We start from the raw sequence: 283,973 nt of genomic DNA, 5'->3' as shown, positions 1-283,973 counted from the left end.
CTGCATTAACCCAGCTGGTAATAGGAGCGGAACAGATGGCAGTGCCCACCCCCCCGCCTTAGCCCAGCTGGTATTAGGAGCGAAGCAGGGGGCAATGCCCACACCCTGCCTTCACCCAGTTGGTATTAGGAGCAGAGTAGGTGGCAATGCCCTCTCTCAGCCTTAACCTAGCTGATATTAGGATCGAAGCAGGTGGCAATGCCTAATCCCCTCCTTAACCCAGCTGGTAGCAGCAGCGGAGCACATGGCAATACCCACCACCTCTTTGAACCAGTTGGGATCAGGAGTGGTGCAGTTGACAATGCCCCCCCCCGCCTTAACCCAGTTGGTATTAGAAGCGGAGCAGGTGGCAATGCCCAGCTCCCACCTTAACCCAGCTGGTAATAGGAGCGGAGAAGATGGCAATGCCCACCTCGTCTTAATCCAGCTCTTATTAGGACCGGAGAAGGTGGCAATGTCCACCCACTGCCTTAACCCAGCTGGGATCAGGAGAGGAGCAGGTGTCAATGCCCACTTCACGCATTCACTTGGCTGGGATCAGGCACAGAGCAGGAGGCAATGCCCTTCTTCCCTGGAGTGGAGCAGGTGACAATGCCCCCCTCCACCTTAACCCAGCTGGTATTAGGAGTGGAGCAGGTGGCAATGCCCTCCCCAGCCTTAACTCAGGTGGTGTTAGTGGCAGAGCAGGTGGCAATGTCCACCTCATGCCATCACCTGGCTGGGATCAGGTGCAGAGCAGGTGGCAATGCCCACTCCCTGCCTTAACCCAGTTGGTATTAAAAGCAGAGCAGGTGGCAATGCCCAGCCCCTGCCTTAACCCAACTGGTATTAGGAGCGGAGTAGGTGGCAATGCCCTCCCCCTGCCTTGATCCAGCTGGTATTAGGAGCGGAACAGATGGCAGTGCCCACCCCCCGCCTTAGCCCAGCTGGTATTAGGACCAGAACAGCTAGCAATGCCCACCACCCGCCTTAACCCAACTGGTATTAGAATTGGACCAGATGGAATCTCCCCTCCCACCTTAACACAGCTGTTATTAGGAGCAGAGCAGGTGGCAATGCCCACCCCTACCTTAACCCAGTTGGTATTAGAAGCAGAGCAGGTGGCAATGCCCAGCCCCTGCCTTAACCCAACTGGTATTAGGAGCGGAGTAGGTGGCAATGCCCTCCCCCTGCCTTGATCCAGCTGGTATTAGGAGCGGAACAGATAGCAATGCCCACCACCTGCCTTAACCCAACTGGTATTAGAAGTGGACCAGATGGAATCTCCCCTCCCACCTTAACACAGCTGTTATTAGGAGCAGAGCAGGTGGCAATGCCACCCTGACCTTAACCCTGCTGGTATTAGCAGTGGAGCACTTGACTATGCCCACCCCCCCGTCACCCAGCTGGGATCAAAAGCAGAGCAGGTGGCTTTGCCCACCCACTGCCTTAACCCAGCAGGTATTAGGAGCAGAGCAGGTGGCAATGCCTGCCCCCCCACCTTAACCCAGCTGGTACTAGGAGCAGATCAGATGGCAATGCCCACCCTCCTTCACTCAACTCAGATCAGGAGCTGAGCAGGTGACAATGCCCCCGGCCGCCTTAACCCAGCTGGTATTAGGAGTGGAGCATGTGGCAATGCTTTCCCTTGCATTAACCCAGCTGGTATTAGTGGCAGAGCAGGTGGCAATGCCCACCTTGCACCTTCACCTGGCTGGTATCAGCTGCAGAGCAGGAGGCAATGCCCTTCTTCCCTTCACCCAGCTGGGATAAGGAGCAGAACAGGAGGCAATGCCCACCCTCTTCAACCTACCCGATTAAGCCACCGAGCAGGCAGCAATGCCCACCCTGTCTTCACTCTGCTGGAGTCAGGTGCCAAGCATGCAGCAATGTCTGCCCCCTCTTCAACTTGCCAGAATCAGGAGCAAAGCAGGTGGCAATTCCCGCACCCCCTTCACCCAGCTGTTATCAAGAGCAGAACAGGTAGTAAAGCCCGTCACCCACCTTTACTTGTCAGGATCAGGCGTGGAGCAGGAGGCAATGCCTGTTCCTCCCTTCACCCAGCGGGAAGCAGGTGGCAATGCCCACCCTCCTTCACCCAACTGGGATCAGGCTCAGAGCAGGCGGCAATGCCTGCCCTCCTTCATCCAGCCGTAGTCAGGCGCAGAACAGAAGGCAATGTCCCCCCTTTACCCAGCATGTATCATGCACGGAGGAGGTAGCAAAGCCCACCCCCCCTTGACATGGCCGAGATCAGGCAGATCAGGCGGGGAGCAGCTGACAATGCCCACCCCTCCTTCACCGGCCGGGATCAGAGACAGAGGAGGAGTGAATGCCTGCCTGCCCGCCATCCCCTTTCTAGAGCCCGTTGTACTTTTCCCCCACAACGGGCTTTGTTGCTAGTAATGACATACTTTGTAAACCACTCTGAGTGGGTGTTAATTCATCCTGAAGGGCGGTATATAAATCAAATGTTATTAATGCTATTATTATTATGGCCAGCTGATAGCAATGCTGATTCTGTGAACCTAGACAGATCATGAGAGAGAGGGCAGGAAGGGTTACATCAGCGCTTAGTTCTCGTGGCCACTTCTTACATTCCCAGGGTAACGCCGATTGCCGCTTTGGGGTCAGGACGCAATTTCCCCCAGGCCAGTTTGGCTAGGGATCCTGATGGTGTTTTGCTATCTTCTGGGCATGGATCAGGGGTCACTGGGGGTGTGTGGGGGAGGAGGGAGGGAGTTGTGAATTTCCTTCATTGTGCAGCGGGTGGGACTAGATGACCCTGGAGACCCCTTCCTACCTTATGATGCTATGATCTGGAGATCAGTCGTAATTCCCGGAGATATCCAGGCCACACCAGGATGCTGGCAACCCTACCAGGTAGGTGTGGCTAAGAATGTACAATGAAGCTCAAGGTCACCCAGAGCGCTTCGGGGCAAATGGGCATTTAAAGGGAGGTGTCCCAAACCTAGTCTTATTCCCTAATCACTACACGGGTGCAGGATGGGAGAGACTTCTTGAAAGGCCTGCCTAGACCATCGTGCGTTCCAAGAAAGGCAAGATGCAGCTCCCCCCACATAAAATAAAAACACAGTGAGAACGGCTCCGTGAGCCATGCTATTACACCCCTCCGTTCTTACACACAGAGATTTGGCAAAGGAAAAGGTGCGATGAAGGATTTCATTGCATTTTACCTCCAAGTGATCACTCATCATGAGCCAGAGCGGGCCCCAAAAATGCATTTCAAGGGCGAAAGAATCATCATTTTAGAATACACAACTCACTTCCATTGGGTTCCCCCCCCCCAAATTTGTGGATGATATAGCTCTAAATGCAAGCCAAGACATGGAACAAAAAAGGCTCCGTTCTGGTGTCGAGCGGGGGGGGGAAATCAGAAGTTGGGCGGGAGAGAAGCGAAGAAAATCAACAGATTTTTTTGGTTCAGATAGCAAACAGACTCATTACCGCAGCCATCTGGATTTCAATTCACACCTTGGCGCTTTTTGTCACAACCTGGAGATAATCTGATGAAAAGCTGCAAATCTCTCATGCGGGTGGCTACAAGCGGTGGGAGTTTTGAGAAACAGACAGTATCACGAGATTGACAGAAATATCATTAGCGCTGCCAAGTCCTAATGCTGGAAAAGGGCGGGGTGGAGGTGGGGGAGGAGCACAAAACCAGCCCTTAATAGAATAGAAACCATTGTAGAATTGTAAACCCTAATTGGCACTGGGTGTCACTAAGGAAATCAATTAAATAATTAAAGCACATATCCATAGGAACAGTAGGAACGGGCTGGAATGCTGTCTGTATGTGTGATTCAGTGCTCTGGCCTTAGATCTTCCTATAAAACCTGGGGAGGGGGCATTCCCACCATACAGGTGTGCACTTTGAATGGATCTTTCAAGAAGAAACACAGAAAGCTTGCCTGCTCTCAGGGGAAGGTACCTGCCGCATCTCTGGATGAGTTGCTGCTCTGGGCTAATCTCCTTCCAACTCAGAAGGCATTGGCCGGAACAGTGACCCATTGGCCGGAACAGTGGCCCATGCCAAAACGCAAGGCACAGAATTATGCAAGGGTGAGTTATTGTTCCGCTCTCCCATGCTACAAGCAAATCTTTTGGGGGAAGGAAGAACAAAAACATTTCCCTAATTTTAATTCAGGTAGACGTTAGGGGGAAATTATCATCAATATGACAGCATTTATAAATGCGGCGTTTGGTCTGTGATTTTAAAAAAATACTGCTTTCCCGTTAAAAATGCTCAAGGTGGCTTGCAAAAAGAAACCACTAAAAATGAAATATTACTTTAAAAATAACAAAGTGATAAGAGGGGGGGGGGAAACAGCCAAAAAATCCCAGGCACAGACATTCATGGAGCTAACCTCAATTCTTAGATGAAGGAGTTACACAGGAGTAGACCAAGATGATAGAACAGCTACGGAGCACGGGGAGCTAAGCCACCCCAGCTAAGATTGCCAACCTCAAGGTGGTGGCTGGAGATCTCCTGGAATTACAACTGATCTCTAGATCACAGAGATCAGTTCCCCTGGAGAAAACAGCTGCTTCAGAAGGTGGACTTTATGGCATTATACCCCACAGAGGTCCCTCTCCAAACTATGCCGTCTCCAGGCTCAACCTGCAAAAATCCCCAGGAATTTCCCAACTTGGAGTTGGCAACCCTAACTCCTGTGGTGCTACATGGTGGTGGAGAGTGCCGTCAAGTCATAGCTGACTTATAGCGACCCCTGGTAGGGTTTTCATAGTAAGAGACTAACAGAGGTGGTCTGCCATCGCCTGCCTCTGGAACCCTAGTCTTCCTTGGAGGTCTCCCATCCAATTATCAACCAAGGCCGATCCCGCTTAGCTTCTGAGATCTGATGAGATAAGCCTCACCTTGGCTATCCAGGTCAGGGAATGGGGCTATGGGCCGAAGCTCAATTTTCTCCTTGCTAGCAGTGGCCCTACAGTACAGTGGCTCATCAGGGATTTTCTTGATAAATGACAAGGCAAATCTGCAAGAACACCTTTAGGAGAATCTTAGAGATGAACTTTGAAAGCTTTGACTCTTGAAAGTTCATATCCTGGAAATCTAGTTGGTCTCTAAGTTGCTACTGGACCCAAATCTGCCTCTTCTAATATTGCAGACCCATGTGGCTATCCACCCCAAACTAGGGGCAACGGCCAAGGAGGATCTCCCCACGTTTCTCCGCATTGCTCTTCTAAAATGCCAGGAGCCCACAGCCAGGCCCTCTTGAGAGGATCTCGGATAAGGTTGTGCTGTGTTTTAATAGCTGCTTTGCAAGTTAATTCATTGCTGAGGTTTAGAAGTGTGTCCCAGCAGGAAGGCTGCAGTCTGTTGCTAGGCGGACTAGGCCCTCCGGACTGGAGGGGAGGAGTAAAAGAAAGAAAGAGAGAGAGAGAGAGAGAGAGAGAGAAGAAAAAGGAGGAGAAAGTAGAGCAGGGTCTACACTAACAGAAGAATGAAAGCTGTTACTAAGAATCGTGCCCGCTACATTAAGCCACTATCACATATGAAGCTCTTCACGGCCTTGGCCCAGCATATCTATGGGACCACCTCCCTTCCTATGTTCCTCCAGAGCAGCTTTGCTCATCTGAGCAAGGTCTCCTGCACGTGCCAGCCTGCACATGGGCAAAATCAACAGCAGCCCATACATGGGTTTTCTCTGTGGTGGCCCCTATCCTGTGGAACGGCCTGCCTGAGGTCAGGAGAGCCCCCATTCTCCTAGCTTTCCGCAAATGATGCAAAACTGAATTATTCAAAAAGGCTTTTGTATTACAGGGAGGGACTCTCAGTTGCTTTGCTAATGAGTTAGGGACCTTAGAGTTCACCACTATGTTGCCTTGTGTACAATCTGTTGCCTTAAATATATGCTCCTATGAGCTACTTGTGCTTCGTGAGGTCTAATGTCAGTCCTAGAATTGCTTATGTTCTGTTTCAGCATTTCTCCAACTTGGGCTGAATCTACATTACCTCGGCATGTCCCGGTGTTGCACTAAATGTTCGCTAAACACCTGGAAGTATAGCATCTTTCAAGCGTGATTTCTGAATGCGAACATTTAGTGCAACACCAGGACGCGCCGAGGTAATGTGGATTCAGCCTCTGTATTGGCCATAGACCCCACTCTCGGAAGCAGCCATTTTCTCCAGGGTAACTGATCTCTGTCCACTGGAGGTCAGTTATAATTCCAGATCTCCAGGCACCGCCTGGAAGTTGGCAGCCCTAAAAGCAACACAGTGAAGAAGGCAGTCCTTGGGGGTGTAAGCCATTCAGGGATTTACGGGTACTCCAGCACTTTGGACTGGGCCTGGAAACAAGTTGGACGGACTCATCGTGTTCATTGCGGCGAGCCCAGTAGCCTTGCAGCTTTCCACCCAGACAACCATGCACAGATGTGACTGAATGATCCTGGTGCGATGCAGACACACACAGAAAACTTGCCTGCTCCCAGAGGAGGCTGCCTGCTGCATCCCTGGATGAGTCCCTGCTGCATTCTGCACCCACCGAAGTTGTTGAACTGTCTTCAAAGGCTGCCCTCCCCCAACCTAGAGCACCTGACCGCAGTCCAACCTGGATGTTGCCAAGGACGCACAACTGCAATCAGGTCTGTTCTCTCAAGGACGGCTCACACATGGCACACCATCCAAAGCGGGTAACGAGTACTGCTCGCCTGAGCCCAGGAGCGCCTCTGGCAGGGACAAATTGAAACATTTCCTGGGAGCAAACCAGGGGCTGCTTGGGTTAGACCCATCCAGGGGCCACAAGAGCAGGTGCAGGCTTGCCAATTACCTCTTTCAGTGTCACTGCCAGGTCCAAGCTATGCCTCCCCTGGACCAAGCTGGCGGTCGCTGATAGGCTCCTACATGGAGCCACCACCACTGGGGCTCTGCTCATCTCACTCTGGGCCAGCCGTAGCTTTTGAGGGCAGCGGTCTGCTGAGAATTTCTTGGCCAGTTGACAGGCAGTTTGCCTCTGACCCTCATCTTGTATAGCTGCATGTTCCGGGGAGCACAACCCTGACAACTTTATACAGCACTTATATCAATCTAATTTTTACATCAATTTATATTCTAGTAGACCATACACTGAACACGAGTGTGTGACGTGGTAGCTACAAAAGGCAAATGCAATTTTAGGCTGTATCAATAGAAGCAGGGGTCATTTCGTAGAAAAAGAGTGGGAGAAACTCATTAGCATAACTCATTAGCATATGCCACACCCCCTGACATTACCTATCCTGGCTGTTTTGGACCCAATCCTGGCCATTCAGGGCTGAAATTGAGCCCAAAATGGCAAAAAGAGGTTGAAAATGGCTGAAAAGGGGCCCAAAATGGTCAGGATCGGGCCGCTGCTGAGCGGGAGAATGATCCACCACCCGTCAGAGGCCTGATCCGGGCTGTTTTGGTCCCAATCCAGGACAAAACGGGCCTAAAACAGCCAAGAGTCAGGTGGGCGGGGCCACCTGACGTGTGACCTCTTTGGGGAACTGCTGGAACTGCGTTCCTGTGCGTTCCCCCTCGAAATGAGCCCTGAATAGAAGTATAGCGTCCAGATCATGCGAAGTGATGGTATCGCTCTATTCTGCTCTGGTTAGACCTCACATAGAGTAGTGTGTTCAGTTTTGGGCACCACAACTTAAGAAGAATGTAGATAAGCTGGAACGAGTCCAGAGGACGGCAACGAAGATGGTGAGGGGTCTGGAGACCAAGTCCTATGAGGAAAGATTGAAAGGGTTGGGTATGTTTAGCCTGGAGAGGAGACGATTGAGAGGTGATATGATAACCATCTTCAAGTACTTGAAGGGCTGCCATATAGAGAATGGCACGGAGTTGTTTTTCATTGCCCCAGAAGGTCAGACCAAAACCAACGTGTTGAAATTAAATCAAAAGAGGTTTCAGCTAAATATTAGGAAGAACTTCCTGACAGTGAGAGCAGTCTCTCAGTGGAACAGGCTTCCTCGGGAGGTGGTGGGCTCTCCTTCTTTGGAGGTCTTTAAGCAGAGGCTAGATGGCCACTGGACAGCAATGCTGATTTTGTGAACCCAGGCAGATCAAGAGAGGGAGGGCAGGAAGGGTTACATCAGTGCTTAGTTCTCATGGCCCCTTCTTACATGCCCAGGGTAAGGCCGACCGCCACCTTGGGGTCAGGTAGCACTTTTCCCCAGGCCAGTTTGGCTACAGATCGTGACAGTGTTTTGCCATCTTCTGGGCATGGAGCAGGGGTCACTGGGTGTGTGCGGGGGAAGGGGAGGTAGTTGTGAATTTCCTGCATTGTGCAGAGGGTGGGACTAGATGACCCTGGGGACCCTTTCAAACCCTACGATTCTACATACAATTTATAAAAGATTTTTCAAGTGCCCAAATTGCTTCCCATCTATTAGCACTCGAGGTTAAGTGTCAGATTAAAACCAGGTAGACCTTGGTTCGATTTGCTGCTCGCCACAAAACTTAGTAGCTGACCAGTCTCCCCCCACCCCTTAGCTTAACCTACCCCATAGGGTTGTTGTGAGGATAAAAGGGACAGGGGGACCACAACATAGGTCATTCTGAACTCCTTGGGGGAAATGCAAAAAAAGAAACAATCTTTTTAACTATGCTTCCCCCACACTACCTGAAAAGTAGATTATTCTTGTGGGGTTGCGAACTGGATCCCACCGATCCATTCTCATATTCATTTTCTCAAGGAAGATGTACTCCCAACCATGCTTTACAGAAGGGAGGCCTTAGTACAAGAGAGCACCCCCCTCCCCCGTTCTCATTTTGGCATGCAGGAATCCTCATGCCCGATCTTTGGCATCTCCAGTTAAGCAGATCCCAGAAATCTGGGCCGAGCAGGCTTTTTGTCGCAGAGAGCTGGGCAGGTACCGCTGGAGTGGACGCATCACTCAAGAGCGGCCCTTCCTTTACTTCTCAAGTAGGATACAGTTTGTCCAGGCTAGTGCACGGATCCAAACCTAAGTGCAGTCCCACCCAAAGCCAATAATTAAATCCACTGGCTCAGTGAGGGCTCCTGGGGCTATCCATTCCAGACAACGGGCCTTCCTTAAAAGCTAAAAGCAAAGCATCTTGGAAAGGGGCGGGGGGACTGCTCAGCAATTCCCGAAACCCATTCCTGCCCTGGCCAGAGATTGCCTGCCAGTTTACAAAAGGAAGTTTGGCACTCTGCCAGTTTGGACTCCAGCCTAGATCTCCGGTTCATCTGCACTTCTGCAGCCCGTATTGGCTGCCGGCGGGTGACTGACAAGCCTCTGAGCCTGACACGCTCGGCTCCGATAGGCCAGTTCCCCTCTCAAGACTGCGAAATTACCAAGAGTCCCAGCCAATAAGCATGCAGAACCAAAAACAAATGCTAAAGGATGTATTGATTTCCTCCGCAGGCTATTTCTGGTGAGTTTCACTGCAAAATGGCTGGCAAGGTCATCCCAGGAGAGCGGTGATAGACTGTTGGGGGGAAGCAGGGAACAAAACCCTAGCTGTATAATACGTGATTTTCCTGGCCTATCACCTTCACCCTAGAGAAGCAGGCTAAGTCTCCTCTCAGGAGGAGCGAAGGAGGCTGGCTGGCTCTGTTTATCCAGAATAGTTTTATCTTCTACTTGCTCTAAAGGAGATAGAGCAAGATGGGTAGCTGTGTTGGTCTGTAGCAAAAGAAAAAAGCAAGAGTCCAGCAGCACCTATAAGACTAACAAAATTTGTGGTAGGGTATGAGCTGTCGTCACAGCTCACTTCTTCAGATATCTGAAGATATGAGCTCTGAGTCACGACAGCTCATACCACAAAATTGTTAGTCTCATAGGTGCTACTAGACTCTTGTTCTTTTCTACTCGCTCCAAAGGTGCTTAGAGCAGTCAGCAAGCTGCTCATTTTGTTTAATCCTCAGAATAACCCTGTGACCGAGTCGGGATTTGAACCTGCCTCCTGGATTCTAGCCTGACACAGTAACCACTCCAAGGAAGGGTATGCAGGAAAGCCAGCAGAGGAGAGTTTCACAATCTAGAAAGAAAACTTTGCTTGCACAGTTGAATTAATAACAGTAACAACAACAACGTTTGCCTTATATACTGCCCTTCAGGACCACTTAACGCCCACTCAGAGCGGTTTACATAGTGTTATTATTATCCCCACAACAACAATCACCCTGTGAGGTGGGTGGGGCTGAGAGAGCTCTGAGAGAGCTGTGACTGACCCAAGGTCACCCAGCTGGCTTCAAGTGGAGAGGAATCAAACCTGGCTCTCCAGATTAGAGTCCTGCCGCTCTTAACCACTACACCAAACTGGCCCTCTGATAGCAGGAGATAGTCATGAGTTCAAAAGACAGGGGTGGGGTGTTGTAGGTTTGAATGCTTTTCCAGTGAGGTGAAAAGGGGGAAAAAAAGGGAACAGAGTCCCTTATTTGACATTTCTCCAGACAACTGTTCAAGGCCTGCTGTAGGCTTTGATTCCATTAACTGTAATTGTGTTGGTGTGAGGCTATAGCTCAACCGTAGAGTTCCTGCCTTGCATGCAAAGAGCGCTCAGGTTCAATCCTGAGCATGTTCATTTTTTAAAAAAAATAAGGAAGCAGACAGGGCTGACCTTGATGGAGTAGGGCAGCAGCTGTGGGCCAGCTGTCACTTGGCAATCATTTCTTCCCCCATAAAGCCGCAACCTGTCCCGGGCAGAACGAAGTCATGTGGGGGTTCCAGATTCTCAGCTATCTACAACATTTGTAGCTCTCACCCTTGTTCCAGTGAACTCAGGACGGCACATACGGTCCCTCTACTTTAGTCTCACCACAACCCTGCGAGGTCGGCCGGGCTGAATGAGACTGTCTTAAAGCCACCCAGGAAATTTCGTGACACAGTAAGGCTTTGGACATACCAGGTTTCCCAGATCTGGCACTCGTGTGCAGAAAGTGTGACGGACTTCCCAGCTGACTCCCCCCCCCCCTTTTCAATTTTATGGACTGCATAAAAAGATGTTGCTCAAGGCCAAGGAGGTCAAGTGAGAGGCCTCAGAACTTTATAAAACTATCCACATCTCCTCTCCATCTTAACGTGGGGGGCATACACCAATAGGACGTTCTTTGCCACAAGTTTCCGTGAAACGCAGAGGAGCTGATCTCAAGTACTTAAGCAGGGCAGAGGGACTTGCTGGTGGATCGGGCCCATGGGCCAGAGCGGTTGTTCTATGAACACACCTCAAATCTACCACACGAGTCCTGCCCCTCTATCACTCTGTGCTCACTAACACTGTGCCCCATGAGCCTACAGCATGAACATCACTCCCATCCTGTAGTCACTCCATTGGCTACCCATTAGTTACCGTGCTCAGTTCAAGGTATTGGTTACCACTTACAAAGCTCTTCACAGCCTTGGTCCAGCATCCCTAAAGAACCACCTCCCTTCCTATGCTCCTCCACGGCAGCTTTCATCAGAACAGGGTCTCCTGCAGGTGCTTGCCTGCACATGGGTATAACTGACAGCAGCCTGTACACGGGCTTTCTCTGTGGTGGCCCCTAACCTGTGGAACGGCCTGCCTGAGGAGGTCAGCAGAGCCCCTACTCTCCTAGCTTTCTGCAAACGATGCAAAAACAAATTATTCAAAAAGGCTTTTTACTCAGATAGGAGGGCTGTATTGTAGGGAGGGGGTCTCAGACGATCTGCTAATGAGCTAGGAACCATAGACCTCACCCCTATGTTGTACTGGATTCCTGCTAATCTCTTTGTGAACTCGTGTCTATTTACCCTATGGCATTGTTTACGAAAATGTTCCTGAGATGGACTGTACTAATCTCACCCTGTGTACTCCGCCTTGAGCCACGGTGAGAAAGGTGGACTACAAATGACATAAATAACACAAATACATCAATAAATAGAGCTAGCCAGGATTAGCTCAGCGTTACAGAAAAAGCACTTTGCACATGTTCAGGGGCACTGACCTCCTTTCACAAGCAGAGCTACCAAACGCCATTGGAAGCAGAGGATGAGAAGGCAACAAACCCCCTTCCCCTGTGCCTGGATCCAGGTCCGGCCAAGAACCCCGCCCCTCCCGACTTGCATCACTGATGCCGTCAAAAGGAGAGCCATCAGAGGCGTCACTACCTGGCATAGTATGGAGAAACAGAACCCTTCCTCCCCAAAGGATAGTTTCGGGTGGGTAGCCGTGTCGGTCTGCAGCAGAAGAGCAAGACTGGGGTCCAAGCTTTGCTTTCTGAAAGCTTCCACCCTGGAAGTCTAGTTGGTCTTTTAAGATGATATACTGGACGGGAATCTTGTTTTCCTCCCAAAACACCAGGACTCCAGGTCACCTGATGAAATGGATGGGAGGAGGGAGAGTCTGCCTCTGTTTTTTTTACTTTGGTGTAGTGGTTAAGAGCGGCAGGACTCTCATCTGGAGAGCCGGGTTGGATTCCCCACTCCTCCGCTGGAAGCCAGCTGGGTGACCTTGACTCAATCACAGCTCTCTCAGAGCTCTCTCAGCCCCACCCACCTCACAGGGTGTTTTGTTGTGAGGATAATAATAGCATACTTTGTAAACTGTGCCGAGTGGGTGTTAAGTCATCCTGAAGGGTGGTATATAAATCAATTATTAATATTATTATTATTATTACCCCACCTTTCTCCCCAGTGAGGACCCGAAGTGGCGTAACTCATTCTCCTCTTCTCCAATTTATCCTCACAACAACCCTGCGAGGTAGGTCAGGCTGAGAGCATGTGACTGGCCCAAAGTCACCCAGCCAGCTTGCATGGCAGAGTGGGAATTCACTCTCCCAGATCCCAGCATGATAACCACTATACCACACTGGCTCTCCAAGGCGCTAAGGGGCATCTGCGGCGTACGGAAGCAACAGGGGGCTGTCCTGTGCTGTCCAGTTCACATCCTGCTTGAAGGCTTCCAAGAGGGCCTTTGTATGGACCTTTCCACAGCTGCTTTTTATATCATACCTTAACAGATGTTTGCATCGGCATCCGATTGTTACGAGCCGTGCTAAGAGTCCGTTCCGTGGACTTTTTTTAATCCTTCCCTCCAAGGAGCTCTGAGTGACAAATACATCTCTTCCCAATTTTACCCTGTGAGAGCCGGTTTGATGTAGTGGTTAAGAGTGGCAAGACTCCCATCTGGAGAACCAGGTTTGATTCTCCACTCCTCTGCTTGAAGCCAGCTGGGTGACCTTGAGTCAGTCACAGCTCTCTCAGAGCTCTCTCAGCCCCACCCACCTCACAGGGTGATTGTCATGAGGATAATAATGACGCAGTTTATAAACTGCTCTGAGCATGGCATTAAGCTGTCCTGAAGAGTTATTATTATGTTATTATTAAGACCAGGAGGGCATAATTAGTTCAGGCCACCCAGTAAGCTTCAAGGCCAGGTGGGGATTTGAACTCAGATCTCTCACTTCCTAGCTTGACACTCTGCCCGCAACCACTACACCAGCTCTCAAAAAGTAGGGTTAGAACCAACACTGGGGATCTGAATACCAAACCCCCAACAATGCTGTACGCCTTGACACCCAGGTTCCTCCTCAACACTCACCCCTGTAAATGGGAATGCCGGGGGCATCAGGCAGACAAAATACATAAGCATCTTTATTTACAGAACCAAGAACATCGAAACAAAACGAACAAAAGGACGCAACCATGGGGGTTGGGGTGGGGTGGGGGAGGTGGATAGAGATCCGACTTCATATTGCACAATCTGAGCCCTGGCAAAAAATTGAGGGGAGGGGCAACCAACATGGCACCCCCCTCCCCACTTTGACTCCCTTCTCTACTCTGATCCCTCCTACAAAGCAGCCCAGAGCACCAGAAGAAAAATGTCTCTAACAACGGGCTGTTCCTCTCTATGGGTGGGTCCAAGTATGGAGGGAGGGGAGGAAAGAGCGAGGTGGAGAGAGTGGTGGCTTCCCCGCCACCCCACCCCACCCCACTCATGATCAGCTATACAGCTGGCCATCTTTAGGGTTTCAGCACAAGCAACAGGGTTGGGAACGGACACACAAAAAAGAGTTTCGATAATAAATAAATTATAAAATAGCTTTTCTTTTCTTTTTAAACACTGGTAAAAAAATAAACCAACTTCGCCAGGGTGCGGGGAAGGCGGCCTTCTCCCAAATTAACTCGGGAGTGATTGGGGGGGGGGCCTGCAATCAACAGATGGCTGGCCAATCAACCTTCCAGAAATAACACTGCACGAAAATAGACAAACTCTAGGGAGTGACCCGGGTCGGGTGCGTGCAAGAAGGGGCGGGGTCTGGGCGTGACATGCACGTGCAGAGTGCAGTGTTGGGCCGAGGAAGGCAGTGCCAGAAGCTGCCCTCCCCATACACGTGGTCCCCCAAACCCAACCATCCTACCACGGCGGCGGCAGCTGCTGATGGAGGCCAGCCATGCTGCACCCGAAGGACCTTTCGACTTCCATGTACATCCCCATTAATGCAAGACGGTCAGAGCAAAACGGGGAGGGACTGCGGAGAGCCTGTGGCCCCACTCCTCTAGCACGACGGTGGCAAAGCCTCCCGACATCCCCACCTGTAGGCGATGGCCTCCATGGGCCGCCCATCACAGGAGGGGGATGCTCTTGCCGGTGTCCCGTACCGCCCCTCCACCCCAGTGCAATTTAGTATCAGTTCCAGTTCTGTCCTGCGGTTATTCCTATGCGGCAGGAACTGTGCCGGGCAGGGGTGGGAGGGAAGAGCACAGAGACGGGCGGCTCCTGCTAGCACTCCAGGTTGGCGCCAAAGCTCTTGCGACAGTCGATGGCTTTGGAAGTGAGTGGCTGAGCCCGATGCTGCTTCAGAGACTCCTTGCCGAGGCTGCTGGCGAGCTTGTTGTAGGCTGACTTGTACTTTTTATCGAAGTCCACTAGGGAGAGGGAAAGAGAGAGAACAGGCGCTGTTGAGAGATCCTCTCTTCCGGCACTGGGGGCTGGGCGCATTTTGCAATGCCACAGGAAAGATGGGAAAGGCCCAGAATTTGAAAGGGAGCATTGCAAGAATTTCAGTTCTTGCTTTTCACCAAAACAAACAAACAAACAAAAGTTTCTAGAGCTCACTGAGTAGAACACTGGTGGAACTCTCTGTCTGAGGACACTCGGGCCCGCCAGGATCTTGTATCATTTAGGCAGGCCTGTAAGACAGAGATGTTACACCAGGCATATGGTGGAGGCTAATTTTAGTCCCTCAGTGCCAAGCCTTCCACCAGTCTCCCTCTATGAGGGGTTATGGAGAGTCCACTGCTGGCTGCCCCGAAAAGGGGTACAGTATTCTATCTATTGTCGAGGGCTTTCACGGCCGGAGAACGATGGTTGTTGTGGATTTTCCGGGCTGGACAGGCGTGGTCTTGACCAAGACCACAGCTATACAGCCCGGAAAATCCACAACCACCACAGTATTCTATCTGTCCGCTACTACCTCCCCTTTTTGTATGCTGACGGGCAGGAGTGCAGGACTGCCCCGTCTTGGAATGGTTTTATTGACTTGCTGTTTTTATGCTGTGATTATTTGTTTTTATGTTGTATTTTAATCAATGTTGTACGTCGCCCTGAGCCCGCTTGTGGGGAGGGCGGGTTAAAAATATAATAAATAAATAAATAAATAATAAATAGAGTGGTGAAGATGACGTCCAGTGCCGAGGTCTACAAATTGTGGGTCATGACTCTCTGGCAGGTCAGACATAAAGCTCAAACTCTTGACCTGGCCAAGACGGCTCTGGGCTCTCCATCTCTTTTTCCTACCACTGTGAGAAGAGAGGTAGGAGCTGACATATCCCTTCTCCGTCCTGTTTGCGCGTTCATTCTCAGGAATTTAGCTTACTTCCAGCAATTCAGAAAGTGGAGGACCAAAAAGACAAAATTTAGAAGTGAAAGCCAACTTTAAAAGTTTGAGTGCCTCCGGCACAGTGAAAGTTCTGCAGCCTGAACACAGTTTCTTTCCCTCTTGGAGGAGGAATAGTCCCCCCCACCCCACCTGCAACCCCCCCCCTCCCCAGGCTAGAAAACATCCAGGCCATCTGGTCCGGCCCATCAGCTCCGTTCACAAACAGCCGCTATGATCGGGCACCTCCAGGAATGACTGTCCTGGGAGAGGAGATCCCGGCGTCCCTTCCTACACTTACCAATGTCAACGTGGTCTCTGCCTAGGGCTGCCAGCTTGAGGAAGAGGATCTCCCGGTAAACGCTTCTGGGCGGACACAGAGGAGGAAGAAGGACTCGTATTAGGAAGCAGGACATAGCAAGTCAGAGACTTACCTACCCCATCCGCTGCTATCTGCTCTAGATTTTCCCTAACATCTCCTATCAGAGATCCTTTAAATGGAAATGCCTGCACATAGCATAAACTTGCCAATACAATGAGCTTCCTTAAGCCACGCACAGCGACTAGCTGTCTGCTCTGGTACCGTCACCTCGAGGAGGATCAAGCTCTCCAGAGTTTCAGCCAAGGTCTTTTTCTTGCACTTGGATCCTGGGACCTGCACACAAAGCATGGGCTCTCTGATGGAGCTATGGGTCCTTCTCCAGTATACAACGGGTGACCGAACCTAACATCTAGTTAAGTGTTGACTTATCCCTGACTGATCTCCCCAGGATGTTTCCTGGCCTTTATTCCGGAGACTGGACCCGTGACCATCGGCATGCAAAGCAGATAATCTTCGCGCCAAAACAGACGAGACGCCCGATGTGTGGAGGACACAAGTCAGTTTCCCGCAAGGTGAGAAAGAACCTCTGCCAGGGAGAAGAGGGACAGAATCTGAGCCAAAGGGAGCCGAGTGTGCTGGCAGCGGCGAGAGGGACAAGGAACGGATCGCTGCTGCCAGCTCCCTCTGACCGCTGGCGGCACAATCGACTCCCTCTCGCCACTGCCAGTACGCTCGGCTCCCTCTGGCTGCGGAGTGCTTTTAGGGGAGCTGGCAGCGGCGAGAGGGAGCCGAGCGGACTAGACAAGATGCCTAAAGAACCTCTGCCAAGGAGAAGAGGGATTCTCTCCCTCTTCTCCCTGGCACAGGTTCTTTCTCACTACACTTCCTGTGGAACCTTGTGGGAAACCAACGCGTGTCCGCCACGTGTCAGGCGTCTCGTCTGTTTTGGCTCTCAGGGGCAGCCATGTTCATAAGGATATGAAATTCTGCATGCCCCCAAAGCACCATTCACAATCTTTTTGCATGGGAGGGGATTGCATCGGGGCAGTGTCTTCCCCACAAGCTGGAGAGCAGGGAAAGAAGCCGTACCTCTGCAAGTATATGGGGTTGGGCTGGCCTGCCACCGTCTCCAAGAAGAGGGCGATCGCTTTGTGCATCTCACCCACCCCAACGGAGGTCAGCACGGCCTCCAGGAAGGACAATGAGAAGGGGTGGTTGTGACGCCGCCAGGACTGCAAGCGAGTCGGGATGTTACCTGGAAAAGGAGGTTCGCACAGTCACACATGGATGACCCGTTAGCCAGACAGACCCCTGGGGTGCCCCCCACTCCAGTACACCTTGGCTTCCCCCTCAGGAATACAGGCAGAGGTTCAAGCGTGACAGGTTAAGACCACCCAGCACAGACCACCATAATCCTGAAGCAGCAACACAGATTAAATCACAATATCCTCGAGTTATATATGTGTATTCGAGTGAACTTTGTATATATTTCAATGTAGTTTGTTAACAGGTTGCGCACAACTCTTCATTTTATCTTCTAACAGCCAGTTAATAGGAGTCAGACAAAAGTAAATTCATGATTCTAACTGCTAAAATAGACCAATAATAATCTGCTCGCTTGAATTTTTGTTAACTTTTAAAGATTTGTAAAATTTATTATGCACCTGCACCATAATATCACACCTAGCTTTGGTAGAATGTCACATGATTGAAAATCTGAAAAATCAGCTAAATTTAAGACCAATCCTTTTTTATATTATTGTCACATATAAAGAATCTTAGAGATGTCTTTATGGATAGCACATGTCAATTAGTATAAAAGATGTCAGTCACCCAGATAAAAAATTAAAATTTTAATAAAGGAAATCTCATAAAGAAAATTTAAGTAAAAAATATTTGTCTCTGTGTATTTACTAAGAACCCAACACATTTCATAATAGACTTAAGCATAATCTGATTTTACTTTTAATTGCATGCATATGTTCATCAATTATTAGTTTCCCTCTAATAAGCCTTTATATTTTAATATCTTACTTAATTAAAAAAATTAAAGTTTATATTAATAAAATTAAACTCTAAATAAAAGACGTCTCTGTGTGCTTTGATAAAAAAGTTAACAAGAAAAACTCACAAATACATTGTACGGAGAAGCAGGTTTTCTATCAAAGAGTTTTCTGCTTGTTCGAGCCTCACTTAAAGCTTCTAAACTCACCAAAATTTGAGATATAAATCTCAGAAACTGGATAGTTTAGAACTTTAATGACGTGCAGATGAAACAGTCCGCTACAATGTCCCAACTCCAAACAAAAGATATGTTTTTTCACATATCGGAGTGAAACGGTAACCCTTTTCCTGGACTTGATCACTTTGTGTAGATAAAAATCCCTTCCTGTTGTGGAAAGGGCTGCGACGAAACCCTCTTCTTCAACATCTAGTTTTCTATGCGAGCAGGCTGAATGCATTCTCATTTTTCAAAAAAAAAAATGTGTGCCCCTGCTCAACTGCAACCAGAAGTGGTATATTCCAAAGGGAAACAGCTTTATTCCCTGGATTGTAGAAACTGGTCCTTTGGCAGGGGAGAAAGTGATGTGGAAGGCAAGAAACTGAACTTGGAAAAGCTAGGGAGCTTCCTGTAGTTAGTACGGGCTCAAAATATGGGCCAAATCCCAGGTTTGCTGGGCGACCCAAAGTAGTCCCTTTTCAGACTCAGTTCCCACAGTCTGTAAAAACACGGTCATTACAGATCTAACCCAAGCACATCATCGCAAAGATGAATCAAGACAAAGATCCACAACAAGTGTCATAGGCCTTTTTTCCAATGCTAAACGCATTCATTGATCCACCGGGAACACAGAATTAAGCACCCTGAGATCACTTACCTTGCTTTCTTCATAAAAGGAGCAGGGTTCAGTCGACCCAACACAAAACAGATAAGACTCTGTTTTCAACATCTGAAAGCTATATACTCTATGTATTCCTCAACTATGCCCCGTGGCTTTTCATGTCCCCTCCCCACTTATAGTGGGGGGTGGTTTAAGCGGTGATGTGGCGTGTTTGTTCGCCCATGTATTTTGGATATTCATATTTCAATCAATATTGGTTACCATATTATTTTTATACTATTACAGTTCCATGTTATCGGAGATCTTTTTTTTCTTGCAAGAATGAATTCACTTCCATTGCTATCTTACATGGACAATTTACAGGCCAACAAAGGGGATGCAGAGTTTATATTTGTGGTAAGCCTTTGGTAGAAACTATTGAGCATTTTTTCCCCCTGTGTAATCTATTTGGACTTGAGAAGAAAACTTCTGAATCCCTATCTGAATACGAAGCCTGGTTGTTCTTTTAACTATCATTTAATGGCTCGGTTAGCAGACCTGGATTTTAATATTGTATTAGATGCGTGCAAATATATAGCTGCTGCAATTAAACGTTGCTTGTTTTTAATGAATATTGAACAGCAATAACTTTTTTGTTACACTGTTGTCTTTTTCTGGTCAAACAGCCTATTGGCTTTTAGACCTAGATGAGATAGGTTTTTTTAAAAACTGCAGTACACTGAACCCAAAAATGCCATGTCCCCCGTCCCCAGAACCTCTTTGTAAACTCTGTAAAATGACAAACAGGCGTTTCTTCAATGCAGGTACAAGACTCTGCAGAGGGTAGCCAGGGGATGGACGAGACTGCTAAGAGGGGTAACTGCAAGGAGGACTTGAGTTCGAATCCATCATGGTCACCAGAACATGAGCTTTGATCTACAGAGGGATTGTAAAGGATGCCTCACATTCTATCCCACCCATCGCAAACAAACACAGCAATTTATACAGCAAACCCCTTCCCCCCACACTTACTATGGAACCTCCAGAGGATATAGAGCGGAGGAAAGCTATCCGGATCTGGTTCTAGGATATCCCAGAGCAAACGCACGTTTACCAAAGCTGCATCCTGGCTCGAGGCCTGCAAAGGGAAAGTAATAACGGAGAAGGTGGGATTGCAAGTTTAGGACTGGGGCGTCAACGAAGTGATCCTGAAAATTTAGAGGCCCTGGAAGACAAGGAAGAGACTCCCCCCACACACACACATATACACCGATACACTCAAGGCTGCCAAAAAGGCTGGTAGGGAAAGGAGCAGACATTCACTTGGATCTTTTAAATGATCCATAAAAAAATCCCCAAAGAATCTGACATTAAGACATTAAAGGAAATCAAAATGACAGTAAAGTGAGCCTCAGAAATTGAGAGCCAGATAGGAAACTTTGGGATATTTTTATCATGGATAAAATAGCTGACCGTCTCCAATTTATTGATAACCCGCAATATCAATCGACATTCTTTGAGCAATGGCTACCCTTCTTAAGCCACACAAGCAATACAAAATAATTGCGCATCTTTGACCCATTTGCTTACAGTTTTATCGGCCTAACTTGAATAATTATACTGTGTGTAGTAAAGACAGCGCTAGCCTCCAAGTTATGTAACCTGCTATCTCTTCTATGACAAGTTTAATCTTTTTGCAATGTAAATAGTTTATTGTTATATAAAGTTTGGAGAAAATTTACAGAAATAAAGGATTTCAAGAAAAAAAGAAAAAGAAAAAAATTGAGAGCCGGCTTGCTTGAGTCTGACGAAACTCTTGATGCAACAAATACATGTTGTCTTTGCACAGCTGCCCAACTCTGGTTCGGCGAAGAAAGACTCGCACAGTAAGTCTTTGGAATGGAAAGATCCAACATGAACGGCGGACTTGTGAGGCAAGCATGGAAACTGGAGAGGTGACGGGGGGAGGGAACAAGGAAGGACTTTGGAAGGTGCCCAAAAGGAAATTTTGGGGTCTATAGGGGGCTGCTGGAGGGAATAGTCTTCCCTCCAGCAGCCCCCTATAGACCCCAAAATTTGCTTTTAGGCACCTTCCAAAGGCTGAGAACCACAGACCTCATTTGCATTCAAGATTGGTTCTGGATTGAACCATTTTAGACCATGAGTCGTCACAACCCTAACTCACTCCTTGCATGCAGAAAGCTGGTGTATCATGGAGGTCTTGGCTAGAAGAAAGCTTTTACCCAACAAGCTAGTTTTCATCATGGAGGGAAAACATTTTCGCATGGAAATTCCCCACATGTAGAAAGCTAGCAAATCAGGGAGGAGGTGAGGTTAGAACATTTCTCCTTGCTATTTTTCGACATGGATCCCCCGCCCCCAAAACAGAGCAGTATTCAAGTAACTAGCCTAGGTTTTCTTAATGCAGGGAGAGCTAGGCTGTAGCAGGAAAGCCACAAGGACACAGGACTGCTCTTTTGAGTTAACGATCACTCTGGGGCACCAAAAGCAGGACCTGCCTGGGATAAATCTCTTCCTCCCTGCCCCCCCCCAATGTTGCAGACCCACATGGGGTATTACGCAGCAGGATCCCTAATATCTCTAATATCTCCTATTAGTATTTAATTCCTGTGCATTCTGGGCTCTCAGCCACTCCTGGCCTCCAAGTCAACTCACAATGAAAAGTATTTAAAAAAGAAACAGAATGATGTAGAAAGCCAACATTTTAAAAAAACACCCCAAATAAACGAACAAGTCCCTCCCTCCAAGAACACTGAACAAAGTCAGCAGTATCAGATTAACCGTAACTAGCAGAACACATGCACATGCAGCAGAACAAGAGACACGCTTATCGAACAGTGTTGGGAGACACAAAGCAGATGACTCACAAACCCAACACAGCACAACGTCCAGAAGCTGCACCAGCCCCTCAAGCACTGCCCTTAAGACATACCACTACTTTGGAAACATAGCCTGGGAGATAAGCCAAAAACGTGGTTGAAAATGTCAGCCCCTCTCCAATAATCTCTTTGCCTTCCCCTACAATAAAACCTAAGCCCGTCCCATTTCCACCCCCCTCTCACCCTTCCTACAAGAAGTTTAGGGCAGCCCAGTTCTCCTCTCCTGAACTTTTATCTTCACAACAACTCTGCAAGGTAGGTTAGGCTCAGAGGGCGAGAGTGGGCTGAAGTCACCCAGCGAGCTTTGTGGCTGAGTGAGGACTGGAATCCAGGCCTCAGCAGTCTGAAGCTGGAATGCCTATGCCGCACTATGGGGTGAAGGCAGGGCGAAGCAGGGGAATCAAGGTCTCTTTTGTACCCTAGTTGGGAGGGGGAGAGACAATACAGTACCTGGGGAGCAGCCTGGACATGCTTGGAAGTCAGGAGCAGTTGTGGCAGGCAGCTGGGCAAACCCAGGCGCTGGAAATACCACACCAAGTTCCAGTAGATAATGGGATGGTTGTCCACCAGCTCTGGTTGTGACAAGATGTCCCCCCCTTCATTCTCCAGCAGGGTCTCCAGTTCTTTGCGCAGCACCAAGGGGCTCAGGTAGGCAAAAGTAAAGCGCTCCACGTGGACGGCAGGACCTTGAGGGGCCTGCAAGAAGTAAGCAGTCACTTTCACCCATGATGCATGCTCTGTCTCAGTACAGAGGGGAGCTGGTAGCTATGGGGATGAAAGTTTATCAGAAATGGCCGAAGTCAGGCAAGGTTGCTCGCTGCCTGCCCAGCCTCTGTGGGATCCCTAGAGTTGACGGTGCAAGGCCCTCTTCCTTCCCCACCTTCTCTCTAACACTATGCAATTTCTGCTAGGCACAAATCTGCCCGCTTGCCCTTGTTATTGCAGTACGAGAGAATAGACCGGGCTTGCATACGGTTGGAAGAAAATGATGTGGTCTCCCTGTCCTAACAAACGCCACCTGACTATGCAGTACTCCACCAACCTTGCACAGCCAGAAAGGGAAGTGGTGCTGCTATTGTACTCCGTGTGACTTTCAACTTCCGCAGACTCCCGGTACAAACTATAGTGGGCATTCTCCTCGTCTACTGGCTATCTAGTTCCCCAGTAAGCACCCTTCTGAGCTGGCAGAGGTGCTCTCGGACTTGATGCGGGCGACACCGAGACTGATCGTTCTGGGTGATTTCAACATCCATGCTGAATGCTCCATGTTCAAGCCAGCCCAGGACTTCAGAGCTGGAGATTGGGCCTGAACGATGGACTGACCAGTTGGTGAAGTCAAGGGTGAATATGGCCCAGATATCCCACAAAACGGGATCCCCCAGCTAAAATGGTCTGCCCACAAAGGCTCATGGATCCCTCTGGATTCCAAAATGCATTGGGGGATTTTAGAATTCCAAAATCAGGATCTACTGAGGCTGCAGTGGAATCATGGAATCTGCTTGAAGCGACTGACAAGATTGCCAACCCCTTCCTTCCTTGCAGTGGAAACCAGCCCCATGGTTCACCGCAAAGCAGGGTGATCTAAAGAGGACCGGAAGACATCCAGAAAGACACTGGGCAGAAAACCCCTGCTGACTCTGCCAGAGCATGCTATTTATTTATTTAATTTATTTATCTGGTTCAGATTTCTATTCTGCCCTCCCTGCGAGCGGGCTCAGGGTGGATGACAACATATTAAAAATACAATTTAAAAATTCACGTACATTAAAAACAACACATTTAAAACAGGATGGTGGACAGCCTTCACAGGAAGGGTTAAGATTTATACACCCCCTTTTTTTTCAGGCTGGCAGAGGCCCAGCCTCAGCCATATTCCTGGCGGAACAACTCTGTCTTGCAGGCCTGGTGAAAAGATAGTAGGTCCTGTCAGGCCCTGATCTCAGCAGACAGAGCGTTCCACCAGGTGGGAGCCAGGATCAAAAAGGCCCTGGCTCTAGTCGAGGCCTCCTTGGAGCCAGGGACCACCAACACCTGTTTGTTCCCTGATCAGAGTGTCCTCCGGGGAATATATGGGAAGAGACAGTCCGGTAGATACAGAGCCCATTAGCTCTGTCCTCAAACACTTTCATACCAGGGAATCGGCAAAACCGTTGCATAATGAGCCGGCCCGGGATTCCCTCTCCGGTTCTGGCTCAGCTTCATCCAGGGACAGGCAGTGGTAGCGGTCGCTGAGCACAGGGCCCTGGCCCCCTGGGGCTGGTGCTTCACTGTCTCGCGGCCAGTCAGAGGAGCCAGAACTGGTGTCAGAGCTGTCAGTGATGCTAGAAGAAGGGAAAACTTGTTACCATCTGTCCCCGGACCAAGCTTGCCAAATGTATCTAAAACATTTGTGCTAGAACATGAGTGCTAGAAACTTGCTTTAAATACACAAGACACAGAGGACGCTGCCTTATACTGAATCGGAACCGGTCCATCAAGGTCAGTATTGTCTACTCTGACCAGCAGGTGCTCCTCCAGGCTCTCAGGCAGAGGGTTTTCCTATCACCAACTGCCTGCTCCGTTTAACTGGAGATGACAGGGATTGAACTTAGGATATTCTCCATGCAAAGCAGAGGCTCTTCCACTGAACCACTGCCACACACATCAAGAACAGCCCCCCAGGCTCTGCATTAACTTTCAGATCTTTTGCAGCTCCATATAAAAGACTAGCTTGATACCTGTGCTTTGCTACATTATTGAACTACTTGAAATCCAGTTACAATACTTATGGGTATGTAACATTTTTGGGTTTATGTGTTTTTTTAGTTGGTTTTGTAGTATAATAGCATAGTAACCCAAGCTTCACAAAGGTGTCTGAATAAAGCGAAGTGTGTTGAGGGGATGAGGTGTGGAATGTTGTGAGGCCCAATCAGCCCGCATATGCAAATGACCTTGAAAGGCTGGCCCAATCAGGGAAGAGTGGCCGAACTGGCAGTGGGAGGAGGCGCAAGCAGGCAGCAGCCTGCCAGCCACACAGGGAAGCTGTATCCCACACATTTTACCCCTTTTTACTCCCTTAGGAGGCGAATTTCTTAAAATCCCTTCTTAATGGGTGTTTACATCATGAAAGGAATGTTCTCCCCAAATTTCATGGTTCTAGGTCCTGGGGTGTGGCTGGGCGTTGATGAGTCAGTCAGGACACTTGTCTTTATATATATAGATTGCAGTGCAACACGCCAAGTCCTGATCCATGCTGGGGTCAAATATAATGTGACTGCAAAGAATAATAGTACCTAGGCGCTCGACCAGGAAATTTAATAGACAATGAGCTCGACCTAGAAAGGGAGAACTTCATGGGTCCTCACCTGGGCAGGGCTTGGAAGTCCTGGATCTCGATACTCAGAAAGGGCACAAAGAGGCGGGCACAGAAGGGACAGGTGGTGTTGAGGTTGGAGTCGTCCGAGCTCCATCCAGCCATCACCTCTTCATCGTACACCAACGAACTGCAGGCTTGGCACCGCGAACAGCTGGAAAGCAGCACCTGAATGAGAGAGAGGAGGAGGAATATCAGAAAAGCCGTGTCGGATAGGGGAGGCTGGAAGGGCCGCCGGCAACTTTGGCTCGTTTTGTCTTTATACTGAAGAGTATGAAGAGAGGCAGCATGTGTAGTGGTTAGAGGAAAGTTTGCAGGGGAACTTCGGGCCTCTCCCACACTCTCAGCCTGAACTCCCTCACAGGGTTGTTGTGAGGATAAAACAGAACTGCGAATAATGTAAGCAGCTTTGGATCCCCACTGCGGAGAAAGGCAGGGGTTATAAATGATAAAGATCTATTGTTTGGGGGTATTGTTTTCACTTGTAAGCTGCCTCTGGAGAGAGACGGCATATACATTTCCTAAACAAACAAACACACAAACAAACACACAAACAGATGATGATGATGATAACTGTGCTTATATACCGCTCTTCTAGACAGATTAGTGCCTCGCCCAGAGCGGTGAACAAGTTAGTGTTATTATTATCCCCACAATACAGCTGGGGAGCTGGGGCTGAGAGGAGGGGCTTACCCAAGGCCACCTGCAGAGCTCATGGCAGTAGTGGGATTCGAACCAATAGAGTGCTGATTCGCAGCCGAACCACTTAACCACTGTGCTACAGCAGCTCCCACTGGAATAAACTGGAATCCGCATCGCCAGGCAGTGTCTTATAAGTCTTGGCCCCTCCAAGCACCAGGAGTTCGGTGGCCCAAGAAGACTCCAACGAGATGAAGATCATCTGTCTCCTCCCTCACCTGCAGCTGGGATCATGGGTCACCTCACCTTCTTCAGCGCTGAGGGATGCTGGACATTCTCCTAACTATCAAGGCCCGTTGAAGGAAGGAATCGTTCAGTAAAATTACCATTCTTCTGTCTCTGGCTCCCCTTAGGCATGCCACATTCTTGCTAATGCTAGGTCTTTATCAACTTGTATTTATTTACCCTATGGCATTGTTTATGGAAATGTCCTTGATATGGACGTACTAATCTCACACTGTGTAATCCGCCTTGAGTCTCAGTAAGAAAGGCGGACTATAAACGTATGACGTAAATAACAACAACAGGCTAAGACAGCTCATCATGACCCAAAAGGGAATACAAACCAAAGAGAGGCAACTCCAGGGAAAGACTGGAAACGAAACAAAACCAGGCATCTGCCCAACCAACCGGAGGAATAGTGAATGAGTAAGAAACAGTAATTTCACTTAAAGAAAAAAAAATCATAGGATATTTATACAGCATAAAGCGCATCAGATAAATAAACCCATCTTGTAATCACCTAAAAAAGTTTCATGCAAATATTTCCTATAAACACAATACATAAAATCAGGGCTCATTTGGAGGGGGAACGCGCAGGAACGCAGTTCCGGCAGTTCCCCAAAGAGGTCACATGACAGGCAGCCCCGCCCACCTGACTCTCAGCCATTTTGGGCCTGTTTTGGCCTGGATTGGGGCCGAAACGGCCCGGATTGGGCCTCTGATGGGTGGTGGATCACTCTCCCGCTCAGCAGAGGGCCGATCCTGATCATTTTGGTCCTCTTTTTGGCCATTTTCAGCCCCTTTTTGCCATTTTGGGCCCAATTTCGGCCCTGAACGGCCAGGATTGAGTCCAAAACAGCCAGGATAGGTGATATCAGGGGGTGTGGCATATGCAAATCAGTTATGCTAATGACACACTTCCGGTGATGTCAAGGGGCGTGGCATATGCTAATGAGGTATGCTAATGAGTTCCACCCGCTCTTTTTCTACGAAATGCCCCCTGCATAAAAGCCTATGAAGCCGCCAATGTACCTATACATATCATTCCATCAATAAAAACAATAAATATAATCCAATAAATACAATAAATATACATGAATACACAGAGTATATGTAGCCACTATTCAAAGTCTCTGAACATCAGTACAAAGAAACCCCTTCTTTCTTTTGGGATGAAGCACTTAAAGGGACAGATGCTACCCGTGGAAAACAGACAGGTAAGCCCCATGCAGACAGAGTTCTGTTGTGAAACTAGTGTTGCCGCATTCTTATTCCAGGTTGGTTCATCATATACAAAGGGGGCACACAGCCCACCCACCCCCCCCCCCCGGTCTGATGAGAAGCCAGCAAACTTAGCTTATTTCGTACATGGAACTTTATCAAGGGCGTAGTAGTAGTAGTAGTAGTAGTAGTAGTAGTAGTCGTAGTAATCCAAACCAAAACCCCAACCAAGGGAAGTTCAACATATCCAACCAGAGTAATGCTGAACATCAAACCTCAATTGAGGGCCATATTCCCAGCTGTATAAGCTCCCTAGCGCTGACGGGGAAGGGCATACGAGTGGTGCACAAAGCATCAGCATTCCTGGTGGCCGCAGCAGCCGCACTCTTAGCTGCACCCATCACCCGGCACCGTCAGGGAAAGGCCGTGCAGGCAGCTGGGACTGCAGGCGGTGGGAGAGCTTGTAAGTGGGCAAAGGAAAGATGCACAGGCAGCTGAGGGCACATGGGTGCGAGGGCACAAGGGGGAACTTAACAGTGGGCATGGGGGCCCTGAGCATTCAGTCCCCCCACGCCACACACCTGCAACAGGCCCTGGGCATGAGATCAGGAGGGGGAGGCACAATGGCAAATTCAGGCTTGCACAAGGCGGCTCACATACCAAATACTTAGAAATACTAACCACAAAAAATAAAATACAAACTCTTTCAAGTGTTAACTGAGATGAGACTCCTGTTTTTTTTTGTTGGGGAGGGTTGAAGTAGCTGGGGTTTCTCTGCAAGTGGGTAAAAAAAAAAGGATAACAGGTTTAGAAGTAGTGAAGAGTCCAGTAGCACCTTTAAGACTAACCAACTTTATTGTAGCATAAGCTTTTGAGAACCACAGCTCTCTGTGTCGGATGCATCTGACCCAGAGAGCTGTGGTTCTCGAACGCTTATGCTACAATAAAGTTGGTTAGTCTTAAAGGTGCTACTGGACTCTACTATTTTGCAACTACAGACTAACACGGCTAACTCCTCTAGGTTGAGAAGTGGGTCTCACTTCAAAAAGTTTGAGAGCCAAGCCCACATGGGATAGTTCCATCTACAGTTCATCTGTGCCAAGCTTGCATCACTATCTCCCTCCCCGCCCCGGGTCTCCTGACTATTACAACAGGTTGCCTCTTTCCTAAGAACAAGAACAAAGGATAAACTCAAGAGTGATTCATCACTAGCTATTACCAAAACATTTTTCCTTCGTCATGCACACATTTCCGTCGGAACTAGTCCTGTTTGCAATTCCCATCCAACCCATCACCAATCCATAAAATGCAATAGGGAAAGGAGGGGCGTTTTATCCCTCAGTCTCAGCTCAGGTTTTGCTTACTCGATACAGGGTTCATTGCTTTTTAAGGGAAAAGAAGGCATGTTTTTAAATGGATAAACATCTTTTTGCCTTCAGAATCACAGGTAGCCCAGCTTTAAATAGCAAAACCAAGTAGAGGCTGAAGGGTTAAACCTCTGAGTCCCTTCCCTGCATGGCCTCCAGGCAAACTGAGGCAACAGGAACCTGCAATTTGCATTGAAGGTCCTGATATTTATCTTATTTGATCTCTGCCACTATTGAATTGTATTGTATTACACTGTGTCATCTGCCTTGGGTCTCAGTGAGAAAGCAGGGCTCCAAGTAAAGGAAAATAAGCATGCACTGACAGGATGAGGAGGGTAGTGGTAAGTAGAGAAAAGGTGCAAGATTCAGCAAGATAACTTATTGGGAACTGCCCAGGAGCTTGGAATAGAATAGTGAAGGGCTCCATATGAGTCACTGTGGCATAGTGGATAATGTCAAACTAGGATCCTAGAAGATCTGGGTTCGAATCCACACTTCTACCATGGAAGCTCACTCACCACTCATTCTCTCAGCTGAACCTACCTCACACGCTTGTTGTTGCAAGAAAATGGAGGGGGGTGGGGGAATCATGTCCTAAGCTGCTTCTGAGTCACCCACTGGGGAGAAAAAGCAGTCTCTCTCTCTCTCTCTCTATATATATATATATATACAGGGCTTTTATTCTGGGGGGAAAGGTGGTGGAACTCAGTGGGTTGCCCTCGGAGAAAATGGTCACATGGCTGGTGGCCCCGCCCCCTGATCTCCAGACAGAGGGGAGTTTAGATTGCCCTCCGCACCAAGTGGCGCAGAGGGCAATCTAAACTCCCCTCTGTCTGGAGATCAGGGGGCGGGGCCACCAGGCATGTGACCATTTTCAAGAGGTTCCGGAACTCCGTTCCACCGTGTTCCAGCTGAAAAAAAGCTCTGTGTGTGTGTGTGTGTTACTTTGTGTGTGTGTTACTTTGTTATAACCTTACAATGCCCCTGTAATGTAGGCTGCCAATATTAATCCCCCAAAAAACGGAGAGTGGCTTGCCTCAGGACATCTAGTGTGTCTGTAGCGGAGGAGAGGTTTGACGAGGGGCCCTCTCGGATCTCAGCTCTTCTCTAAGCCCCTACTAAGCCAGCTCGCAGCAGTATCATCATGTGAACAAACTTTTTAAAAAATGACAGAAAATGCAGCAAAATTCTCAAGAAGCAACTTAACATTCAGTTGCTAATCTCCCCCCCCAAAAAAATCAGGAACACTGAGAAAATGCCCGGAAACAGCAAAAGCGTACGGCCACTAAGCAATTTGGAAGGTACAGCTCTGTGTTGGCGTCTACTTCAGAGTTGTTTTACAGGATTGGGGGCGTGGCTGTTGTGTGAAATCCAAGTGATTCACACTTTTGAGAAGGGATTGCAACACTAGATAAGTTCAAGCAAAAGTGGTCTGTGTTGACATCCCTTTGGAAGGATGAACTGGGAAGATAACGTTGGGCCCTCTGCCCTCCCTCCCTTCCCCAATTTAGTTTTTCTCAGCATGGGTAGCAGTTAGAGGGTCGGATTAGGATTTGGGAGACCCGTCTTCAAATCCCTAACTCCGCCATCGAAGCTCGCTTGGTGACGTGGGGCCAATCACACACACACACAGCCTAATTTACCCCACAGGGTAGCTGTGAGGATAAAACAGAGGACAGAGTGACGTAAGCTGCGTTCTAACCCCATTAGGGAGAAAAGCGGAGTATAAATGAAGTTAAATAATTTGTCTGTTTATCTGGGGGGGGGGGAGAGTTGCATCCCACAGATCTGTTGTGCTAAAGGCGGAGCTTTGCCCTGGCACCATGAGCAGAATGGATCCAACATGTTAAACTTTGCAAGCCAAGTCCCGAGTAAAACATTTTGTGCGCACTGAGTATTTAGCTGGTTATTCTTCATCTAGGCTAGTTTGATTCATTTGAGCTGTGTTTACTTTTGGTATATTCTGTTTTAAAAATTACATTTAAAATTCTGGTGCTCAGGGAACAGAAAACCTACACCAAAGTAAGCCACCTTTCGGGATTTGTCCCTAATACGCCATTTAAGCAAATCGGCATTTGGTTTTTTAAACAATTATTTGTATGTCATTTATAGTCCCCCTTTCTCTCACTCACTGAAACTCAAAACTATTTTGCTTAACTTATTACAGTGTTACAAGTCACAGGGAGGGACAATGAGCTAAGTAGAGCACTTAACCACACTGCACACCTCCACTCCAATATGTCTGATGAAGGGAGCTTTGACTCTCAAAAGCTCGCAGCCTGGAAATCTCATCGGTCTCTAAGGTGCTACTGGACCGAATCTTGCTTTTCTACTACAGGCCAACACGGCAATCCACCTGAAACTATCCCCACTCCAATGTTACTCAGCCACCCTCTTCTGGCTTCTGGGATCTCAGCAGGCCTGGGCTACATAATTTCATATTTCTAAGGCCAAAAGGACTAGAAACTTTTTTCAAAAAAAGATGAAGAGATTCCAAGATTCCGAAGAAGCTGAATTCTACAGCCAGTGATACATTCTGCAAGTTTTTTTGCATGGTTCAGAAACTGGAGTGTGTGGATTATTATGACCTCTTCAGCACGGGCCTTCGGGGCCCCCGGAAGGTAGGTCTTCAATGCCCTGCCTGGCTCAAAGCCCCTCTTGGGGATTAGCAAAACCAAAACAAATGGAAAAAGCTAACCCTCATCCCTGGTTTATTCTCTCCCTTCCACTCCCCTCTTTGTGTTACCTTCCTTGCCTCAAAGGTTTAGACCGTAAACTCTTCAGGGCAATAAACCACTTTAAAGGGGTGAAACGGGAAGGCTGAGGCAGCTGGGTTGTACCTCAACAGCGGGGGACTCCGAAAGCCGGTCACTGGATTTGTGGAGGTTGAAACTGCACACAGACGTGTCTGAGAGGTCATATTCGCTGCCCAAGGATACGGAGCTCTGTCAGAGGAGAAACACCACGGGAGGTGAGCTGCCCTCATCAGGAAGTGGATGAACGAGCCTCATACCACCCCCCCCCCATTTACCACAGGCCTACCTCAGAGGCAGTAGAGCCCGGACGTTCACGAGGAAGCAGGAAATGACTCTCCAAGGGGCTGCGGCGAGGCGGGAGCTCACGCTGCTCTGACCCACGGCGGGCATGAGAGCGCTCTACATTAGCAGCGTGTCTGAGGGAAGGGCGCTTTATGGGGGACAGCAACTGTTGCAGTTTGGCAGCCAGATTCCTACGAGGTGTGCCACCCGTGCCACCCCCATGGTTCTTGGGCGCCTGGCTCAACTCCGTCGTCTTGAGCAGTTCAGCCAGGGCATACGTGCCGCTCGTGGCCAACCCTTCACTCTCGTCCGTAAGGAAGCTGCTAACGTCCGACAGGCTCCCGTCCTCAGAGCTGCCAGGCCCATCCCGCAAGTCCTGCAGCCAGGGGGGAAGGGCAGGGAGCCTGTCGCTGCTTGAGTCCAGGGTGCCCGTTGTCTTGGTCACTGCAAAGCAGAGAGGAACCAACAGATTTTTTTAAAAGGTCACTCTTAAAGCCCCATTGGCTGCTCAGTGGAAATACTTCCCCCAATATCTCTTCCCCAAAACAGAATTCTGTGCCCCCAGGTACCGCTCCCCCTCCAACAGCAGCTTTTCACCCACCTCCCGAAACTCACCACGGGCCATACCAGCTTCGGATATTGAGGCTTCCTCGTGTTGAGGGAAACTGAGGCTGCCGCTCTTCACCAGAGACGTCGCCGGCAAACTCTCGTGCAAGCTGCACCCAGACCATGTTGTCTGCCGCTGCAGGCCGGATCTGGCCCGGGAGGCTGGCGCCATCGCACCTCTACCCTCTGCCAACATAAAGGCAGACACGCCGTTTTCCTCCACCTTCAGCTTTGAGGGGCCGCCTTATCACAGCCCATCAGTCAATGCAGTAACCTGTAACTATCCCTCGTTCTGCCCTTTTGTCAACAGCCTCCAGAGACCTCTCACTGATATCTTTCCAGCAGTGGCTAAAGGGATTATCCGTAATCTAGGTCACACTTCTTGAAAGTTTTTTTTTTTAAAAAAACCCTTACCCATCACTGACCCATTTTAATCACAACTTGGACTCATGAAATAATTTCTGGATGGCTCCAGTTAAAGGAGTTAGAAAGAGACCCTGTCTAAGCCTTTCACACGTACCTGACTGGCTGCTGATGCTCTGCGCTTCTGCATCTCGCTGACGTAAGCGCAACGGCTGCCGGAACTGGGCGGCCCCCAGCACAACATTGCGTAATTTGGCCCAACGGAGACGGCCCCCTTGAGTACTCGACGGCCATTTGCTCTCTAAAATGGCCTGAAGGGGGACAGAGAGAAAGAAGCTTGTGAGAGTATGTGCCTTCTAGTGCGTTTCCACGCTGCTAAACATGCCACAGAAATTAGTTTATCTTTTGTTTCAGACAGATTTTGTATCTCTGCTCGGCTTTTATGCTTTTTAAAAAAAAATTCTGCTGCCATTCTATTGTGTGTTTCCCTGAATGACCTAATTATTATACCTTTGCTCAGTAGATATCTTAGCTGTCAATTATATTGAATTTTCATTTGCACTGTTGTAATCTGCCTTGGATCTCAGTGAGAAAGGCGGACTACAAACAAACACACACACAAATAGTAAAACATACCTGTTACAAAAAGGAAAGGCTATTTCAACAAAGAGGCAATTCAACAAAGACAAGTGCACAGTATTACATCTGGGCCACAAAAATGGGAAGCACAAATACTGGATGGGGGATACACTTCTGGGCAGTAGTATATGTGAAAGGGATCTTGGGGTAAAAGTGGACTGTAAACTAAATATGAGCAGTCAGTGTGATGCGGTGGCAAAAAAGGCCAATTCAATCCTGCATTGTATCAAAGGGGCCATAGCGTCGAAATCGCAGGTCATAGCCCCTCTCTATACTGCCTTGGTCAGGCCACACCTGGAGTATTGTGTGCAGTTCTGGAGGCCTCACTTCAAAAAGGATGTGACCAAAATCGAGAGGGTGCAGAGGAGAGTGACGAGGATGATCAGGGGTCTGGAGACTGAGCCCTACGAGGAAAGGCTGAGGGCCTTGGGAATGTTTAGTTTGGAGAAGAGGAGATTGAGGGGGGACATGATCTCTCTCTTTAAATATTTGAAAGGCTGTCATTTGGAGGAGGGCAAGGAGCTGTTCCAGTTGGCAGCAGAGTGTAGGACCCGAAGCAATGGGCTTAAATTACATGCACAAAGGTACCGGCTGGATATTAGGAAAAACTTTTTCACGGTCAGAGTAGTTCAAAAGTGGAATCAGCTGCCTAGGGAGGTGATGAGCTCCCCCTCACTGGCAGTTTTCAAGAAGAGGCTGGATGAATATTTGTCAGGGATGCTTTAAGCTGGTCCTGCACTGGGCAGGGGGTTGGACTAGATGGTCTGTATGGACTCTTCCAACTCTATGATTCTATGATTTAAATACTGTAAATACTGTAATCTTTCAGCCTCAGTTTATACAATTTGGATGCCTCTTGAGTGTGGAAGAAGTAAAAAGCTGACTGTTGTTCCATGGGGCAGAGGAAACATAAGAAGTACTAAGCGGATTGGGGGGGTTCAAAGGGACAGGTGCCTTTTTATGGTACAAATGGCTGCTGCCAGAGCTCTGGCTTTTTGCTTTAGACTGCATGGATAATGTGCAAGCTGTGAGAGCATGCCCACTCAAAGCTACGCTGATACGCTCAGAGGAGAGGGAGGTAAAATAGTGTCCTGTTGGAAGAGGAGGGTTGTGAAGATCTTGCTGCTCCATTCCACTCTTGTCAGTGCTTTGCCCTGGCGGATGGAGCCTTCCTCTGAGGCAAGAGTCCCTTGTGTCAATAAAGGCTCTTTGCACCACGGGAGAAACAGCAGCCAGTTTGGTGTAGTGGTTAAGAGCAACAGGACTCTAATCTGGAGAACTGGGTTCGATTCCCTGCTCCTCCGCTTGAAGCCAGCTGGGTGACCTTGGGTCAGTCACAGCTCTCTCGGAGTTCTCTCAGCTCCACCCACCTCACAGGGTGATTATTGTTGTGGGGATAATAACAACATATTTTGTAAACTGCTCTGAGTGGGCGTTAAGTTGTCCTGAAGGGTGGTATATAAATCGAATGTTGTTGTTATAACTCCCTTCTTTGCAACACCCCTCCCACCTTCTGGCTGGGATAAAAGGGTGCAGAGATCCCCTTTCCTACTTGTGTCAGACTAAAGGAGCTTTAACTCTCAAAAGCGTATACCCTGGAAATCTTGTTTGCCTTTCTCTTTAAGCTGCTACTGGACTCAGATCCTGTACTTGAAACAAGTTTCTGGTCCTTGAGGATATGAGAATAGGCTTTGTCTGTGCAACCATGTCCTCAGCCCCATTTGTTAGGAACAGAAAACCTTCGTTCCTGAATGACTGATGTCCCTGAAATCCCACCCAGCTATTATTATAGTGTCGTTCCATGCGAAAGCCAAGAGGCAATTTACCTTGTTGTAGTAGCCATAGGTGATGGTGTTGGGCACAATGCCGGCTCGTTTCATCTCCACCAGTACCCGCACTGACAGGACAGGCTCGCCATACTGACCGCACAGTTGCATCAGGATTCGGTAGCAAACCTGGAGGTGGGGGAGGTGTTGGTGAAGGTCCAGCCAATCAGACCCGGGTAACTGATTTAACCAGGAATTCTGGGTATTGTAGTTTTGTGAGGGTCACAGAACCTGAAGGAACCCGCAAGGCCATCTAACTTGGGGATCATTTCTAAAGTTTACTCTGTCTCCTCCTCAATATAGAATGCAAGGACTTCAGCAGAGGTAAAACCGATTATGTTTCATTTTTGGTGTTTAGCCTGTTGTAGCATAGTGGTTAAGTGGTCGCATTGCGAATCAGCACTCAGCTGGTTCAACTCCCACTCCTGCCATGAGCTCTGCAGGTGGCCTTGGGGAAGCCACTCCTCTCAGCCCCTGCTCCCCAGATGTATTGTGGGGTTAATAATGACACTGACTTTATTCACTGCTCTGAGTGTGGCAATAATCTATCCAGAAGGGCCGTATATAAGCACACTGTTATTTATTATTATTATATTTATTAACATACGGTATTACTGAGCAACTAGCTATATGGCGTGGCCATTTCCTGTGTTACACAAAGGCAAACCCCGATTTGCAGAGGGCCCCCCCCCATTCTCCCTATCTCTTCTCCTCCCCACTCCTGGTCCTGCGACCCGTTGGCAAGAGAGCCGCACTGCTGTCTTGCTTTTATAACCCACTTCACAGTCTGAGAGCCACTGCTTTAGGAAGAAGAGCAGCGCTCCCTGTTACAGAGGGGAGGGGGAAGATTACAGAGCAGGGCTGGGCATGGAAAAACAAGGTTACACGAGTGCCGATACCTCATCCGGCAGCACCACCTTCTTGGTCTCCATTTGCTTGAGCACCTCGTACGCCGTCTGCAGGGCCCGCACCTTCGAGGGAGCAGCACGCACGTAGGTGGGCAGAGCAATGAACCACAGGCCGTAGCAGTGCCCCAGCAAGCATTTGGCCCACATGTCTGGCACTGAGGAGTACTTCTGGGCCACCCGCTGGGCTACCTTCATTTCCTGGAGAGGACAAGATCCCAGGTATGTGATTTGAACAGTTTGGTATAGGACAGCCAGTTTGGTGTGGTGGTTAAAAGCAGCAGGACTCTAATCTGGAGAGCCAGGTTTGATTCCCCACTCCTCCGCTTGAAGCCAGCTGGGTGACCTTGGGTCAGTCACAGCTCTCTCAGAGCTCTCTCAGCCCCACCCACCTCACAAGGTGATTGTTGTGTGGATAATAACAACACACTTTGTAAACCGCTCTGAGTGAGCATTAAGTTGTCCTGAAGCGCGGTATATAAATCGAAGACTGTTGTTGTTGTTCCCAGAAGATCATGGCAAGATAGCTCTCACCTCTTCCTGTTACCTTCTACGGGGAGGAAGGATTCGCACTCCACTCCCAATCCCACTGGGTTGGATGTCGCTCACAGGCTGCACCAGGGAAGGCCCCTACTGCCAGAGCAGAGTGCCTCCGCTAGTGAAAGGTGCCTGCAGGATCCAACTCATAAGCGCAAGACTGGGAAGGTATCAATCAAACAGCCGCACAGGTACCCCCAGTAATGATGCTCCTTTCCCGGGCTCAGGGGCCAGTACCCTTACCTGTTTGGTCCTGCGTGGTGCCGGGCTGCTGGGGGCACTGCTCCGAGCTTGGCAGAGCGAAGGCATAAGCTGGTCCTGTGGGCGCTCAAACAGCTTGGCCTGAAGCACGGGGAAAACATCGTAGCTGGGAGAGAGGAGACAGAAAGGACTCCCGTAAGACTGGAAACTGGGGGCATCCAATGAAGCTGAAGGGACATCGTGTCAGTCCCTGGTAGTTAGGTCCCCAAGTTCTCCACAGTTAACACACAGGTGTTTCAGTTGAAGTAACTTTATTAGAGATCCATTCAGTACACGGTGCATAGACAGTGGAATTAGCAGAAGTGACGTGGGTAGGGCTAGCACTGTTAGTTATAGGAAATATTCCCACCTTTGGGATAAGGACTGTTAACAGGGAGGAGGTTTGGGGTGAGACAATATTTTAGACCAGGCAGTGAGAAAGATGAATTTATCTTTGGTTCTCAAGAAAAGCACACCACGAGCCAGCTTCAGCTGGCAGTCAAGGACACTGGCTCAGCGGAGCGAGAAAGAGAAAGTAAACATTTGCGAGATAACCTACTGGCATTGAGCAATAAAGAACTTCCCATACTCTCAGAAGCCAGAGGCAGAACCCCTATACATTCATGGCAGATATGCAGGAGGCATATATGACACACAGGTTCGGGACAGACAAAAGAAACTTCTTCTTTACTCAATGAGTTTGTGTCTGCCACAGCGACGGCCACAAGCCTAGGCCACTTTAAAAGGGAGCTGGAGAGATTCATGGAGAAAACCGGCACAGGGGCTGAATTCCAAATCAAGCAGCTGCTTCCGCTCTCAACTGAGCCGGTGACCTTTGGCAAGCTATGGATTCTCAGCCTTGTCTCCCCATTCTGTAAGTGTGGAAAGCAGTAATACTGGCCTACCTCACAGTGGTGTTGTAAAGAATTACCAGATGAAATGCTTTGAGCGTGTTAAAACACTACATGGATTGGAACACAGTTACCACCTGCCTCTTTATAAAACTGCAACCTGGGTGGTCTACAGCATTAGAGTTGCAATAACCAGTTAAAATCCTTATGAACGCCGACTTATAAAATCAACACCTGACTAAAAGAGACAAAAGAAGGGGAGCCACCCAAGACAGACACACATCAGAATAAGTAGGCAAAGTAGTAAAAACACACATGAACACATATCAGAATAAATTAAAATAAAGCCAACATGAAACACTAAAAACATAACAAGGAAACAAATAAAAGAGGCAAAGTAGTAAAAACACACATGAACACACATCAGAATAAATTAAAATAAAGCCAACATGAAACACTAAAAACAACAAGGAAACAAATAAAAGAGGCAAAGTAGTAAAAACACACATGAACACACATCAGAATAAATTAAAATAAAGCCAACATGAAACACTAAAAACGCAACAAGGAAACAAATAAAAGAGGCAAAGTAGTAAAAACACACATGAACACACATCAGAATAAATTAAAATAAAGCCAACATGAAACACTAAAAACGCAACAAGGAAACAAATAAAAGAGGCAAAGTAGTAAAAACACACATGAACACACATCAGAATAAACTAAAATAAAGCCAACATGAAACACTAAAAACATAACAAGGAAACAAATAAAAGAGGCAAAGTAGTAAAAACACACATGAACACACATCAGAATAAATTAAAATAAAGCCAACATGAAACACTAAAAACACAACAAGGAAACAAATAAAAGAGGCAAAGTAGTAAAAACACACATGAACACACATCAGAATAAATTAAAATAAAGCCAACATGAAACACTAAAAACGCAACAAGGAAACAAAACAGGCAAAGTAGTACAAAAACAACTGTAGGTGACCTAAAATGCTTGGGAGAAAACAAATGTCTTTGCCTGCCATCTAAAAGAACAGATTATTACTGATAAAGGATTCTCCTCAAGACAGTAAAAATCGGATGGAGTTTGCAGAGGTGGCCAAGCTTACTTCTTCGATTAGGTAAAAGACATTAAAGAAATGTATTGCTACCTAGAAATCCCTTACAGACTTTTTGTGGGAAACAAAAAGAAATGTACTGATGGTTTGTGCTTTTGAAGATTAAGAGACAAAGAAAATGACCAGAGGGAAAGGAGAAGTATTAATATACATTAATTTTGGAGTTAGTGTATAATATATATTACCTATATATCCTTCACAGAGAAAACTGGAGCTTCTTCCTATCTTTCTTGTTTCTTTTGGTTTTTGTTGTTTTTGTTTGCTTTGTCTTTTAACTTTTTCTTTTTTATATCTTTTTATACTTTGCTTAAAAATTCTTAATAAAAAAACAGACCAATGAGTTTAGAAGACAGAAGGAAGAAGACAGGAGAGAGAAAAAATCCTACAATCCCTTGTGGCTACGCACTGCCAGCCGGGGAAAACATTACAGGAGATATTGGCCACACCATCTTTCAAGAAAGTCTGCCCACTTTTAGGGATTCTCTGATACAGAATAATAATCCTTTAATAATAATCCTCTACTGATATAGTGCACGTTTTAAAGGAATAGGAAAGCCACAGTTTGAGAGCCACTGGCCTGCAGAGAAGAGAGCTGCAGAGGGGTGACAGACGGATTGCGACAGCAATGGAACTCACTGATAGCGCGGGGGCAACTCTGTCCCATCAGGCCCCGTTGGCTCCTCGGGGGGCATGATGAACACCGTGTGCTCGCTGCCGTGCGTGTCATCCAGTTCCATCAGGGGAGATTCCTCCGGCTTCTCCAGATCCACCTGCACCTGAGGCCAGAATACGGAGATCCGACACAAAGATTAAAGAGCAAGGACCCAGGAACTGCACCATTCATGGGTCATTTAGCCCGGCCAGAAGCAGCAGCCCTGATTTCCCTGTCCAAGGCTGGGCCAAGAGAAGCAACAACCCAGAATTCTGGGTATACTGTAGTTGCAACCAGGGCTTTTTTTCTAGGAAAAGAGGCGGTGGATCTCTCTATTATTACATGTGCGTGCGCGAAGTGCACGCCCACCGCTGGAAACACACAATGACATCACTTCCGGGAAGTGACATCACTTCCGGAAGTGACCTTGCTTCCCGGAAGCAAGGTCATCATGAAGGGCGCAGCCAACCCCTGGAGTACTCCCTCGATTCAGGCCTGCTCACCTCCCTGCCCGCAATGTTCCCTCTAAGCGGTGCAGTGTTATGAGCCAGAAATCTCAAAGAAAAAGGGAGGGAGGGAGGAAGACGCCAGGAAAGAGGCTGGGGAAGCAGGCAGCCCGGGAGAAGTTCCACCCGGGGAGATGGCCTACGGGTCTTTGAGCGCTGGGGGTGGAGCCACCAGTCACGTGATCTTTTTTCAGATGTGCCGATTCTCAGATCTGGGGAGATCCCGCTGAAAAAAAGCCCTGGTTGCAACGAAAGCTTTTTATGTTACTCAAATATGCCAAATACTACACCAAGTTATGACGCCTTTTATGTTGAGTAGTAAAATAAATGTTGATTTGATAAGTATTTGATTATTTCCCCCAAAACAGAAAATAAACAACAACCTTGTTTCTTTCCAGAAATGTAGTAGCTTTGCAACCCCCCTCCCCTTCCCAGCTCCATCTCCGACCTCGCGCAGCCCCCTCTTCCCAGGGCCCATTCCCAGGTACCTTCTCAACGCACGAGTCGAAGAACTCCAAGGAGGTATGCCGGTCACTGACGAACGAGCATTCCTCGATGAACTGCGTAAAGAGCTGGGTGCGCAAGAGCTGTCCGTAGAACTTGTGGTAGGCACGGTCTCTTGATTTCAGGAAGCCTGCATAGGGCATGGAGGGAGCCATTAGAGGGGTCTTTAGCGATCTCCAGATCGGGGTACGCTGGAGAAGGGAATCCTCTCATTTATGTATAAACCAGAAGAATTCTTCTTGGTCATTTAGCAACCCTGCTCTTGGCACAAGAACCAATGAATCTGCCTTATATTGTTTCAGACCACTGGTCTATCAAGATCTGCACTGCCTGCTCAGGCATATTGGTCTCAGGGAGAGACCTTTCACATCACCTACTCCCCAATCTGAGGAAATAGAAATGTTGGGGATTGAACCTGGGACCTTCTGCATGCCAAGCAGATGCTCTACCACTGAGCCACGGTCCCTCCCTGCTCTATCAGCCTTTCCATCCTTAACCTATCCCACACTAAGTGGCTACCTGGGCTGTCCAGCCCCAGGTAGAAGACACATCCCTGATGATGCAGAGGTGCACCCGTCCCTAGCATCACCATCCAATGAAGGATCAAGCAGGAGATGACGTGAAAGACCTTCGCCTAGAGAGCTGATGCGAGTCAGAATAGACAAAGCTGACCCTCACAGGCCACTGTTCTAATGCTTCGTGATTTCTCTGTTGGTCTGGCTCTTATAGAGGGCCATTTCTGATGGTGTAACAAATTGGATTCATTGGCTACCTCTGCTGCATAAGCCAGAACAGAACCGCTCTTGGAGCTGTGCAGGACAGCAGATGAATGAAATTTTTATAGGATTCAAGCTGGGACCGAACTGGAACTGTGGGCAGAGCTGGGCCTGAACCAAATCGAATCAACACGGCGATTCTTGGTTTTTACTGGATTGTTGGGATTGCACAGTGTGTTGGAAGATCCCAACAGGTCCCTATGGATGGCCACTTGCTCCCAAGATTACAAGCTGCACCTGGGCAGGGTGAGAGGCCACGTCCAGCAACTTGCAGGTCATGGCACCCACCACCAAGCTGGTCCCTTGCCCTATGCCACTCAGACAGGGACCCCTCTGCAACAGCCACCAGGGTCAGGGTTAGGTATACAAGGGGAGGTCACCCGGGCAGGTTAAACAGTCTCAGTATACAACCCGAGGAACAAAGATTTCAAACACTCATGAAACGGTTTTTAAGAAATTTTAAATAGTGCCAAGACAATTAATATAATAAATACAATTTCATGAAATTCAACTGGTAGAGATAAAGTTCATATGGTAAAGAGTCCAACTGGTGAAAATCACACCATTAATAACTTTTTCTTTCTCTTTCATAGATAGGTTAAATGGCAAAGACCATCCTATTGTCTAGAAGAAATAGAGCTGAACGTTCCTTCAAACATACATAACCACCACGCCAAACTGGCTCTCCTATACCCAACTGTTCAAATCTGCTTTGCCCAGTTGGCATGCGTGCTCCGGCGGGCTTTAGAAGAGGTGGCTCCGAAGAGCCTGGGGCTGGATTAGGAGAAGGAGGAGGGCAGAAGGGGCCAGCAGCACAATTCATTCCCACGCTCTGCAGAAAGAGTAAAGCACTGAACAGAAAGGAACAATTCTATCACCCACTAGTGGGCCTACACTCCGTCAAGAATTCAGTGGGGAGGCTTCCCGCGCACACCCTGTAAAACAAAGCTCCCTTCGATGCACATCTTGTGCATTCAAACAACACATGAAGCTGCCATATACTGAGTCCATCCCTTAGTCTATCAAGGTCAGGGTCATCTACTCTAGTTGACAGCAGCTCCCTGGAGCCCCAGGTCAAGATATTTTCCTTAGCATCGCTCCCTACCTGATCCTTTTAACTAAAGACGCCAGGGGGCTGGACCCTGGCATCTTCCGCTGGCCAAGGTGACCCTCTGCCTCTAAGTCACGGCCACAGCCCACAGGCATTTTGCTGACATTATAGTTCCAAAACAGGGAAATTCAAGACAAGCCCTATGCAGGTGGATAACACCAGCGCACGGAGAAGAACTGGTGCCCCACAGACCCCTCTCTGCAGCTAGCCATACCCTGGAGGTGGAAGAGGTTGCTGGAGTCACGGGTCTTCTCAGAGGGCGCCTGGATGATGGGCCGGAGGTAGGTGCGATAGCCCTTCAGGAGGCAGGCCATGAACCGCAGGAAAGCTGCCTGGATGTCCAGTTCGAGCTGCTTGCGCCGCCCATAGATGACATCGTAATCGGTCAGCAGAAATTCCAGAGACGCTTCCTCTACCGGTCGATTGTACACTGGAGAGAGAAAAGGGGGCGATTTAGGAGCGTGATCCCCAAAGAAACACAGAGCTAGAAGGTACCCCCAAGGGCCATCTAGTCCAACCCTTTGCACAACGCAGGAGAAACAGCCGGTTCTCGTATCGCACATGACCCACATATAACGTCCGAGATCAGTGGAGCTGTACAAGCACCCTAAAGCCAGTAACAGGTTTGGGGAGGGTCTTTTTGGGCAAATGTGCCAGAAGCTGACCTCCATATTCAGACCCCATCTTTTCCAAGCACATGCATATGGGTATGTATAGAAGCTCTTCTTAAGGCGATTCCAAAAGTGTCCATCAAGCTGACACCACCGGCATTTCCGGGCTGTTTTGGATGGGGTTCTGCAACTTTGGTCCACGAGTTCCATGGCTCTGATCCACCCAGTATTGTGCTGTAACACCTCGCCAAAAACAGAAACGGGCGCCAGCTGCAGCGCTGAGCCCCCGAAGAATCTCAGGGTGGCTGCTTCCACACACGTTGGATAATCCACTTTCAATACTCTTTAGTGAACATTTGGAACTGCGTTTCCATGGCTGCTTCCACACACGCTGGATAATGCACTTTCAATGCGCTGTAGCGATCATTTGGAACTGGGTTTTTAGCTGCTTCCACACATGTTAGATAATCCACTTTCAATACTCTTTAGGGAACATTTGAAACTGATTTTCCATGTGTGGAACAAAAAATCCACTTCTAAAGGATTGTGAAAGTGCATTGAAAGTGCCTTATTCAACGTGTGTGGAAACGGCCTTTGTGTGTGAAACAAAAAATCCACTTCCAAAGGGCTGCTAAAGTGCATTGGAAGCGCATTATCCAGCGTGTGTGGAAACGGCCCATGTGTGGAACAAAAAATCCACTTCCAAAGGACTGCTAAAGTGCATTGAAAGCGCATTATCCAGCGTGTGTGGAAACGGCCCATGTGTGGAACAAAAAATCCACTTCCAAAGGATTGCTAAAGTGCATTGAAAGCGCATTATCCAACGTGTGTGGAAGCAGCCGATGGCTGCATTTATTGAGTTTTTCTTTTCAGCTCCCTTATCTGACAAAGTGAGCTTTGACTTGCAGAAGTTGAGACCCGGGATATTTTTGTTGCTCATTAAGGTGCTACTGGACTCACGTTTTGTTCGGCCTACTACAAACAAACACAGCAACCCAATCTGAAACTACCACACAATCGTTGTGAGATTTTAGCACAAAGGCTGCCTTTGCAAAAAGCAGAGCTTTCTTTAATTAAAAAAAGTTTTTAAAGAACAATTGATAAAAAGGGAATAAAGAGTAAAGAAAAAATACAAGAACAATCTGTCTTGGTGGGGAAAAAACAGGTTTTAAAGTAAAAAAGAAGGTAACATATTTGGGTATTATGCTGTCAAATATGAACTGTATGTTATTTCATAATAATTATGATAAGATACGGAAAGAAATCAAAAAAGACTTCTTAAGATGGGAAAAACTACAATTGTCTTTGATGGGGAGAATCAAGATGAATGTTCTACTTCGAATGTTATTTTTGTTTCAGACGATACCAGTATTGACATCTGATATACCATTTAAACAACAGCAGAAGGATATATCTATATCTAAACATATAGATATATATCTGCTATTATTTAGCTATTATTATCATTAATATAGTATCCATTAGTTATCTTGTATCCCTGTAAAGCCATATCCTCTGATATGGAAACAAAAAACACACAATAAAAGAAAACAGATCTTATTCAAGTAGCTCAAGGTAGCCTACAAAAGAATCAATGCAAGAAAACAATATGTTTACATCCCTTCAGCTGCTGGGAAGATGACAATGAACGCACCCCCCCGACAAACCGTACAGCACAGCTCCCTGGTATGTTTGGAGGGGGTCCTTCTATTGCTGCCTTCCTGAGATTTCTGACAGCTGAAAGGACGTAAGCATATGAATTCTCTTGCATTCATTCTTCTGTACATGCGGTTTTCTTCTGCAGGCTACTTACCGCTTCTTAAATAAAATCTCAATTCAAGTCCAGTGGCACCTTAATAAAATCCGTTTTAAATAAAATAAAAAGTTTTCCTTCCCCAAGCATTGCTTCTGGATCTCTCAGAAGAAAAGAACCATTGCCCCTTTGCGATGCCAGGGCTCATTTCGAGGGGGAACGCGCCGGAACACAGTTCCGGCAGTTCCCCAAAGAAGTCACATGTCAGGTGGCCCCGCCCACCTGACTCTCGGCCATTTTGGGCCTGTTTTGGCCTGGATTGGGACTGAAACGGCCTGGATCGGGCCTCTGACAGGTGGTGCATCACTCTCCCACTCAGCAGCGGCCCGATCCTGACCATTTTGGGCCCCTTTTCGGCCATTTTTCAGCCCCTTTTTGCCATTTTGGGCCCAATTTCGGCCCTGAATGGCCAGGATTGGGTCCAAAATAGCTGGAATAGGTGATGTCAGGGGGTGTGGCATATGCAAACCAGTTATGCCAATGACACACTTCAGGTGCTGGCAAGGGGCGTGGAATATGCTAATGAGTTATGCTAATGAGTCCCTCCAGCTCTTTTTCTACGAAATGACCCCTGTGCAATACAACCTCCCCAAACACTTTTGGGCAACAGCATTCGGTGTACCAGACTGAATTCTGCAGTCCTGAAGTTCCATCCCATCTCTCTCACCCCTGCGCCAAGTTCTCCTCCACCCCTTTTACTCACTTTCATCCAGCTGCTGGTACTGGGAGTGCAGCGAAGCCAACAACACTTTGCACGGTTTCCGAGGCAGGGACCGCGGCGAGAGCAGCTTCCGTTCCTCACTCCTGTGCGCAGAGCAAAACTGCCCGTACGGTTAGTGTCTCCTGCTTACACCCCACCTGGCCAAGACACCCCACCTGCCCCCTACTCGCAAAGGCTCTCCCTTAAAATCCTCCAAATTAGGTATGGACGGCAACCACTGCCCGAGGATCAGACGGAGGTGGTGATGGAAACCAAGAGGAGAGAACTTGCAACCCGATCCAATGAGCGTTTACTTCTGTTTCGAGCAAAACGTCAATAAGAGGTTTTCATGTGATTAAGTATTTAGGTAAAGGTAAAGGTGCAAGCACCGAGTCATTACTGACCCATGGGGGGACGTCGCATCCCGACGTTTTCTTGGTAGATTTTTGTTACGGGGTGGTTTGCCATGGCCTTCCCCAGTCATCTACACTTTAACCCCAGGAAAACTGGGTACTCATTTTACCGACCTCGGAAGGATGGAAGGCTGAGTCATCCTTGAGCCGGCTACCTGAACCCAGCTTCCGCCAGGTTCACACTCAGGTCGTGAGCAGAGCTTGGGCTGCAGTACTGCCGCTTACCACACCGCGCCACAAGGCTCCTATGATTAAGTATTTAATCAAAGTCTTTTCTCTAATCAAAGATGTTAGCGTATAATTAATACTTACTGGATTCATTCACAGATATAAATATATAATCTGATATTACAACTGTTCTATTCATTACTCTTGATTCCATCTTAGTGCAGCGTTACTTTTGTTTCTGTTACTTCTTACACCGCCTTCCCCCCCCCTTTTTTTGCAGTTCCATGTGGAACAGCACCCGGAGCGCCAGCTACTGACTCTTGTGTGTGCAATGCATGGGACGCTTTGGAACGACAGACCCTCCCTGCCCCACCAAGGATGGCAAGGAGAAAGCGAGGAATTCGGACCCTGAGCAGGAGGAGGGGCACGGGTGGCTAACATCAGCTCCCGCCTGCAGGCAAGACTCACTGGAAGATGGTGTTGGTGTCCAGGTCGACACAGATGACATCATGAGGTGGGTCGTAGAGGTCAAAGTAGCTGGAGTGGAGGCCCACGATGAAGGGCACCGGGGCATTCAGCACGTCGGCCAGAGTGAGCGGGCACAGTGGGATATACGGGCACTGCCAGTGCAAGGGGAAAATTATCTGCAAGAACACACACAAAAGGGGATTCAGGTCTGGCATTCAGCCAGGAAAGGAAGATAATATGCCAGAATACTGCAGCGGAGCCCTGTACTCTGTCCTCTCTTTGCTAGCTGTGAACGGTGCCTAAAATAAATTCTCCCTTCATGGAGAAAACTAGCTCATCAGGCATTCAAGCCTAGACTTTTTCCTGACATGCTGGGTTTTCCCCCCTAAGCACAGGAATTTTTCTTTCTGAAAGAACATGTTGTAAGAGGTACAAGTCCAGGAAAAAAACTTTACTGTTATTTATTCCTATTCCCCCCCTCCCTGAGCAGTTCAGGCAGCATCGGTGGCTCCCTCTCCTCCTTTATCCCAACAACAACCCTGCGAAGTAGGTTAGATTGAAAGTGAACGAAAGACCCAAGACCACCTTGTCACGGAAATATGGCTTAGAGCACAATATACTTAGTGATACACATGCATTCTAGTGACCTCTGTATGAACTTTACTGTAGTTTTTTTTCCTAGCATGTTATATAACTACACAGGTGTTTTCATTTTTGGCAGCCGATTAAAAATAGTGGACAGTATCAGATAAATGTTCTTGTTTTATTAAAAAGACCAGAGTTTATTTTAATAAAAAAAAATTATTAAACTCTTAAGAGGAATCTCTGTGTCTTGGTGAGGAGAATACTGCAAGAAGAAATTATTTTGCACTGACAGTTTCACTAAAAGGAGGGAAATCCATTTTCAAGTCTCACGTCAAGGTCTGAACATTGCTCAGAATATAAGATAAAATCTTTAATCTGAACGGTTGGAAGTCTTAATGAGACGTGGATAATCATTCTGTTACAACCCAAAGCATTTTGTGGCTGAATCAAGGGACCCAATATTCTATCCCCTACTGGTCCTAGCAAGTCCACTGATGGTGAAAGTGAAAAACATCACCCCCCACCCCCACCCCTCCAGCTTACCCCAAATCCTCTAAACAGAATTATTCTGGAAAGGGTCTCCTTGTACCATTCTAAGAGACACCCACCCTTCTTTCTCTGCACGCAATACAGCAGTCAGAGCCGGCACATCCATGAAGGCGAGTCTGGCAGCCGCCTCGAGCGCTGAGGCGCCGGAGGGGGCACCGGGGGCGGGGGCACATGTTGTGGAGCTGGCAACTGAGCAGGAGGGCTGAGAAGCCGCCTGAGTGCTGCCCCGGCCACCTGCCGCACCTGGCCCGCAGCTGCTGCGCCCGGCCGGGAGCGTGTGCTGGTGGCGGCAGCATGGGGCAATCTGAGCAGGCAGCCTCCCAGCCCTTCCACTCAGTTGCCCCATGCTGCCGCCGCCGTCGCCTACACGCAGCTGCGGGCCAGGCGCAGCAGACAGCCGGGGCGGCGCGGGGCAACTGAGCGGGAGGGCTGGGAGACCACCCGTGCGCTTTCCCAGCTGCCTGCCACGCCAATGGGGCTGACTCACAGCGGCATGCTGTGTGATGACATCACACACAGTGACGTCATCACGCAGCCCAGGTGCGAGCGCGGGCGCTTTGCATGTGCGCGTGGGGGCAGCAACAGCCCTGAAGCTGCCCCCGGCCTCAGGCGCCAGAAACTCTGGCACCCGCCCGGACAGCACTGAAATTCAGGAGGCCTGGGTTTGACCTCGTCCTTGGAATTCCAGGGATGAAAGGCAAGATATGAATGTAACAGAAAATCAGACAGATGCAAACGACAACATTCACAGCTAGCCAGATCTTGTTTTAATGGCTTTAATGGGAAGCTGGAAAATAAGAGTGAGCAGGGGCAGATCCCCCAGGAAAGAAATGCAACTCACAGAGACCAGGGCTTCGCCTACGCTGGTCAAGACGTCCGGCTGCAGAGAGTGGATCAGTAACTTCTGCTCCGTAAGAACCGCCACAAGGAGAGCGATGGCATTTTCAGGGCCCAGCGTTTGCAGCAGGGTGAGGAAACTGGCTCCACTGCAGGGGAAGGGCAGACGAGGAATGGTTTTATGCTATCCCCCTCTTCTAGCAGGATGCTGCCCAAGGAATGTGTCTCAGGACCCCTTCGGATGATGCCCACGTGTGCCAGCACTGACCCTCCCAACTCACGCACCGTTTTCCACTGTTCTTCATACCTCAGTGGCAGTGGCGAAGAAACAGGCTGGCATAGGAGCAAGTTGTCATATGGAGACATCTGATCGGATAAAGAGAGAGCCACAATGAGCTTTGACTTTGTGGCTCAGAGACCGAGACCTGGCAAAGGGCTCCAGAATACACAATAGGTCAATTTATTAAATTTAGACTAATAGTTAAGCTAAAGAGTTAAACTGATAAGTTAATATATTAAATATTATGAGTCTGAATATAATGTTGAATACAAAATATTTAAATCCAGAGGAGTTCGCTGTGTTAGTCTATAGTGGCAAAATCAAAAAGGGTCCAATAGCACCTTTAAGACTAATCAACTTTACTGTAGCATAAGCTTTTGAGAACCACAGCTCTCTTCGTCAGATGCATCTGACCAAGAGAGCTGTGGTTCTCGAAAGCTTATGCTGCGATAAAGTTGGTTAGTCTTAAAGGTGCTACTGAACTCTTTTCTAAAATGTTTAAAGTTTTACCTTGTGTTGAACCCCCCCCCAACCCTAAAAATATGTTATATTCTATCTAGAAGGATTATAGCGGGTCAGGGTTCTGTATAACAGACCAATCGAGGGAGAGGAGTAACATTATGAAATTTAGTTGTGTTATATATCTTGCTTATATTTTCTATGTATCTATCACTATATATTCTAAATATTTTTCTCTTGTAGCTGAAATTTAGTATTCTGTATTTTGTATAAGGCTCTATGCATGTTCTATATTTATTTCTATTTTTTCAAATAAAATTCTAAAAATTAAATAAAGGAGCAAGCTGTCATAAGGAGACATCTGATCGGATAGAGAACACAATGAGCCTTGACTTTGTGGCTCAGAGACTGAGACCTGGCAAAGGGCTCCAGAACAGCAGCAGACCTGGCAAAGGGCTCTATAAGTGGGGCAGCATGCAACTATATCTTCTTGTTTCCATATTCAGGGAAAAGGTAAGGGATCTCCCAAAGGCCCCACTGCCATTCCCAACGGGAAAGAAGAGGTTAAAGAACCCTTCATCTCAGCTTTATTTGGGACTCAGTGGAGTCAATGTCACTGGCTATCCAGCCCACGTTTAGGTCAAAAGGCAGCCCTATTAAAAAGGCGTCTTTGAATAGAGGCATATATTGGCCAGTGCCCATTCCAATACACACCCGATAGGTATATCCTGTGCTCTAATTCATCGACAAGCTATTTAAGTCATTTCTGGCCAAGAGTTTATGTGTTGGGAAGAGAATATTCACTGTTGATCGCCCAGGTGGATCCAGTACAAGCCAAGAGCTAGGGTCACCCCCTTGTTCTTACCTGAACCAGAATCCGGGGCCTCTGTGGAGATGGGAAAGGGACGTTGTGCATGAAATGGGAAATGTGTCTAAAAAGCAAACAATGTAAAAGTCACAGGGAAGAAACACATCCAGGCAAAGCAGCAACAACAAAAATCCTAAATATCAACCCTTTACAATCAGGCCTTAATAGCTACTTTGAACGGCTACAATTAGTGGGAAGGCATGTTAATTCCCCTGCCAGGTAGATGAGGAGCCTGAAGGCATCGTATGAAAAGTCAGCGACACGTAATAACGACCATTTATGCTAGTTTTTTTAAAAATATAATTTTTCAAGATAAAAAAATTTAATCACAGTGTATCCTGTACTATTAAAAAAAACCCTAAAGAGAGAACCAGAGAGGTGGGTCATTCTGACCCCTTTCTGTAACAGTGGAACTTCTTCCCAATGATCTTGCACCAAATGATAGCAGAAACATGCACTGGTAATAATAACAACAACATTCGATTTATATACCACCCTTCAGGACGACTTAACACCCACTCAGAGTGTTTTACAAAGTGTATTATTATTATCCCCACAACAATCACCCTGTGAGGTGGGTGGGGCTGAGAGAGCTCTGAGAGAGCTGTGATTGACCCAAGGTCACCCAGCTGGCTTCAAGCGGAGGAGTGGGGGATCAAACCTGGCTCTCCAGATTAGAGTCCTGCTGCTCTTCACCACGACACCAAACTAGCTGTCAATAATAGTAACATTGGATTTATATATTGCCATTCAGGACAACTTAACGCCCACTCAGAGTGGTTTACAAAGTGTGTTATTATTACCCCCACAACAAGCCTGGCTCTCCAGATTAGAGTCCTGCTGCTTTTAACCACTACATCAAACTGGCCCAAGGCACAACAGATAAGGAAGGCCCTCAACTTTCATCAGATGAACGGAAGAAAATTTGCTGTGCGGGCATCCCAAAAGTAGGCGATAGAGCATTATGGGGCTACAACTGAAGAGGCCCTGCACCGCACACAAACCAACTTTACCTGTACTTCTTAAGATGGTATTTTCATCAAGGCCTCCTTAGCAGGACTTCAGCCTCAGAGGGGTTTATACGGGGAAATGGGGAGGAAATGTTCCCCCAAGATCATCAGAACACACAGATTTTTGAGTTCTGTAGGTTAAGATCAGCATTTTGTACACAGCCCAGAACCAAAGCCACTGCAAACATTTCCAAACTGCAGCCCTTGATAGCTTATTCCTTCCTTTATAGATTTGACTAATCCTACAGTAGAGGAAGAGCCCTCGGCTTTTCCAGCCTGTGAGTTGGCATGCACGTAGAGCAGGAGGGTGCATAATTTTAAGGTGTCAACGATAGACTGCAGGTTGGAGGGTACATTTTGCAAATGCTCCTTTGTAGTTAAAAAAAAAACCCTGCAAACTGAAAAGTAGCACATCGGGGAGAAAGGATTTAGTTTGAACACTTGTTTTTCTAGTTTTCTGCTGCAAGGTTTGTTTTTTCAAGGAAAAGGGGCATTTAAAAACGTGATCCTCCATCTACACAGTCTGAATCGGTTCAAGCCATTCTACCATCACCTTCCCACCTCATTCTGCTATAGCCGCAGACCAGATGCAGGCTGATGCAGAGGTCCCCTTCTCACCCCACTGCAACTTACGCCTCAAGTGGAAGCACATGGGGCCCCGAGATGCTGTAGCGGTAGAGGAAAGTGAGGAACTTGCAGAAAACGTCGAAGAAAGGCCAGTGCGACAAGACGCAAATGCTCTTGCGGGTCTGCACGGACTTGCTGGTGATGGGGCGCCGGTCGACCACAGTGAGTAGGTTCAGCCACATACACTGCCGTTCTGAGAGGCGCTCCCGAGGGAATGGCTCGTAGAACTGGATAGCGGCACCGTAAACCTAGGGACAAGAGGGTAGGGTCAGCAGCTCATACACCCAGGGGCGAGAGGGTAGGGTCAGAAGCCCGCACACCCAGGGGCGAGAGGGTAGGGTCAGCAGCCCACACAACCAGGGGCAAGAGGGTAGGGTCAGAAGCCCGCACACCTAGGGGCAAGAGGGTAGGGTCAGAAGCCCGCACATCCAGGGGCGAGAAGGTAGGATCAGCAGCCTGCACACCTAGGGGCAAGAGGGTAGGATCAGAAGCCTGCACATCCCGGGGCAAGAGAGTAGGGTCAGAAGCCCGCACACTCAGGGGCGAGAAGGTAGGATCAGCAGCCCACACACCTAGGGGCAAGAGGGTGGGGTCAGAAGCCCGCACACCCAGGGGCAAGAGGGTAGGGTCAGCAGCCCACACAACCAGGGGCAAGAGGGTAGGGTCAGAAGCCCGCACACCTAGGGGCAAGAGGGTAGGGTCAGAAGCCCGCACATCCAGGGGCGAGAAGGTAGGATCAGCAGCCTGCACACCTAGGGGCAAGAGGGTAGGATCAGAAGCCTGCACATCCCGGGGCAAGAGAGTAGGGTCAGAAGCCCGCACACTCAGGGGCGAGAAGGTAGGATCAGCAGCCCACACACCTAGGGGCAAGAGGGTGGGGTCAGAAGCCCGCACACCCAGGGGCAAGAGGGTAGGGTCAGCAGCCCACACAACCAGGGGCAAGAGGGTAGGGTCAGAAGCCCGCACACCTAGGGGCAAGAGGGTAGGGTCAGAAGCCCGCACATCCAGGGGCGAGAAGGTAGGATCAGCAGCCTGCACACCTAGGGGCAAGAGGGTAGGATCAGAAGCCTGCACATCCCGGGGCAAGAGAGTAGGGTCAGAAGCCCGCACACTCAGGGGCGAGAAGGTAGGATCAGCAGCCCACACACCTAGGGGCAAGAGGGTGGGGTCAGAAGCCCACACACCCAGGGGCAAGAGGGTAGGGTCAGAAGCCCGCACACTCAGGGGCGAGAAGGTAGGATCAGCAGCCCACACACCTAGGGGCAAGAGGGTGGGGTCAGAAGCCCGCACACCCAGGGGCAAGAGGGTAGGGTCAGCAGCCTGCACATCTAGGGACAAAGGGGTAGGGTCTGCACATAACACCAGGCTTGGCAAATAGTTGCCTATGGTGCCCATGAAGTGAACACATGAAGCTGCCGTATACTAAATCACACCCTTGGTCCATCACGGTCATTATTTTCTACACAGCCTGGCAGCCACTCTCTAGAGTCTTAGGCATCATCTACTGCCTAGTTCTTTCACTGGAGAAACCAGGGACTGAACCTGAGACCTTCTTCATGGCAGGAAGATACTCCACCACTGAGCCACAGCCCCCAAGGAGCACAAAATAATAACGAAGCGCTCAGCAGGTGTCTATAAATGCCAGTTATTACCACACCAGTCTGTGTGGTTGCCTGTCTGTGCCAACTCCACCCAGATAAACATCCTGTCGAGATGGGGACACACCCCTTCCCTTTAATTCAGGTCTGAGATGCAACTCTGGCAGCTGGGCAACTTTATAGTTCGTCATTCTTGCTGGCACAGCTGTTTTCCTGTTTCTTCAGGGCAGCCCACCTTTTCCAGATCCACCTCCCGCCCGTTTCACACTACCTTGTCCCCCGAGGCCCCGGTCAGCACAAAGGTGGAGAATACGGGCAGCTGGTACTTGGTCTCCGCTGGCCAGCTCTCGATGGTGGCTCCCATCGGCAAGCAGAAAACAGGCACGGATTCAGGCAGCGGAAAACTCTCGGTATCCTCCTCGGGGTAGCGGCTAAGCAAACCTGGGGAAGGGAAGAGAGAAACGCCCTCAAGATACTTCGTCTGTCTTCATCCAAAACATTCATCCCTCCTTTTTTCGACAGGCAGCCATGCTGAGAACACTGTGCGTGATCTCATGTACCTCTTTCTGCTAACATCATCATCATCATCATCATCATCATCCAGGACAACTTAATGCCCACTCAGAGCAGTTTACAAAGTATGTCATTATTATCCCCACAACAAAACACCCTGTGAGGTGGGAGGGGCTGAGAGAGCTCTGAGAGAGCTGTGGCTGACCCATGGTCACCCAGCTGGCTTCAAGGGGAGGAGTGGGGAATCAAACCCAGCTCTCCAGATTAGAGTCCCGCTAATCTGGGGGGAAACAAGCTTGTATAGGATGTATGGATTGTTAAATTTATTCTATATGTAAATGTACATGAAGTATAGACTGTATGTGGAGGTAATATTAATGCATACATCAGTACAACAATTTTTTTTTAAAAGATTAGAGTCCCGCGCTCTTAACCACTACACCAAACCAAAGAGAAAGTCCTAGAATGGATCCATCAGATCCAACCCAGTCTGAGGTAAATTAAGCCGAGAGATTGACTGGCCAAAGGTAACCCAGTGAGCTCCGTGGCTGAGGGAAGATTGGAACCCAGGCCTTCCCAATCATAACCCAACACTCTGAAACACTGCTATATAACCACCACCACCACCACCTTGTGCTTATATACGGCTATTCAGGACAGATTAGTGCCACACTCAGAGCGGTTAACAAGTCAGCGTCATTATTATCCCCAATCAGTTTAATTGCAACAATCCTTCTTTTTCTTCTGTGGATTAAAAAAAAAAGATGTACTGGTTTTTAAGAGCTGCAAGACCTTTTTTTAAAAAAAAAGCTACTTGATGCGAGGAAGGGCTTTAAAAAATAAATAGCAACGAGGCTGTCACCTTATTAAAAGAAATCTCAGCTCATGATGAATCATATGAGGTTCAGTCCATTGTTTTCCGCCGTCTTATGTCAGTGGGTGAAGATCTCTCCATTTTGTCTGGCTTACCTTCAATGACCCTGCCTTACGTTTTAGTTGCCGCCTCTGTGGTTTATGTATGTCTTTTAGCTTTGGTTTTCATAGGCCCAAGGTAACTCAGCAAGCAGAGCGGGGGTTCAAACCCGAACCTCCCAAATTTTAGCCCGGCTCTTTGACCACACCACTGTGCTTGCTCTCGGCAAGCATTCCCAACTCTCAACATTTCTTCCACAATGGCACTTGTCACACATCCATTTCACACACACACATGTATTTAAAATAGTTTTTTAAAAGCTAAAAAGATACTGATGGATGAACCGGGGACATCTCTCAGTTTATCTAAACAAGTTTCAATCTCAACCACTGATCGGCAGATTACTGCAGCTCTGGGAAACAACGTGCATCGTGGTGGTCAAGAGCTCTGTTCGTCGTCCACGTGAAGCTACCTACCTGCTTCATACACCAGCATATTCCCTTTGGCCAGCGCCCTCTTGTAGCAGAGAAAGAGAGCTGGGCCCCACTGCAGGGATAGAAAGAGGGGGGGGTAAGGTGAGAAGGAAATGGGCAGACCCAAGCCACTCCAGCCAGTCTCCCCGAGCTACCTCCCTACTCTTCCAGTACCCACCATGCCAGCGTTGAGATTCCGGTCCACACGGCAAAATGTATGCGGAGTGCCCTCCCCTTTGCTTGGCATGATAAGGCAAATATCGGTGACGCCCAGCGCACTGTACGCCTGACCCTCGCTGGCCCGCCGGTAGGTCAGGAAGGTACGCTGGTGCCCCGGGCCGCCGGATGTCAGGTTGGCTGAGTGGCTGTAGGGAGTCGTGTCGATGATTTTGTAGCCTGGCTTGGGGCGGTCTTTCCCGTCATAGTGAACCCTAGAGAACGGGAAGCAGAGCAAAAACATCAGAAACGGGGCAGCAGGGAGGTGGGTGGGATTCAGGAACTAAAGTTTTTTGTTCCCAACAAAGAGGGCTGAGGACATGGTCGCACAGAGCAAAGCCTATTCTCATATCCTCAAGGACTAGAAACTTGTTTCAAGTACAGGATTTGAGTCCAGTAGCAGCTTAAAGAGAAAGGCAAACAAGATTTCCATTGTATACGCTTTTGAGAGTTAAAGCTCCTTTAGTCTGACACAAGTAGGAAAGGGGATCTCTGCACCCTTTTATCCCAGCCAGAAGGTGGGAGGGGTGTTGCAAAGAAGGGAGTTATAACAACAACAACATTCAATTTATACACCACCCTTCAGGACAACTTAACGCCCACTCAGAGCGGTTTACAAAGTATGTTATTATTATTATCCCCTCAAGGATCACCCTGTGAGGTGGGTGGGGCTGAGAGAGCTCTGAGAGAGCTGTGACTAACCCAAGGTCACCCAGGTGGTTTCAAGTGGAGGAGTGGAGAATCAAACCTGGCTCTCCACATTAGAGTCCTGCCGCTCTTAACCACTACACCAAACTGGGATGCAAAGGTACAGTGCAGCTTGATTAGAGCAGGCGAGAAACGCTTAGGTGTAGGAAATGCAGAATTTGAAGGGTTTTATTTTTGAAATGAGATAGTTTATTTACTTCATTTATTCTCTCCAGTGAGGACAACATTCTCCCCTTCTCCATTTTATCCTCACAACAACCCTGTGAGGTAGGTTAGGCTGAGAGTGCATGCCCGGGCCAAGATCACCTGCAAGCTTCCACGGCAGAGTGGTGGATTTGAACCTGGACTCCCAGACCCTAGCCTTGCACTAACCACTACACCGTGCTGTCTCACAAAGCACCCACCAGCAAAATTCTTGGCTTTGCCAAATACACTCAGCTTTACCTATTCCTTGTTTCTTTTATTCACCAGCCTACTCATTTATATAGTGGGTAGAGGTCTCCGCACCAAGGGGATCAACAAGAGGAAAGGAGGCCAATGGGTGTTTGCAGCAGAAGCTGGAGAGCTGCTAAAGCAGAAGTACTGGTACCAAGCAAGTAGCTGGGGGGCAGGTTTACAACAGAGAGCAGGGGCTTCGCTAGCCCTCTGGCCATTGGACGCAAAATCATCATACCATTGAGAAATCAAAGAAAACAGAAAAAAAGAAAAAGAAAACCTCGTAACTGAGGATTAAAAGGCAACAAAAGAGAGCTAACCAGAAAAGAGCCGTGTCTAATAGCACCGTAAAGACCAACTAGATTCCCAAGAGCAAGAGTCCAGTAGCACCTGTAAGACTAACAAAATTAGTGGTAGGGTATGAGCTTTCGTGAGCTACAGCTCACTTCTTCAGATACTGAAGAAGTGAGCTATAGCTCATGAAAGCTCATTATATTATAATATAATATAAATCTATGGAATATAATATAGAATATAAATCTATGGAATGCACACGGCAGGAGCCAAAGATCGCATCTGGGATCTCCATTGAAAAGTATTGTGGGTAGCAAGTGCAGGGAAAGACCTGCCCAACAGCCACCACCACTTGGCAGAAACAACAGGTGACCAGACTTGATATACAACAGTTGCACACGCTCGCCTGCCCGTATACCAGGAAATGACCCATAACTTGGGGCAGAGTATCGGCTCGACTTGCTGGAAGTCCTCAGGTCAATCCCCGCTATTTCATCTTTAAAATTTTTAGGGAGCACTAAAAAATCATCATCAAGACCTTTGAGAACCGCCACCTATTCAGAGTGTGTAAGAGCAGGCTGGGGCATAAGTGTATATGGCAGCTTCCTGCATTAAGAGCTCTGGGGCAGAGCACACAATTTGCACACAGACCAAGAAGTTCAAGTTCTGGCATCTGCTGGTAAAAAGGCTAAGAGTCTCTCTACATGAGATGCCTTAGCACGTGTTTGTCAAGTGCAGGGAGACGCAATGATAGCCAGGAAGCGTAGTTTAAAAAGACAGAGCTGGCAGAGATCGCTCCTCAGAGGGTTTGTCAATTTCATCTTCGCTTCCCTGAAGGCCCTGTCAATTTCACCTCTAGTCTAAAACTGTGTGGGATTGCAACCAGAGGGCAGCGAGGAACGGAAATGGGCTGGAGCTGCTTTCCAGAGCTGGGCTTGGGCCTGGTTATAATGGGCTGAAGTTTCCCTTCTGGCATTTCACAGCCCCTTCACACCACTCCAGTGTAGAGCAAAGCCTTTGCCCTGCTGCCAGCTCAGTCTTTTTAAACTACTCTTCCCGGCTAACATTGCATTTCCCGACACGTGCTCTTCACGTGTCAGATGTCTCGTACAGAGAGACTTATCCTTACCTAGAAGAACGAACAGGATACGCTTATGTACACAGCGAAGGTGTTATGTTTAAGGGACAACTGCTCAGTAATAGAGCACATACTTTTCACCCAGAAGGTCCCAGGTTCAATCTTGGGCACCTCCCGTTCAAAAATGTAAGGGAGAAGAGGACCACCCTCACCGGAGACCTTAGAGAGCTGCTGCCGGTCAGAGTAGACAATGCTGTGGGATATCAACAGCCTGGCCCAGCATAAGGCAGCCACATATGTTAAGTAAAATTCTTTTTTAAAAATAATTTTATATTTTTACACAACAAGTAGATAAAACAAGATACAAGAAAAAGACAAGAAAAGAGGAAGAGCTTCCGTCCAATTTAACATACATTCATTTAAATCCATTTCTGAATGATAATATCCTGTATTGAATAGTGATATTCAATACCTTAGTCAAATTTCAGATATGGGTCTCCATTCGATTAAAGAACATTTTTAAAAGAGCTATATTATGAATATCCCATTAAATAAATTATGATACCACTCCAGATTATCTTAAAATCATCTTTTTTCTCCCCTAAATTGTGTGTGTCTGTTATGTGCCGTCAAGTCACCTCCGACCTCTGGCGACCCTATGAAGGAAAGACCTCCAAAATGTCCTATCATTAACAGACTTGCTCAGATCCTGCAAACTGGAGGACGTGGCTTCTTTGATTGAGTCCAGCCATCTCGTTTTAGGTCTTCCTCTTTTCCTACTGCCTTCCACTTTTCCTAGCATTATTGACTTTTCCAGAGAATCTTGTCTTCTCGTGATGTGACCAAAGTACGATAGCCTCAGTTTCGTCATTTTAGTTTCTAGGGAGAATTCAGGCTTCATTTGATCTAGCAATCTAATCTTGTTAATTTTTCAAGTGCCGCTGCACTTAAGTAACATTCTAACGTATCATGTTGTGTGACGGGGCATGCACCCACCATGACAAATGCCAGCACGGCCCACCCCTTCACCCGGGCACTTACCCCAATTCGACAATGGGCGGCTTGTCACGCCCTCGCTTATAGCAGATGTACATCTGGGGGTTGTTGAGCAGGCCTGCGTTGAGCTCCACAGGGTTTCCCGACGTAGTGCGCTCGATGCACGTGAAGCCATGGGGTACCTCCTCGCCTTGAGAGCGGATGATGACCGCCACGTCAGTGATAGGCTCACTGGGCCGGGACAGCCGAGGCGGCTGGTTTTCGTCCTCGAGCGGCTTGGAGGTGTCCGCCAAGCCGGCCACCACAAAATAGTCCACCAGCTGTGGTGCCCGCTCCTCTGTCATGGCGGCAGCTCACGGCATCTGGGGAACAGGAGGGTCGAGGAAATAACTAAGGTCACAAGATACGTAGATGCACCGGGCAGGTACTGCAGAGACAGTGTACCTGCTTCCTATTGCAACCTCAAGGTCCCAAACCAATGAGACGCGTGGGAACTCCAGGCAGAACATTTGCCGTGGAAAGGACAGCATGTTGTCATAGAGATGGAACTTTCTACAGCCAATAGCACCTGCTCATACCAACAGGTATCCCTTCAAACCACGTGATCACAGATGGGAATCACAGACCTCACGATACGCTCAGCTTGGGAAGTCCCCAGGCAGAATGCATCCAAAGTATTAAAAACAAAAAGCCAATGGTTTTATTTTTATTGTTTTACTAGCTTCGCTTTACAGCCAACTACTCACCTAAGGTAAATAATATTCTCACTTGACCCAGCACACCACATGCCCCGAGACATGTAGGCACACTAGAACATTTTTCTAGAACATTTTTCCAGTAAGTGAACTTCCACATGCCTCCGCAAGGTAGCGTTAACTCCAGCCAAATTGCTGGAGCTTCGGAAGTAAAAACGCAACGGCAGGCACAGCGACGCAATGCTGGTTGGGACACTGACCCTTCTCAATCCCTTCAGAGCCAAGGTAGCTCAGTTCGCAGAGAGGAAAGATCTAACCACAACATAGTGTTAGAGCTCTGGATCCGAAAGAGGAAGGAAGTGTCAGTAGGAGCCAGAATCGCGTTCCTGCTGATATCGGCAGAACCTGCAGAAAGGAACCTTAGCAGAGGCTGGGAAAGGAAGTGGCAAAATGAACGGTTTTGAATTTTTTAGGAGAAAAACAGCAACAGCTCAAGCTTGCCTCGAAATCCCTTCCTCGAGACACCCTTTGAATAAACTGACCCCCTGCACAAGCTCAGAGGCACAGTCGTCACAACCACTGAATGCCTGAACCTTAGAATACGAACGAGAGTTTCGAAGCTGAGATGTGGCTCAAAATAAGTCCGAGAGAAGAAGGGAGGAACCTCAGAACTTCCTCTGGCAGCCACCTCCCCGAGCCGCTGCTACGAGGCTGACTTCTGAAATTTTTATGTTGCTGCTTTTCCAAGGGTGTCTTGGCTGAGCCAGCACCTTGGAGGGCAACTTGAAAATAATAAAGTGCACACACCACACCCGCCGTTTTGGCAGTCTAGGGTGGCACTCTGCCTTGCAGTAGCTTCCCTGGCCTGCAGCGTGCTACAGGCCAACAGGGCCAGCAGGCACCACCTGCACGGGGAAGGGAGGGGCCTGCAGGGGCAGGCAGCCTAATTTCGCAAACAAAAGATCCCAAATTCAATTCACAGCATCACCGGGGAGGTTCTTCCAAGGGGCTCCAGGTAGCACACATGGTCCCTTTCCCTCGTTTTATTTTCACAACAAGCCTGTGAGGTAGGTTAGGTTGAGAGAAAGAGAGAACGGCCCCAGGCCATCCAGTGAATTTCATGGCAAAGTAGTTCCAGGTGGGTCTGTAATAGAAGAGTAAGGTTCAGGTGCAATAGCACCTTAAAGACCAACTAGATTTCTCGGTTTCAAGACAAAGGGAGCTCTGACTCTCAAAAGCTCATGGCCTGGAAATCTAGTTGGTCTTTTAAGGTGCTACTGAACCCAAATCTTGCTCTTCTGTGACAAAGCAGGGCTTTGAATCTTGGTTTTTCAGATTGTAGTCCAACACATTAACCACCTCACAAAAACAGTGTAAGTTCTTTTTTTGGCCTGCAGCCTGAAGTGGTACAGCCCAGACAAAGTTTTACTGCCTCAATGAGAACTAGCCTCGCTCCCAAACAAACACACACAGCTCACCCCATTTCCTTGCAGATAACTTTTGTATTTATTTACTTCATTTTATACCCTGGCCCTTCTCCCCAATAGGGACTCAAAGCAGCTTAAATCAGTCTCCTGTCCTCCATTTTATGCTTATAACAACCCTGTGAGCTGAGCGAGTTAAGTTAAGAGAGGATGTGACTGGGCAAAGGCCTCCCAGCAAATTTCTGTGGCAGAGTGGGGATTCGAACCTGGGCCTTCCAGATCCTCGTCTGACACTAATCGCACTGGAAGGCATTCCCCAGAACTGTGCAACGAATGTGCGTGCGCTGTATTTTGACAAAACGTGAGAGGGAGAGGTTGTCGAAGATGCGCATACCAAAGACAGCAAGAACCTAAGGAAATATGACTGTAAGGTTGCTATGGTTACCTACAGAATGAGACTGGGATGGGCCAATGGAGAGAATGACAGTAAGGCGGGGGGGGCACACACCATGACGCAGGACCCCACCCCAAAACTCAGGGGCAGGGACCAACATTTCGTATCTACAGAGATACAACAAAATACTTAGCACTTTATAAGCATCTCTGAGCATTTATGCATGAATGAACACAGAGAATCATAGAGTGGGAAGGTACCTCCAGGGTCATCTAGTCCAACCCCCTGCACAATGCAGGAAAGCGGTCTTATACGGAGTCGGTCCAGCAAGCTCATGTAGTACAGGTCACTGATGGAGAGAACAACAACACAGGTGTGATTCGAACCAGGGACTTGCATGCTGGCTGGATAAGGATTACTCATGGCAGCCTCACAACTCCTTCGAAGCCTGCAAAAATCTTTACTAGCCAACTGACCACATACACAAACACACGAATGTTGCTGCTCATAACCTCAACAGATTCAAAGAACCAACAAGGTCTCATTCACCAAACCTTCCTGGATGGTTATCTAAAGGCGATTCTTAACTCGCCCCAGGCGACTACCTTGCTGGCGATATGCTGCAGTGACTTGAAAGTGCACAAAAGAAGAATTGTTTCAATTCTTGGGGACTTTCACAAAGTTCGTGGATACAGAATGGGATGATGCTGGTAGAAATGACTGCAGTTTAACATCGGGTTCACACACGCTTAAGCACGAACTGAGTGCAGAATCCATCGTTTCATAACCTAAGAGCTGCCCATTTCATCCAGCATCCTGTTTCACACAGTGGCCAGGCGACCCTGGAAGCAAGACACCCAAAGCCAAGGCCGCCTCCTGTTACGGCCCATCGTAACTAATATTCAATGGTATACTGCCCCTGAACACGGAGGTTCCATTTATCTCTAATGGCTGCAGCCATTGATGGACTAGCCCTCCATGAGTGTGTTTAATCCCCTTGGAAAGTCAACTGAACCAGCGTTGGCCACTGCATTCCACAGAAGCAACTTCCACAAACCAGAAAATACTTCCTTCTCTCCATCCCTGAAACTCCAGGTGGTGGGTCCCGGCACTGAATGTTTCTTCACACTTAAAAAAAAAAACTCCCCACAAACAGAAAGCTAGCACAGCAGGGAGAAAGGCCTTCCCCCCCCCCTCTCTGTCTTGTCCAGTGGCAAGGAAATTTGAAGGGAACTTTTTAACATAAGGCAGCTTTCCAGAAAAGCAATCCTCCCAAAACTGAGGCAGTCCACGCTACCATCTCATTGTCCCCCATTCAGGAAGCTGGTCGAAGGGGTCAAACTTGTCAATGCGCTCAACAAAGCCCATCTTTTTCGCTAGTTGATGCAGGCCTAGGGAGGGTGGCAGGGTGGCAGGACAGTTCCCGTTTCCCCAACCTGAAATAACATCTTGCATACATGCCACTAAACTTCGCACTCTCTGTCTACCCCCTCTGCCACTCTGTTGTGTGTCCTCATGCTTTGCCAAAACACAACAGCCACAGAGCCCTAAGGACATTGGAAGGGGGTGGGGAAACAGGAATTTATACCGTTCCTTTTGACGACTGTGACCTTTGAATCCCAAAGAGCTCAGGACAGCATACACCGTTCTCCCCTGCTCCCAATTCCACACTCACAACAGCCCGGCAAAGTAGGTTTCTGCTGGGAGATCACAACAGATTACCCAGCAAGCTTTGGGGCACTGTGGGGGATTTGAACGCAGGTCTCCAGGGCGGGAAAGTTTTAAAGAAAAGATAACGAGACAGCTACCCCACACCTTGGGAGTGGAATCCTGTTGCACCCTCCATTCCCAGAAACAGAATCCACCATGCAGGGCAGGCAGATATCTTTCGCCTGCAAGGTCCTGCGGATGGCCAGTTGCTACAGTCTTTTTTGTCCTTCTGCGTGCCCTCAAACGCGGGCACTAATAGCTTGTCCTCTTCCCACCCTGCTGTCAGCCACTGTTCTATTTTAAGCCCTTTGCCCACATGACTCCCACCTCTTGCTGGCACCTCTCTGCTGCAGGAATAGCAAGTTGTTCGATTTAAATTCTCGGCCCAGAAATTGCCAGGTAATGCCCTCGGCAGGTGCTTTACGCCTCTCCACCCCCACGATCCACAAAGAGGGAAATGTGTATGCGTGGGTAGGAAGTTGATTGGGCAAGAAGGGGCCCTAAGCGAGGTTATCAAGATCTTGACATCACGCAGGGTAGCGGCAGTCCAGATCTGGCACTCGGGATCCTCTGCCAGGGCTCCTCCAAGCTCCTCCAAGTGGTACCACTTCCAAAAGGCAGACAGGGGACCACATATACAAAGGTTTGCTTTGCATAGTGCAAAGCGCACACCGGAACGCCCGCACAACACAACTCTTAATTTCCTATGCTAAACTGAAACTAAACTTCAAGACCCAAACTGGGAATTCCCTTAGCAGTGGCCAAAGCTTGAGAAAGTACAGAAAAGGCTGTTCGGCTCGTGCACCGAAAATAAGTACATTGAATTTATAGAAAAGAGCAAGAGTCCAGTAGCACCTATAAGACTAACAAAATTTGTGGTAGGGTATGAGCTTTCGTGAGTTACTTCTCACTTCTTCAGATACTGAATTTATAGTAAAGAGTCCAGAAGCACCTTTAAGACTAACCTACTTTACTGTAGCATAAGCTTTCGAGAATCACAGTTCTCTTTGTCAGATGCATCTGACGAAGAGAGCTGTGATTCTCGAAAGCTTATGCTACAGTAAAGTGGGTTAGTCTTAAAGGTGCTACTGGACTCTTTTCTATTTTGCTACTACAGACTAACACGGCTAACTCCTCTGGATCTATGAATTTATAGTGCATTTTATACAAGAGAGAAACGAGTTCCAGGAAAATATCTAGGGTTGGAAGGAGAAGCTCTCTGTCTTTCTTTTCCAGCCCCCAAACTTTGATTCCTATTTTCTTACATGGAAAAATGGATTTAAACAGTCCAAGCAGGGTGATCAACACACAAGAGCAAAGTTGCACAGTTAAAGTCCTCCTCGGACTGTGCCACTATGGCGGTCAAGTCACACCTCGGAATGTCCCTGTATGTAAGACACAAGTCCTCGCGAGCAGAAGGCTAGAATATCAGGGAGACAGATGGGTGGATCATAAAGTGTGCTTAAGGCCACCCTCTCTGCTACAAAAGGGGATGTGTGAGGAAGCTGCCCTCTAAAGCAAGAGCTCCCACCCTGTTTTTTTCAAACTGCACCTGGTAGAGGCAGGAAATGAAAGAACCGCTATCTGCCGACACACGAGATAGTTCTCTTTCTTCTCACCGCAGCTCAGAGCCCACCTGATCCCTGAAAACCCTGGGTTTAACTGCACGGCGCTTGCCCCTGCCTCGAGCTGATGCTAAGCAGCTGTCTATCATGATGAAAAATGAAACCTCTATTTTCAGAAGCAATGTATCTTTGGAAATTAATTGCTGCTGGCGAGGGAGAGAATGGCAAGAGAGGGCCGCTTGCCTTCTTGACGCAGGGTTGGATTCTGCAAATCTGTTTCCCCTGACAGTGATGTTTCCTCCCTCCCCCAGTGCAAGGGGCATTCCTCTGGGTGCAAGAGACCTCTTGTGCAAGTAGAAAGCTCTCTGCAGGAGGGTGGGGGAGGGGAAGCACTTTGGCCTGCAGAACAGATGAGCCGGATCCAACCTCTTGTTTATACAGTTTCTGGAGACACTCAGCTACCCACTGTGGGAGACAGAATACCGGACTAAAGGGAACTTTAGTCTAAACCTGCTGGGCTTTTCTTATGTTCAGAAATTCAGCCGCAAAAAAAGCAGTAGTTTTTCCACATATCCTCTCCCTCGCACCCCCCCCCCGTCTTTCTCCCTTTCCTCTGTCTAAACTGTAAGATCCTCGGGGCAGAGACTTTGCTTCTTGTTTAAGGCACAGTGTGGAATGCCACAGATGCTGACTGATACCGCTATGTAAAGGACAACGAACGAGGAGGATAAAAGTGACTTCTACACAGGAAGCATGCGCTGTGTAAGAAACGGCAGGCAACTCACATGTAAATCACCCCATCGCACAAATACACACAGCTACGTGCGCACAGGAGCGGCAGTTCTACAGATGACGACACAGGGAATACAACGTTCACACACCATGACCCACACTCTATTGCCTGCTATTTCCTACGCAAATCTCAAGATCACCCTAGAAGACACTGGTGAGCACGAAGACAAAGAGACCTTCACTCCATGTAGAAATGTTCTCAAGTCACAACATTTTTTCTCCGTCCTTCAAAAAAACTCTACAACCCGGTAAAGTTGATGGATAGCAGAATTCAAGATAGAAGGACTTTGGCACACAGTTAACATGTGGAACTCACTGCCACAGGGTGGTTGCTAGCTTGCGTGTTATGTTCTGTCAAGTTGCCTCCGATCTATGGCGACCCTACGAATGAAAGACCTCCAAAATGTCCTACCATTAACAGACTTGCTCATATCCTGCAAACTGGAGAACATGGCTTCTTTTATTGAATCTAGCCATCTCGTCTTAGGTTTTTGTCTTTTCCTATTGCCTTCCACTTTCCCTAGCATTAGTGACTTTTCCAGAGAATCTTGTCTTCTCATGATGTGATCAAAGTATGATAGCCTGGGTTATCGTAGGGTGCTAGCTTAGAGGACTTTAAACAGAGACCCAAGACAAATTTATGGATAGGATTCATTGTGCATGAGAACTAAATGGAACCTCCATGTTCAGAGGCACTATATCTCAGAACACCAGTAGCTAATGGACAGACAGAACTGAAACATCTGTCTAGATGAACTTTGATCTGGCTGGGCTGTTATGCTCTCATGGAAGCAGTCACATAGCCCAGCTTAGCAGGAATGGACGCAGTGGGATATGCATTTATTTCTCTCCCAGATATCAGCAGCAACTAAATATGAAATTGCTCAAAATATTCATGTCCATGAAGGAGGCAGACATCTCTGTGCTGCCAATACTCAAATTGGACTCCGTTGCAAACAAGAGGTTTCCTCCCAGGCCGAGAGAGGAACGTGCACATTTCCAGTTCCTCTCTGGTGCCAAGAACGGGGCAAGAGAAAAGCAAAAATGAGCAGAGCGAAAATTCCCTCAAGCCCTGAGAGGGAAGTAGCTTTCCCTGCCCTCCACTTTCGGGGGGGGGGGGAGAGAACAGATGTTTCATCAGCTATTTGAAAATGAAAATTATACGGCAATTGAGAGCTGGGTGGTGTCAGCCCCTCTGTTAGGGGAAAGAAATAGGAAGTGGGCCAGAGAAGAATGTACCCGTCCCAAAGTGAGAAAAAGTCACTTGAGGTCAAGTGTTCCCCATTCTGAAGTTTGAAGGGCATAAGGAAGCGAAGGGGTGTAGCTACAAACGTCTTTAGAGGCTGAAACTAAGCTGCAGAGCAAGGGAGAAACAGGAAAGGAGTTGTCACAGTTAATGTAGGACACTAACCCACACCTCCAAACCATGCAGAAGGTGGTTACACCCTTATACCCATATCCCCATTTTCCCCGCTTCCCCAAAACAGCCACAGGTGATCTGGGCCCAGAATTCAGAGCAGGGTTCTGGCCTGCGCATAAGTGTAAATAAACATACTTGCTGAGCATTGCACAAGAGCCTCAAACACATTGGTCCAAAGGTCCATCGATCTAGTCTGGCATCTAGTTGGCAGCAGCTGCCAGACAAACGCCTCCGGGGGGAGGGAAGCCCGCAATGGAGGCATCAAAGCAAAAAGACCGCTTCTTCTATGTGCTTCCTAACGTCTAGCAACTCAAAGGTAGACAGCCTTGGAATACGGAGGTTCTATCTAGCAGCCTGACTAACACAAGATCTAAAAAGCTGCACCGGAACAGACCAAGAGTCTATCTAGCGCAGCATTCTTTTTCCAACAGTGGCCGGTCATATTTATTTATTTACTTTTCTTACACCTGACCTTTCTCCCCATTGCGGCCCCAAGGCAGCTTATATCATTCTCGTCTCTTCCATTTTATCTTCACGATTCTGTGAGGTAGATTAGGCCAAGAGATTGTGACTGGCCCAAGGTCACCCGGCGAGCTGCAGGGAATGGGACCGCTCGGCCTTGGACCTCGAGGTCCCATTCAGCGGTCACCACTAGATCAACCTCTTCTCCATAACCCCCCTTTTAACTCCATCTAAGCCAGGGGCCGCCACCCCACATCTTGTGGTAGTGAGTTCCGCAAGTCAAATATCCCAAACGTGCCTTTTGCCAGTGTTTTAAATGATCTCAAATAACCACCCACTTCCTCACACCTCAGTACTCAAAAAGCCACTGGTATGTTGCAATCATCCGTTTTGTATGCACTGAAGGAATCTCTGTTCTAGAGAAAATGAGCTGTGGTGGAACGGGGTGGGGGGAGAGATTGTTCAAAAAGGCAAAACTTTTTAAGGAGCCAGATAAGAAGCCATGGGGGGGCATACTAGTCAGAGACACAACAGGGGGTAGCCCTACAAAAGATGGGGGTGTTGGTAAAGGAACTATGGAGGAACTGGCTATGGAGTTGCGGTTGAGGAGTTTGCAAAAATTAAGTGGGGGACAGATGACAGGGATCGAGGCCTTGTCAGACATTGGGGGGGAGAGGGGGGGGATGTCCCTCAAAATGTGCAAGCAAACAGTATCTGGCTGTATGCGTGCGCGTGCTGTGTCCAAACCAAAAAAGAGAGAGAAAAATGAGGGGAAGTAGAGTCAGGAGAAAACAGGGCTGGGGGGGGGTGGATTAAGAGTATATGGTGTTCTGTGGGGTGGGGGTCCAGTCATAGAGGGGAGAGGTGGCCGAAGATGAAGGAGCCGCCCTATATCTGCTCGATAACTGGGGAGTCTCCAGAAACAACAGGTCTGAGGTAGGCATGTTGGGGGTGGGGGTGGGGGGGTTGAGTAAATATTCCTTTCAAAATGACATTGGAAGGGGTCAGTGAAGTAATTCTGTGGGGAGAAAAAGGGGGGAAATATCAGTGTGTCTGGCGCAGAGGAATGGGGGGAAGAATATGCAGTCTTCTGGAAAAGTAACATGGGAGGGGGACTGAGGGGAAATGATGTATTTTTGTAAGAAAGCGTCCTGGGAAGGGCCCATGAAGCAATCCAGATCCTTATTTGGGAGGTGGGGTGGGTGGGAAAGTGCGTCTAGCCCCCCCCCCAAAAAAAACTGCGGAAGGGGAGACATAAAACCAAAAGGGGGAGAAGGAAAGGCCATAAAGGCCACCAGTGGGGGCCATAAAATTTCCTTCCATTGCTAGAGGCTCAAGCCAGGCAACTAAAAATTGGGGGTGGGGGTGGGGGTTGAGGGTCCCTGTCCAAAGCACGGGAGAGGATTAAGCCCCCTAAACACTGAAATGGGGAGGGGGAGAAATGTCACTCAGGGAAATCGCCTGGGAAAGGAGGGAGGGGGTGTGAGACCCTGAAGTCAACTCAGCTGGGGGGGGGGGATAGGATCACGGGGGGGCAAGCAAAAAGGAGGCGGCAGCATCACTGGGAGGGAGAGAAATAAGCAAGGGGGGTGGGTATCCCTATGCAAGGGGAGCAATGCAGGAAGGGGAGAGGAGAGGAGGTCGAGCCTGGATTTGGGAGGGTTGTTTAGGGAAGCTGGGAGGGGGAAGGAGCTCAAGGGGGAGGGAATGCAAGCAAAGCAAGGCTAGGCAAGGCAAGGCGAGCCCCCCCATCTGCCCCCCCCCAGCCGCCGCCCCGCCCTTACCTGTGCTGCCTGCAGGGCTGGCTGCTCCCGTGGCTCCCCCGCCCGCGCTCCTGCTAGCCACCAGCCCACGCCATAGCCCGGCCGGCCTGGCTCAGCTGCTCCGCTCCCTGCTTGGCTCCACTCCGCCCCCCCTGCTCGCCCGCCCCCCGAGGCTCCTCCAGCGCCCGCTGCTGGATCGGAGGCCCTGCGAGCTCGCCGCCTTCCTGGAGCTGGCTCAGCCCGGCTGCGTGCAACAGCTGCGAAGCGCGAGCAAGCTTTCGAGCGCCACAGGACGCTTCTTTGTTCGGAAAAGAAGTAGTAGCGTTGGGAACGTCTCGCAGGCGCACCAGAAGGAATGGTGTTAGTGGCACCTTAGAGACTAACAAGATTTTCAGGCTGTCGATGGTTTTGCTATGCCAAACCAACCATGTCAATGGTTTTGACATGCCAACGGTTTCAGTGCCAAACCTTTGCCATTAAAGTCTCGGTATAAGCAACTAAGAAGAGAGGAAGAGAGCTATTTTATAGTTTAGTTGTGCTGTTATACATTCTGAAAATACTTTTCTATTAGCTTGAATTTCATGTAGTGCTTGTATAAGTTTCTATGCACTTTCTATTCGTCTTGCACTTTCTGTTCGTCTTCGACTTGCATCTGACGAAGAGAACGGTGATTCTCGAAAGCTTATGCTACAGTAAAGTTGGTTAGTCTTAAAGGTGCTACTGGACTCTTTTCTCTTATGCACTTTCTATTGTTATATCTTTTTAAATAAAATCTTTACTTAAAAAAAAAGATTTTCAGGGTGTAAGCTTTCGAGAGTCAGAGCTCTCTTCAGATATCTTGAAAGCTTGTACCCTGGAAATCTTGCTGGTCTTTAAGATGCTACTGGACTCAAATCTTGCTCTTCTGTTAACATAGGATTGGCGTCCAGTGGCTCTTGCAAGACCAACAAGATTGCCAAGGTATAAGCTTTCGAGATTCTAAGTTCATTTCTTTAGATGGCTTTGATTCTCAAAAGTTTATATTCTGAAAATCTTGTTGGTCTCTAAGGTGCCACTGGACTCAAACTCTACTGTTCTACTGCAGACCAACATGGCTACCCACCTAAAACTACCCTGAAAAACTAGTTAGTCTCTAAGGTGCCAGTGGACACAAATCCTGCTGTTTTACTGCAGATCGACATGGCTGCCCACCTTGGGGAGGGGCGGGGGCGTTCAAGTTGCAGCCAACTTACAGTGACCCCCATAGGTTTTTTTCCCCAAGGAACAGTGGTGGTAGGGTTGCCAATTTCAAGGTGGTGGCTTGAGATTCCCTGGAATTAAAACTGATTTCCAGGCCACAAAGATCAGTTCCCCCTGGAGAAATTAGCTGCTTCGGAGGGTGGACTCTATGGAATTATACTCCACTGAAGTCCTTCCTCCTCCCAAATCCCACCATCTCCTGGCTACACCCCCTAAATCTCCAGGAAACATGGCCTACCTTTGCATAGCAGGATCCAGATCCAAGAGGCCTTTAAAGAACAACTAGGGCCGATTCCACACCACCTTACCTCCCGTGTTTTTTTCGGAATGATTGCGTCACGTGTGAGGGCGCAATATCCAGCTGCCTGTCCACATCACCTTCTGACTCCCATTTCTCTTGCGCGATGCTACGATCACATCCCCTCAATAAAACCCGCAATGAACGGGAGGGGGGGCATGTGTTATGCCAATATAGATTAAGATCATATGCCAATAATCAATACTGAACAATACTAGGCCTAGCTTCTATACTCTAGATGAACTTTTAAACTTTGCATGAACTTTCAGTGTATTTTTTCTATGTATAAGGTAATTCAACAGGTGTGCTTTCATCCTTTGACAATTAATTAAAATAGTGGACTCTACTGAGATTGATGTTCCTCTATCAGAGATTCAACCAATGGTGATCGTCCAACTTAACTTTTCCTGACACTTGTTAGAGATTTGTAGTTTTGTTGTGAAGTTTAGATTATGACATAATTTTTTAACTAATTGGAAGGCTGTACTATGAAATTATGAATATTCAGTGAAGTGTCAAACCAATCAATATTTGTTTGTGCTATCATGTGAATAGACCCTAAATATTTGCATATGATTAGGTATATCATTGCAAACACAGAAAGAATAAGCAGGGTACTGATGGAAGAAATCTCTTGGGAGAATCTAGGTGAGAAACTATTTCTACCTATGTATTTCATAGAAACTTTGAGCAATGTAAACTTAGGATTTATTGAGAAATGTTAGTGAACTTATTTCTTATTGCCTTTCTATGTTCTGTTGTTATAGGATTCATATTAATAGCCATTTATATTTTGATTGCTTGCTTCATTAAAAAACTAGGGTGTATTTTCAATAAAGTGAAATAAACTCTAGATTGGTGTCTGTGTGTTTGATAAGGAGTTGCAAAGCAATATTGAACCCTATATAAATAAATGTACTGATAAACAGCTGGTTCAAAGAACTTATCTGTTTGACAGGTCTAAAGACTAACTGCTTTCTGCTTCCCCGGAGAGAGATCCATCTTTCTCTTGGCAAGTTGAAACTTGGTTTTAGACACGGGAACTGACTCGTTACACATGGTTGGGCTGTGAAAAGTCTTGTGACCTTTTTTTTTTAAAAAAAAATCTTCAATTGGTCGGTATATCGACAAGATACTATCCTGTCCTGTCGAAACGACACCCCGTTAATTGGCTGCGATTGGCTCGTTATCCTCCCACCATCGACAGTTTGCAGTGATTGGTCCCCTGTTTAGGCGGGCAAATTTGAACTGATTTTTAATAGTAGATCAGCGGAATTTTTCTCTCTGTTGGTAGTAGGAGGATTGTTGGATTTCTCATCATGGCTCCTCGTGAAACCATCCTGTTCCTTTTTTTTTTCTTTAAGTGCGGGGGGAACCTCGGAGACGAGGGGTGGGGCTTGGTGATGCTTTAGGGGCTGGACGATGTAATGAGCTCATAGCGCGATGAAATCGTGGTGGTCTGCAGCGACGCCGTAGAGATACCATTACGATTTTTTTTAAAAAACGTGTGAACAGAGGAAGGTTTAGCGCTGTGGCAGCGAAAAACTGGCGCGAAAACTAGGTGGTGTGGAATCGGCCTAGATTTCTAAGGTATGAGCTTTCAAGTCAAAGCTCCCTCTAGAAAGCTCATACCTTGGAAATTTAGTTAGTCTTTAAGATGCTGTTGGACCCAGATCTTGCTCTTCAACTGCAGCCCAACACGGTTGCCCACCTGAAACCAACCAAAAACACTGGTGAGGGCATCCTGTCCTTCCCACACACACAAATGTGTGTGTGTGTGTGTGTGTGTGTGTGTGTTATGTGCCGTCAAGTCGCCGACGACCTATGGCGACCCTATGATGAACGAAAGACCTCCCAAACATCCTATCATTAACAGACTTGCTCAGATCTTGCAAACTGGAGGACGTGGCTTCTTTTATTAAGTCAAGCCATCTCGTTTTATTTATTATTTATTATTATTTATTAATGTTATTTATATTCCGCCTTTCTCACTGAGACTCAAGGCGGATTACATAGTGTGAGATTAGTACAATCAGTGGCAAGGACAAGGGCAGGCATTTCCATACAGTGTTAAGACCATTTCCATAAACAATGTCATGGGGTAAAAGAGTATAAGTTTACAAAGAAATAGTATTAGAAAGGATCCAGTATGGGGTTGAGGAATTGCTGAAACAGAACATAATCAATTCTAGGACTTACATTGAACAACAATAAAGCACAGGTAGGATATAGGAGTACATATTTAAAGCAACAGATAATATGTAAGGCAACATAATGGTGAAATCTATGGTTTCTAACTCATTCGCAAACATCTGGGATCCTTTTCCTACAATACCACCCTCGTAGCTGAGAAAAAAGACCTTTTTGAGTAATTCAGTTTTGCATTGTTTGCGGAAAGCCAGGAGAGTGGGGGCTCTCCTGACCTCCTCAGGCATGACGTTCCATAGGACAGGGGCCACCACAGAGAAAGCCCGTGTGCGGGCTGCTGTTGATTTCACCCATGTACAGGCCAGTACCTGCAAGAGACCCTGTTCAGATGAGCGAAGCTGCCGTGGAGGGACATAGGGAGAGAGGCAGTCCCATAGGTATGCTGGACAAAGGCCATGAAGGGCTTTTTTAGGTCTTCCTCTTTTCCTACTGCCTTCCACTTTTCCTAGCATTATTGACTTTTCCAGAGAATTTTGTCTTCTCATGATGTGACCAAAGTACGATAGCCTCAGTTTTGTCATTTTAGCTTCTAGGGAGAATTCAGGCTTGATTTGATCTAGTACCCACTTATTTGTCTTTTTGGCTGTCCATGATATCTGCAAAACTCTCCTCCAGCACCACATTTCAAATGAATCAATTTTCTTCCTGTCAGCTTTCTTCACGCTCCAACTTTCACCTCCATACATAGCAATGGGGAATACCACAGTTTGGATTATCTTGATCTTGGTTCCCAGAGAGACATCTTTATCTTTCAGGATCTTCTCTAGCTCCTTCACGGCTGCTCTTCCAAGTCTCAATCTCCTTCTGATTTCCTCATTGCAGTCTCCCTGTTGGTTGATGACTGAGCCAAGGAATAGAAAATCTTGGACAATTTCAATTTCCTCGTCGTCAACTTTAAAATTCTGTAACTCCTCAGTGGTCGTTACTTTGAGATACCAAACTGAGATGCCACAGTAAAAAAACATAGGTGGGACATTCTCAAATCATAATAAGCAACTTATCCACCCCTTCCCAGCACTACCAAAATCTGAGATATCTACAAAAACAAAACAGCAGTAGGGAGCTTTGAACAGTAATAGCTCCTTCCCAGTCTATTTTTCTAAAGCAAACGAAAACCTCTCTGGTTCGCTCTGCTCTCTGCAGCTGACGTTATTTCTGTCCTGCGGTTTTCAGCCTGCAGTAATTTTAACTTTCTTTTTGCATCGCTTACTCATTTGCATAGAATTGTCTTTTAATAATCACACTTTGTTCATCGTTCCGGAAATTCCTTAGTGGTCTCCCAACCAGGTAGTAACTACAGCCTATGCCAACTGGCTTCCAAGGTCTGAGGAGAGCAAGTTAGTTTGAGTTGTTGTGGAATTGTAGTCAGCTCTAGCGATTGAGTGGACTGTGGTTTGTTTTTAGATTTTGGAGCAGCGCAACTGCCAACAATGTTCTTCATCTTTGCTAAAAACATCGAAGTAGGAGTAAGATTTTCAAGGACCACAAGGCTCTTCTTCGATTGAACACCACAGGGTGGGAAGCAAGCTTTCAGGGCATTTTACTAAGCACTGGGTTTTATGCAAAAACGAAAAAGGCAGATAAGAAACCACAAGGAAAGCTCAAGAAGGCAACACACTGGTTTCCATCATAAGCCAATACGTTTTCTCCCCGCCCAGCAACAGTGAGAAGAGTTCTGTGAAACTTAAAAGCATGCTCACTACTCCTGATACTAAACAGGTTAATTTTGTTTTGTTTTTCCCTAACAGATCAGCATGGCATTCTGACATTGTTCGTTTCAATTAAAACCAGGGCTTTTTTTCAGCTGGAATGGAGTGGAACGGAGTTCCAGCACCTCTTGAAAATGGTCACATGGCCGGTGGCCCCGCCCCCTATTCTCCAGACAGAGGGGAGTTGAGATTGCCCACGGAGGGCAATCTAAACTCCTCACTATCTGGAGATCAAGGGGTGGGGCCACCAGCCATGTGACCATTTTCACGGAGGGCAATTAAACCTTTTAAAAACTCCCCCCTTGTTCCAGCTGACCCAAAGTGACATCATTGGCCCTGGGAGCATGCGTGCACTTTGCACATGCACATGTGGTACCAGGGGCACCACCTCCCACCAAGAGTTGCCTCCTGTGCTGGCAACCCACTGAGTTCCACCACCTCTTTTCCCAGAAAAAAACCCCTGATTAAAACTATTGTTTTGGATGCACACCCTCCCCACAAATGAGTTTATCAGCAAGAGATGCGTAGGTTCGTAATTCCAAACTCTGTTCCTAGAGCAGACTAAAAAACTGAACTAAATGAACGCACACTTCCTGTGAGCCTAAAACACCCTTCCGCAGAGGAGGCTGCCCTACTGTCTCTCTGCATGAATCTGTGCTCAGGTTTTGACTCCTCCTGTTCTGCCACTGGGGCAAAGAAGCAGCTTTCCATCACAACACCCATTTTAGAAAGTGACTAGCTGCTGTGGATCTATTCGAGCTCATATTCCAGCCTTCTGATCAGCCTCTGCAAAATGATTGGGAGGGGGAATTCTACTTCCTCTCTGCATTGATTGACAAGGGCTCTTTCAATCATATCCAGGGCTTTTTTTCAGCTGGAAGGCGGTGGAACAGAGTTCCAGCACCTCTTGAAAATGGTCACATGGCTGGTGGCCCCGCCCCCTGATCTCCAGACAGAGGGGAGTTGAGATTGCCCTCCGTGCTGCTGGTGCGGAAGGCAATCTAAACTCCCCTCTGTCTGGAGATCAGGGGGCAGGGCCTCCGGCCATGTGACCATTTTCGCCAAGGGCAATTTAAACTTTAAAAAACTCCCCCCTTATTCCAGCTGACCCAAAGTGATGTCATTGTATGGTCCTTTGTTCCACCACCTCTTTTCCCAGAAAAAAAGCCCTGCTTATATCCACTGCAGAGAAACCGCACTCAGAGGAGATCATCTGTTGCTGCTCTAGGTGAATCTCTGCTCCATGTTTGCCTCTTCCGAACGGGAACGCATACCTAGAACCATGACTCATGCTGAAACACTGAAGGCAAACTCCTCTAATGGACAGTCACTCTTAATCTAACTCAGATCCACCCTGCGCCTGCTGATGCAGGGAGGGCGGAATATAAATCGAATAAAATAAAATAAAAATAAATAAATAAGATCCTTCGGTGTTGAAGAGCAAAATCTCCTTCCCGTTTCAGTCTGGAACAGAAGTGTGCCTTGGCAAACAAAGGTACAGCAACATAGTTCTCTATACTGGCTTTTGTTAATCAAAGTTAATATTTCCATTTGCGTACAAGTTTCCCAATTGCTGAAATATTGCTCCGAACAAACCAAGTACAAAGGAAAAGCCATTTTGATGTGGGAGAGGCTCAAGGACTGCGTTTTGCGAGCTGAAAAGCAAGTCATCCATGGCGTATACCATTCTGCGTACATACAAACGCATACATTGTGCAATTAACCACACATAGGGTGCACTGACCCCAATATTGGCAATTTTGCGCACGATGCATTCACCCTCCTCTTCAACTCTCCTCTCAGAAGTTGTCAACCGGCAAAGCTAATTGCTGACCATGCCACAGTGGCAATTTAATTCAATTTTTGCTGTTGTTAAACGGTATCTCTTACCCACGGATCAGTAACCTCGAAACCAGATTACTTGAAAACGCTTCATAAACTACAGATAGAGCAGGGCTTTGGCCAGTAAGTCGCTAACCAGCAAGAACTAATAAACCCGAAAAGGCTTCCTATCTTATTCCAGACACAGTTGGAAGTACTAATAATTATCTTTCAGTCAAAATAACCCGGGCCCTACAAGCTAGACCAATCAAAGGAGCTCCCCGGAACAGTACCACCAAAATAAAGATATAAATCTTCTGTGGGAAACTAACACCAACAGTTTAGTATATTAAAATATTATTTTTTTAAATGTTTAACTCTTAATTTTTGGTAAAGTGCGCAGTGCTCACAGTGGATAGTTAATCCTATCTCCATAAATACTATAAATATCTATACAAAATACAGTTCTGTAGGTCTCAATACCAGGGGTCATTTTGTAGAAAAAGAGCTGGAGGAACTTATTAGCATAACTCATTAGCGGATGCCACACCGCTTGCCATCACCGGAAGTGTGTCATTAGTATAACTGATTTGCATATGCCACACCCCCTGACATCATCGATTCTGGCTGTTTTGGAGCCAATCCTGGTCATTCAGGGCCAAAATTGGCCCCAAAATGGCAAAAGGGGGCTGAAAATGGCTGAAAAGGGGCGCAAAATGGTCAGGATCAGGCCGCTGCTGAGCAGGAGAGTGATCCACCACCTGTCAGAGGCCTGATCCAGGCTGTTTCAGCCCAATCCAGGCCAAAACTGACCCAAAATGGCTGAGTCAGGTGACATGTGACCTCTTTGGGTAACTGCCAGAACTGCGTTCCTGTGCTTTCCCCCTCGAAATGAGCCCTGCTCAATACTCAATCAATGTTCTATGACGTCATTAATACGTGCATATTTTCATAAAACCCAGCTGGACATCCAGATACCAAAGTCTTAAATGTTTACTTCAAGAGATAAGGTAAGTATCCTTATTTCCAATCAAACTTTCCTTCAAGTTCTCCTTTGTGTATACTTCAGGATCGTTGTGTGAGAAGATCTTTCAGAACAAATGCAGAAACTGCCCGCCAGACTTCACCAGTTGTCTCTCAACGGACTGCGCTCGCGCTGTAATAATCATTCCAAATCAATTTTCCATTATGTTCTACAGGATGCTAGCTCTCAGCCTGTTTCGAACAATCTTTCTCAAGATCATGGAACTTCAAAACTGTAGCCCGTAAGATTCTTGCCACAGCTTCCCATAAGTAGTAAGAGTTTAATGGGGTCTACCCCATTAACCCTACAAGCCGGCAGTGTCCGAGTGCTGCCGCCACCGCTCTCCCCCCACACCCTTTAAAAGCAGGTGAGGAGGCATTTCTCTGTGCAGTCTCCTCTGCTGAAATGAGGAGTGGCAGGACCTTCTTGCTGGTGGCCCCTTCTAAGCATGCAACATCAGCCTCGGAAAAGCAGCCAAGAGAACTAATTGATTTCGCTCTGTTCATGGAAGGTACGAAGCCTTGCTTCTGGCATAACGGCTCTTGCTTCTAATGGTTTGGTGTCCCTCCGTTGTAAACATTGTAATTTTGTAAAAATAGTTATTGGAAGTCACTTTGGTGAAATGTCTGGGATAGCCAATTTTTGAACTGGCCCCTGCAGGTATGCTTTGATGTAAACACTTTAGCAGGTGATAATGCTTACCTATGACCTTGCAAAGTTTCCCATTGATTGATTCCTGCACAACAGTAACCTAAGTCAGTTTTCTGATCAGTTGGCAACCATCTCTCATGCAGCAGTTATCTCGGAGACCTCCATTCTCACCTTCAGACACTACAAGCAACCCCTGCTTTGTCCCATGTGAAAGGTTAAAGGTCCATTAAAGACAATTCCCCAGTTGGAAATATCATTTATCTTGATATGACTGTTCCCTTATTGAACAGCTCTACAGAAAGCACATCAACACGCAAACTTCTGAAATTATAAAGTGTTCTGCAAAACTTGGAAGTTTGCAGATTCCTACCCCAGCTGCCGATTTCTTCATACTGCAGCAGATGAAGCTTTTCCAAGACTGCCAGTTCAGACTGAAGGAGTAAATGATATGGAGAAAACGAAAAAACCTCACTCCCCGCAAGTAGGGAACTAGTGTGTCAGGATGAAATGTTCAGCCTTGCAACATGAAGTCTCTAAAGGGAATCCCTAGACACGAAGAAAATGCTTGCACAGTAGAAATGTTTTTTAAAAACCCCTTTACAACGTAACATTTTAGGATACCTAAAACGGGAGTTGCCCTGACCGGGATAGCTCGGGTGAGCCTGATCTCGTCAGATCTCAGAAGCTAAGCAGGGTTGGTCTTGGTTAGTAATTGGATAGGAGACCTCCAATGAAGACCAGGGTTGCAGAGGCAGGCAACGGCAAACCTGTTAGTCTCTTTCCATGAAAACCCCACCAAGGTCATCATAAGTCGTGATTTGAAGGCACTCTCCACCATCAAAACAGGAGTCACTGCACACAAATGAAACTGTTTATACAATGTACAAAATGCAGAGATCTAGCACTGAAGGGTTGGGGCGGGGGAATGTCATAACCCTGGATGCTCCCCCCCCCCCCGTAAAAAGCCAAACAAAATATCTTGCAGACGGTATTGTTTAACTTATCATGTCTCATATTTTTTACTTTGTTTCAGATTTCATAAGAACGTAAGAAAAGCCATGTTGGATCAGGCCAATGGCCCATCCAGTCCAACACTCTGTCACACAGTGGCCAAAAAACCAGGTGTCGTGAGGAGGTCTGCCAGTGGGGAAGGGACGCTAGAAGCCCTCCCACTGATTGCCCTCCCCCCCAAAAAACACCAAGAATACAGAGCATCACTGCCCTAGACAGAGAGATCCATCTACACCTTGTGGCTGATAGCCACTGATGGACCTCTGCTCCATATGTTTATCCAATCCCCTCTTGAAGTTGTGTATGCTTGAAGCTGCCACCACTTCCTGTGGCAGTGAATTCCATGTGTTAATCACCCATTGGGTGAAGAAGTACTTCCTTTTATCCGTTCTAACCCGACTGCTCAGCAATTTCAATGAGTGCCCACGAGTTCTTGTATTGTGAGAAAGGGAGAAAAATACTTCATTCTCTACCTTCTCTATCCCGTTTCCGTAATCCTAGTCCTTTTACACCATTTTAGATATTTCATCCTAATGATTGCATTGACTTGCTCACACTGACTTACCCTGTGTAATTCCTCCTTGAGTCTTAGTGAGAAAGGCAGACCAAATAAATGAAGCAACTCAGCAAGAAAAGTTTTCCATAGGCACCTCCCTGGCTGGCAAATTTACTACAATAAAAGGGAAGCATCTTTTTAAAAAAATGACACACACAAGCCAGGCTACACATGCAGTGTAAATGGGGTGTGTGCTTGTGTTAAAATCCTGCAGTGGTCAAGTGGACAGTACCAATCTTACGTGGGGCCAAGGGGGGGGGGATTCCATTTTTTAATTCTAGAGCATCTTTAAAAACTGCAAATAAAAACTTTGCACCCCAGACAAAGAGGACTGAAGACCATCTGGAAACAGAAGAACAGACGTCCAACTCTGAACCCCCCCAAGAAAACAGGAGGGAGCCTGCTGTAGACCCCTCTGTTTGCCCACCTTTCCAGCCAACCCTCTCAGATTTCTGCTTATTAGTAGTTCTCTTTTTTCATGGAAAGGAGCATCCAGAAATGGTACTTGGTGCTTGCAGCCAGAAGCGGGGCGGTCCCTTGTGCTACCTCCGGCCTGTTGCCACCTTTCCTGCTGCTGAATGCGCATAGCAGGCACTCAATCTCTTTCAGGAGGTACATGATCCTCTGGCGCTGATTCTGTACCCTTGGAGCTGAAGCGGAAATGGGTCAGACGCCAAGCCTGTTTGCAAACCCAAGCGCGTTACTCGATAGCTGCCCGGTGACTCATGTTATATCACACAATTCCCTATTAACTCTTATCAGTATAAAACCCACACATTTGGGGACAGTTCTCACATTTTTATAATAACAACATTCGATTTATATACCGCCCTCCAGGACAACTTAACGCCCACTCAGAGCGGTTTACAAAGTATGTCATTATTATCCCCACAACAAAACACCCTGTGAGGTGGGTGGGGCTGAGAGAGCTGTGACTAGCCCAAGGTCACCCAGCTGGCTTCAAGTGGAGGAGTGGGGAAGCAAACCTGGCTCTCCAGATTAGAGTCCTGCCGCTCTTAACCACTGCACCAAACTGGATTGATTTTCATGAATCATTCCAAGTACAGTGAGAAGAAGCATGTATGAACCATTCCCTTACGTACACAGGGCCTAGAATGGAGGGTCTATGCATGAACAGCTGCACCTTTTCCTGATGCAAGTCTTTGACTTAGACCCACCACACACTTCTTCTTAGGGAAGCTCAATGGGAGAACTCCTGCTTGGCACACCGAAGGGCCGCTTCACCCTTGTTCAGATCACCTCTAAGTAACAGACCCCAAAATCTGGCGAAAACCTTCCTCTGTTTGAGACTCTAGACAACTGCAGGCAAAGGGAATGGATGAGATTTAGCTACACAGACCAGCAGTGTTGGCTCCAATTACTATGCTCTCTCAACTGGTAGTCAAAAGATGCATCTGCAAAGCCATGCATAGAGCTGAATCAGTCCATCAAAGACTGATAGCAGCTCTCCAAATTCTCATGCAAAGGTCTTTCACGTCACGTATTGCCTGGTACTTGAACTGGAGATGCCGGGAATTGAACCAGGGACCTTCTGCATGCCAAGATGGAGCCATAGCCCCTTCCCTGAAGCCTGTTCACGCCCACAGTGATTTCGAAAACTAGCACACCAGACTATTTGGCTGGGAACACTGTCCTGAACTCCCATCACTAAAATTAGTTCCACAGATCCAAGGCAGCTTTGCCTGCTTTCAGGTGGATGGTGTATCACAAGCAAAACTTGCTGTTTACAACAGAAAACACTGCCTTGACCTGGATAGCCCAAGTGAGCCAGATCTCATCAGATCTCAGAAGCTAAGCAGGGTTGGCCTTGGTTAGTAATTGGATGGGAGACCTCCAGAGAACACAGGGTTGCAGAGGCAGGCAATGGCAAACCGCCTCGGTTCGTCTCTTGCCATGAAAACCCTGCCAGGGTTGCCGTTAAGTCAGCTATGACTTGAGGGCACTCTCCGCCACCCCAGAAAGCACCATCGGTACTAAATCAAAGGAGTCCAAAATCCCACGGGCTTCAAACAAAGGTCTTTGGGGAATCTCAGCATTCTTTGCATCTCAACCCTGGCTCTTTGTGTCCCACCAGTTGGCTGAGATATTTTCCCTTCTTTGTTTATCAGCGGTGACAAACCGTGACCCGATTTAAACGTGATGCTGACAGGCAAGAACTTCACTGGTGCGATCTTTAATGTCTCCAGTGCCTCCTTTAAACTGGGCACCAGTTTAAACTCAAGAGCACTAGGTCTCCGTACTCCAAGCAGACAGTTCAAGTAGCGCGGGAGATGCTGCAAGCTGAACAATGCCGCTTAAGTGAGATGCTGGCGCATGCGCGATCACAATTCTGGCTTGCCAGCATCGCCTTTAAATCTTTAGCGTCTCCAGTGTCTCATTTAAACTGGGCACCAGTTTAAACTCAAGAGCACCAGCTCTGCATAGCCCAAGTGAACAGCTCAAGTAGCGCGGGAGATGCTGCAAGCTGAACAACGCCGCTTAAATGAGACGCTGGCGCAGGCACGATTACACAGTCCCAGCTTGCCCGCATCGCCTTTAAATCAGGGCTTGAGACTCTTTACGTGTGAGAGCTGTTGAGAAACAAACACATATCAGGTTTACCTGCAGATCTTTTCCACTGACAGCTGCACTATCTCTGACACAAGGAAGCTTTGGACGCCGTTTGCAGAAAATCTGCGTTACAACAGCTGAACCCTAAACATACCTGGTCGTTGGAGTAAGGCCTGCATTATCTATCGCACTGTGCTTAAACGTCAGTTCCAAGCGCTCCCCCACCTCTGCCATGAGAATAACTCTGACCCAGATACAGAAAGACAATAATAATAGTAACTGTGCTTATATACCGCTCTTCTAGACAGATTAGTGCCTCACCCAGAGCGGTGAACAACTTAGTGTTATTATTATCCCCACAATACAGCTGGGGAGCTGGGGCTGAGAGGAGGGGCTTACCCAAGGCCACCTGCAGAGCTCATGGCAGTAGTGGGATTTGAACCAGTAGAGTGCTGATTCACAGCCCAACCACTTAACCACTGTGCTACAACAGCTCTCATGAAACTTAGGGAACACACTGCCGCAAGGTGTCCCGATAGCCATCATCTTAGAAGACTTTAAAAACTGATATGGAAAAAATGGTTTTTAGGGCTGTTAGACAGGCCAGAGTAAAGTAACCTCCATTTTCAGACGCCATCCCTGTCTCTGAGTACTGGACGCTGGGAACAACCAGCCAAGAAGAGAGCAGGGGCTTTCTTGCCCTCTTTATCAGCTTTGGAGAGACGTCTGGCCAGCCGCTGGAAACCGAATAGCGGACTAGCCTGCCTTTCAATCTGCCCCTGAACCGTTTTCTTCTCCGACCTTTTCAGACAGAATCCCACCCGTCCGTCCCAATGAAGCACACACAGAGGCAGGACATTATAATTAACATATAATATATTTTAAAAAATAATAATAAAATCACTCTGGTATTTCTCATTCGTAGCGGAGGAAGAGGAGGAGGGGGCAGAAGGCAAGTGCCCCGCCCTACAGCCCTCCTCCCCCCCTGGCCCCCCCTCTCAACTCAAGTACAGACGCCAGACAATAAGAATGCAAAGTTACAAGTGCTTTACAGGAGATGTCCCCCCACCCCACTTCTCTCCCTCCCCCCTGTACATGGCAGCTGAAAGGAAGGGGTGAGACTGATGGAAGAGTTATGTACAGAATTTAAAAAACATGATTTGCAAAAGAATTCCCCAAGACTCCCCACGGCCTCCCCTCCGCTCAACACGTGACGAAAGGTCGCTAGCTAACTGTGCAGGTGTACATACACACACACACACACAGGGGCAAAGAAATGGCTGGAACTGGTGGGGATTGGGGGAAGACACTGGCCTCAGAGGCACACTCACACGCACAATACATCCCTTGGTGCAAGGGGACCAGAACGCTGCTCTTCAACCCAGTCCATCCCCCCTCCGCCTCCAAAAATGCACAATTTGGAGGGTTTTAACTGCCCCAATTTCTCTCTTGTTCAGGACTAAGAGACCACGGTTTGCAACGTTCACCTTCGTCAGCAGCCCAGAAGCCTTTTCACTACCCCTGGGCTCCGGGACCGATCCCCCGTACCCCACCCTGCCCGGGTCCTCTGCAATCCGGGCTCGCGACAGCTCTCTGCGAAACGTGATTCCGGAGCACGCTGTGAGCAAGAAGCCACAGAGATCTCTAGGGAAGGGCGCCATGATCGGAGGAGGCCTGCACAATCTCTGCCCCCCACCAAACGTCCCGCTTGACTGACGCCGAGGGTTTCGGGAGTGGGAACCGGCCTTTTGTTTCTCTGCGGCTCACGAGGGTCCGCCCTCGCTGGGTGTTCTCAGGGCCGCCCCCCCTCCCCTCACTGAAGCCGGTGGTCCGAACGGAAGGAGTCCTCGACCGCCGGGTCAGTCAGAAGGGCGTAGGGATCGCTCAGCATGTTGAGTCCGTCCAACGTGAGCGGCTCGATCTTCAGGTCCTCATCCAAGCCCAGGGAGGGGTCCACTTCAAAGCCAGGCATGCTGGCCAAGACGTTGGCAATCTCCTTGGAGATGCCTGGCGGGGAATCCTCTGGAGCAAACAGAGAGAAAGAAGGGTGGGTGGTGGTTAAAAGCCAATCTTGCTTGAATTCTTTGGGCACACTCTCCTCCCCTGTCAAGTAGCAGAGAGTTCCACAGAAAGTAATACAGAACATACTGTCAGTTGACGTAGTGATGGCCACGAGCATAGATGGGTTTAAAGGGGGCTAGCCAGATTTGCGGACGAAGGATCCATCAATGGTTACTAGCAGTGGAAACTGAAGCGAGCCTCCATGTACAGAAGCAGTTACCCTCTGAATACCAGAGCTAAGATGCAGCATCAGGGGAAGACCTCAGCCTTTATATCCTGTTTGTTTGTCCCTCCAGGGCAACTGGCTGGCTTTTGTGGGCAACAGGATTCTGGACTAGAGGGACAGCTGCTCCGATCCAGCAGGGCTGCTCTTATGCTCTTAAGATGCTGTGGTTCTTTTAACACCCAATTTTTAAAATTCAGACAGTGTCTGGAACATGGCACACCTTATGAACGAACCGCGGATTGTTCATATGACAAGCTTGGGCACACACGCTCCTTTCACCTCCCACACAGAGCCAAGGCTGAAGAGGCCCCGAACCTGAAGTCTTCGATCTTTCCATTTTACATTGCAACAGCTCTCTCTCTAAACGAGACATCTCACACGAGGACGCTCAAGTGTAGGGAGACTCAACGTTAGCCGGGAAGTGTCGTTTCTGTCCATTTCATCTCTCTACATAGAGCATCCGGAAATCGCTCTTCAGAGGGTCTGTTAATTTCATCTTTGCTTCCCTAAGGGGAGGTGAAATTGACAGAGCCTTCAGGGAGGAGGAGATGAAATTAACAAACCCTCTGAGGAGCAATCTCCGTCTGCGGCTATACCTTCCAGCTGACATTGCATCTCCCTACATTTGAGCATCCTCACAGTGTATGTCTCATGTAGAGAGACTCTCAACCTGAGAGCTTTAACAGACCAGGGTTCTAAACCAAGATTAAACCAGGTTTCGAGGGGCTTACAGAGAGAGGAGGAAGCTGGCCTGATTCTCAGCGGGTGGAAAGGAGAAGTTGCTGTGCCAAATAGGCAGAAAGTTGTTATCCCTTGCCCGCCCGCCCGCCCGCCCCTCATGCACACCCAATCCTTCTAGTTAAAAGGATGGCTGCAATTCAGCCTTATGGAGAAAAGAAAAACAGAGCAGGGGGCTCGATGGTTGAAAATGAAAGGGTTAAAAAGGGGTTTTGATAGGAAAAGTGAAGTAGAGGAGACTAAGAGGTAGGCTTGAGTCCTATTGTGCCATGGAAGCTTGCTGGGTGAACTCAGGCCAGACACGCAATCTTGGCCTAACCTACCCCACAGGGATGTTGTGGGAGGAGTAGGGAGTAGGAAAGAACAATGTAGGCTGCATTGGGTCCCCATTGGAGATAGGGGTGGGGTATAAATGAAGTAAATAAATAAAATAAGAGGGGCAAAGCCAGTTTGGTGTAGTGGCTAAGAGTGGCAGGACTCTAATATGGAGAACCGGGTTTGATTCCCCACTGCTTGAAGCCAGCTGGGTGACCTTGGGTCAGTCACAGCTTCTAGGAGCTCTCTTAGCCCCACCCACCTCACAGGGTGTTTGTTGTGGGGATAAAAATGACACACTTTGTAAACTGCATTGAGTGGATTGTCCTGAAGGACGGTATATAAATCAAAAGAGTCAAGAAGGGTTTCTTGTGTGTGACAAAAAAGCGCAAAGAGCACTATAGGAGGGGGGAAGAAGAAAGAGTCACACAGAGAGGTTATGAGTGGGGGGGAAGAGTCAAGAGGATAGTTCCAGGAAAATATTTATCCTCGCAACCACTACCACCCTGTGTGGAAAACTAGGCTGAGAGGGCATGGCTGGCTCAAGGACACCCAGTGATCTGCTCAGCAAGAATTGAGATTCGAACTCAGACCTTCCTGATCCTAAAGGTCATAGATTCAGAGGCGTTAACCGTGTTAGTCTGTAGTAGCAAAATAGTAGAGTTCAGTAGCACCTTTAAGACTAACCAACTTTATTGTAGCGTAAGCTTCCAAGAACCACAGCTCTCTTCGTCAGATGCATCTGACGAAGAGAGCTGTGGCTCTTGAAAGCTTACGCTACAATAAAGTTGGTTAGTCTTAAAGGTGCTACTGGACTCTTTACTATTTTGATCCTAAAAGGTGACACTAATCTCTCCACCGCCAGCCAAGAGGACCCGTCCCTGTTGCCTGTGGCATTTCAGAGGCCTGATGGTGGCACAAAAGCGACTTGGGAAAAAAACCCAGCCGCTCGTTGCTTGACCCCTCCCTCCCAAATCACACACACACACACACACACACCCCAGTGCCAAGTACCTGTGAAAATAATGTTGGGGATCGGACCATGGCGGCCGTAGTGGCTCAGGTTCTGGCGGTTGAGCAGGTGGGGGTCGTGGGTGTTGCCGCTGCCCCCCGACAGGCCTGTGTTGTCTCCGGCAGGGTAGTTTAAGGCACCCAGGTCTTCCGGAAAGGTGCTGTTGTTGAAGCCGAAGCTCCCTGGCGTGTTCTCGACCATGCTGTATTGATCGAACTGAAAGAGCGGGCAGGAGCTTTGTTAGGCAGTTTTGGAGTCCCTGACTTCTTTCTTAATGTCACCCACTTTTACTCAGCTCTGGATTAACTAAAGTGTCTTTAGCAGTAGAAAAGAGCAAGAGTCCAGTTGCACCTATAAGACTAACAAAATTTGTGGCAAGGTATGAGCTTTCGTGAGTCACAGCTCACTTCTTCAGGTACAGCTAGAATGTCCGGCACGCACTCACAAACATTTTTATGTTTATTATTTCATTAAACTCTTTTTTTCCTGTGCTTAGTCAGTACAAGATAAAGGCCAACTAGAAATTAGCAAGAATATCAATCCTTGAGTGAATAAGGGCTTGGATGTTTTCCTTTATTGCCCTTCTTTCTCAGCCGTGGGTATATCCTCTCTCAGACATGTCTAGATATCGCTGGAGTCTTAGAATTTTGTTTATAGTATTTGACCCAAAGCAGGTATGAGCTCAACCTGTCAATCCACCATGTTTGAACATCATGTAACTCTTATTTGATTGTCTATATATTCACTCGACGGTTCACACATTCATGTAATAATTTCTCGTTCTGTAAACAAAATTGTATCTCTTTCTTCTGAAAGGGTTAAAAGTGGGTGCTACCAAATTCTGGTATGCATTTTTGCTGTCTGCCATGTGCACCAAGTTTATTGGAAAATAAACTTTATTTCTGAGATCACTAGCTTTGAAGTCTTGGTCAACTGCTCAGACTAAGAAGAAAGGAACCTCACATTGGTACACTGAGGAATTTAAGAATTTCCCCAACAAGTTTCTAACACTGAATGCTTCTTTTTCCTTCTCTCTGGTTTACCACCCGCCCAGTGTCTTCTCTCTGATATGAAATGAGGTCTCTCGATTGAGGCAGGAATTCCCCCAAGGTGTTTTTGAGAGGCAGTTATCAAACTGCCTGAACGAGCCAGAAGAACAGGGATATTTGAAGAAGGGTCTTTGACTCTCGAAATGGTATACCCTGAAAATCTCATTAGTCTAAGGTGCCGCTGGACTCAAATCCAATAAGGCTCCGTGGTCATAGATCCTGAGGAGTTAGCCGTGTTAGTCTGTAGTAGCAAAATCAAAAAGAGTCCAGTAGCACCTTTAAGACTAACCAATTTTATTATAGCATAAGTCTTAAAGGTGCTACTGGACTCTTTTTGATTTTGCCAATAAGGCTCCGTTACCTGACTGCCTGGAGCTCCTCACACCCATGGCCAGAAGCAACGACCCAAGTTTGCAGAACTGTAACCAAAGATCTCACAATCTCCCTCACAGTGTAAACTTTCTTAGCGATTGAGAAAGGGCCACCAAGCCACCCATAACAGGTCCTAGCCCGCCTGCCATTCAGGGAACTCAATTATCCCACCTATGGTGTTCTGCTGCCATCTTGTTGCTTTATCTGGGAACATATCCTCTTCCACATCTTCCTTAGAACCATATTTGGACTTCTGTTTACGCTCGGTTGCACCTCATCCTCTGCTCACCTAACCCACCAACCGGAAGTAGGATAATAGACTTTTGGTCCAATGCCTGCATGAACCCTAGCTCTGTGTAAAACCTGGAAAATAGCAGGGCTACCCCCACTGCAGCCTTGGTACATCTCGATGCGTGAGACAGGCACCTTGTGCCCTCCACTTTTGTACTTGTTTCCAGGGCTTTTTTTCTGGGAAAAGAGGTGGTGGAACTCAGTGGGTTGCCCTTAGACAAAATGGTCACATGGCCGGTGGCCCCACCCCGATCTCCAGACAGAGGGGAGTTTAGATTGCCCTCTGCGCCACGGCACGGAGGGCAATCTCAACTCCCCTCTGTCTGGAGATCAGGGGGCGGGGCCACCAGCCGTGTGGCCATTTTTCAAGAGGTTCCGGAACTCCATGCCACCGCGTTCCCGCTGAAAAAAAGCCCTGCTTGTTTCCCATCCAAAATCTTTTTCTCGCATCATGACAACAAAATTACTAGACTCCACTTCTTCAAGACAGGCAAAGTACATTCTTCTTGCTCCTTGTTCTGTGCTCAATCCAAAACTTAAACCTTCTATGTCCTTCTGCCAGCTTCCCTTTCCTCAACTCCTCTGTCTCCTATTCATGGCCAGTCTGCCCTACTGCCAGCTGGTCAACTCCCGCGCTATCCCTCGCTAGCTATTTCTCTTTAGAATCATAGTGTTGGAAGGGACCTCCAGGGTCATCTAGTCCAACCCCCGGCGCAATGCAGGAAATCACACAAACACACACATGAGTGACCTTGACTCCATGCCCAGAAGATGGCAAAATACCGTCAGGATCCCTAGCCAAAACTGGCCTGGGGAAAATTGCTTCTTGACTCCAAAACGGCAATTGGCATTACCCTGGGCATGTAAGAAGGGGCCACAAGAACTAAGCCCTGATGTAACCCTTTCTGCCCTCCCTCTCATGATGAGATAACTCCAAAATTTCCTCTCCGTCTATCCCACTGTAGCTTGTGGTCCCAATCTGGGCCACCCTTGCCTATATTCTTCTATTGAGTCCGTTTGCTCTGGACTCGCCATATGGAAAGAACAGAATTTGGAACTTTGAGTATTTCGCTCAGAGTAACAACCAAACACTAGAGGTTTTGCAAACATGAATGGTTTCGCTGGACTGCCGTATATAAGTTGCTGAGCTATTACTGAGACCACCTTGTCCTGTAATTTTGTCTTGATGTCCCTTGTTTTTGTGTCTGTACCCTGGACAGGGCCATGAAGTTACGTGCCAGTTAAGTGCTCGCCTCCCATCCATCCTTCTCCTCTTAAGAATTTATTATGCCAGACTGGAACTCAAGGATACAACAAACTAAAAGATCCCTTACTGTTCCAGAACTCCGATACTAGGTTTACACTTATATAGAGGATCTCCTTCGAGTGACCAGCCTGACACGGCGACTAATTTGGCTCCCGCCCCCAACCACAGAAATTCAGGCAACTGTCCTAAGAACGTGTGTCAGTGCGTGGCATAGCCAGGACGCCATATCCAAGACAACTTTTCAGTACAGTGTCCTGCTACTTCTCTCATATCCACACTTTAAAAGTCTGTAAGTGCCAGAACTCTAACCCGGTTTAGGATCAAAAGCAGGACAACACACACAGCACAAAGAGATCAAAAGAACTGATTTGCTTCGGAACACACAAGAGCTTTTTTGAATGTGGACACATATATACATGCGCTCCCTTATGTATCTCCAAGCATTTATTCCCTTCATTTGCACCTCACCTTTCTCCCCAACAGAGACCCAGAGTGGCTTACATCATTCTCCCTTTGAACAGGTTAAGCTGCGAGTTAGGTTAGGCTGACCAGCCCAGGGCCACCCAGCAGAGCAGGGAGTTTCCACAGTAGAGCAGGGATTCGAACCCGGGTCTCCCAGATTCAGGCCTGCACTCTAACCACCACACCACAGTGGCTTTGACTTATAAAGCCAAAAAATAATAATAATAATATGGTTCCAGGGTAAGTTAGGGGCACCTCTTCTTACGTAAACTTTTCCAAAATTTGCCATTTCCGTTTTCCTGCAACATCAGGAATATGCCTGTTCTATTACTGCAGTAAATGTATCAGAATTTGTCATGGGGGGGGGGGGGCGCAAAGGAAGCCTCCATTTTCAGAGGCAGTCTCTCTCTCTGAATCCCAGTCGAGGAGCAACAGCAGCAAGAGAGCTCTTGCCTTTATGGTCTGCTTTGAGAAGATTCCCGGAAGCATCTGTGGGGATAACGGGATGGGGGGCCAGATGGACTCTTTGGTCTGGCCCAGCCAGGTTCTTCTTAAGTTCTCATCTTCTGTGGCTGCTGCCCCGGCTTTGTTTGTTTGATGCTTTTAATAGAGAGCCTTGCCATTAAGGTAACTGACATTTGAATTTTTTGTTTAAATTTCTGTTCACAAACTGCTTGGAAAGCATACGCGGAACGAGGCCACAAACTCTGTACAACCCTGTAGCTTGTGCTCTGGGCCCCGAGACAGGGCAGGTACGCCACACCCGGCCTACAGGGGAACCCGCTGCAAGTGCTTCGCCCTACACAAACCTGGATAGCACCATGCATGCACACAAACGGAGGGTGAGCACGGGGCGGAGCAAGCTTCAAGGCGCAAGACTTACGTTGCCCAAGCCAAAGTCACCCAGCGGCTGGTTGAGCTGATGCTGGAGCGCAGAATTGGGCTGGTAATGCGAGGACGGGTACGGGCACTGCGGCGGCATGGGCGGAGGAGGGGGCAGCTGCCGCCCAGCTTGCGAGGCCGCCACGCCATGCACGTGCTGCTGGTGGATGGGCTTCTGGTTCTGCTGGAGGAGCAAACCGGGCTGGCTGTAAGGGTACGGAGGCAGTCTCTGGTCGGCAGGAAGCTTGCTGGTGTCCAGTGGCACCCCCTGGGAGAAAAAGCACGGCGGGGAGTGCTGGTTAGAAAGATTGCCACAAGGAGACCTTCTCATACCCTCCCACCAAACTAGAGTTGGCACTAAGAGTCTCTCAACACAAGACCTCTTACAAGAGAAAGCTCAAGTATAAGGAGACGCAATATTTGCCAGGAAGTGTAGTTTAAAAAGACAGCTGCAGAGATCACTTCTCAGAGAGTTTGTTAATTTCATCTTGGCCTCCCCAAAAAGGAGGTGAAATTGACAGTGCCTTTGGGGAGGTGAAGATGAAATTAACAAACCTTCTGAGGAGAGATCTCTACCTGCTCTGTCTTTTTAAACTACCCTCCTATAGAGAGGTGAAATTTAAACTACGCTTCCCGGCTAACACTGCATCTCCCTACACTTGAGTGTCCTCACGTAAGAGTCTCTCTACACGAGATGAATTACATGAGGACACTCAAGTGAAGGGAGATGCAATGATGAGAGGCGAAGAGGAAACAAACAAACCCTCCGAGGAGCGATCTTTGCCGGTTCTAGCGGTGAAACTGACAGAGCCTTCCAATCTGTCTTTTAAAGCTTGGCTTCCCTGCTAACATTGCTTCTCCCTTCACTTGAGCATCCTCGTGTAATTTGTCTCGTGTAGAGAGATTCTAAGTAGCAGGCTTGTGCCAAAGAGACGACCAAAGCCCCATCTAGTGGACACTGCTGGGAGAGAAAAGTATTTCACGGTGGGCTGGTTTACCATCCCCAAGAATGAAGGCCTGGCAGGGGGAAGAGGAGAGGGTGTTGGGCATGGGATACCCCTCCACCCCCAACAATAATCAAGTAGACCAGCATCAAAAACAAAGGGGTGGGTCATTTCACAGAGAAGGGGAGAATCGGTACTCCGATTCCAAATAATCTAAAGGAAGAAGTGGAGAGGGCTTCTGGTCCCTCCCTATTCCAACCTTAGCCACTGAAATCTTTAGGTTTACACACCGAATCCTATCTCAAGAAGGGCTTTGATATTGCCTGCATCTACCGTGAACAGAAATCATTTTACAATTCCCGTTTGACAGGCTAAGTGACCAGCGTCTGTACTTGGCTCCAATTCAGACATGGCCATACCAATCCTCCAAAGAATAGCGTCAAAGTTTGGGAACGTGCCACAGCCTTCCCCCTCTTTGGCCCCTCTGGTTTCACTGTACAGACAAACCCAGATGTGAAACTACGGCTTGAACTGGTTTCAGAAACCATGATTTTGGGAAGTTGACCACAGACTGGCAAATTCAGACCTACAAAACTGTAGGCCGAAAACCAGGAAGTGGGAGAGGAAACTTGCCAAATAAGATGCGGGAGAGCATGGCCAGCCCCAAATTATGTTCCGAAACCAGCATTTGAAGGATCAGGAGAACTGAAACAAGCCTCAAACTGGAGTCCGTGAGGTCTTCCCAGCTTTATTAAAAAGAGAGCCAAAACTGTCCAAGGCTGTGGACAGCTGTGGGACGGTGGCTCCTCCCGCTCCAACCCAATATAACAGGTTCGATTCTATGAATCCATTCAGCTAACAATGGTAGAAAAGACCCTTCTTCCGATTTTGAGCCTCTTACATCAAGTGAAGGCGCCACAAAATCCAACCCCAAATGCCCGCTGGTTCCTGAAAACTTTCTCGTTCCAATCCCGCATAGCTGCTCCCCCACCATCTGCCCCTTGGCACACTGTTTACGAACAGCTCAGAGACTGTTAAATTGGCATTAGAGTCTACTGAACAGCTCTAAGGTGCGCTGAAATGCATGAGTCGTCCCTTCAACAATCCAGCAGGTGGCGTTATTGCTGTGTTGTGTCATTAAAAGGGAGCGATCATAAGAGGCTTCGGCTGTAGCCTACAAGAAAGGAGGACTCGGAAAGACTGTTGACTGGCTCCACCTCGACTCTAAAGACACATGAGACAGCGGGGGGAGAGAGGGCACTTTCCCCCTCAACAGTGGAGATGAGATGGTAGCAAGACACAAAAACAAAAGGAAAGAAAGAAAACACGAAGAGACGGCGGCAGACGGGAGCGTGAGGGGGCGCCCGGGCGCCCACCCGTGGCTCATGCATACCTGTGTGATGGAGGACAATGTGGGTGGCATAGTTGGCGAAAACTGTTTTGGGTGCTGCCTTCTCGAGTCTCCACCCATTGGGAGGGTCAGGGGGCTGAGCGGGACCCTGCGCCGGGGCGAGGTGTTTAAGGGGGCATAGGAGGCGGCAGAGACAGCGGGAGAGGAAGCGGAGGGAGACGAGGAGCCGCTGAAGCCGGGCTGCTGGAGGGTGGGGTTGCCGGGGGCGGGTGGCCCTGCCTGGCCGCTCAGAGAGGTGGGGAGAGAGGGGTTGCTGAGGGAAGAGGAGAGCGAGGGGGTGCTGAGGGAGGAGGGAAGGGACTGGTTGCTCATGGAGGAGGGGATGGAGGAGCTGCTGGGCGAGGAACGCAGCGAGGGGTTACTGAGGGAGCCCTGCAGAGAGGGGTTGCTAAGCGCGGACTGGATGCAGGGGTTACTGAGGGAGCTCTGCATAGGTGAGCACAACCCTGTTGGGACAAAAAGAAAACAAAAGGTGAAAAAAGACATGCGCGCATGCGCACCCACACACACACACACACCCCACAATTACCAATGGAAACAGAACACTCCTTCCCCTCTCTTTGCCTTCCCCCGCCCGGGGAAACGGCTGAGGGGCTCGAGTGCACATCGATGGAGGTGGGAACGTAAAACATGGAATGGAACATCCACCTGACTGCCGGATTGTGGCAGGGGGTCGGGGGAGAGGCCTCTCCAAGCGGGCCCAATGGAGTACAGGCCCAGAAGCGGCTGGGGAAGAAGGATCCCCAAATAATCAAGAAACCACGAGAAAAGAGGCGAGGAAGCCCAATGACTTAAGTTAACTCTGCTTTCCTGGGTTGGGAGGGGTCTCCACGGTCGGATGCCCTCAGAGATTATGCAGGTGGCAACCTGGACACATTACTGGATCCTAGGACTCATTCTACCAACGATGGTTCTTTGACAGAATAGGTCCACGAGAACCAATCCAGGGCCTTCTCGGTGGTGGCACCCCAACTACAGAACAGTCTCTCCCGAAATATTCGTTTGACGTTCGTCCTTATTCCAGGGCCAGGTGGAGAACTGTTTTACTTTCTTCAGACTTTGGCTAGCAACCCTACAGTTTTGCTCTGTGACTCATTAACCGTTACAAATTTCATCTTTTTACCTTGTTTCAGACCAACGGTATGCCACCTCAAATGCACTGTGGGATAAAAATGATTTCAGTCAAGACTATTTCAGCACAAAACCCCGGTTCATATAAAAACCTTCTCAATTTCTTCGTCTAAAAAGAAAGAGGTTTTCTTGAAACAAGTAAGGCTTAAGCTTTTATCTCTTTTCGTAGAATTGAGATTCCCATCAGATCCCCTACAAAAAAAAAACTTTGAATCAATCAACAATTCTGAAGGACCCTGGGCCTTCCCTATCTGAGAAAAAGAAGAGACAGGTTGGGGAGGGAAACGGTTCATCTGGGATGCCCGTAGAACAGGGACAGGCCACCTTATTGGCACAAGAATGCAACGAAACCCAAAACATCTACCTGTAAAGCTGTTGTTGTACTGTCAAACAAAAAGGCAAGGGCCAGTGGGGATTGAGGGTTGCCCTCAGTTAGACATGCTAGTAACAAACCCAAGCCCCAATGGATAACTGCCGGTACACTGAGGACAACAGTCCAGCATGCCCCATACAGCATGTGCAGCTGAAGCTGCCGCAACACCCACCTTTAGAAGAGGCTTTCCCCTTCGATGTCACAGAAACAGGAAAAAAAAACCCTCTTCCAAAGTGGCCCCTTTTCTGCCTGCGATACGCAAAATTATTTCTTAAAATCAAACACCATTTCCAAATCAGAAGCAGATTTTTTAATTAATTCTTTTTTTAAAAAAAAAAATTTCTAAACAGCTCAACTAAATGGTGAAATCCTAGCTAGAAGAGATCTAGCCAGAGGCGCGCAGTTCAGTTTGTTAAAACAATCTTTAGCTGATTTGGGGGAAAAAACGGTATTCTGGATCAAAAACCTGAATAACGAATCAGGTTCAGAATACCGAACTCAGTTTTACCGAATTAATTTCGTAAAATTCGGTCATACGGGCTGGGCTGTTCCTTTCTCGTTTCTCTGCAAAGGAACAGCAGTTTCTGCCTTTTTTGCAGAGAGGGTAACGGGGGGATTTTTCAACCAAACGCCACTAAATTTGCAGAGAACCCACTTCTGACTGTCCTCCAAAGACCTCCCCCCAAGTTTCATAAAGACTGGACCCCAGGGGGCCATCTACTGACCCCCAAAGAAGGTGCCCTCAGCCACTCTCCATTATTCCTTATGGGGAAAACTATCTGGGGACTATCCAGGGGTCTGGGTGTGGCATTTTTCAAGCAAACTTCACCACATTTGCAGGGCGCCTACTCCTGACTGTCCTCTAAAGACCTCCCCCCAAGTTTCAGGAAGATTGGACCCCTGGGGCCAATTCTATGGGCCCCCAAAGAAGGTGTTTCCTATGGGGGAAAAGTCAAGCCGACTCTCACTGCAGAAATGCACTGGGGCAGGGCTGCCACAGCCAAGGCACACTCCCAAATGCAAAGCAAGCTCATCCCAGAGAAAGCTGAACAGAAGTAAACTGAAGCACGGGAATGGAATTCCCCCTGAACCAAAGTGAAGCAAGGGGACCAACATCACACCAGAGAATCAGGTCCATTCCACCTAAACCAAACTGAAACAGGGGACTGTTACCCGGCACCCACTTCCCAGATGTGTGCTGTCTGCTCCGACTCCATCTTGGCTAGATTCATTGTGGCAGCCATTTCAGGAGCTAGCAACGGAATACTTTGGAGAAGAAAAGACCAAGGCTCTCCTCAGACCATGCTAATGAGCGGCCATAACGTCGGCATGCCCACCCGTTGCCACAGGGGCTTGCACCCACCTACACTTATCAATATAATAAAGAGTCCAGGAGCACCTTTAAGACTAACCAACTTTACTGAAGCATAAGCTTTTGAGAACCACAGCTCTCTTCATCATCTGATGAAGACAGCTGTGGCTCTCGAAAGCTTATGCTGCAATAAAATTGGTTAGTCTTAAAGGTGCTCCTGGACTCTTTACTGTTTTGCTATTGCCGACTAACACGGCTAATTCCTCTGGATCTACACTTATCAATGTAATCTCATCTGCAAGGACAAGTCTTCCTGAGCCCCGGATGGGCTTGATTATGTGTACTGATCCTGTCTGAATGTCTCCTAGCAACCTGTTACAGGCATGGGCGAAGCCTCCACCCTGCCAGCCCTTTTGTCCGGTCCGCCTAGAGGCAATCACCTTTTTGTTACCTTTCTGGGAAGCCTCCTTCCTAGCTCATTCAAATTCAGGAAATGTACAAATTCGCACCCAGGCCTCACCCTGAATTCCTGGACTTTACACTGATTTCTTGGATATCCTTTTGTGCGAGCTCCTATAACTACTGCTGTTCGGCTAGCCAAAAGGAAGCAGCCTAATTCTCCCTGCTGGCTCAGAGGCTGCCCAGTCCACTCTTCTCCATCTTTTTCCTTGGGACCTTCAGAAGCCTTATTTGAAGTCCTCCTCTCTCAATCTCTGGACCATCAAAACAGACAATGCACTGTACAAAGCTCAGCAGACTAAGGACAGGTAACGCCTTCTTTGTTCACTCCTTTCCTCTGAAAAAACCTCTTTTCTCCCTTCTTTAACTCTCTCTCGGACTCGATTTTCCTCTTCCTTTAACTCTCCATATGTTTGTCCCTCTGAACGCAACAAATGCACTGTTCTTTCGCTTGAGGACTTAACTGAATTCCTGTACCCCTATATTTCCCTCAATAAATCCTAAACCTTGCTTTGGAAAAGGTCTGGTAGCCTATTAGAGCACCTTGCGGTTCCTAGTAGCCTATTAAGAGCACCCTGAGCTTGCTTGCCCACTATCCAGGTAAAAGATCCCTAAATCACACACACGTTCTGCTCCCCCTAACTGGCAAGTGTGTCAGTTTTCCAAGCTAGCCAGGCTGGGGAAGCGGGAAGGGCAGGAAGGGGTTTTCCCCGACACTAAGCTTAATTCTCCCAAATTAGGTGCTGTTCTGGGTGAGTCCCAGACCCAAGTTAAGAGAGTCTACACATGAGTAAGAAGCAAACTGAAGAATGGGAATGCCTTGTGCTTGTGGCTGGTTACTGCTTGGTTCTGTTCTGTGATGTTCCTTCACTGGCTGCCGCAAATGACAATGGATCTGTTGTACAGTCTGGAGTACGTTCCCTGCAAATGTGGTGAAGATTGGTTGAAAAATGCCCACCCAGCCCACCAAACAGCCCCCAGTTTGAGTTTCCCATAGGAAACAATGGCTGAATTTTACCAAATTTCTGCTGTTACCAAACCGAATTGGAGAATCAATTCGGTATTCAGAGAATGCCGAATTTTTTCTCTGGTTTGGCATTTCCCATTCGGATTTACCGATGATTATTTTTTTGTGCGCACACTGCTAAATCAAGCTGCAGCAGAAGATTCAAGAGAAGCACACCATTTCCCAGCTTGGACTTCACATCTCACCAGGTTTACACCAAAATATAACACTAGCTGGCCACTATACGGAACTAGACTGTTTGTTCTCTTGTTTGGGACGGTTTGGGGAATCTATCTTCTGGCATGGCCTTTGGCCTCTATCACGACCTACGTTCCACCCTCTGCCAAATCCAGTCCTGCCCAAATGGCATATATTTATCTGATAGATTAACAAGATTTTCATGACATGTCATTTTTTGTCACTCTCAGGCTGCTCTTTTCTCGTGGTTTCTGCAGGGCACTCATGAAAAGAACTCCAGGTATGTAGGAAGAGAGAGTCTGGACCAAAAAGGGACTTTTTAAAGGTTCTCCTTTTTCTGTAACTATTAACGATATGGGAATCCAAGACTACCGTAAGCGTCACCACTCGGATGAAGCGTTGAATGTCCAACTCACAACCCACAGGGCTCAGTGACAACTGGACAATACCTAGCGGCCCTTGGATCCTGGCATCAATCCAACACAGAGACTAGTTAGAGCGGGGGCCGTGTTTTTCAGCTGCTCTAAGCCACGGTTCCCTCCAGCCCCAAGCGAAGTCCTGCGCCTTCATCAGAGCAAGCCGAAACCGGCCCGCGAGATGAGAGCTCACCTGGAGAGTCGTAGCTGGGGCCGAGCCCCATGCTGCCACTGATGCCCAGGTGCGTCATGGTGCTGGCCAGGTTGCCGGTGCTGCTTCCTCCACTCAGGCTGGGGTACGCCGACTCATCCGGGTCCAGAGGCGTGGGCAATGGGGACGGAAAGTGCAGGTTGGTGAGGTCCGGGAGGGAGCCCCCCGTATTAAGGGCAGTGGGGATCAGAGGCAGATTGGCAGGCTGGTCCGGGGATGGGAAGATACTGAAAGACAGAGACGCATCTCAAGAAAAAATACAGAGCATCCATCCCGCCTCGAGGCAGCCGCAGAGTTCAGCGTGTCCTGTGCATGTGCAGAAATGAGACGGTCCAGATCTAGTGTTGTAGAACGAGCTATGCTACTCCAGACTGCAAAGCTATTGTGGAAGGTTACAATGTGCGATTGCTGGAATTGAGTTCATTCACAAATTCAGAAGAACTATTCCCCCGACACAGGGCTGAATAGGGACACAGGACGTTCCTCTCACCACAGATGCTAATTTTCTGCATATCCTCCCCTGCTCTCATCAAGCAAATTGCATTTTGCATTGTAGCTCTATTTCCTATCTTCTTTGCAGTACCCCTCCCACCTTACGACTGGGATAGAGGGACTCAGATCTCCATTCCTACTCGTAACTGACAAAGGTAGCTTGCCACTCAAAAGCCTATGCCCTGGAAATCCTATTAGTCTTTAAGGTGCTCCTGGACTCAAACCTTGCGCATATAAATACAGCAATCAAAATGAAGGCGAGAAAGAACCACATGCAATGTCCTGAGCTCCCCGGAGGAAAGAATGGAATAAAAACAGGGAGCGCATTCTTCGACAGTCAACACAAAAAACCCGAGAGGGAGAAAATCTGCACGGGGAAATGGCTGAGCTATAACTTCTTGCCCCGATGGGCTTGTTTCTTATCGACAGGATATTTTTTCAAGAGGGGGCATTTTACATATAAGGGGGAGCTAAGCTCCAGCTAAATGAACACAGACACAAGCACACACATGAAGCTGCCTTGTACAGAGTCAGACCCCTGTCCTAGCTAGATTGGTCTAATCTACTTTGACTGGCTGCGGCTCTCCATGGCCTCAAGCAGAAGGCTTCCACATCAACATGAACACCATCACCACCACCATCACCAATATCCACATTCACACCAACACCATCATCAACATCACCATCAGCATTCACACCAACACCATCAACATCACCAACATCACCATTCACACCAACATCATCACCATCATCACCATCACCATCCACACCAACACCATCATCAACATCATCACCATCATCACCATCACCATTCACACCAACACCATCATCACCATCATCACCATCACCAACACCATCATCACCATCATCACCACCATCACCATCCACACCAACACCATCATCAACACCAACACCATCATCAACACCAACACCACTCACATCATCATCAACACCAACATCCACATCCACAACAGTGTATTTATATACTGCCCTACTAGGCAAGTTAGTGTCCATCTCGTATCTACTGTATTTTCCTCCCAGCTTCCTCCTCCAAACAATTCAGGGTGGCATGCATGCTTCCTTCCCCTTGATTATTTCATTCCCCACAACAACCCTGTGAGGTAGGTCAGGCCAAGAGTGGAGCTGAGAGGAGTGGCTTATCCAAGGCCACCTGCTGAGCTTATGGTAGTTGTGGGAGTCAAACCAGCAAAGTGCTGATTCACAGCTCAGCCACTTAACCACTATGCGACAGCAGCTCTTTACATCATCCTCATCACCTCCTCCGACCCAATCCTTTTAACCAGAGATGCCAGGGAGTGAACCTCACACCATGCCAAGCAAGCGCTCTGCCACTGAGCAATACCCCGTCCCATACGCAAAGAGACTGCCATTTGGCCATCCATCTTGTATCTGCTGTATTTTCCTCCCAGCTTCCTCCTCCAAACAACTCAGGGTGGCATGCATGCTTCCTTCCCCTTGATTATTTCATTCCCCACAATAACCCTGTGAGGTAGGTCAGGCCAAGAAAAAAAGGCTGGCCCAAAGTCACCTGGCAAGCTTCACAGATCTGAACCCATGTTCCCTCCTCCCCCAGCCCTAACCAATACACAGCACTGCCTACATCAGAAGTGAAAGGTACATTTAGCGTATATAAACAGAGCCCCCGGAGAGGGAGGGCGGTTGGTACGCCTGCCCTGGGAAATGGAACCTCAGCTCCAAACTTACTGGATCCCAGGAACCTCGCAGGATCTTGGACGGGCGGATGAGGAGGAGAGCTGAGGAAGAAACAAAGATGGCTCCGTTACAAACAAGTGCCAAATTTACCACGCCCTGCTCCCAATGCCTGCAGTAGCTGGCGAGGATAGAAAGCAGAGCTGGCGCTGCAGCGGCCAAAGGGCTCACCAAAGAATAAGCATGGTTCACTGCATTTCCCTGGCAACTGCTAAGAACAGCACAAACAGCTGCCCAGTATGGGTGGGCTTGTAACCCCCACGACCGCTCTGTGGAGTACGCTAGGGCTGGAATTCCTACGTAGCTTTCTCACCCCACCCCCGCCCTGCTCTTGTAGTTTCATACCGCCCCTCTTTGTGAATTGGATCTGCGCTAGGCTTTCGTATTTGGACGCTGAATCTGCAACAGACGGGACTTATCCTGCACGCTGGGTTAGATCACACAGGACCATTCGTCCAATACTGACCCTCTTCCCCAATGCAAGAAGTTGCCATCAGAGGAATGGATCCAATCAGCTGGTTCTTTTTAAAAAGACGCGTTTTGTGCTGCTTCGAATGTTTTGTTTTAACTTTACACTCTCATAAAGTTATTTATGAAACCAATGGGATTTCAACTGTTTATGCTGCCTGGCTGCTTATGCTGCTTTCAGGTAGTTTTCTGCTTAGAGTTTGGGCTATAGATCATTTTTATTGCTATCAGTGGTAGCAAGTGTGCGCGCGTACACACACACGCACACAGGCTAGCCACTACAAAATTGAGGACATGGGCTGCGAATTGCTCAAATACAAGCAGGGCTCATTTTGAGGGGGAATGCGCAGGAACGCAGTTCCAGCAGTTCCCCAAAGAGGTCACATGACAGGTGGCCCCGCCCACTGGACTCTCGGCCATTTTGGGCCCGTTTTGGCCTGGATTGGGACTGAAACGGCCTGGATCGGGCCTCTGACAGGTGGTGGATCACTCTCCCACTCAGCAGTGGCCCGATCCTGACCATTTGGGGCCCCTTTTCGGCCATTTTTCAGCCCCTTATTGCCATTTTGGGCTCAATTTCGGCCCTGAATGGCCAGGATTGGGTCCAAAACAGCCAGGATAGGTCATGTCAGCGGCTGTGGCATATGCAAATCAGTTATGCCAATGACACACTTCTGGTGCTGGCAAGGGGCGTGGCATATGCTAATGAGTCCCTCCAGCTCTTTTTCTACGAAATGACCCCTGTGCAATACAACCTCCCCAAACACTTTTGGGCAACAGCATTCGTGTACCAGACTGAATTCTGCAGTTCTGAAGTTCCATCCCATCTCTCTCACCCCTGCGCCAAGTTCTCCTCCACCCCTTTTACTCACTTTCATCCAGCTGCTGGATGACATCCAGGTGAGGTCAGAGGGTGTGGCATATGCAAATCAGTTATACTAATGACACACTTCCAGTGATGGCAAGAGGCATGGCATATGCTAATGAGTTATGCTAATGAGTTCCTCCAGCTCTTTTTCTACGAAATGTGAGATCTTCCTACCACTGTATCAGGCTGATCCATGCAAGCAGAAAGACGTGGTAAAGTTGCAAGGTGGTAGGACGGATGACACCACTTTATTCTATGGGAAAGAATCCCTGTTTTGAATATTCCTTTTTTTAAAAAATCCATGCAAACAGAAAGCTAGCACAGCTAGCTAGCTCATTGCTGGTTTTCTAGTTGTGAGTTCTTCAACATGAGACGTTCTAAGCGTGATCTGGCAAGATCCTCAACCTGCAGACCGAAGCAACGCAATCCATTCTACCACCTTACTCTTCCACATGCGTGAAACCGGCCTCACCACAGCTCATTTATTTTTTAACAGCATCCTGAAAAACGACGGAAACACAAACTCCTCCTTCAAGACAATGGGAGGTTTGTGTTTTGCTTTCATTTTTCCAAAAACGAAACGGGACAGCACGTTTACAGCCCTCACTGTTGTCAAAGTCGACACCCGAAGTCATATGAGCAACGCTGGCAGCACAATTTTATATTCAGAGGAGAAGCTGGGGGGGGGGGGGCGTGTGTGCCAGAGGCTTCTTTTCTAGCCTCCAAGAAAAACTCTGTCTCATTAATACTCACAACCCCTACCCATCCCATATACATATCCAAAGTGGGAAGTTTGGGGGTTAGATGGCACAGTCTCTCTCTACACGAGACATCTGAGACGTGAAGAACACGAGTCGGGAGATGCCACGTTAGCTGGGAAGGGTAGTTTAAAAAGACAGAGCTGGTGGCAGGGCAAAGGCTTTGCTATACACTGGAGTGGTGTGAAGGGGCTGTGAAATGCCAGAAGGGAAAACTTCAGCCCATTGTAACCTCTCCAGGTCCATGCCCGGCTCTGGAAGGCAGCACCAGCCCATTTCCCTTCCTCGCTGCCCTCTGGTTGGGATCCTACACAGTTTCAGACTGGAGAGGTGAAACTGACAGAGCCTTCGGGGAGAGGGAGATGAAATCAACAAACCCTCTGAGAAGCGATCTCTGCTGGCGCTTTCTTTTTAAACTATACTTCCCAGCGAACATTGCATCTCCCTACACTTGACGAACATACGCTGAGGCATGTCATGTAGAGAGACTCACAGATCCTTCATTTCTCAAACTAGCTACTTTTTCCTTACTGAGGGCAAGGGAAAACAGACACCCTGAGAACCGCTCCATCCAGAACGCAACCACCTCCCGTCAATACAATCCTTCTTCCGTAACACATGCCCACACCTACCTTTTTCGTGTCCCAGGGTTTCAACAGCTGTTTGCTGTCTTCCGGGAGGCTCTCTTCAATGGAAGGCACTTGGAAAAGAAACACTGGAAGTAGGGGAGAGAAAACGCCCCGTCAGCAGCTGAGGCAACAACGCTTCCTTTGCAAAAGAAGCCACGCACTGGGCAGAGAAATCGAAAAGAGTCCAGTAGCACCTTTAAGACTAACCAACTTAACTGTGGCATAAGCTTTCGAGAATCACAGTTCTCTTCGTCAGACGCGTTGACGCATCTGAAGAAGAGAACAGTAATTCTCGAAAGCTTATGCTACAGTAAAGTTGGTTAGTCTTAAAGGGGCTACTGGACTCTTTTCGATTTTGCTACTACAGACTAACACGGCTCACTCCTCTGGATCACTGGGCAGAGACTACACTCCCCAGCATGCTCTAGCCCCCCAAATGATAAAGGTGCCCAGAAAAGGGCATAGTGGGGGCTGTAGTCCCAACCAGTCCCTCCTACTAAGATAAGGCAAAGGAAAGCTATCTTCATTTCAAGGCCTGCATTCTTGATCGCGAGCAAGGGAGCACTAGCTTAGTTTCTTACAGCGTTTGCAGTTTTGGGGAGGTGGGGCAAGAGAAACCTGCCCCTGCTGGAAGCTCTTTTTAGTGCTCCTGCAGGGACAAAAGCTCACTCCTCGTAAGAGCGAGGTAAAATTATCTAGGCCCAGCCCTAAACTTGCTAATGGCTCAAGCTGTTGTTCTTTTAATGAGGTTTAGCACTTCCCTGAAGTACGTCTGAAAACTCCCCTGTGTTATTTTAGTAAGAAAGTAGCCCCCATCTCCCTCCTCCCTCCCCAGTTACCTCCAAATTGCAACCTGCAGGGCCTGAGGCTGATAGTGGGCAGCTAGCGAGGCCAGGGCAGGTGGAGAGATTCCCACCCAGGACTTCATGCCTCAAGAATTGCTAGGTGAGGTTTGTCTTCTTCAGTGCTACGCGCATTTAAAACCAAGCCAAGCCAACTCTGACGAGGAAGGTAAAAGGGCTTGTGAAGGCCAGTGAGGGGCAGGTGAAGAAGCAAAAATTACCTTTGCTATCAACGTCCCCATCCAGGTAACCTGAAAACAGAAATGAAATAACACAGTCAGGGGCAGAGGCTAAACATGGGCTTTTTCTTTAGGCATCACAACTTCTGTGCCCCCTTCAGCCAAGCTGGCTATCTATATATTTTTGCCCTGAGGAACTCCAACGATCACCAGAATTTCATCCTCACAACAATCCTGTGAGGTAGGCTTAAGCTCTGAGTGACGGGCCCAAGGTTAGCATCGTGGCTGAGTGGGGATTTGAACTCTTCAGTCCTGGGGTGGAAAGTGCCTTCAAGTCGCAGCTGACCTAGGGTGACCCCTTAGAGTATTCAAGATAAGAGAGGTTAAGGTTTGACCCTTAGGGTTTTCAAGATAAAAGATGTCCAGAGGGGGTTCACCATTCCCTGGACTTCCTTGGTTCACCCAGCTTAGGTCTGGGGATTTGATGGAGAGGGTTGCGCTCAGAATTTACTGGTGATCCCTGGCCCAAAAGATGTCTGGCTGTCGTTGACTAAAGCCAGGGCTTTCTCAGCCCTGGCACCTGCCTGGTAGAACTCTGACTGGTGACATTCATGCCCTGCGGGACCTACTACAATCCTGCAGGGCGTGCAAGACAAGAGATGTTCCACCAGGTTTACGGTTGAGGACAGCAACAGTTACCATCATATCTGGCCTCACTGTCTGTCCCCTTACGGAGCAAATATATATTGTTTAACGCCATCTCTAACTCAGGTTGCACTGTTTTCATGGTTTTTACCTTGATTTATTGATTCGATGTATAACTGTCTAATACGTTTAATTACACATATTTGTTTATGCTGTTAGAATTGTTTTAGAATGTTGTACACTGCCCTGAGCCCAATTAAGGGAGAGGGTGGTTTAGAAATCTGAATGAACGAATGAATGAGATCAAAATCGAAAAGAGTCCAGTAGCACCTTTAAGAATAACCAGCTTTACTGGAGCATAAGCTTTCCAGAATCACAGTTCTCGTCGTCAGATGCGTTGAAGCATCTGAGGAAGAGAACAGTAATTCTCGAAAGCTTATGCTACAGTAAAGTTGGTTAGTCTTAAAGGTGCTACTGGACTCTTTTCAATTTTGCTACTACAGACTAACACGGCTGACTCCTCTGAATAAATAAGATCAGTTATAAACTCCTGTTAATCACCACAACTACACGCACCACCACAAAAACTACAGTTCCACAGGGAAAAGAATTAGAACGTGCACGTTATGTGCCATCAAGTTGTTTCCGACTTATGGCGACCCTATGAATTAACAGGCTCCAAAACTTCCTATCATTAACAGCCTTGCTCAGATCTTGCCAACTGGAGGCCGTGGCTTCCTTGATTATTGCAGTAGTTTATGTCGGTAGGGTAGATACGCTCAACATATGCTATGGTAACATCAAAACTTGACTACTGTAACGCACTATACATTGGTCTCCCATGTAAGTTAACTAGGAGGCTCCAGTTAGTGCAAAATACTGCAGCTCGACTGTTAGCAGAGCGAGCAGGAGCTTGAACATCACTCCTGTCCTACAGTCATTCCATTGGCTACCTATCAGTTACCGTGCTCAGTTCAATGTATTGATTATTACATACAAAGCTTTTCACGGCCTTGGTCCAGCATTCCTACGGGACCACCTCCCTCCCTATGTCCCTCCACAGCAGCTTTGCTCATCTGAACAGGGTCTCTTGCAGGTACTGGCCTGTACATGGGCGAAATCAACAGCAGCCCATACACGGGCCTTCTCTGTGGTGGCCCCTACCCTGTGGAACGGCCTGCCTGAGGAGGTCAGGAGAGCCCCCACCCTCCTGGCTTTCCGCAAACAACGCAAAACTGAATTACTCAAAAAGGTCTTTTTCTCAGATAGGAGGGCAGTATTGTAGGGAGGGGGTCCCAGATGTTTTGCTAATGAGTTAGGAACCATAGACTTCACCACTGTTGCCTTGCATATTATCTGCTGCTTTAAATATGTACTCCTATATACTACCTGTGCTTCATGTTGTTTAATGTCAGTCCTAGAACTGATTATGTTCTGTCTCAGCAATTCCTCAACCCCATACTGGATCCTTGCCAATGCTATGTCTTTGTAAACTTGTATTTATTTATCCTGTGGCATTGTTTACGGAAATGTTCTTGACACTGTATGGAAATGCCTGCCCTTGTCCTTGCTACTGATTGTACTAATCTCACACCATGTAATCCGCCTTGAGTCTCAGTGAGAAAGGTGGACTATAAATGGCAAAAGAAAGCAAGAAAGCCAGTTTGGTATAGTGGTTAAGAGCATGGGTCTCTTAATCTGGAGAGCTGCGTTTGATTCCCCACTCCTCCACTTGAAGCCAGCTGGGTGACCTTGGGCTAGTCACAGTTCTCTGGAGCTCTCTGAGCCCCACCCACCTCACAGGGTGTTTTGTTGTGGGGATAATAGTGACATACTTTGTAAACCGCTCTGAGTGGGCATTAAGTTGCCCTGAAGGGCGGTATATAAATCGAATGTTGTTGTTGTTATTAAAATATTGACCACAGGGAACTGATGCGCCTCTCGGGGACAGTTTCAGGTGGGCAACTGTGGTTTGTAGCAGAAGAGCAAGATTTGGGTCCAGTAGCACTTTAGAGACCAACTAGATTTTCAGGGTGTGAGTTTTTGAGAGTCAAAGCTCTCTCAAAAGCTCACACCCTGAAAATCTAGTTGCTCTCTAAAGTGCTACTGGACCCAAATCACCTCTAAGGGAATTTTACCTCAGAACACACCAGGGCTGAGGGTATAAAGCAGGAAGAAACAGGCAACTTGGCGGGTGGTGATTTTTTTAACCAACCCTCAGAAGCTAGAAAACCCATCCAATGCACCCAGTCTTCACGGGCAATGGTAGAGGAAGGTTTGGGTGCACATTATGGAATTCCTGCCGGAATCACTTCTAACCTCCACCCCTCCACAGTGGCTCCCCGTTATTTAAAGTCTTCCCCCTTTCTTCTCCAGGAATGCCAGATAAAGATGCCGAAAGGGAAGACCACTCACCAGTCTTGCGATTTGGAGGGGGAACGCCTTGAGAAGTGCCCAAATATGTGTCCTGCGGGTTGGGATTCATCACGCTCGTATGCAAGGCAGAGTCAGAATTTGTTCTGGTTGCAAAGAAAACCATTATTACTATAATCATGATTTTTAAAAAACGGTCAAGTAGAATCCCTGGGTCTGTCGTGAGCTAAAGCTGTCAGGTAGCCGTAGCAATCCCCCAAAGTTTGTCCGTGGGCTTTGGTAAACGCCAAGCACAGCTAAGGGAAAGACAGAACTCTTCTACGTCTCCCACCTGTGCCAAAAGAAATAAAATACACCTGCTAGGTTTGCTTTACATGTTTACTCTAAAAAAAACAACCCGATTTTTCTAGAACCCAAATCAAATTTGCAAGGCCAAACAATAAGAGACAGGGTTTGCCCTATGGAACTCTGGGAACTGTAGTTTTGCTGAGGTGCATGAATTTCTGCTGCCTCAGCCCCTCACTTACCCATCATCCTAGAGCTCCACACCGCTCATAGCATTTAGGGAGAGTAACGCACATATGTTTACGATGCCCTCTGCGCCCTTTCTAAAGATTTTGTGCCAAACTTTTTTCCTAGGTGCATAGACTGAAGAGGGGGTGGGGTCTCCAAATTATTAATCCAATCCAGGACTCAACTTTGCCAATGAAGTATTCTTGCCCCCTCTGTTCCCCCTGTTGCAAAGTCTATTATTTCCTCTTGTACAAGCATGCAACAAAATGAAGCCCAGTTCACGCAAGGCAGGAAAATAAGGTAGCCAGAGCACAAGGGGGGGGGGGCAGAACGGCCAGTGCCCTGAACGATCATCTGCACAAAAAACTCCACGCAAACAGAAACTCGGGCCAGCGGGGGGGGGGGGGGAGTTTCCCCCTTCTCTTTTTTCTTCTTACCGCCGTGCCAGTTTTTTATTTGCAGAGAGTTTTAAACACAGGTCGGTGTGCCAAAAAAATGTGACACTCGCGTGCAGTCTGAAATGGCGACGTCCATTTCTACCCCCGCAGCGGGCTACCGCCTCATTCTCCTAGCATGTGTGAACAAGCAGTCCGGTGAAGAACTGTATGCTTCATTGTCCGTCCCCCCCAAATAATTTGTTTAAAAAATCTTCCTGCCAAAAAAAAAGAAAAAAAGCACAGCCTGAAATGGCTGGACTAGAATTTCCCTTTGCCCCTTGACTGTTTTTTTTTCCCTCCCCTCATTTTACTTGCAGAGAATGAGTGATTTGGGAGAAGCCATAAGCCCCTCCACCCATCTCAAAATTGATTCTGCGCTCTCATTCTGCAATCGGGGAGCCCAGGAAATTCACATTACAAGGGTTTGACCTCTGAACATGCTTTAGCCCATTCTCCCTCTACTGCTATATTGGGGGGGGGTCCATCTCTGAAAGGGTCACATTCTTAGTAGGACAGCCTGGAAGGGCCTGTAGCATGCAACCTCCCTCTGCAGCATCTCCTCCTCCCGAGGCTCTGAGCTTTCCACGTTCTAAATTTGCACCCAGAGAGACAAGGGAGGATGCAGAAGAGAGGAAGCAAAGGAGGGGACAGCCGTGCCAAATTAACAAAACGCCCAGAGACAGGGACAAGGGAGAGACTGTTTGCAGGCTGGGGCATGGATAGCACGAACGTTCACTTCTAACACCCTGCCTCTCCGGTCTCTCCCCACCCCCGCCACACTCAATCCCAGCATTTTAATGAAGCCTTTGGGGACCAACGCAGAGGGATGAAAGGCAAGGGAAGTCGCTGGGTGTACATTCTCTGGGGGAGTAACAAAGGGGGGCATTGTTGAAGGATCCCAGTGGAGCTGCATGCGTGCTCGCCCACAACAAACTCAAGAGCTGGCTTCCAATCCCCTTGTCTACTGAAGCAAGCCCAGCATTGGGGCGGGGGGGGGGGGGGAGATGGATCTCCAGGATCTTAAATCTAAAGGGGGGTGGGAGGGCAGGAAGTAAAAGCTACACCAAGGGGGAAAGGGGGGGTGCAAGGCAGAACTCTGCGCTTTACGAATTATCCATTTCAAAATCCAAGGATGGAAATTAATCGTGACCTAGAAGCTGCCGGTCGACGTTTTCATTCTGCAAATGCACAAAAAGGAAAACCCTGGACAGCTTTAAAAGGGGATTAGATAAATTCATGAAGCAGGACAGCTCTATCGGGGATTACCAGCCGCGACAGCTAAATGGAACTTGCATGTCCAGAGACAGTCTACTTCTGAACACTGCCCGTCGGAGAAGGCTATCTTCAAAGCCTGGTTGCGGGCTTCCGGAATGCATCTGCTTGGCTGCTGGATTTGTTGGACTTTTAGTCGGACCCAGGAAGGCAGTTCTGATAGTTGCCAATACCCATAACAACCAGCAACAGAACCTCCATGTTCCGAGGCTGTCTACCACTGAATACCAGTTCCAAGTTGTGCTAAACAGTAGGAGAGGACCACGGGCCCTCACACTGTTCTTGTGAGCATGGTTGACGGCTGTAGGTAGGGGACGCTGGACTAGATAGAAACTCAGGTATCGCCCAGCAGAGTTCTTCCAAGATCGCTAGTGCTGTATCTGTCACAGAACACGGATTTTATTTTTTTGTTGTTTTAAATCAAGCTTCTAGTCCTAAAGGCAAGCTTGAAAGTGCAGACAAATGCCTGGCTGTGTCTCAGAAGGCAGAGATCACAGGCAATCGAGGGACGAGGACCTGGTGACCTCACACACACACACAACACACACTGTGACTGATTCTGCACACATTGGATAATGCACTTCCAATCCTCTTTAGAGATCATTTGGAACTGAATTTTTCAAGTGTGAAACAAAAAATCCACTTCCAAACGATCGCTAAAGTGCATTGAAAATGCATTATCCAACGTGTGCGGAATCAGCCAACGACTGGCCAAAGCAGGATAAGGCAATATACTGAATTTACATCGGCTGAAGACCTGTGCAGGATTTGGGCTACTTTGGCACTGATCTTTAAAATACAGAGAGCCAAGCTACAAGTGACGCCTGACACAGGTTGGACACTTGTCAGCTTCCCTCAAGTTTTGATGGGAAATGTAGGCGTCCTGGTTTTTCACCTTGGCTCTCCAATACAGCTGCAAGACCAGGATGCCTACATTTCCCATCGAAACTTGAGGGAAGCTGACAAGTGTCCAACCTGTGTCCGGCGTCACTTGTAGCTTGGCTCTGTGTTACCATGCTCAGACCGGCAGTGGCTTTCCAGGGTCTCACATGGAACATCCTTCCCCCACATCTGCTACCCGACACCCTTTTACAGAAGATGCCAGGGACAGAACCGGGGACCTTCTGCTTACGAGCCAACTTAGCGATGAGCCCTCCCCAAACAGGGAGTTTGGTCCTGTGAAGCCCATCAGCGCAGCTTCTAAACAGGTCACTGTGGCCTTTGGCCACATCAGCAACCAGGATTCCTTTAGCAGAAGGAACATGGCGGGGGGGGGGGGGAGTAGGGCCTTTCAGAAGGAAAGAAGACTGCCTGTCCTGACCACTTTATTTATACCCCGCCTTTCCCCCTAATCGAGACCCAGAGCAGCTTGCATCATTCTCCTTTCTTCTGTTTTACCCTCACAATAACCCTGCAGGGTAGGTTAGGTTGAGTGTGTGTGTGTGACTGGCCCACGGTCACCCAGTGAGCTTCCGTGGCAGAGGTAGAATTCGAACCTGGGTCTCCCAGATCCAAGTCTGCCGTGCCAGCTCCTAGGGACATGCCTGGATCCCCTGCAGTCAGCATTTCCCCCTCCCCACCAGCCTACGGAGACGGCAGCTTCTCGTAAAAAACGAGACGCTCAAAGGTCTGATTAACAACAGCTCGAAACGGTTGAAAAAGAGAGAGAGAGAGATGGGGGGGGGGAATATGGAATCAAAAGTGGTTCACCTGTTGAGTACCGTCGGCAGCCTAAACAGGTGTCCTTTCTCCGTGGGAAATTTACCCCAGGGCATAGTCCTTTGCAACAAAAAACAGTAGGGTTACTTGTGGGGGGGGGGCGGGGGAAATGAAGACTACCACCACCACCCACTTGGGGATTAGTAATTTGGCGGCACAGACAAAGAGAGAGAGAGAACGGTGGTGGAATGAAAGCTGCCCAAGCAGAAGGGAGAGATCGAATTGGGGGGGGCCGGGGGGGGGCGGGCAGGAGAGCTAATGAGGGGAGAATAAGGAGATTTAGGGAGTGGAGGAAGAAAGTGAGTAGCAAAGCGTGCCCACCGCCCAACTCCACATCCTGTGAGGGGACAAAGCCCCAGAGGCTACAGGACTTCAGTTCTTCTCTATCCAGCTCCCCCTCTGGATAAGACTGGCCTTGAATTGTTGGCGCCCCCCTGCAGCCCCCCTTCCTTACACATACGCCCCACCCCGCAGCACGAGGACACGACCCTGTTGAGTCTCTCTCCACAGGGATGTGGCAGGCAGAAAGCTGCAAGATTTGGGGAGGGGTTGGGGTGGAGTAGCACACGCAGAGCCTTCACCAGGAGTCCCCCAAGCAGGAAAGAAGTTTGGAAGCAGCAGAGAGGCGAAAGAGAAAGGAACGAACGAGTGGATGCGACACAAAGCACCTGCACGACACGAAAACCGTTTTTAACGATACACCAATTCATTCGGCCTGCCCCGGGGACCCGGGAAACCCCAAGGAAGAACAGGGCAAGGATTGTCCCAGAGGAGGGATGATGGTCGTGTCGCTATAGGTTAAAGGGGCTGACCCCCCCCCACCTCAGACCTTTAAGAATGGAACGGTCATCCCGGTGAGGGATAGGCTTCCCATTGGAAGGGTCCAACATCTGGAATGTACCACTGGTGGTGATGGGGGGGGAGGGGAGGAAGGGCTGCCCTTCCTTCATCTTGGCCTCCAAAGCAGCCTCTTGAAATGCTGCCCAGCCCCGAAGTAGGGGCGCCTGCAGGAGGCCAGCCACAGGAAAACAAGACAGCAGTTCTCCTCATGCCACTCTTAATAGTAATAATAATAACAGTGTGCTTTTATGCCGCCCTTCTGGACAGATTAGTGCCACGCTCAGAGCAGTGAACGGTGTTGTTATTATCCCCACGATACAGCTGAGAGGAGCGGCTTCCCCAAGGCCGCCTGCAGAACTCAAGGCAGGAGTGGGAGTCGAACCAGCAGAGGGCTGGTGCACAGCCCAGCCACTTAACCACTATGCTGCCGCAACTATGCTCTTAGAGGCCTGACCAGAATTACAGGACAGGCTGGGGAGGAAGCAGATTTTGAAAGCGCCTTCCTGTCTTAGGCAAAGCTTCTGTGACACGGCCGTCAAATAAGGAAAGGCGTAATAAAGCAGAGCACTCCCAAGTCACGTACAGAATGCCATTCCCCATTGCATTTCACTCTTCTAGGATACAAGGGAAGGCCGGAGTTCTCAGTGCCTTTGGTTTTAAGAAGCAGGCTAACTTGGAAAGTCAAGGGCTGTCTTGCCTCTTCCAGGACACCAAAGCAAGTCACATAGGGGGCTCTCCTCTCGAAGCTAATGAAAATGGTTTCCCAAATGGAAGTCTCAACTCCTTTGACTCCTGTGATAAAGGTTCAAGGGAGCATGTTTCTGGCTTCCTCCTCTGGTTCAGAGGTGCCTACAGCCACAGCTAGGAGGAGAAACTCGACCAAGTAGGGAGGGGAAAGGGCAGAAGTGCTCTGAAGAAGGCTCTCTAGGTTCCTGGAACCAGCCTCAGACCTGGAGACATAAGGGGAGGAGCCTAAGAGTTAAGGGGCGGTGCCTGACCGATTGGGACGGAACTGGTGGGATTAGGTACGGCCAGGTGATGCCCAATAGGAAGAAGAAGGGGGAGGGCATACCAAGTCAAAAAACGAAGAAGGAACAGCAATGGTTCAGGAAAAGAATTCTTTAATATTGAGTACCCTGATGTTACTCAATATTAAAGAATTCTTTTCCTGCACCATTGCTGTTCCTTCTTCAACAGGAAGAAGAGCCAGGCTGGAGCCTGACTGATAAAGAAAGCAGGTTGCACATCGGAATCTCTCAACCAAGCAGAAAATATTCTGCCTTTTCAATCCTGGCCCCTCAGCCTGAGAGTTTAGTCTTCTTCTTCTTCCATAAACTTGAGATCGGGTAACCCTCATCCGAAGCAGGGGGCCATACCAGCAAGCATCCTTTGCTGGGAGCGAGGAGATTCCTTACACCAGCCCAGCCTGTGGGAGTTGGACTCTCAAGCCAAGCTGGTTCAAGAAATCATGTTACCAAGTCAGGGATGCTTGTTGCCCGGCCAATTCCAAGCTGAGCCATCTGCAGACTCAACTACCACCTGGCTGGCCATCTCGCAGGAGGCACCACCTGCCCCCCCCCTTGCCACCGCACCACCAAGAGCTGGGATCGAGCCATGCTCCTGTGATGAACTCGTGCCCTCCACACTGTGCCAGCTGAAGGCTCCAAGAACAGCTTGGTTGGAGAACCGGTCTTCTGCCCGGAGCTGGGGAACAAGGGCTCCAGCCTCCGCCCCCAGATGACCCCTGGACACACCCATTAAAAGAAGTTGGCCGTTCTTCTGGCTGACCAGCACCCAAATCATAGGCAAAGGAGAGCGCTGAAGTCACCCGCCCCTGATGCTAGGATTCAAGGCGAAAAAAGTTTGGTTCTGTTTATCACCAATCTTCACCCAGGAATTTGGACAGCTTAGAACTGAACCTGATGGAGGGCGCTGGCTGCCGTTCCTGCTCCCACCTTCTGCCAAACGAGGGTGCCAGAGCAGGGCGGTGGGGAAATGGAAGAGGCTCTTGAAACTTCAAATAAAGACAGGGCGAACTTTACCTCCTCCAACTGGGCTCCGCAGGAGGCGACAGGTACGCTGGGCTGTAGGGAGAGCTGTCCACGTGAGAAGGCGGGTTAAGGAAGACATCGGCTCGGAGATGGGGTGGGAGAGAGGAGGAGGGGTTGCTAGCTAGTACGAGAAACCAGATGGCCTGAAGCAGGGAATTCTGCTAATACTCTTTAATCCCCAGAGCCGGGACGAAGCACCACTCCTGCCGCGGAAGAGCCAGAGAAGCAAGAGGGAGGGGGGAAAGAGCGACTATGCGATCAAAAGGATATCTGACGCATGTAGCGGGAGACAGGAGACATCATGCGCCGGGGGTCCCGCTGTACCCTTTCCACCAAGCCGTGGTGCCGCGTGCCCCGGGCTGAATCCAGAGGCGAATGGAGAGGGCCCTGCAGGGACACAGAGGAAGGAAGCCGGGGTTAGCAGAGGCTTCCGACCAACCGTCCAAAGCAAGGAAAGAAAACAACACGGAGATACCTGGCTCTTGCGGAGTCTGGATCAGACATTTAAAACATTTTTAAGAAAGAGAAAACAATTCCCGCTCTTGCCTATACTCGCTGGAGTATAGGCAAGGAAGAACGCCTGGGATAGGGCCACACGGCGTGCTCCTTTCTCAGTAGCTGGACGCCTCAAGGGCGGGAGGCACGAAGCGTCTTCCACCCAATAGTAACCCTTGATAGCGCTCCCTCTTGTACAAGATGGGGAAAACGGCAGCAGCACCCAAAGACTCAGGGTAAGATACCTCTTGCCGGAGCATTCCCCCAATGCAAGCAGCCTTCCTCGGACGAAAAAGGCTTCTGGCCTCTTGCATCGACGAAGGCGCCTTGCACTTGCTGTGGGCGGGGATCCGGCGCAGTGGCACCGCAAAGGGAAAACTGGCCCTTCGCTCTGAGTGGCCCCAGCCTTTCCCAGAAACGGACTTATGGGAAGAAGTACGCACACCCCATTCTTTTATTCCCTACACACAGCTGGTACGTTAAAGATGTAACAACAGCACCTAGGAATCGGAAATATTCTGCTCCAAATGGGGTAAGCAATCCCCCTATCCCAAGGCAGGAATAAGAAACACCCACCCACAGTAACTTAACGACTCCCGGGCTGTTCGACCCTCATCACCCTCTCCCCTTTTCTCAACCCATCAAAAATTAGGCCCCTAATTTCCCCTTTTTATCCGTAGCAGCATTTGGCACAATCCTGCCAGGGTGCAGCGTCACCGTGGGCCTCGCCACTGTTGACCAAAGGCCACAAATCAGTTCCAGTTTCAGACCAGAAGAGTCGATAAAGGCTAGAGGGATGTGCCACTTGTGTTTCTCTTTCTCCCTCTGGCCGGGAGCTACCCTGAGCAGAAATTCAACAGGCTAACTTGCCCCGGAATGGAGATGCAGCCATGGAGGAAGCGGCGCCTGTTCAATTTCTGCCTCCCATGCAGTTGTGCAAGGCACAGAAGACGCACTTGGAAAAGAAGAAATAAAAGATATCAACTTGAACTCCGTTACATGCACCTATATAAAGCCTTAACAGGGGCAGAGCCCTCCAGACCCAAATGGGAGAAATCAGCGGCTGCACAGCTCAGATATCGGTTATCTTCTGAGATTAGGCGAGTGGCAAACCAGGAGAGGGCCTTCTCCGTTGTGGCACCAAAACTCTGCAACTCTCTCCCCAAGAAGACTCACCTGCCCTTTCGTGTTGCCATCTTCCACCAGTGGGTGAAGAAGACTTGTTTGTTTTATATCCCCTTCCTTAAGCGATCCCTCATTCCTTCCCAACTGCATATATCTTAGCTCTGGTTTTAATTGTTTTAATGATGTGTTTCTTGTTGCTTTTAATAGTTTTTCAGGTGTGATTTTATGACGTACGTCGTAATCTGTTAGCTGCCTGGGTGGCCCTTATGAGAGCAGAAAGGCAGGGTGCAAATTTTGTAAAATTAAAAAAAATATGACGAAATACCTGAAACTCCGAGGCACCGCTCCCGATCTGGTTGACATTGGGCAGCGAGCCACCGTAGTAAGGCCCACGTCGGTGTGCTAAACGTAGCTTCTGGGCCTGCAACTGTATACAAAAAGAAGACGCACGTCAGCTCCCAAGTAACCCCTTCCCATTGCCTGCAGTAAGGGAGATGTCTGCAGACGATGGCAACCCGTAGAACCAGCTTGGTCTCTTGATAACGTTTGTACACACATCTCATGTTGTTGGCCTTTGTGCATGGGAACAGAGTTTCTGAAAAAAACTCGGGTTACTCTTTCACCATCTTTGATGAAAAAGAACACAGGCAACCCTCGGGGAAGAGCAAGGCTTTTCTTTACGGGGAACAGGGTCTGGTGGCCAAAGGACCCAAGACTGGCCTGGAAGAGATTATACTTTAGCTTTCTGCATGCAAATTGTGCCAAGACACGATTCAATGAGGGACCTGCAATATAGGATCCCCTTGTACTTTCTCTCCCTCTCCCTCCAAAGGCAACTGGAAGATCGCTCTGGAATTCTCATGCATAGACACGGAGCACGGCCAACTAGCCAAGGCTCTCGAACAAGCTGACCACAAGCTGACCATCCCTTTATGAAGACCCCGCTCCTCAAAAGGGAGGGAAAGGTCCAAGGTCTAGTTAGTTCTGTCAATGCCAAGTAGGTGAAGTCAAGCCTTTGACTCAGGTTTGAACGATTTGCTCCAGCAACAGAGTGCACGTTTTTATGACATTCCATTCGGGAACGGTTTCAGCATCAAGTACACACTTATCACTTGAAAGAGTAGTATTCCAGTGGAAATTATTCCTATAGACAAACGTGTCTGCTAGAATGCAGATGGGTTGTAGAGTGAAGATGCAAGGACATGTGACAGGCTATTAAGTGGTCTAGCCACCTGGGGCGAGCTGAGAATTGGCTCCAGGTGACCAAGCAAAGAAACTTTACAAAAAAGTTATGATTGCATTAGGTATCTCAAACAAACCGCAAGTTGTTCATGAGCTGAATGAGATGAACATTGTCAAGCGCATGCCTTCATTTGCTCTCCCCCCTTCAGCTTCTATGCTGCAATTGAAGACTTCCTAAATCAGCAAATCCCCCACCCAAACACCGTTTGGTGTCCCACCCCAAATCCAGGGGCTTGAAACAAACAGTGGTCCACTTCTTGACTACAAGACAGAACTAAACCATGGCTTTAAATCCCACTTGGGAGGAACAACTGCGGCTTGTTAAAGCACCTAAACTTGACAAACTGCGGTCCGATCGAAGACTTCCTCCACCAACAGGTCCTCGGTCTTGGTGTACCGCATGACGACAAGGCGGAGGGAATGCACAAGCCTCCAAATGCTGAACTTCTCCTAGGCGTGACCAAATGGCGACTGGCTTGTTACTTCTGAACATAGCCTCAGTCTTCTTCCTCTTTAGTCGGCAAGAAACTTTGACCTAGAGACAACTCTGACACAACTAGACTGAAGACCTGTAACACGTATGACGGCATCAATTCACCACTCATTCTTAACAACACTACCATACAAAACTGACAGGAATCCAGCTATTCCTCACATCTAATAAACCACATGGAAGCGGGCCAAATCTCCACAGCAAAACAAAAATTCTTGAAACACACGAAGCCTCGAGGAATTCAATGTAAACTGACATTTATCAATATCAAAAAATCTCACCCATTCTTATTATTCCATACACTGCAACAAAAAAATGTGAAAATTGTGCACCACAACTGTTACTTACGAACCATCAAGAATAAATAAGCCAAAGAACAATCTCCCAGTTGAGAAGAATCTTTCCCTTGGAAGGATGGAAAGATAAATCCTCGTTTGGAAACGCTGCTTTTGTGCAGTATAAAGGTTTGGGTCAATGGTTTACTAGAACTAATAAATGAATCCTTCTTTATTACTGGTAGGATTGCTGAAAATTGAATGAGAACTCCCTTCATCGTGTGCATTACTCTCCATGCTTTTGGGGTTAGCTCTGTTATGAAGATTCAAGCATGTGATACATTTTCTAGCCCCTGGCATCTCGTTAAAATGATAGCTTGAAAAGAAGACTGTTCCCGGTCTGAGTCCCTGAAAAGGACAATCAGAGCAAATAGTCCCAAACAAGGTGGGCTCATAATCTGAAGCGACAGAAATTTTATTTTAAGTTTACTTCATTTCTACCCTGCCTTTCTCCCCAGCGGAGACCCAAAGTGGCTTTCATCGTTCTCCTCTCGTCCAGCTTTCTCTCACATCAATCTTGCGAGGTAGGCTAGGCCAAGAGTGTGTAACAGGCCCAAGGTTGCCAGCAAGCTTCCATAGCAAAGCGGGGAATCGAACCTAGGTCACCCAGAGCCTAGAACAGCTCCCTAGACACTACACCACACTAGCACCCAGTGGCAGCTAAGAAACGGTATTTGGGGTGGAGGGCCAAGGACTCAGAGATCTGCATGGGGAAGTCGCAGACTCAGGGTCTTAGGAAGGGTGCGAGACAGCAGCGGCTGCCGGCCTAAGTAGATGATACTGAATTTGATGGACCAGCTCAATATAAGGCAAATTCATCAAAATATCAACTTTCAGTGTTCACAGGGCACCACATGCTTCCCCTTAAGTGCCAGCATTACACCCATTTTGCAGATGGAGAACTAAGGCTGACGGGCTACCCAGTAAGTTTATGCAAAATTCAAACCAGGTCCTTTCAGATTTTAACTCCACCTCCTATGCCGGCTCTAACACAGGTATGTCACACGATGAACACACATGAAGCCACCTTATACCAAATCAGATTATCGGTTCACCAAAGTCAGTATTTTTTCCTCTGACTGGCAGAGGCTCCGTGGTATAATTGCAGCCATCTTGTTAAAACTCATCTGGATTTTAGAAGGAATCTTTCCCGCCAGAGCAGGCCTTCCCAAAGCACTACTTCGGGGAGACAAAACGTAACCTTGGAGTTTGCACCGTTTCACCAGCTCTTTCTGGTGAAAATAAAAGGCTGGGAATGGCGGCTTCTGAGGAGGCCGGGATGGAGGCCCTGCCGTGACATGTCGAGGCTCTGACTTATGGAAGGTCTGCACACTTTGGCTGCTCTCGGCACAGAGACTTCTGGGGAAGTCATAACAACACTTTGCAAGTGCAAATGAGTTTGCCGACATTAGCAACCCCACACACAAAAAGCAACTCGGCCTGCCCACACGCACAAGTCTGAGCAATTCATAGCCCAATTTTCTTCGTGGGAGGTGGGGAAATGAAGAAACTTTACCAAATAACCTAGTCCTGATCAACCAGAGATGGGGGCGTTTTTTTTACTTCCTACACAGGAGCGGCAGTAAAAACAGCCCGGTAAGGTATGTGGCAACTGTTTAGCACCGTAACTGAGGCGAAAATTTGAGGAAAGAGCAGCTGACCTAAGATACTCCTAGGCAGGAGTGAGATTTAAACCAGGGTCTTAAGGAAAAAAATCACACATGTGGCCACAGCATTGACTCCGTGGCACGCACAGCTTTGTGGAACCTGACCAGCCGGAGAGGCAAGGGGGAGGCAAAAGAAGTTGTGACTCATCCAGACAGTGACAAGGCCGCATTAAATGATAAAAGGCTATTTAGGACTCTAGAAGTTCTCTCTCACCCATAAACCCAGCCTCCCTGCCTCAGCCTTATCACTCTGGGTATCTAACTGGTTATCTGACCACTCCTCCAGCCTACAACTCCCCCTTCCTGCATTCCCCAAAGCTTTCGCCACCACACAGCAGGTCAAGAGAATCCCAAGTCCTCCAGCGGCAGAAGAAACTATGCAAAGCAAAGAACCACATGCAAATGTGCTTTTATTTGCATAATTTAGAGTAAACACACAGCGTTAAGGGGAGAGAAAAGATGCCAGAAAAGATGCGTGCTTTCCCTTTCAAGGAACGGCAACTTAAGCTTCAGGCAAGAAACATCCTTATAAGTCACAGCCACAGGACGTCCTGGCTGCTAGGTTTTAAGAATGGGATCAGATAAAAGCATACAAAACCAATGTCCTATTTGCAGTAATGGCTAAATAGAACCTCCCTATCCCAAGGCAGCGTATCTTCAGATGCTGGGAAGAAACAAAAGAAGAGCTGTTGCCTTTGTGCCCAGTTGGCTGGGCTTCCTGCAGGAGTCTGCTGGCCGTTACTGCAAGTAAGACTGTGGACTAGACGGACCTTTGATCGGACCCAGAAAGCTGTGAAATGAATGGCACCTCCACGTGCAGGAGCAGTATATCCCTGAAAACCAGACAAAGGGGTTAACTACGCCCTTTCCCTGCGCCGCTTGTGAGACTTTAGGCTGGTCACGGTTGGAAACAGAATATTGGACCAGATGGATCTTGGGCTGGTCTAGTCGGCCAACTCTTATTTTCTCAAGCAAGCAACGGCCCGTTTCTAAGCAGAGCTTCACCAACGTCATCGGGGAAACAGCAGTGAGAAGCATTTCCTATTCTGGAGCTTCCAGAGCCTGTGTGGTACAGTGGTTAGAGCACTTGGGAGTCTTAGGTTCAAAACCCCTGCTCTGTCATGGAAGCTTGCTGGGTGGACCTTGGGCCAGTCAACACACTCAGCCTGAACTGCCTCACAGGACTGTCGTTGTGACGAACAAATGGGGGAGAGGAGAAGAATGTACGCAGTTCGGGGTATCCGTTGGGGGGAAAAGGTGGGATAGAAATGAAGTAAGTAATAGATAATCATGGACAGCCTGTATCTCTAACCCGAAATGAAATCGGCAAGCTGTCCGCCTGCATCCAGAGCTCACCAGGAAGTTGTATTATTTCCCGCTTCGTTTGTGAACTTGGCGATGTTCAAAAATGGGAGGAAAGCATTACACAGCGGCCCCTCTTGCAGCACTGAGACATAACCATTCTAGCTGGAAATGGCTCCCCACATTTTACAGCAGCCAAGCTACAATCACAGCGCTCAGGGCAAAACAAGTCCTCGGCAGAGGACAAGTGTTGCTTTCACCCATGAAAGAGCGGACAAAGAAGCCCGAGTCCTAGAGAGAAGACCATCTGAGGCAGATTGAAATCTGACAGGATCTCAACGCGGCGGGGATGGTGGAAAACAGGGCAATGTCCTTCGCCTCCCACCCACCCGTGCCCCAGCAAGAGAGCTGAAAAATGGGCCGTTATCCAAGCATTATTCTCATCTAGGAGTACGTTTCACAAGGAGTATCACATGCATGCCTCTCGGAAAGAGCTGGCACGGGGTAACCTGCCTCTGCAGTCCCCCCCCCCCCGACTCCAATCGCATGCATGCCACAAATCCCTCCATGGAAAAAACTGTTCATCACCCGTCTTTCTCCCACAGCCTCGAGGCAGATAACAAAAAATAAAGAATGATACCCTCGGCCTCTCACCCATTAAGGCCTAAGCGGAGTTGTAATTTGAACCTGAGGTTTCTTGGCTGAATGCTGGGTCTCAGCGCAGCCTTGAAAAGACAGCCCATGTTTTACGTTTTTGTATATTTTACGTTTTTGTAAAAGACAGAACTCTCTTATAAACATGTTATCTCTGTATTAAGAGAGAGTTGGTATTTTGTATTGTTGGAAAACTATAAATGTTTCATTGTTATATATAAATACTTTAATAAAAAAATTTAAAAAAGAAAAGACAGCCCAGAAGTACTAGATAATTCTCATTCTTGCACAGGGCCGGTTTCCTCTGGCAGCTCCAAGCAGCTCTGAAGGCAGCCAGCACTTTTACAGCCCGGAGGACTGATCTCTGCCTCTTCTTTATCTGGCCGGGGAATCAAACTTTTCTGGAAGGACTGGTTGGGGCTAAGCTTGGGCCTGGCCCCTCAGGGCATGGAATTAGCAAGGCCCAGACACCCGACACCCCTCCATCGGCTGAAAATTAACCAAGAGTTTGCCGCACAGCACAGGGAGACACAGACAAGTTTCTTCAGATCGTTTTTTTTAAAAAAAAAAATCACAGCACGGGGAGACAAGCAAATACAGTAACATTCCATCTTCCGAAACCTCGACGCGGGCAGAGAATTCGGATGCCAAAAGGAAACCTTGAGTATTGTTTAAAAGTGAGGCAACTCTGTACCGTAATTGCACAAGACGCAGAAGATGTAAAAAAAAGCAGGCCCAGGAACCGATTTCAGATTTATTTACTTATTCTCTCCAATGCCAAAGCAAAGTGCCTTACACTGCAGCTTTCTCCCCAACGGACAACTAAAGCGGCCGAATGTGCACGACTGGTCTAAGGTCACCGAGCAGGCTTCCACGGCAGAGCAACCCAGGTCCCCCGGACCCAAGTCTGGACATTCTGAGCACTACGCCACACTAGTCCCGGCACGAACTTTTTAGGTGCAACACGCAGATCTGAATCAACACCACCAATTCTTGTTGGAGAGCATCAAATTTCGAGGCACCAGGGCCAATTTTTCTGAACTTTGGCTAGAGGAACCCGGAGATCTGGGTAGGCTTGCAAGCAGATGCTTACTGATCGCTTGTGGAGACCAAGCAGTTTGAAATCTCAAACGGGGGCTCCTTTCAGGCCACTGATTTTGTATGTCTAGGCAGACTAGGAAGTTCAAGTTATTACAGGATAACTTTTGGGGGGGACTTCTCGGCAAGCCTTACTTAAAAGGCTGGAGTTCGAATCCCTCAGGGCTACCGTCTGCCTTCACTGACCTCTCCTTCATCTTCATTTACACACTGGTTCCTCAAACGGCAGCTCGACAGGCCGTGCTGAAGCCATCCAAGCCTCTTCCGACTTCCCTAAGACCCCGCTCCCCTTTTCCCACCCGCCGCTTGTGACAGCTGTACCACACGGCATACCCCAAACCTTCTCGAATTGTGAAAATGCTATGTGAGTTATTTTCATCATTAGCTCGACGGCCCACATCCGTTCTTGAGTCTTTGCTTCCAGGCCTGGAAAGCACAGGAGCTTTTTGTCTCTTGTCTGAGTGTGAAGTGTGTGGGTTGTTAAGCATGCAAACAGGCTTGCGATGAAGGAAGAGTGGTTGGTATAATGGTTTGGTGATGTCACCAAACCTCTGATGGATTTGGGTGGATGATGCTCTACTGTCTCTCGAAGAAAAAGATGGGGAGCTCCGGACTTGACTCCAGGTTTCAAGCGGGCTGTTATAGAAGAACCATTTGTAGATCTTCAGGACTGGGGTGGAGAGAGCCAGTGGTTACCTGGATGTCCGAAACCCTGGTGCTAGCCCTTAAGAATTTTCATTTCCCCCTTCCGTACTGACCCAGGGTTGGCAGGAAAAGGTGACTCTGCTTTGATGCTACCGGTGCGATGAACCCAAAACATCTTGCCCTCAGGTCGCAGAACCCTCTTCAAACAGAAGGAAGAGGAAGTGGGCACATCTGTAGCCTCTGTGATTGGCAGACAATACGGAGCGTCTGGATTGGCCAGGACTGGCAGAAACACAAGGCCTTTTGCCTGAAGCCAACAAAGCAGTATCTTCTGAACGCTGCGCTGGAGGATTCAGCCCTCTGCTTTATTTCAGCACGCCTGCAGTCCAGGGAATGTACACTCCAGGTCGGGTTCTCGGTGCAGTCACACACAGCAGCAACCTCGGCCCAAACCAACCCCGTCTGCCCAAGTCAATTCCACTCCCCAAAATAACGGCACCCCTCTTCGAACCCCTCTGACCGGGCCAAGCTTCTGGTGGACATTTTCCCATACTCTGCTCACTCTAATTTTAACCCATCTCAGAGGAACAAGCTTCCCCCTGCTTCCCATGGGAGGCAGTTCCAACTACTTCTAGAGCTGCTTGAGGGGGGGGGGAGCTTGCCCGACATCCAGTGACCCAGGAGAATATCCAAAAGTCAGAGGAAGAAGGACTTTAAAGGAGCATGTCCCCGGAATCTTTCAAGACAGGTTTTTACTGGGCTCGGCAAACGCTGACTGCTAAAATAATATTTCCTACTCCATTACATCTTCTCAGAGGTCTGCCACATTTCAGAGCCCTATAACTTGACAGTTGCTTCCGGCGGAAAACTCGGTGCATTGAACAAGACGAGTTACTTACCCTGGGAAAGCAGCTCAGCGTCCGCTTCTTCCACCCAGGGACAAGAACAGCCCCACAGAAGGGTATGGAAGAAGCTCAAGACCACGGCACCAGCAGCTCTGGGTGAACCCAAGCCCTTTCCCAGCCAGCCCAGGTGGTGAACAACCCAGATCAACCCAGCAGAGACGAGGAGGTTCTCCGAGTAGAATCATAAGGTTGGAAGGCACCTCCATCTAGTCCAGCCCCCTGCACAATGCAGGAAATTCACAAATACCCCCCCCCCCGCCCCAGTTACCCTTACTCCATGCCCAGAAAATGGCAGGATGCCATCAGGATCCCTAGCCAAGCTGGCCTGGGGAAAATTACTCCCTGACCCCAAAGTGGCAATCGGCATTACCCTGGGCGTGTAAGAAGCGACCATGAGAACGAAGCACTGACGTGACCCTTCCTGCCCTCCCTCTCATGATCTGCCCAGGCACCACAGATCTATGGGCCTTGACTAGGAAGGGACCGTGGCTGGCATGGAGAAGGGTCCAGTCTCAATCTCCAGCATCTCCAGTTTAAAAAGGATCAGGCAAAAGGTGACGTGAAAGACCTCTACTCCCAAGAACTAGGAGAGTCGCTGCCGGTCAGAGTAGACAAAACTGATCTTAACGGCCCAATGATCTGACTTCGTGTCCTGTGAGACTTTGCTTTTGCCTCCGAGGTTCACCCGCGTGCCATCCCCGCACAAGCTAAATTCTGTGCCAGTGCCCAACCGATGCATCTACACATGCTGGCGCCACAATTGCCCCCCTTGCCCTCCTAGCAGGGGCAAGCAGCTTCGGATCAGCCCTTTCAAGCGGCAGAAGCCAAATCTTTTGCTTCTGTACTGTCACAGCACTCCCAGTTTGGTTTGCCCTCTACTTCGCCAGTGCCCCATGGCAGGTTCCCAGTTAGGCTGCTTGCCACTGTCCCTTCTTCCTCACCCCAGGGGGTCCCACTCATTCTCTAGCCCTGCACCTCCCCCCTACCCAGCTTCCCAAATCCTCCTCCTATTCTCTCAACTCCTGTCCCCAAATCCTTGTACTACACCGTACCCCCCCATTAGCTCACTGGCACCCCAATACAAAAAAAAATCTAGCCCTCTTTAGATACCTCCACTTTACTCAATTCATTTATACCCTGTCTTTCTCCCCAATGGAGATCCAAAGCAGCTCACCTTGTTCTCTTTGCCTCCATTTCATCCTCACAACAACCCTATGAGGTAGGCTGGGTTGAGAGTGGCGGGCCTACGGTCACCCAGTAAGCTTCCATGGCAAGAGCAGGGATCTGAACCTGGCTCTCCAAGATCTTAGCCCAACACTCAAACCACAACGCTGGCTCTCTATAACAAGACGTACCCTGGTTATCTCATCAGGCCCAAATCCCACTTGAAGTATTTCCCCACTAACCCCAAATTAATTCTCTAGGTCTAACACACCCAGCCTGAATTTAATTCCCCCTCCGCCCTCTGAATCTGCCCCCATCAAATACGTTCCACCCACTCCCATTAGCTCACTGAACCACTACACCCTCTGGATCCTTGACTTTGCTCTAAGAATACTCCCACACTGGCTTTCCTCACCTTGACAGAGAACCTTGCCTATTATCACATCAGAGAGGGGCAGCAGCTCAGTTGTGGGACTCTTGCCTTGCATGCATGAGGTCCCGGGTTCAATCCCCTGAACCTTCTGATAAAAATTAGAAGAAGATATGAAAGTCTTCTACCTGAAACCATGATGAGTCACTTCAGCCCGTCCAAGCCAATGATATACGGATGGAGAGAGCAGGGGCTCAGTAGGCGACAACTTTCTGCATTTCCATCAGGTATAGCATTTATACTCCCACAGCAACACTGCTCTTCCGCTAGAGACCCCCCTGCCCATTAACTGACTGTGTGCCACGCCCAAGACCCTCCTCATATCACCCCCTTCCCTAATCTCCCCAATTACTCAAAGCTATCCCCCTCACCAATACACCCCCCTTCTTTCTCCAGAGACACCCTCTGCCACTCACCTCAAATCCTTCCTTCAAATATTCCCCCGCCACCCAGTTCCTCTTAAGGGAACACCACCACCCCCAATTATTCCAGAAAGCACAAGCACATTTTAAAGGAGCAGAGATAAACACGCAAATCAAAATGCTCGCTCCTGAATCCCTTCCACAACTGCTGCACCTTCTGCCTGCCCCAAATGTCCTTCCAAGGACCCCGTCCACCCTCAAATTCTCCTCTTGATCCGCCCCCCTTCACCATAATCTGCCTGTCCTCTTGAGAGACCCTCTTCCATTCAACACAACACTCCCCCCCTCACCTTCCACAGTAATCTCTTTCACTTAAGGGAACTCTCGAGTGCTGCAAAATTCGACATGAAGCAACCCCCCTCCCTGGACCCCTCCCCTACTGATTTAACTACCCCTGACGGTCATGGAGATTGCCATGGCAACTCCTGTTGGGATTTGCGAGGCAAGAGTCTAACAAAGGTGGTTTGCCATCGCCTGCCTCCACAACCCTGGTCTTCTTTGGAAGTCTCTCATCCAAATACTAACCAAGGCTGACACTGCTTAGCTTCCAAGATCTTACAAGATCAGTCTTGACTGGGCTATCCAGATCAGGGCTAATGAACACTCTCCTCAAATACATCCCCCATACTGATCCCCTTCCCAACCAAGATTCGGGTCCAGGAGCACCTTAAAGACAAACCAGATTTCCAGGATATGAGCTTTCGAGAGTCGAAGCTGCTTTTGAGAATCAAAGCTCCCTTCCTACATTCCAAAGTATACAGAATTTTGTCCAGGCAGAAGGTGGGAGGAGTATTTAAGACAAGGATGTAAGTTAAGGAATGTAAGGTATCATAATACTGCAATTAACCTGATAAGAGTTGGGGTGTGAAAAGCCGAAAAGAAGCATCTGTAGTGAGAGAAGAACCCAACGTCCCCATTAACCCCTGGGGAAAGAGGGGGCTGACGGTTCCAAATTTGCAAAAAAATTAATTTCAGCCATCTGGGGTTGCCATTTCCCTTTGGGGCGCCTCTGCTTGAGAGCTGCCAACGCTGGAACGACCCTCCCTCTCCCCACAGGGCACCGCTTCCCCTATTCCAGGGGACTCACGCAGCCCAGCCAATCACCAGCCGCCCCCCAATAAAGGCCGCTTCCCATTGGCTCCCCCGCCCCCGCTCCGTTCCATCGCCCTCCCCACACCCCCGCCGGATGTTGCTGCCCCCTCAACCGTCCACCCACCGGAAGTGGGCCCCCCAGCGAGCGCCCCTGTTCCAAGGTTCCCCCCCCCGGTCGCCTTACCCGGGTGGTGCCCAGCTCCATCATCACCTCCTCGAAGGCCGCCGTCTCCTCGGCCTGCCGCTGCTTCTGCAGCGCGATCTTCTCGCTGAACTTGCGCGGGTTGGAGGCGGCGGCAGCTGCGGCGGCGGCCACGGCCGAGGAGGGCCCCCCGGCCGCGCCGCCGCCTCCGCCCGCGGACGACGAGGAGGAGCTCGGCCCGGCTCCCGCCGCGGCCCCCGAGCCAGACGCCGCCATCTTGGTCCGCCGCCTCCGCCTCACACCCGCCCTGTTCCGTCCCCCGCCCCCAGCCGGGTCGCGGCCTTCGCCTCTCGCTCGCTTTCCACAACACGGCGCCCCGCGCGTAGCACCACGGGAAAGCGAGTTTGTTTACCTCACGGCCGCACGGCGCCCCCAGCGGCGCCAAAACACGAGCGAGGACTACCGCTCCCGGCGTGCCTCGCGCGCCAGAGGAGGTGGCGGCGAAAGGCACGCCGGGAAACGTAGTGCGCTCGGAGCGCGGGAGAGGATTCGGAAAGGGTCGGGAGACTACAGTCCCCACGATGCACCGCGCGTCTCGCCCCACCCAAACTCGGGCTCGGGAGTTTCCGCTGCTGGAAAGTGGCGCATGCTTTAATTTGGTGGGAGCGGCCGTAGCCGGAGGGGATGGAAACTGGAGGCAGGGCTCGGCCCATCCCCGGGAGGGATAAAATTTAAATTAACAATACCGAAACAATTATGTCATATTGTGATTCGTGCGTGCATGAGGCTGTAGGGCAGGCACGCCTCTGCCCATGCGCAGAGTGCTTTTCCTATAGGCAGCACGTAACAGTAATTGTACTATAAGTGCAATAAAATAAAATATTTTGGGGAAGTTGGGTGTAAATTATTAACATTAATTATAAATAACAATAAAATCTTCGTAAAATTAAAGTGTATTATATATATTAGCAAAATGATAATTATCAATAATTATTGGAAAGAATATATTACTACTAATTATTATTAATAATAGTTGAATAATAAGTAGCATAGCAGTTAAGTTCCACCAGGTCTATGAGACTGGTTGAGGAACTGGCGAACTAACTTGCTGGTCCCTTGCCTGGTTTGTTCTACTCCACTGTCTAATGAGGTCTGTTGTGCCTACCCTGAGTGATATTTTATTGTATTATTATTTTAAACTATAATTTATTGTATATCTTTTAAAATTGTGATTTTATGATTTTGTGGCCCACCCTAGTTGGCTGGTTCAAATCTCACTACTGCCATGAACTCAACAGGTGGCCTTAGGTAAGCCACTCCTTTCAACCCCAGCTCCCCATCTGTATTATAGGGTTAACAACACTGACTTTATTTACTGCTCTGAGTGAGCAGTAATTTTTCCAGAAGACCAATATACAAATAAACTGTTGTGGTTATTCTGTAGAGTCAGAATGTCTCTGCACATGTTCAAAGTTATTTTCTCTTTAAGTTGTTCCTTGCTTAGAACTTCTAACCTGGAGGTGGAAAATCTCTGCATCATCATAATTTTTTTTAGCTTTTTTTTTTTAAGTATAGGTATGCCAATATTAAGAAGAATTGGCGGGGGGACTAAATTTGAGAATAGTATCGCTGATGGTCACATGGTTAAAATGTCCATTGTTTTTGGAAATGTCCTTGAAATTGACTGTACTAATCTCACACTCTGTAATCCGCCTTGAGTCTCAGTGAGAAAGGCGGACTATAAATAAATTAATTAAATAAATAAGTTGTATTGGATTCCTGAATGCTGTGCTATGTGTCTTTGTGAAATTGTATCTATTTACCCTATGGAAATTGTTAACGGAAATGTCCTTGAAATTGACTGTTCTAATCTCACACTGTTTAATCCGCCTAGAGTCTCGGTGAGAAAGGTGGACTATAAATGACATAAATAAATAAATAAGCAGTGTTAAGAATCACGCATAGGGTCTTTTGAAGTGTTACTAGTTTAAATTATAAAGTGTCAAAAATGACAGGAATATAATAATGTTGAAAGAGATCACATCACAGAGGGCTTTGCTGTGAAAGCTTCCACTTGCTAATAATTTTTTATACCCTACTTTTCAACATAGTAAAACCTGCTTTGGACATTACTGTAATCATTCTAGAATGGTAGCCATACAGGCAGTATATTTAATTAGTGTCTACAGTGCCCCCAAACTCCTGTTTATTTTGGATATTATTATTCAATTATAGCCCACCTTTCTTATCGAGACTCAAGCCAGATTACAAAATATGAAAAGTAATTCAATCAGACAGCAAAGACCTCCAGTAAACAATGCAAAAGGAATAGGGTTACAGAACTGGGGAAAGCCTTGCGAACAAAAAATATGTAAAGCATAACAAGTAGTTTTTCTAACTTTGGAGACGGCAGAAATCAGTGGGTTTAACCTCTGTCAGGTCTGTGTTCTTCCTCACAGGCTCATCACACTGGTTGTCCCTGCTTAGTTCAAGAACCCCTCCGGTAATATGCAGTACTGGTTATTTTTTATTCATTTATTCCCTGCCTTTTTCCACAATGGGACCCAAAGTGACTTACGTCATTTTCCTCTTCTCCATTTTATCCTCACAACCACCTTGTGAGGTAGGTTAGGTCAAGTGTATGTGACTTGCCCAATGTCACCCAACAAACTTTGATGGCAGAGTTGGGATTTGAACCCTGGGTCTCCCAGATCCTAGGCCGACACTCTTAACAACTACATCACACTGGCTAGAGAAGGAGTTTCCAGCTTTTTGGAGCCTGTGGGCACCTTTGGAATTCTGACACAGGGTTGGCCCCAAAATGCCTGCCACAGGAGGTGGGGCCAACAACAGAATGCCAGGGAGTAGTGGTTAAAGAGCGGCAGGACTCTAATCTGGAGAGCCAGGTTTGATTCTCCACTCCTCTGCTTGAAGCCAGCTGGGCGACCTTGGGTCAGTCACAGCTCTTTCAGAGCTCTCTCAGCCCCACCCACCTCCCAGGGTGATTGTTGTGAGGATAATAATGACACACTTTGTAAACTGCTCTGAGTGGGTGTTAAGTTGCCCTGGTGGGTATATAAATTGAATGTTACTATTAATAATCCTAAAACATCAACATTTCAAGCATAAGCTCTGCTTAAGAGGATGCCTTTTAAAATAGACGTCTTGCTTTTAAAGTATTTTTTTTCTTTTGCTTACACACAGCTTACCTTCAGGCACTCCTCGGAGATCCTTGTGCTGTGGTAGCACCTGCCATCAAAACTGCTTTATAAAAATCTGTACAACCAACCAGATCTCCGGTGGCCGACCAGAAGTCCTGCAGGGCAAAAGCCCCAGCCACTTTCTAAAAATACGTGGTGTGTTGCCATGGTGGGGGTCCTCTGAGTTAAGAGTGTCTGAGTAAGATCAAGAGGTGGATACAAATTCCTACTCGCATATGAAGTTAACAGGGTGACTTTGGGTCAGCCATCCCCCTCGACCAAGCCTCTCTCTGTCACAGGGTTGGCGTGAGGCCAAAACAGAGTACAATGTGCATCACCAAGCTCCGTGGAAGAAGGGCAAGATGAAAACGACTGGTCAGTTGAACGTTCCCTCCCCTCACATCCAATAGTGTCAGTGCAGGAGTTTTGTGACATATTCCAATGCATGGAAAAGTCAGGGGAGAATTGAAAGTTTGCACCTGGATCTGCCGAACGCTGCCATGAGTACGTATTAAATCTTTCCAAACCCCCCTTATTTTGCATTAATTCATAATGCTCTTGTGCGTCATTTATTCTGGATTTGCCAGCCATGGGAGGGGCAAGAACACTTCTGCCCTCCATTATTCCCCCACCCCAGGATTCTGTCACTTCACCTGGCGTTTTACTTTTGAAGATCTGGTTAGACATTTGCCATCCAGCTACTGTGAATGGGTTTCTAGCCCATCTGGAGATTGGATCAGGACCTTTAAGCAAACCGTTACGTTCCTAAATGACTAGAGGAGGTAGTCTCCAGCTTTCTTATGGAAAGCCCTTGACTGCATAGCAGTAGGTGTGAAAACTCGTGTAAAGAAACTGCGTGCGAAGGCCTGAAGAGACAAGAAAGAGAGCCAGCTGCAAGCAACCCACTTTGGGAGACGAGGGCCTGTCCCATGCCCACCACTTACGGCCTGGCTACGCTACCAAACGCTCGAGCAGCAACTCTGAAAACGGCCAGAAGCTGTCATGTCTGCAGCTGGCACGGAGAAGGTAAATGTAGTTTAATCGACGTGATTTAAAACCTCTTCTGCCACGGAAATTTTGCAACAGAGACATTTTGCGGCATACTTTTCTAAGATGCTGTTCATGGACGAGTCTCACCTCTGAGCTTGATTAAATCTACAGTTCTCTCGATGGTGTGGCCCTTGGTTTTGTGCTTCTTAAGTACCTCTCCATTTGCCAAATTTAGGAAGAAGAAAGCCACAGTCAGCTTAAGCTGGGGGGCAGGTCCACGGATTTTTCTGCTGGAAAACGGGGGTGGGGGCAGACGGTGTCCTGCTCGTGCCAGACTTGAGGAAGCAAGAACATTTCTTGCCAGACTTCTCTGGCCTTGAGCCGCTGTCTTCACCACCCAGGCAGAACTTCAAAAGAAAACGAGAAACAGCTTAAAAGCTGAGGTTTCGCAAACGGCATTAAGAGATTAAAGAGGGGGATTTGTGCATGGGAAGCTGGAAATTGAATGGCTGTGGGCATGAAGGGAATAATATCTGCATGAGCAGCAGCCCAAAGCTAGGGACAGCAAGAGAAGAACATCTGCCTTGGGGGGAGATGCGCGTAAGAACGGCATGTATCTGACTACAGCAGCCCCCCTGGCAAAACGTCCAGGGCACATGGGGGAAGAAGAGCCGGCAAGGTTCAGAGAACGAAGAAGTTAAGAGCTCAGAGATCTGGATTCAGGTTTACGTCTCTGAAGCCAACCTACCTCACAGGGTTAGGATAAAACATGAGAAGGGGGGGAGAAGCCACTGCAGAGCCAAACCGTACCAGCTTGGAACACCCATGAAATTCAGTCGCCTTAAAATTATCTCAAAGAGTTCATGATTTACTTTGTATACATTTATTCCACTAAACCTTGGTAAATGCTGAAGTTTTTCTTACTTAGTTAAAGCGTGCTCATTTTAGCTTGGTTATATTTCCAGAACCTAGAATCTTTTAAAAGTGGACTGCTGAGGTCTTAATCTATGCCAGAGACTTAATTTTCACCCTTGCCCCTGCATAAACCTAATAAATCTGTGTCTAGCATGCAAATACTCTATAAACCAAACCTTTATGATAGGTGGTGGACCCTGAGCTGCTCTCTCTGGGTTGGATTCTAGGACTGACGTCTGCTAAGCCTTCATGGAAGAAAGAATTCCTCCAATAGAAAATGACTTTTTCTGAGAAGGGCTTCTTCCTCTGTTAGAGAAAACCATTTCTCTGTTGGAGGAAAATAATAGGAAATACTGTCTCTTTTAGAGACCTTGCCCTAGAACTGGGGTTCTCAAGCAGTTTCTGGCTGTATATGTAATGTGCTCAAATACTCCCCACCCAACGGCTAATGTGATTCTCCAAAATGCTCAAAACTGGTGCTGTCGCCTCCTAGCGCCTGGCATTCAGAGGTATACTGCCTCTGAACATGGAGGCTCCACTTAGCCATGTTAGTGAATATAGATGTCTTGAATATATCTTGAAATCTCCTTCCTGAATTTGCCTCTTCCCAATTTTAAACCGTCTAAGGTAGCGCCTATTACCCCACCGTGCAAAAATTAATCCCACAAGTTCCTTCCGCCTGATGGAGAGGGCGGTTTAGAAATGTAATATAATAAATTCTATGCATAAATGTTTCTTTCTGTTGGTCTCAAATCCACGGCTCCCCAGTTCGATGGAACGTGCTTGAGTTCTAGATTATTTTTATTTTCATTTATACCCCATCTCTCTCCCCATTGGAGACCCAAAGTGACGTACATTAACCTCCTCCATTTTTCCCTCACAACAGCCTTGTGAGGTAGGTTAGGCTGAGAGTGCATGACCTTCCCAAAGTCACCCAGGGAAGCATCCATAGAAGAACGAGGAATCAAACTGGCTCTCATTGGAGAGGAAGAAAAAATTCTAGCCATTTCTCCATCCTTGAAAAGATAGTAACAACATACTTTGTAAACCGCTGACTGGGCGTTAAGTTGTCCTGAAGGGCGGTATATAAATTGAATGTTGTTGTGTTGTCTTCACAGCTAGAGAGCCTTCCCCTTTCTCCTTTACACGATGTTGACATTGCGTGCAAATTTCAGTGAATTTTCATGTCACTGGGGGGAGCGCAAGGACACAAACACGCACACCAGATCTCCGCATGGAGCACAAGCCTTTTATTTGGTTCATGTCATTAGCAGCTTTGGCACGCTACGATACATCTGTGTTTTTTCAGCTGGTGAGGAAACCAAAGCAGGGCACGTGACGCTTCACACACAGCAAATTCTGCCAGCCGACAGTGCCCGAGCCCACGCCCCCATCACAACCCCCTTAAAAAACCACTGCAAAGATACAGAGAGAGCCATAAAGGGCAGCTCCAAAAGAAACCAGCAAAGAAATGATTCTACAAACTAGCCCCAAACTCCCATCTCTCTCGTGCGTCAAGATCAAATCATGGAGATATTCCTGGAGCAGGTGATAGATCCAGGAGTTAGCCGTGTTAGTCTGTAGTAGCAAAATATTAAAAAGTGAGGTAGCACCTTTAAGACGAACCAACTTGATCGTGGCATAAGCTTTCGAGAACCACAGCTCTCTTCGTCAGATGCATCTGACAAAGACAGCTGTGGTTCTCGAAAGCTTACGCCACAATCAAGTTGGCTCATCTTAAAAGGCCCTACTGAACTCTACTATTTTGGAGAGGGTGAATGGTTTTTGGCCCCGCTTCTCCTGTTTTGGCTGTTTCTGTTCAGGTTTTTTGGTCCTCCTTTTTTGTATCGTAAGCTGCGCTGGGTCCCCAAGCGGGGGGAGAAGTGAGATATAAATGAATCAAGACCAACTTCCCTGGAAGACAACCATGACCCCTGAACCGCCAGTAATCTTCCTTAAAAGAGGAACCATTCTAGACCAATGTTCTCTCTTGTTTAGGATCCTGTCGTGGCCAACCAGATGTCCTTAGGGGGCATACAAGCAAGGGCTGAGAGGTCAAAGCCTCCCTCTGTCACCACTGATGTTCAAAGATACACTGCTCTTGAACATGAAGGTTCCATTCCATCCTCGCGATCAACAGCAGTCGACGGACTTCTTCTCCATGGATCTGTCTAATCCCCTTTTCAAGTCAACCGAAACTAGTGGCTACAAGCTACTGCGAGTGAAGGAGCGCTTCCTTTTGGCTGTCCCCAAATTCTCACATTCCGTTCACTTCCCACTCCGCTAGGGAGCGCTGAACTTGTTCCAAGACCCCAGAGAATGAGTATATTTTACTACAACTCGGGGAGCGGGGGCTATTGCTACAATTTCAAAAATATTTTTTATGGGATGGGGGCAGACACCGTGCCTTTGTTAACAGGCCCAGAAAACTTATGCTTGACTGCTGGGAGACAGCTCTTTTGAAGGTTCGCTGCTTAAAAGGCTACACCAAGTTTATTTAATAACACTAATAAAAGATACATTGATGTCGCCTCTGAATAATAAAACGCTTTTCTTTCAAGCTTCCAGATGAGAGAATTTTCTAGGGAACGCATAAATGAAAATCTCTCAATGAACTCTAACAGCAAAAAAATCCCCAACCCCTTAAAAAACTCCACAAAAAACCCCAGGAAATGGGTTGGAGAAAGAAATGCAGGTACAGGGATTCAAATAACCCAAAATGCATTCAAAATGCCCAGCTTGAGAAATGGGCTGATCTCTGTTTGCAGTGAAAAACTCTGTACCTTAGGCCGAATAACACCTATTCTTCATCCACTCTTACAACAGCAACTGCAACTTTTCCGAAGTCTGACTACCCAAAGCAAGGGCTACGTCAATGCTTGGAACAATACATGAGTCCGTAAACCATCCAGAACTTAAACCAAGGCAAGAAAAAAAGCAAAGGAAATTCAGACACATGAACTGCTGGTGAATATCATTCATCATGCAAGATGGAAACACTAAAGGCTGTAGACAGCATGTTGGCAGTTTAACCCACCCCACAAGGTTGTTGTGATTATAAAGTGGAGGAGGGAACGATTTACACTCTTGTGAGGTCCTTGGAGGAAGAGCAGGATAAAGACATGATATTTTGCCTAGTTGTAAAGGCATTAACCTGGACCATGGTTAAGGATCAGCTACAAATCAGGATGTGAAACCACGGTTTAGTTTACAGTCCGCTGTTTGCATTATTCATCATTAATGCATCAGACCTGGACCAAACAAACCACAGTTAAGCAAATTACTTTGCTTACACAGACCCTCTTGTAGGAAGGACTTGCACAATCAAAACCATGGCACAGCTTGGGATCTTAACCAGGGTTAATGTGGCAAACCATGGGTAGTGCCAACACAGGCTGAAGGCAACAAACAGATCTGAAATTGACAGGCAGGTCTACACAACTCAGCCACCTCAAAAGACTGGCACTGGCAAAATCATGGCTTGATACGCTGAGCATTTGGAAGCTTAACATTTAACCATGGTTAAATGGTTGCATTAATGCCAGGGGGATATCCAGCGGCGGTGCAAGGGTTTATGGTATTTGCGGCCGGCCAGGCACTCCCCTGCGCGCTTGCAAGCGCTCCGGCCTACATGATGACGGCACACACGTCATCATCACGGGAGCGCGCACGCCACCGCTGGCCCAATCGCTGCAGCGGGCGGCTCTGACGGTGCACGGGTGGACTCCAAGCTCTCCCACTCGGTTGCCTGCACTGCTGCAGATGCCTGCCCATGGCAGCTGCGCCCAGCCGGGGGCGTGTGCTGGTGGCGGCGGTGCAGGAGGGATAGGAGGCTGCAGCTCTGTGGCGTGCGCTCCCCCCCCCACCTCCTCCAGTGCTCCCTCTGGCACCCTGCGCCTGAGGCCACCGCCTACCTGGCCTCAATGGGCACGCCGGCCCTGGGAATATCCCAAATGCTCAGTGTTCTATGTTATGATTTCAACAGTGCAAGTCTTTCCAGCTAGAAAGCATGCACACCTACTTGTTGTCTTTAACCATGGTTAGTACCAACCATGATTACATTTTTGTTTACAAAGGACCCGTGAGATCAGGTTTCTGATTTATTTTTCCAGGATCTGCTAGCATGTGAAGTACACTACTCTGAATGCAATATATATATAGCTCAGAATTACCTCTATTTGGAGTGACAGATCTCTGTATTGACTAATTTAAAAAAAATGGAATTCAGTTTGTCCAGCACAAGTACATAAATGAGAGATAATGCCCAAGGGATTCTCTCTGGATCACGCAAGTTAATGACAGAATCCAGATTTTCACAAACCAGGGTTATTACTAAATTCATACTTGTGCATACAACGCTGCAGGTCCTGTGTGAAACCGTCTCCCGTTTCTGAGGCACGTGTTCTGTCGGTCCAGAAGCCACCGTGCACTACGAGAGCACCCGAACGTGTGAATTCCCCCTTTAGAACTTCACAGAAGCTCACGTAAAGCCGAGGATCGGGGTTGAGGGAACGCTTGGCACGTAATACTGAAATTGGCAGAGGTCCACCCCACATACACACAACTACCAAGCTGGTGAGGGAGGAAGAACACTGGTCCCAAAATACTTCCGCAAGAGCGTCTTTACCAAATGGTTTCTCTTAACCCATCTCTCCTGCAACGTGGTGGGTGGGGGAGTTGGAGCCCTTTCAAAAAACCAACACAAAGATATTCAAGGCACCCAAAGAGATTAAGGCAAGGAAGCAGAACTGGAGATGGGAACAGCCCCAGCGTTTTGGCACCAAAAATCACATTTCAAAGAGGAAGAAAGCCCTCTTACCTTTCCCTGTCCCCTTACCCAATGAAACCACCAGAGGTGGTTTCAAAATCTGAGCCCTGATTAATTCCTAAAGCCAGCCAAGAGCAGGCAAAATTCAACCCACCCTGGCCGAATTTCTGTTCTGAATGAGACACACAACAGCTTTGTGCTTTGCCCACAGGAGTGAGATAACATGACACAGCCACATCAGGGAAGATGGACCCGGGGTTGTGCGATCTCACTGGACTTTTGGAATGAGGGAGCTGGTGGCACCGTTTGAAGGTAGATCGAAAATGATCAAGTCAGGCAGTTTTGAGAAAAACCGTATTCAGGGCAATCTCCAAAGGAGAGAAAGAGAGTTCAGTCCAAGTTTTGCTTCTGGGTGAAAATATTTAAGGGGCTCTCGGGGAACTCTTGGAACAGGTTAACTAGAACAGAGAGGGTTTTTCGCTCATCCCATGATATATGGGGATGGCTCCTTATTTCTCTCCTGCCCATTTCCCAAGCTGGTGAAATGATCCTCCCGTCCCCCAACCCCTAGTCCTCAGATCTTAATAAACAGAATGCTGGTGACAACTGCGAACCCAGCCAGGAGGAGGATAACTTTGAGGATCCGTTGCTCAGAGGAGCTGAGCTCGTGGGGCAGAATCTCCAAGAAGGTGATGTAGACGAACGTGCCAGCCGCCAGCCCTTCCAGCACGCTGCGGGACAGGCCGTGGAGCACAGCCACAGGGGTCTCCGTCAGAACCACGCCCAGCCCGATGCCCAAGGGGGACATGATGGAGAAGAGAACCAGGCACGCAGCCACCACTCGGGGCCGCAGCCGGCTCTGGAGCAGCTTAAAGCTGAGGCTGAAAGCGATGGCGCCCTTGTGGATCAGCAAGGCCAAACAGATCTCCAGGGCCTGGGCGCTCTCCTCCTGCAGCCCCACGGCCAGCCCCTCGAAGACGGAGTGCAGGGAGAGGGCCAGCAGAAGCACGAAGCAGCGGATGGCCGAGTGGGAGTTGAAATCCACGTGGAGGTGGGGGCGCTCCCCGATCGGGCTGTCCCGGGGCACCTGCCGCTGCAGAGGTCCATCCGGCCAGCCCTGGTCTTGGATGGTGGCGGAGTTATGCGAAGCGGAGCCAAGCAGGGCTTGCGTCTCCTCCAGGGAGCCCGACGGGTCCTTGTACGCCAGGACAATCTGCTCCATGATAAGAACCAGGAAAAACCCCATGGCCAGGATAAACTCTTGTAGGGGGAAGAAGAGCTGTGGGAAGGAAAGAAGAGGAGTTTCAGCAGAAGGGAACTTGGGAGTGCCTCCAAACAGCCTATGGTCCACATAGACCAAGCACAGCTCCACTTCTGTGGTCACTGGGAGCGTCCCAGAACCTTCCCCATCATCCCGATTTCTCCATTTGTGTATCTCTCCTTGATCAATCACCATCTTTATTGTCCAGTAGCACCTTTAAGACTAACCAACTTTACTGTAGCATAAGCTTTCAAGAACCACAGCTCTCTTCGTCAGATGCATCTGACGAAGAGAACAGTGGTTCTCGAAAGCTTATGCTACAGTAAAGTTGATTAGACTTAAAGGTGCTACTGGACTCTTTTCTAAAATATTTAAAGTTTTGCCTTGTGTTGAACCCCCCCAAAACCCTAAAAATATGTTATATTCTATCTAGAAGGATTATAGAGGGGGCAGTTTCTGTATAACAGACCAATCGAGGGAGAGGAGTAACATTATGAAATTTAGTTGTGTTATATATCTTGCTTATATTTTCTATGTATCTATCACTATATATTCTAAATATTTTTTCTGTTGTAGCCTAAATTTAGTATTCTGTATTTTGTATAAGGCTCTATGCATGTTCTATATTTATTTCAAATAAAATTCTAAAAATTAAATAAAGGAGCAAGTTGTCATAAGGAGACATCTGATCGGATAGAGAACACAATGAGCCCTGAATTTGTGGCTCAGAGACCGAGATCTGGCAAAGGGCTCCAGAACAGCAGCAGACCTGGCAAAGGGCTCTATAAGTGGGGCAGCATGCAACTATAGCTTCTTGTTTCCATGTTCAGGGAAAAGGTAAGGCAGAAGGGGTCTCCCATCATAAGATGCAACTGTGGTTCTCAAAAGCTTATGCTACGGTAAAGTTGGTTAGTCTTAAAGGTGCTACAGACTAACGTGGCTAACTCCTCTACATCTTTATTGCGACTGCAGGGGAACATTTTGGGGTGTGGACTCTACCGCTAGCGCTGCGTGTTGTGCGGTTTTCATTTTTCCCGCTTTCTGGAACTGGACAGACTCCTGCGCTGAGGCCGTGGCATGTCATAGCCCAAAAGGCCAGACATGGCGATTCCCTGCCCCAGCCCCGCTCTCACCGTGATTCCCAAATTAGCCAGGGCCTCGTTGATGCTGCTGAGGTAATCGGGAATCAAATCCAGGAGACAGGTAGCCAGGAAGACGCCGCCGGCAAAACAGCTCACCAGACTTAATACTTTATTCCGAGTCGCTGCCGGGAGAGAAAGAAGGATATGAACAAGAGAAGGATGGGGCAGGGGGGAAACTGAAGGGGATTCTACCCCTGTCCTACTCCTACACTGAGCAAAATGTATTCATTTATTAAAATATTTATACTCCACCTTTCCTGTCAGCTCAAGTCTGAAGCTCTTCTCCAATCTAAGGAGACCCTCCAAATTAAGGGGCTTTTCCATTGAGGGAAGAAACACTTAAACTGGAGAAAGACTCCGTAGGCTGGAGAAGGCTACTAGGAAAAAGGGTAGATTCAATCCAAAATATTCATCCCGACGTGAAGCTGACTCACTCTACCTCTGCATGCTCTCTTTGGCTACAAACTCCCAGACGAATCAGATGCTTCGCTAATGAGTCAGGGACCACAGACTTCACCTCTGTGTTGCCTTACGCATTATCTGTCGTCTTAAATATGTGCTCCTCTGAGCTACCTGTGCTTCATGTTGTTTAATGTCAGTCCTAGAATTGCTTGTGTTCTGTTTCAGCATTTCTTCCACTCTGTATTGGATTCTAGCTAATGCTACGTCTTTGTAAGCTTGCGTTTATTCACCCTATGGCACTCTTTATGGAAATGTCCTTGATATTGACTGTACTAATCTCACACTGTGTAATCCACCTTGAGTCTCAGTGAGAAAGGCAGACTATAAATGACATAAATAATAATAATAATGCAGTTTCTGTAATTTAATTCAACCTCGCTTTACAGTTCGTTGGGAAACATCAATGTGCCTTGAAGCACATTTGAAGAACCGACTGCACAACAGCCAGCAGGGGGTGCTATTGCCATTTCAAGTGTTTGGGCTAAAACCCAAATTTTTTGTCACACAAACTTAAAGAAGTGGTATTTAAATGGAACAAATAAGGAGATGGGGGGTGGGAGGGCTTAGAGGCTTAAGGAATTTTGTCTCTGAGACTGAACATCTCTGGAGGAGGGAGTGGTGGAACAAAACCTCTGGGAACGTCCAATGTAGGACATTCCCAAACAACAGAGCCAGCGTAGTGTAGTAGTTAGTGTTAGACTAGGATCTGGGAGGTTTGAATCCCCACTCTGTCAGGGAAGCCAGTTGTGTGACCTTGGGCCAGTCACCCTCTCCGCCAGACTTACCTCATAAGGTTGTTGTGATGATAAAATGAAGAACAACATAATAACAACAACAACATTCGATTTATATACCAACTTAATACCCACCCAGAGCAGTTTACAAAGTTTGTTATTATCCCCACAACAACAAACGCCCTGTGAGGTAGGTGGGGCTGAGAGAGACCTGAGAGAGACCTGAGAGAGCTGTGACTGACCCAAGGTCACCCAGCTGCCTTCAAGGGGAGGAGTAGGGACTCATACCCGGTTCTCCAGATTATAGTCCCACGCTCTTAACCACTACACCAAACTGGCTCACTACACCAAAATAAGCCATTTTGGGGAGGACAGAAAGGCATAAATGAAGTAAACAAACACCAGGGCTTGTTACGGAAGAAGGAGCAGCTGAGCTATCCTTACCTGATGAGCTGGTTGTGGTTCCTGGCCGATGGAAGACCCACATAGGCAAGAACCCACAAAGAAGCGTCACCATCAGCAATAGCACCAGCGAACCCAGTTTCACCTCCAAGCCCAGCTGGGAATGGAGCGCCGTCGTCCGGGCGTATGGCTGCCACACCATCTGGTCCAGCTCGGATTTCGGTTCCACCTGCTCAGCCATTGCTCTAGAGAGAGGTTTCAGACCCTCCTCAATAAACCCCAAAGGCTTGCCCTCTTTTTCTTAACCGCAGTGACCTTTTTGGCTATGACACGCCACGGCGTCAGCACAGGACTCTGTCCAGGGAAGGCACCTTCAAGCAGCACACGCCATTGCCGTCTGCTTCATTCCCAATTCCCCAGCCAAGAGACAGGTGTCCAGCAGAACTCAACCTAGAGGAGGAAACAACAGAAAGAGGGTAGGAAGTGGAACCAAAGTGCTGGGTGAGCAGAGGCAGGGAGGGAAGGCATTCTCAGACGCACCAGCAGTCCTGGACAGAACCTTGCATGAGGAATTCTAAGAAGTTGCAGCATGCTGCACAGTTTGTTTGTCCCCCAGGTCAGCCTCTTGTAGTCTCCCAGGACCCTCAAGTGGGTTGCAGAGGCCAACCTTGGGGATCATGAGCCCTACTGAACTGCCATTTTTTTTGAAGGACCCACTCCTAGCGCACATGTGTAAAGCTCAGGGGTTCTATTACAGCTCCTGCATGTACCTCCTTTGCATGTACACTGAGAGCAGCAGTTGGGACGGTGAGACAAGATCTCTCAACAGAAGAGGATTCATACACAGCTCTGAGCTTCGGCATGCTCCTCAGTGCAGTATACCTCCCAGAGCTCAGCCAGGGTTTTCGGACCCCAACCCTCTTAGTCTGTCGCCCATAATTCTGGCCCCTCCTCTTCGTGTTAAATGACCCTGATGTCACATGCTAGCAAGCTCGTGGGTCCTCTTGGGTCCAGCAATGCCCCTATCCTGTGGTATTGCTTTACAAGAATTTATAAAGAGGGTTTGTAGCAGTAACTGGATTCAGTGGACAACAAAAGCCACCTTTTGTCCCTCTCGGTTTCTTCTTTCCTTCTTTTGTAAGCTCCTTGGGGCAGAGAGTCATCTCCTTCTTTTACTCAATCTAGCATCATGTCTGTCTGTCTCTCCCCTCTTCAAGCCTGAAAACAGAAGCTGCCTTTTCCAGACAGATTTGGGCACGATCCCTCAATTGAAACAACTTTTCTACCACCTCACAGGTCAGAGTCTCAAGACAGCGGACATGTTAAATAAAATGCGTAGCAGCCATTCTTAAAAGCCACCCCCAAGCTAACTAAAAACAGCAGCCCCAGAACTCAAGAGTGCCGTAAAGCTGATAAAATAATTGAGAAAGAAACTGGATAAAAAAAAAAATCCCGGCAGTAGCCAGTTCAAGCACACACTGATAATGCAGGTTCATGAGCAAATTTTAAAGAACAAACACTTTTATTCACACAAACAAGGAACATAACAGAGATAACGCCAGATAGGGTTGGACAGTGCAATCCTAAGAAGAATTACGCCTGTCTAAACTCACTGAAATCAATGGGCTTAGACCGGAGTAACTCTGTTTAGGATTTCACTGAGAGTTTCGGAAATGTGAAGGCCAGGAGGAAGTAGAAAATCCAGGAGAAAACCACTCACACACTGCAAAGACTTTTTCCAGGGGAAAAAGTGGATATTTTGGCGATCTCTGCGGAAAAAGAAACTCCTCTAAACTACTCTCTCTTTTGGAATAAGTGAAATGCTTTTAAAGGCAAGGTTTTACTCAAAATGTGTAGCATGACGATTAATATACAAGACAACAATTGACATCATATTCTGTAATCTGTTTACCGAGTGACACTTTATCATACCAGTAATCTACCTTGAGTCCTAATGAGAAAGGCATTATTATTATTATTATTATTATTATTATTATTATTATACATTGCAGAATAACTTCTGTGTATACTGTAGGCATATATCCTTGCATATGTCTCTCATTCAAAGGAGACTAATTTGTCCCATAATTAATATGCTAGAATGTGTAAGATGATAAGACCTTCCCCGATGCTACCTCCTAGCACTGGAATTTAGAGACAGACTGCCTCTGGATATGGAGGTTCTCTTTAGTCACCATGGGTAGCAGCCATTCATGGTCTTCTCCATAAATCTCTACCTTTTATCATTGTCTATGAATCTCCCTTTTAAACTCTTCTATGCCTGTAGCCATCTTCTGGCAGCAAATTCCACATTTTAATCATTGCTTAACCCTGACCTAGATAGACCAGGTGTACTTGATCTTCTCAGATCTCATAAGCTAAGCAGGGTCGGCCTTGGTTAGTAATTGGATGGGAGACCTCCAATGAAGACCAGTGTTGCAGAGGCAGGCAATGGCAAACCACCTCTGTTAGTCTCTTGCCATGGAAACCCCAACAATGGTAACCTTGTCAGCTTTGACTTGATGGCACTCTACATACACACACAATCATTTGTTACGTAAAAGAAGTTTAGATGGTTATGTAACTATCTAATTCATGTATATGGGATTCATGTTTGGAATCCTGTTATTGTTGTATTATTGTTAAAAATTCAGAAATAAAAAGTTATTTAAAACACCCTCAGAACATGGTATACACCAATCACAACAAATCACAGTATGTTTACACATACATATTGACCAAAAGGCCAAATGCATTTCAGCCCCGGGTACCTTCTTCAGTGGTCAAAAATTATTTTCACACCCATATAATTTAAGTAGCTGCCATTCTTCTAAAGATTTTATGCAAACCGACTTTTGGGACAAGTCAGTATATTATAATTTACTTACATCAGTATTTTTATTGATTTCAGGATTCATATACAACCTGCCTTGCCTGAAAAGGCAACATTTTTATACTGATAAAATTGTAGTTTTATATGTGCATGAAAATAATTTTTAACCACTGAAGATCGCCCCCCAGGGCCGAAACGTTTTTGGTCAATACGTATGAATAAACATATTGTGATCAACAGGGCTTTTTTTCAGCTGGAACGCGGTGGGACGGAGTTCCGGCACCTCTTGAAAACGGTCACATGGCCGGTGGCCCTGCCCCCTGATCTCCAGACAGAGGGGAGTTGAGATTGCCCTCCACACTACTCAGCGGCGCGGAGGGCAATCTAAACTCCCCTCTGTCTGGAGATCAGGGGGCGGGGCCACCGGCCATGTGACCATTTCGCCAAGGGTGATTTAAACTTTAAAGTTCCAGCTGACCCAAAGTGACGTCATTGTGTGGTCCTGCGTTCCACCACCACTTTTCCCAGAAAAAAAGCCCTGGTGATTGGTATATACCATGTTCTGAGTTTTTAAAGGTATTTCATCGATGGTGTTTTTAGTCGTATGAATCTGTGCACTGTGCAATAAATTGTTACATTTATTTTATTCTACGTCCTTGTTGCTCAACCTTTTGGTTCCTGACTTGTTCCCCTTTTGTCTTTGTACACTCTCAGACTAACCTACCTGACAGGGTTGTTGTGAAGATAAAATAGAGGCGAGGACAGCAACGTAGGCCATTGGGGAGAAAGGCAGAGTATAAATGAAGCAAATAGACAAACATAGAGGAAGGGGGAACTGCATAGGCGATCCTAAGCTCCTGGGTGAAAGGGAAGGATTTTTAAAAATAAGAATATGTTAAACTGTGGTCGCGAAGAACTGCCACAGCAGAACGCTCCTCTCAAAAAACATGTTTTTTGTTCCAGGATTTTGCTTTGGATCAATCCGGCTACGTGCCATCTTTGGCACTGCCCTATTTATTTAGAAATATCTTATCTTGCATTACCCTTATCTTATCCTACTAGCTACAGGAAAAGGGGATATTCCAGGAAAAAGGATTCTGCCCCCTTCCCCTCTTTGCAAGCTGAGTAAGAAGAGGTGGGGGGGGGGTCTCTTTTGGCCTGTCGCTTTTTTTGCTCCAGGCTACGGAGCGCAACTTACGACCCACATCCTGACAATTTTCTTGACTATGTAACTAGCAAGTGAGTCACCAAACAGATTCCAGGAATGTTTCCTCCCCTCTCCCGAATCCCACCCCACCCTCAAGGGGAGGGAACAAGCCGGGCAAGCAAACTTACCAACTCCATTGTCCTCCGAGCCCAATCCAAAGCAGGGGTGTGAGCTTCCTCACTTCTACCAGGAAGCCAATGGAACTTACTTCTGAGTAGAGGTGCCTGGAATTGGGTCGTGCCTTCCCTGTTGTTTCCAAGGAGGTTAAAAGTCCAGGGGTGGGAGCAGGGGCCTCTAAAAGATAGCTTAGTGGCAAGTTGGCTGGGTTGAGAGTGATTTCTGACCTCCCTGGGGTGGTCGCAGGGAGCACCAACCACAGCCGTAAAGAGGAAGTTGAGACGAGAAAGCCATTTAAAAAAAGAAACGCTTTCGTAATTTCCAGGCAACACTAGATTACTGAATGTACTATTATTATACCGCTCAGAGTCACAAGGCCAAGGAGGAGGAAAGATTTAAATCTGCACCAGCAAAATGCATTCACTTGGGACAAACCTCTGCTCTCCGTTTACCACTGCTCCTTAATGAAACTGAACAGCCGTGGTGCACAAACGGCTCCTGGTACACAGGTACAGCCTTCCCTATGTGCACCTAAAGCAGCTTGTGCTTCTTTTAAGCCTGTGTGTTCATGGATCAAACCTGGTACCCTACTGCTGGAGACAAAAGGAAGTAAAGAACATTTAAAGAATACAGTCAGCTTTAGGGTTGCCAGATCCAGGTTGGGAAATCCCTGGAGATTTGGGGGGTGGAGCCTGGAAAGAGTGGAGTTTGGGGAGAGGAGGGGCCTCGATGGGGTATAATGCCATAGAGTCTACCCTCCAAAGCACCCGTTTTCTCCAGAGAAACTGATCTCTGGCCTGCAGATCAGTTGTAATTCCAGGAGATCCCCAGCCACATCCTAGGTCAACGTGAAGGAAAACGGAGAGATGTGTGGGACATAACAGCTTCGGCTACATCTTAATATAAAAGCCTAGTGACCCACGTCTGAGAGATGCACACAATATCGTACAATCAAATAGATTTAGCCAAAATCTAGATTGTATTTAGAAACTAACTAGTAAGTATAAGTTTTATTCCTGTTTCAGTGGCCGATATAAGTCCCCTTTAGTTTAAGCCTTTTTGCCTTCCCGTTTGGCTTGGCTGGAAAAACTAACTTGAGGAATGTAACTGCTCTGTTAAGTGCCTGGAAAGTGTCAATTGATAAGATAATAGGCCCCAGAGCAGCAACAGGCATAGGAGATAACAAGCTTGACTTAAAGGCCCTGGGCCAATAGTTTATGCATATCCTGTCAGAAATGGGGTACCTTTGGTTGTAGAAGTGATATCTAACACCTCCATTCAAGAAAAGGTCATAGAATGTCCCCTCCATCAGCATATAGTCAGATTTACAATGGGACCATGTTTTAGTTAACATATGCAAGAGGATCAGAACAGATAAAACACTGGCCTTGAAGATGGCACATATCCCGCTGAATTGTTACTTTTATTGTGGTAGAAGGTGCAAAAGGAAGAACTGTGTGTTCTTTAAAATAATAACATTCAATTTATAGATCCAGAGGAGTCAGCCGTGTTAGTCTGTAGTAGCAAAATCAAAAAGAGTCCAGTAGCACCTTTAAGACTCCGCCCTCCCCTCTCCTCCTCTATATCTGACCAGTTTCTTTTTGTCCTCCATGCATCTGACGAAGAGAACTGTGATTCTTGAAAGCTTATGCTACAATAAAATTGGTTAGACTTAAAGGTGCTACTGGACTCTTTTTGTTATTGTAGCATAAGCTTTCGAGAATCACAGTTCTCTTAGTCAGATGCATGGAGGGCAAGAAGAAACTCCTCCTCTATATCTGATCAGTTTCTTCTTGCCCTCCATGCATCTGACGAAGAGAACTGTGATTCTCGAAAGCTTATGCTACAATAAAGTTGGTTAGTCTTAAAGGTGCTACTGGACTCTTTTTGATTCAGTTTATATACAGCCCTTCAGGACAACTTAATGCCCACTCAGAGCGGTTGACAATGTTATTGTTATCCCCATTATAAACAAAATTTGTGGAAGGACAACCCAAAAGTTGTAATTACCCAATGGAGCTTTGCCAGATCATATGTACCTTACCTGTTTGACCAATAATGCCTTTTTTGTATAATTTTTTGCCTATGTCATGAAAGGTATAAGACCCTAGGTCAAAAGCCTAGACCCTCGAAGAGCTGTTTGCCTTCTGAGGGCCTTTACTCTCTGTATCCAACTCTTTTCTTGTTTATTAATAAATATTCTTTTCAGTTATTCCCTTCACAGGATTTCTCTGTGTATTCCTTACCTGGGCTAGGGACACATTGGTCCACGGTTTGCGTGGGACATACGGAACTGATTCAAAATTCAGCAACTGCTACCCCGAAATGTTATATAGACTCAGAGGAATCAAGTATACAATCTAGTCCTATGTAAAAATATTCTTGGGTGGGGGAAGGATTGTTGCTGCCTGGAGGGGGGATAAAAAGAAGAACGTAAATATCCTTTGTCTGTCTGTCAAGAAAAGAAGAGGGTGCTCATGTTCTAGGATTCCTTGAAGTGAGGCGGGTGGGGGGAACAGTCCTTGGATGAGATCATATTCTTGCCTACTTCCAAGTTGATGTTTGAGTCCCAAGATAGTAAAGAGTCCAGTAGCACCTTTAAGACTAACCAGCTTGATTGTAGCATAAGCTTTCGAGAACCACAACTCTCTTTGTCAGAGGCATCTGATGAAGAGAGCTGTGGTTCTCGAAAGCTTATGCTACAATCAAGCTGGTTAGTCTTAAAGGTGCAACTGGACTCTTTACTATTTTTCAACTACAGACTAATACAACTAACTCCTCTGGACCTGAGTCCCAAGAGTGGGTGAATGAGACCTTTATATACTTTTTTTGTCTGTTGGACCACTGGGGTTTCAATTTGGGAATGAAAATCCAGAGGTTTGGGGGGGGGGGGGGGAGAACGTCAAAGGGGTCCCAAAAAGCTGGCAGAGTGTGTGGGAAACTTGACTGAATTAAAAGGAAAAGACCACGGGCTAGCTTGAGTGGTAGTAGAAACTGAACCTAGTTAACGCCCTGCCTTCTCTGTGCAAGGCAGGATACTTGCTTTCATTCCAGGTGCAACTGATTAGTTTACTGCCCTGGGAGGGGGAGTGCGGCATTCACTGGTATCAACCAGGTAGAGTTAAAGTAACTACAAAACTGGCCCCTGTCAATAAGTGACTTAAGGCGCTCTCTCCTTGGTTTGGTTGGCATTTTATTTCTCCTATACGTGTGACTAGTTTTAAAGTTCTCTTTAATGGCAGAGGATAGCTTTCCAAAATGGGGAAGAGACCCTGGTGATTATTTCCCCTTTGCTAATACATCAGAGGACATGAAACCAAGGGTGGGGGCCTCCTGGGTAACATCTGGGGGCACGGGAGATGCCATCTGGGCAGTAACAGTGACAACGGAACCAACCTGGAGCTTCAAACAAGCAATCCAAAGAGTTTCGTACTCAAAAGAGAGGACCACGCCAAGCCCCGTGGAACTCCCCGCCACAAGAACAAAGCCACCAGTCAAAGGCAACATCACCCTGACTGCTTGCATCCATTTTTATTTATATTTTCTTTCTGACCAAGCCCCGTGGAACTCCCCACCACAAGAACAAAGCCACCAGTCAAAGGCAACATCACCCTGACTGCTTGCATCCATTTTTATTTATATTTTCTTTCTGACCAAGGCTGGAAAACAAGTGAACCAGTCCAAGAGTCCCCTCTCCAAAACAGGACACTCACAATACATCCGCAGTGCAGGACAACTCCCTGCACTGGGCATGGGGTTGGACTAGATGGTCTGTATGGCCCCTTCCAACTCTATGATTCTATGACAAGTTTTATCCATGTCTTGGTCGCCATAGGTTAAAAACAGAGCCTCCATGTACAGAGGCACCCTACCCTTGCACCAAATTAGCTTTTTTAAAAAGTGGTTTCGATTCTCCATCTTCCAGCCCAAATTTCTCAGGGCGGCAAATTTCATTGTGATAGCCATCATCTCTGCGAATTTGCTTTTAAAAAGCTTTCTAAGGTCCCATTGGCATCTGTATGAGTCTTTATAGATTCCTTGATATATATTCTGGAGAAGGGAACCCTCGCAATACCCTTCACTAGTTACAGAAAAAGACTCAAAGTGGGAATGCAATATCCACGTGTAACTATAGAACATCTACATCGTAAATATATAACAATTCTGGGGGAGAGGAGGCTCCGCATACCTAACTCATAACCAAGAGCAACCAACAACCTCTTGGATTATTTCATTCATTCCTTTATGTCATTTATAGTCCACCTTTCTCACCGAGACTCAAGGAGGATTACATAGAGTGAGATTAGCACAGTCAGTATCAAGGGCATTTCAATAAACAATGCCATAAGACAAATAACTGCACGTTTACAAAGACGTAATATGAGCAAAAATCCAATACAAAGTTGAAGAAATGCTGAAACAGAGCATAAGCAACTCTAGGACTGACATTAGACAACACAGGACTACCCAGTATGGCTCGTTTTATATCTGACCCAACTTCTGCTCATTCATAGAAGGGGCAAAAGTCAGGCCACCTCCCTTTTCTACAGAAGTCACCGACACGAGTGTGACCAAGGAACAGAGCTGAGTTCGGCTCTGCAGACAAAGGGGCAGGCAGGGCCACAGAGACTGACTGGCTTGAACTCTCAGGGTCTCCAAACAGCAACTTTAATACCCCCATATGAAACCCTTAACCTTGTCCCCTATAGACAAACAGCCGTCACTCACTCGGAGTAACACTGAGATGTCTTGCTTTGGGATTCCCCAACTGCTTTGAAACCACCACACTGTGTCTTAGATTCTCTTTGTCGATTAGCGAGCTACTCTGGGCAAATCTTCCTCCATGGAGCTGCGTGCGAAACCCAAGCGTAAACTGCAACCACAACCTTGCACGGTAGGCTCAGCCAAGACACAGCAACAGCCAGGGCTGCCTAGCGGCCCTGATGAGAGCAGAAAGGCAGGGTATAATTGCTGTAAATAGTAAGTTTCATAGCCAAGCCTGGGCCTGGATCCTGGATTTCCCCAAGGACTTCCCCAACTCCCTAACACTTACATCACACTGATTGTCAACAAATGCAAAATAATACCTAACTTATTCATGCAGCATGATTTTGGGGTGGGGGGCTCCTCTTTTCCAAACAAATCTTGGTATTTTGAAGAGTTATTTCAAGGCTCACAACCCTCTGTATATTTATCTTAGAGACTGTCCCTTTTAACACAATGGGCTACTACTTCCAGTCAGAAGGTAAGGCCCTAAATGGGATTTCTCCAAAGTAGTTTCCAAAAAAGGGGTTCTCCTTCGTATTCCTTTGAGGGATTTCCTTCCACAACAAAGCACCCAAAGGAGCCAGGCGGGCGCTTCTAAGAGCCTCCCCCCACCCCACCCCCGGCCAGGCCCTGAAGGTAACCAGATCTCCTCTGGTGCTTTGTCTTCTACCTTCCCCTGGCACAAGTGGTATTCATAGGTACAGACTTGGTTATTCTAATTACCAACCATCAAGAGCCCCCCCCCCCTTGCATAACGCTTTTTGAAAGTCGCAGCCTGCTACTGTGGCAGTGAGTTCCATAAGCTAAACTCTGTGCTGCATGAAAACTGAGCTTCCTTTCATCCATTCTGGATGTACCACCCGTCGATTTAATCTGAGCTGCCTCCCAGTTCCAGGAACACTCTTGAGATTACAAGAGCCACACGGTGCCATGCCGGAGGCCCAGATAATCCAGGCATTCTCTTTCCCATAGCAGCTGAGGCCTTCGAAGACTCATAAGGTGGGGTACAGTTAGCTGCCCCCCATTGTTACCGCCACTACCCATTATTAAGAGGTACACTGCTTCTAAACATGGAGGATCCAGCCGTCCTAACCAATCTCGACAGACCCCTCCTTTTTCGTGAATTCCCTTTAACAAGCCACCTAAACATCACATCTTGTGGCAGCAAGTTCCACAAGTTAACTGTGGGGGGGGGCAGTTTCCCCATAAACCTTTTTAAAAGTCCAAATGCTTCAACCTTTTTTGTCTTTGGAAAGATGCTCTAAAGCCTTGATCATCCCGGGAGCTCTTTCCTTCACAGTTTGATCGCCCATTTTTTTGCTATGGAAGGGCATGGGTTGCCATCTCCAGGTTGGGAAATTCCTGGAGATCTAGGGGTGCAGCCTGGGGGAGCTAGGTTTGGGGAGGGGAAGGGCCTCCTCCGCACGTTATAAAGCCATAGAGTTCACCCTCCAAAGCAGCCATTTTCTTCAGGGGAACTGACCTCTGTCGGCTGGAATCAGTTGTAATTCCGGGAGATCTCCAGGCCCCACCTGGAAGCTGGCAACCTTTTCAAAGGGCAGCGGGGGAGGAATCCGGTTGCCCCGCCCGAGCGCCATGCCACGTCCCCATCTCAGCCCAGCCACCGGAGCCTCGACCCCGATCCAGCCTTCCAGGCCTTGGAGATCCCCACCAAAGAACTCACCTTCCGCCCTCGCTACACTGTTTCCAACTCAAGGCTGGTGTCTGAACGTTCCAAAAGGAGGGACATGAAAGGGAGCCAGCGCGGCCGCCCAGCCAATAGGAGCCGCCGCGGCCTCGGCGACAGAGCCTGAGAATGTTCGGAAAGGCGGGACCTAAAAGCATGACGAAAGCGGCACCCACGCTCAGCCAATGGGAGCCCCCGGCGACGCCACTTAGGGTCCGAACGTTCGAAAGGGGAGGGAGGGGGGAAGAGGAAGAGAGCCGCCCTCTCTTTCTCAACCAATGGAAGCCTTGCACAGGGAAGGGGGCGGGGAGAAAGGATGATTCGCAGCCGCTTTGGCCAATAAGGGGAAAGCTAGGCTGCCCGGAGGAGCTTGCACTGCAGCGGGGTTCCTCTTTTCTGGGATTTTCAGTGCAATTCTAAACGGAGTTATTGCAGTCTAAACCTATTGATTTCACTGGGTTTAGACTGCCTTAACTCTGTTTAAGATTGCACTGTTGGTGTCTTATAGTGGCCAGCCCGTCAGTCTCCTCCTACTCTTTACTGCTCCTGCGCGTGGAGGTTCTATTGCGCTCTCCTGGCTAGTAGATGTTGGTAGGCCTCGCCTCCTCCATCAGTTTGGTCCGATTCCATCGGAAAACTCGAAGGCTGCGGTTGCTAGTCTGTCTTCAGAGGGGCAGCCATGAAAACATAGCAGGAGAATTGGACGCCTTCAAGTCATGAGGTTGCCAACCTCCAGGTGGTGGCTGGAGATCTCCCGGAATTGCCACTGATTTCCAAGCAACAGAGATCAGTCCCCCTGCAGAAACGGTAGCTTTAGAGGGAATACTCTATGGCGTTATTCCCTGCCGGAGTCCCTCCCCTCCCCAAAACCTGTTCTCTCCTGGCCCCACAAGGAATTTCCCAAACCAGAGTTGGCAACTCTACAACAAATTGAATTTTTCAAGAGGATGCTTTCACAAAGGGAGAAGGGCTGCTTTTTACGGCACTGCTTATTGTATGCGTTTCCTGGTTTTTACTGCATTGGTTTCTAATTTCTAACTTCCACTGTTTGCATTTCTTACAGTTTTTGTTGTAGTTTTCTAATCGAAACCCTAAAGGTAGGTGAAGATAGTCCCCTGTGCAAGCACCGAGTCATTACTGACCCATGGGGGATGTCGCATCATGACATTTTCTTGGCAGACTTTTGTTACGGGGTGGTTTGCCATTGCCTTCCCCAGTGGTCTACACTTTACCCCCAGGAAACTGGGTACTCATTTCACCGACCTCAGAAGGATGGAAGGCTGAGTCAGCCTTGAGCCGGCTACCTGAACCCGGCTTCTGCCAGGATCGAATCCTATTCATGACTTATGCTGTGTAATCCGCCTCAAGTCTCAGTATGAATGGTGGACTATAAATTGCGTGAAGAAATAAATGATCAACTTTGCAATCCAATCTTATTACACTGTTTTATGATAAGCTTTATACTGTTCTTATTGCATCATTTTAAATTTTGTAATCGCCTTGAGTCCTGGCATAAAGGCGGACTATATAGAAAGTCAATAAATAAATAGCAAAATGTTACGACATCATCACATCTGAAGTGGGTTCTCAAACTCTTATACTGGAATAAAATGGTGATAGTCCTTAAGGTACCACAAGACTCCTGTTTATTTTTAGAATATCTTGCAGCGGTGAATCCCATCAGTTAACTGGTGGTAGAAACAGAAGATGCAAAACTTTAATGCTTTGGGAATAGCTGCATCCGGATGCTCTAGGATGACTGATTGAACAAAGAACATATCCATTTCCAGAGCCTAAAAATAAAAGAGGGAGCAACTGGCTATCAGAGATGTTTGGGAGGATGTTGGATATGGCAAGGGATGGAGATTTTCACTGTCTAACATGGCTACCTTTTTGGAATTTGATCCCTGAGAAATTTCATGAGGACACAACACATTTCTTCATTAACTAAGAATTTCTACATCCACTTTGTTGTGGGTTTTTTTTTAAAGAATTTTTATTGGATGGGTTTACAAACATAAGCATAAAAATCATTATCATTATTCACCCCTTTGCATTTTCCCCATCCTCCCCCCCCCCGCCTTTTCTGGTGACTCCCCGCAGTTTTCCATACCCAACTTAATCTAAAAAGTATATCATATAAATTCATAAAATCTATAATACTAATGTAATATATATCTATATTATACCTACTATCTACTCTATATTACTTATCTTAGTTAAAAATATAAAGATTACATAAGTAATAATAAGTACATATGCTAACTAAGTAAAACAAAATTGTTGTTTTGTGGGGGTTTTTCCCTGTTGGTCTATTTCATAGAATCATAGAACTGGAAGGTACCTCCAGGGTCATCTAGTCCAACCCCCTGCACAATGCAGGATATTCACAACTACCTTCCCCCCACATACCCCCACACACCCCCAGTGAACCCCTGCCCCATGCCCAGAAGATAGCAAAACACCGTCAGGATCCCAGGCCAAACTGGCCTTGGGAAAATTGCTTCCTGACCCCAAAGTGGCAATCGGCCTTACCCTGGGCGTGAAAGAAAGGGGCACGAGAAGGAAGCACTGATGTAACCCTTCCCGCCCTCCCTCTCATGAGCTGCCCAGGTTCACAGAATCGGCATTGCTGTCAGATGGCCATCTAGCTTGTAGTTTGAACTGTAGCCTGCCGTTTGAACTGTAGTTTGCTTACTTGACTTGCTTTTTGTTGAGTTTGCAAACTGCTTTTTGGTCCCCACAGGAGAGAAAAGCAGGATAAATATACCTAAATAAATTTTTAAAGATGTTTGGATTGGGGCCTGGATCCACACATTATTTATTTATTGCCTTTTAAAAACCGGTGCCCACCCTCTTTATCTCCCAAAGCAATTGACACCAATGAAAAAAAACAATACAACTATCAATTAAAATAGAATATTAAAAGAAGCTCATGGAAAGGATTCTCAATGAAGTCTCATTTCTGGTATGATAGGGTGGGGCGCTTGGCTACTGCATCTTGCCCTTCTGGCCTCAGCACTGGAAACTATTCAGCTGGTGGGGGGGCCCAAGAATGATGGAGGGGGTATCTAGGGTTAGATCAGAGCCAGAGTTGAAAAAATATGAACAGGCATCCTTGTGCCCCCCAAATTATCCAACTTTTCCAACTGATAATCCCAGAGGGGTAGCTAGCTGTTTTACCGTTTCAGGAAACGAAAACAAAGGTCTTGTGAAAACTTTAAAAAGACCTACAAAATTTCATTCCAGCAAAAGCTTTCCTGAACTAGACTGAAGGTATTTAATGATGGAAAGATGTGCTCTCATTAAAATCCGGGAGACGGTTGTTTGCTGTTACAAATATTGAAATCAAGGCTCCCCAGTGGAAAATTATTCTTGCTATTCGGCTCAGGAAAGAAAATGAGAAGCCAAAGAAGAGGTGGCATCTCTGCCCAAGAAGCTTGTAGAGCAAGTCGGCAAATCTTCTGCTTTAATCAAATCCTGTTCCGTCTTTAAGATACCGCAGGGATTCCTCTTTATTTCCTGCTCCCCATCTGAGATTATTAGGAGCGCTGAAAAAGTTGGAGAAGAATTGCAGAGCAAGGAGGAGCTGTTGCGGCCCCACCTTGCTAGGGTCAATGTCCAACCCCTAGCCATTTCAGAACTATTTAAAAGGGAAATGTCTTGCACTGGGGAAGAGCAGGAAATAGGCCAGTTCTGTGTCCAGTCTGGTTCAATCCATGAAATAATTTTTTAAAGAGTGAGCATTGGAGCATGTGCAGAGGGCTTTCCCTCTACATAATCTTCAACATACGGGCTTAGGTCAAAAGGCATCCTAGACAAGTGGTATGACTTCCTTGGGGCGCCAGCACTACCTTACATTGATTCCAAAAAGAGAGTGTTTCTGAGCATGAGCAGAGAGCATCTCCCTCCATTAGTTCTGACCTCACATACCAAAGCCATCCTTCCAAATCTGGGACATGTTGAAAGAGCTTGTAGTGGAGTTGCCACTTCTGGTTTGGGAAATTCCTGGAAGGACCTCTGGGGAAGGACCTCAACAAGGTATGGAGATCAATTGTAATTCTGGGAGATCTCCAGGCCTTGCCTAGAGGTTGGCAACCCAAGCTTGTCGGCAGCTCCCCCTCCCCGCCCACCACAAAGCCATTGTTGAGGATGGTGGCATTTGAGAGTAAGCATGGAAAGCCACCTCTGTTACTCTCTTGCCATGAAAACTCTACCAGGGGTTGCCATAAGTCAGCTATGACTTGAAGGCACCCTCCACCATAACCCCTTAAACTCTGTAGAAATGCAACATATTGCAGAATCTCCTCTTTGGTTTCGCGTGTTCTTCCCTGAGCTTAATAACAAAAATCATTTTCCATTTGGGACCCTTGATTCAAATATTAGCAAAAGTGAACAACTCCCTACTTCCGTTTTAAAGGACCGTATACCCATTCTCCAGTATCCTGGTCTCTTGACATTAATTTGCACCCCACCCGTCCTTTGGATCTCCCCCCACTCTTTTTAAATGCTTTTAAAAATGGATCCTTCTTAACAAGCATGCATAAGGAATCACAGTAATTTCTGTTTTACAGAGAATGGTGGAAGGAAAAACTAGCCTTGTCTAGTTTCACATCTTACACAGTGACACTTTGCATCTCCCTTCATTTAGCTGGAAAGTATAGTTTAAAACTCTGTCAATTTCACCTCCCCTTTGCAGGCGAAGATGAAATTAACAAACCCTCTGAGGAACGATCTCTGCCGGCTTTGTCCTTTTAAACTATACTTCCTGGCTAACATTGCCTCTCCCTACAGTTGAGCATCCCTGTGTAAGATATCTTGTGCAGAGAGACTCTAACAAGAAGGGATTTCATTTTTCCCTTCTTTTATCTAACATTTATGTACTGCCTCAAACAGATCCTCAGCCACATTTGTACCCAGGTTCTCCTAAGTCCAAGATGTTATTAGTCATAAGTACAGAGTATATTTCTTTGATTCCTTGTCTTTGACACTTACAGGAATAAACAAAACATAGCCAGAGACACACAAACATTTACCGCCACACACACCTGCTTCTTCCATGTCTTTTTCTTGCTTTCCACTTTTGTTCTTATTCTTTCTCCTTCCTTTATGTACACGTTCTCCCCTTCCCAGGGCTTTTTTTCTCGGAAAAGAGGTGGTGGAACTCAGGACCGCACAATGACATCACTTTGCATGAGCTGGAACAAGGGGGCCCGTGGCGCGGAGGGCGATCTAAACTCCCCTCTGTCTGGAGATCAGGGGGCGGGGCCACCAGCCATGTGACCATTTTCAAGAGGTGCTGGAACTCCGTTCCACCACGTTCCAGCTGAAAAAAAGCCCTGCCTTTTCCTAATCTGATGTAGACGTCAGACCTGGAGATTATTTTATTATTATCCCTTCCTCCAAGTAGCTCAAGACAGCTAACATGACCTCCCCCCTTCCTTATTTTTCTCCTCACAACAACCCCATAAGGTGAATTGGGCTGAAAGAGTAATGGCCCAAGGCGACTCAATAAGTGGCATGGCAGATAATGGATTTAAACCAAGTTCTCTCTGGCCCTAGTTCAACATGCTAGCCAGGACACCACACTGGCTATAGAATAAAGAAGACAGGCTTCTGAGCATACACAGAGTGTTTCCCTGTCCCGCTGTTGTGCAACTTTATCCCACTATCATAATTCTGATTTGGCACCTCAGGGACTGCAATAGAAACCTGAAGCTGTTGTTTGAAAAATTTCTGGCTTTGTGCTTCCTTTCTGACTTACACAGCCACCTCATAACATACACACACATACAAGCACAAACCACACCCTCCAGGTGAAAAGAGGATGTGTTCCCTCATTCCTCTTTTCATATAAAGAGCCCCTGCTGGAACAATCCCTCTCACCTATAGATGAGAGAAAAAAACCCAAGGAAACCACATTTCTTGCAGCCCAATCCTTGGCCTAGGGTTTCAGAAATAAGATGCATTGAGTTTAAGAGGATTTGCTCCCAAGTAAAGGCACACTGGTAAAAATATTTGTCAAAAAGGGAAAAGGAAACAGACTGCTAGAGTTCTCCTTATCTAGTTTTGCTGTACCTGGGCAGGTGAGCGTGTACCTGTCCGCCTCCAGCCCTTTTAATTGGTTGACAGCCCAGGGGTGGGTCTTGGCTAGACATTCCAGGATGCAAGAATCCTGTACGGAAGCTCCCAAAGCTTCCTCCTCCGATGCACTTTAAGTGCAAGACCAGGGCTTAGTAACAGGAACCTCGTTCTATTGCAGGCGTGTGAAGGGACCAAGGGAAAAGGTAAGAGAGAGGGGGAGAAACTCTTCAGTTGGGAGATCTGTCCATTACTGGGAAATACAGATTATGCACAAGTGTCTGTGTTGGTCTCTTGCAGAAAAAAACAAACTAAACGCTTTGTGACATCTTCAGCACAGGGGGAAAAAACCCACACTATGGGTAAGGGGGGAACTTCAGCAGGGTGGGCCCCCCAGTTTTGTTTTGTTGGCAACTTGGTGCAAACTTGATATCTCTGTGTGGAAATCATGAATCCATTTTAGTATGCACCTCTGAAAGTGTGGAAGGACCTATGAATTTTGTGCACGTATACCTAACACGGTGTGCAGGCAGACATGTGCAAAAGCCAGACTGCAAATATAATGCCCCCTTCACACGAGCACACATAGATGGCACAACCATCTAGTGCAAGCCATGTGCAAAACAAGAAATGGACAGGCGTGGGAACACTTTATGGACTTCCCCCCCTTACAGGACACTTTATGGACTTCCCCCCCTTACAGGAAAGTACCAAACCTGTAGGGAAATGCCGTTAAAGTTGTCTCTTTCGCTCACTTGTTCTTAAGAACCAAAGCATGTCTTTGAAATTGGCCGATCTCAGACCTCAAATATCCAGCTGCAGAATTGTCTAAATTTTTGAAATCGTTTTTAAAGAAAGTGCTTCTTCGCAGCATTATGTTCAGGTACTGCCCAGAGTTTGTATAACTGGGATAAACTTTGACACGCTTCCTTGGAGAAAGAATTCCATAATTTACTGCCCCAAAGACCTCATAAGCTGTTTCCGTAAAGCAATGATTCTACATGTCGCTTTCTTTGTATTTTGTTATCTGCCCTGAGCCTGCGAAAGTGGGAAGGGTGGAATATAAATATAATAAATTAAATTAAAATTAAATTAAATTTTGCTGCTGTGAAGCAGGGCTCATTTTGAGGGGGGATGCACAGGAATGTAGTTCCGGTAGTTCTCCAAAGAGATCACATGTCAGGTGGCCCCGCCCACCTGATTTTCGGCCATTTTGGGCCCATTGCGGCCTGGATTGGGGCCGAAATGGCCAGGATCGGGGCCGAAATGGCCAGGATTGGCCCGGAAATGGCCAAGATCGGGCCTCTGATGGTTGGTGGATCACTCTCCCGCTCAGCAGCGGCCCGATCCTGACCATTTTGGGCCCCTTTTCAGCCATTTTAAGCCCCTTTTTGCCATTTTGGGCCCGATTTTGGCCCTGAATGGCCAGGATTGGGTCCAAAACAGCCAGGATAGGTGATGTCAGGGGGTGCGGCATATGCAAACCAGTTCTGCTAATGACACACTTCCAGTGATGTCAAGGGTCGTGGCATATGCTAATAAGTTATGCTAATGAGTTATGCTAATAAGTTTCTGCAGCTCATTTTCTACTAAATGGCCCCTGCTGTGAAGTATTCTCATGGCAGCTTTCAGTATTTATTTATTTACATTATTTATAGTCTGCCTTTTTCACTGAGATTCAAGGCGGATGACACAGCATAAGTCAATACGATTAACGACTGGGACTTTCATAAGCAATACAACAGGGTAAGAATAGCAGAAATGTGAAAACAAACAGAAATCCTACACGGAGATGGGGGTGGGGGGAGGAATGCTGAAGCAAAGTATAAACCGATCGATGTGACATATTAAACATTGTGGAACCATCGAATAGGAGCATCTTTGCAGCAACAGGTAGTACAAAATCAAATACTTATCCTTTTATTTTTTATTTATTTTATTTTATTTTTCTTTACTCAACTTTTAGTCCGTTCGGCCCACAAGAGGGCTCTGAGCAGATTGCAATATAAAATTTAAAACATGGTAGCATAAAAGTAAAATCACAATAAATATCATTAAGACAGCAGCGCACAGCTGATGCACTAACCCTCCAATACAGACAGAGCCCATGGGACAGAGTTGTTATAGCCGTTGTTATAGCAGCAGAAACCAGGGGGTTGCAAGACTTGCGTCCCCCTATGGCAGGAGTCCAGACGGGTGGCTCACCCGCCTCAACCACCATATGCCTGGCGGAACACGAGACATCTTACAAAAGAAGTGTAAAGAGACGCAATGTTAGCTGGAAAGAGTAGTTTTAAAAGACAAAGCCAAAAGCTCTCAATTTCACCTCTCTACAGCAGGGGTCCCCAACCCCTGGGCTGTGGGATGGTCCCAGTCCGTGGCCTGTTAGCAACTGGGCCGCACAGGAGGTGAGTGGCAGGTGAGCGCAGAGCCGGCTCCAGGGAGCAGGTGAGGGAGGGGCAGCCACGCCTTGCCTGGCCAGCCCTGCACTTTTCATTAGAAATATCACCTCGCCTGGCCGGCTGACCACAGCACAACCACAGCCACACCGACCACAGCACAAGGCAGCAACTGCGCGTGTGCCAGCTGGGAGCGGGAGGAGAGACCCAGAGGCATGATGGGAATCAACTGGCCAGGCGAGGTGATATTTATAATGAAAAGTGTAGGGCCGGCCAGACGAGGCACAGGCGAGGCGCAGCCGCCCATCCTTCCCCCAGGTCCATGGAAAAATGGTCTTTCACGAAACCGGTCCCTGGTGGTGCCAAAAAGGTTGGGGACTGCTGCTCTACAGAGCTCGCAAAGATGGCGCCTCAGAGGGCTTGTTAATTTCCTCTTCCAGAGCCTTCCCGGAGACCAAGAGGAAATGAACAAACCCTCTGAGGCGCCATCTTTGCTGGCTCTGTCCAGAGGTGAAATTGACAGAGTAAACTTCGCAGCTAACATTGTGCCTCTTTACACTTGAGCATTCTCGTGTAAGTGTAGAGAGAGACTCTGTTGTACAGGCCTGGCAGAATGATAGCAAATCTTGCTGGGCCCAGGTCTACACAGACAGAGAGTTCCACCAGGTAGGTGCCAGGGCCGAAAACGCCCTGGACCTGGTCGAGGCAAGGCGATGCTCCTTGGGGCCAGGGGTCACCCGCAGATGTTTGTCTGCTGCGTGGAGCACCTTCCTGGGAACATACCGTGAAAGATGGTCCCACAGGCTTTTACCAAAGCATCTCTACAGCACAGTCTTATTACCTGGATAAGAAGGTCCTCCTGAATAACTCCGTTTTGCAGAGTTTGTAGAAAGCCAGGAGTGTGGGAGCTTTTCTGACCTCTTCAGGGAGGCTGTTCCGTAAAGGGGGGGGGGCACGGGCACCACAGAGGTGTATGGGCAGCTGTTGATTTTGTCCACGTGCAGGGCGGTACCTGAAGAAAGCCCTGCTCGGATGAATGAAGCTGCTATGGTGGAGCATAGGGAGAGTGGCAGTCCTGTAGATACGAAGGACCAAAGCCAGGGAGGGCTTGGTATATGTTAGCCAAAACCTTGAACCAAGCCTGGTAACTGATTAGCTGCCAATGAAAGGACGGCAGAATAGGAGTCATACGCATGCTTTGCCTAGCTCCTGATGATAATTGAGCTGCAGCGTTCTGTACCGGCTGGAGTCTCTGCGTTGACTCTGAGGGGAGCCCCATGTAGAGTGCATTGCAGTAGTCAAGTCTCGATGTTACCATGCCATGGATCCAGGTGGCCAGATCGGCTGTGTCAAGGTAGGAGGCCGTCTTCCAGGCTAGACAGGCATTTTTTTGCAGCAGCTTTAATTTGTTTTTCTAGCAGCAGTGCTGGATCCAACTTACCCACCTCTTTGGGGCCATCACCTTCTGCACCTCTGGAGGGTTGAGTTTTAAAAGATCAGTAATTGTTATATCGCTGTGGTGTTTTACTGCTATAGCAATACAAAAAACTGATTTTATTATAAAAAGTCTGATAGGGAAAATGGCAACAGCAGGGGCAGATGTAAGGAAAATAACACTAATGTAGACGAGACCTTAAAAAATGTGCATGTTCCCATTGATGAAATAACAACACAACATAGTAACATTTGATTTATATACTGCCCTTCAGGACAACTTAATGCCATACTCAGAGCGGTTTATTATTACCCCCACAAACAGACATCCTGTGAGGTGGGTGGGGCTGAGAGAGCTCTGAGAGAGCTGTGATTGATCCAAGGTCACCCAGCTGGCTTCAAGTGGAGGAGTGGGGAATCAAACCCGGTTTTCCAGATTAATAATAATAATGATAACCAGCATTTGATTTATATGCCACTCTTCAGGACAACTTAACACCCACTCAGAGCAGTTTACAAAGTATGTCATTATTATCCTCACTACAATCACCCTACGAGGCGGGTGAGGCTGAGAGAGCTCTGAGAGAGCTGTGACTGATCCAAGATCTCCCAGCTTCAAGCCAAGGAGTGGGGAATCAAATCCGGCTCTCCAGATTAGAGTCCTGCAGCTCATCTTTATTGAAAGATCATACCAAAGCAGGCTTGGGAAGATCCAGAAGGCAGACGACGTTGTGTAGATGCTTCCTCTAAAAACAGTGGTCAAGTTTTGAAGCAAAGGTGAAGCAAGATGTCTGTGTGGAAGCAGCCTTGTTCTGAATCTCCTCGGTAAATGGAATTTGGAGCAGAGATTTACTGGGTCCCAAAGCGCAGCTGGGTGCGGGGTAGGGAGGCTCTCTGTGATTGTTTCAAAGGAGTCACCATGTTAGTCTGTTGCAGCAAAATAAAACAGAAGTTCATTATCACATTAAAGACTAACAACATTTATCCCAGCCTGAGCTTTCATTCGTCAGAACTCGGTTTTTCAGATACTATGGGGGGAAAAATATGGAACCATTTCTTCTTCCTAGTATCTTGAAGAAAAGAGCTCTGACTCAACAAAGCTCATGCTGGGATAAATGGTGTAGTCTTGAAGGTGCCACTGGACTTCTGTTTTATTAATCAGATGCTCTGATGGTGAGCCACAGGCCATGACCCTTCTCCAGTCAACAAAGCCACAATACGCTGTTATATCCAACCACAAACGACATTATTTATCCTGCTTTTCCACCGAAAAGGTTGTGGCAGTATACACGGTTCTCCTTTCCATTCTAGTCTCACAACAATCCTATAAGGTAGGCTAGGCGGAGAGTCATCCATAAGCTACACAGCAAACAGGGATTTGAACATGGAGCTCCTCAGGCCCTATCCAACCCTCGCCACCGCACCACACCAGTTCAATTCCCTCCCCTAAACAGGATTCCAAACGGAGCAACCCACAGTTTGCGGTCGTATGTAAGGACAAAGTTTGGTTTGCCACAAAAGCTGTGCATGAGAGGAGAGAGAGCGTGAGCCCCAAGTCCCCCTGGCTTGTTTACTTAATGCCTGAAGTGGATCTCTGAGCAAACCCAAGGTCTGATGCAACTGCACAACACAACTGCTTAGCCAATAAGTTTCAAATGTGCATTAACACAGCTTCTGGGCGTTTTCAGCTATGGAGTCTGGCAGCTCCGATCTTCTGGACATTCTCTTTGAGCAACGGGAAGAACTGTTCCCCACCGGCAGCTTCTCTGCAGCAGATCCCAGACTCAGTTTCCCCCTCCAGGACCACGCGTACGGATGCATCCTGGAGAAACCTTGTGAGATGTGGTCACCCAGCAGGGAGCAGGTAAGTTGGAGGGTGACATTATATCGTTTTAGGGCTGTCTGCTGATGGACTCGCTCAAGGTGGTTGTACACAAAATCATAAAGATCACAGGGAGAAGCCCTCTGGAGTGTCCCATCTGCCAAAGAAGTTTGAACGGTGTGCACATAAAAGAGGGCCTTTTTGGTGGTAGCCCCATGATTATGGGACAGTCTCTCCAGGGAAGTGCCCCGGCCCCTTCACTCTCTATCTTCAGGAGATAGATCCAGAGGAGTTAGCCGTGTTAGTCTGTAGTAGCGCAATAGAAAAGAGTCCAGTAGCACCTTTAAGACTAACCGACTTTACTGTAGCATACACTTTCGAGAACCACAGCTCTCTTCGTCAGACGCATCTGATGAAGAGAGCTGTGGTTCTCGAAAGCTTATTCTACAGGAGGATACAGGGACTTGGCAACCTTACATAGAGACCACCCTCCAAAGCAGCCATTTTTTCCATCTCTCTTGACTGAAGATCAGTTGTAATTCCAGATCTCTAGGCCCCACCTGGAGGTTGGCAACTCTAGCTTGCCTGGACCAACAATCCCCCCTTCCAGCCTACAACATGTAGCCTTCCAGCATGTAGCCCAAGGCCCTTCCACCCTGCCTACAACTGTGTTTCTGCTGCAGGGCCAGAACGACAGCGACTCTGAAGACCTTCTGCGAATGTTCATCAACCCCAATGACGTCTACAATTCAGGGAGTCCCTTGGCCTCCCCGGAGAGCGACAGCGGGATCTCTGACGACCCCCGTGAGGACACCCCCTTGCAAAACGAGGCTGTCCCACCAGACTTGTCCCCCACGGCCATTTACGAGGTCATCTGTGACACTGGGGTGATAGAGGGGCACCCAATGCCAGGGAACATCTTCTCCAGCCACCTAGGTAAGTGTGGGGCAGGTGGTGGGGGGGGAAGGCACCAGTTTGCCAATAACCTTTGGAGGCTGTTGACCAGCTACCCTCATTTGGATTCATCTTCACATTTCATCCACTGCCTGCTTCCCCTCCTCCTGGGTGTGTGTGGGGGAAGGGGAGGTAGTCGTGAATTTCCTGTATTGTGCAGGGGGTTGGACTAGATGACCCTGGAGGTCCCTCCCAACCCTATGATTCTATGATTCTTGAATGAGAAGAACAGAACCTAGTCGATCCTTGGCCTGGGAGATCTGCTGGAGTGAAGGACACGTCTGTCTCCACAGCAGAACTCCTTGGAAAAGCTTCACTTCCCTGTACTTTAGCTCAGATCCACTTGGCAAGACCTGAGCTGCCAAACTGCCTTTCAAAAGAAGCGAAAGCTAATCAACTGCTGTTCACATATGTGCTTTCTTTTTGGTAACCTCACCTCACAGAACGGCCTACCCGAGGAGGTCAGAAAGCTCCCATTCTTCTGGCTTTCTGCAAAGGAAGCAAAACCGAATTATTCAGAGAGGCCTTCTACCCAGATTAAAGGGCTGTGTCCTGGGGTCACTTTGTAGAAAAAGAGCAGCAGGAACTCATTAGCATAACTCATTAGCATATGCCACACCCCTCGACATCACCTGAAGTGTGTCATTAGCATAACGGATTTGCTTGTGCCACACCCCCTGACATCACCTATCCTGGCTGTTTTGGACTCAATCCTGGCCATTCAGGGCCGAAATGGGGACCAAAATGGCAAAAAGGGGCTGAAAATGGCCGAAAAGGGGCCCAAAATGGTCAGGATTGGGCTGCTGCTGAGCGAGAGAGTGATCCACCACCCGTCAGAGGCCCGATCCGGGCCATTTTGGCCCCAATCCAGGCCAAAACGGGCCCAAAATGGCTGAGAGTCAGGTGGGCGGGGCCACCTGTCATGTGACCTCTTTGGGGAACTGCCAGAACTGTGTTCCGGCGCGTTCCCCCTCAAAATGAGCCCTGGCTGTGTCATAAGAAATGGTTCAGAGAAATGAATTGGTGGGACAGGGACTGTACGCTACTCTGTTGGGTACTGTCAGCTGACGTAGACATGCACCTGCTAGGAAGTTTCCACGTTGCTAAACATGCCATGTAAATTAGTTATGCTTTGTTTCAGAAAGATCTCATCTCTGTGCTCGGCTTTATGCTTGTTTTTCAAATTTTCTACTTCCATACTTTACTATATCTTTTTCACTGAATGTCCAAACTGTTGTTCATTATTGTACTTTGTTCAGCAAATGTCCTATCTGCTGGTTATATTGTATTTTCATTTGCGCTGTGTAATCCACCTTGGATCTTAGTGATAAAAGTGGACGATAGACAGACAGTCAGACAGATGGGTTGCCAGCCTCCAGGTGGTAGCTGGAGATCTCCTGGAATTACAACTGATCTCCAGGCAACAGAGATCAGTTCCCCTGGAGAAAATGGCTACTCTGAAGGGTGAACTCGAAGGCATTATAACCCATGGAGGCCCCTCCCCTCTCCAGGCCCCTCCCCCAAAATCTCCAGGAATGTCCCAACCTGGACCTGGCAACCCTGACAGGCAGACAGGCAGACCATAGCACCAACATCTCATCGAGCCTCTGTTGAAGAGACAGCACTTTTTTCCCTCCAGGCTATTGGCAACCTCATCCATGTCCATCCCTGAGGCCTGTCCCCCTCACAGCAGAAAACACGTGTCTTTGTTTCCCCAGAAAACTGGACTCCTCCAATAATGCTTCCAGAGGCCTGCATTACAAGCGAAATTTCACCTACGTTCTTCGAAAACTTGACAAAACCCAACATGGCAGATCTTCCCAAGGACCCGGTAGGTTTCTGAGATCCAAAATGGCCTAGTCCAGGGACTGAGTCCAGTGGCACCTTAGAGACCAACAAGGTTTTCAGAGTATAAGCTTTCAAGAGTCAAAGCTCACTTCGTCAGATACAAAGCAAATAGAAAGGGCTTGAACCACAATCCTATCATAATCATGGGGTGCCACATGACCTGCTCTGACCAATTGCTGTTAAGAGCCTCCCCATTGGTCAGGCCAATTTTGCTGTACTACCTTCCTTTTGCCAGGAGTTGGCGCTAGTGCATAGGCTGACTACAGGCTAGAAGAATTCTAGTCCCAAAGGGGATCTGAGGGTTGGCTGTGATGTACCTATTGAAAGGGCACTCTGCACAGATTCAGAGGTACTTTTTCTGCCATGCTAGTAGGAGTGGGGAACGTTCTGGATAAATAGCACGGCAGGGAAGGATTCTAGTTCTAGAGAGTGACAGGTTCCAAAGCAAGCTTTGAGGCCCTCACGCTGCTGAGATGCAGTAAAATTAAGCATGATTTGAAAAATAAATGTAAGTTTACAAATCAATACCCCAGAGAAGCCTACAAGCAGGGCTTGGGGGTAGCAGCTCTTCCCAGCTGGCTGCACCCCAGCACATGGCAATCTGAAGCATTCTACCTCTGGAACCAGAGAGGTCATTCAACTAGCCTGGTAATAGCCAGCGACCAACCTTTCTGATTTGTCCCACCCCCTTTTAAATCCATCTAAGCAAGCAGCGATTACATCTTGTGGCAGTGAGTTCCGCAAGTGAATTGTCACTGTTGCATAAAGTAGTAGAAGAAGGCGGGGCAATGGATGCCATTCCCCCGAGGAGGCATCCATGCCACATAAAAACATAAGAAGAGCCCTGCTGTATCAGTCCAGTGGTCCATCTCGCCTCAGCTAACACTGCCTGCCTCTGGGTGGGACAGGGCTCTTTCTTACAGCATCACCTCCCTGGCTTCTTCCTGACGGACGAAGAAAGGCGGCTGCTGAGCCAGGAGGGCGTGTCAGTGCAAGGCACCCTGCCCCTCACCAAGGTACGTGGCTGTGCAAGCAAGAAGGCCCTGGCTGCACGAGGGAGGTGCGAGGGATGGAACAGGTGCGTATGTACAGCCAGAGCGGGGAGGGACCGTGGCTCAGTAACACAGCATTTACTTTGCAAGCATAAATATGTTAATCGGTAATACGTACGGGGTACACGTGTGCAGGTGTGTAGCCATGTGTGCAGTCAGAAAGTGGCATGTTTGTGAGGGTTGGCAGATCGTAGACAAGAGTGCCTTGGCATGGGCCAATGTATGACAGACCCCTTCTCCGCTTCGCCCCCTGCCCCAAACACATAGGCAGAGGAACGGGTTCTGAAGAAAGTGCGGCGGAAAATCCGGAACAAGCAGTCGGCTCAGGACAGCCGCCGACGGAAGAAGGAGTACGTCGATGGATTGGAGAGCCGGTGAGAGCGGAGCTGGGGCGGGGTGGGGGGGGGCTGTTTCATTTTATTTATTTTAAAAATGCAGCGTCTTCCACTTTTCTGACTAAGGGCTAACAACCAGTTTAAAGGGATTAATAAATTACCCGAAGGTAAGCAAGTATTAAAATACAAAGGCGCCTTAATCTTTAGCGGAACTTCTGCTACCATCAGAAACGGCGGTGCCACAAAATCGTCCAGATCAGCAAAACGCATTCTGAAAAAGTACACCTTTTACAACACACATCGCTCAGCACATGGCTTTGGCCAGTCCACAAAGATGGTGCAATGATTTTTTTTTTAAAAAAGGCCCGATTCGTAGTAGAGAACAAGCAAAGTGTGAGTAAGGCATAGACAGCAGGACTGTGGGGCAGATTTAAGAGGAAGGTGTTCCTTCAGAGATATGGATCCCCTGTCTTGTAAAGATAATGAAACAAGAATCAAATTAATAACCAGTGTAATTGTTTCAACGCTGGCCAGACCAAGAGTGGGCCCTGACTTGGCTAGCCCAGGTGAGCCTGATCTCGTCAGATCGCAGTAGCTAAGTAGGGTCAGCCTTGGTTAGTATTTGGGTGGGAGACTTCCAGTGAAGACCAGGGTTGCAGAGGCAGGCAATGGCAAACCACCTCTGTTAGGCTCTCGCCTTGAATATGCCACTAGGTATATACGCCATAAGGTATATACGCCATAAGTCTGCTATGATTTGAGGTCACTCTCCACCACCAGGCCAGAAGTGGGCATGTTTTGGGGTTTGTGGACCACATGTGGGTCTCCACCGAGCATGAGTTAGAAATGAAAGAGCTGGTGTTCAGAGTGCTCAAAAACAGAGGGAGACCCAGATGCAGTTCTGCCGCCTACTCTGTTGCTCTTAATGGCTCTTAAACACATTGTTTAGCATTAGCCCATTAGCAGGTTGCTGCACAGACAAACTGAAGGATGAATGAAAAGTTTCTGAGAGTCGTAAGTGGGCACCACCCGCGATTTGCCTGTCTCTGAGCTAGAGAGTCACCCACCTGAGTTGTCTGCAGAATAGTAAAGAGTCCAGTAGCACCTTTGAGACTAGCCAACTTTATTGCAGCATAAGCTTTCAAGAACCACAGCTCTCTTCATCAGCATCTGATGAAGAGAGCTGTGGTTCTTGAAAGCTTATGCTACAATAAAGTTGGCTAGTCTTATAGATGCAACTGGACTCTTTCCTATTTTGCAACTACAGACTAACATAGCTATTATAATAATAATAATATGTTTATTGCTTTTCCGGCAGAAGCCATAAGCCATACAAACACCAACAAAATATGAACTGTACTCTTGAACATATCCAATTCATATAGACATAACTCATCATTATCACTTCAAACTATCTAAACTCATGAAAATCTTGTTTCTTTATCACCGTGGCTAAAAAGGAAGCCACTATAGCAGAGGTTTGATTGTCAGGAAAGTTATCAGACAATAACAGTGAGATTGCCCAAGGAAGGAAGGGAAGCTTTTCTTTTAACATAATAGGAATAATAAATCTCTCTCTTTCCTTACTCCACTTAGGGCAAAAAAAATATTATATGATCCAAGGTCTCTAACTTTCCTTGCCCACAGTCACAAACTTGTTCAGAATAAGGGAGTCCAAAGAAACGACCAGAAAGCACTTTAGAGGGGAAGGAGTTAAGTCTAGCCAACGTGAAGGCTCTGCGTTGAGCTGGAATCTTTAAAGAATAGCAATAAGATGGAATAGCCTCTGGGGGTGAAAGTCCCAGGGATAAGCCCGAACATGTACGTCTGGCTCCCTGGAGAGTACTGCTGCAATCGAGATCCTTTAGTTTTAATTTTATAACTCTTAACATAGCTAACTCCTCTGGATCTTGTCTGCAGAGTAAACCCTACCAATCTGTTGCGTTTGTTCGTTACTTTACAGGGTGGCAGCATATTCAGCCCAGAACCAGGAACTGCAGAAGAAATTGCAAGAACTGGAGACGCACAACGTGTGAGTTTGCCTGTGCCCCATATTCTCTACTCTCTGCAGAATTCCACAGGATACCAGCGACAAGAAGAGAACTGTTAGATCAAACCAAAGGTCTAGCAGAACCAGCATCTGCTCTTTCCAGCTTAGCCGCCTTTGACACGCTCAAAAACAAAATTGAAGGAGGCTTTCCCTGTCCCCAAACTCTGGGATTCAGAGATAGGCTGCCCTTGAGCGTGAAGGTTCTACTTAGCTATTGTGACTAATTTGGAGACTAATATGAACGGAGGAGTTTTTCTCTGCAGCAGCCGGTGGACTGGCTACAGCCTGCTAAGTAATTTTTCTCTGACCCTAGGTAGCCCTTACCAAATTTTAATCAGGATTTTTTAAAAAAACACTCAAGTTGCACTTTTAAAGAAAAACAGAAGCAAGAGATCCATATTTTACTGCTGTATCTCTCATTGGATTGTTTCCTGTGTTATCCCCTGGCCATGTCTGAGACCACGTGCTCTGTGAGCGTGAAGCTCTTATTGTGTAAAGCTCCGTACGCTTTAAGCTCCATACACGTGAAGCTCTCTATTATATGAAGGGACTGGGTTGTGTAGCATAGCACTACTTTTAATAGTGCATCTCATCCATGGGATGTATGAAGTCGTAAGGAAAGAGTGCCTCTGAGCATGTGCTACAAACAGCCTATCCCTCCAAGTGAGATGGAAACAGTTTCAAAACAGCCTTGAGTTGCGGGACCCCGCCCACACACTTTTTGAAAGTTCCCGGGAAGAAATGATAGATTTTATCTAGAAAAACTTTTAGCCGACAAGGATCAAGAAATTGCTCTAAAGGTGGCAAAATTCGATGTACAGGCCATACAGATCAGGAAGTATTTTATAGGGGGAAATATTTAAATATTTTATAACTTCGGGGATTTAAGTATTTAACAATTTGGTTTTAGGGAACTCAGGTCTTAAGGTTTTAAATATTTAAGAATCCGAACTCTGGAATTTTATTGGACAGCTCTGTAAATAATATGACTTACCTGGATTGTAGGTTGTATGTTATTACTTTTGGTCTCTGACCGTAATAAATATACTGATTACTTACACTTTTTGAAAGATGTAACCCTTTCCTCATACAAGCAGGGCCTTTACCGGGGGCAGGGTGATTTTAGATTTATTCACTGCTGCTTTCTTCATCTCTGCTTCTTGATGGCCAAGCAAAGCAGGCACTGTGGACTTTCTCAGCGCTGCAGACGGGAGGCGGCGACCCTATTCTGTGTTCCCCCTATTTGGTGGAGGTTGGGTTGCCAATCTCCAAATGGGACCTGGAGTCCTCCTGGAGTCACAAATGCTCACCTAGAAAAACTGGCGGCTTTGGAGGGTCATCTCTACGGAATTATTTTTCCACTTCTGAGCTCCCTCCCTTCCACGGGCTCTACCACCCATATCTCCAGGAATGTCCCAAACTGGAGTTGGCAAGTCCTCTGATGCTGTTTCTCTCTCTACAGATCCTTGATCAGCCAGCTCCGGAAGCTCCAAGGACTCATCAAGCAGACTTCCACCAAGGCGACCCAGACCAGCACGTGCCTGGTGGTAGGTGGGAAGGCAGGTGGATGTGGGCAGGTGACCATGGGAGGCTATATGCTTGCTGACTGTGGTTGGCTTTGGAAGCGGTACAGTGGCTACACACCTGGGATCAATCAGGATAGGGAGCAGCTGTGGCTCAGTGGCACAGCACCTGTTTGGCATGTGCAAGGTCACAGGTTCAATCCCCGACATCTCTAGTTAAATAGACTTGGTAGTAGGTGGTGTGAGAGACTGCCCGGAGACCCTTGAGAGCTACTGCCGATCTGAGTGGGCAATTCTGACCTTGATGGTGTGTGTGTGATGTGCCATCAAGTTGCCTCCTGCCTATGGTGACCCTATGAATGAAAGACCTCCAAAACATCTTATCATTAACAGACTTGCTCAGATCCTGCAAACTGGAGGACGTGGCTTCTTTTACTGAGTCAAGCCATCTCATTTTAGCTCTTCCTCTTTTCCTACTGCCTTCCACTTTTCCTAGCATTATTGACTTTTCCAGAGAATCTTACCTTCTCATGATGTGACCAAAGTACGATAGTCTCAGTTTTGTCATTTTAGCTTCTAGGGAGAATTCAGGCTTGATTTGATCTAGTACTCACTTATTTGTCTTTTTGGCCATCCACGATATCCACAAACCTCTCCTCCAACACCACATTTCAAATGAATCAATTTTCTTTCTTCGGAGGCATCCTTTAGGAGTAGGAGGAGGGGCCTTTAGCACACCCACACAGACCTTATTCATCTGGCCAGTTCTCCACCCAGAGCAAATTATTGTTATCTAAACAACAAAACTGGCTTACATTTGAGTGCTTGACTACACGTACGTTTCCCCAGGTGCATCCCTAGGTGGGTGTATCCCAGTCTTTGCCTCCCAGGCATGTATTGTCCCCAAATCAGGATTACAACATGGTAGGGAGAGGGTATGTAAGCCTCCCCCTTGCATTGTTTTCCTAACCTGAATTGCCCCATAAGTATCAAAAGCACAAATCCCTTTGCTTTTAAAACACGATTCTTATTTGTGTTGGGAACATCACTCTCCTTATTAGGAGGTTTTTAAAAAGCAACTGTGCTTTTAAAAATATCTTCGACAGGGTAAGAAATTTATTCTCCAGTAAATGCAGTGTGTGTAGCATTGGAGAAGACATTTCTTAATCTGCCTCATATATTTTTAAAAGGGCTACCAGCCATGTGACCATTTTCAAGAGGTGCCGGAACTCCGTTCCACCACATTCCAGCTGAAAAAAAGCCCTGGTTCTATTGCCTCCAGTGATTGTTTCTTTTTTTCAAAATCTTTCCTTCCACCTATAGATCCTCATCTTCTCTCTTGGACTTCTCATCCTACCGAGCTGCAGCTCCTTGCTTGGGAGGACCCAGACAAGTCAGGAAGAGTACCAACCCTCTGGAGGTAACTTATGGAGGAGGTGTGAGGTCAGAGAGGAAGAGAGGGAGGAAAATGGAAGAGGCATCAGATTCTTTGTAAGTCAGATAGAGCTTCCATTTACAGAAGAAGTATACCTCTGAATGCCAGATGCTGGGAACCAATGGCAGCCATTGCCATAATGCTGTGCTTGTGACTTTCCAGAGGCATCTTTGAAGCAGAACGCTGGACCGAGGGAAGAACGAAATTGCATCCCAAGAGATAGCAGAGCCAGAAATATGCCCCTATTGATACCCTAGTCTATCTATACCAAAAGTTGAGTCCAGCGGCACCTTAAAGATTTCCAGGGTATAAGATTTTGGGAGTCTCCCTTCGTCAGATACCGAGGCATCTGATAAAGGGAACTTTGGTTCCCAAAAGCTTATACCTTGGAAATCTTGTTGGTCTTTAAGGTGCCGCTGGACTCGAATCCTGCTCTGCTACTACAGGCCAACATGACTACCCACCTGAAACTATTCTATCTACGAAGTTCATTTTTATCCAACCTTCCCCCAAGGAGCTCAGGGCAGTATTTACAGTTCTTCCTTCCCCCGCTACATCCTCACCACAACTTTATTTATTAACTTACCTGCTTGCTTCATTTATATCCATTCTTCCCAAGAGGGACCTAACTAGAGGTGTGCACCTGAAAAATATTCAAGTTTCCCGCTTCGGGTTTTCTCCAAGTGGGAAAACAATTCAGGTGTTCAAATGCTTCGGTATGCTCCATAAAGATTTGGGAATCTTCACGGAGCACACTGAAGCTCAAAGCAGCAGTTTTCTTGCCATTTGCAAATGGCAAGAAAAGTGTTGCTTTCAAACACCTGCTGCTTTTTAGGTTCCCTCCTCCCCCTCCCATCAGGTGAAAAAACCAGCAGGGCAGGAAGTTGGAAAATTTTCTTGCTGTTTGCAAATGCAAACAGCTAGAAAAGTGCTGCAGCTGCTGCTCCTTTGCCTGAAGCTTCCCGAAGTGATACAAATTGCTTTGGGAAGTTTTGCTTCGGGATGCCCGAATCGGCTCAGCAATGCTGGGGCTGATTTGGGAATCCCGAATCTTTCCACATTGGACCCAATTCAGGTTAAAAACCCGAATCGGAAACCTGAAACACACACCCCTAGACCTAACCATTCTCCTCCAGCCACACCCTCCAGTTTGATGGATCTGAGCAAGTCTGTTAATGATAGGACGTTTTGGAGGTCTTTCCTTCATAGGATAGCCATAGGTTGGAGGCAACTTGATGGCACATAACACACCAAGATGCTAGTCTTAAACTCTAACCTCTTTACCACACTGGCTCTCCTCACTCATTTTTTTCCCTCCTTTCCTTCTCCTGCAGTGATTTCCAGAACAATCCTGACTGAGGGAGGACTGTCTGATCCGGAAGAGCCCCCCGGTGCTGCCGAACCAGAATCCGCTCTCTTGAAAACCGAACAGGTCCAGGAAGGTTCACTGGGTCTAGATGCCAGCAGTGGAGAGAAAGGGGCCAAAGACAGTCCCTCTAGCATCAGAGAGCCACTTGTGAACATGTCCGCTCCAGGCCCCCTTGGGAACTCCGAGGCAGAAGGAAAGGAGGGCTTGCTGGCTAAAGCAGAGAAGCGCGAGCCTGAAAGAGACCCAGCCAAACAAACACATGCGGATGAGATGTAAGAGCTAGAGAGGTTCTATGGAAAAAGACTGTGGATTCAAAACATCTGATCGGGGACTCTCTCGCATGATTTCTGCAACCCTTCTAGGCTGACGCAAGCAGCTACACATCTCCCAAAGGCAGTCAGTTCAGCCAGTGAAGCAAGCAAACTCCTTGGTTTTTTGAAGGACACAGAGCCAGATTCAAGGTAGTCTCTGCACACTGGAGAAGTGAGCTGTGATTCACGAAAGCTCCTGCCCTACCACAAATTTTGTCAGTCTTATAGACGTTACTGGACTCTTGCTCTTTTCTGTCGCCACACTGGACTACATAAACGCTATCTTTCCTTATTTATGGGGGACGATCTTCATTTTCGGGCCTCCATCTCCAATAAATCAAGGTCCCAATTTTTTGCCTTTTAGCAACAACTTTTAAAATTTTTGTTTCTAAGTTTGTCTCTCTTCGGGTTTCTGCCCCCAGAAGGTGAACCTCTGTGTTTGGGTTGTGGTGGGTGTCTCTCATCTCTCATGTGCATCACACATGGAAATGTGCGCACGTGAACATTAAGGCTAGCTGTAATGCGCTGTCTGATCATTCACATGCCAGCGAAGCTGATTTTGATTGGTGGATTGCAAATCACAGGACAATTGCATTTCCCCAGTTGTAGCTGTAACCAAATGAACAAAGGCCGTCTTGATTGTACAAACAGTACGGGGCTAGATATCGTGGAATAAAAGAATCCCACAGAGCTGAGCTGTCAGCAATGTGCAGTTGGGAGCTGGGGAGGGGACAGAGGGAAGCAGGGATCCTAGATCTGACAACTGGTATCTTACAAGTATGTCCCTGTCTTCATCTGAGAAACATCAACAGGTATACAGTGACTGTGCCTTGAAATGAGTGAATGAATTATGAAAAGAGCTCTTGAGCATGTGCAAAGTGTATTTTCCCTTCCCATCAAGCAGAAATCTGAAATTAGGGAACTGGACTATGGAGTCTGGTACTTCCAAGCAGATGTGAGACCGATGGTTGTTCTGGGTTTTCCGGGCTGTATTGCCGTGGTCTTGGCATTGTAGTTCCTGACGTTTCGCCAGCAGCTGTGGCTGGCATCTTCAGAGGTGTAGCACCAAATGTGAGACCCATCACATTTCCCCCTTTGCTCCCGAAAATAACCATTGGAGATTTGGAAGTTGCAGTTACAGGTAAAAAGCATTTGAGGCAGCATAGAAATTAGGTGGGGGGAAGCACAGAATCATTTCCTATGGCCAGGGCCAGCACGTCCATTGAGGCAATGCCAGAAGCCACCTCGAGCACTGACTGGGGGCAGGGGTGCGCACTGGAGGGCTGGCGACGGCAGCGCTGACAGCAGAACGGGAGGGCTAGGAAGCTGCTCTCATGTGCCGCCCCGGCTGCCTGCTGCGCCTGGCCCGCAGGTGCCCAGCCAGGCGCGCATGCTGGTGGCGGCAGCACAGGACAACTGAGCAGGCAGCCTGCCAGCCCTCCCACTCAGTTGCCCTATGCTGCTGCCGCAGCTGCCAGCACACAGCTGTGGGCTAACCAGGCATGGCAGGCAGCCAGGGCAGCGCAGGGCAACTGAGCAGGAGGTTGGGAGGTCACCTGTGCGCCATCCCAGCTGCCTGCCTCACCAATGGGGCAGCTGGCTCGCAGCGGCACGCCCTGCATGATGACATCAGGCGCAGTGGGGGTAGCAACACTTGGGGGCAGCAACACCCCTGAAGCTGCCCCTGGGTGCAGGTATCTGGCCTCAGGCGCCGAAAAACCTGGCACCATCCCTGCCTATGGCCCACCAGGACTCCTACATTGTTAACAATTGCCTGACAGGCTAAAATTCAACTGGGGCAACCTTTCCCCCTTCCACACACGGAGGAGCAGCTATCGGGTGAAGCCATCGTCGGTTTCTTGAGCAGCTGCAAATGACACGCTGCGTCTTCCAAAGAAAATACGTCAACCTGAAGTGCAGCCGTCCGCACATACTCTGAGTCTCATCTTTGTTTTCTGCAGAATCTGAAGCAATGCCCTTGCTTAGATCGATCGTTGCACTTTGGCCTCCCACAGGATCTGAGTGTTTAGCATCACATTTCTCTTTCTGGCAGTGACGCATGGGGAAGAAAAGGTATTTTAATTGTACAAAATCAGTGTCGATTACTGGAGGGGGGGGAGCGAGTGGGTGAGGAAAGGACAGCCATCAGAGTCAGCAGCAAAGATGAAGTCATCTCCCAGGAGAAGGCACTGGAAGGCACTCAAAATGATGTGAGCAGACGAGACAACTTGTCTATGTCTATTCCATTCGCATCCTGTCCTTCCTCCAAGGAGCTCAGAGCACGAGTTCTCCTCCAATCCCCATTTTATCCTCACAACAACCCTGTGAGGTAGGCCAGGTCAAGGACAGCAACTGGCCCAAAGTTACCCAGTGAGCTTCATGGCAGGGCGGGGGTTTGAACTCAAGTCTTGTAGGGTCACATAGGCTGGTTTCTTTCTTGATTTTCCTTCCTTGGACTGCTCGGCCCTTTTAGGACCTCACTACACGCTTGGATTTCCCCGAGTTTGGTGGAGAGACGTGCTCTGAAGTTCCACAATTCTCAGGTGTAGACAGAGTCGATTTGGATTGGGACCACGGATTCCACAAAGAAAGGGCTTAGATTCCCCCCTCCTGCTGTTTTCCTGACCTGAAACAACCCGAGGAAGTGCTCTTTGCCTCACTGTAGAAACCTAACACATAGTTCATCAATACATACGGAGATCCCAACGAAACAAATAGGGCCCCCCAGGCCATTTCAGGTTGGGAAAGCTGTGCAATGGAAGGGGGGGGAAGCCTAACACCCCCTCCGTCATACTGTAATCCCAATCCTGATAGTGGCCATTTCCACACACGTTGAATAATGCACTTTCAATGCACTTTAGCAATCCTTTGGAAGCGGATTTTTTGTTCCACACATGGAAAAGCAGTTCCAAATGTTCACTAAAGAGTATTGAAAGTGGATTATCCAACGTGTATGGAAGCAGCCAGTGCCCCCGCACACCTGGAAAGCGGGGGACTTAAGAATACACCCCTCCACTGAACCTGAGGACACCCCCGGAGAAATATGGGGTCAAGCCTGCTTGGTTTGTGGTTGTGTAAACCCGGGGTGGGCAGAATGTAGGCTGCAGTTCCCTGGTTTGTCTAATCCTTGAGAATCTAAGAAACGGTTTCTTGGATCAGGCCAAGGTCATTCTAGGCCAGAATCCTAGGCAAGACCCCCTGAGCAACCAGCAAGTGACCTCCGTCTGAACTGGCAAGACCATTTCTTAGGTTCTCAAGGATTAAACCGTTCATGGGGTTACAGTGTCAGACCAAAGGTCCATCAAATCCAGCAACCTAACAACAGCCAACTTCTGAGATATTCACAAGCACAGCATGTTTTAATACCCCCCCTGCAATTCTTTGTTCCTCTTATTCAGAGGTAGGCTGCCTCTAAACCTGGAGGCTCCATTCTGATCTACCGTGGCTCAAAGCTGTTGCCAAACCTACCAATCATAACACCATCTAAGCTCTTGATTAGACTTGCCCACTGGAGAGCCAGTTTGGTGTAGTGGTTAAGAGCACGGGACTCTAATCTGGAGAGCCGGGTTTGATTCCCCACTCCTCCACAAAGCCAGCTGGGTGACCTTGGGCGAGTCACAGTTCTCTTGAGCTCTCTTAGCCCCACCCACCTCACAGGGTGATTGTTGTGGGGTAATAATAACACTTTGTAAACCGCTCTGAGTGGGCATTAAGTTGTCCTGAAGGGCGGTATATAAATCGAATGTTATTATTATTGTTATTATTATTATAATGACAAAGGTCTCCCTACTGCATGTGGCTGTTTCATACAGTGACCAACCAGATGATTCTGGGAAGGGCAGGAAGGCAAAAGCTGTCCCTCTGCTATTGTTCCCCCCTTCAACAAGCAGAGGTTTACTGCCTCTAAAACTGGAGGCTCCATTTCCCCACCAGCTATTTTTACTCCTGTTACTCTTTGCCAGTGTATCACTCAGGATTAGAGGTGGGCACAAACCGAAATATGAACCAAAATTCATCACGAACTGGGCCAGTTCGTGGTTCATGAATGGTGGTACATTAGAACCCATTTCTGACAAACTGCCACAAACTTTAGGCTGGTTCGTTTGGTTCGTTTTTTGATTCGTCACTACAGAAAGCCTGGCACCGATCGATCACTTTCCTAGGCAACGGGGGTGGGAATGGGCTTTCCACAGCCCCGGAAATAATCTTCTGCTGCCCCAGAAGTGACGTTTTCATGAACCAAACAAACCGGTTCGTGAACTGGGCCAAGTTTGTAAGTTTGTGGTTCATGAAACACGACGAACCACAAACCGCGCTGTTCGTTTCCCCTTGGTTCGTGCCCATTTCTACTCGGGATCACTTAATGAAGAGCAGCGATGTCCTAATTGTTAAAGAGATCCTGCATTTAAAACACACCAATGGACTGCACACAATGTTGAAATAACTTCAACATTGCCGAAGGGGAAAAACCAGCCTAGCTTCCTGCTATGCTTTTAATCTCACTGTCATCTGTAGAAAGCAACAGGCGAGTTTTATTAGTAGATTAAAAATATTAACCATCTTAGAGCCAAACTACAAGTGACGCCTGACACTAGTTGGACACTTGTCAGCTTCCCTCAAGTTTTGTTGGGAAATGTAGGCAGCTTGGCGGAATGTTGGACAAGTGACAGTTGAAAAGTCCATTGGACAGCCGTCGGAGAGCCAAGCTGCGAGACCAGGATGCCTACATTTCCCATCAAAACTTGAGGGAAGCTGACAAGTATCCAATCTGTCAGGCGTCACTTGTAGTTTGGCTCTTATTCCACTCTTTATCACAAGAATACCAGGGCAGCAACCTATATGGTTGGGTTCTCCTCCTTTTGACCTTACAATGACCCTGTGAGGGAAGTTAGACTGAAAGCAAATGCCTGGCCCAAGGTCCTAAGGATGGATTTGAACCCAGACCTCTAAGGGCCAAGCTACAAGTGACAAATGACACTTGAATGGCAAGTGTATTTCTCCCTGTCCACTTGCGCTCCACTCAATCCACTTGCCGTTCAAGTGTCATTCATCACTTGTAGCTTGGCCCTTAGTCTGCTACACTAACCCCTACACACACTGTCTCTGATTATCATCTCTTAATGTTGGCAAAATCAACTGTTACACACACAGCTGTGGGCGCCAGTTGAAAAACGGGCTGCCTCTGTCAATATTCAAGCAACACGGATCTGTTGACAGTGGTGATTAATCTGGGATGGCTGATTCATACTCCGGAGGCTGCGATAAATGCAGACATGCAAACTGGTCTCCCAAGAGCCTGGAAATTAATGTTCGATGTCCTGCCTCAGCTCTGGACATGGTAGACAGCATAGAACGCTTTAGCATCCGCTTTCCAATCAGCAGAATCAGAACAGTAGCATTTCTTAGACCTGTAAGTAGAGTGAATGAAATGCAGAAATGTGGCCTCCTTTGCTAAGCCTTCTAGCCTGGAATAGATGAGGTTGCACCCTCTGTTTGTTTTTTAAAAGTCCTAAATTACAGGCCGTTCAAAGTGAACAAGGCCCAGCTAGATGGCCGCCCTGTACCCCCTTCCAGTGTGACCCAGAAAAATATGCACAGTCCCCCGGAACTGAATGCAAGCCTTGCCGCTCCCTGATATTGGCAGAAACAAAAACAATATAACCCGTGATATACTGACTAAGAAGTAATAAGACACAGTCAATAGAGCAATAAAGGAAAGAAGACAACCATTCCTTCTGTGGAAAATATTCTAATACAGAAATGTATAGTTCTATGTCTGTCATATAAGGTCTCTGTACCCAAAGTGAGTAAATTCTTCAAGTGCTATTGCAAATTGGTGAAGGATATACACACTGGATACACAGGATGCAAATAGTTAAGGTGCTAGTCCTCAAAGAGTAATCATACTGCGCATGGAAATATTAAAATGCATGAATAGCAGCCAGGGCCGGCGCCAGCATTTCTGGCACCTGAGGCGAGATACTTGCTCTGTGCGCGCTTGCAAAGCACACGCGCACTCTGGCCCTGTGCGATGATGTCACTTGTGATGTCATCACGCAGGAGTGTCCCCCTTGCCTGAGGTGGGCAGCAACGGTGAGGGGTGGAGAAGCAAGCGGGGACGTGGTCCGCTTCCTTGCTTGCCTCCCCACTCGCTGCCACGCTGCCTAGCTCACTGGGAGCTGAGCCAAGGCAGGCAGCAGCGGCGAAGGGGCAGAGAGGCGAGTGGGGCGGCCCACTTCCCCACTCAGCTCCCAGCGAGCCGGGTGCCCCGGCAGCATGGCAGCAAGCGGGGAGGCGAGTGGGGCAGCGGGCCGCCCCGCTCGCCTTTCCGCCCCTTCTCCGCTGCTGCTCAGGTCCCTTTTATGCCTCCCTGCTTGCTGCCGCACCGCTGGGGCACCCGGCTCGCTGGGACCTGAGCAGCAGCAGCGAAGGGGAGGAGAGGTGAGTGGGGACGGCGCCTCCTTCTAAGTTCAGCGCTCGAGGCGGCTGCCCCCACTGCCTCAACGGACGCGCCGGCCCTGATAGCAGCATATGACAGAATTTGTCCACAGAGCGTATCCATCTGTTGTTGCTCTCCCTGATACTGGAGCATCCAGACCTTTTCGTTCTACGAAGAACTGTTATTTTGTTTGGATTCCCCGAGTTCTTCTTCGGCACACAAGGGCAGGGGCAAACTGCTACCTTGGCAGGAATGAGGAACAGGCGCCGGGGCTCCTGCCATCCCACCAAGCAAGCCTCAGACGACCCGGGGAAAGGGAGTCAGAGGAGGCCTCATTAGCGGCCAGCTACAAAGGGCTTTACACGCTCGCAAGAGGAAATCAATCAGGCCCCAAGTAGGATGAATCGATCCTCAGATCTGCTTTCAGCAAAGGAGCTTAATGAGACGGGGCTGGGAGACGCAGAGGAAGGGACAGCTCCGCTCCGCTCATCCCACACTAACTCTCCTCTCTAGCATGACTTGAGATGGATTGATGCTCAGTCCTAATGAGAGATGGCTGTGCCTTGCAGCTGTAGAGATTTACTCCACTCACACAGAGAGAAATTGAGGTTCTCTCAGTTACTAACCCTTTTCCCACTTGACCTGAAGTCCTACCCCCGCCCCCCCTGCCCCAGATATCAAGGCCCAGAAGCAAGCCAAATCCGTTGGCAATCTTCGATCCGTTGGCAATCTTGCCCACCTTTTTCTCGGCTGGGCATCTCTCTCTACCCATCACTTTTATCCTTCACTTCTTTCCAGCCCAAGGTGGCATACATGTTTCTCCCCTCCTCACTTTTATTCTCCCAACAACCTTGTCAGGTAGACAAAAGTGGAGATTTGAACTCGGGTTTCCGCAGTCCTAACCCGAGATGTTAACTGCTCTATCTTACCGGCTCAGTTTAAGACCAGTGGAAATATCTGCAGGTGGGCAGACCTAAAACTGCAGTCAGATTCAAAACAGAAGTGGGGGGAAATATCAGGCCTGTCAACTTTTGCACTGAACTTATTTGTTTAGAAAATGTCTACAACGCCTCTCCAGAGACTTGCTCAAAGCACTCCGGCTCCTCTGCTCTCCCTCCTTGGGAATTTTATCCCTCTAGCCACGTTCTCCATCTGTAACCCCCAACCTTATGTAAGGAACAGTGAGACCTCCTCACACCTCTCTGGGCTATCAACACAGGCCTTTTCCTCTTCGTTACCTGATCTGCTCTTTCCTTTCCAAATGGACCACGTGAACACACATGAAGGTGCCTTCCGGCGAGTGAGACCCTGGGTCCATCCAAGTCAATTTTACCTAAGCTCTCTGGGGTCTCTGATGGCGGGTTTTTCACAGCCAGGACTCTCACCAGATCAGTTTGGGATAGTTGCTGCCTCTCATCCTAGCCTACCTAGCCCTGAGAGGAAAGGTTGCTCGGTATGTTTAGCCTGGAGAGGAGACGACTGAGAGGTGATATGATAACCATCTTCAAGTACTTGAAGGGCTGTCATGTAGAGGATGGCACAGAGTTGTTTTCCGCTGCCCCAGAAGGTCAGACCAGAACCAATGTGTTGAAATTAAATCAAAAGAGTTTTCGGCTAAACAACATTAGGAAGAACTTCCTGACAGTGAGAGCGGCCCCTCAGTGGAACAGGCTTCCTCAGGAGGTGGTGAGCTCTCCTTCTTTTAGAGGTTTTTAAGCAGAGGCTAGATGGCCATCTGACAGCAATGCTGATTCTGTGAACCTCATGAGAGGGAGGACTGGAAGGGTTACATCAGTGCTTAGTTCTTGTGGCCCCTTCTTACACGCCCAGGGTAATGCCCATCGCCACTATGGGGTCAGGAAGCAATTTCCCCCAGGCCTGTTTGGCTAGGTGTTTTGCCATCTTCTGGGCATGGAGCAAGGGTCACTCTGTGTGTGTGTGAGGGGGGGGAGGGAGAGAGAGGGAGAGAGAGAGGGGGAAGGTAGTTATGAATTTCCTGCACTGTGCAGGGGGTTGGACTAGATGACCCTGTAGGTCCCTTCCAACCCTACGATTCTGAGTCTACCTCACAGGGAGTTTGAGAGAATTAAATGGAGAAAGAAGCCACACACACTGTCCTGCAGGTAGAAAAAAAATTGAGAGCTAGAGACCCAAGCCTTGAGATGTTACGTGCCAAACATTCTAGGACCTGACCCGTTCACCTGCCCCATAGCTAGTTTCCAGCCACACCTCTGCCAAGCAGCAGGGGGGGATGGTGCAAAGACCTCTCTCCTAGCCCATCCACAGCACCCTGTGGATTTTGTGATTCTTCTGGTCCTCGGAAAATGAAAGTAATCCTTATCTCCAAGCAAAAGATGGGATTATGACTTGTCTGTCTTTTATGTAACCCTCCACATGTCAAAAGCGTGCCCGGGGTGGGATTGGAAATAGGTCAAGGCTCATTTTGGGGAGTAGAAGAAAAAGCTCTGCAGCAAAGGGAGAGTTTGCTTTAGAGGCTGCAGTCTTTGACATTCCCGGAAAAGTAGCAGCACCTTGAGTGAGGAGTGCAGGAAATTCAGCTGGCGAAGTCCCCCCCCCCCAGCACAGAACTGCAGTGATCAGAAATGCTCGAGTCTGTGCTTGGCTCATTGCTGGGAAAGCCACAGGTTTAAAAGCAAGATGACTCCGTTTATTCCCTCGTCCTACTATGTAGCATGAAGAGTTACCAACTGATCAGGGCGGGAGGAAAACACCATCCAGCCTGAGCTTGTGCCTTTAATGCACAGGCTGATGTGGTGAAGTCAGCGCAAGAAGACTACACATTCTACCATTGACGTAAAGGCAGAGCTACAGCAGCCAGTTGAAAAGTTGGCAACTTGTCAGACTCTTCCCCAGCAGGAGAGGAGTCTGGGACAGCAGCATCCTTCAGCACCCCTTTCCCCAAGCCCGGTTTAAATACGGTTACCAGGCTTCCAAGGGGTACAGCAATCAGCAGGGGAAACCTCGGGCACAGGACGAAAATATGCAAAAATGTATATAGAATCGCATGTATGTTTTTATAAAGTGACAAGTGCTGCCAGTGAATTAATATTTCTCATATTTTTAATATATATATATATAAACATACACGTGATTCTATATACATTTTTGCATATTTTCCTTCTGTGTCTGTGTCTCTCTGTTGCTGCTGTACAGCCTCCAGGAGGTAGCTGGAGATCTCCTGGAATTACAACTGATCTCCAGGTGACAAAGATCAGTTTCCCTGGAGAAAATGGTGGACTTGGGAGGCGTATTTTACGGTGTTATACTCAGCTGAGGCCCCTCCCTTCCCCCAAACCCACCCTCCCTAGAGTCTCCCTCCCAAATCTCCAGGAATTTCCTGACATGGACTTGGCAACTGCTGAATACAAAGAGAAAGGGGGTTCGATTGCATCAGCGTCCCACTCTCTCTTTCAAGGCCTCCTATCCTCATTGGCATCTTGGGAGCTGTCTAACTCCGAGAGGCAGTTTGGTGCAGTGGTTAAGAGCGGCAGGACTCTAATCTGGAGAGCCAGGTTTGATTCCCCACTCCTCCACTTGAAGCCAGCTGGGCGACCTTGGGTCAGTCACAGCTTCTAGGAGTTCTCTCAGCCCCACCCACTTCGCAGGGTGTTTGTTGTGGGGATAATAATAACATACTTTGTAAAACTGCTCTGAGTGGGCATTAAGTTGTCCTGAAGGGCGGTATATAAATTGAATGTTATTATTATTATATTAATTCGTGCCCTCCCCTGGATTGGCCTAAGAAAAGATTGTTGGGAGGGCTGACCCAACACCCTCTGACCTCGACACTCTCTTTGGATCCAGTTTGGTGTAGTAGTTAAGAGCGGAAGGACTCTAATCTGGAAAACTGGGTTTGATTCCCATTCCTCCGCTTGAAGCCAGCTGGGTGATCTTGGGGTCAGTCACAGCTTCTAGTTCTCTCAGCCCCACCCATTTCACAGGGTGATTGTTGTGGGGATAATAGTAACATACTTTGTAAACTGCTCTGAGGTGTGGGCATTAAGTTGCCCTGAAGGGTGGTATATAAATTGAATGCTGTTGTTGTTGTGGGGTTGCCAGCTCCAACTTAGGAAATTCCTGGAGATCTGGGGGGTGAAACCTGGAGAAAACTGGAAAAAGTGGGGTTTGGCATGGCATAATTCTACAGACGCCACCCCCCAAAGTAGCCATTTTCTCCAGGTGAACAGATCTCTGTGGCCTGGAGACCAGCTGTAATTCCGGGAGATCTCCAGCCATCACCTGGAGGCTTGCAACCCTATGTTGTTGTTATTCGGGGGTGGGCTCAAGATGAGTGAAAGGAATCTTGGCCAATGGCCTCCCTGGCTGGGTCTTCACTTCCCCTGCTCCGCCCTCCTCAGAGGTTTTAAGAAGCTGCTGCGCCTGCCTACTTATGATAACTGATCTCCAGGTGATAGAGATCAGCTCCCCTGGAGAAAATGGCTGTGGACTCTATGGCATTATACCCTACTGTGGTCCCTCGCACCCCCCCCAAAAAAACTCTACCCTCCTCAAGCTCCACCCCTAAAATCTCCTGGAATTTCCCAACCCAGAACGGGCAACTCTAGATAACTTTGCCATACTTCTTCTTCTTACCCCACCGCCCAGGCAGAATTGCCTGCCTTTGTAGTGCCTGGGTGAGGCTGCCCCCTGCTGGAGGCTCCTCTGGAGTAAGGTAAGAGCAGGGGTGGCACTGCCATCTCCGGACACAACTTTCCTTGGCAGTGCCGTGCAATCTTACCCAGACAGCAGACTGTCTGCCTACTTTGCTATTGCAGGCGCGTGAAACCTCAGAGAGATGTAACGATAATGCCGTCTGAAGAATGTACATGAAGTTCAAACGCCAAAAGTAATAAGTGGCTGGAGATGAATAGTCTGGGAACAGCCGTGGGCGGGGAGAGGGGGGGATGACAAACAAGCCAATGCATTTAAGATTGTCGGCCGACCAGGAGAAAATCCACCCGGGCCTGCTCCTGTGTCTTTTCCAGAAGTCTGAAACGCAGGAAGCAGCAAGTGAAATGGTTTCTGGCATGGAACTGAAAAACAATCACCTGCTAATATCTGCAGAGCACGCTGCCGTTACAGAAAAAGCCACAGGGGCAGTTTCTAAAGGTAGCGACCCGAAACCAACCTGAGTGCCAACTTTTCTTTTATTATTATTTTTATGTTTAAGAGCTGCAAAACAGGCAGAAAGCAGCAGATCAATTTCTCTGTCACCGGGAGGCATTTCCCCTGCGATCACACTTTGACTGTCATGTATCAAAGTCTCAGGAGTCGTACTGGGGTGGGGGGCGGGGGGCGGGTTGTACAGCAACCTAAAACGCAACTAGACTCTCTTGCAACACAAAGCAGGAGAGAGTCATGGCACCTTAAAGACGTACAGATTTAGTGTGGCAGAAGCTTGCGCCGTGATACAGTCCGCACTAAGCGACGGTGAGGCAGTTATTCTGGAGCAGGGGTTTAGAAGAAGAAAGGGCGCGACTCTGCACCATCTTTTCCCATATGAGTCTTTACAGTTTGCTTCTAAAGTCCTTGCCCCTGCCTGTAGAGATCAGGGCCGTTTTTGCACTGCTTACCGGCCACGGAACATCGCGCCAAGCCCCCGGAACGACAGCGTCTTCCTGGCGTGATTTCGATTTTAATCAACTATCATACAAAACCTGTCATTTTTTTTTTAAAAAAGCATCATGCCCCTTAAGTGACTTCAGCCTCCATCAGAAAGGACAGGGGGAAAAGGAGATAGAAGAAGATAGACAGGGGTGGTGAGGCTCAAGCTCTTTGCACAGGAACAGAAATTCTCTAGCATAAACCTCATTCATATGAATAGGAGGGGCTGTGGCTCAATGTAAGATCCTCTGCTTTGCATGTAGAAGGCCCAGCCCAGGTTCAATCCCTGACAACTCCGGTTAAAAGGAGCGAGTAGTAGCTGATGTGAAAGACCCCAACTTGAGACCCCGGAGAGCTGCTGCCGATCTGAGCAGACAATACTCAGTGGACAATACTTCATGGTTCAGGAGAGCGGCTGCCGATCTGAGCAGACAATACTCAGTGGACAATACCTGATGGATGAAAAGTCTGACTCTGGTTCACTATAAGGAAGCTTCATATGGGAATGGGACCTTCGCCCACTCTCAGCAGCCCTTCATTTCAATGGGGCTCTGGCCAGTGAACTTCAGTGTCGAATGGACCCCACCGATTGGAAAGAGGGGAAGAATAAAAAGACCCAAGAATGAAGGAGAGATACGCGAGTTTAGCATGGTTAAGGGCTTTTGAGCACCAAAATGTCCTATAGGAATGATTAATTCTTATAATAAGCAAACATCGCCTGTAATTAGATAGGGAGGGATCGCAATCAATGGATAGTGCGAGAGTTATTGGACAGAGACGGAGAGAATTTTCAGCGTGTTTTTGCCCAGGGCAATGGCTGGGTCGTGCCCGAGATGACGGATGATTCTCTCTATTCAATTTAATGCCTCTCATTCTCTTGCCAAATTGCAATTGTAGAGTAAGCCGCTCATAAATATTCGACCCGCAGCCCACTTGGAGAAGAGCACCCCAGGGCACTGCTCACTCGCTCCCAGCCTGTGGCTTGGGGTGGTGGTGGTGGTGGAGACGGGCTGGGGGGGGGAGCAACTCTTCAGTCTCCTCCCACAGCATGTGGGCTGGGCGGGAAGCTAGCAGGTTAATTCTGTTCTGCTAAGCTGAAGTCAGGCAGGATTCATCTGTCAGCACTGAGGATAGCTCCCGACTGGTTTCCTTTGCGCTCTCCCTTGGCTACTGGAATGCCAGCCAGGATGGCTGGGTCCCATTTGGGCTCCGCAGTCCTGATCTTCTTCCTGCTTTGGGTGGCCCACGGAGGGTTCGACGTGGCTGCCCGGACACCCCAAGAGTTCCCTTTCAAACACGCGTACCAGGCGCACGAGAAGGAACTGGTGAGTAAACGCCGGGTTCTGCCTACAACCACACCCAACTTCATCTGTGGCTTTGGCACATGCTGTCCCATGACGAGGCAGAAAGAACACTTAAGAGAGTGACAAAGTGGCAAAGAGGCAACTCTGCTGGTTGGGCAGCTGGCAGGGGGCAACTCACACAGGGAGCTGATCCATGGGGCAATGTATTGCTGATGGGGTTAACTGGCTGTTGCACACAACACTGACTAGTAGATTCCCGCTTCTTTGGACCTTAGAAGGAAACACTCCAGATTAACTGTGAGCTGGTTTAGAGTCCAGCAGCCCTTTAAAGGCCAACAGGATTTCCAGGGGATGAGTTGTCAAGACTGGGTCGTTTCTGTCTTTGTAAACTTGTATTCATTTACCTTATGGCATTGTTTATGGAAATGTTCTTGGCACTGTATGGAAATGCCTGCCCTTGTCCTTGCCACTGATTGTGCTTAATCTCACACTATGTGATCCGCCTTGAGTCTCAGTGAGAAAGGCGGAATTGAAATGACATAAATAAATAAAAAGAATATGTCTGGTTTAGAATTGCTTACACGCTGTTTCAGCTCTTCTTTTTTCAAATCTCTGAAAATTTGCGTTGGTAGACCCTATTGCATTGTTTATTGAGCACCCCTGCTGATGGTATTGACTTATTCCATGTAATCCACCTTGAATCTCAAGTGAGAATGGCAGACTATAAATAACGTAAATGAAAATAAAATAAAATAATCCATCAGATGCCTCCTGGTACCCACGTGTAACTGGGAGCAATTTATCTTTCAGCATCCTTCCAGTTGATAGTCCAGGTGGAGAACTTACAAAGCTGACTTGATGAATGAAAACCGTGCTCCATCCAGCCATATACTGCTTACTCTGTCTGTCTGTGACTCTTTGAGGTTTCAGAGAGGGGCTCTGTCTTTTATTTTTCACCACCCAACAGCCTCTCTCCCCCTAACTGGATGTTCCCAAGATTGAACCAGAGTCTATTTGCATGCAAAGCAAGAACTCTACCGCTTGAGCTGTTTGATTCCTGTTAGGGAAACGGGGCTTCTAAACTGCTTTAAGGATTGGAACCAGAGGGATGTGTGTGTTTTTAACAGGTTAATGAATACCAAATATGGTAAGTGATCTTCTGGAGACTGGCCAGAAGAAAGCCAAGTTCAACTCAGACGTGAAGCAAGCTGAGTTACCCAGGGCACCCTAACCTCTCCCAGCCTCTATACAGCTGCCTTTGAAAATAGTCTAGAAATTTCAGCTCATCCAAAAACGCAGTAGTCAGGGGAATGTCAGGGGTGGGATTCAGGGATCATATCACCCGAGCTGAAAGATCTGCAATGGCTGCCCCTTTGTTTCCAGGCACAATTCAAGGTGCTTGTTGTTACCTTTATGACACTAAATGGCTTGGGGCTAGAGTACTTGAACAACAACTACTACTACTAATAATAATAATCATCTATTTCTATACCACCCTTCAGGACAACTTAACACCCACTCAGAGTGGTTTACAAAGTATGTTATTATTATCCTCATGACAATCACCCGGTGAGGTGGGTGGGGCTGAGAGAGCTCTGAGAGAGCTGTGACTGGCCCAAGGTCACCTAGCTGGCTTCAAGCAGAGGAGTGGGGAATCAAACCTGGCTCTCCAGGTTAGAGTCCTGTCGTTCTTAACCACTACACCAAACTCGCTCTTGAAGGACTGCCTTTTCCCATATAGTCCAGCCCACCAGCTAAGATCTCCCTCACAAGCCCTGTTCTCTGTGAGGGTGAGGCAACCAGAGACAGGGCCTTTTCAGTAGTAGCACCTTGCTTATGGAATGCCCTTTGCCTTGAGGCTCGCCTAGCGCTGACATTGCTCTCTTTTAGGCACCAGGTCAAAATATTTCAGCCCTCCCATGCTTTGAATTATGGGTCGATCTTCCAGTCCTATTTTTGTCCGGAAACTTAATTTTAAGCTATCAGCAGTCTATTTTTATGGTCCATGTTTTTATACTGGGCTGGGTTTTTAATGAACATATTTTAATCATTTTTTTTATTTTTTGTAAGCCACCTCAGGCAGGTTCTTGGCGAGACAGCATGAAATATTTATAAATAAAGTACTCAAAACTGAGAATTTCTATTGTATTCTGGAATTGGGGCTAAATTCAGCCCTTGGTCCTTAGTGACCATTACAAGTACCTTATATCGGGATGGATCCGACAGCCCAAGGGTTATTCCCCATGATGCAAAAGGACTTGTGCATCAGAGTTCTTGTGTTAGGAAAGGTACTCTGTCTGTGATATGGAACTAAAGGTTCCAACCCATTCTTATACTGGGTTTCCAAAATATAAAACAAAGTCCATATCATCAATCAGCTCAAAAGCAGACACACATCAATTTACGATGTCCAAGAAAAAAAAACAAGTAATTCTTATTTGTGACCAGGTGTAACATTTGCTGCATCCTCATAAATTTATTCACCTAGATTCTTATCTATCCCATTTGAACCATGCACGCCAATGCTATTTAAATGCTATTTAAATTATTGACATACTGATTCTAAAAACCAACAAAAAGTTTTCAAGAGCCAAAGCTCAGCTCAGCTTTGATTCTCAGATTATATCCCTGAAAAAATGTGGTCTTTTAAGTGCTACTGAACTCAACTCTTGTACTGTTGTAGACCAACACCTGAAATTATTTACATGCCTCTCTTGATATTTGAGGCAGTTACAATAGCAACACAGACCGGCGGCAGCCAAGCTGCTATTTCAAAATTAGCTTATCAAAAGGTGGAGGAACGTGCCCTCAAGTAACAGCTGACTTATGGCACCCCCTGGTGGAGTTTTCATGGCAAGAGGCTAACAGAAGTGGCTTGCCATTGCCTGCCTCTGCAACCCTGGTTTTCATTGGAGATCTCCTATTCAATTACTAACCAAGGCCAGACCTGCTTAGCTTCTGAGATCTGAGAAGATCAGGCTCACCTGGGCTATCCAGGTCAGGGCACCAACAGGGAGGAAATACATCCAAAGCTTCCTTGGCAAAGTAAATCTACTTGCCCTGTTTTTGTGGAAAAGACAGACCAGCTCACAAATTTCCTCATATAAAGGGAATAGGGCTGTAGCTAACTCCCTTTGGAATTTTTAGGCAGTTTTCTTTTCTTCTCCTCTCATACTGCATGGTTTAATTTTGTAATCTAGTTTCATTTCTTTTTGGGAGGGTATGTATTAAACTTTCCTCCTTTCATTGTTGTCCAATTGTTTTGTTGTTTATGCTGTTTTATTGCTCTGCTCTGGCCATTGTTGCCTTCCTTTTATAAATCTGTAATCCACCTTGACGGACCATAAACGAAATAACGACTAGCGGATAAGCTTGCTGTATGGGGCAAAAGCATATCCCAAGTGCAGCAGGCAGACGGCGGCGGGGAGGCCTTCTTTCCTAGCATTCTGATCCGGGAACTCTGTCTTCCTTTTCTCCAGTTGGAAGAACTGCAGGACGTACTGGAGAAGCTGCAACACAAGACGGTCTCCACGTGGGAAAAGAAATTCAACCAAGTTCCCAAGGTAGGCAACTTGGTTGGATAGCTATCGACAGGAGCAAGGGAAGGGGGAACCGAGGCAGAAGATTCAGACAGAGGGGTGTGATGGTGGCAACATTTGTGCTGGAAGAATGATCACTCGCTCATGTTTTCATGCTAGTATTAGTCCAGACAAACAGCCAGATGGGGCCCAATACCAGATTTGCCATCCGTTTGTAAAATTAATGTTCTGGGGAGGGGGAGAACCCAGAGGACACATCAATCAGCAACACTCATTATAACCAATAATGGAGCCTCCCTGTTCAAAAATAGTATACCTTTGAGTAAGAAATATCAGACAAATGGGAAGAGCTTGCTCTTTCTTGAAAAGAGATCTTATCTTTGCTAAGAGCCCCTGGGGGGGGGGAAAAACCAAGTTGGGATTACTTTCACAATCTTATCTTGATCCATTAATTTGAGATGGGAAATGCTCTGCTTTGGAGACAATGGGGAGCAGTGGTTATTTATTTTTTCATTTATTTTCTCTCCGGCAGGACTCCAAGTAGCTTCAATTGTTCTACTCTGTCCCATTTTATCCTGACAACAACCTTGCGAGGTAGACGAGGCCGAGCGACTAGCCTAACGTCACTTAGCAAGCTTCCATGGCAGAGTGGGGATTTGAACCTGGGTTTCCCAGATCCCGGTCTGGCACTTTTAACCACTACGCCACCAGATTAGGAATAGGGGGACCAAGGTTCAAAGCCCCACTTAGGCTGGTCATTTTCTCAGTCAAACCTACCTCACAGGATTGTTGTTGGGATCAAATGAGGAGGGGAGGGCCATGCGCTGCCCTTAGAAGGAAGGGTGGAATAAAAATGTACTAGACAGACAGAGGACACTATCCGCTGCCTCACACCTTACACCGAGGGAAAGCGAAGTTTGCCGTTTAATGTAGGCTCAACAGAGAGAGCAGTCACAGAACTGAAGCTCGGAGGGCGGAAGTTCCCCAGGTCAAGCTCTCGAATCTCCAGGTATTGGTCCAGAATGCAGCTGCACGTGTCCTTACAGGGACGCCATTCAAGGCACGCATCGTTGCGGTGCTCTGTGGGCTGCACTGGCTCCTGGTTGAATCCCAGATCCGGTTCAAGGTTCTTGTTCTGATTTTTAAGCCCTTAATGGACCGGGACTAACATACTTGTGGGACTGCCTCTCCTAGTACATCTCCTAGAGGGCCTTGCGTTCAGCAGATAAACAACTACTGGTGGTCCCCGGCCTGTGGGACATTTGAGGGACATTCCCTTTTTCAGCCCTGGCACTGGCCCGGGGGAACTCCCACTAATAGGAGACCGTGGCCCCACAAGATTTATTAGTTCTGCAGGGTCTATAAAACAGAGATTTTCCACCAGGCCTACAGCTGAGGCTCGATGTCTGTCCCCACCCCTGACTGCCCAAGCTCCGCCGTCCTGCCCTGAGGATGAGCGTTTCTTTTTTTGTACTGTCGGCACTCTGTGGTTCTAGCACAGCTTTTAAAATCTGAATTCGGTGCTTTGGCTTCATGTGCATTAAGTGTACTTTTAACTTCGTATTTAATTTCTGCTGTGAACCGCCCTGAGCCCGCTTGCAGGAGGGGGCGGTATAGGAGTGTAATAATCTGAACTGAACCAAAAGCTTGCAGCTATTGGAAAAAACCTTCTCTGCCTGAGAGCAGCTGCCGATCAGAGGACGGTCAGCTAGAGGGACCGGTGGTCTGGCTCGGTATAAGGCAAAAACAGCTTTCTATGTTCTGTGTAATCTCACTGGATTGTTTCACTCCCAGTTCCACCCATCAGTAACAGGAAAACGTTCTCTTACCTTACGTGATTGTTTTAATGCGGTAATACACAAAATTTAGAGTACTGTTTTGATTATAAATGCTAATATTCTAACTGTTCTCATAATCAGTCAACTGCAAACTTAGTTGATTGATGGCTGAGAATCTTACTGTTATTGCAAAAGAAGGCCAGGTTGGTGGGCTCTTTTGGGGACGGTGTGTTACAGTCAGAGAGACAGTTCCTTGGGCCAGAGGAAAGCACAGCTCTTAGCAAGCTGCAACCCATGGCTTTTCCCCTGAGCGGTAACTCCTAAAATTGTAAGCCATTGTGTGCTTGTAAACTAATTTCCTTTTATATCTCTACAAGGCACAGATATCGAGCTCTGGGGCAGATGGAAATGGACTTAAAAGTAATTGGTTGAAAGGCAGACGAAAAAATTCATTAACCGGGCAAGAGGTTCTTCAATAAGTGTTATTAGCAATGAAGATGCGGTAAGAGAACCGAGAGAGGTTAGGATGGTCAGCCTGGGCGTTGTGCCAGAGATCTGCCGGTGCCACACTGTTCACAGAGTTAAACAGGAGCCCCAACAGACCTGCAGGCTACGTGCTGAAGAGGGAACTCCCTCCAAGTGGTCACGAGTCCTAACTTTCCGCCTTTCTTCCCAGTGCTCCTTTGGCGACATGTGTGCCGTGAAGAAAGGTGCCCGTATCGGCAAGCTGTGCGACTGCCCCCGCCGATCTGCCTGCAACACCCTCCTGCTCAAGTGCTTGTGAAATCAGGGGCCGCGCTAACCTGCCAGAGACGAGTCTCGACACTCTTCCCTTTCCCCAAGCAGCAACTTCCCTTTCCCATTTCCCTGCCTCATCCTGCTGCCCCGGTCCCTAGGGCAGAGAGGAGATTTAGGGTTTCCCTGGAATCCTGAACCGCAGCCTTGGAAAACGGGGAGTAATAAAAAAAGTTTGTGAGCATGTGCAGAGTGCATTTTTGGGGAGGGGCAAAGTTTTAAGGGGATGCCTGAAGAAGAGGATTGAAAAAGATAGAAGCAAGCATCCTTTTGACTCCGAAAGAGCCAGACACAGGCTCAGGGCACAACTCTGCCAGCTATCGAAGCACGAATGGCTAAGACGGACAACGTACTCAAAAGTCGCAAGGGTCTTCGATTGGTAGAGGAGGACAGCAGAGAAAACCGTAAACAAAACCACGTGCTAGTGTTTTGGAGGGCAAAGGTCATTTAGTACCACTTAGTTTTATTAAACAGCAGAAAAACGTTGAGGCGCATCGTTCAGTCTTAAGGCCGTGACCATTTCTTTAATACAAAGGCATGCCTCTCAGGTATCTTAAGGATGCAGGGTGGCAGTTTTAACGACCGAAACAACCCGGCAAGCTCGCTTCTGGCTCTAGAATTTTGGGGGCCTTCAGATAAAAGTGGTCGCCATAACTGAGGCCACCCAAGAATTCATTCAAGCGCATAAGTGGTGGCCTGCTAGAACAGACCAGTAGTCCCCCGAGTCCAACATATTGTTTCACAGGGTGGACAACGAATAACCCCAGAGGGCCAACATTAGGGAGACCTTCCCTAATGGCCACTCCCTAGGACTGGAATTCAGGCATTTACTGCCTCCAGACGGGGAGGTTCCCTTTAGTCACTTCAGATAGAAGCCAATGATAGACTACTCCTCTGTGAATTGGTCTAACCCCCTTTAAAGCTATCCATGCCAATAGCTAGCATTATGGCCGCTGGACGTGAACCCCACAATACAACTACTCATGAAGTCAAGAGGCATTTCCTTTTGTCCATCCTGGATCTATTGCCCATCAACTTCATTAGATGTCCTTGAGTACTAGTATTTTAGGAGCAGATCTCTCTGTCCATTCTTCCTGCCCCGTGCATAATTTTATAAACTTCCATCTCCGTCTCCCCCCCCCCCCCCGTGTCTTCTTTCTTCTAAACTGAAAAGTCTCAGACTCTCCAACCTTTGCTTGTAGGAAACACGCTGCGATGCTTAAACTGTCTCGGTCGCTCTCTTCTGAATCTTTTCCAGCTCTAAAGTATCTTTTTCTATACGGCAACCAGAACTAAACACCGTATTCCACAATGAAGCCAGGCCACAGATGGATACGGGGCCACTCGAGCTGTTTGTTTTACACGTGTGTTCTGTATAAAGGGAGTGGCTTTGCCACTGGAGGGGGGCTTTGCCATCGTTCACCCCTCTCTCACCCCCCCCCCACCTTTGGCTACTTTCCAGAACAGATCTCCTTCGTTCACTACATCCGGAATGGCACCCAAACCAAGGATCTCAACAGGCTTCAGGGGGTCAATCTGGATTCTCTCCCCCCTATCGTGACATGTATTCTCCGCTTCTCTCTAGGATGGAAATCAGGGTGGTGTACAGGAGATGCCCCAGAGGTCCTCCAATCCAAATAGTGGCTAAAACAAGCCTTGATTAGGTTGGGCGCTCACACTCCATTGGAAGCCTTTTTTCATCCCCCTGAATTTTGTACAACTTGACGATGACAGGAACGTTAAATACTATATTGAATGGAAATAACTGTACGTGAACAGGCAGGTCCTAGGACACAAGCCTGTGTGCTTTTTCATTTGTCAAATGTCAACAAAGAGGAGAGGGTTGGAATGAAGTGGGTTACGGCGACCCGTTCCTTGTCCCCGTTTGCTTTCAGAATGTAGGGCCGACCACCAGATTCCTCTGTGGTTTTGTTTTAATAAATAGGGATAGGACTACAGAGGAGAAGGGCTTCCTCCAAGCCCAACGTGTGCCAGACTGGATCTGTTGTGGATTACAGACACCTGGTGTGGAAGAAGGTGGACAGCAATGACTATAGTCCTCTGTTCGAGCATCAAGGGCAGCTGGGGGTGGGTAGCTGCTCTCATATGCTCTCCCAGTTTGAGCCTGGAGTCCCTATTAAGTGTGGGAACTGCGCTCCCAAGTGGCCAGACAGGGAGCTCTCGCCGAGGAGGGAGGGGATCCCGTTCACCTCCACAGTCCAACGGAGAAAATTCTCCGGCTCGATCTGCCGCCTTTCATAGTGAACGAGCAGTCAATGTGAGCGTGGCTAGATCGACTCGATTTGCTTACGGACTTTCTCCAGGGCTTTTCGGTCAAGCATGCGCTGCCGATATACCACCAGCAGGGCAAAGACGGCAGCCAGGCCGATCATGGAACCCTCGAACTTCCAGAAGATGCGTGCCTCCATCTCCGCAGAGCGGCAGCTGAAAAAAGAAAAAGATAGGATCTGCGTGAGCAAGAAGAAGACAGAAGAGACTAAGGGTGGGGTAAAGGCACCGGATCATTCAAACCGTGGCCGCCACGCTGAATCAAATGGATAGCTAAAGGTATAATGCACAAGCTGTAACTGCAGCGGTACCCCCGTTCCTCTGGCAGAGGGTGAGCTTTCAGTTCGTCTTGGTAAGGAAGGACAGTTTCCTCATCTATTTCCCAGGGCTACATCAAAAAGCTCCACAAATGACACTTGCGCACAGGGAAAAAAATATTTTACACACAAGCCTGACCCGTGGAACTTCCTACCACTAGGAATAGCCAACAACACGGCAGAATTCAAAAAGGACACATTGGTTTCCAGGAAAACAGGAGCTGCCGAAGGAAAACGGGGAGGATTTTCCATGCTTGGAATGAGGCTGCACCACTCCCTAAAATATAGAGTGGGGAAACGGACAAGTGCAGCCACGTAACTTAATTATGCAAATCTCTAGAGGCTTCACTGGGCACAGCTTTAACAATATACCAGCACCGGTCTACCTGCTTTTCACCTTTCAGGCTGGTTTTATCACCCCCGCCCCGTTACTTTTTACAGTGTCAATTTGAGTCTCCTTTATTCAGAATCAACGTTCGCATGTATGATTAGCTGGCTGCTAGTGAGGAGGGGCTTTTACTGGCTCCCGAACCTCCTTCCTCTTCTCTGGGAGATTTGTGGGTCCCCCTGCTTTCAACAGGGCCTTTGGTGCATCAGAAGGTCAGCCAAGCGCTTACAGACCGTTCCCTTCACGGAATCATAGAAACGTAAGAGTTGGAAGGGGCCATACAGACCATCTAGTCCAACCCCCTGCCCAATGCAGGATCAGCCTAAAGCATCTCTGACAAAGATTCATCCAGCCTCTTCTTGAAAACTGTCATCGAAGGGGAGCTCACCACCTCCCTAGGCAGCTGATTCCACTTTTGAACTACTCTGACCGTGAAAAAGTTCTTCCCAATATCCAGCTGGTACCTTTGTGCATGTAATTTAAGCCCACTGCTTCGGGTCCTGCCCTCTGCTGCCAACTGGAACAGCTCCTTGCCCTCCTCCAAATGACAGCCTTTCAAATACTTAAAGAGAGCAATCATGTCCCCCCTCAACCTCCTCTTCTCCAAACTAAACATTCCCAAGGCCCTCAGCCTTTCCTCGTAGGGCTCAGTCTCCAGACCCCTGATCATCCTCGTCGCTCTCCTCTGCACCCTCTCGATTTTGTCCACATCCTTTTTGACGTGATCATCTCTCCCAAGTCTGCACCTTCACCAGCAAGCAACACCCACCTCTGACCACTGTCAGAGACAGGATACTCGGGCTGCAGGAAGCCCCTGTGGCGACACTCACCTCTTGATTTCCTCCTTTTTGCCACAGCTGATGTGCTCAATAAAGCCAGTTGCACGGCACTCAGGGGTCCGTTTCTGCAATGAGAAGCATGAATTTTGTAAGCATAATAAGTCTGCACTTGCGGTACGTGACCCAGAATAGCCTGTGCTCTTTAGCAGTGTTTTCACAATCACTTGTATAGATTCAGGGGTTTTTTTCTGGGAAAAGAGATGGTGGAACTCTCAAGAGGGAAATGAGGAAGAAACACACGGGATTCTTTGAAATGATATTATTTTGACGCACTATTGCCGAGTATTTTCAAGAGGTGCCGGAACTCCGTTCCACTGCGTTCCAGCTGAAAAAAAGCCCTCCTGTCATAAATTCATTTATACACAAATGGCGGTGGTGGGGAATCGATCCTCTTATCTTTCAATAGAGGCCAAACGCTACACTGCTGCATGATTTGCTGTTCTTAGCTTTGTCCAATCAGCATCCATGGGAAGCAGGGAGGGAGAAGGGAGCTTCTCTGTAGCACTTTTGCGCATGGATTGGCTCATTCACCTGTCGCTGAGACAGAGGTATCAGCAGAGCTAACGGCCCTCAGAAAGGGCTGTCCACCATGCCTCTGCACGAGATACTGTTCTGGGGTCACCTACTTCTGACCAGGAGGCATGCCTTCTCATGGCTCACAGAGAAGCAAGGCTACCCAATACAGAAGACTACTAGCCAAGCTAGGTGAGACACCTGGCATGTTTTCTTCACCTGTCAGGTTACGCAATGTTACCTGCAGGGCTTTTTTTCAGCTGGAACACAGTGGAACGGAGTTCTAGAACCTCTTGAAAATAGTCACATGGCTGGTGGCCCTGCCCCCTGATCTCCAGACAGAGGGGTGTTTAGATTGCCCTCCGCACCGCTGGGTGGCGCGGAGGGCAACCTAAACTCCCCTCTGTCTGGAGATCAGGGGGCGGGGCCACCAGCCATGTGACCATTTTCTCTGAGGGCAACCCACTGAGTTCCACCACCTCTTTTCCCAGAAAAAAAGCCCTGGTTACCTGGGAAGTGTAGTTGGAAAAAACAGAACTGGCCAGGATCGCTGTGGAGCGGGATTCATTCACTGCCCTCCGCCGTCTCTGTCGGCTATTCAGCTACTCTACTTGTGAAAGAAAATTGCTAGGAAAGCTTAGCATTAAAAGTCTTTCTTTTACAACTGTGCTGCTTTAGTTTTACAACTGTGCTATAGCATGGGAAGCAATCAGTTTCCCTTCCATAGAGTTTCAAAGATTAAGGTCTAGCTAATTACTGATTTTTAACTTCATTCTTAAAAATGTTGCCTCTGCTGGTTACTCAACCCTGCCCCTGTGTCCCATTCTGACTGCTGGAGACGATGGGGAGGATCTTTTCAACTAACAACAAACAGCTATTTCTTTATTTCCAACCTGGTGGAACTCTCTGTCTGAGGACACTCGGGCCCGCCAGGATTTTGTATCATTTAGGCGGGCCTGTAAGACAGAGATATTCCACCAGGCATATGGTGGAGGCTAATTTTAGCCCATCATTGCCAAGCCTTCCACCGGTCTCCCTCTACAAAGGGTATGGAGAGTCCACTCACGCTGGCTGCCCCAAAAGGGGTACAGTATTTTATCTGTTGCTGTTTTTATGATTGATTTTAAGTTGTATTTTAATCAATGTCGTACCTCGCCCTGAGCCCACTTGCGGGGAGGGCGGGTTAAAAATAAAATAAATATTTCCCCCACTTCAAAAAAGATCTGCAAAAGAAGAGAGAAAATTTTGCCTCCTCTCTCAGTTCTTTCTACCCAGCTCTCCCAAAGTTATGAACGACATCCCTTTGTCAAGATAATAAAATAAACAATGAGATGAGGCAGCTAGCAGTGACTGATCTGTGTCATCGGTAGTAACAGAGTGATGACAGGTAGCTATCATGCGATACCAGCCAGGTGATGTACTTCTCTGCAAATGTCAAGGACACCTGGGCTGGCACAGTGAGTCAGCACTGTGTTGGGATAGGCTACTGAGTAATATATAATGATGCAGAGTCTTTTACTGTAAAGAGCTCCAGCTCTGCGGGTTGCTGGCGAAGCACTTTGTCAGCCAACGTAACATATCTGTAATGTATCCACCTGTAAATTGTATAATACACCATTTGTACTGAAGCTTGATGTGTCGTGTCTTCTCTTGAACCCTGCCACTGAGGCCTGTGTAGCATAATCAACCGCGACACCCTTTGCTAAAACTGAAGGGGTGGTGGTGGATAAATAAGGAAAATAGCCCAGGAAGAGGAAAAAGTATCAAGTTCACTCCCCTCCCGGCACCTTTCTTTCTTCAAAGCGCCAAAGTGTGAAAAACTGCCCTCCCCTTGAAAGCATTATTAGAATTCTGTCACTTTCCCCATCTAATATGGAGTTGCCCTGGAACCAGGCCAGTGATTCGTGAGAAGCTACCAAAATGTAAGGGATCCACCCCCTCCCCCATTTTAATTTTATTTTTTTAAAATATTTTTTCAATTATTTTTCCAGATAGACCCATTTTAATTTTAAAGTAGTTGGGAAAAAAAAACATTTTGGCAGTTGGTTTAATTTCCTCTTGAACTGCAAAGGAGGCTGGGTGAATGTGGCTGCTTTATTTCTCCTCTCAATCAAATGTTGTTGTTATTATTATTATGTTATTATTGTCTCAGCATTATTATTGTCCCACCCACCTCACAGGGTATTTTGTTGTAGGGATAATGACATACTTTATAAACCACTCTGAGTGGGTATTAAGTTGTCCTGAAGGGCGGTATATAAATCAAATGTTGTTGTTGTTATTATTATTATGTTATTATTGTCTCAGCAATAATAGCAGCCAGAGTGGGACAGGGGGGCTGGGCTGAGTAGCCAGCAGAGGCGGCAAAGAGCAGGGAAAGAATCCTTCTGCTTCACAGTGATCCCGGCTGGTTGTGTCTTTTAAAACTATGCTTCCCAGGTAACACTGTGTTACCCAACATGCACCCGGGCGTCTCGTCTGGTTTGGCTGTAAGTCTTACTTTTTCACAGGCATGACCTATTAAAGGTGTATCTTGGCTATTTTTCAGTCAATATATTTATACCAGACATTTCCAAAGGAAAAAAAATTAGGGAGGCTATTTATTTATAAATACCCATCGGTAGAAGTGGGCTACAGAAAGGGAGTTTTCTAGCCCTTCTAACTCAAGAGGTTGGCCAATGGTATAGACCAAGGAAGGGGAAGAATCAGAGCACCACTGGCCAGGCAGGCTGAACAACGGAGTCTTGCATTCTTTTCTTCACCCGCAGAATCCAGTGCTGGGATCAAGAAGGCCAAGGCATAAGAACATAAGAACATAAGCAAAGCCATGTTGGATCAGGCCAGTGGCCCATCCAGTCCAACATTCTGTCACACACAGTGGCTAGAAATCCAGTGCCATCTAAAGGACTGTCAGTGAGGCCAGGACACCAGAAGCCCTCCCACTGCCTTCCTTCCAGCACCAAGACAACAGAGCACCACCTCCCCACAAAGAGAATACCATCTAGGCCTTGCAAATACCATCAAGGCCTTGCAAATCTGTGCAGAGATCGCGGAAGTGAGCCTTGTTTATCAGAGCTGCAGGACAATAGGCCAGCCTCCCCCCCCCCCCCAATACTCACACGACCTGCAAAAGGCTCACCCACCGCCTCAAAACTTGAGCACGGCGAACACGGCTGGGTCACCACAAAGTCCTCCGTCCGCCAACACAGAGAGGCCTTGGACACATTTTCTGCGGGATTCAAAATAAGAGATCAGCATCTTCAAAACCCCTCTTTTATATGCCATATTATTTAGGGCATGTTTCATCTCAACGGCAGAACTGCTAAGGTCAAGCTATAAGAAAAAAAACAGCGATTTCAAGCAATAGTAGCAAGCCACCCCTACTGTTCTAACCGGCACGGTCAGTCACCCAAAAGTTTAAAGTTATGTCAAGTGGCTTACGGTGACCCCAAGGGGTTTTCAAGAGGAACAGAGGTGGTTTGCCATCGCCTGCCTCTACGCAGCAACCCTGGACTCCCTCGGTTGTCTCCCATCCAAGTACTAAGCAGAGTCAACCCTGCTCAGATTCCGAGATCTGACAAGATCAGGTTAGCCGGGGCCATCCAGCTGTCCGAAGTAAACTTATATTCAGAGGGGCTCCCCCTGCCCCCAAGGCATGCTTAAGCCAACCAAACTCCAGATCTTGAGTACTACTTGTGCAAGAAGATGGCACCACTGTCTCAGAGGAGCTCTAAAAGCCTTTCCCGGCTGTTACTGCCAATTGCACATAAGGAGAAACGTGGACCAAACCAACTCTCTCAATAAGTGTGTTTTCTTTTTGGGGGGTGGGAAGGAGTCCATATGAGAGGAGGTAATCACACAGATGTTCTGAACCCTGGCTACAAAGTTCCTTAAAAAGCACCTCAAAATATGTGTTTTGCCACATGTGCCAATGGAGCACATTCAAAAATGAGGTCACATCCCCCTGTGTGACTGTTCTCAGTACTGGGTCATCAGAAGGAAGGCAGGCAGCAGCCAGACATCCCTCCATCATGCGTGGGGAGGGCGGAATATAAATCTAATAAATTAAATTAATTAAAATTATGCCAGAGAGCCCCTTCCCCAAGTAGCATCTCGCCCTGATGTCTAATGGCATTAAAAGCTGATTTCTGGGGGTTGCTTCAAGAGCCAAATTTAGGCTGAAAGGGGGGATAGGGTTATATTCAAAACACTCATTCAGCTTGGCTGTTGAGGCTACGGAGTGCTACATTCTGAAAGCAGTATCACAGCTGCCATGAATGCACCAATGTACAGTGACCTGCCCTTGCCAGTTCCAGGTTGAGAAATTCCTGCAGAATTTCCACCCTCCAAAGCAGCCATTCTTCCCTATGGGAACTGATCTCTGTAGGCAGGAGATCAATTGTAATTCTGGAAAACCTCCAGGCACAACCTGAAGGTTGAAGGTTGACAACCCCACGGCCACATCTCACCTGTGGTTTTCCCATCGCTCTCCAAAGCCACTGCAGCCAATCTGCAAAAAGAAGAGAAGGGAGTACAGCAGACAGGTTAGAGCACATCAGATAATTTTCTGGAAATGGGAGCAGCTCTCTGGCCAGTTCATCCATGTTTAGGCAGCAGAATGATTATTTGAAAATATTTTGGTGACCCTGATATAAAGGGACTATCTACTTACAGCACAAACCTATTAGTCTAAAATCTGAATGGAAGAAAAAAAATCCAAACAAATAATTTACTCGAAAATACGAATGCATCTGAACTCCAAAACATAGTCTAGGCCAGGGTCCCCAATGCGGTGTCTGTGGGCACATTGCGCCTGCCAGCATCTTTCTTGGTGCCCGCCAAGTGTTTTTAGAAAGTGGGTGAGGCCATTGTGGGGCTTTTGCAAAACATGGCTTCTGATTGGCCATTGGACTATTGATCGTACAGATTTTTAAAAAAACATTGCTTTGGCAGGAACTGCTTCCACAGCACAAGGATCTTCACTGTGTGACTGAAGGTAAGCTGTAGCAGCCATTTTGTGGCTGGCTCTATCTCTTGCAGCAGGCATTTTGGGGCAACCATACTGTTGCTGCACTCACCACACTATGCCAGAATTCCAAATGCGCCCACAGGTTCAAAAAGGTTGCGGACCCCTGGTCTAGGCTGAAAGAAGTGAAAGTCCTCAACTGTTACCAATTACGTTCTAAGGAACTCAGGGCAGCAGACATGGCTTGACCCTTGCTTCCTTCACCACGTTCACACCTAACATCCCTATGAGGTGGGCTCAGGAGACAGAACTGAGCAGGGACTTGAAGCCCAGTCTAGCTCAAAATGTCATTCACTGTACAATTCTGACTTCACTTTCTAAAAACCTATGTCGGAAAAGAAAAATGGTGACTCCAGAGGCAAACGACTGCTTGGCTGTCTCTTCTGATGCTGTCATCATCGTTGTCTGGTTTTCATTTTCATATTTTACAAGACATAGGTTAAAACAGACAGGAACCACCCAACATCCACAGCAATGAAGAGCAGCCAGCCATGAAAAGATATGGTGATATACAAACTATTACATGTGGTGAGAGGAGCGGCAGTGATTACAAGCCTTAGGCTCAAGCCCTAGGATTTCCCATGGCTTAGAGCTATCGATGACCATACCCAGTATAGTGTCATGGCTGAATTAGAACTGGAGACACACAATCATATCCTCGCTCTGCTATGGTAGCTTGCTAGATGACCTTGGGCGGCTCATTCTCTTAGCCTGACCTACCTCACACAGTTGTTAAGAGGGTTAAAATGGAGGAAGGGGGAACAATACATTCTGGCCTGGGTCCTTTGATGGAAGGATAAAAACGTGATCTCCAGACAGCAGATATTAGATGTCCTGGAGAAAATGGGTGCTTTGGAGGTATGGCAGTATACCCACTGAATTCCTCTCCTCCCACCCCCAGACTCCACCCACCCCCAAATCTCCAGGAATTTCCCAACCCAGAGTTGGCAACCCTAAATTTGGCCACACAGAAGAACGCTTCATGCCCCTGATGTGGATTCTAGCTGACAAAATGCGAGGCCGCAATAAGCCTTTTAGCCTTTAAAGGGCCACAAGAAGCCTCTTTTTAGCCCCCCCCCCCGCGAATCCCCCTTACCCAAGAGAGGAAGCTATGAGCCCCACAAGCGCAGCCACCACCAAACGCCATCTTTGCCCCATCGTCGCCGAAAACGGGCCCTCCTCTTGCTTACTTCCGCCTCACTCCATGGGCGCCCCCATCTTGGACGCCAGAGAGCATTTCGGGAAACGGGAAGAGGAAGATATCTGGCGCAGGCGCCGTCGGAAGAACACGACCCTCGAGCTTCTCCCAAGGGGATATAGTCTTCCTGGTCCTCAATAAAAACTTCCGGTCCCCTATTGCAGTAGGTGGAGTCTCCCATGTGCAGGGCAGGAGAGATGGAAATGCATAGGCGTTCATGCAAAAAACGGTTTCAGAAAAGCTCCGCACGATAGCAGGTCACCAAAGGGCTTCATTTTCCTGCTGCACAACTCAAAACACATAAATTATTGCGGGAGGGAAAGGTTGTTGTGTGGCAAGCCGATGCAGCCTCCTGCCCATCACGGTTCACGGCCCCTTGTTGCACCTGCTGGATTGTTGCCTGCTAAGCGGTCTTTTAAAAACACAGGCTGAACACATGACAGCACCGATAACATTGTGTTCTTTGCAGAGATTAAAGGGTGCACCGACAGACCCAGTGTGCAATCAATGGGATTAATCTGGGTTACTCAACATTGGATGGCATTGCAAACCGGTAATTCAGGTCCCTTGGTTCTCCAGGGGGCGTTGCTTAAGTACACATTGCTTTTTCATACTGGGCATTGGCAAACCGTTTTGAACCGGAAGTGTTTGTGACTCCTGCGAGTCTACCTCTATAGTTTCCGGTTTCCAAAGGAACAGTACTTCAACCATGGAGATGATGGATAGAGCGGTCATGTCCGGCCCCTCTCAACAACGGCGGCTTCCTTTTTCCTCCCAAGCCGGGTGCGTGTTGCCATGGCGACGGAGGCTGTCCCTTGGCCGGTTCTTTGCGCCGGCGTTTCATCGGCGCACCCTTGATATTAGCATAAATTTGAATAAGTAAACACGCAACTGGTCAAAACAAGTCCGTTCCTATTTGCCCGGGCGACTGCGTTGTTTGCATTACTGGGAGGTGTTTTTTAAAAAACGCTTTCTGCGTAGGTTTGCTTTTCCTAATCCACATGCGGGCGCAGGAGACCTCTTGGAATTACAATTGATTTCCACTCCACAGAGATCCGTTCCCCCGGAGTAAAACGGATGCTTTGGCGGGTGGGTTTTGTGGCATCACACCCCTGCTGAAGTCCTTCTGTTACTCAGGCTCTGCCCCCAAATCTCCAGGAATTTCCCAACACAGTTGGCAAACATATAAATTTCCTCACTGCTCAAAAACAGGGTCGTTGCCATGGTGACAGCCCCACAGACCAAAGTTATCAATGGTAGCAACTCCCTCCCACCTAGGGTTACCAGCCTCCAGGTAGTAGCTGGAGATCCCCCGGAATTACAGCTGGTCTCCAGGCCACAGAGATCAGTTCACCTGGAGAAAATGGCTACTTTGGGGCGTGGACTCTATGGAATTATGCCGTGCCAAGGTCCTTTCCCTCCCCAAGCCCCACTTTCTCCAGGTTTCAACCCCCCCCCCCGATCTCCAGGAATTTCCCGACTTGGAACTGGCAACCCTATTTCCAGGGTATGGGTTTTGATGAAGCATAGTGATTCATTTAAGTGGCTGGGTTTGTGAATCAGCAGCACTTTGCTAATTTGATTCCTGCCACTGCCATGAGCTCAGCAGGGGCCTTGGGTAAGCCGCTCCTCTCAGCCCCAGCTCCCCAGTTGTATTATGGGGATAACAACACTGACTCGACTCGACTCGCTGCTCTGAGCGGGTCACTACTCTGTTGTTTTTGTTGTGGAAAAGAGCCAAGAGTCCAGTAGCACCTATAAGACTAACAAAATATGTGGTAGGGTATGAGCTTTTGTGAGTCACAGCTCACTTCTTGTTTTTTGTTATTATTAGCTGAAACCTAGTTGATCTTTAAGGTGCTACTGGATCCATATTAGAAAAAGTTGTTGATTGGAAAGGCCACTGATGCCAAGTTTGGGCGTCTAAGTAAAATCCTAGCATGTGTAGGGCAAAATTCTCTGAGCATGTGAAAAGTGTGCATTTCTTTGGTGAAGAGAAATAGGTTTTTTTTAAATGGGCCTAAATGGGCCTAAGCATGTGCAGAATACATAAAGATGCAATCTTTACATTTCTCCAGGCCTGGGGAGACATACACAGTCCCCTTCCTAATCTTTGCAACAACCCTATGAGGTAGGTTACGGCAATGGGAAAGCAGTTGGCACAGGACAACCCAGTAAGCTTATGGGCCAGGTAAAGATTTGAGCCAGGATACCCCAGTCTTAGTCCAAACATTCCTAATATTAAACCAACCTGCCCCAGAGTGAACACATCTCATCCTTTCCAAAAGGCACCTTGTCTTAGCATACACAGCGTGCTTTCCTGCTGAACAAACAGCTTAAAAATGGTCTGTTGCTCTGATCCTGTAAAGATGTTCCCTTCCACCAAAAACAGTACAAAAAAGGCACTCTCGTTGAGCTGAATACAACTGAGCACGCTCTTTGTAAAGAAAAGCTGCTTATTATTTTTTAAAAGTTCTTACGGTACCTTTAAACATGTGCCAAGCCCGTTATAACCCCGTATATTGTCCTGATTCCACAACACACCCAAACCCCTCCCCTGTGTCATGAGGAGGCCAGGAGGCGTTCGCTCCACCCACCCTGAACCTCAGTTCCAACATGTTTCAGCAAAGACGTCATTGCAAATATTTAATACTGTTCAAGAATTACAAAAGGAAAGTGAGAGACACGTCTGCAGTTATATTCTTTCAGAATGCCAACGTACATGTTTCGAGAATTCCACGTGGGCATACCGAAGAGAGAACTTCTAGGGCAGAGGCAGTTTGCCCCTCTTCCCCAGAGGACCTTGAGGTGGCTTAGAGTCTTTCCTATGAACTGTACAGCACACAGTCTCACTGTAGTGTGAACGAATTCTCCCGCTAGCGTTGTAGTGTGAAGGTGTCATGCCGAGAGGCAGGAAGGTACTCAGGCTGGCTTAGGGAAGAGACGAGCAGCATCCCGCAATGCTCCTGAAATTCTGGGAGTTCGTTTGCAGCCTGCTATGTTATGGCCCTATGGGGGCTGATTCTCCCCCAGTGATTCCCCCGCTGTTTAAATCGTTCTCCATCCTAGTTCTCTGTCCCCTCAATATTTATTTGCGGGAATATTGAAAAATTAGAAAGGAAGTTGAGTGTTATGAGTGTGTGTGCTTGTGTGTATGGGGGGGGGGGCGTCCCAGCCTCGGAACCTTGCCTGCTGCCAGCATCTGGGATCCAGCCCTAAACTGGCTTGCAAGCTCTGAGGTTTTATCAAGAGAAAATGAGCCTCCTGTGCTGCCTGGGGGGGAAGAGGCACCTGGAGTGGAAGGGAGAATTGGCACTCTGGTGCCCGATGCCAAGGCCCCGGGATGCCACAGAGTAGCAAACCGCAGCTTCTGAGCGGCCGGCTGCTACACCAAGGCACATTTACTGCTGCTTTTCTGCAATCCTTTCAGATCCAAGGGTCCCTTGTTGCTCTGACCCTGAAACAGGGAGGGGGGAAAAGACAGAAATGAGTTACAGGTGGTAGCAGGGAAGCAGCTGGGATGCTACACTGAAATCTGTTAACGTTGGAAATTGGCTCTGCCCTTGGAGAGGATACATCTTGGCTCCAGGTAACAAGGTTCTCTGGCCAGAGAGGGCTCTGCTAAGCCTTCGGGAGAGCATCCCAAGCTAAATGAGTACAATCTTTTGCAGAACTCCTGGTATGCACTGAAATTCACTCCCCGGGGGGAACGAAACCCCGATTATCACAAAGATCTTGAGCAGAAATGCAATTATTTTGGTGATCAGTTGTCACTGAAATTTAACCTGTGAAATTCACCTTCTCTTGGCCAGATAGGGTTGCCAGCCTCCAGGTAGTGGCTGGAGATCTCCAGGAATTACAGCTGGTCTCCAGGCCACAGAGATCAGTTCACCTGGAGAAAACGGCTACTTAGGGGGGTGGAGTCTATGGAATTATGCCATGCCAAGGTCCTTTCCCTCCCCAAACCCCACTTTCTCCAGGTTTCACTCCCCAGATCTCCAGGAATTTCCCAACTTGGAGCTGGCAACCCTATGGCAAGACCAGGTTTTTTTTTGTTGCTGGAATCCCCGGTTTCTAATTCTAAATCCCCATAACTTGAAGTGTTGCCGTTAAGCAAAATTTGAAAGAGAAATCCTGAGAGTCAAGGAGGGCCGGAACAAGACTGCAGTTCTTTGCATGCTTACCTGGAAGTAAAACCCACTGGATAAAGGGGGGGGGGGCTCTGAATAAACGGGCACAAGACCGGCCTGCGATTCTGAGATTTGGCTTTCTGATCTTGAAGTCTGCTGCTGAGTTTCAGAGCAGGGTTCACCTTCCCCACCAGGGAGAGGGCCAAATCGCAGAATGCTTGCCTTCTCCGCCTTTCCTCCGGCTAACTGGCTCGGCTCCGCTGGGCCTCCCCTGGACAGCCCTTTTCTGACAAACTGCTCACCGATTTCTTGCTTGATTTCAGAAGGATGTCCCTGGCCAGTGTAGTAAAGGCCTGAGAAAGAGAGGGAGAGGGAGAATTATGGTAGAGCTCAGTGAATGATATTGGTGTCTCTATTTATCCTTTTTATCAACGAAGCGGCTTACACTCTTGTTTGCTCCCCCACAATATCCTTGCGAGGCCATTATCCGTCTCAATCAACAGAGGTGCAAAGAGACTGACTCGCCTCTAGGCCATTCGCAGAGTGCACTGCTGAGATTTCACCGACTCTTTGTCCCCCCCGCCCCCTGCAGCCACTGTACCTGGCTGTGGAATGACTCCCGAGAAGGGAGACATAATTTATCGCTTTCTGGAATCAAACTAAGGGCCCACCTCTCCCAACCTCCGTTTTACAACCCTGGCAGGCCAGTTACTTCTGGGAAGGCCACAAGAACAAAAGGGAGGCAACGGCAATCTCCCATCATTTGCCTCGGCAGCTGGGATTCACAGATACACTTCTTCCTTTGAATATGGGTGTCCTCGATAGTCTCTTTTCTTCCATAAATGTATTTGATCCTTTTTTAAAAGCCATCTCATCTAACGGCCATCAGCACACAGTAGAAAATCACATAATTCCATCATTTCAGCGAAGGAGAATACTCTAAATCCAAATAAGCTTCCTGCCATCTCAGCAATAAGGCCAGGCGTCAACCCCAAAGGATGACTGCAGTCCTTCAGGGAAGATGTTGCACACCCAGCAGTTCCCATGGGCTTGTGACTCACCTCTTCCACGTTCAAGCTGGATTTGGCACTCGTCTCAAAGAACCGGATCCCGTGCTCCTTTGACAGCTGTCGGGAACGAAGAGGGACAGAGTCAGTCCTCTTGGCAAAACTAACCATCAAGAAAGAAGCTCTGTACTACCGCCAGTGTTTAGGTGAGGGATGTAGATCAGTGGCAGAGCAGCTGCTTTGCATGCAGCCGGTCCTGAATTCGAGCCCCGGCATCTTCAATTAAAGGCAATGTGCAAAATGTTGACCTGAGACCCTACAGAGCTGCTGCCGGACTAAATAGACAATGCTGACCTTGCTGGATCAATGGCCTGACTCAGTATAAGACAGCATCAGGCCTTCATGTGCATAGATTCAACATTTACAAACCACCACCACCCCACACACAATTTTCCTACCCCAGTATCCTCTGTCAGCCGTGTTTAGATACCTTTTCTGCTCGATCTCGAGGCACTTTGCGCTTGGCCTCCATGTCACACTTGTTCCCTAGCAAAAGGCGCTCAACGCCAGCAGAAGCATTCTGCAAAAAGAATATTGGAAAGGAATAATAGCATTTGATTTATATACCCCCCCCCCTTTGGGACAACTTAATGCCACACTCAGAGCGGTTTACGAAGTGTGTTATTATTATCCCTGCAACAATCAACCTGTGAGGTGAGAGGGGATGCGAGAGCTCTGAGAGAGCTGTGACTGACCCAGAGTCTCCCAGCTGGCTTCAAGCGGAGGAGAGGGGAATCAAACCTGGCTCTCCAGATTAGAGTCCTGCTGCTCCTAACCACTACACTGTCTGGACTGGATGGCTGCATGACCCCCCTTCGCTCTGCACAGGACCTGTGGGGGGGGCTAGCGATCCTGCTGATACTTTATAGAATTGTGTAAACAGCAAGAGACCGTACAGCGGCTTTGCTTCCTACCCTCTTCCCACCCTCACCCCAGGCTTCTTGTATCAAAACAAATATTTTCTTTTCACTCCACATCAGGTAGGGAAACGGGAAGGCAAGGGGACAAGTGGGGGAACAGGATGGGAGGTATATGGTGTCGGACCCCCACAGATCCACCAATGGCAACACTTTGCCTACAATAAGGGGCCTTCCCTGATGCAAGAGGCCGGAGCTGGGGAAAGAGTTGCTGTTAGCAGGACTGATCCACAGCACCCGACCCAGTGGCTTCAGCCTTCTTCTTCCCTGTAAACTCTACCTTCTTCTTTTCAACCCCCCACCTTTCATATGCATTTTAACTCCCTCCCCTCAATTTTTCCCACGCCCACTCACCTCTTTGATGCTCTTCATCCAATTCTGGATGTTCTCGAAGGATTTGTCGTCAGTGATGTCATATACGAGGATAATCCCCTGCGAAGGAGTCATGAGTTACAAAAAGTGGGGATAGTTTCAGGTGGGTAGCCGTGTTAGTCTGTAGCAGAGGAGCAAAATTTGGGTCCAGTAGCACCTTAAAGACCAGCTAGATTTCCAGGAAAAAAGAGCAAGAGTTCAGTAGTACCTATCAGACTAACAAAATTTGTGGTAGGGTGTGAGCTTTCGTGAGTCACAGGTCACGTCTTCAGATAGGTTTCCAGGATATGAGCTTTTGAGCATCAAAGCTCTCCTTCAAGCAACGGACCCACTCCTTCCTCGTCCAGACACAACCTGCTGGGTTGCCACTTGACCCTCAAAACCCAGCAACCGTTTGGCTGTTTCACTCTCAAGACTACCCCTCGGATGAGCAGCTTGTATTGTGTCTCTGCCAAGCTGTCAGAAGGTACACAAGAGAGCAGAAATCCAAGAGCCACCTGCATCTTTGCCTACCGGGACACTTCTTGTAACACGCAAAGCACTGCCCATCCTCAGACCCAGAAGACTTAAAAACATAAGAAGAGCATAAGATGGGGACCATCTAATCCAGCAGTCAAGTCTCACACAGTTGGCCACCCAGTTACGACTGAGGGCCAACCACAGGGCACAGGAGCAGAGGCCTTCCCCGCACGGTGCCTCCTGGCAACTCCAGGGGGGTGACTGGCTATGAATGGGGAGTTTCTCTTTCGTCACAATGGCTAGAAGCCACTGTTAGAACTTTCCTGCACAAATCTGCCCAATCCCCTTTTAAAGGTGTCTAAGCCTGTGGCCCCCGCAACATGCTCTGGCAGCGAATTGCACATCCTAACCACTCATGCAGAGAGGTATTTCTTTTTGTCTGTCCTGGATCTACTGCCATCGGCTTCATTGGATGCCCTTCAGTTCCAGTATTTTGGGAGGAGGAGAAAAAGTTTTGTCTACTCTTTCTACCCTATGCATAGCTTTATCAAAATTTAACATGTCCTTTAGTTGTCTCTTTTCTAAACTGAAAAGTTCTAGACTCTTCAGCCTTTCCTCATAGGAGAAGTGTTCCAAACCGCTAATCAGCTTGGTTGCCCTCTTCTGTACTTTTTCCAGCTTTTCAATGTCCTTTTGGAGATAGAGAGACCAGAAATGCACAAAATATTCCAAATGAGGGTCACCATAGATCAATGGTGGTGGGGAGTGCCATCAAGTCATAGCTGACTTATGGCGACCCCAGGCGGTATTTTCATGGCAAAAGACGAGCAGGCCATTGCCTGCCTCTGCAACTCTCGTCTTCCTCAGAGGTCTCCCATCAAGTTACTAACCATAGCTGACCCTGCTAACAGGCTCACCCGGGCTATCCAGGTCAGGCTACCATATATCTTAAGAACAACAACAACTGATTTATATACTGCTCTTCAGGACAACTTAACGCCCACTCAGAGTGGTTTACAAAGTGTGTTATTATTATCATCACGACAATCACCCTGTGAGGTGGATGAGGCTGAGAGAGCTCTGAGAGAGCTGCGACTGACCCAAGGTCACCCAGCTGAATTCAAGCATAGGGTCGCCAGCCTCCAGGTGGTGGCTGGAGATCTCCCAGAATTACAACTTATCTCCAGCCAACAGAGATCAGTTCCCCTGGAGAAAATGTCTGCTTTGGAGGGTGAACTCTATGGTATTATACCCTGTTGAGGCCCCTCCCCAAACCTCACCTTTCCAGGCTCCACCCTAAAAATCTCCAGGAATTTCCCAACCTGGAGATGGCAACCCTATTCAAGTGGAGGAGTGGGGTAATCACACCCGGCCCTCCAGATCAGAGTCCTGCTGCTCTTAACCATTACATCAAACTGAATGTTATTTATATATTATTTATTATTCTGCTTTTATTAAAGGAATACGAGCAAGTTTCTAGCCCTGATGGTGCATAGATAAACTGGTGGAATGAGAGAAGATCGAAGAAAGCTGAACAAGATGGCCAGGCATCATAGGGTGCTCAGTGGAACTACCCCAGCCCTGCCCCTGCGCGAACAGAATGAATTAGGAAAAATGATGAGCAAAAACAATCAATCCAAGTCAGGGTTCATTTCGTAGAAAAAGAGCTGCAGGAACTCATTGGCACAGCATATGCCACGCCCCTTGCCATCACCAGAAGAGGTTCGTTAGCATAACTGATTTGCATATGCCACACCCCCTGACATCACCTATCATGGCTGTTTTGGACCCAATCCAGGCCATTCAGGGCTGAAATTGGGCCCAAAATGGCAAAAAGGGGCTGAAAAATGGCCAAAAAGGGGCCCAAAATGGTCAGCATCAGGCCGCTGCTGAGTGGGAGAGTGATCCACCACCCGTCAGAGGCTCCAGGCTGTTTCAGCCCCAATCCAGGCTGAAATGGGCCCAAAATGACCGAGAATCAGGTGGGCGGGGCCACCTGACTTGTGACCTCTTTGGGGAGCTGCCGGAACTGCATTCCTGCGCGTTCCCCCTCGAAATGAGCCCTGATCCAAGTGATACAAACTTCCAGAAGCAGAATCCTGCTTTTTTCAGAGCCGACTTTTTCCGGAGCCAAACATGTATCTCCGTGTCTAGGCAGAATTTTGCTTTCTCACTCACTCCCTTCTGATAAGACCTTTCCAACCAAGAATATCGTGGCCAATAAAGATGGCTGGAGAGGGGGGCGGGATTCTCCCTAGAAGCTCAAACGATGAAACTGATGCTATTGTACTTTGATCACATCACAAGAAGACAAGACTCAGTGGAAAAGACAATAATGCTAGGAAAAGTTGAAGGCAGCAGGAAAAGAAGGCCCAAAGCAAGATGGATTGACTCAGTAAGGGAAGCTACGTCCTTGCAAGAGCAAGGCTGTCAATTATAGGATGTTTGGGAGGGCATTCATTCATAGGGTCACCGTAAGGCGGAAGCTACTTGAAAGCATACAAGTTGCACCCAAGGTGGGGTAGGGAGATGGGACACGATAAGGAGACAGTGTGGTGTGGTAGTTAAAGTGACTGGACATGGATATAAACTTTCCTAAGTCAAAGTTCACTTCGTCAGAATTTATTCCAGGAGAAGGAAGCATTAGTCAGCACTCACTTCATCAGATGCAGAAGGGCTCGCATCATCAGAAAAGCTGTGACTCATGAAAGCTTATGAATGCATTTTGTTATCTGCTAGATGTCATGGGAATCTTGTTTTATTTTTATTTTACAGGCTAAGACAGCTACCCAAATGGAACCCTCATCAGGCCAGGAGTAAGAAGTCCTAGGTTCAAATCTCCACTCTCAGCCTCTCTACACGAGACCTCTTACACGAGGACGCTCAAGTGAAGGGAGATGCAATGTTAGCTGGGAAGCTGAGTTTTAAAAGACGGATCAGAAAGCTTTGTCAATTTAACCTCTCTAGAGCTGGCAGAGATCACTCCTCAGAGGTTTGTTTATTTCCTCTTTGCCTCCCAGAAGGGGAGGTGAAACTGACAGAAACCCTTTGAGAAGAGATCTCTGCCAGCTCTAGAGAGGTGACTGGACAAGACTGCAAAAAACTGACTTTCTGTCAGTTTCACCTCCCCTTCTGGGAGGCGAAGAGGAAATAAACCTCTGAGGAGCAATCTCTGCCAGCTCTAGAGAGGTGAAATTGACAAAGCCTTCCGATATGACTTTTAAAACTTGGCTTCCCGGCTAATAAAAATGCATAAATGATTGATAAAGATTCAGGAAACTGTGTGGAACAAAGAAAGTCGTGGACAGAATTTCTTCTAGAAGTCAGGATCAAGTGATACAATAAAGAGGCAGATTCGGGGCAGGGGAGAGAACATTGCAGAAAACATAATGGGCTTATCTGAAGTCGCTCCCGCAAGGTGTGGCAAAGACCTGCTAGCTTAGACAGTTTCGAAAAATGGGCCTGACCAATCTGTGGAGGAAGAGATGTCTGTCGATGGCCAGAAGCCACGCTAGCTAAAAAGAACCTGCAAGTTTAGAGGGAGTGTATCTCCAAACACCAGCTGCCTGGAGGCACAAAGTAAACGAGAGCTATAGACTTCATGGCTCATTCTCAGGCTTCCAGGAACTGCGTGGCTGGCATGGCGGGAAGCAGGATGCTAGGCCAGATGGACTTTTCTGCCGGTCCTAAAGGCAGGCTGTTTTTACATCCTCGGCTTTCAGGGCAGTTCGCCAAGACCCTGCCCTGTGAAAAGGAGATCCCACCCCTCCCCAGAAAGGTCCTTCAGCTCCATAACCAGAAGCTACCAGGTTGAAATGAAGTCAAAAGAGTTTCCAGCTAAACATTAGGAAGAACTTCCTGACAGAGCGGTCCCTGAGTGGAGCAGGCTTCCTCGGGAGGTGGTGGGCTCACCTTCTCTGGAGGTTTTTAAGCAGAGGCTAGACGGCCACCAGACAGCAACGCGGATTCTTTGAACCCGGGCAGATCATGAGAGGGAGGGCAGGAAGGGTTACATCAGGGCTTAGTTCTCGCAGCCCCTTCTTACACGGCCAGGGTAAGGCTGATCGCCACCTTGGGGTCAGGTAGCACTTTTCCCCAGGCCAGTTTGGCCAGGGATCCTGACGGTGTTTTGCCCTCTTCTGGGCATGGGTGTGTGGGGGGGGGTGGGAGGTAGTTGTGAATTTCCTGCATTGTGCAGAGAGTTGGACTAGAGGTCCCTTCTAACCCTATGATCCTAAGATTCTCCTGGAGGATAAGGGAGCAGGGGCTGATTCCATACCATGGCTCCCCTGTAATATGCCGTGGTGATGGTTTTGAAGCGTTCCTGTCCAGCCGTATCCCTGCAAGAGAACGAAGGTCAAAGTCACCCTTCGAAACCGTAAAACAACCTTCCTCCCAATCCCGTTCCTTCGCACCCTCAGCCCAAATCAATATCATTGGCTCAGGTCCAAGCCTTCCTCCTCCCCCTTCTGTGCCTTCCATCTGCTATGCAAAGTTAAACAGTAAACTCCTTGGGGCAGGAGCTTTGCTTTGGATCCCCACCGGCCAAGCACTTACCAAACCTGAAGTTTGATTCTCTTGCCTTCGATCTCCACTGTACGAATTTTGAAATCGATCCCTAGATAGGAAAGAAGGCGTTAGAGGCTGCTCTTTGCCTGACAAAGAGGATCACACCTTCTTGCTGCTGCTTAATTTATCAGGTTCCATATGCATCAGCCCCACCTCCCTAGTTTACTCTCCTCCACACGCACAACAAAAGCAGGTATTGAATGGGGTGTGTGCGTGAACAATGAGCCTGTCCTTTTTTGGCTGCCTGCAACCCTTCCAAATGGAACAGGTGTCCAATGGCACCTCGGAGACAAACCCAATTTCTTCCTGCAGAAGTGTGCGTGAGTCAGGGCTTGCTCCGTCAGGTGCAGGGATAAAAGAGGTCTGGCTGAAAACGTATTTGTTTCTCCAAGAGAATGACAAAATAAGATGGAACTGTAAAAATAGATGGGAAGTGAATCTGGGGCAGAGTATTTCATTAAGAAAATGGGAACAAGCTTTTCAGCCGGTAGCAAAAGTCTCACTTAACACTGAATTAAAGCGCTTCAAGATGTTTTATCAAGGTTACTTGATATTAGTGAGATTAGCGAAGGTTACAGGCAGATCAGATTTATGTTGGAAGCACGGCAAAGAGAAGGAAGCCTTTTTCATTTATGGTGGCAAAGAGAAGGGAGCTTTTTTCATTTATGGTGGTCTTGTAACATGGCTCAAAATTATTGGAATGTAGTCGATAAAGAAATAGAGGTTATCTTGATAGGTGTTTTTGAGTCCATACTGAATATCTACCTTTTGGGGGAAGGTTCCAGTTCCATCAGAAAGGCATCAAAGAAACACAACAAATGGTTCTTACGGCCAAGATAACTTTAGCCCAAATGTGGAAACAGCAATCGCTTCCATCTTTGTAGCAGTGGCTAAACAAAGTTTCGTATGTGTGGACTACGAATAAGATTTCAGTTTATATGCATATATGGACGTGGAAACTACAGTCATCTTCCAAATTTTGTAGATACTTGGACCCTATTTACTGAATACTGGAATTGTCATAATGCATACTGTAAAAGACAGCAACAGATAGTAAACGTACAAAAATAACGTCTGCCTCTCAAATGTATCTGCTCTTAACCACTACTGGCTTGGTGTAAGACTTGGTATAAGACTAACAAAGTTTGTGGTAGGGCATGAGCTTTTGCGAGTCACAGCTCAGTGGACTCTTGCTCTTTTCTGCTGCTACAGACAAACACGGCTACCCATCTCGATCTATCTAAGGCAGGTATACTCAGGGTTTTTTTTCTGGGAAAAGAGGTGGCGGAACTCTCAAGAGGGAAAAGAGGAAGAAACACACGGGGTTCTTTGCAATAATATTTTCAAGCACTATTGCTGAGTATTCTCAAGAGGTTCCGGAACTCCGTTCCACTGCGTCCCCCCTGAAAAAAAAGCCCTGGGTATACTATAAGCAATACAGAGAGTGGAATAAAAAGTAAAGACGGTGCAGCAAAAGCAGCTAATGCCTACGCCCACCATTGCATCGGACTAAATCCTATTCCGTTATGAAGGTGCCCTCCTGGGCTGTCCCCTTCTACTATAAAATGCCCTCCTGACCATCACTTCCTGGTCCCATGCTGCCGCCAGAGGCTCCAAGGTAAGTGCCTGCAGCCCGCAGGGGTTGGGTTTGGACTTAGCTGGGAGGGCCCAGGAGGGGATGGGCATACCGGGCCTCAGGTGTCAAAATAGCCTGAACCAGTCCTACCTGGTTACTGTTGTGTTAAGGAGTAACTGATCCAATTTTAGTAACCTTGACAACGTATCGGCCGGCCTGATTTTCCAGAATCTCCTCCCGCTCCCACCCCACATCTAGGCATGACACACCTAGGATACAATTCCCACAGGATGTTTCCTTTACTGACACATCCTCGGCATTTCTGAATTCTGCTCAAAATTCTGGGCCAGGCGTTCCCATTGGATAGGAGTTCCTGGGCAGACGATGGCTATCAAAGGCTGCCAGCTGTTATAGTGAAAGGAGCAGAGCTTTTTTTCAGCCGGAATGCGGGGGAACGGTGTTCCGGAACCTCTTGAAAATGGTCACGTGGCTGGTGGCCCCGCCCCCTGATCTCCAGACAGAGGAGAGTTTAGATTGCCCTCCGCGCGGAGGGCAATCTCAACTCCCCTCTGTCTGGAGATCAGGGAGGCGGAGCTACCACCCATGTGACCACTTTCTCCGAGGGAAACCCACTGAGTTCCACCACCTCTTTTCCCAGAAAAAAAGACCTGGGAAGGAGTGCTTCTGAACACCAATGGGGCAATAATATGTGTACCTGTGGAAAGCGTTGCCTCCGCACCCTGCTTTGGGGCTTCCCAAAAGCATCCAGCTGACCCCTGTTGGGAGCTGGGTGGTTTCATTCAGCAAAGTACATGGGCAGAATCAGCAGCTGCCCATACAAGGGCATTCTTTGTGGTGGCCCCTGCTCTACGGAACGGCCTGCCCGAGGCGGTCAGGAGAGCCCCCACTCTCCTGGTTTTCTGCAAACGATGCCGAACCGAATGATTCAGAAAGGCTTTTTACTCAGATAGGAGGGCTGTATTGTAGGGAGGGGGTCTCATAGAGATGCTTCACTAATGGGATAAGGGCCACAGATTTCCCCGCTATGTTGCTTTACGTACTATATGTTGCTTTAAGTATGTGCTCCTATGTACTACCTGTTGCTTTAAGTATGACCCTACTGGGTCATTCCATGTTGTCTAATGTCAGTCCTAGAATTGCTTATGCTCTCTCTCAGAATTTCTTCAGCTCTGTATCAGATTTTTGCTATGTCTTTCTAAACTTGCATTTATTTATCCTATGGCATTGTTTATTGAAATGTCCTTGATCTTGACTGTACTAATCTCAGTCTACGTAATCTGTCGTGAGTCTCAGTGATAAAGGTGGACTGTAACAGTGAAATCCTAAGCAAGGTTACTCCAGTTTGAGCCCATTTAATTCCATGGGCTAAGACTGGAGTAACTCTGCTTAGGAATTCACCGTAAATGACACAAATAACTAGAAATAAATAATGACTAACAACAGAGCCTCCATATTCCAAGGCAGTATACCTCCAAATGCCAGGAAACAGACAAAAGGGATCTCTGGAAGGTACGGAGAGGGAAATTCCCAAGCTTCTAAAAGTTTGCATTTTCATCATTTTAAGGCATAGTTTTGATAGGTCTTCGGGACACCCCCTTTGGGAGCTCAGGCGATCAGTGAACGAGGAATGACTGCCTACAGCAAGTGCGTGCCCATTTTTACGATTAGGGGATTATTTTTGTTTATTTATTTATAGCATTTATAGTCCACCTTTCTCACCGAGATTCAAGGCAGATTACACTGTGCGAGATTAGTACAGTCGATATCAAGGACATTTCCATAAACAATGCCATAGGGTTAATAAACACAAGTTTACAAAGACTTGTAAACTTTAGCAAGAATCAAATACAGAGTTGTAGAAAAGTACAGAGTTGTAGAAATGCGGAAACAGAACATAAGCAATTCTGGGACTGACATTAGACAACATAGAACTACCCAGTAGGGTCATACTTAAAGCAACATAGGAGCAAATACTTAAAGCAACAGGATGTAAGGCAACATAGTGGTGAAGTCTATGATCCCTAAACAGAGCATAAGCAATTCTGGGACTGACATTAGACAACATAGAACTACCCAGCAGGGTCATACTTAAAGCAACAGGTAGTACATGGGAGCACCTACTTCAAGCATCAGATAGGACATAAGGCAACACAGCGGTGAAGTCTGGTCCTTAACTCATTAACGAAGCATCTGAGACCTCCCCTCCCTACTGAGACCTCCCCTCCCTACAGTGCAGCCCTCCTCTCTGAGTAAAAAGCCTTTTTGATGGATGGGAGGCTTGAAGGGAAGAGGAGGGGACGCTGTTGGGATGCGAGGAGAGCCTTCCCCAGGGATGCCCACACTCACCAATGGTGCTGATGTACGTGCCACTGAAGTTATCCTCGGCAAAACGGATGATCAGGCAGGTCTTGCCCACGCCACTGTCCCCGATGAGCAGGAGTTTGAAGAGGTGGTCGTAAGATTTGGCCATGTCCCTGATTCTGCTTGGGGTCTCCTTTTTTTTTCTTCCTGGGAGAGGGGGGAAAAAAGAGGAATCCGGAGAGAGAAAAGTTGGGAGAGTTTGAGAGCTGGCTCCTCCCTGCCAGAGCAGCTCTTTCCTCCTCTTCCTCCTCCTCGCCAGTCAGTCAGACCACTCCCCCCATGCCTTTTTTTTTGTGTGATCCCTTTCACTGGAAGGCAATAGAAGAAACCATTCCCTCTGGACAGGGAGGGGTTAACCGCAGAACTGAATCAGAACTCCGGGGCTGGTTCAGCCCTGAAAGGAAACTTGGTGCTCATTCATTCGGAAGGAGATCTGGAGCGGAAAGAGAAAGAGTCACAGAAGGGTTCAGTTTGAGCCCTGGAATGGGGGCGAAGCAAACACCAAGCGAGCGTGTGGAAAAATAAACAGGAATCTCGCAGGGCACAAAACTGGATCCCAGCAACAAGTTTTCGTGGATTGCAGCCCAGACAATATGTGGATTCTCCTCTCTGTGTGGGCATTGGACGTAGGAGGTGTGAAAACAAATAAACAAAGGAGGGGGCCGTGAAATGCAGGAAGTAGGAGGCGATTTAAAATTCAGATTGGTTCAAGGAAAACACAGAGACTACCCACACCTATGCTAAGCCAGCGCACCCCTAAAATAAGTGGGAGAAACCTCAAGTCTTTGTTCAAGTGTGGGGGGGGGGGGAGAAATGGTTGTCCATAATTCCTTCTCCTCAACAGCCCCACTTAAATGATCTCCACCAGGGGATAGATCAAGACTTCACCCTATTCAGCCAAGCCTGCTATTGTCATTCTCTGGCTATTATTCAGCTTCTGCAATCACTTCACTCTCCAAGATATAAGGACAGATGGACTCACGTTCTAGCTGTATCTGAAGAAGTGAGTTGTGATTCACGAAAGCTCACAGCCTACCACAAATTTTGTTAGTCTTATAGGTGCTACTGCACTCTTGCTCTTTTTTACCTCCAGTGGGGGATGAGCAGCTATATAGCCAGGCTGGGGGTCCCGGTATCTGCTGATTCAGGGTGGGGATTACAAAGAGATCCAACAGACAGTAGCATGGTGCATCGGGATGCATGTAGCCTGTAAGTAAGCAGAGAGCAACACCCATTATTATTTATGTATTTATTTATTGTTAAGGCCCTTCTTAGCAATATTATGTTGAATTCTACTGACATTAAAGCTGCATTTGATTCAACGTTTTCTGTGGAGGAAGTTAATGAAATTGAATATAGATCGGTGGTTGTTAGATCGTATTATAGGCACTTCTTTAAAGGTCAGATTAGGGGTTAATGGTTAGCTCTTACACAAGGAGGCTCAAGGAAAGGGAGATGCAAAGCCAGGAAGCATAGTTTTAAAAGACAGAACAGAAGGCTCTTGTCAATTTCACCTCTCTACAGGAGGGTAGTTTATAAGGACAGAGCTGGCAGAGAACTCTCCTCAGAGGGTTTGTTAATTTCATCTTCGCCTCCAGAAGGGGAGGTGAAATTGACAGAGCCATCTGGAAGATGAAATTAACAAACCCTCTGAGGAGAGATCTCTGCCAGTTCTGTCTTTTTAAACTACCCTCCTGTAGAGAGGTGAAATGTCTTTTTAAACTACACTTCCTGGCTAACATTGCATCTCCCTTCACTTGCGTGTCGTCATGTAAGATGTCTCAAGTAGAGAGACAAAATGTTAAAATTAGTTTGGTGATGTTGTATTTTGGCTTTTTTTGCTCTTTGATATGCTCATAAATGATACAGTTGAACAGGGGCCATTTCGTAGAAAAAGAGCTGCAGGAACTCATTCGCATAACTCATTAGCATATGCCACACCCCCTGACATCACCTATCCTGGCTGTTTTGGACCCAATCCTGACCATTCAGGGCCAAAATTGGTCCCAAAATGGCAAAAAGGGGCTGAAAATGGCCAAAAAGGGGTCCAAAATGGTCAGGATCAGGCTGCTGATGAGCGGGAGAGTGATCCACCACCCGTCAGAGGCCCGATCGGGCCATTTCGGGACCAATCTTGGCCGTTTTGGCCGCAATCCAGGCCCCAATGGGCCCAAAATGGCCGAGAGTCAGGTGGGTGGGGCAACCTGACATGTGACCTCTTTGGAGAACTACCAGAACTGCGTTCCTGTGCGTTCCCCCTCAAAATGAGCCCTGCAGTTGAATTTCTGTCAGGAACAGTTTTCTCAATAAAAGTGGGTGAAAAGTCCATTATGGTACTGCTACTGATGATACAATGTCATTTATTTATTAATTATTATTTTTAATAGTCCACTTTTCTCCTTGAGAACTCAAGGCAGATTGCAAAATATGATAAAAAACAATTCAATCAGACAGGAGGCAGGTTACAAAATATGATAAAAGCCATTAAATCAAACTGCAAAGATTTCTGATAAGTGAAACAATGACGTGGGGCTACGGCTGAAGAACTGGGAAACCATGCAAGCAAACAAAAAGTGATCTAAGGCAATAAAACGGTTAGCACAGGCAAAGAAATGTCTAAGGCAGCAAAGATGTTGAAAGATAGACATACCATACAGAAGAGAGGGTTACAAAGGCAGAAGGAAATACAGTAAAAAAGGGAGTGATATACACAGTAATCGTATGGTAGTGGAAAGTGCCATCAAGCTGTAACTGATTTATGGCGACCCCTTGTTGGAGTTTTCAAGGCAAGTGACTTACAGGGGAGGTTTACTATTGCCTGTCCCCGGTCTTCTTTGGAGGTCTCCCATCCAGTGACTAACCAAGGCCAACCTTGTTTAAGCTTCCGAGATATGTTGAGATTGGGCTTGCCTGGGCTATCCACATCAAGGCATTCTTCGTGAGCTGGTGGTGGAGAGTGCCATCAAGTCATAGCTGACTTATGGCAACCCCTTGCTGGGGTTTTGAAGGTAAGGGGCTAACAGAGGTGGTTTGCCATTGCCTGCCTCTGCAACCCTGGTTTTCTCTGGAAATCTCCCATCCAGTTACTAACCAAGGCTGGTCCTGCTTTAGCTTCCAAGATTTGATGAGATCAGACTGGCCTGGGCTATCTAGATCAGGGCATTAATTTTGTACAATAACACCACATACATGCAATCTCCTGAGCGGATCCATCACTCTGTAGACCCGATCTTGTTAAAGAATGCCCTCCTGAACAATTTGCAAATTCTGCTAAACGATAGAAGGGCAAAAATTTCTAAATTTTGCATGGATGCTGATGGGATCTGAATTGGTGGTGACTGATAACTGATTAGCGTTGATAACAAATGCTATGGCGCTATCAAGACAAAGAGAAAGCCAGACCTCATCCTGCCCTGCTGAAGGGGTTTTCCAGAGGTATTTAACTCCCCAGCCGGGCTGGAGGCGGGGAGGCTAGAACATGATGCCATCTAGCACCGATGACGCCCCGACCAGGGGCTTCATGCTGACGTCACGCGCCCTCCTCGGGAAGGCTCTCACAGCGACGGCGCCTTCGCCCGACGTGACGCCATAACTACGTCAGTGACGGAGGCAGGCGCCGATGTCGCCTCGCCCATTCCCCCAAGCTCCGTTAAAGCCGTCTCAAAATGGCAATCAGAAGGCGAAGAGCTGCCCTTCCCAACATGGCTTCCTCGGTGTCACAAGATGGCGTCCCCTTGTGGCGTAGCTACCTTCTCATCATGGCGGCACATCCTCAGCGACGGGGCTCCCTTCTCAAGATGGCGGCCCAGCGTTTTTCCCCGCCCCCTCCTCGGCGCGGCTTCCGCCCGTGCGGGAAACCCCGGAGCGGATATAGTGCCCTCTCTTTCCGGTTTGGCTCCTTTTCGGCAGTAGCTGCCTCCACGCGAACATGCCTGTGAGTCCGCGCTGGGGCTCAGGCCGGGCGCCGGAGGGCGGCAAGCGGCGGGCGTCGTGCCCGGCCCCAGACTCCGGGCCCCGCGGCAGGAGGGAGGGGTCGCTCTTGGCCACTTCGGACACGGCCGGGTTTCCTCCCCCCGAGCGGGGACGCGAGTCTCAAAATGGCGGCGGGGGGCAGGAAGGGGAGGGGGAGGCTGTCGCCCCCGCGAATATTTTTATTAAATACATTTTTTCTTGGGGGAGGGGACTGGAGAAGGACTCTTTAAGAAATAAAACTTGGACTGGAAACTGGATGGCTTTTTGGGGGGCTGGGGGAAGGGCGTCCTTCCCCAGCTGGCCTTCCTAACGCATGTGTTGGGTGGCCCCTTATCCCAATGCTTGCGGCTTGGCCCGAGCTGTGTTTGCTCAGAGGTAAGGCCTGTGGCGCTCCAGGGGTTTTGCGGCCGTTCTGGAGCGACCTAAGCGTGTGCAGACCTTAATCCTCGCAGTTGTTGCAACAGCCCTGTCAGGTAGGCCAGCGATGGTGCCCCTCCTGGTAGCGCAAATAGGGAGAGGCGTTGCTGTTTAGCGGTTTGCGTAGGGTGAGGCAGAAGGGGCGATCTGAACTCCTTTGGCTCAGGGCTTTAGTCTGTCAGTTGCTGTATTCCATTGAGGTGGTGGATTCCGGTTGCCAAGCCTTCCTTTGCTGGGTGCCGAGTTTCTAGATTGATTAACCTAGGTGCAGTGTTTTGGTACTGTTGTGGCAACTAGCGGGGGAGCCAGAAGCACGTGCTGTGTAAGAAATCCCCTAGTCTATGTGTTACTTCTCCTGTCTTTTCAGTTGGCAAAGGATCTCCTGCATCCCTCTCCCGAAGAGGAGAAGAGGAAGCATAAGAAGAAGCGCTTGGTCCAGAGTCCTAACTCTTACTTCATGGATGTGAAATGTCCAGGTGAAGAGGGAGGACGTGGTGGGAAGGGGCACGGATGAATTCCACGTCATGCTGGCGTTGGGGAGTGTGAGAAAGGGGTGGGTCACAGCCGGGTTGTTCGAAGCAGCCTTGTGGTTCTGCTGATGGAGGTCTGGCGAGGTGTGCCAGTAGGGCCACAGGCTAACTGTATGTTATTGCTCCCTTTACTGGAAATGCAGGAGGAGCTGCAGTCCGTCAGCCCCTGCAAGGTGTTTGAAGAAATGGCCTGAAAATAAGGGGCCATAAAAGTACAAGATTTCTGTCCTGAAGCTGCCTAGTTCTAGAAGATTTAGTGGTGTTGCACTTGCCAGTAATTGAGCCGTCTTTCCTATAACACAGACCCAAGCTGGAGTGTTTTCTCCATTATTCCCAGGTTGCTACAAAATCACCACGGTGTTCAGTCACGCTCAGACGGTGGTTCTCTGTGTCGGCTGCTCAACTGTTCTGTGCCAGCCCACTGGCGGAAAGGCCAGGTTGACAGAAGGTAAAAGGACAGCTCTTAAGCCGCGTGCCCCGTTTTCATTTTGTTCTCAGTGATGCCCTGAAACAGCGTGATGTGTTAAGTCTTATGAATGTTTTTATATATATATATATATCCACAGGCACACCCTGCTGTGGCTCTTCTGTGGCAGCTCATTTTAATGGCATACAAATGGGGAGGGGGGCTCTTTTTCAGTCTGAACAGGACTTGGAAAGAGAAAAGTAGAAAGAGTTATGATAGGAAAACTCCCCCCACCCTTATAAGAGAAAAACAGGACGGTTGACGCTGATAAAAAGGCTGAGGTTAGGGAGAAAGGCAAGGGGAGCGGTGAAGGCAGTGGCTGTGAAGAGCTCGAACTGGGAGGGGTTATTCCTGCAGCTGGGAATACGCAGCTGCCACTCGCTTCTGACTGCCAAGCTGTGTTTGTCGAGCAGATGGGAGCAGGAACCCACACACAGCTCTCCTCCTTCCGCCCCTGGGGAAATGTTGTGGTTGTTTTTCTGTTATCTGCTCCTAGGCAGTGCACTGAGAGTCTTGTTTTGCTTTCACAAGTTGAAATAGCTGTTGTGTGCAGCTGCTTCTTAAAAAAAGAAACACGCTGAGGATTTCTTTTAAGCTGCAGCTCTTTTGGTTTATCGTGAGGCTTGTTGCTGCTGGGGGATGGGGCTGTGGATCAGGGGCAGAGCACATGCTTTGCACACAGAAGGCTCCAGGTTCAGTCCCTGGCATCTGCATCTAAAAGTGTAAGGCAGTAGGCGATGAGAAAGACCTGTGCCTGAGAGAGCTCCCTGGAGAGCTGTTGCCAGTCTGAGTAGACAATACTGACCTTGGTAGTATGAGGCGACTTCATGTGTGGTGAGTGGGTGTTGTTTGGGGCTTAAATGGCAATGTATCATTGCAGCAGCTTCGCAGCAGAACAGTATTCTTGGAACAGTATGTTGACTGTATATGAAGATGTGTTGCTGTGTGTCCTGTCTGGCCTGCCTTCTGTTCACCGTTTGGCCTTTTCTCTTTCCAGGATGCTCCTTCAGGCGAAAGCAACACTAAATTAAGCAGCCGGTTGTCCAGGATGGGTGGGGCTACGCGCACAGTCACCGGCTCAAGCGCTGAAGGCTCAAGAGTGCCGATCAGGGGCTGCGAGGAACATGGGCTGCGGCTGTGACTCTTGAGGCTTCAGCCGCTAGCTACGGAATACGAGGAGGAAACGTGCACTGTCCTTGTAGCCTCACCCATTTGATTCAATAAATTTTGGATAAAAATACAGAATCTGGCGTGTGTTATCTGGGAGTTGCCTGTGAGTGCAAGGCGGGGGGAGCTCTTTTCAGTAACAATTCGTTGAAGCTGCCATGGATCCATCCAAATGTAGGGCTAAAATAGCTACAGATGGATAGGCCTTAAGTGTTTTTGCTCCTTTGAATAACGAACAGCAGTGCTGTCAACAAAACATCCTCTGTGGGTAACAAGGGGCTATTTTTGTCCTCTGCCCAAGCAAAATGCAACAGGCCTTTTGAGCAATGCGCGCTGTGGACCCTTCAGGCCCCTTCTCCCCTAGGAAAGTAGCTTTCCTTCCCAATGAAAAGCAAGACTGCCCGTAAGCTTCACCAGTTTACTCATTATCCAGTGCTTCGTCTGCCAGTGACAGTTATCTCCTTACGCTCCACAGCCAGGCCTGAGTCCTGTTCCTTGTGCTGGGATGTTGCGGCTGCCCGTGAGACGGAGGATAGCCGTACGCTGGAAGAAAGGGGGGAACGGGTGGGGAGGGGGAGAGAAGTTTGTAAGGACGCGAGCGCGCTTGGCACTTGTATCAGAGAGCTAAAATGTGCAGCCCTGGTTGAATTCAGCCGAATTGCATTTGAACACAGACTTCTAGTGCTTCTGCCTTTAATGTGAAGAGAGCTTCAGCAGCTAGAGAGAAGATGTGTGTGTTGTATTACACATGTGTGGAGGCAACCCAAAGAACCCACGGGCTGGACGTGACGCATTTGTGGCTGATCTCTTCTGGATGATGTACCCAAGGCAGATCCAAACCTCCAAGAGCAACAAAGGTCTTAACTCAGATGCAGAAGGGGGTGGGGGTGGCTTTCTTTCCACTGCTACTTATACATTTGTCTTTCGACATCTTTCAAGAAGTAAGGGTTCCATCTGTGCATTAAATCAGATCCCACCTCCTTCCTTTAAGCAGTATTTGGATTTCTGAAGGGGCAATAAGTGTGAGAATGCTGAGAACTGGCAATGAGCGAAACACCTGAATTTTCTTAAACTTCTTGGCTTTCCTCAGGATTAGACAATCCTCCTTAGGAGAACCTACCATTGGGTTGGATGCTGCCTGCGTCTTCCCTGACAACTTTGCTGGGGATACGTGTGCAGTCACAGGAGAGCTTTGTTAGCACTTACCTGCCTGTACTGTAGAAGCGGTTGGAATGTACACTGTGGGGACTGCCTGCACTCTTGTCAAGAAGGCGTTATAAGCTGCAGGGGAAATCATTGCAACGTGATTAGGACCACTCTTTTCTGATTTCTGGCAGCAGGGACACATGGGGAACAAACAGGTAGCTTTGTTACAAACGAAGCAGCACCTAAGCAAGACACGCTTGGTACTGGCAAAAACATGGCTGTATTTACATCAAGCTGCACTGGTTATGTCTAGCTTCGATTCCAATAAAAGTATTGAATGTAATGCCAATTAATACAAGATGCTTTCGTGGTGCATTAATATTCCAAAGAGACCCTCCTGTTATCTCATTCCTTAACAAGCATCCTTTCCGGTATCTCCCCTATTGTGGTGTGTTTAACTGTCCATAGGTAACAGCCTTGTATTTGCCGGTTCCCGAGCCGGTTGAGAATCCTTCAAAGAAACCGTCCCTTCTCCCCAAGGTTCCTACCTATCTGCCCTGACTAAAGTTTCTATCTTTACTACTCACTGAGAAAGATGACTGTGGTAGACGCTAGGACAGCAAAGACAGTGAAGAGGAGGACCTGGTAGGAGCCCACGAGTTGGCCGACAATTCCACCTTCGGCACACTGACCTAGGCGGGCCACAGAGAGGATTTTTTTTACCCTTGCTGCACACAACCACAAAAGTTGAAGGCTGTTTCATGTGACTAACAAGTCTAGATGATGGTGCATTTTTTCTTATATTCTGCCCGACGGAAGTGCAAAGGAGAGTTTTGTTCTTGTAAGATCAGCCAACCGACTATTGCCAGGGGGGTGGTGTTGGCTGGATGAGGGTGAGGCCTTGCTCACCCAGTAAATAGTTTCCTGGCGGCACTCGCACCAATACGGCAGCCTTCTGGCTTGTCAGGGTGCAGGAGAGGTTGATAAAGACTGGTGCTGCCATCTGCTGGAGAGACGTCAGGTTGACCACGCTGACAGAGTACACAACATGTCCGGGCATGCTTGGCAGGTGGAAGGGTTTCTCCACTTCTATCACTGGGGAACTGGGCTGGACCTTGGCAAGCAGAAGACGGATTGACTCAGCAAATAGCAAGTGCCAGAGCTCAGCAGTGTCTGTTGCAGCACAAACCCTAGAGGTATTGGAGCTTGCCTGGATGAGAGCCCACCGCTTGCCAGGTGCATGTGGTGGTATCAGACAAATTACCCATGCCCTTAGCTTGAATACATTTTGAGCTTTGCATAGAAATGTTCGGCATGTTCTTTTGAGGGTCTTTCTGTTCTGCTCTCACCCAACCCCTCTGTGGCCTCGAGAACAAAGGTTGCATTTAGTTGGTGAGAAAGAGCAGAGGTTTGTTGGGGGTGGGCCACCTATGCAGTGTTTTTTTTGCCAAGCCATGTTTGTGGCAGCAATAAAGAGGGAGTGCAGTGGCACCCGACGGGCTCATAAAAGTATACCCTGAGTAAGCTTTCATGAGCCAGAATTCGCTTCAGCAGATGCAGGGAGTATTCATCCAGTAAATCGATGTGTTTATATTCAAGTTTGCAAATAACCAGAGGGGGAAACTGGAGAGATGTTACAAAGAGAGGCCGGTTTAAAAACAAGAAACAACACTAATCGCTCTGCTCTGCACTGTGAGTGGCTCTTGCCCCCTCTGAATAGATTAGTTATTCTTGTTTGGAACTGTACTCTTCCCCCCCCTTCTATTATTTTCAACCGTTAATATAAATGCATCTGCTGAAACAAGTTTTGCCACAGGAAAGCTCACCTGGGAGTAATCTTACTGGCCTCTTAAGGTGCTGTGGGGCTTCTATTGGGGGAAGCCTTAAAACAAAACTGGCTCATTCTGATGTCCAACTCCAAGGACCTGGATTCCTCCAAGCTGAATGTGTTGCATTTCGCAAATAATGTCTGGAGGGGGGCACTCTCCCACTACGGGGCCTGGGAGAAGGGGTGCCCGAACTGCAGCTACCCTTAAAGTAATCAGTTTGGGAGGGGTGGGGACTGCTCCTTTGCGGTCTATCTTTACTTTTGGTATGAGAGCCTTTTCCTTCTGTCCTTCCCAGTAACGTTGATCTCAATTAGAATTTCTTTAAAGATAGGCAGGCTCTAAAAGAAGGCAGGGGGTTGTACCCAACAGTTCATATCCCAAATCTAGAATGAGTTAATATGCGTATGTGCACATACCTGTCCGAGCTTTCAACATACCTCTATTTTTTCTGTTACCTTCCTTGTGCCCAACACTAAGATTTCGCCACTCAGCTGCCGACTGCTGAAGACGACTTCTGATTGGTTGACATAGAAGGCAGGGAAGAAGGGCACCGAGACGCTGGGCGCCCCCGCTTGGCTTTGCTCGCTGCGAAGAGAGGCTGTTACATCGACGGAGGCTTCAGCCGTGCTCAGGGCCAGCAGCTCCTCCTCCAGCTGGGGTTTCGCTGTTATGGTACAGCCGTAGAGACCTCGGTGTGGGAGAAGGGACATCCAAGAGTGACTGTTAATGGGACAGGGATCACCTAAGGTGCCTATCCATTAGCCACACTGACCTATACAATGGCCAGTGATGACAACTGTGGTCACGTCTCACAAGTTGAGCAGGGAGACCACCAAGGAAATTCAGAGTCTCTATGGAGAGGACAGTCACCTCTGCTCATGTCTTGCCTTGAAAACCCTACAGGGTCGCCGCCATAGGTTGGCTCTAACTTAACGGCATTTTCCGCCTCCCAAAAGGCACCTTCTCTAGCTCCACTTTGCGTCCATGGCGCCTTAGAGACCAAGAAGATTTTCAGGGTGTAAGTTTGTGAGAGTCAAAGCTCCCTCCTTCAGATGCCGTATCTGAATACCGTATCTGAAGAAGCTCGGACTCTCAAAGGCTTACACCCTGAAAATCTTCTTGGTCTCTAAGGTGCCATGGACGCAAATCCTGCCGTTCTACTTTTGGTGTCTGATTAGTTATTACTATTGGTCATTTCGTTGGTCAGAATGTTATTCCGCTGCCTAAAGCAGTTTATGAAAACCCAAACCAAAAGCGCCAGTCCTGCATTGTTCAGAAACCAGTAATAAGAGCACTTATAATGGAATAGTATATAAAAAAAATATTGCTTTTCTCCTCTTAGCTGCCAAAGACATTTGCACCAAGATGGGCCTTTAATTTTCTTTTCTGGAAGGCCAACAGGGAACAACAGCCATGACCCTCTGGAATATGGAACTTGAAAAAGGGCCCTTCCTTGAGTTGTAAATCATCTAGAGGGGGGAGCACACAGATGGGAAGAACCAGTCTCTAAAACACCGCATTTCACCTCCCATTCCTCATACATGTTTTTCCTTACCTTCATTTATCCTGAAGCGTTAGGCTAGGCTAAGAGTGACTGGCACAAAGTCAACTGGAGAGGTCCATGGACTGAACTGGGGATTTAAACATGCATCTCTCCCCCGTTAGTCTGCACACTGCTAGTTTTCCTACGCTACACTAAGTGTCTTCAGAAATTGCGTATCCCTTACCAAAGGGATGCAATAAATGAAGAGGCATGGATTTACTAATGTTGTCATTCAGATCCATGTCTTAAAGAATTAAGTGATTTCTTTGAGACAGCTGGCAGCATTCGCTGTAGTAGGGTAAGCCCACAAAATATCCATAGAGGTATCATGCTCTAGGGTCGGTTTAGTTCTGTATAGTCCTTTGCAGGGCTCATTTCGAGGGGAAACGCACGGGAACACAGTTCCAGCAGTTTTCCAAAGAGGTCACATGACAGGTGGCCCCGCCCATCTGATTCGGCCATTTTGAGCCCGTTTCGGCCTGGATTGTGGCCAAAACGGCCCAGATCGGGCCTCTGACGGGTGGTGGATCACTCTCCCACTCAGCAGCGGCCCGATCCTGACCATTTTGGGCCCCTTTTCAGCGATTTTCAGCCCCTTTTTGCCATTTTGGGCCCAATTTCGGCCCTGAATGGCCAGGATTGGGTCCAAAACAGCCATGATAGGTGATGTCAGGGGGTGTTGCACATGCAAATCCGTTATGCTAATGACACACTTCCGGTGCTGACAGGGGGCGTTGCATATGCAAATCTGTTATGCTAATGCGTTCCTCCAGCTCTTTTTCTACGAAATGACCCCTGGTCCTTTGTAATGGTAGAAAACAAAAAGGGGAAAAGATCTCTGCCCTCACTTGCAATCAGTGCCATTTCTACAGTCCAGGGGAGAAACGGGGGGGTTGGATCCTGCTAACAGCACCTCCCTGCCTTGATGCGAGAAGCTTTTCTTTGAGGCAAAGTCCCTACTGCTGGCTGAGTGGACCTGTCGGGTCTAGCCCAGGATTTTTTGTGTGCCCACCTTTGTCAGCATAGAACTCAGACTGGATACGAAAGACTTTGCTTGCTGCAGTGTCTAGGATGGTCTCCCTGAACTCCACTTGGCAAACCAGATGAGATTCTGGGGAAAGCTTGTTGGTGATAGCATGAAGCTGCAGAGAAGTGCAAGGACCTGGAGGGCGAGGGGAGAAAGAGAGAGAAGAGGGGAAGAGGGAGAAACGTGTGAATCTGAATTACTGGAAAATGGACTCCCTTGAGCACCCCCTCTCTTCAGGCAAGGACAATTTGGATCCAAACACAGTTTAGCATTAAACCACTGTGCCCCCCCCAAAATGGGCGGCAGGGGGGGGGTGAGTGGCTGGGCCAGCTCCTACCTCTAAGAGTTGTTCCTATATTGCTAGTGGCAATGAAAACCCGGAATTCAGAAGAGTTTGGAGTGTTGGTTAAGAAGTTTTTGGGTCCAAGGTGAAGGCTTAATCTCAAGGAGCTGCTGACGACAACCTGAAGAAAGCAAGAGGGCTGTTTTGCATTTGAACATTGAAGGGAGGGGGGTCATTTCTGAAGGCCGAATGGGTGCAGGTCTGATTGCTGCAGTTTTAACTGTATTTAATTTTTTTGTTTTCCATTTATAACAGCAATATTAACAAAACCAGCTTACCTCCCCTTTGTTAAACTCTTATTAAACTCAAGAGATTCAGAGCGCTTGGACTCAAGGGCATGCTTGAGAATCAACACATGTGGCTACGTTTCTATGAGTTGGATCCAGACTAACATTTCCACAGGCACAAGGAGTCCAGGTGCACTTTAGAGATCGACAAGAAATTCCGGGTGTAAGCTTTCGAGAGTCAGTTCCCTTCTGGAGAGCCACTTTGGTGTAGTGGTTAAGAGCACAGGACTCTAATCTGGAGAGCCTGGTTTGATTCCTTACTCCTCCACTTGAAGCCAGCTGGGTGACCTTGGGTCAGTCACAGCTCTCTCAGAGCTCTCTCAGCCCCACCCACCTCACAGGGTGTTTTGTTGTGAGGATAATAACACACTTTGTAAACAGCTCTGAGTGGGTGTCAAGTCATCCTGAAGGGTGGTATATAAATAGAATGTTGTTGTTATTCAGACACCAAGAAGGGAGCTTGTACTCTTGAAAGCTTACACCCTGAATATCTTGTCGATCTCTAAGGTGCTACTGGACCCAAATCCTGCTGTTCTACTGCAGATCAACATGGCTACCCACCTAAAACTATGCTCACAGGAGTGCCATTTTCCCATTCAGGCAGCAGTTTGAAATATCCCCCCCAAATCCCTGGGGGTCCCCTCACCCCCAAGAACAGGACTGGGGGGGATTTGGCACTCCTGCATGGGGAAGAGGGAGAAACAGTGCTCCATGAATGGACATCCTTGTGGCTGCAGAAGCATCTAGCCTGGACCCAACATACAGTCTTTGATCTCATTCAGGCACATAGAACGGCAGCTTCCGAGTTTGGATTCCAAAAATCTGTCCTGAAAACGGCATGGCCTTCCTTGTGGTTTGGGGTGTCCAGGAAAGGCTCCTTGCACCAGGAAAAGCTGCTGCTGTTAGCAGGACAGATCTGTGGGATCCCATCCACTGCTTCGCCCTCATCCTCTACTGAATCTGAGCACGAGTCACAGAGTAAATGCGTGTTCTTTCACCATTTACCCTCCACCCCCCCCTCCCTTGCCCTCTGCTGTCTTCCTTTCTGTCAGAGTTTGGACTGTAACTTCTTCAGGGCAGGGATGCGTCTTGTACCCTGTAAAATAGCCCCAGGTTTGTGACTGGGGATAAGGGAGTCTTTCACATTTTCAGCATTGTCAACCAACTACAATTCCTTTGATTCTTTCCAAGATGAAATAAAAGTTATAACTCAGCATGTCTTTAGTATAGATACAGGGCACGCTAGTTCTTTCCCATCCTTTACTTTGAGGTTCTGTTTTCCTTCCTCCAGTTATTTCTTAGAATTGCTTTAGGCAAATGCACTTTCAGTCTTCAATTCTCAGCCTCCTTTTTGTCCTGATACTCCTGGGGTGGGGGTGGGGGGTGGGGGTGTAATAATTTCAAGTAAATGTGTGCATGTGTCTTTAAATGCTTGATGAGATAGGTGAAGAGTGGGGGTGAAGGAGAGGGATGAGTGAGTGATGTGATTGGTTGATGACTGAGAGTGTGGGCGGAGTGAATGCAGTTTAGACAGTGCAGAGAGCAAAGTTTCAGTGAGAAGAAAGCAGGCTAGCTGTGTGCTGCCTGAGTATGTTGAAGTGTTTTATGAGAGAAATATGACCTGTGTGGAACCTGAACTGAGCATGTTTGTGAAAGGACACTCAGTCAGGGAAAGGGAGGCCAGCTGTGTGCTGCCTGAGCAGGTTTAATATTTCTGTGAGTGAGAGTCAGAGAAAGAGAGGCTAGCTGTGTGCTGCCTATATCTGAAGTATTTGTGAGAACTATTGAGTCTAGTGAAGGAGGCTAACTGTGTTTGAAGCCTTAGAAGAGATCTGTGTGAATGAGTTTATAGGAAGTAACTTTAAGAACCGAGAACTACGTTTATGAAACCGATACGCTTCTTGAAAAAATAAAAGTTTATTTTGTTTTATTATATCCCAGTGTAGCTGTCATTGCTATATCTCATTCCTATCCTCAGGGCCACATAGAACCACGAAGGAGCCTGAGGCTTAGGCACGTTACCAAAAGGAAAACTTAAATAAAATATATTGGAATGTAATATTCCTGGTGGCAGCAAACTACCCAGAGGGTGTAAAGGAAAGATTAAAAGAAAAATCTACCCCAAAGAAAGTAAAGGTCATAACAGGGGGGTTCTGCTCTTAGAATGGCTAAGCGACCTGCTTTCTATGGCCCACCCAGAGCAGCTAACTGACCCATTGTCACAGCAGAGCGCACCTCTCGGTAGGTTTTCACTATCCCTGGGATATCATGGAAGATGGTGGCTTTCCCAGGATTCTTTGCAAACGCCACTCCGGTCATCATCTCTAACTCCAGGACATCATTGGGTGAGATTTGCCAAGTCCCAGGTTCCCCTAAAAAACAAAGGCAAACAAAAGAACAAAGACCTCTTTTCTCGTTTTCATTCTTTCCCCCATTGTATCCCAAGGATCCCATGAACGTAAAGCATCACGTGTTCTAGTGGGCAGGATTGCAGATGCGGGTTTAGTTAGATCAAATCCCACTCCAGGGTCGGTCTGTCTGGCCGACCCCAGGTGCTCCCCTCTGAGCCTCAGTTCTTCTGCCTGCAAACTGGGAGGAATTATGACTTCGTCAGGCGCCTGTGAGAATGAACTAACATCTTCAGAAGCAGAGCAGCAATACGAACCAGGACCACAGAGACTCTAATAGGTCAGGGAAGCGGTTAAACCCCCTTTGTTCTGTCAGAGGGGATATTCCCCACCCTCCCTCTCTGTGCTGACTGCCCTTGCTGGCTTCTCACGATCCCTTTAAATGCACATACATGCTCTTGGTTGCACGGCTGATGCTTCAGGCAAGAAGCACCCAAGCGAGGGGCTTGGGAATGAAGCAGGGCCCCGGTTCCATCCTAGCCATCAGTTTTCAATTATTTATAGTCCGCCTTTCTCGCAAAGGCTCGAGGTGGATTGCAATACATAAAGCAATCAGACATTCTAAGGCAAGCAGTGAACAATGCAACGGGAATAGGATTATAGGATTAGAAAACAATGAGATCAACAAACTAGCTAAGGTAGTAGAAAAGAGCAAGAGCATGCTTACAGTGATTGCTCTCAGGCTCGAGGTTAAGACAGTCAAGCAATAATTAGTCTTTAATACACTGATCCGGTGTTGGCTACGACCTTGATTGTATGTACTTTATATTTTAGTCTGTTGATGTATTTGCTCTGGAAAGTGGTTAAACTCAATGGGATTTACTTCTGAGTATACATTCTTCGGATGGCAGTGCATGCTCTCTAATGATTCAGAGAACAGAACCAAAGGGTGGCGTCTCAGAGTAAAAGAGTCCTTTCACATACGAAGCCAGAAGGCTGCAGCCTGCGTATCCGCAATTAAAACGGCCCCCTCGGAGTTCACACAGGGCGATTTTGAGGGTGGCTGAGTAAAGAGAAAGACTTGCCTAAGTAGGCTGGGGGAGTGGGGGGTGCTGATGGAAAATGCTTGGCATTCCAGCAGATGCGCCCTGGGATGTTCTTTTGTCCCAAAGACGCAGCCAATTCTACTTTGCTATGCTGCGCTCAAGACGCAGCAGCTGTAAAACGGGCTGATGAACCAGAGGCTGATTCCATTATGCGCAAGAGCTTTTTAATAGCTGCTGTGTAAGGGAGACACCTTCGTTCCCATCTTCCCTTGCCTGTGGCAAGCCAGGGATGAGAGAAAAACAAAGCTTTGTGTTGGGGAAGGAGGTGGGAATCACAAGCCCAGGGGAGGAATAAAGATTTATTTAAGTCAAGGTCTATGGGAGGCAGCAGAGTTGGGGTGACCCACACTAAGTTGCAAAAAGGGCTTACGGATGGAAAGGTCATTGCCAGCAGACCCACCTCCTCATGACAGCGTCAAAGGATCCGAGTCGGCGTTCTTTCAGAAGAACAAGCGCAGTATCCCCAAAACAGCCACGTTACAGCAGTTGGGGGCAAAAACTCATTTGCCCTCTGTGAGCAAACAGAAGCGACACTGGCAGCCGCTCCACTGACCTTCCTGGTTGACAAGGGGTGTGCTGAAACACACCACGTCGCCCAGAGCAAGCGGCTGTGAGAGGTCTGGCTCGATGGCGTGCTCCACGGGGACAGGGATGTAATCTGCCATGCCGGGGTGCTTCTCATCCCAGATGCCCACCAGGGTCACACCCCTGTTCACTGCTTGGGCGACGTACGTGAAGTTCTTGTTGCTTGGACGGATGAGGAGCAGGTCATCTCTGAAGACAAAAGGGGGAATCTGTAAAACAGGGCGACGGGTTCTGCACAGGGGCCTTTGCCCAACAGTCTCTCTCTCTCTCTCTCATACACACACACAGTTGGGGGGCCAACTGATAGCTTAAAGTTGTGACAAAGTTTTGAGCTTCGCTGCAGACATTCCAGCTATGCATATTTAGAATATTCACTTGGCCCAATGTAGGCCTATCTGAAATTCAAGAAGTTACAACATCCAGTTGGTCAAATAGAAAGAATTGTTGGATGGATTCACAGGGTCACCAGTGGACTACTGGGAGATGTAGCAGAGATTGATGCAATGGAGACTCCATGGATTGGAGAACTGAATGCATTGCCTACATTATACTTCTCAAACACACAAAGCGCTTTCAAGAAAACACAGTCTTAGGTCTTACAACTAGCGATGGATTTTTCCTCTGGCAGAAAGAAAGCTCTTGTCATCAGCGGAACAGAGTTGTAGGACACAAGGCATAAAAACCTACAGGTAAATCAGTGATTGCCAACCTTTTCTTTAATGAGAGCTACTTCAGATAAGTGAAAAACATCTCAAGCTACAAAAGCACTCATCTCTCTTTGAAAATTTCTCCTTCGGATCCCACGGGCTTGTGTCTAGGATGCAGAGGAGAAAACCAGCAGCCACTGGGATGAAACCCAGCAACAGCCGGCTGGGAATCGGCCTTTGGATCTCTTGCTCGCCTGGAAAGCCTCTCGTGTGTCCCTAACTGGGTGAGAGGCTGACCGGGCACCGGGGCTGTGTGACCCCCCCTTGGTTGCACAACATGGGTGTGCAGAAGCTTCAGAAGCTAGCAAGCGGCAAATCACTTGTGATCAACCAGCTGGAAATCCCTGCCGTTGGTGCCGATGACTGCTTATCTGCACGCACGGACCCCCTTCAGAGGTGTGACTAGCCAACACTCAAGAGCTGTAGAGTCCCAGAGGCAGCTCCCCACAGGTGTGATGGCCCTGAAAATCAAATCATGCTCACCTAACGTTGGTTAGCCTTTAACACCGTGTGTCTTTCTAGGACCTTACCTGTTCAAGGCCAGGTAAAGTTGGGTGTTCTGCGTGTGAAACTTCTCCCCAATGCTATCATAGAACTGGACGGTGAAGGTAAGGGCCATGCCCAAGGGAAAGGCACGCAGGGGCATCCTGCTGGCCACGTAGAGCTTGGGAGAGCTGCTCAACCGCAGGTAGGACACTGGGGCCACCTGGAAAGGAAAGGATGCCTCAGTTTCTGTTCTGGATGCTATTCAGTTGCAAGGATCCATCGCTAGGAAGAGGCGTCCACAGGGCATCACATAGGGTTTCAGATAAGGAGCCCCTTTACAAATCCAGCCACACTCTTCTCCACAGCAAGCCAGCCAATGTTTCTCAGTATTAGAGCAGTACTGTGAAATCTCCACAAGAAGATCCTCCTTTCCCTTACATACCACTGCAGGGTCCAACCCAGCTGGCAGCTCAATCCACCATGACTGAGATTTATTTATTTGGTTGATTTATACCCGTCTTTCTCTCCAGTGGGGACCTCAAACGGCTTACCTTGTTCTCTTCTCCATTTTCTCATCACAACAACTCGATGAGGTAGATCTGGCTGGGAGAGTGTGCCTGGCCCAAGGTCACCCCGCCAGCTTCCATGGCAGACTGGGGATCTGAAACAGAGCCCCCCGGATGCTTGTCCGACACTCTCCCCACCCTGCAGCTTCCTTACCCGCACTCCCGTGATGACAGTCTGATTGACTCCAAAAGGTTCCAAGGAGGTCAGCTCCAACACGGCCGTCCCTGTGACAGCTCCCGCTTTGAGAAGGCCATGCCCATCGTCCTCAATGATGGAGGAGTTGGGGTGGCACTGGAGGAGCTGGAAGCTCACAAAGGCTGCCCCGTCCCTGAATTGGAGAAGGAACAAAGAGTGAGTGTGCCCTTGATGTGACCTCGGGCCGATGGAACAAGGACCCTGATGGCCCGTGATGGACACATAAAGTCACGAGATGCTGAAAGTACTGGGACCTTCCACTAACTATGCCCAAGGAATGGAGCGACTCCATGTTCGGGGTTTACTTATGCAGTTTGGTTTTGGAATGAACCTGCAGGTGGCTCAGTTACGAGGCAGAACAGTTTTACCCAGCAGCCCCTCCAAGGATTGACAATCAAGATGATAAGTTTATTTATTTATCAAAATAGTTATACCCTGCCTTTCCTCTTGGTTCAAGTTGGCTTAGAAATAACAATCAAAACAATACAGATTACGGATCATGATATGGTGCTAGTGGAATGCAGGAAATGTGCCGGGAAGCAAACAGGGCCAGACGATTCTTGCCAAAAAAAAAAGCCAGGCAGCCTGATTACAAAGAAAAACTTAAAAGCAAGGAGAGAAAATGGCAACTGACAAGCACCTCTTCAAATGACCCCTTTAAGCTATAGTGTGAATCTGTGACTGCACCTGCCCAACATATAGTTTCTAAGTGGCCCAGGTACGGATCGAGGCCAAGGGACTGAGCCATCAACCGTCAAGCACCGAGTATTTAGGGGCTTACTTATTCTAACAGCTTTGGCCAAAGCAGGGCAGTTGCTTACCCTCTCACACCTTGCTAGGATGTCACACCTGAAAGGACAGAGACTGCTAAGAGCCAAATGGCTAGGCAGTAAAGCCTTCTTCTTGAAGCAGGAAAGGCTGAACGACGGCGTCTCTCAAGGCATGATTATAAATTCTTTGGATGCAGAGAAGCAGCTCTTGCTTTTCTGTGGATGGGCACAGGCCATGAAGGTCTGTCCGAGTGTAGGGGAAAGCGACTGCTTATTTTCACCTTTTCTTTGTACTCTTGTTCAACTCAAATGCTCGAACAGACCTTGTGTATTCTTTTTATTAATTTATTAAACTTTCTTATATTTTGAATGTATTACGTCTGATCTCTGGAAACACACCATGTTTATTTGGTCTTGTGATCTAAGCTCACCACCCCTGGAGCACGATAGCTTGAAGTTGTGAGACTGCTCCTGAGCTGGCTTGTAAGAGCGAAGCGGGAGGTGTGGGAACTCTTTTAACAGCAGTGCAGGTAACAGAGTGCTAGATGCGCAACTCTGTTTAGCAGGAGACACAATCAGAGTCACCGCTGGCAGCAGCTGCCACCCAAGTTTGTTTTAGGCAACTCCAGGGAGCCAGGGAAAAGGGCAGCATTGCCAGGTAAAGACTTCAAACAGCCACAGGATTTTCCTGACCTCTTGGGGAGCAACTCAAAGGAACGGGGGGGGGGGGGGGCTTATGTCTGTTCCTTCACACCAGTCATAACCAGCTGGAGGAAAAGGGGAGAGTCTTTACTGCAAACCAGCTTCTTTGCACTGCAGGGTCTTTCTTAGGTGAAAACGCAGTCTTCTTCTTCCCACCTCTGCCCTCCTCCCTCCTCACCCCTCTTGTATTTACTCCAATACCTGTTAGTGAGCAACTTGAGCTGTGAATTCATGGACATCAAAATTTGTTCTGTGGGGCACTCTGGGGAGAAGAGCTGAAGTTTGTCAAAAACCTGTAAGGACAGAACAAGGATCCCGTGGACAGAGGGAAGGGCAGGAACCACGCACCTCCCTTTTCATCTCACCTGCTTAAGTGACCTAGGGGTGCAAAGGAGGCCAACGAGGCATCTGCTGGCATCCCCTTTCAAAGCAACTGTTAAAGGTACAGGAGCCCTGTTCTCTTTACCTCCTTCTTTCCCATTCATGTCAGCCTATCAAGGCCTGAAACATTTGCAAAGGATACAGAGGGGTTTTTTTTTGCTTCTTATGGATAGCAAAAAGTCAACACCAAGACAATGGATTAGATCCTATGTACAGCCAGAGGAATGTGCTGGCAGAGGGAGGCCTTTCCTACCCTCCCCAGCAGCCCTCTGGGAGTGTCAGAAAGGCTGGGGAGGGCCACACAATGCAGACAGGTGTAGTGAGAAGAGGGAAGCAGGCAAAAAATCCCTCACCTCTTCCACTAATGGAACTTCCACCGACGCCAGGGGCTCTACTCATACTCTTAGTTGCGTCCCCCTCCTCGCTGCTGCTGCCCATATTGTGGGGCTCTTTGGGTCCCCTTCCACACTGCTGTTTCAGGGCTCAGAGGAAAAGGCAGGAAAGATCATCCTAGACCTCTCCTTTCCACTGGTGGTACAGAGCATCCAGCCCGATTGCTTCAGACACTTTCATGGCTAGATGCCAGGAGCATCTTCTCTACATTGCAAAATACCTACCGATTGGTTTTTTTAAAAGGCGATTTCTTTTACTACTAAGCATATATTTAATGTGGAGCATTGCTGAGAAAACAACAGTGGGATCCCCTGTCCAATGAGGTAAAGGAGAGTTCAGAAACTGAAGCTGATTGCAGGGGATGAGGTGGGGAGAGAGAGGTGGTGCTGGGAGGAGCTGCAGCGAAGGAAACTGGAACACATGCAGCTGTGTGTATGTGTGTGTGTGTGTGTGTGTACGCATAACAGTGCAATCCTATATGGAGTTGCTCCAGTCTAAGTCCACTGATTACAACTGGCTTAGACTGGAGTAACTCTGCACAGACCTGCATTGTAAAATGCTTCACTTAGCAAGCTGCCTTCTGATGGGGGTGGGGGGCACTTCAGTTTGGATCCCAGAGATCTGTTTCACTAATGGCGTCATTTTTTCCTGGTATAAGGATCCCTCCCCCAACGTAAGTGTCTCTTGCATCAAGAAAAAGCTCCTTCCACTGGCATGAGTGGAAAAGACTCACCAGCCCTTTAGTTCTGTTCACTTGGCTGGGAGTTCTTTGCTCCAGTCCAGGCCTAAAGATGCGCACTGACAAGGAGACAGGCAGCCTGGCCTGCAACTCTGCCTTTTGCTGTGGTCTGATGTGTAGATATCACAGCTGGGGACACTTTGAATGGGATGAAGATCAATGCAACCATACACTAACGACTGCACATGAAATCACCAGTTAAAAACTACACATGCTACGATCCGGAGGAGTTAGCCATGTTAGGCTGCAATAGCAAAATAGCAAAGAGTCCAGTAGCACCTTTAAGACTGACCAACTTAATTGTTGCATAAGCTTTCGAGAGCCACAGCTCTTTTTTGTCAGATGCAAGGCATCCGATGAAGAGAGCTGTGGCTCTCGAAAGCTTATGCTACAATTAAGTTGGTTAGTCTTAAAGGTGCTACTGAACTCTTTGCTACAAATTCTGTGGGAATGCTATCTGGGTTAGGACCAAAGCAAGGTTGAACTTGGTAGGAAAAGAGACACGCAAGAACAGAAAATCGGCTATTTGGGATTACGTGGAAACATGTGGAGGCCAGTGCCAGGGCCGGATCGAGGGGGGGCAGGGGGGTTAGTCTGCCCCCGGCGCTACCAGGGAGGGGTGCCGGGAGCAGCTGCCAGGAGCGCGGGAGCGGCAGTGCGGGCAGCCTTGCAGCCTCCCGCACAAGCCTTTCACCTGCCCCGCAGGACAGGGGGCGGCCGGTTTGCCACGCGTCCCCTGTCCTGCAGGGCAGGCAAAAGGCAGCGCAGCCACCCGCGCCATTCACCTGCCCTGCAGGACAGGGGCGGCCGGGGCGCCCCCTGTCCTGTAGGGCAGGTGAATGGCGCAGGTGGCCTTGCAGCCCCCCGCGCTGCCTTTTGCCTGCCCTGCAGGACAGGGCGCATGTGACAAGCCGGCTGCCCCGTCCTGCAGGGCAGGCGAAAGGCAGCGCGGGGGGCTGCAAAGCCGCCCGCGCCATTCGCCTGCGGGGAGGCGAATGGCACGGGCGGCTTCCCAGCCCCACACACTGCCTCCGCCGCTCTGCCTGCGTGATAACGTCACCGAAATGTCATCACGCAGCGGGCCAGACCAGGGTTGCCCTGGGCGCCGGCAACCCTAGATCCGGCCCTGGCCAGTGCCGTCTTCCGCAAAGTGGGCCAGTGTGTGGCCAGATCACAGGACCAGAATGAAATGGATTCAATTCCCTGCTCAGCTACAATGGCCAGTACATGACGCTCTGAGCCTCTTGGAAGAAAAGCAGGATAAGTATGAGAGGAATTAACAAAGGCACTTGGAGAAGTCTGTGGGGCCTTACCAGTATCTGCACCTCATCCGCGAGCTCAGTGAGGTTCCCTTCGAACTGCCTGCTGTGGGCATCCAGAGCCTGCACCGTCACTTTGATGCTTGTTCTCCCAGCGGTCCTTGCGTGCACAACCATAGCGAAGTTGCTCTCTGGAGAAAGCTGCAGGGAAACCTGGAGGAGAAAGGAATTGGTTTGGAAACTTATCCAGGATCCCTTTTTTATTACAGAAGGTTAGAGCAATCAGAAAGCCACCCCCCCCCCACCAAGAATTTCCTGCCTATTATAAGCTATCTGTTTTTTTCTTGTATTATAGTTGACTTTAATATTGTGTAATTTGTTTTCCTGTTTACGCACTGTATGTTGTTTTTAAAGTTAATAAAAAGTTTATTTAAAAAAAAAAAGAATTTCCTGCCTCGTTTGTTGTCAGCAAGGCTGCCGATTTTAAAATGCCTTTGAAAGGGATTACACAGGATTCATTTTAGGCTCAATCAAAAAGAGTCCAGTAGCACCTTTAAGACTAACCAATTTTATTGTAGCATAAGCTTTCGAGAATCAAGTTCTCTTCGTCAGATGCCTGATCAATATTTCTGTATCGGCCCAGTTTTGATCAGGCATCTGACGAAGAGAACTTGAACTCCCTGCGAAACCATTTTGTTGGAATTATGGTGGGCAGCAAAGGACAGGTCCATACCTCTGACTGTCTGGGAAGGAGGTCCAGGACGTCCCGTTTGCTCATGGCCCAGTGGAACGTCAGCCCTGGATTGGCGTTCCCAAAGGAGAATGGCGTCAGGGTACTGGTTAGTCCCACAACATACACTGGCATCTGCAAAGACAATCTTCATTCACGTTTTTGTGCAGTCAGCATTCTGGGCTTTGGTCCTCAGTGTGACGTGGATTATTGCCAGGGCAAAAACGTCCTGTGTTGGGGTGGGATCCTGGGCAGGGTCTCAGGCCAAGAGAAAGACTGGCACCAGAGGTAATCTGTCCGAGCAATTTCTGGGACCCAAATTCACTGTCTGACCAGCAATTTCTCAAGATATGGAGAAATGTGATCTGGAAAAGGGCATGATCCAAAGGAGGAGGGGTTCGAGACAGATACTACTACATGGCAGACTCACCTCAGTGCCTGTGATGAGCCTGGTGGCAGGAGCGTAAATCCTTATTGCTCTCAACTGAACCACTTCTAGGTCCACTTGATCCTGTGGAGCAAGGCAAAGGGCTGAGATGGGAATAAGGGAAGGATGGGCGTCTCACAGATTGCTCCATTTGGGGCTCCTCTGCAGGGGCAGGGATGCAGCATGAGGGTGCAGCAGAGAGACAGAAGCACCGGGAGGCTGACTGGTAGCCCATACAGAGTCAAGATCGGGTCACTCCCTCCCCACTTCCAGGCAGTGAGAACTTCCAGGGCAGTCTTAAATCACGATATCTTGGCTGGTCCCTGTGTGGATCATGGAGGCAGCACAAGGGGCCCACCCACAGCCAAGGTAGAGCTCTCTTAGAGAAAAACATAATGTATTGTCGAAGGCTTTCACGGCCGGAGAACGATGGTTGTTGTGGGTTTTCCGGGCTGTATTGCCGTGGTCTTGGCATTGTAGTTCCTGACGTTTCGCCAGCAGCTGTGGCTGGCATCTTCAGAGGTGTAGCACCAAAAGACAGAGATCTCTGTGTCACTGTGACACTGAGAGATCTCTGTCTTTTGGTGCTACACCTCTGAAGATGCCAGCCACAGCTGCTGTGGAAACGTCAGGAACTACAATGCCAAGACCACGGCAATACAGCCCAGAAAACCCACAACAACCAAAAACATAATGGTTCATTAACCTAAGGAGAAAGTGGGAAGCTTTAAAAACTGACAATAGCCCAGAAGGCACGAAATGTTGAAAGCAGCTGAGGGTCAGTCAAAGGATAAAGAGAGGAGCTGGATGTTCACGTTTCAATCTACAGAGGAACTGACTGTTCAGGGGATGATTCCCACTTGCCAAGAAGCCCAGCCACTCGTTTCCAACCTGGCAGACTCACCACCCTCCAAAGAGCTTTCCTCCAGCCTCAGGGGCCTTTGCTTAGTGCAGTAAGAGGACAGGGGTAGGACCCACCCCATCAAAGAAACATTCCATCCTGTTCTCCCAAGATTTCTGTCACACTGCAGCAATGAGCAAGACACAGAAGGCAAGACGGGACTCTGGATATCCACAGAGGATTCGGTACTCAGGCTTATGGGGTGATGGGGCGGGGAGAGGACAAGCACATTAAAGCTGCGACAGCAGTTCTACTCTTTGGGACTTGAGTCTCCCAAGGCTCCAGTGAGTGCCCATCTCTTGCAAGAAGGAAGTACCTGTGAAAAAACAATGACTTTCCCCGTGTCTTCGTTCACGGCCCGAATGGTCCCTTGCACAGTGGCTGTGCCCACAGCCCTGGCGGTGACTTGTCCGAGTCCATTGACCATGGCCACAGTCTGGTTACTGATTGAGAAGTGAATGAGGGACTGTGGCTGTGGGCCGCCTTCTGACATCACCTGCCATTTGATGCAAATACACACACACAGGAAGTTGGCAGAGGTGGAAGAACAAGACACAAAGCATCCTCCGTCTGGACATCACCTTGGATACAAATAGGACGCAAAAGCCACAGTGCTCCTGCCAGTCTACAGGGGAGGGGTTCCTGGACACACTTCTTTGCTGGATGTCAAGCTTGTGCTGGGACACTGTTTCCTTCAGCTCGGGAGCCACATGTCCCTTTGACATGCCATTTGTGGCTCTTCTGAGCACCATTCCTCAGTGTGACACCTGCACCATGTTCTGGGAAAGTGGGAAGGCCCTTGGACTAACAGGGCTTGTGCCTGGCAATTGGCTCCCATCTTGAAACAGCTGTTGCCTGAGGGACCAGTAAGCTGCTAGCCTCCCTGAGGTACATGCCATGGGCCAGAGATGGATGTCAATGTAGCTCTTTTGGTTTAAGGTAATTGCAAATGCGGCTCTCCATGAGCCATGGAGTGAGCACCACTCCCTTCAGGGACATGCTTGACATCAGGAAGAGATGGCAAAAGCAGGCAGCAGTAGCCATAGCTGGACACTGAGCCTTTGACCCTTTGTTGCAGCACCTCACAGGCTCCACCACCGCTAAGTGTTAGATTTAGAGAGAGAGAGAGAGAGAGAGAGAAAGAGAGAGAGAAAGCAAAGCTGGGGCACAAGGAAAGAAGGGGACAGACAATGGGAATACTTAATCAGCCTGGGATTCTCAGTTCACCTGCATCATGTTGTGTGGAATGAGGGTCATTTTCTTTGGGATGAGTTTGAATGGTGGGAAGACCTGTCGTGGACAACAGAAACAAAGTTTGTGATTCACGATTGTCTTTAACCATACCCCCCCACACACACACGAAAAAGGATGCTGGAGCAATTTATCTTCTCATTCAGCAGTGCCTTCTAAAAACCAAGGCCAGCTTCCAGCTTTGCAGAAGTACCACAAGAGCTTTCCAGAGATCTACCTGTTTCGTACAAGGGATCTCATCATTTACATCATTTTTCAAGCTCTTTTTCAACAGCATTTCTGAGGGGGAAAGATCTCCTAGACAACGGCAATAAACACACACAAACAGCTAGGATGTCTCACCTCCACCTTCCGAGGTGCAGATGTGAATTTTGTCCCCATCTTGTCCCAGGCCGTGGCTACCAAAGTTGTTTGTCCCACTGCCACAGCTCGGAGCAAGTATACTTCAGAGTATTCACCCACTTCTTCCATCAGCCTGAAATAAAAACAGTTGTTGGTTTTAGCGAATCAAATATTTTGTGATCTTTCTTACACTGTAGTTCAAGTCTTTGATCATTTATGCATAAACATCTTTTGCTAACACTTTTTAAAGATGTTGTGGTGTTTGCTTATATTTTTGTAAACTGTACTAGGACTTCATTAATGTTGCACTTGTAGCATTGAATTATGCATGATTTCCTGCCTTTTGATTTTACAAAATTCCCAAGGTGGCTAACAATTACATTATAAACAAAGAAAACCAATTTTTAAAATGCTAACATGAAAGCTAAAGCTGTGCGGCGTATAAAATACTGAGCCCACTGAAAAGAATAATAATAACAACATTCAATTTATATACCGCCCTTCAGGACAACTTAATGCCCACTCAAAGCGGTTTACAAAGTATGTTATTATTATCCCCACCTCAATCCCCTTGTGAGGTGGGTGGGGCTGAGAGAGAGCTCTGAGAGAGCTGAGACTTGACTCAAGGTCACGTGGAGGAGTGGGGAATCAAACCCGGTTCTCCAGATTACAGTCCCATCACTCTTAACCACTACATCAAGAATAGAAGCTTGGCTGATAGTCTGGGGTCTTCTACTGGCCGGAAGGTGAATTTTGCCTTCTTCCCAACTTTCCCCTTCGTGGGATTCAACCCCCTCACTTCTGTTTCCCAGGACTGCTTTTCTCCTGTGAGCTGCTATCCCATAAGAACGCTTGAATATGCCGTGCGTACCTGAGATGCAGCCACACAGATACTCACACACTCGTAGCACAGAGACCACAGCCTGCCTTTCTCCCCAATGGGGACCCAAAGTGCCTTACATCGTTCTCCTTGCCTGGACCAGAACTCTTATGTAGGACAAGTGCTGAGTGTTTGGGGAGGGTTCCTTCTACTGAGTGAACTGTGGGGGCGTCAAGATGAAATGGCTGGAGGGGCCGTACTTCCATCCCTGTGCGTCTGCCTGTGAAAGGGACATACTTCCGTAAGGGGCTTCAACCGGACAGAGGCCTCTCTGCTCTTGGACAGCTGAGCTCACACCAGTCCTCTCTACCATGGAGGCTGCTGTATTTGTTTCCTTTGTTCTTGCCTTTATTCTGGTCTGTAGGTGTGAGGGGCAGGGTGATGTCAGTAAAGCGTGCTGGTGTGTGTGTGTGTGTGTGGGGGGGTGCCTGCTTCCCTGTGTGGAACATGGGCGCTGTCATCCTCCCATCCTATGACCGATGTGTTGGGGTTACTGTGACTTCCAGCAAGGTTGTTATGCTCTCAGCTACTTGAAGCTGGTTTTCTTTGGCGTTGCTTTTCTCAGCAGAGGTATGCTGGTACCTCACTGGTGCCACAAGTCAACCTTTACCAAAAAGGCCATGCAGTGACTTACAAATTAGTGCAGAACTTGACAAGTTACAGTGCAGGACTTACATAAGCGTGACGATAGGGGAGGCTGCCTTCAACTGGAGTCGCATGTACATGAAGTATCTGCTCCGGAAGGGGTGTCGATGATATCCCAGGACTCTCACTGAGACCAGCACAGATTTGCCGACCTCGATCTTGGGAAACAGAGAGCTTTTAAAAACACTTTTTGAAGTAAAAATCCCGTAAGAACGCTTGAATATGCCATGTGTATCTGAGATGCAGCCACACAGATGTTCACACTTGTAGCACAGAGACCCAGCCCAAAGATCACACATACACACACACACACACACACACACACAGAGATGTCTGGGCACATGGCAGAGCAAATGAAATCCCATGTTCTTGAAGGCGCTGCCTGCAAATTCAGCATCTGTAGCTGACTGGCAACATTTCTGGCTAGCCTGATGCTGGTCTCACCTTGTCAATGAGGTCCACTTCCAGCTCAAACATATTGGATACCCTCAGATAAGCTGTAGCCGGTCCCAGGAAGGCCAGACAGAGATCATAAACTTCCAAGGTCAGAGAACCAGGGAGGACTGGAATGACCTTCAAGAAAATGCAATCACTGATAAGGATGAACTCGACCTGGCGAGATCATATTTCTGACATTTATTTTACATTCCACTTTTCCAAAATGACAAATTCAGTTCAAAGCAACTTACACCTTTATATGCAGTAGCAAAAAGATCAATCTGATTAAAATTACAACTTAAAAAAAAAAACCTAGCAGCAAACGGGCTATTTACAAAGTAGAGCAAAACCAAAGAGGAGATATTAGTAAACTGAGGAGTGTGCTGACAGTGAGAGCGGTCCCTCAGTGGAACAGGCTTCCTTGGGAGGTGGAGGGCTCTCCTTCTTTGGAGGTCTTTAAGCAGAGGCTAGATGGCCACTGGACAGCAATGCTGATTTTGTGAACCTGGGCAGATCATGAGAGGGAGGGCAGGAAGGGTTACATCAGTGCTTATTTCTCGTGGCCCCTTCTTACATGCCACTTTGGGATCAGGAAGCAATTTCCCCCAGGCCAGTTTGGCTAGGGATCCTGATGGTGTTTTGCCCTCTTCTGGGCATGGAGCAAGTGTCACTGGAGGGTGTGGAGGGAGGAGGTAGTTATGAATTTCCTGAATTGTGCAGGGGGTTGGGCTAGATGACCCTGGAGGTCCCTTCCAACCCTATCATTCTATGAATAGAAATGTTTAAAAGCTTGCTGGAATAGACATGTCCGGAGCCTGAACTCCAACAATGAAGGCACCTGGCAGCCTCTGAGAGGAGGGAATTCCAAAGATATGCAGACCACTGCACAGGAGGCTCTACCCTGGTCCGCAGCTACCTTGCCTCAGAAAGGAGGAGGACACAAAGGAAGGCCTCTAGTGAAATTCTACAGGGGAGACTCTGAGACTCCCTGCTCTCTTTCTGATCAGGACTCCCAGTGTAAGGCACTCACATGAACCACACTCTCTGTCTCCAGGTAGGTGATGTTCACCATCTCCTCTGCACTGTTGTTGACAAGGAAGTAGCCGGAGCCTTCCACCAGTGCAAACGCTTCCTGGGCAGGCACAAAAATAAGCAAGGTTTTTAGAGCGGGATCAGGCCTGACTCTTTCTCTGATTAGCCGGCCTGAAAGCACCAGCTTATCCAAGGCTGCTGTTTATCCTTGAGTGAAACAACAAGTTTGCTTGGCAGAACAGAAGAGCCAAGCCTTTATGCAGACACCTGCTGGTTACCATTCCACTGAGAAAAGTCTGAAGGTTTCCTCCAGACTAAGGAGCCTTCTCTTGCAGGAAGAGTATGTTTGGGAAAAGGCTCCTTAGGCTCAGGGAAGGCTCTTTGGAGGGTGGTTGGATTTAACAGAGGAATTCTCAATACACGCAAGAGCCAGAGACGATGAGAAGATGTGCCTGCATTTATAGATGCATGTCCACCCGTTCACGCCTAAAGTAAAGGTGGGGTTGGGGTCTATTTGATTTTGGCTACTAAACAAGATGGAGAGTTGACTGAGAAAATGTAACATATTGTCAAGTGCTTATCCAGCAGTTCATAGATCCAGAGGAGTTAGCCGTGTTAGTCTGTAGTAGCAAAATCAAAAAGAGTCCAGTAGCACCTTTAAGACTAACCAATTTTACTGTAGCATAAGCTTTCGAGAATCAAGTTTCTGTACCAGGCATCTGACGAAGAGAACTGTGATTCTCGAAAGCTTATGCTACAATAAAGTTGGTTAGTCTTAAAGGTGCTACTGGACTCTTTTTGATTATCCAGCGGCGTCATCTTTACACCTCAGTGGTTGTATGAACTGCCTAGGGCTTGGATCTGCTGGATAATTCTGCTGACACAACACATTTCCATAAGCAGACGATGACCTTCTCGCCTTCATCATTCCACTGTAGCCTTCCTCAAATGCTGATTCTGGGGAAAAGGGATCCCCCACCCCCTAGCAACAGCATGATGGGAGTCACCAGCCTTCAGTGGGTGACAGGAATTGCCAAAAATTGCCCATCGCCCCCTTGCCTGTAGAAATCCTCTGGAGGATCCAAGGCAGTGGATTTCCCACTTCTCTGTCCTCCCTGCAGCTGGCCGTCTCACATGGTTTCCCCCTTTTCAGCTGCGGTGGGAGAAAGGGAGAGGAAGGAAAGAGCCACTTCTCCCAGAGCCTTCCCTAAGAAGAGTAATGTTATCACTACTTTTGGGGATGGAGAAGACTAAGAAAAGAAACCAAAGATTCTAGAACATCCACAAAGAAGGCGAGGAACCTAGCCTTGGAGCTGGGGATGTTACTCTTCAAACTGGGTAAGTTAAAGATGTGGCTGGGACTGGGATTTCCTCCTCTACTGACAGACAATGTGATCTGTCCCAAGCACTCCTTTAGTGCCATTCTTGTTCCTACCTTTACATCCGGGTGGTTGTACATGGTGACATTGTCGGGAACCACCGTCACATCTTCAACGAGTGACAGTTCCACAGCTGCAGAGGCAGGGGAGTTGGAGACCTCCTGTTCATAAACACAAACCAGAGAAACACTGCCTCAGAGGGTGCCTTCACACAAACAGCGTCAACACCAGGGATACACATTCGCCCCCCCCCGCCCCCGCCAAGCAGAGTGACCCTGCATGAGTTTTTTAAAAACTGCTCCATTTGAAAAAGTACTCACTTTGGGGCTGCCTCTTTCTGAATATTTCACGAAGCTGACTGCAATCAGAACAGTCCCTTTGATCTGATGAACCTCTAGGAGCTGATGCCCTGGCATTGGGAGCAGAGGCAGTGAAGGAGAAAGAGGCAGGATTTAAAATGTAACAGGTATTGCCATTTTAAGAAGGGGCCAAGACCCTTGCTCATCATGAGATTCATGGAGGACTGTTTTAAGCATCAGAGATGAGACATAATTATTTCACTCTCTCTCTCTCTCTCTCTCTCATACACACACACACACACACAGTTGCCTAAATTGTTCAGGGTGTGATGAGAAACTGTACCGTGAAGCCTGGTTTGTCCAGTCCCGTCATTCTTTGGTACCATCTGCATGGACCGGGGGTGAGTGAAGTGTGCAAGGGTTTCATTGGCTGACATCCATTCCAGGATCAGGGAACTGAAGTTGTCAAACTTTCGCCGGTGCTGGTCAAACAAAGCTAGTTCCAAGACTGTGTTCCGTAAACTGGACACGGGGACCTGTGGGCACCCCAACAGCCCACCAGAACGCATTTAACACCATGAAGCTGGATTCTAGAGGAAAACTACCATCTCTCTGGGATCGAAGCTAACACAGAGTACACTTTCTGCCACCCATCCACACACAAATACCATAATGCAGAGGTTTCCCTGTGGGGATGTACAGCCAAGTTGAAGGGAATTTAATTTAAAATTTTGGGGATATGCTTCTGGCATTGCCAAAACCAAACCAGGGCAATAGCTTGCCTTTCCTAAGCCTGCGTATGTAAGCCAGACTTGAATGAATACAAGGCAAGATGGGAGATGCAACCGCTAGACCAGAAGCTGGAGCCACGGTGGGTACAGAAGTTATATAGACACTATACACATGAAGCTGCCTTATATTGTATCAGACCATTGGTCTATCAAGGTCAATATTGTCTATGCAGACTGGCGGCAACTCTCCAAGGTCGCTGGCGGAAGTCTTTCGCATGACCTCCTGCCTGGTCCTTTTAACTGGAGATGCCAAGGATTGAATCTGGGACCTTCCGCCAGCAAAGCAGAGAGGCTCATCCACTGACCCACAGCCCCTCCGCAAGTCTGAGGTTAAGAGTTACAAACAGTGCAAGGAGCTGGAATCCCAAGCCAGGAACAACAGGAAGGGATTCTGTTCTGCTGATGAACGGCCCACTTTGGGGCGTTTATTCCTGGCCTGGAACCACCCTGAAGCCTCTTGCTGCTTTCCTATCACTGAGGCAAAAATGGTAGCCTCTGTTCCCTGCTTTGCCTGAAGAGGGCTCCGGTACACAGTTATATATAGTTCCAAGCTAGATCTTGGTGGCAGCCCCTCTGCGGTTTTCCATTCTAGCCCTGCAATTCCCATTAGTTTAAATATTATTATCAATTTAACATTCATGAAACAGTTTGTCCAACCTCTTCCCAATATTCCCCAAACAACCTGGAGCACTGAGATAAAACAGCAGCCTGGTAAACACTTTCCCAGAAAACTTACCAGCTGCTTGTGATGCTGTGGCAAGGGGCAAGGCGGGGTGCCAGCTGCCAGCTTGTACACGGGTGTCACAGCCATACTGGCAGGATGGGCACAAATGAACCTCACCTGCACCGTCTCCACAGCAGGACTAGGGTTCAGCACTCCGGGATGGTTGCCCACCTGGAATGTCAAGACCTTTGGGGAGCAAGCGAAGGGAGGGGGTCAGCCAGCAGGCTCTGCGAATTGTAAATGCAGCACAGAGGTGGAGGATGGGGCCGAGAGAGGGCAGCTTGCCCCTTATGGGCAAGAGAGTTGGGGATGGAAGGAAGCACACACACCTTCCTCCTACCTGTTCCCCCAGCTCCAGGCACGTGATCCGGTAAATATACTGGTTTGACTTCCTCTTGGCAGTTAATCGGACCTCCATCACATGGACTTTGTCCTCCTGCTCCATTGTGAGTTCTATGAAGAAGCGGGAGGGTTCCAAAACCCAAGGGCCAGGGCCGCCCTCGAACACCATTTCCTTTGTGGAATGCCAGGTCACCAGCGCCAGCTCCACGGGGTTCACCGCCTGGTTGCCATAGAGAGAAACGCATCTTAGGCCAAGTTCCTCGCTGATTTTCCTATCACTTCCATGCAGGCACCCTCCTCACCTTGAGAGGTTCATAAGCTGCGAAGGTGGCACTGGTTTCAAAATACTCCTCATAGACTGTGGCACTAGCCGTCACCAGCGTGTGTCCCAGAGACTTTGCTGCTAACTGGATGCTCGAGCAGAACGTCGGGCCTGCTTTCTGCTTGCCTGTAAAGAAGAACAGAACATCACATGCCTGCAAGGGCCACAATGGAGCGCATGGAACCCCCAGCCCTGTCTATACACGGCCAACAGCTCAGCGGATCATTGGGGGCTCAACTGCTGCACCTGGCGCCTCCCTCTAGTCCTTGGGGGAGTGCTCTGCAATGAGGGGGGGATCAGAGTAAGGAGTGTGCAGGCATGCAACTGACCACCAACTGCCCGTGGTTAAGACGGGGTGAAAGGGATGAGACCACAATGACCTAACGGGGATCAGGGTTTGGGGAATGGTGCCACCCCAGAGTGATGTTATGAGTAGGAAGATGGAAGTGCCATTGGCCTTCTGGATCAAGAGAAAGGAAAAGAAATAGTAGCCAAGCCCCAGCTAGGAACAGCTCTAGGGGGTCTTTGCCAGCCCTCAAGACACTTGAAGGTTGAAGAACCAGGGATGCTGGGACCTTCTGCAGGCAAAGGAGGCAATCTGCCACTGAGCAGCAGTCCTCCCCTTTATGCCCTGGCTCCGATTTCTCCCTTCCAAAGCTAGCAAGGTGGCCATGGGCAAATGACTGCTTGAAAGCTGGTTTTGGTTTTGTTCCGGGATTTTTCTGAACAGCGGGAATCAGAACCATCTTTGTGGAGTGGGGGTGGAGCTATGCTTGTGCGTGCAGGGTGGGAGCAGAGAGCCAAAAAAGCTGCCCCTTTACCCTCTTCATCCAAGGCGAACACGCCTTGCTTGTCCATACTGACATCCAGGGCTAAGAGGGAGCAGTCAGTGAAAGCGATCGTCTCCCCTGTCTCCTTCTCTGTGTGATACATCGTGAGTGGAGCCTCCAAGGTCTGTCCGATCTCAGCGTCTGCATGGAATGGCAGCAACTCCATCTTTGACAGCTTGAGCACACGTACCTGAGTGAGTAGGGAATACCCAAGACCCCAAGGAAGGAGGGATCAGTTGGCTACAGAATTCAACTGCCCCAAGGAAACTCTTCAAAAAGCTGGAGAAACACAGCTCACCCATGTTGAGGGGGGAACAGCAGAGGAAACAAAAGAGCCATAGAAGCACCATGAAGTTAAGGGCAAGGGGCTGGATCCTGGCTGAATTTTCCATCAGCAGAATGGAACTTTCCTGCCTGTCCATTCTCACTGCAGCCCTGCTGATCTCTACAACATGAGCAGGGGAGGGGGGAGTCTATCCATGGAAAGGTGGAATACATGGAAACTGCCAATTTAATTTGGATCCAATCAGAGAATGCTGAGAAGACCCCCCCCCCCGCCGCCCATAACTAGTATATTCCTAGCCCTCATGATTGTGTAGGAAACTCTTTAAAAATATAGTCAATGTGTGTTAAGGATTTCCTTCTGTGAGAGGGTCTAGATGGGCATTCCAGTTATTAAGGAGTGAGAACTTTTCATTCAATCCCTCCAGTCTGTTTCTCAGCAACATGCAACTTACTGTTAGGAACAGCTGGGCAATGCCTGTGTTTGCATACATGCACAAGTACAAGTGTAATTCTATACAGGGCAGAAGAAGCCCAGAATTTGGTAGCGAGTACAAAATCCAGCTCCCTGAGAAACTAGTGTTTTTTTTAAAAGCAAGTTTCTAGCCACTGTGGTTACACAGGCTCAAAAGTAACGTGGGCCGGAATGTCTGGTGAGATCTTCAAAGCCAATGGGCTGCTTAGGAGAACTGCTATCCTTCAGCCCTGTGTAACTTTTGTCTCTTTTCGTGACAAATGGGGAAAAAATCATGCAAAATAAGCACACAAAGGCAAAATGTGCTTGATTAGCATTCTGCACTGCAGAACGCAGCTTATTTTGATATGGGAACTGGGCCATCTTAGGCCCAAATGTTCATTTTTTCCCTAATCATTAAGTATACTCAGATGTTTGCTTACACAATGTTTGAAGTTCTGGAGGCATAACTAACAGCTGCTAGGAAAAAAATATCTGAGCAGAAGGTGGCCTTTTGGTATCCTTCCAGAGTGATCACAAAGGATGTACCTGTTCTTAGGAGCCCCGTCCACACTGCAAATGTATAGTGGTTTTCAGTCACTTTAACTATCATGGCTTCCGCTAAAGGATCCTGGGAATTGTAGTTTGATAAGGCTGCTGAGAATTCTGTGCAAAAGAATTTTCCTCACTGCCACCCTCCCTCCCTAACCTTTAATCACCAGATTTCTTGGGAAGGAGAAATTTGTGTCAAACCAGGTTAGTGCCAATTTGACCAGGCATCTAATTGCATTTATACTAAGCACTGCCAGCAACTCCGCTGGAGACTTGCCTGTATTTCTCCAAAATGGAAAGGATTCTGGACGTCTCTAGCCTGCACTGTGCTTTGTCCCTGGACTAGCCCTGCTGAGATCACCCCTTTCACAGTGACAGTGGACACCGTCTGATTGGAAGAGGTCCATGTGAAGTTGCCGCTGCCTCCTGTTACCTGTAAAAAGTTGGGAAGACAGAACCAAGAGAGAAAGTTCTACACGTAAGGAGCCTGTGCACCACAAACGGAAAAAGGTGTCATGTGCATGTGCGCGCCTCTGAATGAGAAACAGCAGTACTCATTTGCGGAAATGTCTGTGTGAGCTCCTGTGACTCACAAAACAGCTCCAGTATTGGAAAGCCACATAATGACCACTTGTGCTGTCTTTTAATCACAGGAAATGCAAGTAAAATGTTCAGCTACATTTTATTTGTATTGCACAGTGTGCCATTTTTTTTTCCAACAGCAGATGGTGAAATATAAAAACTCTGAAAAAAGACCAAGCTAGATGTTACAGCATCCACACGTCCCATCTGTGGGCACTGCTGCCATTTTCAAGCTGAACTCTGACCATTTATAAAAATAAAGGGACAGCCAAATCCTGATTGTGTAAGGAAACTGTCAGCCTAAAGCCAGGGTTTTGGTAAAAATGGCTGAACTCATGTTCAGAATTGTAAATGTTTTCAGGCTCTGGCCTAGTCAGATAAGTGCTGGCTGGGCTGATTAATAACACCGGTGGAGCAGTCTCTGAGTTCCCCAGAGATTCGACCTTGGGAGGCTGTTCTTGGAGAGCCTCTATGTTCACTCCCTAGGTTTTCACACAATAAACAGCTTAGTCCTGATTGGCTCTTGAGTTGCTGGGTGATGCACTGAGTCCTGAAAAAGTTGGCTTCTCAGCTCAACCAGCTCCCATTCCTTTCCTCTCTGAGCTAGCCTTCTTTGATCAAACTCAGACCGTGATGCAAGTACGCCAGAGGGAAGCAGAAAGCTGCATGCTATTCATCACCTCAGCACGTTCCTATGCTGAACCATCTAGGCATGGGAGAGGGCTCGCATTCTGATGGATGGTTGAGATAAGCAACAAGTGGATGCCAAACAGAGATGCTTAGGTAGCTAGCTCTCAGATTTTTAGATAGGCAGATTTTATGTAGCAACAGGAAGGTTTTCTTATTTTAATGGCTGTTGCCTGTGTAACAGCGCTTTATGCCTTTTGCAAACACTCCCTTAACTTTTATTTAAACTGTGTCTGGAAGTCATGACTGGCGTGGGTACACCCCAGAATTAACCCGGGGGATTGGAAAGCCAAGCGTCTGTGGGCAAGGGAAAGATTTCAGTCTCACAAACAAAAGGGAACATGTCCCACCTAATTGCTGAAGTGGCTGTGATCAGCGCTTAGTATTACAAGAAAGGGAGGCAGCCATCCTGTCAGTAGGGAAGGGGGCAGAGAGACAAGATTGCCTGGCCCTGCCGTGCTGCAAGCTGATCAGGATTGGGCCCTTGCTTAATTTTTAAATGGCCTGAGTTCAGCTCTCAAATGGCATTGTAGTCCATGGGTCAGACCTGTGGATACCGTAATGTCTAGTTGGGCCCCAAATACAGGGCATTCCTACAAGAGTTTCTCCATGCCTTGGTCAACTTCACCTGCACTCTGTATCGATACAAAACATCCAGAGGATGGTGTGGGAAGGCCAAGAAGGATGGTGTCAGCTTGATGGGAAGATAAATCTTCACTTCTTGTTCATGGCTGATTGGGGCCAGTAAGAAGTCTTCCACGCCACTCTGAATCAGAAGAACAATGAAAGAATGACCTGAATATTCAGAGGAGAGCCCTTTTTTAAAAAAAATGCCTTGCATAATCAGGGAAAGAAATAGCACAGCCTGCAGGGCTGGGCAAGCAGATCACATTCCAGGTCCCAGCAGGCACTTTTTTTTTTTTTTGGCTGTCATTTTTCTGTCCAGACAAGGAGGAAATTCCTTCTTTTTTCTGTTCAGGGCCATTTTTTTTCTTTACCTGAAGAAGAACAGAAACCAGAGTGGCTTTTATTATGCTGATACCATCTTTCAGAATCTGAACTATGTGGTAGGTACCATTCACCGAAGACGTGACCTCCTCAAAATATTCCACAGGAAACTGGTGCGTTATTCTGAGATTCTGCAAAAATTGAGAAAAATTACATGGTTGGAGAAAGAAACAGCTTGGCAGTTGCTGAATCACTTTGTCAGAGGCACAGCAAAAAGGCCAGAGATGAGCTGACCATGGTGGATTTCTTCCCTGTGGTCAGGCAGCTTGGCTCTCAGGGCCAAACTACACATTATGTATTCTGATGAGTTGTTTGGTTTCCCCAGACCCTGTGCGCTTGAATAATTCATTTTCCTGCAGCTCCTGTGCAACTGTGGGGAAAGCGAGTCAGGTCTGGGTTGCCCAGACCCAATTTGCCAAAATTTGTAAATCTAATTTTGGCCCTAAATTCACAGGGAAGCTTTAAGGGTCAAAATACTGTTTCAGACTCCAGAGAGCATACGTCCAATGATGGGGCCCTTTCATTTTGCAACAAGGAAGCTCAGGCAAGGGGAAATTCCTTAGTTTCTTCTACAAAGTGGCTCAGGCTGAAATCTGATATGCATCTACCTAGAAGTTAAGTCCTTTTGAACACACTAGTAATAAGCACAGGACTGACTTTGGCATCAGAGGGCCAGGCTACCAACCAATACATCTCCCACCAGCCTCCTACTGGTACACCTCGGCACACATTGTTCCGTCGCTGGCCCTGCCAGGTGACCATTGCTTCTGATCCGTCAGGGTGAACAGTCCCGAAGGCCCACTCACCCTGTTGGGATCTGGCCCAATGCCTCAAAACCACCACAGGAGAAAGGCCGAAGGCCCGACTCCCGCCAACGCTCCAACTGCTGCAACTGAGAAAGATGGAGCCACTCCCCACCCCCAGGGCCAAGCTAGAAGTGACGAATTCCACTTGAATGGCAAGTGAACAGACTCACATGTATTCCTCCCTGTTCATTGTGCAAATGGAGCACAAGTGGAGTGCCAGTGAACAGGGAGGAATACATGTGAGTCTGTTCACTCGCCATTCAAGTGTAATTCGTCACTTCTCGCTTGGCCCTTAGTGCAGACGATTGCACTGCCAGTTAATTTTTGTCTGTAGGTGCCTCTCAACTGTCTCGCCACTGACATCCACTCACATCAGAGGGGTAGATCTTAGAGCTTGATTTATCATACACGTCAACCGTGATGGTGTATGCTCGCTTCACTTCTAAGATCCACCGGTTTCCGGGCTGCACAGTAAAACCTGAAAGCAACAGTACAAAGAAAGCCAAACAAAAAAAAAATTCCCAATATATTAAACAATCTATTGTAGGATGATTTTTCATAATTAACACCCACGGCATCTAGCACTGAGCTCACTAGAGGTTATCCACGTCCATGGTAATATTTGCTTCGTGAGAAGTGACGACCAACTGTTGCTGCAGCATAGTTGTTAAGCGGTTGGGCTGTGAACCAGCAACTCTGGTGGTTCTACTCCAACTACCACCATAAGCTCTGCAGGTGGCCTTGGGTAAACCACTCCTCTCAACGTCAAATCCCCACCTGTATTATGGGGATGATAATAACACTGACTTTGTTCACCACTCTGAGTGGGCACTAATCCGTCCAGAAGGGTGGTATATAAGCACACTGTTGTTGTTATTATTAAATTGTCTGAGGATCACTCAGTTATTCGCTTGCCCCTCTTTTGAGGCTTCCTCAGCTCCAGGAAACTGTCTCACAGACAGTTCCACTGCTGATAGCACACACTACTAATTTTGCAACAAATACAATGCATTATAATAATAGAAACATGATTCCTGGAATGGCTAAGGATGCAGCAATTGTTCTACTCCCCCTTAGTATGAGATCAGCATCTAGTTCATTCAAGCTGCTCCATACGTATTCCAGAAAAACTGGTGTTAATCGAAGAGGCACACAGATGTGTTCATTAACATACATGCATACATCTACACTGATGTACACAAATGTGCTAGGCAGCAGCCAACAACAAACATATGATACTGCCTTATATGCAGGGGTTATTTCATAGAAAAAGAGCTGCAGGAACTCATTAGCATAACCCATTAGCATATGCCACGCCCCTTAACCAGGCTGAAATGGCCGGGATTCAGCTGCTGCCAGAGGGGGGAGTGTTCCCCCACCTGGCAGTGGCCCGATTAGGGCTGTTTCGGCCCCAATCCAGGCTGAAAGAGGCCCCAAATGGCTCAAAATGACCATTTTGGGCATGTTTTCGCCTGGAGGAGGCCCAAAATGGTCCAGATTGGGTCAGTGCCAGTCAAGGTAGGGGTTCCTTGCCAGGCACCGACCCAATCCTGGCGGTTTGGGCCCTGATCCCAGTGAAAAAGGGGGCCAAAAGGGCCAAAAATGGCCATTTTGGGCCCAGATTGGGGCTGAAACTGCCCAGACCAAGTCAGTGCCATGCAGGGAAGGGTTCCCCTCTTCGGCACCAACCCAATCCCGACCGTTTAGGCCCCGATCCCAGTGGAAAAGGGGGCCAAAATGGCCATATTGGGCCCGGACTGGGGCTGAAATGGCTGAAATGCCAGGCAGGGGAGGCTCTCCCCACCCAACACCAATCCAATCGGGATGGTTTTGCCCAATCCAGGCTGAAATGGGCCTAAAACGGCTGTAAATGGCCATTCTTGGCCTGTTTCGGCCCGGATCGGGGCCTAAACGGCTGAGAACAGGTTGGTGCCAGGTGGGGAAGGCTTTCCCCACCCAGCGCCGACCCGATCCAGATGGTTTCGGCCCCGATCCTGGCAGAAATGGGCCAAAAATGGCCATTTTGGGCCCGTTTGGGCTGGAATCGGGGCCGAAATGGCCCGGACTTGGTCGGTGCTGAGTGGAGGAGGCTTCCCCCTCCTGGTACCGACCCAATCCAGGCCATTTCGGCCCCAATTGAGGCTTAAACGGCCCAACGTTTTTCAAAGTCAGGTGGGCGGGGCCACTTGACCGTTGGGGGAACTACTGGAACGGTGTTCTGGTGCGTTCCCCCTCCAAATGAGCCCTGCTTATATGCATTGTTTCTACTCTGTATCAGATTTCTGCTTGTTTTCACATTTCTGCAATCCAAACCCTATTGCATTGTTTATTGGCTGTCCCAGCTACTGATTGCACTGATTCACACTGTGTAATCTGCCTTGAGTCTCAGTGAGAAAGGCGGACTATAAACCATGTAAATCACCCAATCAAGTCAGACTATTGATCCATCTAGACCAATACTGTATCCTGTGCATGGCAGCTTAGGGTCCTGGGCTTTTCCTAGCTCAGCTTTCAAAGATCCTTTAAATGGGATGCCGATGACAGAACCTGCTACTTTCTGTATGTAAAATAGTTATTTGTTTGTTTGTTTGTTTGTTTGTTTGTTTGTTTGTTTATCTACAGTCCATCTTTCTCACTGAGACACAAGGCACATTATATAGTGTAAATCAGTACAATAAACAGCTGGGACAGATTATATGAGCTTTGCTAATGAGGTATGACTCCCTCCAGGGCTTTTTTTTTGGCCACAGAACCCAGATTCTTGTGAGCTAGTGATAACATAGGATTTGAACCTTACAACCCAATGGTTATTCAGAGAGCTACAGTTGCATGCCTCAATCACTGCACTGCAGTTTCCTGAACATTTTCCATCTCTGCCCCCCCCCCACTCTGCAAGAAAGAGCCAAACTTAGAGCCAAGCTACAAGTGACGCCTGACACGGGTTGGACACTTGTCAGCTTCCCTCAAGTTTTGATGGGAAATGTAGGTGTCCTGGTTTTACAGCTTGGCTCTCCATTACAGCTGCAAGACCAGGATGCCTACATTTCCCATCAAAACTTGAGGGAAGCTTACAAGTGTCCAACCTGTGTCAGGCGTCACTTGTAGCTTGGCTCTTACACCGATACCCACATCACCCTCTCCTTAGGTAAACAGACAAGTATATAATCAAGCTGTGTGTGTAGTAACTGGGGGCGGGATAAATTACCTAGAAATCCAGGCTCTACAACATATATGCTGCAATTAGGAAGTCCAGAGGAAGCTCGCATGTGGATGTCTTATTTTCTCTCTTAAGGAATTCAGACTCGTAGTAAAATGAGAGAATAGAAAAGAAAGGGGAACTGGAACTCTCTGGCCTTTCTGGTGGGACAAGGATGGTGAAGTACCCAGAATGAGCTTATAAGGATACTTTTATGGACAAAGACAAGGGTAACCTGTCCCAGCTGCATGGCAGTGACGGTGGCTGTGTTCACATCCAGTTTGGCGACGGGGAGGAGGTCTGATCCTCCAGGTACCTTAGCTTCATCCTGCAGCTGGAGTTCGTAGTGCTCCAAAGGTAGTTCCACCTCTGCCAGAGAAAGCAATTGGACAACCTCAAATTGATTCTTAACCACCAGAGCTCCTATGACAAGCATTTCCCTTACGGGGCCTTAGAAGTCCAGTCTCTTGGAAGAAGAGCACTGGAGCCATGGCCTAGCATCTCCCTCAGCGTTATCATTTATCAAAATATTCCTATAGATTTTTTTGGCGCTGAGGTGCCGACAAACTGGCTTATAGTCGCTGTGGAAACTGATACAATCGCATTCTAAAACTAAAAGGAAACAAACAGCAGAATCGGGGAGAGTGCGCAGGGAGGTGACAAGGTGCTCAGCTGGTTTATGTCTGAAACGCGGAGTGCACTGGCAGAGCTGTGGCCCCAGCCAGATGCCAGCATAGCAATGTCATCAAGTAATGCTGGCAGAAGCTACTGTGCCCATGGGGAAAGGAGCGTGCCCAGAGACACGGAAGTCAGCTGCCTAGGCCAACCCACCCAGGCAATGCCCCCTCAAAAACTGATGGCAAGTTACACCATCAACCATTGGATAACCTACAGGTGCCCATACAATGGGACAGGCCAAGTATGCCCCCCACAACAACCTAGTCCTGCCCCAAGCCCCGGTGGAGCACAAGATGCAGACTACAGCTGCAACCCATCACTCCCTCCCCAGCAGCACCCTGGACCTTTGGGATGGAGGGAAGTGGTCATTTTAAAACATAGTTTATAAACAGACCAGCTCAAGGCTGTCATCCGACGCATGCTGATTTGGGACCAAGTCCCACACGACTCAGCAGAACTTACTGCCAGTGCCAAGTCAACGTACACAAAATTCTACTGGGTTTTCAGCCCATACAACACCACCACAAAAAACCAGCTAGCACCAGTGAGACCTTTGGTCCACCTGCTCCTATATACAATAACCCATGCCCATCAGTAAAAGCAATCAGCATAAACTGTGTTCTGTATGGCTCAACCGTCTGAGGGAGGCCACCAAAGACAGGGCCTTTTCTGTGGTCCTCAGCTTTGGCGCTTCTTCCCCAGAACCGCCTGCCTCGCACCAGCCTTGCTACATTTTTGGTGCTGGGTAGATATTTTTCTCCCCCCACCCAACTTTTTAATGAAGCTTCTCTCCTAACTCCACCAGCTAATTCTGTTTCTTCTGTGATGGTTATAAGGTTTCATTGACGTTTCTACCAAATATTGGCTGCTTTTATTGTTTTCGTCGTCGGTTTTACTGCCTTTTAAAACACCATTTACTCTGCTAGTTTAATTGTACAGACCAATAACTGCTTTGGTAGATACTGTGCTAAGTGCAGGACACAAATGTGTATGTGTGCTTAAAAAGGAAATATATTTTAAAAACCCACCTCTGAAAACAAAGGAATGGTGTAGGAAGGGAACCAAACAAATTTCCTGTGGAAGGGAGTTCCACAGAACAGAACAAAGCACCAACTCAGATACCCAACAGAGCAGCTGCTCAGCTCTACATGCAGTAAGAGGGAAAGGGATGTGGACTGAGGCACATCGTCCCCGGACAACCTTTCTGAAAGGGGAGATGCATACAGGAGGAGGCTCTCTCTAGGGCAGCGGTCTTCATGGATTGGGGACCTCGAGGTGGGTTGGAGAGTCCTACTTGGTGAATTGTGAGTCTTACAGAGCCGCCATTTCTTGCTGCTTTCTGGAAGGTCCCTGTCTCTATTACACATGCAGAGAAAGAGTGCCACACCTCCTGCCTCTCTTTGCACACAAACACTTATCAGAGCAGCAGGATGGAGATGCAAGGCCGCTTGACGGTAGAGAGGATCCCTCCATGGATCTAACCCCTGAGTTGTTCCGCACAGTGAAAGACCTCTTGGTGCTCTGCTTGAGTTTCCCTACCCCTGGCTCTCTTGGTCGGCTGCTCACTGTCCTGGGCTTGACCCCCAAGGAGGTCATAACGCCGTCCTTTCTTCCTGTCACTTGATTCTGATGTCAGCTCAGTAGCTCTCTTGCTCAGCGGGTCCTGGGTCTAGAAAGGTGGAATACCACCGCCGAAGGGTATTATACAGACTAACCATGCAATCCTAAACAGGCATGCACCCTTTCACGTCCACTGAACTCAATGGGCTTAGAAGAGGGCAACTCTGCTTGGGACTGCACTGTAAACACAGCTTGGAATGGATTGTCCACATAAACGAGAAAGCACAGAAGCGAGTGAAGAACGTACCTGTGATCTTCCCTTGAACTATTTTGCCAACTTTGTACTTAATGAAGGCTCCAACCAGCAGGGAGATGTCATAGGAGGGTATTAAGAAGATGTTCTCTAGGACCAACAGGCGCACAAGCGCAGCCGCTACTTTCTGAGAACAATGAGATCAGCGTTATTAACACTCAGCAAACAGAGACAAGCACACAAAGGGGACGGGGGGAGATATTTTGATCATTTTCGTTTACAGCAATTTCACTTATCAGAATTATTTTATTCTTTCCAAGCACAATATGGACTGATCAAAGTCATCCCCTCTCCTCCCTGACGTTAAAGGCTCTTTTTACGGGAGGGAAGTTCTGTGCTTAGCTGGGGAAAGTGGCAGGTTACAGCCCAAGCAGTTTTTGTTAATCCTTAAAAAGGATTCACTGTCTCTAGCCTTCTTAGGCCTCACCTTGAGCTGCCGTTTGAGTACCAGTATCCTTCTGTAGGCACTATGAGAACCCACCTTGTAAGCAGGCTCCTGTATTCGGACTTTTATGACCGCCGCCCCTGTTTTGATTCCTGAGACTAGAATCCTGTCTCCTTGTTTCTCCTCTCTTTCCATCTCAACAATGTAGTCCGGCGGAGAATATTCTGCTTCGGAATATTTTAAAATCCTAAAGAGACCAGACTAGACTTTTACAGAGAGAGCAAAGGTCTTCATGATCCTTTCACCACATGGAGTTACTGGATTAAAGGTGTATTTGGAGTTCAACAACAAAATTCAAATACGAGATTGTGTGGGACAGGGACAAAAAAATTTACTAAAATGAGAGATCAGGCCTGAATTCAGGACCCTGTGAGGACCTAACTAGGTACAGGGGACGCAATACCAACTCTTCCCTCTCCCACACCTCTCCCTAGAAATGTCCAGAAAAGCAACACATGATAAGCCATCCTGATGTTTACTCTGTCTCTGCCCACCTTCCAATTCACTTTTGCAGCTCAAACGCCATGACATCATATCACTCGTTTCTTTTACCAGACATCAGATTAGATCCTATGGCTGTGCACATGGAAGGCAGTCATGGCTCTTTCCACACCTACCTCTTCCCACAGCAGCTCTCTGTGACTTCCCCAAAGGCATGGATGGGATTCAAGAGGCTACTGTGGACAAAAAGCTATCTGGGGAGGGGAGGGGAGGGGAGGGGAAGGGGCTATTGAACCCCCAAAAGCTCTTCCTCAACCATTCTTCCTCTGCCAACCTTTTAAGGTGGTTCAAGAGTGAGTGGGGATGATCCCCCCCCCCGTTTCCTCACTTTAGCCCTCTGCTCCTGGGAGCTGTTTGTGCACAGAACTCTGTGACCTCATGCCAATGTCTTTTTTGTAGGTTGCAGGTGGCTGCTGTGTAAAAAGAAAGGTGGGGAATGATCTGCCACCATGAATGCCTTCTATCCAACCCATTAACCCGGAGATGCAGGTTGGCAACAGCCAGGGGTCCCCACAGAACAGCTAGCCAGACCCTGACTCAGGAATGCACTAGGTCTCTCGGGCTCAATGGCTGTGGCCATGGAAACAAATGATAAAGCCACTTCTGTGCTGAAAGGCCTATGGAGGTGTTCTACCTCAAAGCCATTCAGTAGTCATCACTGCCTTAGTAGCTCAAAGTCACTCAGCACTCTTTTCTCTGATGGAGCTAGTGAAACATTTCCAATTTTGCCCAAAAAGAAAATCATCAGGCACACCTAGCACTTCAGTTTTAACAGTAATTCTCTCTCTTCACGGAGCTAGAGACTTCAGACAGGAATTTCTAGTGCCTTCACCAAACAATAACCCTCCAGTGTTTTTAACACAGATATACCTGCTGCTTCCTTCCCAGCACTGAACTCTTAATTTCCTCACTACAGGATACAGCGCGTTCTTACCCTACCCAAAGAACCTTGTATGAAGGGGACAAAAATGAAATAAATCAAAACTCCCTGTAGAGTACACACTTTGAAATCTGCAAAATGATTCACCTCACAAAAAAACCTGTGAGGTTAAGACAGCTTATTCCCACTGCTTAGCCAGGTAAATGGCAGACAGAAGCATAGAAGACGGGTTCATAAGGGATGAATCAACCACCTCCTCCTTCAGAAGCATTAAGACGCAGGACAGCATGCACAGAGATATCCAATGAAGTAAGTCTGGTCTCCAAAGGTCTCCTAGCCTGCTCAAACAGCACTGCCCTTTCTCTCTTGCGGCCTTTTGTGCCTGAAAGTGCTTCCCAGAACACCTGTCTGCAACAGCACTTCACTCGCACCCGACTTTCCTGCAAAGCCTTTAAGCACCACCCCATAGCCCGTTCCTACTAAAATTAACTCTAGGAAGGCACATTCGTCTCCTCCTTATCCCCACCTCTATCTTTCTTACGTCAAATCTGAGACTGTAAGATCCTTGGGGCAACGACCAACCTCCTTGTACTCTGCCAAGCACTGTGTACTTGGTGGTGTTAAATTAATAATGAATCATAGTAACATTGCCTAGCTGAGGAACAGAGTGAAAGAGCTGCCGGGGGTTGCTCAAGGAATCAAGGAGATGGCATGAACCCAGCCCTCGCCCCCAGTGGATCATAATCTGTATCTTCCCCCCCCCAATATTGTTTGTCCGGGCTCTTTTTACCTAATCTTGCTGGACAGCTCCAAGTTTTCCATCTCGTCGTCTTTGGCGATGCTCCACTCAAATTCCATCCCTTCCAAACTACTGAATGTGTTCCCTGTAGATGGAACCTCAAATAATCACCGGCTTAAGCTGAGTATTTGAAAAGTATGATTGGTAAAATACATTACGTGTGTAATGAAAGCAGAGCTGGGGTTTGTGCTACAGAGTTATGCTCCGGCTGCTTTTAGGAAGAAGTTCTCGTGGAGGGGCTCTTTACACATATGCTAAATGTGAGTTTTATTAGGGGAAACCTCAACTCAAATTTAACCTGTGACCTAAAGCTTACCTTTAAAACATTGAGGGGAGGGTGCAAATCAGCTCCCATGAGTGTGCGGAGGCTGAAGGAGCATTTTCATTCCCTCCCTCCTTCCCTCTCTGAGCACTTTAACTAGCAGAGAAGGGCTGTGAGGGAAGGGCTGTTTGTCTTACAGCAAGTTCTGAGAGTCTTCCCAAGAGCGATGAAAAGAACAGGCACATCTTGGGCAGACGGAACTGGCAGTAAGACAAATAGTACCCCTCCCTCATGGCCTTTCTCTGCTAGTTAAAGTATGCAGGGTGGAAAGGAGGAAATGAAAACACTCTTCCTGCCTCGGTGCACGCAGGGAAAATATTTCCACCCTCCACACACTCTGTTTTAAAGGTAAGTTGGATTCAACTAAAGTTCCATCTGATCCAGTCACATGTTAAACTCAAGCTGAGCTGGCGTTTTCCCCAACGAAACCTGCATTTTAGCTCATGTATAATGAGACCCTGAGGGTTCTGACTTTAAAGAAGGAACAGAAATGCTTTATCATAAGAATACTCCATACTAGGCAGGAAAGACAAGGTAAAGGTTTCTAGCTATCTATTTAAGCTAGGATGGAGAGCGGCTGTAGGGAGGACATCCAGCCCTCTTGGTGGACAGAGAGAGGTGAGGTAGCAGGAAGGAAGGACGTCCTAAGAGTAGCAATCTGTGTAACAAAACGATAGCAGCAGCGTGGATTGAAGGAAAGGTACAGGAAGTGCCCTATCCTGGCCTTACTGACTTCTACTGCCGTCTTCTGAAGTCCAGATGTCTGTACTAGCATAAAGCAACACTGCACTCCTTCCTACAAGTGATACCTCTTGGAGATACAGTAACAACAATATCAACAGTTGGAAATCATGGAACCGTTTTGCCAATGGCAGCCCTTCCCTCAGCACTCTGGTCCCTGATGGGGCTGGGAACAACTCACTGCACGAGGGGAAAGGGCTGCCGTTGGTGGAACGAATACATGGGATCAAACCTTGGCTGTTTACATATTTGGTGATACTGTACTGAGCTTGTTCCTTACTGGAAAATAGAGTATTTTTTGATTAATGGGTCTGGGGAGTCCATTTCTGCTGTTAAACTGAGGATCTTTTCAGATCTCGAGAACAAAGAACATCATCTGTTGGTACAGAACCTTCTCATGGCAACCCAAGTTAATGTCAGCAAGAAAAGGAAGGACTTAATAACGTTTCAAGACAATTAAAATACCTGGCTAAGGCCTGGCACATCAAGTACATGAATAAACAGACACCACTACTGGCCGCATAAGTTAAAAGAGAACTATAACACAATAAGCGCTGGAGATTGGGTAACCTGTGACTGTCGGAATAATTTAGGAATGTAAGAAAAACCTAAGAAAGGCCCCGTTAGATTCAATTAAAGGTCCATCGGGTCCAGCACCCTGTGTCAAACTGTGACTAGTGATAATCTGCTAGAAACAGCATCCTGGGCACAAAGGTAACAGGCCTCCCGCACTATTTCTCTTAGCAAACAGCACGGAGAGCTATGCGTTGTGTTGTTCTATCAGGCACTCTCTCTCTATATATATATATATATTTCTGTTTTCTGTATATGACTAATGGCTGTTCATATAAGAAAGACACTAACAGGTAACATTAATTAAAAATTAACAAACCATCAAAACCGCATGAAAAACAGCATCAAAAAGCCAAGGCAGCATGCAAGTTCAGCATAAAACAATTGCTTAAAAAAAGGCTCATAAAACAGGCTAGAGCAAAGTGTAAAATGATCTGAAAGATCAATACCTAGTTAAAAGCCTGGGTTAAAAGGAATGTTTTAGCCTGGCACCTAAAAGAAAGCACAGTGGGTGCCAGGCGAGCTTCGAGGGGAAGGGTGCTCCACAAATAAGGCGCCACCACTGACAAAGCCCCGTCTCTGGCAGCCACCTGCCTCATCTCTGGTTGCATATCTCCCAAAGGTTGGCCATCCAAACCACTAGTTGGCTGCTGCATAAAACAGGGTGCTGGACTAGATGAACCACTACTCTGGTCCAGCAAGCGCTTATGGTCCCTGCAGGTGGGGTCACAGAGCAGGGCTTGTGAGGAGGATCTTCATTGACAGGCTCAAACAACCTCTTGCATCAGGGGAAGGCTTTTTTTGCCTGCAAAAGGCAATGCTGTCACTAGAACAGTTCTGTGGGATGTATGCAGCCTTATGGAGCCTAAGAGCACAACACATCAACTGAATGCCTTCCAGAATGTTAGCTTTCCTCTAGTCTCCAGGTGGGTGGGGCAACGGACGACAGCGGGGATAGAAGGTGGAGCACCACTGGGCTCCTTTCCTCAGAAGCAACCTTCATGTTACCATGAGCAGCTCCAGATTTGGTACCTTCAGCATCCAGAGCCCTCACACTGAGCTCGAGTGGGGAATCTTCAACATAAATCTCTCGGGTTCGGGAGATAATTTCAACATGGTCTATGAGGTCCACGATGATGTCGCAACGGAGCAAGTGGCCTGTCACTGGAAAGTGAGAGAGAATAAAAGTATTTTGCCCGTCCTTTACATAATGCACCCTGTGAGCCCTGTGTGGCTTTCCTGAACGCTGAGCAAAAAATTCCTCCCCTGCTGGTTTTGGGGGAAAACAAAAAGGAAACTGCAAATCACAAGTCAATGGAAATTTGTGATAAGCACATTCTGAGACTATGAATCACGGAGACTGGTTTGCTGTTGTCCTGCTACACTCCCCCCCCCCCCACTTTTTACTGAGTGCCGAAGGACAGGAACAGCCTTTGTTGACAAATATTTTAAGAAAAAATACTCAGTGCTTACTTTGAATTTTTAATAATTAGTCAATTAAGAACCAGTGTAATTAATCAATTAAAGCAGTACCCTGTTAAAAAATTAAAGCAGTACCCTGTTAAAAAACTCTTTTACGGTGCTAATGCCTCTCCTAGGACTTTCAAAGTGCTGATCTGTTGGAGGGGAGAAAGCTTGAAGGGACATCTGGATTGAATCCCAGAAAGTTTGGCACGGAGCATGAGTTGCCCCACCAGCCCCATATTGTAGCCCGCCTGCTATTCAATATGTTCGTTCTTTTGGCGGGCAAAGTATACAGGAGGCATATGGAGATCCTGCAGAGCCACCATGCGTGGCTAGTGGGCTGCATTTGGTTTGGTGGATCACATCTCTAAGTGGAATACTTTCCTCAGCCAGTTACCAGCACTGATATAATAAGCTGGTTATGCTTATTAAATGACTAGCTTGATACCCGTGCTTTGCTACAATATTTAACTACTTTAAATCCAGTTATAATACTTATGGGTATGTAACGTTTTTTGAAAGAGGTTGAGGCAGAGGAGGCAGCAGCCTGCCAGCCACACAGGGAAGCTGTATGCCTTTGGGGAAACACATTTTACCCCCTAAGGGGGCGAATTTCCTAAAATCCCTTCTTAGTGGGTGTTCACATCATGAAAGCGATGTTCTCTCCAAATTTCATGTTTCTAGGTCCAGGGGTTTGGGCTGGGCATTGATGAGTCAGTCAGGACACTTGTCTTTATATATATATATAGATAAAAGAAAGGGACTCTGCATATGATCAGTGTTTTAAGTCCCTCTTCTAGTTGTATACAACCCCAGATGCCTCATCAGCTTTCTTCCTATCTCAAAGAACAAACTGCCCAGGGATAATTAAGCAATACAATAGTTACTACAAATCAATATATTTTTTAAAGAGCAATTGTACTGAAAATGCCAAGCTTATAAAATGTAGTTAACTAATATAAGATCAGTCCTATATCCTCTACAACATACAACAGTCAATATATACAAAGCCATCCATAAACAAATCCAAAGCAATCCATACATCAGTATCACATGGGACCATTGATAAAATGTCCTCTGAAATTTACATGTCCAACTGGTGAAAATTTATTCATTAAGGGACGTATTTCCCCTCAAAGATGGAGAAATGAAGAAGGTAAATATATATTATGGCGGCGAATGCCTGGGTGATTTTGTTTTCTCTCTTTCTATAGTTGTGTGTCCTCCAGATGAGTGGATCCTCGCCCAGATAAGTCACAAAACATCAAGAGCCAGATTTCATAATGACAAGCAATGGGTTTTGCCAGCATATCATTATAATCCTGTTTCAATCAAACTTCTTCAAAGGCTAGTATCTTACAATGTGTAATCAAGCTCATTCCTGTACTTGATTCCACCCCCAACTCACACATCCTTCCCATTGTTACTAATTAAATTCCTTGTAATGTCCTCCTCCTTTATGCCACCTACCTATCTCTTCTGCTATAACAACACTGGCTAACTTTGTCGCCTGGGTAGAGCAGGTAGTCAGCAACGCTCTCTGTGAGCAAACCGTGCTGTTCTCATACACTGGCTCAATGGTGACTATATCGTGGCGTGTGGAGTACCTACAAAACAGAACAGATCGACAGGATGGGACATCCAACAATCCATGCAATAAGGTTTGGATGACAGAAAACTGAAACAAAGTGTAAGCATTAACATGACATGTTAAACGTTGCATAAAGTACATGGAAGGAGCATATTCACAGCAACAGAACACAGTAGCGTAGTCCACAGTCCCTATCCCTTTACCAAAGCATCTTTCTGAACCATTTCGGTACAGTATAGCCATATTACCTGTGTGAAAAAAACCACACCTAAATAATTAAGTTCTATCTCTCCTCCACTCATGCTCCCTCTCAAGGAAGTGTTTGTTTTATGGTTCAAAACAGGAAGACAGGGATATTATTTTTCTAAGTCTATGCACCTGATTTTAAATTTTACAGTTGACAATGAAGAAATTGAAATTGTTCAAGATTTTGTACTCCTTGGCTCAATCATTAACCAAAAGAGAGACTGCAATGAAGAAATCAGAAGACGGTTGAGACTTGGAAGGGCGGCCGTGAGAGAACTAGGTAAGATCCTTAAAGATGTCTCCTTGGGAACCAAGATCAAGATAATCCAAACTATGGTATTCCCCATTACAATGTATGGATGTGAAAGTTGGACAGTGAAGAAAACTGACAGGAAGAAAATTGATTCATTTGAAATGTGGTGCTGGGGGAGAGTTTTGCGGATACCATGGATATCCAAAAAGACAAACAAGTGGGTACTAGATCAAATCAAGCCTGAATTCTCCTTAGAAGCTAAAATGACAAAACTGAGGCTATCGTACTTTGGTCATGTCACGAGAAGATTCTCTGGAAAAGTCAGTAATGCTTGGAAAAGTGGAAAGCATCTGCCTGGTATCTCCAGTTAAAAGGATCACCTAGTTGGTGACGGGACAGAGCTCCACCTGAAACCCTGGACAGCCGCTGCCCGTCTGAGTAGATAATACCACCTTGATAGACCAATGGTCTGATTCTGCATGAAGTAGCTTCACATGTTCCACGTTTACACTTTTAGTATAAATGGACAGAATTCCTACTCAGCATTTATCTCCAGGTGTAGAGAGAGAGAGATCTCTGTGCTGGGGTTGATGCCAGATGCACCTAGTCCCTATATGCATACTTAAAAACTACAGCTGCCCACAGGCCTGGAGAAAAAACATTTTGGCCCTTTAATAGAGGCTTAATGTGTGGAAATGGGCAGGTGAAGCTTTTCGTGGCATGGAGGTAAATAACATCCGATTAAGCATCTGTTAATGAGACAGGACGTTTCTTTTCAGGCCAGCTGGCAACGCTATTGGAAACATATGCACCTGAATACTAACGCTCCATGTAATGTGCTACCTGATTGTTCGTACGCTGGTGAAGTTCATTTTGAACAGCTGACAGGAGTGTATAGAACAGTTGTGTGTTAACAACTGCATTTTTAAAAAAAAACCAAAAAATGTGTCTCTATTTTAAAATATGGATTCTGCCCACAGAACAAACACACAATGAGAGAGAGAGAGAGTCTCTCAACACAGCAACAGATTTATTGAAGCATGGTCTAGATCGGCAACTAGATAAGCGCTGCAACCATTCATGAGGGCTATAACATAGTTTATCTTGTATGCCACTGAGTTTTGCACAAGCAGGTCACAAGCTATTCTTCTTGCCTTTCATGGCCTTTTAATGCACTAGTCACACACTGGTCCGTATCTGAGTGCGCTAGCTGAGGATATGCACCTGTTGAAGTGGGCTCCAGTAAGCCAGAAAAACACACTTGATAAATTTATTTTTCCTCACAAGATTTTTTTATTTTTGTTGCAACAGAGTGGTGACCCAATGGAAGCTGCCAACAGAGCAAGGTATTCAGAAACCCTTAATTGACAGCGGGAAAGAGAGCAGAGAAAGGCAGAGAACTGGGGTAAAGGTGTCTGATTTTCAACCCCACTACTCAACTGTAAAAAGAGGCCTGTTAGATCAGACCCAAAGTTCATCTAGTCTAGTACCCTGTTCCCCACATCAGCCAATCAGATGCCCCAAAGGCCCACAAACAGGACTAGAAAGGCCCAAGCTTCCCTTTGTTGTTGCCTGCCAGACGTGTTCAGACGTGTATTGCCTCTCCCTGTAGAGACATTACAGCTAGTGACAGACCTTCCATCTGCCATGAATTCCTCCAACGGCCTTTTGAAGACATTAAAACTAATGGCAATCAACACATCATCATTATAATAACAGTAAGTTTATATACCACCCTTCTGGACAGATTAGTGCCACAATCAGAGCAGTGATGTCAGCATTAATATTATCCCCACAACACAGCTGGGGAGCTGGGACTGAGAGCAGTGGCTGACTCAAGGCTACCTGCTGAGCTCATGGCAGTTGTGTGAGTTAAACTAGCAGAGTGCTGATTTGCAGCCCAGCTATTTATTTATTTAAATTTATATTCCGCCCTCCCCGCATCAGCAAGCTCAGGGTGGATTACAATCGGTATAATAATTTAAAATACAGACAGCTTTAAAACCAATAAAACCACGTAAGTATTTAAAACATACAACAGCAGACTTCTCCAAAAACCACCACCCAACCATCTCCGAAAGTATTTAACAGGCTGGGTGGTAGATACTTCTAAGTAGGGGAGAATGTTTTCCTCTATTCGGCTGGCTACTTAACCACTATCATGTGGTAGTGAGTTCCACAAGTGAACCAAGGTGGTACTGTAGTTATTTATTTATAGTGTCAGACCAGGATCTGGAACACCCAGGTTCAAATCCCAACTGTACTGTGATTCACTGGGTGACCTTAGGCCAGGCATTCTCACTCAACCTCCTTTGCAGGATGAGCATTATGGGATGGGGTGGGGGGTGGGGAGAGAATGATATTCCTCCCTGAGCTCCTTGCAGAAAGGATGGGATAAAAACGTAACGTTAATTAATTACTCGTTGCATGAGGAAGTAACTTTCTTCTCTCTGTCCTGAATCAACAGCCTTATCAGCTTTGCTGTCTTCCAGATTGGTGTAGTGGTTAAGAGCAGCAGGACATTAGCCTGGAGAACTGGGTTCGATTCCCCACTCCTCCGCTTGAAGCCAGCCCACGGTCAGTTACAGCTCTCTGAGCCCCACCCACCTCACAGGGTGATTGTCGTGAGGATAACAACACACTTTGTAAACCACTCTGAGTGCGGCATTAAATTGTCCTGAAGGGTGGTATATAAATTGAATGTTTTATTATTATTATTTTTTCCACCATGCAAAAATCTGTTATTAAATCAGTAAGTGTCAAGTAGGGTTACCAACTCCTGTTTGGGAAGTTCCCGAATATTTTTAGGGCAGGAGGGAAGAAAGTCAGAGGAGGGGAAAGTTTGGAGTGAGAAGGGAGGTCTGCAGAGCGTGTTGCAATACAGTCCACCCTCCAAAGCTGCCACTTCCTCCAGAGAGCCTAATATTTACTGTCAGAGAAAAATTCCAGGCTCCACCTGGAGGTTGGCAACCCATCCTGCTTCCCACTCTCCTCGACTCATTCATGTTTCTAGTCAAGTTACGCTTTTAGCCACGCCCCTAGCACGTGACACACCCGCCCGCTCACTCTCCGGGGCCCCTCCCCTCACCAGGTGTAGCAACCGCCCTCAGCGCCCAGCACGAAGGGGACGCGCTTGTCCCGGCTGAAAGGCAGCAACACTTTCGGTACGTTCAGCTTGTAGGTACTGGCCGGTCCCACTACCAGAAGCGCAAGAACGAACAGGGAGAGAGCCGCCCCCGCCGGTGGACCCCAGTCCAGCCGGGACAAGACCCGGGGCCTCATCTTCGACGAAAACGGCAGCCGCCACAAAATGGCGTCGGGCTGCCTCTTTGCCGCTTAGTTACCGCGCGCAACGTAGGTGTGCGCATGCGTAAGGAAGTGGGCGCCTTGCGTTCGCTTGTCACTTGTGCGCATGCGCTTCCCAAGGAGGACTTTCTACCTTCCCAGCGTAAGCGGCGTGTCATACGAGTATTTTTAAACTCGTCATCCCAATTCATTTCATAGAGTTTAAGGATAAAAAGTCAGCGATACTCTCCTTTCCTTGTACCCGGCTTGATGTAGTGGTCTGTCTCTGATCCAGAAGTTAGCAGTGTTAGTCTGTAGTTGCAAATAAGACTGCAGTAGCACTTTTAAGACTAACCAACTTTATTGTAGCATAAGCTTTCGAGAAACACAGCTCTATTTGTCAGATAGGACAAAGAGCTGTAGTTCTCAAAAGCGTATGCTACAATAAAGTTGGTTAGTCTTAAACGTGCTGCTGGACTCTACTGTTCTGTATAATACTTAAACGAAGAGAGTTAAGTGGCTGGGCTTTAGCTCATATTTTGCGGGTTCGAATCCTACTGCTGTTAAGAGTTTAGTATTTTTATTTATTTCATTTATAGTCTGCCTTTCTCACTGAGACTCAAGGTGGATTACATAGTGTGAGATCAGCACAATCAGTATCAAGGATATCTCCATGAACAAACAATGCCATAGAGTAAATAAATACAAGTCTACAAAGATAGAGCATTAGCAAGGATCCAGTACAGAGTTCAGGAAATGCTGAAACAGAGCATAAGCAATTCTAAGACTGACATTAGACATGAGGTGGTGTTGGATGAGCCACTTCTTTCAGGCTAAACTCACCTGTACTGTGGGGATAATTGTAACCCTGACTTTTCATACTGATCTATAAGCATGGTATGCAAGCACCGTTGTTATACTTTTACACACTTGCATTTTGCCCTGCCTGTTTTGCAGCTCCTCAACTCCCACTTTTTTTTTCATCCCTCTGGTTTCCAAGTTGCCCTTCCTGGGCATGCAGGCAATACTAGCCATGGGCAACCCCTGCTTAAGATCCCCTCCCCTGTCCTGTCTCTGGCTTCAGCAGGAGAGGTTGTGGGGAGGGGGACACTCACAACAGCCAGCAGTCAGTTGTAGGGCAGTGGGAGAAGTCCTGCCCCCCCCCCATTAGCCACTGGCTGCCTGATAGTCAAGCAGTGCAGGCCGCAGCAATCAACTGGGTGGTGGCCCCCTGCACAGCCCTACAGCTTATTGTATAGGGCAGTGGGGCCCTCCCTACATCTTAGAGCTGATTATAGGGCTTAGGCTGCATGGCTGTACCATCCTGGAGCTGGTGCCTGTACTACAGAGTCTCTGGAGCCTCAGCAGCAGCAACTTCATACAAGCAGCAACTGGGGGGGGGGGGCAATTAGCTGGGTGGCAGGGGCACAGCTTCACCCCCTCCACCCAGTGATTCTCAGGGTCCAGAATCCCCAAGGCGGCCCGGCTTGGGCAATAGTTTTAGGTGGGTAGCTGTGTTGGACTGCAGTAGAATAGCAGGATTTGAGTCCAGTGGCACTTTAAGAGACCAACAAGATTTTCAGAGAGGAAGCTTTTGAGTCAGAGCTGAAGAAGGGAGCTTTGACTCTTGAAAGCTTACACTCTGAAAGTCTTGTTGGTCTCTAAGGTGCCACTGGACTGAAATTGTGCCGCCAGGGCAAGACGACATAGTGGCAGAACAGCACATCTGCCAGGCTTTCTGTCCAGCTTCAGGCAGGATTTTGGGACAGAGTAAGTACTGGTAGCCTTAATCAGTTATCGCCATCTGACTCTGGACAAGGGCTGTGCTTTGTAGCTCGTCTGGAATTTTATCAGCAGCCCTCAGTACTGTGGAACATTCCATCCTGCAGAGATGTTTGAAAGTAAAAGGGATTCAGGGATGTGCTTTGCATTGGTTTAAATCGTTCCTTGTGGGCAGGTTGGGGAGGGGGGATGTTGCTGCTGGAAGACCTGCTGTCATCCATGTGGGTCTTGTAGGGCACCCATCATGCTATTCAATCTGTTAAGTCCTTAGGGGAAATATTTACGCTCTTGGAGGAGGCTGTCATCAATACTGATAATTATCTAAACTGCCCGCTGATAAGAGAGCCTGAACCAGTGCTGCATGCTGTGGTTGAATGGCTCAGGGTGAACAAGCTGGGAATGAATCCTGGTAAGGCCGAGGTCTTCAAGAACAACGTGCTTCCCACATGTGAGGGGTCCAGTTGACACTCACTGACTTCAGTTGAGAGCCCAGGAGTTATACTGGATCCAGAGCTATTGCCTGAGAAAAATCAGAAAGAGTCCAGTAGCACCTTTAAGACTAACCAATTTTATTGTAGCTAGGGGTGTGCAAGCCAAAAATTTTCGGCTATAGCCGAAAGTAGAAAGCCGAAAGAAGATTCTCTATCGTTAAAGCCGAAAGCCGAAACAAGAATCTCTTTCGGCTTTCGGCTTTCGGGATTCTTTCGGCATTATTTCGGCATTCTTTCGGCTTTTTTCTATGGGAAAATGCCTCCGTCTTCCAGGATGCCTGGAGGAGGCATTTTCCCACCGAATAAGCCCAAAATTGGTGGGGACCTTCCTCTAACCCTTCTCTAACAACCACCCAAGTTTCAGACAGATTGGACTTTGGGGGGCCATGTTATGGCCCCCCAAAGCAGGTCCCCCCATCCTCCCATAAGAAAGCGAAGGAGCAGCATATTGTTAGCATGCTGCTGCTGATCTTTCTTCATTATTTCCTATGGGGAAAAAATGAAGAGGCAGGCTTCCTTTGCCAGGGGTGGCATTTTGCATGCAAAATGCCCCCCAGCCCTCAGGGGCCCTTCTCCCACCCCTCCTCCCACCCCCCACCAAGGCTCAGCCTGCTCCCACTTGGGGGGGCCATTTCATGGCCTCCCCAAGTAGGTGCTCTGCTCTCATCTCTACCACTGACAGCTGGGGGAGGCTTGTGTTGCCAGGGGTGGCATTTTGCATGCAAAATGCCCCCCAGCCCTCTGGGGCCCTTCTCCCACCCCTCCTCCCACCCCCCACCAAGGCTCAGCCTGCTCCCACTTGGGGGGGGCATTTCATGGCCTCCCCAAGTAGGTGCTCTGCTCTCATCTCTACCACTGACAGCTGGGGGAGGCTTGTGTTGCCAGGGGTGGCATTTTGCATGCAAAATGCCCCCCAGCCCTCTGGGGCCCTTCTCCCACCCTTCCTCCCACCCCCCACCAAGGCTCAGACTGCTCCCACTTGGGGGGCCATTTCATGGCCTCCCCAAGTAGGTCCTCTCAGCCCCTAAAGTCCACCCCTTACAGCCCCACACAAACCCAATTCCCCCCCAGCTGCCACACACAGACCCAAATCCCCACATTAGCCCCTCACAGACCCAAATCCACCCCCACCTGCCCCACACCCATAACCCCAGGAACAGGCTGGCAAAGGCCAGCCCTCTCCCTTTGTTCCCTATGCTGGGAACTTCTAAACTCTCTTTCCCTGGGCAATTCTGCACAGCCCAGGGGTGCCACAATGGTGGGCACACTTCTGAGTGCCAGCTGGTCCCTGTGAAAGAGCACCTGAACCACAGACACCCTCCCTCAAATTCCCCCACCACCTACAGAGATGGCTGGCCAGCCAGCCCCATTGTTCCCTATGATGGGAACCAACTGCACAACAAAGAATAAAACAAGAACAACACAAAATAAAGTTTTAAAAAAATTATATCCTCCCTTCCAAAGTACAAGTAGGCAACGCATTATGACACATTACACCAGCAGTCCCCCACACAGAAAAATTAAAACAAAACTCACTTAACATCAGAGAATCACAAAGCATGATTCCTGTCAAAAACACTTTATTTCTTGAACAGCTTTAGGTTACACAGCAGGGGGGAACACCAAAGGGCATGGCAGCACTATCTTACACAAAAATAACACAACTCACTTCACATTAAAGAATCACCCCAAAAAATTGCTGTCAAAAGAACTTTATTTCTGTAACTGCTTTAGGTTACACACTAGGAAGGCACCACAGAGCAGGAAAGCAGTGTACTACACAAAAATAACACAACTCACTTCACATCAGAGAATCACACAAACACAATTGCTGTCAAAAACGGTGAAGTGGGTTGTATTATTTTTTGTAGTACATTGCTATCATGCCCTGTTGTGCCCTCCTACTGTGTAACCTAAAGCTGTTCAAGAAATAAAGTGTTTTTGTCAGGAATTGTGTTTTTGTGATTCTCTGATGTTAAGTGAGTTGTGTTATTTTTGTGTAAGATAGTGCTGCCATGCCCTTTGGTGTTCCCCCCTGCTGTGTAACCTAAAGCTGTTCAAGAAATAAAGTGTTTTTAACAGGAATTGTGCTTTGTGATTCTCTGATGTTAAGTGAGTTGTGTTATTTTTGTGTAAGATAGTGCTGCCATGCCCTTTGGTGTTCCCCCCTGCTGTGTAACCTAAAGCTGTTCAAGAAATAAAGTGTTTTTGACAGGAATCATGCTTTGTGATTCTCTGATGTTAAGTGAGTTTTGTTTTAATTTTTCTGTGTGGGGGACTGCTGGTGTAATGTGTCATAATGCTTTGCCTACTTGTACTTTGGAAGGGAGAATATAATTTTTTTAAAACTTTATTTTGTGTTGTTCTTGTTTTATTCTTTGTTGTGCAGTTGGTTCCCATCATAGGGAACAATGGGGCTGGCTGGCCAGCCATCTCTGTAGGTGGTGGGGGAATTTGAGGGAGGGTGTCTGTGGTTCAGGTGCTCTTTCACAGGGACCAGCTGGCACTCAGAAGTTGTGGCACCCCTGGGCTGTGCAGAATTGCCCAGGGAAAGAGAGTTTAGAAGTTCCCAGCATAGGGAACAAAGGGAGAGGGCTGGCCTTTGCCAGCCTGTTCCTGGGGTTATGGGTGTGGGGCAGGTGGGGGTGGATTTGGGTCTGTGAGGGGCTAATGTGGGGATTTGGGTCTGTGTGTGGCAGCTGGGGGGGAATTGGGTTTGTGTGGGGCTGTAAGGGGTGGACTTTAGGGGCTGAGAGGACCTACTTGGGGAGGCCATGAAATGGCCCCCCCAAGTGGGAGCAGTCTGAGCCTTGGTGGGGGGTGGGAGGAAGGGTGGGAGAAGGGCCCCAGAGGGCTGGGGGGCATTTTGCATGCAAAATGCCACCCCTGGCAACACAAGCCTCCCCCAGCTGTCAGTGGTAGAGATGAGAGCAGAGCACCTACTTGGGGAGGCCATGAAATGCCCCCCTCAAGTGGGAGCAGGCTGAGCCTTGGTGGGGGGTGGGAGGAGCGGTGGGAGAAGGGCCCCAGAGGGCTGGGGGGCATTTTGCATGCAAAATGCCACCCCTGGCAACACAAGCCTCCCCCAGCTGTCAGTGGTAGAGATTAGAGCACCTACTTGGGGAGGCCATGAAATGGCCCCCCCAAGTGGGAGCAGGCTGAGCCTTGGTGGGGGGTGGGAGGAGGGGTGGGAAAAGGGCCCCTGAGGGCTGGGGGGCATTTTGCATGCAAAATGCCACCCCTGGCAAAGGAAGCCTGCCTCTTCATTTTTTCCCCATAGGAAATAATGAAGAAAGATCAGCAGCAGCATGCTAACAATATGCTGCTCCTTCGCTTTCTTATGGGAGGATGGGGGGACCTGCTTTGGGGGGCCATAACATGGCCCCCCAAAGTCCAATCTGTCTGAAACTTGGGTGGTTGTTAGAGAAGGGTTAGAGGAAGGTCCCCACCAATTTTGGGCTTATTCGGTGGGAAAATGCCTCCTCCAGGCGTCCTGGAAGACGGAGGCATTTTCCCATAGGAAAGCCGAAAGAATCCCGAAACGTTTCGGCTTTTTTCTTTCGGCTACCCGAAACGTTTCGGCATTCCCCGAAACGTTTCGGCATTCCCCGAAAGAAGCCGAAACACTTTTGTTTCGGCATTCTTTCGGCATTCTGAATGCCGAAACGCACATCCCTAATTGTAGCATAAGCTTTCGAGAATCACAGCTCTCTTCGTCAGATGCTGCTATAAATTAACACGGCAAACTCCTTTGAAGCCTCACACAAGCCAACTGACCCCCACACCAAAAGGAGATGTTTACATTTACTAGCAAAGGAATGTTTTGGTTGCACCCTCCCTCTCCCCCCCTAATTGCACTTCTCTCCCCCCCCTCCTCTTCTATATTTGACCAGTTTCTGTACCATGCATCTGACGAAGAGAACTTGATTCTCGAAAGCTTATGCTACAATAAAATTGGTTAGTCTTAAAGGTGCTACTGGACTCTTTTTGATTTTGCTACCACAGACTAACATGGCTAACTCCTCTGCATCTATTGCCTGAGAAGTGAGTTAATGCAGCTGCAAAAAGTGTATCCCTCCAGCTTTGTTTAGCCCGGAAGAGGGCTCCCTACCTTGATTTGGCCGATCTGATTTAGCCACGTGCATCCATGTTACGGTTACCACAAGGCTAGACCACTGTACTGTCCTCTACATGGGTTTGCTCTTAAAGACAACTCAAAAATTCCAGTTGGTGCAGAACGCTGCCGTTTGGTTGTCTGCCGCTAGGCAGCACATGCATGCCACATCTAGTCTACAGACACTCCATTGTTTACTGATCTGCTCTTTGGTTCAGTTCAAAGTTGTGGTTATCCCACCTGTAAAACTCTTAATGCCCTTGGAAGCACCTATCTGCAGAACCGTTTCTCCTGCTATGTTCTGCAGCAACAGCTTCACTCACCTGAGTAGAGCACCCTGCAAAATGGTCAAGATCGGTAGCTGCACATTTACGGGCATTCTCAATAGTGGTTCCCACCTTGTGGAAGAGACTGCCTAAGGAGCTCAGGAAAGCCCCCGACACACACACACACACACAGTGTAGTATAAAGGATCAGTTCAAAAGCTTTTTAATAAGGAAATAGTGTCATCTATTGCGTATGTATCACTTTCCTTTTACTGCATTGTCTTCTAGCTTTGTACTCTGTTTTCTGCATTATGTCGTCATGCCTTTTTTGTTTGCATTTTTTTCCAGCGCTGTAATCCTAGTCCTAACAGAGCAGATTCCTTATGCTGTCTAATTCAGTTGTTTTTTGTAATGTATCTTGAGTCCCAGTAAGAAAGACAGGCTGTGAAAGAAGTAAAATACATAACAATGTCTGTGGGGTCAGGATCGTCATTGCATCCAAAAGATGCAATCTCCACGCCACTAAAACTGAAACTGCAATAAATTTGTCTTGTGCCGTTATGCACTGCTGCCTCCTGAATAACACATCTGTGAGCCAGAATTGGTCGCAATGAAGATTTGGCCTTTTGCATCAGCAAAGACCAAGAACGTGCCACCAGGTCGCAACCAATTCATGGCAAACCTGTCTACAGGGAGTACCAAGCAAGAAACAAGTAGAGGTGATTTGCCATTGCCTTCCTCTACATAGCAACCCCAGTCTGCCCTGGGTGTTCTTCCATCCAATTACTGACCATGGCTGGCCCTCCGTTCCCAAGCTGGACTGTTCAAACTGCTCCAAAACAGTGGTGGCGGCAAGTGCCGTCAAGTCGTAGCCAACTTATGGCGACCCCTGCTGGGGTTTTCGAGGCAAGAGGCTAACAGAGGTGGTTTGCTATGCCTGCTTCTGCATAGCAGCCATGGTCTTCCTTGGAGGTCTCCCATCCAATTACTAATCAAGGCCAGCCTGGCTTAGCTTCCAAGATCTGACGGGATCAGGCTTGCCTGAAGCACCTCCTAAAATCTTTTGTGAGTTCTTAAATCATTAATGAAGAAAACTGACAGGAAGAAAATTGATTCATTTGAAATGTGGTGCTGGAGGAGAGTTTTGCAGATACCATGGACAGCCAAAAAGACAAGCAAGTGGGTTCTAGATCAAATCAAGCCTGAATTCTCCCTAGAAGCTAAAGTGACAAGACTAAGGCTATCGTACTTTGGACACATCGTGAGAAGACCAGATTCTCTGGAAAAGTCAATAATGCTAGGAAAAGTGGAAGGCAGTAGGAAAAGAGGAAGATATGAAACGAGCTGGCTTGACTCAACCAAAGAAGCCGCGTCCTCCAGTTTGCAGGATCTGAGCAAGTCTGTTAATGATAGGACGATCTGGAGGTCTTTCATTCATAAGGTCGCCAGAGGTCGGAGGCGACTTGATGGCACATCACACACCCAAACCACCTTCTGTTCCCCATCAGACATTCCAATAGTTGAAACCCTGATTCCCCACCCCCCGAGATGGGGCTATTAAGACTGCACGTTACCCTGATAACCAAAGAGTGAGAGTGGGCATCAGTCTCACTTCCCATGTGCCAATCCCTTGCCTTTAAAGCCCTTAGGGACGTAGGGATTTTCTATTTGTGAGACTGCCTCTAGAAACTTCAAGGTGGCTATGCA

The 283,973-nt window shown here is 48.0% G+C and overlaps 9 protein-coding genes across 16 annotated transcripts; 3 read left to right on the top strand and 6 right to left on the bottom strand.

The window, feature by feature from the left end:
• Positions 1–13,549: 13,549 nt before the first annotated feature.
• DENND4B (DENN domain containing 4B) lies at positions 13,550–69,337 on the bottom strand. Of its 2 annotated transcripts, none has more exons than XM_054995009.1 (28): positions 69,247–69,337; positions 59,046–59,362; positions 55,452–55,704; positions 55,277–55,346; positions 53,646–53,815; positions 51,783–52,024; positions 50,137–50,203; positions 48,840–48,898; positions 48,537–48,681; positions 46,562–46,737; positions 45,516–45,616; positions 42,603–42,818; positions 40,486–40,631; positions 39,476–39,615; positions 36,860–36,983; positions 36,074–36,280; positions 35,175–35,303; positions 32,867–33,020; positions 32,356–32,532; positions 31,745–32,184; positions 31,543–31,647; positions 25,186–25,361; positions 23,973–24,162; positions 22,292–22,537; positions 19,974–20,079; positions 17,209–17,374; positions 16,099–16,163; positions 13,550–14,847 (listed from the first exon to the last, which is right to left on the bottom strand). In XM_054995009.1, exons 2-28 carry the CDS (start codon positions 59,342–59,344, stop codon positions 14,702–14,704), a joined length of 4,515 nt encoding a protein of 1,504 aa, XP_054850984.1. In that variant the 5' UTR covers positions 59,345–59,362; positions 69,247–69,337; the 3' UTR covers positions 13,550–14,701. The 2 variants fall into 2 exon arrangements, with proteins under 2 accessions (XP_054850984.1, XP_054850992.1); XM_054995017.1 differs by having other exon boundaries at positions 32,368–32,532.
• A 13,978-nt stretch (positions 69,338–83,315) lies between these two features.
• Positions 83,316–127,759, bottom strand: CRTC2 (CREB regulated transcription coactivator 2). Of its 3 annotated transcripts, XM_054994979.1 has the most exons (15): positions 127,520–127,759; positions 116,212–116,313; positions 114,537–114,653; positions 114,258–114,319; positions 111,367–111,435; positions 107,477–107,580; positions 104,459–104,488; positions 103,399–103,481; positions 100,667–100,716; positions 98,432–98,676; positions 94,467–94,502; positions 93,326–93,789; positions 90,990–91,256; positions 86,668–86,881; positions 83,316–84,335 (listed from the first exon to the last, which is right to left on the bottom strand). In XM_054994979.1, exons 1-15 carry the CDS (start codon positions 127,751–127,753, stop codon positions 84,127–84,129), a joined length of 2,286 nt encoding a protein of 761 aa, XP_054850954.1. In that variant the 5' UTR covers positions 127,754–127,759; the 3' UTR covers positions 83,316–84,126. The 3 variants fall into 3 exon arrangements, with proteins under 3 accessions (XP_054850954.1, XP_054850963.1, XP_054850972.1); XM_054994988.1 differs by lacking the exon at positions 94,467–94,502; XM_054994997.1 differs by lacking the exon at positions 111,367–111,435.
• A 6,058-nt stretch (positions 127,760–133,817) lies between these two features.
• On the bottom strand, positions 133,818–152,041 carry SLC39A1 (solute carrier family 39 member 1). 3 transcript variants are annotated; one of them, XM_054994949.1, is made up of 4 exons: positions 151,960–152,041; positions 141,394–141,801; positions 139,745–139,875; positions 133,818–138,629 (listed from the first exon to the last, which is right to left on the bottom strand). In XM_054994949.1, the coding sequence occupies exons 2-4, from the start codon at positions 141,590–141,592 to the stop codon at positions 137,925–137,927; spliced, it is 1,035 nt and encodes a 344-aa protein (XP_054850924.1). In that variant the 5' UTR covers positions 141,593–141,801; positions 151,960–152,041; the 3' UTR covers positions 133,818–137,924. The 3 variants fall into 3 exon arrangements, with proteins under 3 accessions (XP_054850924.1, XP_054850941.1, XP_054850932.1); XM_054994966.1 differs by lacking the exon at positions 151,960–152,041 and adding an exon at positions 151,759–151,953; XM_054994957.1 differs by lacking the exon at positions 151,960–152,041 and adding an exon at positions 145,520–145,713.
• Positions 152,042–158,156: 6,115 nt separating this feature from the next.
• On the top strand, positions 158,157–175,265 carry CREB3L4 (cAMP responsive element binding protein 3 like 4). Its single transcript, XM_054989904.1, has 10 exons — positions 158,157–158,249; positions 163,565–163,740; positions 164,382–164,634; positions 166,371–166,483; positions 167,409–167,516; positions 167,820–167,926; positions 169,851–169,919; positions 171,400–171,484; positions 172,784–172,880; positions 174,230–175,265. Exons 2-10 carry the CDS (start codon positions 163,567–163,569, stop codon positions 174,538–174,540), a joined length of 1,317 nt encoding a protein of 438 aa, XP_054845879.1. The 5' UTR covers positions 158,157–158,249; positions 163,565–163,566; the 3' UTR covers positions 174,541–175,265.
• Positions 175,266–187,826: 12,561 nt separating this feature from the next.
• LOC129325573 (cocaine- and amphetamine-regulated transcript protein-like) lies at positions 187,827–194,044 on the top strand. Its single transcript, XM_054973321.1, has 3 exons — positions 187,827–187,964; positions 191,423–191,506; positions 193,937–194,044. The coding sequence occupies exons 1-3, from the start codon at positions 187,827–187,829 to the stop codon at positions 194,042–194,044; spliced, it is 330 nt and encodes a 109-aa protein (XP_054829296.1).
• Positions 194,045–194,492: 448 nt separating this feature from the next.
• On the bottom strand, positions 194,493–204,649 carry JTB (jumping translocation breakpoint). Of its 2 annotated transcripts, none has more exons than XM_055001924.1 (5): positions 204,524–204,649; positions 202,871–202,911; positions 201,521–201,630; positions 197,880–197,953; positions 194,493–196,500 (listed from the first exon to the last, which is right to left on the bottom strand). In XM_055001924.1, the coding sequence occupies exons 1-5, from the start codon at positions 204,583–204,585 to the stop codon at positions 196,344–196,346; spliced, it is 444 nt and encodes a 147-aa protein (XP_054857899.1). In that variant the 5' UTR covers positions 204,586–204,649; the 3' UTR covers positions 194,493–196,343. The 2 variants fall into 2 exon arrangements, with proteins under 2 accessions (XP_054857899.1, XP_054857907.1); XM_055001932.1 differs by having other exon boundaries at positions 201,545–201,630.
• A 2,609-nt stretch (positions 204,650–207,258) lies between these two features.
• On the bottom strand, positions 207,259–223,676 carry RAB13 (RAB13, member RAS oncogene family). Of its 2 annotated transcripts, none has more exons than XM_054978222.1 (10): positions 223,500–223,676; positions 221,185–221,304; positions 220,083–220,244; positions 216,128–216,188; positions 215,850–215,910; positions 211,094–211,171; positions 210,253–210,342; positions 209,817–209,882; positions 209,058–209,108; positions 207,259–208,082 (listed from the first exon to the last, which is right to left on the bottom strand). In XM_054978222.1, exons 2-10 carry the CDS (start codon positions 221,297–221,299, stop codon positions 208,011–208,013), a joined length of 756 nt encoding a protein of 251 aa, XP_054834197.1. In that variant the 5' UTR covers positions 221,300–221,304; positions 223,500–223,676; the 3' UTR covers positions 207,259–208,010. The 2 variants fall into 2 exon arrangements, with proteins under 2 accessions (XP_054834197.1, XP_054834206.1); XM_054978231.1 differs by lacking the exon at positions 223,500–223,676 and adding an exon at positions 222,897–222,912.
• A 275-nt stretch (positions 223,677–223,951) lies between these two features.
• Positions 223,952–226,727, top strand: RPS27 (ribosomal protein S27). The gene is made up of 4 exons (XM_054994923.1): positions 223,952–224,031; positions 224,854–224,962; positions 225,354–225,464; positions 226,480–226,727. The coding sequence occupies exons 1-4, from the start codon at positions 224,026–224,028 to the stop codon at positions 226,506–226,508; spliced, it is 255 nt and encodes an 84-aa protein (XP_054850898.1). The 5' UTR covers positions 223,952–224,025; the 3' UTR covers positions 226,509–226,727.
• Positions 226,728–226,820: 93 nt separating this feature from the next.
• Positions 226,821–275,610, bottom strand: NUP210L (nucleoporin 210 like). Its single transcript, XM_054973307.1, has 40 exons — positions 275,417–275,610; positions 271,709–271,845; positions 269,807–269,938; positions 267,130–267,223; positions 264,995–265,145; positions 264,508–264,640; positions 262,173–262,331; positions 261,972–262,040; positions 259,138–259,244; positions 257,951–258,091; positions 257,581–257,718; positions 255,961–256,116; positions 254,387–254,585; positions 253,546–253,691; positions 253,242–253,463; positions 252,914–253,087; positions 251,730–251,922; positions 251,408–251,496; positions 251,144–251,248; positions 249,707–249,808; positions 248,683–248,811; positions 248,269–248,396; positions 246,714–246,846; positions 246,348–246,410; positions 245,437–245,616; positions 244,223–244,303; positions 243,796–243,927; positions 243,117–243,275; positions 240,492–240,583; positions 238,777–238,951; positions 238,101–238,276; positions 236,832–237,052; positions 235,060–235,196; positions 232,532–232,658; positions 232,180–232,329; positions 230,062–230,312; positions 228,705–228,909; positions 228,383–228,487; positions 227,856–227,930; positions 226,821–227,192 (listed from the first exon to the last, which is right to left on the bottom strand). Exons 1-40 carry the CDS (start codon positions 275,608–275,610, stop codon positions 227,104–227,106), a joined length of 5,649 nt encoding a protein of 1,882 aa, XP_054829282.1. The 3' UTR covers positions 226,821–227,103.
• Between the last annotated feature and the right edge of the window lie 8,363 nt (positions 275,611–283,973).

Source organism: Eublepharis macularius, chromosome 1 (genome assembly GCF_028583425.1).
Source record: "Eublepharis macularius isolate TG4126 chromosome 1, MPM_Emac_v1.0, whole genome shotgun sequence".
Taxonomy (NCBI): domain Eukaryota; kingdom Metazoa; phylum Chordata; class Lepidosauria; order Squamata; family Eublepharidae; genus Eublepharis; species Eublepharis macularius.
This window is presented reverse-complemented; position numbering and strand designations above follow the sequence as displayed.

Coding starts and splice junctions, on each gene's coding strand:
- CREB3L4 (XM_054989904.1), top strand. CDS start 163,567: ATGGAGTCTGGCAGCTCCGATCTTCTGGACATTCTCTTTGAGCAACGG. Junction 163,741..164,381: donor GGTCACCCAGCAGGGAGCAG/GTAAGTTGGAGG, acceptor TTTCTGCTGCAG/GGCCAGAACGACAGCGACTC. Junction 167,927..169,850: donor GTCGATGGATTGGAGAGCCG/GTGAGAGCGGAG, acceptor GTTACTTTACAG/GGTGGCAGCATATTCAGCCC.
- NUP210L (XM_054973307.1), bottom strand. CDS start 275,610: ATGAGGCCCCGGGTCTTGTCCCGGCTGGACTGGGGTCCACCGGCGGGG. Junction 264,641..264,994: donor TACAGGAGCCTGCTTACAAG/GTGGGTTCTCAT, acceptor CATTGTTCTCAG/AAAGTAGCGGCTGCGCTTGT. Junction 251,497..251,729: donor TGGACAAACCAGGCTTCACG/GTACAGTTTCTC, acceptor TCCCAATGCCAG/GGCATCAGCTCCTAGAGGTT.
- JTB (XM_055001924.1), bottom strand. CDS start 204,585: ATGGGGCAAAGATGGCGTTTGGTGGTGGCTGCGCTTGTGGGGCTCATA. Junction 201,631..202,870: donor GAGCGATGGGAAAACCACAG/GTGAGATGTGGC, acceptor TGAATCCCGCAG/AAAATGTGTCCAAGGCCTCT. Junction 197,954..201,520: donor GTGAGCCTTTTGCAGGTCGT/GTGAGTATTGGG, acceptor TTCTCATTGCAG/AAACGGACCCCTGAGTGCCG.
- CRTC2 (XM_054994979.1), bottom strand. CDS start 127,753: ATGGCGGCGTCTGGCTCGGGGGCCGCGGCGGGAGCCGGGCCGAGCTCC. Junction 116,314..127,519: donor TGGAGCTGGGCACCACCCGG/GTAAGGCGACCG, acceptor TTTTGTATACAG/TTGCAGGCCCAGAAGCTACG. Junction 93,790..94,466: donor TACCGTTGGTCTGAAACAAG/GTAAAAAGATGA, acceptor TTGTCCCAACAG/GGTTGTGCTCACCTATGCAG.
- SLC39A1 (XM_054994949.1), bottom strand. CDS start 141,592: ATGGCTGAGCAGGTGGAACCGAAATCCGAGCTGGACCAGATGGTGTGG. Junction 139,876..141,393: donor AACCACAACCAGCTCATCAG/GTAAGGATAGCT, acceptor CTCTCCCGGCAG/CGACTCGGAATAAAGTATTA. Junction 138,630..139,744: donor TGGCTAATTTGGGAATCACG/GTGAGAGCGGGG, acceptor TCCTTCCCACAG/CTCTTCTTCCCCCTACAAGA.
- RAB13 (XM_054978222.1), bottom strand. CDS start 221,299: ATGCATCCCGATGCACCATGCTACTGTCTGTTGGATCTCTTTGTAATC. Junction 211,172..215,849: donor CATATTACAGGGGAGCCATG/GTATGGAATCAG, acceptor ACTCCTTCGCAG/GGGATTATCCTCGTATATGA. Junction 209,109..209,816: donor CCAGCTTGAACGTGGAAGAG/GTGAGTCACAAG, acceptor TCTCTTTCTCAG/GCCTTTACTACACTGGCCAG.
- LOC129325573 (XM_054973321.1), top strand. CDS start 187,827: ATGGCTGGGTCCCATTTGGGCTCCGCAGTCCTGATCTTCTTCCTGCTT. Junction 187,965..191,422: donor AGGCGCACGAGAAGGAACTG/GTGAGTAAACGC, acceptor CCTTTTCTCCAG/TTGGAAGAACTGCAGGACGT. Junction 191,507..193,936: donor AATTCAACCAAGTTCCCAAG/GTAGGCAACTTG, acceptor CTTTCTTCCCAG/TGCTCCTTTGGCGACATGTG.
- DENND4B (XM_054995009.1), bottom strand. CDS start 59,344: ATGACAGAGGAGCGGGCACCACAGCTGGTGGACTATTTTGTGGTGGCC. Junction 48,899..50,136: donor GGCCCCGGATTCTGGTTCAG/GTAAGAACAAGG, acceptor TTATCCGATCAG/ATGTCTCCATATGACAACTT. Junction 16,164..17,208: donor AACCCCATATACTTGCAGAG/GTACGGCTTCTT, acceptor GTGTCCGCCCAG/AAGCGTTTACCGGGAGATCC.
- RPS27 (XM_054994923.1), top strand. Junction 224,963..225,353: donor CATGGATGTGAAATGTCCAG/GTGAAGAGGGAG, acceptor CATTATTCCCAG/GTTGCTACAAAATCACCACG. Junction 225,465..226,479: donor AAAGGCCAGGTTGACAGAAG/GTAAAAGGACAG, acceptor TTCTCTTTCCAG/GATGCTCCTTCAGGCGAAAG.